The following is a 288,358-nucleotide window of genomic DNA, read 5'->3' as shown; positions in this document are numbered from 1 at the left end:
GGGTTAATGATGAGTGCATGAAGAGAAATAGAAGTAACTCGAAAAGTAATGGATTTTTAAGAGAATAATAATGTACACAGTCTTTTCCCCCAGGAGATTTGATTTATGTGGGTATAGTTTCTTCTAAATGACTTTCAGCATTATTCATTTTTTAGTCTTGTTAATTCATTTTTGTAATAAAAGAACTTAAAAATGTACCTCAACTTTATGGATAAATTACTTTACCTGTCCTTGAATATAATAGCTGAATCCATCTTGTGACCACAGGGCATTTTCTTTTATAATGACATTATTAGCAGTTCCAAAGTTGAAAATGTCATGGTTTCCCTAGAGTCAGGAAGATTTCTATTTTTGGAGCATGGAGGGAAGAAAGAGCATGGGGAAGAGATAAAAAAACATTAGGGGCAGGCTTTGTTTCCTTTTAAAATAATATTTTTATCTAGAGTTCCAACTCCTAAATTGCAGGAATAAGGCTACTTACATACACATTGTACTGAGGCTCAAAAAATATTTAACTGTCATTTAGCACTGTTAAGTATGCAAGGGCAAGAATTCCAGTTTTAAAATAATTAACTATTTAACTTGATTTCATACCATCCTCCAAAATGAAGCCTCTTCACATTTATGGAAAACTTAGTGTTTCCCTGGTCTTGCCAGATGTTCTCGTTTTTATCATCAGGATTTTTGTCATATTGTACTTACTGCTGGAATAGCATTCCATCACTACTCCAAAATATTCTTCTGAATTCTACTCATCTTTTAAGATCACTCAAGTCCTTCCTTCCTCCCCTAATGAGGCTTTCTCTGTATACTCTAATCAAAAGGGATCTGTTTTTCATAGTCTCCTATAGCACTTACATTCTGTTCCACCAGAATTGGATGAAAACCATAACATTTGAAGTTGGCCAGACTCAGATTCAAATTTCAGATCTTCCATTTGATAGCCATTTAAGTTTGGGTAAATAGGTAAATTGGTTAATTTTTCTGAACCTTCATCTTTTTTTTCTTGAGAAAGTAAATTGGTAATAAGATTGTGTTAATGATAAAATAAGATTATGGATTTGAAGTGCATGGCAAATAGCTGACGACCAGGAGTCTGCGCTCTCTCAGTTAGAAGGTAAAGAAATTTGTTCAAATTAATTTAAGTAAAAGGGAGGCTATCCTGAGGACACAAGGATGTCACCAAAGAATCCAGGAAAGACTGAACAACCAGGCTGCAGATTTGGTGCAAACAGATAATCTCAAATGCCAGCCACTTTCCATTTTTTTCTCTCCAATCCATGGCTTCCTCTTTTCTCTCTGCACAGCTACCCTTATCTCTCACAGCCATATTGGGTACAATATGAAACAAACAGGTAAATTTGCATATTGTGCCCAGAGTTGGTGTCAGGGTTCCCAGGAGCTGTGCATGCTGCCACTGGGATTCTGAAGAGCCTCTTGTTCCTGTTCAGAAGGACAGGATGCACAGTTCATAATAAGCCGCTCAAATCCTTAATGCTTGTAACCAAAGATGGTTACGAAACACCCAGAAAAAAAAAACTAGACTATAGTACAAGTATAAAATGAGCTATGAGGTATAAAAGGGATTGAAGATAGCAGAATTTGGTAGTATAAATAAAACATGTAACAATATTGAAATGGTAATTTTGTACATGAAAGCATTACACCAAAATAACTGTGACAATGACTGGCTGCATCTGAAATGATTTTCTGTTGATAGAACAGAAGACAGTACTGTAAATCACACAAATGCCTAGGCCAAGTCATTGAGCATGTTTGACTAGGGCATTTGCAAAACCAAATAATTACAAGCACAGTAGCTTCCAGTCTTGTTGTATTTATAGTCTTCCCTCTTTTCTCCCCTTAATTTTAAATCCTAATATTCTGCCAAAAATGGAGCTATATACAATAACTAAGTTTCTTCTGTGGAATTTGAACCCAGTTCTCTTTTGTCTGTGTGGAAATTCCATAGATATTTTCTAGGGGATGTGGCCAAAATGGTAGAATTTGGTTGAAAGAAGTTTAAAAAAATTTGTATTCTGCTCTATGCTTTAGGCTAAGAAGAGAAGATGAAATGGTAAGTTTTTCAAAGCAACCCCAATCTTTTGCTTCCTGTTTTTAATGTGGGTCAAAGAAGGCACATTCTCTTGGGCCTGGGTTGGGTGTAGAGAAAGCAGTCCCAGGTAGAGGTGTTTTGAATGGAAGGAAAATGATGTGCAGAGACTGTGGAAGTCCGCAATCCACCCAGAAAACTAAACTACATGTGTATCTTAGAAGAAAGAGAGAAAACTAAAGCTGTTTTGAGACCTGAGAGCCAGAGATAGAGTAGCCACACTGCAGCTCTCTCTCTCCATTTTCCTTTCTTTTTAAAATACACATGAAATTTTGTCAGAAAATAATATGAGGGACTTGTTTATGTTAGGAAATAATATTTCTCAATTCTCAGATTCTGTCAATAGAAAAATAGAAACACTGGTATTTGATTCAGATGGTATTAAATGACAAATTCCTTGTTTGTTTTATTTTGCGGGATAAGTGAAGAAGAAAGATTTTCAAGTACATCAGAAATGGACAGCCAGCAGATATACAATTATGTAATTAGATTTAAAATATACTTCATTCATCCATTCAGCAGATATCTGTTGAATACTTCCTATATGCCAAGCAATTATATGTTTCCTTAAAACCCAGGCTCTTCACAGGACTTTGGTATTTATATGTACTGAGTGAAGTTGATGGCTTACCCAGACATTTTTTTGAGAATATAATGTGTGAAATATTTAACCCATGATGAGCAATTACTTGAGCTATTAGCCACTTCTACAAATTGATATGACATGTTGGTCATATTTTGGAGAATTCTTTTTCATAACTTTTTTTTTTCAGGTTAAATTTTGCTAAGAGATTTTTGTAGTCAATAGTACATGCATCTTATTGATCACTGCAGGAGATTAAATTTAAAAAATAGAGTTTTCAGGACGTTATTGGATTTATTGGATGAATTATTATTGTTGTATCTTAAAACATTTCTTGATGTTTTATCTTTGTAGTTTTCTATACATGTCACTCTAATGGTGGAGATAATTCCTTTAGAATAAAGAATAAATGAAATCAGACTGATCTTAGAGTCTCAAGAGTGATTATGTAAAAAAGAAAGGAAAAAAAGTCTATGATTCAAAGACAGCTGGAACCAGATAGCCTGAGTTCTAATCCCAACTCTGGGATCTAACTAGTTAGACTGTTTTCATTAAGTTTTCTATCCTTTCTGTGCTTCTTCATCTATTAGTTGCTAACGTTTATTGAATCCTTGCTGTGTTCCAGGTACTGTCTTAAGTTTGATTTTTTCACATGCTGTCTCCTTTTATTAGTCCAACAATCTAAATTGACATGATGATTATTCCCACTTTACAGATGAGGAAACTGAGGCACAAAGAAACTAAGCAAGTTTCCCAAGCATGCATAGTAAGTAGCAGAGCTGGTATTCAGATGTAGGCAGTTTGCTCATCACTGTACCATGCTGCTTCCCTACAATGTCTTTTATTAAATCACTCTACTGAAAAACCAATAAGTTAAAATATTCCAAGATTTTAACTTTTCCTTTTTCAGTTTTAGGTTATTTAAAAATTGTAAACATAATATGTAGCCAACTACATAGAAGTCTATAAAGTTAAAAGTAAGGTAGAGTCATGCTCTGTATAACGCTTCGGGCAATGATAGACTGCATGTACAACGGTGGTCCTGTACATTATAATATCATATTTTTACTGTACCTTTTCTATGTTTAGATATGTTTACATATACAAATTCTTACTGTTGTGTGTTACAATTGCTTACAATATTTAGTACAATAACCTGCTGTGCAGGTTTGTAGCCTAGGAGCGATAGGCTGTATCATATAGCCTAGGTGTGTAGTAGGCTACACCATCTATTAATAGGTTTGTGTAAATACACACTATGATGTCTACATAATAATGAAATCACCTAATGATGCAATTCGCAGGACATATCCCTGTTGTTAAGTGACCCATGATTGTACTTTACTCTTTAATACTATTCCCCTAGAAGTAATGACTGTTAACAGATTGCTCTGTATCCCTTCAAAGATTTTTTCCGTGTTCATATAACATGTGTTTTTTAAAGCAAAAGTGGAATATAGGGTAAGTATGGTTGCACATCTTGCTTTTTAAATATAACAATTTATGATTTAGAACTACATTAGTAAGTATAAATTTGTCACATTTAAAAAGAACTACCTAATGTTCCATTTTATATATATGCAGTTGACTCTTGAAGAACATGGGTTTGAACTGTGTGGGTCCACCTATACACAGATTTTTTTTTCAATAAATATATTGGAAAACGTTTTGGAGATTTGTGACAATTTGACAAAACTCACATAGCCTAGAAATTCCAAAAAATGTATGTCATGAATACATAAAGTATATGTAGATATTAGTCTCTTTTATCATTTACCATGAAGCACACATGAATCTATTATAAAAAGTTAACATTTATCAAAATTTACCCACATACTTACAGATCCTACATGGTACCATTTGCATTTGAAGGAAATATAAAAAAATGTAAAGATGGATAATTAAATAATAACTGCATAAAATTAACTGTAGTACAATAGCGTACTACTGTAATAATTTCGTAGCCACCTCCTGTTGCTATTGTGGTAAGCTCCAGTGTTGCAAGTATCCACTTAAAGTGTCATGTGATGCTAATCATGTCTGTGTGACCAGTTCATCTCTCCAATAAATTGCCTATCACAGTAAAAAGTGATCCCTTCCTGCTCGAGTGTATTTTTCTTCAGGTTTAGTGTGATACCATAAACATAGAATAACATTATGGGATCCATACAGAATGCCACTAGTGATGTTGAAAGTGCTCCCAGAAAGCAGAGAAAAGTCATGACATTACAAGAGAAAGTTGAATTGCCTGATATGTACCAAAGATTGAGGTCTGCTTCTGTAGTTGCCTATCATTTCAAGATAAATGAATCCAGCATAAAGGCCACTGTTAAAAAAAAGAAAAGGAAATTTCTGAAGATGTCACTGTAGCTAAGTCAGCAGGCACAAAAACTCAACTAGTTTTGTGAAATAGCTTTTTATCTTGTATTAAAAATGAAGCCTTTATGTGGGTGCAAGATTGCTATAAGAAAGGCGTACCTATATACTCTAATGTGATTCAAGAAAAACCAAAGACATTATATGATAACTTAAAGCAAAAGGAAGGTAAAGGATCTAAAGCCGGAGGATTAAATGCCAGCAAAGGATGGTTTGATAATTTTAGAAAGAGAATTGGCTTAAAAAATACCAAGATAACAAGAGAAGCTGCTTCTGCCCACAAAGAAGCAGCGGACAAGTTCCTAGGTGCCATTAAGAAAATCATCGAGTGGAAAGGTTACTTGCCAGAACAGGTCTTTAATGCAGATGAAAGTGCCTTATTCTGATTTAAAAAATGGCATAAAGGACATTTATTAGTAAGGAAGATAAATAAGCACCAGGATTTAAGGTAGGAAGGATTGGCTCACTCTACTGTTTTGTGCAAATACAGTCAGATTTATGATCAGGACCAACTTTATCTGTAAAGCTGCTAACCCCCTCCACCCCAGCCTTGAAGGGAAAAGTTAAAAACCAGCTGCCAGTCTTTTGATTGCACAACAAGAAGGCCTAGACAATGAGAAGCCTTTTTCTGGATTGTTTTCTTCAATGCTTTGTCTCTGAAGTCAGGAAGTACCTTGTGAGTAAGGCACCACCTTTTACAGTTCTTTCGATATTGCACGATGTCCCTGGCTATTGTCATTTTCTTCTTAAGGATCTTTAAGTCTCATTAAACATGCTACTCTATGGAAAGGATTGTTATTTATATGGAAGAGAACTACAAAAGAGAGAATATCATAAAAGTCTGTAAGGATTACACAACTGAAGATTCTATTATTGTTATAGAAAAACCTGTGAAAGCCATCAAGACCAAAACAATAAACTCCTGTTGGAGAAAACTGTGCCCAGGTGTTCTATATGCCTTCACAGGATTTACAACAGAGCTAGACAAGGAAATTGTGAAAGAGGTTGTGGATGTGGCAAATCAGGTAGGAGGTGAAGAGTTTCATGATATAGGTTGTAGAGAAATTCAAAAGCTAATAGACATCACACCAGAGGAATTAACAAGACAACTTGATGGAGATGTGTGCTTCTGAACCACTGCCAGACGATGAGGAAGAAGTCATAGAAGAAGCAGTGTCAGAAAATAAATTGACATTAGACAATCTGGCAGAAGTGTTCTAATTATTCAGGACTGCTTTTGGCTTCTTTTACAATATGGACTCTTTTATGATATGGGCACTGAAACAAAAGCAAACAGTGGAAGAAGGACTGGTATTGTACAGCAGTGGTTCCTAAGCTTTTTGTCATCTGGGACCAGTTTCATGGAAGACATTTTTTGCATGGTCAGTGGGGGTGGGGGATGGTTTTGGGATGATCCAAGCCCATTGCATTTATTGTGCAGTCAAACCTCTCTGTTAATTATAATCTGTATTTGCAGTTGCTCCCCAGTGCTAGCATCACTGCCTCAGCTCCACCTCAGATCATCAAGCATTAGAGTCTCATAAGGAGCACACAACCTAGATCCCTCACATGTGCATTTTACAGTAGGGTTCCTCCTTCTATGAGAATCTAATGCTGTTGCTGATCTGACAGGAGGTGGAGCTTATGCAATCATGTAAGTGACAGGGAGCGGCTATAAATACAGATGAAGTTTTGCTCGCTAGCTCACAGCTCACCTCCTGCTGTGCAGCCTGGTTCCTAATAGGCCACAACCGATACAGTCCATAGCCAGGGGCTTGGGGACCTCAGCTGTAGGGAAACATTTTTAGATAAATGAAAAAGCAAAAACATCAGACACAAATTACAATATATTTCCAAATGTTACACATAAAGTGCCTGCCTCTCTTGCCTTTCTTTTCACCTCTTTCACCCTTTCTGTCTCTGCCCTCCTGAGACAGCAAGACCAACCCCTCCTTTTCCTTCTCCGCAGCCTACTCAATGGGAAGACAATGAGTATGAAGACCTTTATGATGATCCACTTCCACTTAATGAATAGTGCGTGTGTATATATATATCTTCCTTAAGATTTTCTTCACATTCTCTTTTTTCTAGCTTACTTTATTGTAAGAATACAGTATATTATACAATAGCAAACAAAATATGTGCTAATTGACTATTATCAGTAAGGCTTCTGGTCAACAGTAGGCTATTAACAGTTAAGTTTTTGAAGGGTCCAAAGTTATATGTGGATTTTTGAGTGCACAGGGGTCAGCCATTTTAACCCCTGTGTTGTTTAACAGTCAACTGTACAATACTTTATTTAACCATGCTTTTATTGACATTCATTTATTTTGTTCACAAAAAATTTTCATTATTTCAACAATGTAACAATGATGTGCTCTATACATATATCTTGGTGTGCATGTGCATGCATTTTTATAGAATAGATTGGTAGAAGTAACATATTTTCGAAAACTATAAAAGGTAATGTTAAAGAGTCATTCATGATTAACTTATTTTTTCATAGGATTGGCCTACTGGACTCTAAAAATAATGCTATGAAGAATGAATAAGTTAGTATTAATAGTTTATTATGTAATGCCCCCGCAAATAAAAAAACAGAGAAGAGGTAGCAGGATTCACAAGAACGTTAAACTTGACCATGCTTAAGGTAAGGACCCCTCATGGCAGTGCATCTCCTTGCTCACAGAAGGGTAAGGAAAGCCCTTTTGTGAGAACAACCAAAATGAGTTTAGTTATGAAGCTCCCTACAATTTGGAGCATTTTAAATCAATTTTGGAAGATAGCAATGCTGATTATAGATTATCTTTCCCTGTAGATATTTGAAGGTAAGATAAAATTTCATTATTTGTTCAACTGAGAAGCAAAAGTTGGGCTAGCTGACTCCAGTAGGTCATCTCTCTCTTTTATTGTAGTAAATGATCTTAAAGACAGTGACATTCTCTATAATTCTGCATCAGTAAGATTCAGCATCATCTTTATACAAGCTGAGATGTTGGCAAACTGTAGCACAATTAGTTCATCTTGCTTTTGAAATAGTTTTCAACACTTTTCACCACATTAAATTGTAAAGATTCTCTCTCTCTCTTTCTCTGTCTTTGTTTTTGAATGAGGTTGTTATACAAATTCAAAATAGCTTAAAGTGCCTACTAAGGAGAAATTCATGTCAGAAAGAAAAATGTCATGGAGATTCCTATTTTTCTGCCATAAAAAATATTTAAATGCCTGCATGTTTTAAAATGGAAATTATTGAATATAATTTTCTCTTGTTTGGTAGCTGCTTAACATATTATGATTAATTTCAAAAAATAAGCATGACATAGATTTGAGATCTTTTTATTAGTTCCATGGTCTTGGGCAAACCATTTAACTTCTCTGGCCTCAGTTTCCTCATTTGTAAGATAGGAATAATCAAGGTTTTTCCCCACTTTTCCAGATTGTTTTGAGAATGAAAACATGTATCTAAAAGAGTGTGAAACATTTTAAGTGCTTATAAAAGTGGCTAAAAATTTATGGCAGATATTGTCAGTCATCTATCCAACAATAAGTCTTCTCTCATTCCATTTATGTATTAAATTTAATTTTACCCACTGGGTCTATGGGCTTCAGGGGTGCCTGTGTCTCTCTTCAGCCCAGGTAATGAATCTTGATAATCCTAAGGCAATTTGTTCATTCTGCTTGCCTATGATGGGTTTAAAATAGGCAAGTTAATCACTTCTGGTCAGGAGACTTCAGGGAAAGTCTGTTGAGGACTTTTTGGAAAAGAGAAAAGGCGTAAGTCAGGAACATTCCCGTTTTCTGCCTGTGGAGGTTGTATTGTGAGGATGTGCTGCCCCAGAGGTTGTGAAGTTCTCTCGCAACCAAGAGGGCACAAGCCCTAGGACAAAAACCAATGTACAGAAGATGCCAGAGCTCTCATATGAGCTGCCGAATTAAACAACTCTGGGGCTTCCCTACATCTGAACTTCTTGTTAAGCGACTTTCGAATGTTCTTATTTTTTGAGAAGATTTTACTTGTGTTTTTGGTTAATAGTAACTGGGACCATTCTAGTTGATGAGTAATTACCAGGTTAAAGTAGTTCCACAGATTCAAAGGCCATATTTACTGGTCTCTCAAAGCCATTTTGCTGAGCCAAAGTGAAAGTTTGAATTATCCAGTAAATTCAGATAGTGTAGAGTGTATCTAAATAATTCAGGCTTCAAAGTCTTCTTTGAGCAACAGCAGTATATGTGGGGGAAAAAGTCAGGGCCCTAAACTTCCTGGATTTTTTTTTCCTTTGACTGTGCAGAAGTGAGAACAAGGTATAATTTTTTTCAAAGTTGTTACTATAAGGAACACACCTCACAGAGTGAGGGAAGAAAAACCTCCTAGCCATGAAATACACATAAATTGTTTTAAATAGTGATGAGCTGATGGAGACCAGTTAGCCTTTCTTCTAAAAGTTCAGAATTTCCAAATATAAACAGTTTAACTTTATTGCATTCTAGTCTTTTGAGAAGAGAGTTCTATATTTACGAGGTATAATTTGAAATATGTAATTTAAACTTTTAAGTTTATATTTTGGTTTCAAAGAGGTGTCTTTGTTTTGGCTGTCATTGTCATACCATTGGTATGTGAAATTATAATCTTTTTCATGAAAGAAATTAACTAGACACTCATAAATTAATAGGACTCTTATGAAAGTGTATTTGACCCAGTTAACCAAAGATGTTGTGGAATTTTACACAGACTTTTAATATTAAATATTAGTTTAATCAAGGGTAATATTTTCTAAAAGCCATGATATTTTATAATATAATAATTTAATTATTCATAATTAACATGAATATCAAAGAATATATCAAATACCATATTAAATAATATGATTTGCCACTTTCCCAATATTGTACATTAATATTTCAAAGATAATTTATGCTGATAATAATGATTCTGAAATCTGTAATATTAGAAAAGTCAGAGAGGCGATTATTGAGTGTAGTGCTTATGAGTGTGGCCTTTGAAGTCATGCAATTCTGGATTTAAATCCCTGCTCTGTCACTTACTATGACACCTTAGACAAACCATACACTACCCCATCCATCTGTAAAATTAGAGACAGGAGGGGTGTATAATAACATTAACAATAATAACATATAAGGTTTGACGATCAAATGAAATGGAATGATTTATGTAAGGTACTTAGCAGGGTAGATGGCCTATTAGAAGTGCCTAGCAAATTCAAGTTATTGTGGATAAAAACTCATTTTTTTTCTCTTTGGAGACAGGGTCTCTCTCTGTTGTCCAGGCTGGAGTGCAGTGGTGTGGTCATAGCTCACTGCAGGCTTGAACTCCTGGGCCCAAGTGACTCTCCTGCCTCAGCCTCCCGAGTAGCTAGGACTATAGGTTCTTGCCACCATGCCTGGCTAACTTTAAAAAGATTTAATAGAGCCGGGGTTTCACTATGTTGCCCAGGCTAGAGTGCTGTGGTGTTACCCTAGCTCACAGCAACCTCAGACTTCTGAGCTCAAGTGATCCTTCTCAGCCTCCCAAGTAGCTGGGACTAGAGGTGCGCACCACCACGCCCAGCTACATTTTTTTTTTTCCTATTTTTAGTTGGCCCACTAATTTTTTCTATTTTCATTAGAGACAGGGTCTCACTCTTGCTCAGGCTGTTCTCAAACTCCTGAACTCAAGCGATCCTCCCACCTTGACCTCCCAGAGTGCTAGGATTACAGGCATGAGCCACCATGCCTGGCCTCTAGGAAAACCTTGATGTAATATATATGATTATGTGGTATTAAGTTATCTTCATTGTTTCTACCAGAGAGTTGTGCTTGCTCTAAACAGATGTCTTGACATTCATACATTATTAAATGTGTCCCATCTAGTTATTGTCCATATTTTCTAGTTGTGCATCAGAGATCTACTATGCTTTTACTTACTATCTACTCTTTTTCCCCATGAAGAATAGAGTTTAATTCTGCATTGAATCAAATCCATATTGTGATTATAAAGCTGCATAAGAGCATTGTCCCACAATTTAGAGTCCTGGTCTTCTCTTTTCTTTCAGACAATCCTTCTCCACTTCCAATCTCTGGACTAATTTTCTAGCTTATGTCTTTCTCAGTCCTTTAGTGCTTTGATTTGTTAAATGCCAGGAATCAGGTACTTTTCTTTCTTTTTTGTTCTGAGTGCCTATCTCTCTCCAAAAGCCCTATATTTTAGTCATCATGATTGCTTAGTTTAATTTTGTACATAGGAGGAGAGAAAGTCAGGGGATATATGAATGTTCCGCATAGTAAAGGCAAAACAAGGTAATGGCAATATTTTCCTGTTCCTTGAGTTCTTTAATCTCCATTCCTATACCATTTTTCTTTTCTATTCTGTAAACATCCAGGCTCTGCCTTATGTCTTTCCCTTATATACTATCTATCATTTTCTTTATAATAAACAACTTCAAAATCTCAGTTGATACCAACAAATCTTTATTTTTCTCACTCATGGATCTGTTGGTGAACTCGGCTTAAATTCAGCCTGCACAGTGAGTCCAGGTCTGCTCCATGTGTCTCCCATTCTTCTTGGATGGGGCATGTTACTCTCACAGTAGATAGCAGAGATGGAAAAACTCAAGCCAAATCCTGCAAGCAAGCCTAAAATCTCTGCTTGCATCACATGTGCTACAATCCATTGACCAAAGCAATTCACATGGCCAAGACCAACATCAGTAAGGTGGGGAAATATATTCTACTTACCTGGTAGGAGACACTGCAATTCACATGGCAAAGGGAGTGGATGTACAATTCTGTAATAAGATGTGAGGGAAGAATGAGAGGCAATAATCTAGTCCACCATATCGCCCATCTTCTCTCCGCGCACTGGAGCACCTCTCTGATCTCATGAGGTCAGAATCCAAGGCAAGTTAAGGGAGAACAGAAGAAAGTTTCTGTTTTCCTGTGTGGTACAAGTCCATTTACACTGTCTTAGAGAAGAGAGGAAGCGGATTACAATGTGTCATGATGTGTGACAAAAACATTCAGGCCATATTTTATAGGCACTCTTTTTACTCTTATAGACAAAATGCTTTGTGTGCATCTTAAATATATAAACAAAACTTTTATTAAATACTTACTATATGGCAAGCACAGTGTAAGTTCTTTGTGAGCATTGTCTTTTAAAATTCCTGTGAGGTTTGTAGATAAAGAAACCAAAATTTAGAAAGGTTAAATTAGTTTCTACAAACGTAAGAAAAAACTAATTATTCTATAGCCCTAGCAACAAGTAGTCAACAGAACTCATTTTAAACCCAGTTACTTGATCAACAACTGCTGCAGTGAACATGCTTTTATAAACCAACTACTCAGGGCTAGCCCTTCGCTTCTGAAACTTAGCCAATCAGGGCTCACTCCAATAAACACATCTCTGAGTTTTAACCAATCAACAACAGTCTCTATCCCCAGTAATCAGGGTTCTACAGATAATATTAACTGCTCTGCTCCGCTAAAGTCCCCTGGAACTGCATGCTTTCCCCGAATCCTACCGAAAAGACCAGCAGACCCTGTGTCTGACCAAAAGCATCTGATCTTTCTTGCTGTAGTAAGCAACACATTCAGTTTTATGTTTTTATTTCAAATATTGAGTGATGGTTTCATTGTCCTTACCAAAGGTCACACAGCTGGCAAATGATAGAGTTAAATAAAAAAGCTAGTTCCATCTGGTTTCGGGCCTAAACTCCTACCTAGCATGATCTACTAATGTCTTTTTTCATTTTTTAACAATGAGTGTCAGTTGCCTAGAAAGTTTAGCCTCTGGTGGTACTTCAAGTCTTGGATGGTTATTTAACTTTGCATTTCTTATTTATCCAAGTAACTTGTAAGTGCAGTTGAATCTAACACAATTTCACCTTCTCAGTGGTGACTAATTTATCAATCATTCATTTATTACTTTTAAATATATTCAATGGAGTGTTTAATATTTTAAAATACTAAACACTCCGTTGAATAGTGATAGTGATGAAATTAGGACATTTTAGCCCTCAAGGGCTGGCAGCCTAACTGACAGAAAACAGAAGAGACAGAAAACAGTGTTTCAATGTGAAATGTGTGACCATGTATGTAAGATGCAGTGGGACCTGTGAGAGAAGAGTTCCTAGGCCTGACTTTGGCATGTGGGCACTCACGAAACTGCCAAATGGCAGATATTTGTGTATTAGGCCTTTGGAGCAAGCAATTTTTTTCAGAGTCAAGAAAAATGTCCTCAAATTTGCTAAGACTCTTCAAAAATCAAACACTGAATCAGGAATTGCACTAACCCAAACCTGAGTTGTTTAGGAGGAGGCCACATCATAAGTATGTAGTTATAAAGTGGTAAAAATTACGTGTGAGAGAACGCCATTTTCTGTATCTATTACCCTAAAATTTTAGTTTTTATTTTTCTTATCAAGCACAGTGACAGCTGTCTAATATGGAGTATTGCACATTTCAGATAGCTGATGCAAAAGATTGTGAAAATATGAAAAAAATCTTAATGATATTTAGTAAAAACAGGAGGTGACTTAATAAGGAGGCAGATATTCACAATGATCATCAATTCTGCTTACACTGATTCCTTTTTATTTTTGACACAAAGCTACTTTTCTAGATTACTTCCCACTTCTTTTCTTTGGTACTCTACCAGTTTTTGAAACATGATGTAATCACTAAAATGATAGTTTTGTACACAAGGAAAAAGATGTCTAGTTTATACAGACGATGTCAGTGCTTTAGGCACAGAAGCAATGTTTTTATTCAGTCTTGATTGATGACTGGGCACAGCCTTAGATTTCAGCAAGATTTTTCTTGCTTTTCCCAAACAACTTTGACCTCGGCTGACAAGTTTCCCAGCTGAGCCAACAACTCAGAGCCACTACATAATGGTCATTTCTGCTGCAGAAAGAACGAGATCCTCTTGTGTCTTTTAGAGATGCACTGGTTTAATGTGAGGCGACGCATAATATCTGCTCAGTTACAATGATTGTGGCCTCGGTTAACCAAAAAGACAGTGAGAGCATCTCAAAAGGTTTAAAACATAGAGAGGGGACAGTTGTGATTGGAATTACTGCAGACCAAGTTTACCTTTGGTCCTTTCTTTCTTAGGGAACCCCTGTGACTCTAGACTACTCAGTCCCCCCACTCCCTCACACAAGTTTGGACTCCCTAACTAGACATTTATTCTTGTGTTCTGAATCCATATTTCCTTCTCTAATCTAGAATGTGCCTATTAACAAGTCTAGCATTCGTTCCAGAAGCTAACTCATCACTGGTGTCAGATAAAACTATTCCTACACTATCAGAAAGAATGATGATAGCTATAATTAATTGACCACTTCCTAAGTTGCTTGAAAGGCCTTGTAGCATTTAATCCTCACAAAATCCCTGAAAAGGAAGTATAATAATCTCCCCCATTTTACAGATTACAAATCTAAGATTTAGAAAAATAAATCCATTGCTCCAAGTCCTCATCATTATGAAGTTGGAAAAGTCAGGCTTCCTATCCGGGTCTGCTAGATGCCGAAGTCCTGTTCTTTTTTTTTTTTTTTTTTTTTTGAGACAGAGTCTCACTTTGTTGCCCGGGCTAGAGTGAGTGCCGTGGCATCAGCCTAGCTCACAGCAACCTCAGACTCCTGGGCTTAAGCGATCCTACTGCCTCAGCCTCCCGAGTAGCTGGGACTACAGGCATGAGCCACCATGCCCGGCTAATTTTTTTTGTATATATATTTTTAGTTGGCCAGATAATTTCTTTCTATTTTTAGTAGAGACAGGGTCTCACTCTTGCTCAGGCTGGTCTCGAACTCCTGACCTCGAGCGATCCACCCGCCTCGGCCTCCCAGAGCTAGGATTACAGGCGTGAGCCACCGCGCCCGGCCCTGTTCTTTATGTAGCATCACCTCATAAGTATTGGTGACTGATAAGGAGTTTCAAGGGACATTTGTAATTTGACTGGAACAATAACAGAAACCTCTAGAGAAAGATATTCTTGTTCAAGTGGAAGCTTTTCTGAAGTTTCTCAAATAAGACCACACAGAAAAGTTTCCTGCGAAGGTCAGGCTCATTGTGCTCAGCACAGTAGTAGATGTTACCATAGGGGCAGGAAGAAGAGCCCCTTCCCTGTGTGACCAGCTGTTTACCTCCCTCTTTGTATCAGTAATCAAAGCAATTGTAGAATCACAATGCACAGAATGATAGAACATTACTGTTGGGAGTGATCTTACAAGTGATTCATTCTAAACCCTTCATAGAAGAGAGGAAGAAACTGACCTGGGAATAAAGTGACTTAAAGTCACCCAGCCAGGAAGTAGGTGGTGGAGTCAGAACTCAAGTCTTCCTCTCTCTCCCTTTCTCTCTCTTTCGCTTTCTTCCTCCCTTCCTCCCTTCTTTCCTTCCTTTCTACCTTCCTTCCTCTCTCCCCTCCTTCCTTCCTCTTCTCTCCCCCCACCCCCTGTTTTTTCAGTGTCTATTATTTGCCAGTCCCCGAATACTGGGAATACAGCAGAGTAAACACACTAGAAAAAACCCTGCCATGATGGCGTTTATACTTTAGTGGGGAGAGACATATACAAACAAATAAACCAGTAAAATTTATACTACACCAGATGGTGATAAGAGCTACGTAGGGGGGAAAGGGTGTGCCTCAATGGTTTGGGTGTGGCAAAGTCATAACATGTAACCAAAATGTTTGTATACCCACAATATCCTAGAATTAAAAAAAAAAGCTACGGAGAAAAATATAGCAAGGAAGGACGATAAAGAGAGCAAGAAGAGGGAGTGATGGTAGCTGAGTAAGCTCTTCGGAAGATAGCCAGCCATGCAGAGAATTCCGGACTGAGCAGCAGCAGCGGAGGAGCTTGCTCGGACTTGGGCTGTTTGAGGAACAGCAAGAAGGCCGGCGTGGGTGAGAATAGTGTACAAGGGGCAAAGCCACAGGATGCTGCCTCATCTACCAGTCAGCGCCTTTATATCAACCTCGTTGCCTCTTTTCAAGAGGCTCGTTTATGATGGATCTGACTAATATCTTCTTTATGGCCATGACTAATGTCAGAGACTTTCCAACTAGAGATAAGCGATGGGGTAGAAAATGCACCTGACCTGGAGTCAGACTACCCAGATGCAAGTCCTGCCGTAATTAGCTAGGTCGTTTGACTTGTTTAAGCATCCTTTTCCTTCTCTGCAAAATGAGGATGATGTGAGCTATTTCCCAGGGTTTTTATGAGGGTTGAAGAAGATAACAAAGATAACATATCTGAAAGCAATTTGTAAGTGGTTAGTCTGAGTAATTGAAGTCAGTCAGTCCACAAGTATTTTTTTGATCATGTTTAGTGTGAATGTGGGGCTCGTCCCTTCTAATGTCCAGGGAGCTGCTGCTGCCTCAGCTCTGTCTGGAAGGTGTGCAGGGGGACTCCATTACCATGCAGGAAAATAAGAAAAAGGAAAGATGCTCCTCTTTATCTTTATACGATGACCTTAGACTTCATTCCTTGCCTGCCAGCACCAGAATGTGGGAGATGGTTTTGATCAAGTGTGGTCCTCAGTTGATCCTCTGATAAGATACAGTCTATATTCTTCACTGTCAGGGCAAGAGCAATGTGACAGATGGTGTGACTGCTGGTGTTCTGAAGAAACAGTACTACCGGATGTGAAATTTGCAGTGTAGATGTTTTCTGAAGTTTTAAATGTATGGGTATTGACATGCTAGTGCCTCCCAGCCATCTATCATAGCAACTTTCTAAGCCTTCCATGGAATTCTTTCCATAGAATTTTAAAATAAAAATCAATTATTGGAGAAACTATCATGAACCTGAAACTTCATGTACAGACAAGAATTGTGCCTTTTTAAATCTAGTTGCCAAATACACTATTTATAGAACATCTATTACATGAAGAGTGTTGTGTTCTTAAGAAAACTATATGTACAGCCAGAAAAACTGGTTTATTGTGTGATCTTAGGGAGTTTCATCTCTAAAATGGGAATAATAAAACTGCTTCAGAGAGTTGTTATAAACATTAGTGATATATTTTAAAAGGGTCTGGCACATAGTGCTATATAATTATGATCAATATATATGTCTTAAGTATTCTTACCATCTTTTTAAGAGAAGACAAATGGTTCCCTATTTATATAAAGTTCCCTTTAAAAATATATGTGTGTACATTTTGGTAGATAGCATAACCTTTCTTATTTCTTGCCTATTGTTTGGTGAACATATACTCAGCTGTTAAAACATTGCCCATCTGTCTGGAAAAAACTAACCTAGACATTGTGCTTTCATAGCACTTGTTACATGTTCAATTAAGCATTCATCATGTTGTCATTTAATTATGTATTTATCTTCCCTATTAGGCCATGCCAATGTTAGAGACTGCATTTTTTTTTTTTACTATTATAGCCAATCTCCAAAATAAAAAAACATCTGGCACATAGCACTCAAATATTTTTTCTTTCAAATCTTAGTGTGGTGTCCAATTACTTCCGATGACTTGCCTCAAAATGCTTAGTCCTTGTGATTCATCACTTTCTACCCCAGGACCCTTGAACTAGGGATGCCACATGCACTTCTATAATATGCCCTGCACTTTTACCCTTTGTTCCAATCCCCATAAAGCAGACTTTGTGACTACTGTCCCTGTTGCCTAGTCCACATTCACTGTAACCCCCACTCCTACACAAGCACACATACGCTTGACTAACTCCTACCTGTCTGCAATGAAGAACTTGTACTGCATCTTCTCCAGCCTGCCTCTTGCTTAGGACTTTCTGTTAAGGGGACCTCTTACCTATTGTCATTTGTACCCTCTGCATATAACAATATTGAATATTTCAGGCATTGTCCTAACCACTTCCCTATACTAGCTCATTTAATTCTAACAATGACCTTGTGAATTAGCAACTTTTAGTAGCATCAGTTTGTGGATGAGACCCAGAGACTCAGAGAGGCTGAATAACTTCCCCAAGAGGCAAGTGGTAAGCCAGAAATCAAACCCAGACTGTCTGGAGTGGCCAGACCCCCCATGGAGAGCTGACACATTCTTTTATATTGACAGATAAAACACATGTTAATTCAGTGTTTCTAATACATCAATTTCCTTTACAAGTTGTTTTGTCTCATTCATGTACTTCCTGTAATATCATGTACTTAATGTTTTTATTGAAATCAATTTGGGTTTTGAAAGATGTACACACACATATTTTTAAAGAAAGATTTATATAAATAAGAAACCATTGGCCTTCTCTTAAAAAGATGATGAAAGTTCTTAAGTCATATAAACCACCAATCATCTCATACATCATGAGTAATACACATACTAAGATTTGGAAAACTTTGCATTATCTCATTAGATTATTATATCAGCATTTTAGTTATTTTATAGGTCAGGCAAGCAAAGCTAGGAGAAATTAAGTTGGTGTTTAAGGTCACATTGTTGCTCACAGACAGAGCTGGCCCCAGTACCCAGGTTCTCTGTTCTACTCTGGTATTTATTATGGGCCATGATGAGGCAACTGCTAAGAAGGGTCCTCCTAGTGTGACCAGGAAGCAATGCAGGTGGTGGTATTGGGGCCTGGCTAGACAGAGAGGCCCTGGGCTACTTAAATATCCTAGATGACTGCCAGTGTGAAAGACATCTGGGAAGGCAGGTTGATACTGGAGTCTCCATCCTCCCATCCACCCATCCCTGGCCACTTAGATTCAATCCTGACCTGAAACAAAAAGAAGGACTAGAAATAATTTTTAGTCTGGAAGGCTCTTGGAAGCTCTCAGTATAGCCTGGATCTATTTACCCAGAAACTTTTATCTCCTAACAGAAAGTGTTTCTGAGAGAGGAATCTTTGGGATTTGACCAGGGGCCAAGCCTTTGGATGAGCCTCTGTCAATTGCTGGTCCTGCAGATTTTTTTCCCCATAGATGGGGTTTGAGAATCCCATCTAGTGACATCACACCTATCAACTTGGTAGGGCACAAGAGTTGTGGATAGCTTTAGTCTGGGATAGGGTGAATGAGATTTCAGGAAGTTTCTGAGGGAGTCCAAGTCCTAGGAACAATGCTAAAAATCATGTATCAGGGGAGAATTAAGTGACATATTCCTTAGAATTAAGCATCTAATATTTAATTAAGTATGCAGTAGGTACTAAATAAATGCTTATTAGAAAATATAGCAGTATTTGACGTTCTTTCCACAATAGCAGATTGTATGCTGGATTGAACCTACCCTTTTAGAGGTAACAATGGATCAATATTGGTAATTTTATGTAATTGAACCTAATACTTGGGTGGAAAGTATGAGTTGGGCATCGTGGACTTCTGTCAAAGCTCTGGGACAAAGACATTGTACTGGATCAAGCCCTATAACTTTTCTAGGTCTCAGTTTCTTCATCTCTTTGATACTGAGATTGGAACAAACTGTTGGTTACAACTGATAAATTTGTTTGATTAATTAAAATTGGGAAAATAATGATCACTTACAAACTTAGCAAACGTATTTCAAAATATGGTACCCAGAGGAAACAATTTTTGTTGGTTAATTTTTTATTTTGAGGTAATTTAGACTCATATGCAGTTGTAATAAATTATGCTATAGAGCTGTGGTCTCCAACCCCTGGGCCACAGCCCAGTACCAGTCCATGGCCTGTTAGGAACAGGCCCTGCATCACTGCCTGAGCTCCGTGCGCCACCTCGCACCCCCCATGGAAAAATTGTCTTCCATAAAACTTAGGAACCAGGCTGCACAGTGGGAAGTGAGTGGCAGGAGAGTGAGCAAAGCTTCATCTGTATTTACAGCTGCTCCCCATAGCTCACATCATCTCTCCAGCCCTGCACCCTTCCCCCGCCATCCCTGGAAAGATTGACTTCCATGAAACTGGTCCCTGGTGCCAAAAAGGTTGGGGACCATTGAAAGAGAGATCCTATGTGCACCTTACCCAGTTTCCCACAATAGTAACATCTTACAATAGTATGATACAATATCAAAATCTGGCCATTGACATTGATGCCATCACAAGGATCCCTCTTGTTGCTCTTATATAACCACACCTACTTCCCTCACTCCTTAGCTCTCAGCAACCATTAATCTGTTCTGCATCTCAATAGTGTTTTTCATTTCAGGAATGTTACATAAGTGGAATCTTACAGTATGCAATCTTTTGGGATTGGCTTTTTTCACTCAGCACAATCTAAAGATTCATCCAAGTTATTGCATAGATAAATTTGTTACTTTTCATTTCTGATTAGTATTTCATAGTGTGGATGGACACAGTTTGTTCAACTATTCACCAATCCAAGCACAGCTGGGTTGTTGCAAGAGTTTGGCTATTACCAATAAAACTGCATAAGCATTTGTGTACAGGTTTTTGTGTGAACATAAGACTTCATTTCTTTTGGATAAATGCCCAGGAGTGCAATTCCTTTTCTAAGAAACTGCCAAACTCTTTTCCAAAGTGGCTATAACATTTACATTCCCACCAGCAATGTATGAATAATCCATTTTTTTCACTATACCCTTACCAACATGTAGTGTTGTCATCACAATTTTTATTTTAGTCATTCTGATAGGGATGAAATAATATCTCGTTTTGATTTTAATTTGTCTGGCTTTGGGATTGGGGAAATGGTAGCTTTATAAAATGAATTGGAAACTGTTCCTTTCTGTTTTATTTTCTGAAAGATTGTATAGATTTAGTATTAATCCTTCCTTGAACTTTTGGTATAATTCTCCATTGCAATCATCTGGGCCCAGAGACTTTTGGGGGACTTGTTAAATTATGAATTCAGTTTTCTTAATAGTTTGATGACTATTCTAATGATCCACAGTCATGTGCTTCATAAAGACATTTTGGTCAATGATGGACCACATATATGACAGTAGTTCCACAAGATTATAATGGAGCTGAAAAATTCCATCACTTAGCGATGTCATAGCCATCATAACATTGTAACATTTTTATGTTCAGGTATCCATATACTTAGCATTGTGTCATGATTGCATACAGTATCCAGTATAGTAACATTCTGTACATGTTTGTAGTCTAGGAGCAATGGGCTATACTATATAGCCTAGGTGTGTAGTAGGTTGTACTGTCCAGGTTTGTGTAAGTACATTCTGTTAGTTTGTTTGCACAATGACAAGATCACCTAACAATGCATTTCTTAGAACAAATCCACTTGTTAAGCAATGCATGACTGTATTTCATGTTGGGTGGGTAGTGGTAGTTTGTGTTTTTTGAGGATGTGATCCATTTAGTCAAAGTTCTCAAATTTATGAGTGCAGAGCAGTTTGTAGTACTCCATGCTATCCTTTTGATTCTATAAGGCCAAGAGGCATATCACATTTCATTCTTGACACTTATAATTTGTGTCTTCTCCCTTTTTTCCTTTGTCAGACTTGCTAGAAATTTGCCAGTTTAATTGATTTTTGCCAGAAACCATCTCTTCATTTCATTCGATGTTCTCTATTGTTTTCCTGTTTTTAATTTCATTGATTCCTGCTCTTGTTTTTGTTGTTTTCTTCTTTCTGCTTGCTTTGAGTTTATTTTATCTTTGTTTTTAGGTTCTTGAGTGAAGTTTACATTATTTATTTGAGGCTCTTTATCTTTTCCAATGTATGTATTTAGTAATATAAATTACCCTCTCAACATGGTTTAGCTGTGTCCCCAAAATTTTGATATGTTGTACCTTCATTTTCAAATTTTCTTTGAGATTTCCTATTTGACACATGGATTATTTAAGTATGTGCTGTTTAGGTCACAAATTTTTGATGAATATCCTATTATCTTTCTGTAACTAATTTTTAGTTTGATTCCATTGTTATCAGAGAACAACTCTAATTTCAGTTCTTTTAAATTTGTTATGATCATTTTATTGGCCAAGGATATGGTATACCTTGGTATATGTGCTATGAGCACTTGAAAAGAATGGATTTTAATTTGGTGCAAAAGTAATTACGGTTTTAGCATTGTTGAAATTTGACTTTTGATATTGGAATACTTTCTTAAATAAATGTGGTTATGTTATACATCATTTCAATGTTTTATGTTTTTTGCTAATGACTTATTATTTGCTGCTTATTTGATATTTATTTTAGACTATGGAAATGATGTTAGACAAAAAGCAAATTCGAGTGATTTTTCTTATTCCAGTTCAAAATGGGTGGTAAAGCAGCGGAGACAACTCACAACATCAACAAGGCATTTGGCCCAGGAACTGCTAATCAATGTACAGTGCAGTGGTGGTTCAAGAAGTTTTGCAAAGGAGACAAGAGCCTCAAAGATGAGGAGCACAGTGCCAGGCCATTAATCCTGAGGCATGGATTTTTATGCTTTGGCAATAAACAAACTTATTTCTTGTTGGCAAAAATGTGTTGATTGTAATGGTTCCTATTTTGATTAATAAAGATGTGTTTGGCCGGGCGCGGTGGCTCACACCTGTAATCCTAGCCCTCTGGGAGGCCGAGGCGGGTGGATCACTCGAGGTCAGGAGTTCCAGACCAGCCTGAGCGAGACCCCGTCTCTACTAAAAATAGAAATAAATTATCTGGACAATAAAAATATATATAGAAAAAATTAGCCGGGCATGGTGGTGCATGCTTGTAGTCCCAGCTCCTCGGGAGGCTGAGGCAGTAGGATTGCTTGAGCCCAGGAGTTTGAGGTTGCTGTGAGCTAGGCTGACGCCACAGCACTCACTCTAGCCCAGGCAACAAAGTGAGACTCTGTCTCAAAAAAAAAAAAAAAAAAAAAAAAAAAAAAAAAAAAGATGTGTTTGAGCTTAGTTATAATGATTGAAAATTCATGGTCTGAAACCAGAATTACTTTTGCACCAGCCTATATATTCTTCTTTGTTGAGTGTTCTATAAATGCTGATTAGATTCTTTGGTTTATGATGTTCTTGAATTGCTGAAGATCTTTGTTGTTTTTCTGTCTAGTTGTTCCATCACCATTATATCGTGGTCGTCTTTGTCCTTTCTTACTTTTGCTATTTTAAAGGTTATGTTATCTGAAATAAATATAGCTACTCCTGCTTTCTTTTAGCTTCCATTTGCCTGGAGGATTGTTTTCCATCTCTTGCTCCTGAGCCTGAAAGCATCTTTGAGGGTTAGATGCGTTTCCTATAGACAGCAGATACTAGGCTTGTGGATTTTTATCCACTCTGCCAGTCTATGTCTCTTCAGAGGATAATTCAAGCCATTCACATCACTACCATGTAGAAATTTCCCCCTTGACCTCCCAATTAAACCAAAAGAGGGGGCTCCTCATTACTGCTGGATGTGGGTGGGAGTTCCGGCTCCCCACATGGTCCTTACTGACACCGGAGGAGGAGGGAGGCAGAAACATGCTCATTACTGGGAGTAGTGGGACCTCTCATTACAGCCTAGTAAGGATGGAGGTCTAGGCTTCCCTCTCAGCCTTTGCTGGTGTGGGTAGGAATGGGCCCACAGGTTTTCTGTGTTGTTTGGCTAGAGTAGGGAAGTCATTTTCTGTCTTGCTTGGTTGCCCTTCTTCTGGTTCTTTGGCTAGAGAGAGTAGATTTTTTTTTTTTTTTCTGGATGGGGTGCTTTTTTTGGCCTCTACCCCTTGCCATTTCCTGGTTGCAGGCTTTTTCAACTTCAACTCCAGATCTTGGATATATGAAGCAAAACACACTCAAGGAACTCACCAAGATACCATTCCTTGGGTCCAGATGTCCTCAGCCTGTATGCTTCCTCTTTCTACTTTTCCAAGTCCTCTTATGTTCAGTTTATATGTAATGTTCAGTGGTACTTAGCGGGAGAAATAGGGAAAAGGTTATCTACTCTGTTTTTCCAGAAGTAGAAGTCTCAGGGAACATATTTAAAAGGAATTTCTGGTGAGACAAATAAATTTATGAAACAAATAAGATATAGGGTTATTTTAAGTTCTGGCTAGCCATTTTATGATGCTGAGGATGATAGACAGACTGCCCAGAGAGATTTACTGACCGACCAACTGACTGATAATAAGCCTTCTGCACATTTATCAATATATGAGTAGGTATTAGGGATAGAGTTGATACTCAGTGATTGATGCTGAGATGTGGAAAGGCTGTTTTTTTCTGTATTAAAATCTTATTGTTGTATTATCTAACAAAAAATATTGAAATTCTATTAATAAATGCTCTCTACCGTGAATTTACCTCCATTTACTTGTAAGTTCTCCTAGTCACTGTGGGTTCAGGAGATTCAAAAATAAAGTTTTGATAAAATTACCCTATTTATTATCAGTCCCAAGTTTTTTTCAAGGGTGAAAAGAAAATCTGGTGGTTATTCCCTCTTTTCACAGGTAAATTATTTGGATATTTAGCTCAACTTTTTGTTTAGATACACCCACAAAGTAGGAGAATAAAAATTAGGGCTCAGTATTCTGACTGCCATACACTTCCACATTAGTATAAACTTAATTAAAGTTTGATGAATTTCTGAGGTTATCCACGGACTCAGGAAGTCACTTCATTAAGGAACTGTCTCAACTTCTCTGGCATAGCTGAGTTTCACAGTTCTAGCTGGAGGTCATATTCTGTACCCAATATTTCAGAAACAGTAATTTGGCAATTGTGTAGCTAAATAACTGCTCTGTAATAATAATCAGTGTCTGTTAATGACTCAAAATGCAATTAACAGAGATAATTTTTGATAATTTGAATGAATGGAAGAAAGCTGTTTCCTTTGGCAGGAGATCACAGAAAATAAGCATCTGATTGTCAAACTGGAAGGCACAATCATTCTGCCATCCATGATGGTTATAAAAATTGTTTATGGAGCCCTAAGTGGGTTTTTCAAAATGATCCTGGAAATAACAACAGATAAAATGTTTTAACTGAATATTGAGGCATAGATCAAGGAATCACAAAGTTTCACAAAATTCATTAGTAAAAACAAATCATTCCTGGCAACTCCAACAAATGGCAAATCATTCTTGGCAGCAAGTGGTCAATAACATGTCATTGCCAGAAACAATTATCTGTAGTTCATACCTAAGCTAGCAAACCATTCTTAGCATCTTGCCAAGTGGGGACCAGAGCCAGGCTTCATTAACTGTGACAGTTTGACCATAAAAAAGAACAACAGAAATGGAATAATAGAAATGAGTATTGTTATTTTCTGTTTTCCTAAGAAACCAAAAGCCATAATATAGCTATTGTTTGGAAAATTTGCTTTTCTTCTCTGACCAAGTTCTCTGGACAGATTATGGAAGTATGAGGGTGACGTAAAGAATGCACAAAAAGCTTATTCTAATTGTGATCTTCCCAGACACATTAGTGGTGTAACATGACTCTCCTTGACACTTTATAGTCTAGGTTGAAAACAGGTAGGTTCATTATTTTTTTTTTCTCCATGACACATCACTTACACACTACATGCTCATCTGTTGAGCCCTTTATCTCTCTATCTCTCTATCCATATATCATCCAGTAATTTATGTGCCCATCCATTGACCACTGACATACCTACCCATCCATCTAGCCATCCATCCATCCACCCACCTACCCGTCTAATCACCCACTCATCCATCTATCCATCCATCCATCCATCCATCCATCCATCCATCCATCCATCCATCTATCCATTTTTTCTAGTACTTTTCTTTCTAATTAGAAAGAAACAAAATAGCAAAGGAAGAGAAGAAAAGTAAAGGGAAGAAAATGTATGAAAAATAAAATCATATAGAACAGGAAAAAAGAAAGAATGGTGGGAGAACAGCATAATGAAATGGAAGAAATACTACACCTGGATTCAGAATGTATTTTCTTTTTCACCTCTATCACTTCCTGGATGTATAACCAGTGACAGTTTTCTTGACATTTCTGAACCTTACTTTCTATATTTTCAAGTTGTGATACCTTGCCTTTATTTACCTCAAAGGATCAATGTGAAAGTGTCATCTGTCAACGAATATGAAAGCATTCTGTAATTGTAGAGTGCAAAATAAAGTTTAGATCATTTTATAATAAACTTGAGTATATAATCTAGTTTAATTTGACTCAATTATCTGGAGGTTTTCATTTTTTAAGTGTGCGTGCTCCTCTCAGAATTTCACCTAGTATTTGTGGGTTTTAATTTTTTTAAATTTAAATCTCTATTTTATTTGGAATTTAATAAAATTTAAATCTCCATTTTATTTGGAATCCTTGGGTAAGTATAACATTTTATTCTTATTTGCCACATAGATCTCTAATCTAACATCACTTATTAAAAAGTGCACATCTTTCCACCTATTTGAGATACTGCCTTAATATATACTAAATTTTAATATGTAATTGGGTCTATTTTAGATTTTTAAATTGTTCTACCTGTACATTCATATGTGAATACCATGCAGTTTAATTATACATTCTTTATAATATATTTTACTACATGGGTGTGTGCATTATTTTCTTTGATCTTAGCATAACATTTTGTGTTTCTTGACCAAAGTATTTTATTCTTGTTTAAGTGAGATGGGTTTTTCCAGACTCTTACAAGAGGAGCGTAGGCCTGTAGAGCTTTCTTACCTTCACAGTTGTAGTGCTCCCTCTAATTATTTTTGTGAAGTGTTCAAATACATGATCTACTTCCCATGACCTACTTCCTCTGTTCTTCTCCCCTACTTTTACCTGAGTCTTTTCATTCATTTGGTCCTTGTGTATCTATCCTGTTAAGTTTACATTCTACTCACTGCAGATTCTTCTGTGTGCTGGTCTTTCTCCTAAAAGGGAACTTTAGATGTTTTTCTCTTTTCTTTTTTTTTTAAGAGACAGTGTCTCACTCTGTCGCCCAGTCTGGAGTGCAGTGGGCTGATCTTAGCTCACTGTAGCCTCAACTCCTGGGCTCAAGCAATCCTCTCACCTTAGCCTCTCCTGAGTAGCTGGGACTATAGGCATGTGCTACCATGCCTGGCTAATTTAAAACAATTTTTTTGTACAGACAGGATCTTGCTATATTGCCCAGGTTGATCTCAAACTCCTGGGCTCAAGCAATCCTCTGCTTTGGTCTCTCAAAGTGCTGAGATTATAGGTGTAAGCCACCATACCAGGTCTAGATGTTTTATTTCAAGTTTTCATAAGGTAGAAACTGACTTGCACCAGCTAGCTTTTGCTGTATCTTTGCACTCACATATTAGAGCCCATGAAACCAGGGCCCAGTTTTGGTGTTGTTTTAAGAATGGCCCACTCAGCTGTCCAAAATGAATGCTTTGATTTCAGGTCCTTGAGCAATTCAATTTCTGGGCCCTGCAGCTCTCTCAGCTATCAGAAATGCTTTTGCCTATTCTCTGCTTCATCCCTCACAGTTGTCAGTACTATGTGAAACCTATTCTAGTTGGTTTGGCCTCAATTCCTCAAATTTTAGGTTTATGAAGGTACCTGTTCGGTTTTGTTTATAGAGTTTAGTAGCATATTCTGTTATTCTAGTTGCTTGCCTATTTTGCAGGGGAATTTGGAAAGTGAATAACTGTACTACACCCCTAAAATCTTCCTTTATACTTTCCCCTAAATTTCCTTATAATAATTATAAAGATTTGTCTTTTTATATATAGTTATTTATTCCATCTGAATTTTATTTTCAAGTAGGATATAAAGTAATTATTTGACTTAATTTTTCCCATTTATATCATTTTCCCTTATGTATATGCATCTTTTCCTCCTCTGTATTGTAATCCTATATGTTTCACAAGCATTCAGTGAATTTAGTTCTGTTCTAGGATTTCTATTCCAGAGTAGTATTTCGAGACTACGCTATTTTAATTACCATAGTAATTATATGTCTGAATATTTGATATGTCTTATCCTGCATTTTTGCTGATCTTTGTCTTCTTGTTCAAAATTTCCTGTCCACTTTTTGCCTTTCTCTCCTTGTATGCATTTTATTATCAGCTTGATAATTTTGCTGAAAATATTGCGATTTTAGAAAGATGACTTTTTAACAGATCAATTTTCTTACCTATGCACATAGTGCATCACCGTTTATTTATGCTGACATATATATTGCATAAAAGTTTTATAATTTTCTCCATTAATGTGTTACAAATATTTTCTTAGATTAAATTCAATGTTTAATAGTGGTAGTGTAAGTAGCACTCTTAAACTGTTGCTGTTACCAAAGAGAATTCTTTCAACCTTTCTTCCATAAAATATGATGCTGGTTCTATATTTTTGTAATAAGTTTTCTTAGCTAATAAAAGATAATTCTATTCTTCATTTTTTAAGAGTTTTATCATGAGTAAGTATTTAATTTTATTGAAGGCTTTTTTCCCCAACATCTAGCATCTTGCATTATATGTTTTATTCTATTTTAAACTATTAATGTAATGAGTATGTTAACAGTTTTCTCCCTAATATTAAACTTTTCTTGTATTACTGGGTTAAATCCACTTTGCTTGTGATATGTGTAGTATGATTTGTATGTTAAATAATATGAATTCGGAAATGAGGCTTTTGGCAGTTGGCTCCTGTCTTTCACAAATGTTCTCAAACAAGGGTGGAATAATAAAGTGTCTTCATGGAGGAATGGGTGGTATCGAAGGGAAGGCAAGGAAAAATGGAATGTTAGCAAGTATCTCTCTTTTGGGAAGCAGAGAGGTGGAAGGTGAATCCCCACATCTTAGTATTCTCCAAGCCTACTGTAACCAGATTACTGCTGTTGTGGAAGTCACAGCTGGCCACCAAACCATGGTACCTAACCATGGCCTGTGACAGATGTCCATTACATAGCTGGACTTTGGCACTCCCAGCTGACTAGCTCTACAGGCTCAAACCAACCATTTTATTAGCTTTACAATAAAGAAATTCACCAATTTATGAGACTCACTTACTTTTTATGCTCCATCTACTGCATATACAGCTTTGCTAATGGAGGTGCTCTGTGCCAGTGGGCCTGAAATTTAAACCTATCGAGTCTCATAATTTGTAGCCTTGCTGAAATGGAAACATTAATTTATCTTGGACCTAAAGCTGAAGCCAGAACAATTAAAGTACAGCCTTGAAGCAGAGAATATTGAGGCACTGGGTCTTTCTTAATTAAATGTTTTCTCCTAATCAATAGAAGCGATCCTCAGAAGAAAATAGGATTAAGATGTGGTATATTTCCTCCTGAGGCTATTGTTTCAAATTTTCTCAAAAAAAGCAACCATTAAGACAGAGGAAAGTGGGGGAAAGAGGGCCACAAGTAAAGGACTAGAACTTTCCTTCTAAATGAGCGCGTCTCAACCTATCTGTGGTGAAGGACCAGTTCCCTCACCCCTTCTTCATTGCACATCAGCACTTTGTAAAATACAATAAAAATGAATTACTAGGAAAATGACATTAAAAATAACAACAAAGACATAAAATAAACCCATTTTTTATTGTTGAATTTAACAGATAAAGTTACTATTTCAAATTGCTATAACAGTTTCTAAATTTTATTCTCAATTTCTGTTCTTGCATGGAGCAAAAAAAGCTGTTCACTGATGGGCACTGGTCCTTGGGCCTGGCTCTGGGTGGCACTTGTCTGAAGACTCTGCAGATCTCTAGACAAGTTCTCTGGTTGTAGTTTCTCACTTATTGGCATGAGCGGGAGCTAACCACATGGGAAGGCTAAAATGTTTTGAGAAAACTCGCTATATAAAGAAATGCTAAGCTATTTAGACAGAGCCTGTGACTGTTTGACTGCAAAAACAATCCTCTCCACCCAGCCTCAAACTCACATCAACAGAAAGTATACTGAAAATCTGTGAAATGCCTAGGTAGTATATCCCCTTTAATACTCATTGCAGCTGTGGTCAAATCGAAACAGAAGAACCTCTCAGAGTACAAAACCGGAGAAAAGTGGGGAAGACAGATTCTCGCAGAAAACGTCACCGTGGGCTTATACCAAATTGACTACAAAGGAAGTTTTTCCTATGATTACTGCACATTGCAATTTAATATGTAATGTGGACTATTGGTTTTCCTAATTCTTCCTTTTAAAATGGGAAGTGTTATTATAGTAATCCTATTTCTTCCCTTACACTGAATATTGTGTAGATTGGGGTACACATAATTTGTGTTTTAATTTGAAGTCATTAAATCATGAAATACCACATCAGGGCATATTAGATAAGTGTCTATCAATCATCTGAAAACTCTAGATATGTATGAAGATGCAGTAACTGGATGAGATTTGTATGTTTTCCCGTTGGGAAGAGCTTGAGTTATTTTCATATAAAATGTGATATATATGTTAGAAATTGAATGTTGGGCAGCCCAAAAGTTTGACTGTGGCAGACGCTGGTGGTTGGCTTTCTCAGTACACATTCCTGATTCTGCTTTGTAACATGGAGGCTCTGCAATTATATATACCCATTTTTATAATCTGCCACTCTGGTAAGGTTGCAATGTGACATAGTTCTGACCAATAAGAAGTCTTTGGAGGAAAATTTGTGGTAAAGCTTTTGTTTTAAAAGTAGACAGACCTCTTCTCACTTCTTCCTGCCTTGAGCATGGACTAGATGCCTGTAGCTGCAACAACCATTTTTCAAACATGAGATACAAAAACATAGACTAGATGTTGGAAACTGCAGCAGCTGCATTTCAAGTATGAGATGCAAACATGCAAATGAAAGATTAAAAAAAACTAAGATCCTGAGACATGGTGGCTTTGTTGAGGAATTAACCAATGCCAGCCATTACTTACCCCTGGATTTTTTAATAAGGAAAAAAAAATCCAAACTTGTTATGCTATATCTAGACATTTTATTTAATATAATATTTAACATCATCTTTTGTCCTCTTCTGTAGCTGTGGTGAAGTTGGTCATGAGTTTAACTGTTGTTCATTTGTAGATAATATGTTTTTTTCTTTAATGTTTTCCGGTTGCACTACATTGTGCCTCACTCTGGATTTCATTTTATTTATCCTGCCTGATCCAGTGTACTTTTTCAACCTGGGAATTTATGTCTACTATAAGGTTGGGAAAATTTCCATCATTTCTCTTAAATATTGATTCTCCTTCCTTCTATTCTCTCTTTCTAAAACTGTGCTAGATAAAAGTTGAAGCTTCTCAATTATTTATGTTTCTTTATTTTCCTATTTTCCATTTTATTTTGCTTGTGTACTGCATTCTCAGTAATTGCCCAAATTTAATTTTCAGTTCATCTATTTTCTCTTCTGCTCTGCCTGATCTGCTGTTTAGCTTGAACACATTTATTATTTTTTTTTGGAAACCAACCTGACCTGGGAAATCACACTTACTTTTTAAATTGCTTTTACGCTGCTCTCTAGCTAAGGTGTTTGACCTGCTGTTTGTGCTTTTGGAGTGATTCTGCTTATTCTCACTCATGGTGCATTGGTTTTTCATGTTGTTTGTCATTTTTTATTGTGGGCTTATTTTTAGTGAGTTTTTTTCTGTTGATTCTCTTTTGTCCCAGGTTGTAGAAATAGACAGAAGTTTTGAGCTCTTCAGAGGGATTACCAGTCCAAAATAAATTTCTATAGTAAATTCTTAGTTTCAGAATCCTAACAAATTATAGACTTTTTTCCTATCCATGATCTAACTCTGGGGTTCTGATTTCTCGCAGGATGTAGGTTTTGTTTTCACCCAAATTTCTGGGCAGAGTAGATTCTGGATTGCTTCCTGGTCTGGGAGTTGACTTTTTCTACACAGAAGTATAATCCTTCCAAGTTTCTAGTTTTATGGAGGTGGCTTCAGTATCAATTCTCATCTGGAGTTGGCCCAAGATCAAAACTTCTGTCCTTCCTTGTGCATCAAAACCTCAGTCCTGGCTACTAGCAGCTAGGTGTGTTTGGCATCACCTTTGGGTGCTATAACATATCTTTGAATTTCTTGTTTTTGGCTGGGGCATTCCCATTTTTTTCGTTTGTGCTTGACTATTAGTAAGATTTTTTCTTATCTATTTATCCAGCATTTCTGTATGTTTGTAATGGGAGGGGTTCCTCTGTTAAGTTCATTTTCCATTTTTCCACAATTGTCTAAAGGCTTTGTTAAACCAAAAAATTACATTAATCAAGATGTCAACACCCACAGAGTATTCACTAGTTATCTTATTCTGTGTACATTAGCACATATTTGGAAATATACTAGAATGGATAAAAATATGCAATTTAAAATAATAAATTCTTGGACTGTAATTCCTTCTATATCTCAGGCAAATTATGTTATGTTTCTAAGGCTGACATTACTCACAGTGAAGTAATAGTCTCTACCTCATAGGATGGTGCCTGGCACAAAGAAAGTGAAATAAGAAATATTAGCTATGTTTAACTACAGAGTATTGTTCAAATTTTTTAGGGCAGCATTTAATGATAATAACCTATCTTCCTGTATTATTTCCACATGCAACTTTTTCTCCATGCATTTTTTTGTTGCTCCAAAAACCATATGAAAATTATTTCTGTTCTCTGAACAAATTCTTCATACCTCTCACATTGGTTTTGCATACACGAAGCATTCTTGTATTCTTTTTTTTTTTTATTTCAGGTCATCATGGGGGTACATAAGTTCAGGTTATATACATTGACCATTTCCCGCCCATCCCCCTGAGTCAGAGCCTCAAGCATGTCCATTCTCCAGACGGTGCACCTGGTACTCACCATGTATTCTTAATTGCACTGGAATCTCTAGATTGAAGAAACTTTTTAAACTTGCTTATATACCTTGCTAAGACATGGTATAATGACTGTCACATCTTAATACCTGATTAGTATTAGAAATATTTTACCTTCCTTTGTCATGTTTCCAAACACCATACTGATTTTCTTTTCACTTCACTGAGCATTTCTTCCTCTAGAGCAGTTAAATAATCTAAAAAATTATAATTCTCCACATTAAATAAATATACATTTTTGTATAAAAATAATTTAACCCAAAGAGTTTATGAAACAAAGATAATGGCTTCTTCCATTTCAATTATGACCAGGAGTTATGGATGAGAGGAGTAAAAATTCTCAGTGAAAATGCAAATGAATCCCAATGACATTAATAGAATCCATTCTCCAGCAACATTACCTTAAGCAAGATTAATTTAAAATGTAATATACAGAGTCATTAAGTATATTCACATATGCACATTTTCCCAGTGAGATTGAATATTGTTTTAAATGAAACAAATAAAATTAACTGAATATATATTCTTGGTTAAATTATTTCAACTAAACATGAAATCTGACATTCTTGTGGGATTCTATCTTTCCAGGATTTTATTATGTTTCTAGCCCTACTCTGGTTAAGGATATGTGGTTGCAAGGACTGAAAAATAATTCAAACCAAATTAAACAAAAATGCAAGGCACCAAATGCAAATAGGATTTGTGTTGTATACTTCTGTTAGTCAGTCTGATCAGATGTATATTAATTTTATTCATCTTGTCTAGGAACCAGAGTTTGGTTACATTCCCTTTCTCTATTGTTTTTATTTTCAATTTTATTCATTTTTGCTCTTTATTGTTTATTTCTTTTTGTTTAACGTGTGTTTATTTTTACTCTTTTCCTGGTTTCTTAGGTGGAAGCATACACCATTGTTTGAAATTTTTCCTATTTTTAATAGAAGACTCTAATGCTATAAACTAACCCTCACAATGTTTTAGCTACCTCCCATAAATTGTCATTATTGAGTTTTTATTATCATCCATTTAAAAATATTCTTTAGTTTTCTTTGTGAATTCCTCCTTGGCATTCAGCTTATTTAAGAGGGTGGTTTAATTTGCAAGTATTTGGGAATTTTCCAGATATGTTTCTATTATTTACTTCTAGTTTAATTCCATTATGATCAGAGAACATACTTTGTATGATTTAAATTCTTCAAAATTTGTTGAGTTTTGACTTATTTTCCAAAACATGATCTATCATGGTGAATAGTATATACGTACTTGAAAAGAATGTGTATTCTTTTGCTTTGGGTGATATGATCTATTAATAGCAATTAAGTCAAGTTTGTTTTTGGGTATTCAGATGTTCCATATCCTTTCTGATTTTTCTATCTTTCTGTTTTATTATTAATTACTTGGAGAGAGTGCTAAAGTTCCCAATGAAAAATGTAAATTTGTCTATTTCTTTTTTTTAATTTCAAAATATTATGGGGGTACAAATGTTTTTGGCTACATGGATGACTTTTGTAATGTGCAAGTCATGGTTAAAAGTGTGCCTGTCACCCAGATAGTGTTCATTGTACATATTAGGTAGGTTTTTGCCCATTCCCTCCACCCCCTCCACCCTGCTTGATTTCCTTTGAGACTTACTTCCCTCTATGCACATGTGTACTCATCAGTTAGTTGCAATTTAATAGTGAGTACATGTGGTGTTTGTTTCTATTCTTTAGAAACTTCACTTAGGATAATGGTCTCCAGTTTCCTTCCAAATTGCTGCAAAAGGGATTAAGTCATTCTTTGTGTCTGAGTAGTATTCCATGGTATACATATACCACATTTTGTTAATCCACTCATGAATTGATGGGCATTTGGGTTGATTCACATCTTTGCAACTGTGAATTATGAATTATGCTGCAATTCACAATTTGAGTGCAGGTGTCTTTTTGATAAAATGACTTATTTTCCTTTGGGCAGATCCTCAGTAGTGGGATTGCTGGATCAAATGGTAGGTGTACTCTTAGTTCCTTGAGGAATCTCCATATTGTTTTCCATACAAGTTGTACTAGTTTGCTGTCCCACCAATAGTGCATAACGTCCCTTTTTCTCCGCATCCACACTAGCATCTATTGTTTTTGGACTTTTTAATAAAAGTCATTCTGACTGGGGTAAGGTGGTGTCTCATTGTGGTTTTAATTTGCATTTCCCTGATGATTAGACATTGAGCATTTTTCTCACATTTATTGGCCATTTGTCTATCTTCTTTTGAGAAGCTTCTGTTCATGTCTCTTGTCCACTGTTTAATGGGGTGGTTTGTCTTTGTCTTGCTGATTTCCTTGAGTTCTTTGTAGTTCTGTTTATTAGTCCTCTATTGGATGTATAGCTTACAAATATTTTCTCCCATTTTGTAGGCTATCTATTTGCTCTGTTGATTATTTCCTTGGCTGTGCAAAAGCTTCTTAATTTAATTAAGTACAAATTATTTATTTTTGTTGTTGCTGTGATTGTCATTGGGGTCTTCTTCATACATTCTTTGCCTAGGTTGATATCTAGAAGTTTTTCCAACATTCTCTTCTAGAATTCTTATGGTTTCATGCCTTACATTTAAGTCCTTTCTCCATCTTGAATTAATTGTTGTGAGTGGTGAGAGACAGGGGTCCTATTTCATTCTTCTGCATGTGGCTATCCAATTTTCCCTGCACCATTTATTGAATAGAGATTTTCCCCAGTGTATATTGTTGTTTGCTTTGTTAAAGATCAGTTGGCTGTATGTGGATGATTTTATATCTGAGTTTTCTGTTCTGTTCCATTGGTCTCTATTTTTGTGCCAATACCATGCTGTTTTGGTTATTATAGCCTTGTAGTATAGTTTGAAGTCTGATAATGTGATGTCTCCTGATTTGTTCCTCTTGCTTAAGATTGCTTTGGCTATTCAGGCTCTTTTCTTGTTCCACGTGAAGTGTAGAATTATTTCTTCTAGATCTATGAAATATGATGGTATTTTGATGGGGATTGCATTGAATCTATAGATCACTTTGGGTAGTGTGAGCACTTTAACAATGTTGATTCTACTGATCTATGAGCATGATATGATTTTCTGCTGGTTTGTATCATCTGAAATTTCTTTCCTCAGTGTTTGTAGTTCTTTTTGTAGAGATATTTCACCTCCTTTCACCTTCTGACCTAGAAATAAAATATTCCTAGATATTTTATTTATTTGTTGTTATTGTGAATGATATTGAGTCTTTGATTTGACTCTCAGCTTGACTGTTATTGATGTATAGGAATGCTATTGGTTTGTGTATATTGATTTTGTAACCTGTGACTTTGCTGAATTTATTTATCAATTCCAGGAGTCTGTTGGTGGAATCTTTGGGGTTTTCTAGATATAACATCATATCATCTGCAAAAATCAATAGTTTGACCTAGATTTTCCTTCTTTCTTTTTTCTTCTTTATTCTATTAATCTTTGCATCATGTATTTTGAAGCTCTACTATTAGGTGAATAAATGTTTTGTATTATTATGTCTTCTTGCTGAATTGAACCCTTTATCAATATGTAACACCCCTCTTTATCTCTAGTAATATTCTTTGTTCTGAATTGTACATTATCGGGTATTAACATAGTTACTCTAGCTTTCTTCTGATTAGTGTGTGCATGCTGTATCTTTTAATATATTTTTTTTACTTGCAGCCTATGTAAGTCTTTATATGTAAAAGTAGGTTTCTTATAGACAGCATGGTTATTCTTTCCTTTTTCTTTTCTTATTTTTTTTTTTTTTTGAAACAGGATCTCACTCTGTCACCCAGGCTGTAGTGCAGTGGCCTCATTATAGCTCACTGCAGCCTTGAACTCCTGGGCTCAAGTGATCCTCCTGCGTTGGCCTCCAAAATAGCTCAGACTACAGACTCATGTCACCAGGCTTGGCTAATTTTTCTGTTTTTTGTAGAGAAGGAGTCTTGCTCTTACTCCAGCTGGTCTTGAACTCCTGGAAGTCCTCTCACCTTGGCTTCCCAAAGTTCTAGGATTATAGGCATGAGCCCCAATGCCCAGGTGGTTATTCTTTTTAATACCATCTAACAATGTCTGGTTTTAAGTTTTGTGTTTAAATGATATACATAGACTAAAAGTATTTTCATAGTTTGATTAATATCCATCATCTTGTCAGTTTTTCGGATTTCTTTTATTTTCTTTTTCTTCTGCTTTGGATTACATTTTCATAGATTACTTTTTATGATTACATTTTATCTCTACTATTGGCTTATTATTTCTACCTCTCATTGTAATTTATTTTAATAGTTGCCTTTGGGCTAACAATATATTAATACATCTTTAGTTAATCAAAGTCTGTCTTCAAGTAGTATTATTCCACTTCACATGTAGTGTGAGACCTTAAGACAGTATACTCACAATGCTCTCATTTTATGTTTTGTTTTATGGTGTTGGACATTTTAAATTTACCTACGCTCTAAACCCATAATATATTGCTTTATTTTTACTTTAAATACTCAACAATATTTTAGAGAGATTAAAAATAAGAAAAATAAATGTCTTTTATGTTTATCTTTTTTTAACCATTCCTGGGGATCTTCATTTCTTGATGTAGATCCAAGTTTCTGTCTAGTGTCAGAATCCTTTTTCTTAAAGAATTTCTTTTAACATTTCTTATAGTTGAGATCTGCCATTAGTGAATCCTTATAGTTTTTGTTTGATTGAAAAAGTCTTTACTTCATCCTCATTTTTGAATGATATTTTAACTGTATATAGAGTTGGCAGCTTTTTTCTTCCAGCACCTTAGAAATGTGTTTCTTCTGGCATACAAAATTTCTGGTAAGAAGTCTGCTATACTTTTTATCTGTGTTTTTTCCTATGTAATATGACTTTTTCTCTGGATGGCTTTGAGATTTTTTTTTTTTTTTTTTTTGAGACAGAGTCTCACTTTGTTGCCCGGGCTAGAGTGAGTGCCGTGGCATCAGCATAGCTCACAGCAACCTCAGACTCCTGGGCTTAAGCGATCCTACTGCCTCAGCCTCCCGAGTAGCTGGGACTACAGGCATGAGCCACCATGCCCGGCTAATTTTTTTGTATATATATTTTTTTTAGTTGGCCAGATAATTTCTTTCTATTTTTAGTAGAGATGGGGTCTCACTCTTGCTCAGGCTGGTCTCGAACTCCTGACCTCAAGCGATCCACCCGCCTCGGCCTCCCAGAGCTAGGATTACAGGCGTGAGCCACCGCGCCCGGCCGGCTTTGAGATTTTATCTTTTGTGATCAGCATTTTGAATATTATGTTTCTATGTATGTTAATTTAATTTTATTATTATTATTTTGTCTTGTTTGTGATTCTCCAAGTTTCCAGGACCTGTAATTTTATGTCTCTAATAATTTTGGAGAATTTTCAGCCACTGTTTCTTCACATACTTCTTTTCTTTTTCCAAAGAATGTTGGGTACTAGGTATTTTTTAATAAATATTTCTTTAATGCTGTCCTCTCCTCTCTCACTCTCTTTCTCTCTCTCTCTATGCTTCTCTGAGTTTTAGTTTGGATGATTTCTATAGACCTTTCTTCAGGTCACTTATTCTTTTCTTGGCTGTGCAAGTCTACTGATAAACCAGTTAAAGGCATTTGTCATCACTATTACTATGATTTTTTTTTCCCTAGCATTTTTGTTTGACTACTTTTTAAAAATCTTTTACATCTTTCTTCTGAAACCCCCCATCTGTTCATGCATGTTGTCCATTCCTTTCACTAGATCACATGTTAATCATAGTTATTTTAAATTTCCTCTGTAATATATATATTATCTAGGTTATCTCTTAGTTTTGTTCTATTGATTGATTTTTCTTTTGAGAGTGAGCTGTTTTTCCTTGCCTTTCTGTAAAAGTGCTCAATCCTAGCCACTAGACCACGAGGCAGCTTCCTTGCCTTTTTGTGTGTCTAGTTAGGCCTTATTGATCACTGGACATAGCATGTAGAAGAGTGGAGACTGAGATAACTAGTATTTGTGACTGGCAATGAGTATACCCTTTCTTTTTCTGAGCCATTCATATGGGATATTGGGTCATAGAGTCAGGATTTGAACTGGCTTTGGGTTTATTGTTGCTGTGGCTAAATGTAGTGCACCACCAGCTTTAAATTTCTCTAGCATTAACTTGTTCTTTCCATGAAGTTGGTTTTTCAGAGCCTTTTTCTTAACTTTCCTATTTTCCCCTAAGTTTTAGGCCTTCCTTGGTCTTTCCCTGCTCCTGGCCTTCCTCCAATAGTGAGCTGCTGTTGATTGTGTTTTGCTACTTGCCAGCCTGGTGATGGAGTGCAGGGGAGGTCTGTGCAGTCCTGGTTAAGCCTCTGTCTTAGGCGGTTTCCAGTTTATCCTCGGAAGGTAAAGGTTTCGCTTCCAACATTCTGCAGCCAAGTGAGGATAAGAAGACAGGCAAGTTCAGCATCCATTTGCTCATTTCCTCTGTTCTTGTTAGGGTATCCTGCTATAATTCAAAGACTCTTTTAAACTCTTAAGAGAACAAAACAAAACTAAAATCCCTTCAGGATTCTGTGATAGTGAAAGGAGGTATAGTCACATGACTGATCAGAGTGGAGAAAACCTATGGGTCTAATTTCTCTAAGCAAATTTTTAAAAAATCTTCTCATTTTAGGCATTTCTTCTCCACTTTGCTGTGTCAACAATCCTGAGATTTGGGGGCATCTTGAATTGCAAATCAGATTATTTCTTATTTTTTTCACTGCTGCCTTAGAATTCTGTATTTTTTTCAGGTCTGTTTTCAGCTTCTATAATTTTGTTACATAGGTTTGTCACCCATTTTCCCTGATTTTGTGGGTTTGTATCTTTAAACCAAATTATGTTACGATTATTTTAGTGGGGTTTTGCGGGCAGGGTGGACCAGAGGAATGTATGTGTTCAATCTACCATATTTACACAGAAGTCCCTGACTGGTAATCTTAAAGAGATTCAGCATTTTCGGTTCTTATCAAGTTTCTCTATTTTGTGTGTAAATAAACTTTGGAAAGGCTCAGATTGTTCTTCTGACATGGCCAAAAATAGATGAGACTGTCTAGAATATGCAGTTTCTAGTTTATCTCTGGGATACATGTGTTTGTCATATATTTCCTTATTAGAATTTTTAAGTACCTTAAAGGCAAAGTTTATTTATTATCTATTTTTGTAATGCCTCTACCATCTTGCCTATTTTCTTGATTTCTATTATTTTAAACTCTTTCATATATTTAGCCAGGCTAAAAATTTCAATCTTAAAGTCTTATAACTTTTATGCAGAAATTGTGCTACATAGGAATTATTATTTGTTTTGTATTTCCCCAGAGTTTATTTTTTCCAGAAAAATGTCATCTATTTATGAAAATCCAAATATATCATTAGCAGGCTCATAAACTAGAAAACAATGTAAGAAACAAATTTCTTCTTTTTATCTTTTTTTTAGAATGAAGTTAAATGATGTTGCTAATACAAAACTGACTCTTCCATTCTGTTTCCTCAAAAGGGTATCAAAGTAATGTTAAGAAGTTACAGAGCTTTCTAGTTAGAAATTATCAAAGTTGGGGCCAGATCACTCTTATTATTTCACTATATTTGTTTGTCGAGCAGCTACTAAATTTAGAGATTTATATCATATACTCTGGAGAACGTTTAGGAGCACAAGTTCCTAACAGGACCCAACTGGTTGCTTGGTGCTATATGCCTCTTCTTCACGCAGTAAGAACACAAAATATATAGGCTTAATACCACATTAATCTCTAGGCACAACCTTGAAAATAAGACTGAAAGGCTTTAAGAAGCTTGATTTCATTATTCTGGGGCCCAACATTGAGTTACTCTTGCTGCTAATTGTACTGCTCCAATTCTATCACTGAGATTTTAGCCGTAAGTTCCAGTGATGGGTCGGTCTTGGTAATTTCCCCAGAAGCTATATGATCAGCATACTACCTCTTTTTTTCCAGTTACCCGTTTATGCCCTAACTACAAAAAAAATAATATCTATCACATAGAACTTTGACTCATACCTGATGTTTTACCCCTTGCTACTAGATTTTCTTGATACCAACTGCTCTCCTAAATTTTGAGATCTTTGAATTTTGCTTAACACAGTTGTTTCACTTTATGTGCCAGGACATTCCCTCCCTACTTCTGAGCTGCTCCCTCCAACCCCCAAGTGAACTACCACATGTGTTCTGCTATGTTATTCTTAAATTTTCTGTCCTTCTTAGGTCCCACTGCTTGATATGTCCTCTAGTTCAGTGGTTGTGACTCATTCCATGTCATGGATCCTGTAATTATGTTGAGACACTTCTTGAAACAAGGCAATTATTACTCTTTAGGGATTTGTAATTGGGTTTGGTAAACAATATATACATAAAAAAATGAATAACAAGATGAACTGGAATGTCATCAATGTTAAGCAGAGAGTGGCATGTTGGAGCACTGATGGAACACTGATAATAACTGTGTCAAAAGTATGTTGGCAATACTTGGCTCACACCTGTAATCCCAGCACTTTGGGAGGCCTAGGTGGGAGGATTGCTTGAGGTCAGGAGTTCAAGACCAGCCTGGGATTCATAGTGAGACCGCTATCTCTACAAAAAATAAAAAAAAAAAAAAAAAAAAAAAGGTGGGCATGGTGGTGTGCATATGTAGTCCCAGCTACTTGGGAGGCTGAGGCAGGAAGATCACTTGAGCCCAGGAGTTCAAGGTTGCAGTGACCTGTGATTGTGCCACTGGAGTGCCACTGCACTCCAGTCTGGGTAGCAGAGTGATACCTTGTCTCTTAAAAATAATAGTATGTTGACAGCCCTGATCCAAGGATCCAGTTTACTTCTTTATAGATTCATGTCTTTTGGTTAATTTGGGAAGTTTTGGCCAATTTGGGAAGTTTTGGCCATTACCCTTCAAATATTTTATCTGTTATTTTCTCTCTCTTCTCTTTTTGTGATTCCCATAATGGGTATGTTGGTCAGCTTGATCATATCCTACAGGTCCCTTAGGCTCTGTTCCCTTTTCTTTATTCGTTTTTCTTTTTGTTTCTCAAACTTGATAGTTTCAGTTGTGCTATCTTCAAGTTCTCTGATTCTTTCTTCTCCTTGCTCCAATATGCTGTTTAACCCCTATACTAAAGTTTTTGTTTCAGTTATTATACTTTTCAGATCCAGAAATTTTGTTTGGTTAAGTTTTATACTTTCTTTATGGATATTCTGTTTGTTCATACATTATTTTTCTTAATTTCCTTTAGTTTTTTGCTCATATTTTCCTTTAGCTCTTTAAGCATATTTAAAACAGTAGTTTTAAAGTCTTTGCCTAGTAAGTCTGATGTTTCAGATTTCAGATTCTCCTTATTCCTAAGCGTTTGCTTTTCTTTTGATTGTTGAAGACTCTCATGGTCTATTTGCTTAGTGGCTTTTCCACACTATTTTTGCAGACTGTATTCCTTTTCCTGTGTGGTCACTGAAGTCTCTGTTTCTTTAGTTTATGTTCTGCTAATGTTTTGGCAGAGAATTCCTTGAATGAAAGAAACATAAAAATAAAAGCAAAATAAAAAAAAAGGATAAAAGAACAAAGAAATTACTGCCTGCAACGTTTACAGATTGCCTCTATGCTATGCCACTCCAATACTTAGCCAGACTTTCAGTGATCCTCGGTATTAGCCCAACGTGAAAGTTTAGGGTCTTTTCTGAGCATGCAGCTCATCTGGGTCAGTGCACAGCTTTCTAAATCCCCCATATTTATGGGTTCTTTTGAATGTCCTAATTTTCCAAAGAATTTCTTCCAATTTTTTCTCCTGGATCTTAGGACATATATTCTATGTCTTCACTGTCATCTTTTCTCCCAGGCATTTGTGCCTTATTAGTTCACCTTGTATCATTTCCAAGCAATGCCTGCTACTTTTCCAACCTGAGTTCTAAGTTAGATGAAAGAGATAAGAGCCTCACATCCGTGCTTCAGGTGGCCTCAGATAAGTTAGAACAGACTGTCATGGCAATTTGTGGATAAGGTCTATTCTGCTCCCTCCAGAGCCAGGGACCAGAGGCTGCTACAACTTCAAGGCTGTCACCACTCTTGAAGGAGGTAGGGAGAAGACAAATAAAAACATCATAGAGCTTCTTGTTTTCAAATTGCCTTTTATTCTTTCTGATTTAGCATTTGCTTCTTTACGATAAACCTTTCATTGTTTTCTAGAGTTCTGACAAAGTTGGTTCTGACTAATTCTATTTGCCTTTTGATGATTCTGCTGGAGGATGAAAGCTCAGGGCTACCTATTCTGCTATTTTCCTGTTGTCACTCTTTAATTCTGGGGAGTATTAATCCCAAATAAGCATACCTGAGGAAAGACAACAAACTGAACATTTTTGCCAATCCTCAAAAACCCTCATTAGAAAAGAAGAGAATGAGGACAAAAAGTGTTGCAAATCTGAGGATCGGCAGTAGGCATGAATCATGATGCATGCTCATCATGAGTGATTAGATGGTAATAAGAAGACTAGTGAAGTTAAACTGAAGAGTTTGTGTAGTGGTGTATTGAGGGGAAAATGCTATAGATTGGAAGGCCTTTCTTAAAAAGTTTCACTATGGGGTAGAAGCTTCCCAAGCTTGTGTTTTAGGAATAAGAATCTTTAAATGTACAGGACAGATGGCTGGATGGAGAGAGTTCAGGCAAGTCATACATAATTATAATATTCTATGCAAAAACCATGACAGTAAGGAAAAAGGATGACAAAATTACAGAGACATTCCAAGCAGATGTAACAAATGCCAGCAGCATGGATTGTGGAATTTAGGTATGAAATTTTAAAGATAATAAAGGAAAGTGGATGACTCTCCCTTTGAAGTCAATTGTTTATTTAACCCAAACACACACAAATACCTAATTCCAGAAACACTTGCTGTCATCATTCTATTTATAGTTCATGACTTGAGAGAGTAGAATAAGGTATCTTAAACAAATAGGTTTTTTTTTTCCCCTGACAAATTCTACTGAATAAGAGGTTGTCAGATGTAAAGAGTTAAGCCATTACAGATGGAAATGTGAGCTCTATTGCTAAGACTCTGACTCATTCATCTCATTTATTGGCAGTTTCTCAAAAGGGAAGACAGAAACAGAGAAATATGAAGGTTTGCTTATGTTTCTTTCCTTTGTGCAATCTAGTTCACCCCCATTCAGTCTAATGCCAGGGAGGCAGCATTATGATAAGATTAGTCATATGTCTAGAGAGAAATTCTCCTTTGGGTTACTTAGCATTGAAAAAAATATTTTTGTATTAAGCTTTTGATCTCAGATCATTTAAAACCGTGATGGATGAGCTCAAAGGGCAGGAAACATATCCAGGAGTAATTCTGGTGTGATTACTAAACTTTCCATTTTGGCTATAGAGCATATAAAAATGATGCTTCTCTGATTTAATAAAAGAGTAAGGGAAGTGAGGCATCTGCTAATGAAAGATGCAAGTGTTTTCGCTTAAGTGGGTCCCTTTAGAATGTTTCGGTGGAAGCTGTGATACTCTTTAATTCTGGATCCTATCACATTTAAGAGGCTTAGCCACCTCCAAATTGAAGTGATTATTCTGTTCCTATGGAAGGATAATGCACTATTTAATAAAAGCTGGATGCAGAAGACATCGATAGTAGAATGACAGTGAAACTGTTCTATCCTTTGGTTACTGAAAGAGTATACAGTATTGTGCATATTCAGCACATAATAAATGCCAAGCACTTTGATAGGGACACTCAAACACATACTTTAATCTCATAACAGATGTGAAAGTATCATTGTTATTATTTTTACAGATGAAGAAATGTTCCCCGTATCACATGGTAAGGATCAGGCCTAGAATCTGAATCCAGGTCTGTACTTTTCTAAAATCTCTTCTGTTAATAAGAAGTGATAAAGCATAATATTTCAGAGTGTGGTATCTAAAAACCACTTGCTGTGGATCCCAGCGAAGAGTTCTTTTTGTTTGAGGTGAAAAGAATCATGGCTCTTGGCAAAACACACTGAAGCTCACTCAGAGTAAAGCCCAAAGTTATTACTGTGATCTTCCGAGATTCTGTGGCAAGTGAGGGGAATTGGGAACTTTTCCCAACTGATCTTACGTTTCCACACAGGTCCAAAAACAGTACCTGACAAAATAGGAGTTAGAAAGAAATACTCTTTGTAATAATAGAGGGGGAATTTCATTAACAAAACCAAATTGAGGCTACCCCAATACCTCTGAATTTTTACACTAAACCTTTGACTTTTTTCTGTTTTTCCTTTTTTGCTTTTGGCTGCTTGGGAGCCTCAGAGAAATTTCAGCTCAGAAAATACTTATTTGATATTAGTATTTATAATACTACACAGAGATGGTCTTAAGAGACTGCTGGGACCCTATTTAATTGGGAAACTCATTTAACCAAGAAGGCAGGGAAAGCATTGCCAGAGGTAGAATCAAAATCAAGATCATGTTCAAGGGGCAGCAAGCTTGAACCTGCAAAGATGATGTTGATGGTCAATTCTGAAAAATGAGGTAAGGATGAAAATAGGAGGGTTAGAAGCTATTGGGTATGGGTTATCAAGAATAATACAATGTTAGAGAAATAAGTCAGGACAAGCTGAAGTTCTGAGAATGAGAGAGTGTTGAAATTTTGATTTTTATGTGGCATTTGATGTATTATGCAGGTGATTATTCAAAGGAATCTTACAGGTTTTGGCATTTATTTTGTGTTGTGTCAAATAGCTTGTGTATCAAAAGGATTCTCAATGAGCAACTTCTACCTATAACATCTTGGATCTTTTGTTGTTGTTTTGACCTTGAAGAATATTAGAGCTACACATAAATAAAAGACAAAAATATCTTGACAGCTATGTCTCCCCTGGAGGGAGTACGTGTGCATGAACTAGAAAGCATGAGATCATAGCTTTGGGCCCAATCTTAGAAAAATCATGATGTCTCATTTCTTTTACCTCTGAAATTGAAGCTAAAGAGAGATACAGGGTTATTTTCGACTCTTGAGTGAGAGGTATTAGAGAAATGTAGAGCACCGACATTTCATTTCCACAGCCCTGAACTGTGCTGTCCTCAGAATGCAAGATGGATACCTTGCAGTTGGAGCTTATTGCAAACTGGCTTCTTCCGATTCATGAATAACTTCAGTTCAATGCACATAGCTGAAATAACCCTGAATAAGAAAGAGGCACATGATAGCTTCACATACCAATCTATGCAGGTGAACATAAAACTACTGACTTGCATGGACAGATGTAATTTTCTTATCTCTATCCCAGTGGAAAAGTAAAATCAAAATTATGGTTTCCGGTGCTCAAGAAGAGACTGGCTCGTGGGTAATGGCTGAGCTCATTCCTGAGCCATAGCTCTTCTTTCAAGGCTGAAACTTGACTCAGTCAGGGTCACCACTAATTTTTGCAGCGGCCACATTTACAATTGAAATGCAAGGATAGCGGGTGTGGGGAGGGAGGGGTAACTCCAACAAATATCAGATGATTTAAGTGGGAAATAATTCCTGTTATTTAGTTAAGAGGAAAGTGGTAAGTATCCACTAAAGAAAAAATAAAGCTTTTAAGGAATTAAAGAGAGTATTATTCAGAAGTCTTACTGAGGATTGCAACCTGGGAGAGTCTTTCAGAGAGTTGCTGTTAGACTGCTCCAACATGATGTTTCAGCCCACAGTTTATATACAGGTGGTGGCAGCTCTGCGTGTGCTCAGAAGTGACATTAAATGTGCCCAGAAGTTACATTAGAAAGAAATCTCATCAAGGTTTGGGTGCAAGGGTACATTTATAGATTACAGAGGCAAAATTATTAATCCTGTCAGGCAGACGTTATCTCATGTACAGGAAAAGGCAAAGTTTAGGATCATCAAACTTACCTAAAAATGCAGTGATTCAGGCAAGAGACATGAGAACCTGTGCTCTATTCTGTTTATTGTCTTCAAGGCATTCTTCCATAAATGGCAGTCCATAATGGAGAACGTTTATGGTTATACACATCCACATAATGTAAATAGCTGCAGATTTATTAACTGTATAATATCTAGTTCACTGCTGTAAACTACAATAATTTACACTTTTTTTAAAAAAAGCATCAAGTTGTTTTGTTGCTGCTGTTTTAAAAATTTTGTCTTGTATATAAATGGAGCAACATTGCTCCAAGTAGAATTGCTTCTTTCACGGTAAGATCTGAGAGCTGTTCATAACTACTCTGCATCTCCATTGCAATAGGAATGGTGTAGAAAATATCAGCTCTAGTGTCTAGGGATAACCCAGCGGCAAATGAAGAGTAAGCCTGTATTTTTTCAAGTCTTTTCATCTAGAATGTTTCAGTGAGAGCTTTTTATGGGGAAATTATTTTCCCCCTTTCTTAAGATCATTTATCATTTATGGCTTAGTACATAAACCAATATTTACATGTGTCTGTCACAAATACTCAACTCTAGTCCAGAGATATTAAAGGAAACTTGTGGAATATGTGTGCTGTGTAGATACAGAAAGAGGTTGTCTACAAGACCTCTATAAAAGGCAAGTTGTCAGTTCTCATACCTTGGGGAATTGTAGAAGTTCTCTTCCATTTTCCCCTATGCTGAGCCTGCTACTGTTTCCTTGCCTGCTTTGCAAGATACTCTACCTTGTGTGTATTTCATATAATGTTAGGTGTTTGTGGAAAAGAGAAAGAAAAATGTGCTCCTTTCTAATTTTTGCTTTTAAGAAAACACAACAATATGGTAGTTTATAGGTAGAACCCTCAAAAGCAAATTGCTGTTTTGCCACTTGTAACAGCATGGACTTGGAAAATAGACTTTTCTAAATGCCAGTTTCCCTGTCTGCAAAATGGAAACATATTAGCATCTGTGTCTTAAAGATGCTGTGAAGGTTACATGAAATAAGGTACACGAAGCACATTGCATATTGTCTCATTTAATTCTCAAACTACTCTATGAAGTGAAACTATTATTATTTCTCTTTCAACAGATTTGTTAATTAAAATTCCCAAGTTCACTGTTAGCAAGTACAGGACATGGCATTCAAACCCAGCTCTGCCCGACTTTAGGGTCTGAACTCTTTACCACTGCAAAATACTCCTCCCTAGTTTCTAGTGAGGAAGGATTTAAATCACTGTTAGAACAAATGCTGTGCTGTTATATACTCAATCTTTATATTTGTGATATATGTAATCCAGCCTGGCCTAATTGTATAGAAACCTAGCTCCATTTTTCATACCAGAATACAAATTTAGCCATTTCAAATCCAACATGTGGTTATTTTTTAAAATCTCAGATCTAAGCACCTTCTCAAGTGTTGCTCCAGTTTGAAAGCTAACAGGCAAGTCCCGAAGAACAGCTTCAGTGAAGGTTCTGGGCTCAAGGTAGGCAGAGCAAATCAGCAGCTGGTAGAAAATACTTCCCTGGGAGTTCTCCAGGTTGTGCTCATATTCGTAAATGTTAATCCAGCTGGTACCTATTTGAAATTGTCAATAGAATTATGATAGATTATCCTTTCTCAAGCCAATACCAGAAAATTCAAATGAGAGATAAAATTAGCCCTACAGGCACTGGCAGCTTATTAATAGACTAGCCCTGTGGGCCAAAATCTTCTTGGTTTCAGGGCCCCCTATGCTCTTAGAAAGTATTGGGGGCACTAAAGCATGTTAGTTTATGTGTGTTACTTATATCTTGCTGGGCTCCATATTAAAAATGAAAACTGATAAAATTTGCATTTGAAAATAATAAACAACCCATTATATGTTAATGTGAATCAATGTTAACATAAATGTTTTTAATAAAAAATAACTGTGTTTTCCAAAACAAAAGAATTTACTGAGGAGAGTGGCATTATTGAACAGTTTTGCAAATCTCTCTTATGGCTCAATAAAAGACAGCTGGATTCTCCTATCTGCTTCTGCATTCAGTCTGTTGCAATATTACACTTCATGTAGATTCTAGAAAACATCATTGTTCACTCATGAGAGAATGAGAGGGAAAGCAAAATAACATTTTAGAATTATTAGTAAGATAGTTTTGACCTTACAGACCCTCTATAAAGATCTTGGGGACATCCAGGGTCTCTAGACCACACTTTGAGAACCATTAGCTTAGCCCACAAATTTGATGCCATGAGGAACATCCTCCTGATGCTGTTGGTTTGACTGATAATACAATCATAATCATGGCTGAAATCATTCACCTTAGAAAAATAGACTATATTAGCTTAAAGTATTGAAAAACATAAGTAAAAATTTGGATTTGTAAGTTCTAAAGCTTTTACACAAATTGTGGGAAAGTCAGGGACTTTTTTCGCTATAGCTTTTACCGATGTGAGAAATAATATTCCTTTCCTATGATTTTTGTTCACTTAGAGTCTTATCTGATGGGTTTCATAAGCCATTTAACAGAGTAGTTGTGAGATTCAAATATGTATTCCTTTCAGTGAAGGAATATTTACTGGGTATCGAGGTATCCAGCCTCAGGGGATCCATCAGGCCTCCAGTGGGTAAATAAGTCTGTGGAAGCCCAGCTGGCCTTCTCTCCACAGGCTCCCAGAGTCCAGATCTCCCCCTCTTCCCCACTGCGTATTTTGGCTGATCACGTGAGAGCACATAGCCTGGCTGTCTACCACTGTGTAAGGTCCACAGATTCTCTAGGCACTTTTGCTTTCCTGCTTCCTAACATATTCCTGTGGTTCCCATGGTTACATTGGTGGGGCTTCAAGTAGGCCAGACTGCCCCAGAATATAGGTCTCTAATCACCTCTCTTCAGAGTACCTGCCTTTCTTCCACCCCATTTGGTTTTCTTTCAACCTTGGCACAAGAAGGTCCTTAATTGCCTGCAGTTTCTAGTGACCCTGCTAATTTGTGTAGCTCATTCCAAGCAGTCTCCTTTAGTAATATTCAGCTAACTCTGCAGCTAGTTAGGAATAAAATAAACCTTGAAAATAAACCTGACACTAATGTTATCAACATTTATAAAATTTTGTAAAATCTTAAAAATATTTTTATTGATGCTATGCCCAAATTCTTAAAATTTAATACACTCTTATAATGCATCTTGTAAGTTATATGAATTTCTTAGAATAACTATTAGAAGTCATAATTTGAAATTTCAGTTATGATGTATCAGCAAAAATGGATAAACTAACATATTTATAACTCTTTTCAGTTTACAAAGTGCTTTCATAGACATAAGTTCATTTCATCCCCAAGAAATGCTATTTCAGGTAGCTACCTATTATCCCTATTCTACAGATGAGGTGAAAAAAATGAGGCAATGGGTGATTAATTAACTTGTTTGAGTAATCAACAGGGCTGTTTCACAGTCACAGGTCTTCAAATTTAATACCCAGCTCCGTTTCTGTTACGCTGGTGTTTTACAGATTTAACGTATTTGCATATTATTTTTAAATATTTACTTGAATTTGCTGTGTCCATAAACTTAAAATTTTAACTCACTTTATTATTTAAAATAGCAGGTATTAAATTAAATATCACTATAAATGAAAAATCCTTATCTTTTGCTTTAAAATAAACCATAACAATAAAAATGATGAAGTTATTTAATTCTAGTTAGAACTGTTGCCTGCTAAAAAAATTTCAGGTCCTATATACCCTTTGTTAAAAAGGGGAAATAGAATGAGATTGAGAAGTTGTTAAAGTCTCACCAGCACCAAATTGCAGCTTTCTCTTTGAGGACTGAAAGCACATTGAATAAGGAAGAACTTTGATAACACACAATGTGAAATCATTTTAGCACCTATCCATGTTTGGGAGACATCAAATTGTAGCGTGGCATATTTGAAAAAGTCATGGAAGAAAACACATTTAGTTAGAGATGAGGATCAAGTTTATAATAAAAATAATTGCTGACAATGTCACCCAAACTCACCTAAAGATCCATTGCCTTTGTCTAGGAGGAAGGAAGGGGTGGTAACACAAACGTGAATAAAATTCAGGCCCCATTTCAAAGGGTTTCTCTACAGGAGAGTTTCCAGTTAGGATTCTAGCTGGGGATAAAAGATAGGCTAGACCCAAGTTGCCCAGTCTTTTTCATATAAGAACACTGTAATACTGGGTTAAAGAGGCTGCTGCAGCTTCCTGGACCCTGTGTGTCTGCCCAGAGGGCCTCTGGGATCAAGATCTCTGGACACTTGGAAACCATTTGTGGCTCACTGGGCTGCAGCAGCACATTGAGTTGGAAGCTCTGCTATAGGAGACTGATGAGAGGACAGTGGGATAATGAGAAAAAAACCATGGTTCCTGACAGTAAAGAATCCATAATTTTTTCCAGAAACATTTCTGGTACATCTTCTATGAGCATGGCATTGTAATAGGTATTATGGGCACATGACAGATTTGTATGAGGCAGTATATTCAATTTTACCAGGGAGAAAAAATATTGAGCATCCACAACTTGTGACACATAGCAACAAATATTTTAAATTTCTCAAGTATTCAAGAAATGACTACTGTATATTTCTCTGCCAAATTAGATTTCTTTTCCACACTCAAATTTTATATATTAAATACTTTACAGTCATTAATTTCATTGTATGCATTTTGGTTTTTCCAATAGCCCTATTCAATAATAAATAAAAACATTAATCTAATTTATTTATTTCTTTTCAGAAGAATAAAGTTTATTGGCTATTAAAAAGGTAAGAGGTATCTCACTGGTGCCTTATATAAATCATTTCAAGGTTAGATCAACCCCACAGAATGAGAATAAACACCTCATTTTCCAGATGAGGAAATTTTGACCAAAAAAAAAAGACAGCAAATACTAGACAAAGACCCAGCATTTAAATGAAAGCATTTCTGACTTCAAAGCTGATCCCTTTTCATTGCAATATACTGCAGTTTTGAAATCTATTTCTATTCATCTTTGTCTTGACTTAGTAAAACAAAAATAGCAAATTATCCACTGTTACACTCTTGTTCCTCCTCTACGTACTTCACAGATCGATTGGCTGATAGACACACACACAGACACACACACACACACACACACAGGTACACAACTGTTAAGAATATAACTTTTAATACTATTTTACTTTGAAAATGTAAAATCATCTTTCAGATAAAAATCAATGTTTTTGGCAATAGAAGTGGACCTACAAAATTGTTTAATTATTAATCAAAAATATTTATAGGCCCCTTATAAAATGAAAATCTCTTGCCAAATGTACTGAAAGTCATATATTGGTTCCCTGTGGAGGGTCTCCACTTTGAAACAGTTTTAACAGGTCTTGGTTGAGCACCTATTTTATGGAAGACTTGGAACTCAGTAATGCAAAGGATTCAGAGTGCTCCAGGACAGTGCTTCAGATTCGATGAGCAAGTTGCGATTCAGTAGACCTGAAGGAAAGCCAGAGATTCTGCATTTCTAGCAGACTCACAGGTGAGGTGAAAACTGCTAGTCCTGGAACCATATTCTGAAGAGCAGGGGTCTATGACGTGCCTTTCAAAACGTGGTTCACAGACCAGTGCTAGTCAGGAAACTATTGGTTCCTGGTCTGCAATGAGGTAGGCACAGAAATTGAAAGTAAGCATGTAGACACCTTAATAGCATTTAAATTCATTAAATTTAATAATAAAAAATTGAGCCTTGAATTTTGTACGACTATGTTTTTTAAATTTCATCTTTCTAGTAATTTATTTTTATTAGATTTTACAAAAACATTGATCTGTGACAGATTGGAGATTATTATGTATGTATGTATATATAAAAACTAGTTCTTTACCACAAATTATTCAAGAAGCACAAATCTAGAACAATGTATCTGGCTCATGAAACCTATAATGAAATTAGAAAAATAAGACAAGCAACAATAAACACAAGGCAGAATGTGATGGAGATTATTTAGGAAATGAAGACTTTTGAAGGTTCAGAGGAGTACGAGGAAATAGAAAGATCTGGTGTTCACAGAATATCTGTTTATGTGACACATGCAGTGCTAAGTCCTTAATATCAATATTTAGCCATATAAAATGTCATTTTTAAAATGAGGAAATTGAAGATGAGGGAGATTAAGTAACTAATCAAAATTAAGAAGGGGGAGGGCTGGAGTTAAACCCCAGCTTTAACATGTAGCTGTGAATTGTGGAGCCTCATATTTCTCACCCTGTCTATATTCTGCTGGGATCCCACACTGAGAGTCTCACCTTCCCAAGGTAAACTCCAGAAACTGCATTTCCAGCCTTCATGACAGAGCGAGTGCAGGCATGTGATCCAGGTTTTGTAGTATGAAGCCTGAATAGGCCAGAGACTGGAGACATGGGCACCAGACTACAGACAGGACAGAAGACACTGTTGGTTTCTGTTGTGGGTTGAATTGTGCCCTCATCCCGACACCTCAGATTCATATGTTGAAATCCTAACCCTCATTACCTCAGAATGTGATCTTACTTGGAAATAGGGTCATTGCAGATGTGATCAGGATTGAGTGGGCTGCTAATTCAATATGACTGGTGTCCTTATAAAAGAGAAGGAAAATTTGAATGTAGACACGTGTACAAGAACACCATGTGAAGATGAAGGTAGAGATCGGGGCAATGCAGGAGAAGCCAAGGAATGCCAAAGACTGCCAGCAAAGCACCAAGAGCCGAGAGAGAGGTGCAGGACGGCCTGTCCCCCATAGATGTCTGAAGGAACAGACCCTGCCAACACCTTGATCTCAGACTTCTAGCCTCCCGAACTGTGAGACAATAAATTTATGTTGTTTAAGAAAATGTTGTTTAACATTTTCTAGAAGAAATATTTGAGCCATCAAATTGAAAAATCTCTCTACAGGTGGAGCAGGATTATAAAACAATTCTTCCAGGAATATTACAGTAACATGGCAGAACATCAAAGATAATGTGAAAGGTCTTAAAAATTAAGATGGTAAATTTTATGTTATGTGTATTTTATCACAATAAAAAAATTGGAAAACAATGATCCAAAAGGAAAAACAGAAGACAGCTTGTGAGTTTAATCCTGAGGTGAGTCTACAGGGCCTGAGAAAGGGGTAGAAACAAGAGCAAAGGGCACCTACTCTCCAAGAGTGGGCAATACTTCCACCTCAATACCATCTTCATTAGATTCTAACTGCATAGTGACTTGGGGAGCTCTTGTCTAACCTTAGAAAGCAAGTGTAGCACAAGAAAATCAAGGGAGGGTCTGGTATGTATTTATGTGTGTGCATGTGTGTGTGTGTATGTGTGTATACACATGTAGTGGGGACTCTTCTTTTCATATTTAGTTGTTCCTGCTCTCCTGGGCATGTTAAGAAGAGCTCAGTTTATCAGGATATATACCATTCAGTCTAATGTATATTAAATTCCTTATCTAAGCCAGGGTTTATAAACCCTAGGTTTATAAATGCAAAGATAAATAACACAGAGTTTCTTCCTCCATTTGTGGAAGACATTCCACTCTGTTGTAATATTTATTACAATTACAGGAACAAAATACAATTTTTGAAGGTAATCTCTTCAGGTTAAGTACCCCATTCACATAGTTTCTCTAGGATCTAAGGATATTTGCTAGAGACTCTCTTAAACGTAGACATTTATTTTTGAACTTTGCTAAATGCCTTTACACTTCATCTTGACACATTGGTTAAGATAAAGGACATAAACAAGCACATTCACATGTTTCTCATTTAGGTATCAATATTATTGCTTCAAAAATTTTTTTGTGAATACTTTAAGGAGGCAGGGAAAGTGCAATCTATAAACTGAGTACAAATATTATATGTTCTCATTCATATGTGTGAGCAAAAGTATTAATCTCATGGAGGTAGTGAATAGAATGGTGGTTACCAAAGGCTGGGAAGAGTAGTGGAGAGGCAGGATAAAGAGGGTTTGGTTAATGGTACAAAAATACAGTTAGATCGAAGGAATAAGTAAGTTCTAGTGTTCACTAGTGGAATCTGGCAACTATACCTAATAATTTATTGTATATTTCCAAATAGTTAAAATGGAAGATTTGGAATATGACAAACACAAAGAAATGATAAATGTTTGAGGTTATGGATATGCCAGTTACCCAGATTTGGTCATTAGACACTGTATATTTATATTAAAATCTCACATGTACCCCATAAATATGTACAACTATTATGTATCCATAAAAAATTAAAAATAAAAAAACTAAATACACTTGAGCATCAGTATAAAACGTCAATATTGTGGCATTGCTAGTTTTACTTTCAGTGTCCAAACTAAATGTGCTTCCAAATTAAGCTGAGGCAAATGCAAAGGAAGTCAAATGTTTGCTCGGTTCAATAATATATTGATACTAAAAAGTCGGATGATAATGACAATCCCATAGAGTTTTCTTTAAAATTTCTACAAAAATTACTGCTCGTATTTTTATTTTTATCCTTACTACAATTAATTTTTATGGATTACTTTATCATATCTATTTCAGTGGAAAGTCTGGGTCAAGTTCCAGTAACTAACTGCGTAATCAATACCTTAGATATCAAAGAAATGTTTCCTGAAAAGGAAGAAATTTTTTCTTGAATGACCTTTTTTTTTTTTTTTGCAGGGGGCGGGTGGAGAAATACATTTAAAAGTGAGTTTTACTGAAACTTTTGTGCTCAGAGAGATGTGTGGGTATTTTCTCTCTCAATGCCAAACATTATCTCCTGTTTATGGTCTTAACAAATAAAACTAGTACATGATAATAATAAAAAGTCCTATTTACTGCCAATAGGAATAAAAGCAGTGTCTATATGTGGTGGGAAGTGCTATTAATGTTATCTTTATAAGAAATGATGATGAAGGAATGCCAAACGTTTCATTCCGGTAAAGAAGACAATGAAAATGAAAAGTAAGGTAAGATAATGTAAGTAGTTAAGAATGGCTTTTTCTTTTTCTTTCCTTTAGTCTTAAAAATGTCAAACAATAAGGAGAAGAGGGAGGGGAAGGAGGAGAGAGAGGAAAAGGGACTAACTATGATGGAATATTAATATTGGAATAGTGGAAATAACAGGGTTGGAATTAGAACACATGTGAGCACAGAGATGTTTGGGAAGGGTACTTACTGTCTTTGTATATCCATTTTCTTAGCTGTAATATGTAAATAACAATATAAGACAGTGTGAGGAAAGCCTTTGTAGTCTGTCACACTATACAAATGTTAGTTATTATTCATACTCCCAGAGTGAACAGGGTACAAAACCTCTGCCTTAAGGGAAGAGGGTTAGGACCTCCGCCACACACTGAGCCACATCAACCAGCCAGAGATGAAGAGCCATACCACATTGCAGGAAAAGTGCCACTAAATCTTCTAAAATAGAGAGATGTGTCACACAGAAAATGCCCCAGGGATGTCTCTTTGGGAGGCTTTCCTAGGTGATGATTGAGCAGATATTGATGGCATGCTTTCTTGCGTTGTTCACACTGAGAAAAAAAAAAACAAACAAAAAACTACAAGATGGATTGAGCAATAGCATCTGAAGGCAGTGAAATTAGGAAGAGTGCCTATGCCTTGTGTGCAGAGCTTAACAGGAGTATGTTGTAGATAAAAAATTGAGAAATATTACAAAATACCCACATGGTACAACTATTAACATTACATATCGATAAAAATTAAAAATAAAAAAAACTAAATACACTTGAGCATCAGTTTAAAATTTCAATACTGTGGCATCGCTAGGTTTACTTTCAGTGTCCAAATGAAATGTGTTTCCAAATTAACCTGAAGCAACTGCAGAGGAAGTCAAATGTTTGCTCTGTTCACTAATATATTGGTACTAAAAAGTGGCATGATTATGACAATCCCATAGGGTTTTCTTTAACCTTCTCACTCCTCATCTGAGCCATGATGCCCGCTACTGCCAAGTACTGAGTTGAAATAGGGTGTAGCGATGTGTCATACTGTTATATGTGCAGCTTTCCTAGTTTTGCCCACTTACCCCCCCCAGAATACTGATTTCAAAAGTCACCTGTCCTTCTAAATTAGATACCTATTTATTATATAATTATATCTAGAGAAGTTTTTTAATTTAGACATCTGAAATCATATTTTCCCCATGTTAATTGTCTATCTCTCTTCCCATAGAAATATAAGCACTAAGAAGCTATAAACTTTATCTATCTTGTATAGTGTATCTCCACTGCCTAGAACAGTATCTGACATATTGTAGGCATTGAAAAAATGTTTTGAGGAGTCAATAAATGAAGAAAGTGACAAAGACTTAGTTACCATGCAGCTATAGATGATTGCCGAAGAGGAAATATGATCTTATGATTTCCAACATACATGGATTCAGATAATATAAAATAATTTGTTTTTCCAAAAAGTCCATAGTGTGCCCTTCGATGGATAGTTAGTAGTCTCTTTGAAGTCTGGTCTCCATTCTTGTTTTTCCCTTCTCCTCCTTCCGTCTTTCCTTTGGTCTTTTCTTCTCTTTTGCCCTTCCCTGCCTCACCACCTAATCCATAGTCTTGGTTCTGTCCTAGAAATGAGCTCCATCTTGGAGGCGGTATGTCCGGTGAGACAGTAAGTCCCACTAGGAGTAGATTCAAATTTTTTAAAGTCTAAAGGGAAGAACATGTGTAAGAAAAGCAATGTTTCTCTTGCTATATCAATTGCACTTCTCTAGGAAAGTTTCCATAGGATATTATGCTAACAAAGTCTCCGTTGCTTTTGTTTCCCTGTCGCAGATGAGGAAGACAAGGGAAAAAAGGACAGAGCTGGATGCCGGAAGGTTGCAGGAAATCCTGTTGTGCAGCATGAGCTCATCTCGAGGGACGGCAACTCAAGAACTCTGCAGAGTCCTCTGAAACAGTGCAGTTCAAATTCTAATGTGCACAACAATCACCTGATATTGTCAGCAGATTTCGTTTTAGTTGTTCTGGAGTGGAGCAAGAGATTCTGCATTTCTAATAAGCACCCAGGTGATCCATCGGTCTACACTTTGAATAATCAGTCTCTAAGAGAAATCCTTTCATTTTGTACCCCTGACTTACAGTCTGCTGGAAACAGCACCTTGTAAGGGAAAGTGCAAGATGATTTGGGGTCATCTAGAACTGGATTTGAAATCTGGACCCACTATTCCTTAAGATACATTGGGTAAGGATTATTTTTAAAATATAACCTCTCTAAGCCTCTGTATATCTGGAATACGGGTCTAATACTATCTGTCTTATAGGATTGCTACAAGAATTAAATTTCTCTTTTTGCCAAGCACTTTAGGGTGAGGCCAAGCTTGATCCCTTCCCTCCTTTTTCCTCATTTCAAGTTTTTCAAAATGGCGTGTGCAGACCATCACGATTCAGCCTCAAAGTCTATTTCAGACTCGATCTGTTTCTACTCTTGACAACTGAAACCATATATACACAGACAGCTTACTGTCTACATTAACATGATTTTACTTTCCAACCTCCGCATTAACCTCGCTTTATTATTCCAGGAAATCCTTGCCCAGGAAGATGAAGTTGCAAATAACTATTGTTTATTTCAGACTCTCTGAATTTATTTATCTGAAAAATTGATTTGTTCTCATTAAGTAAATAGCCTCTTCTCAGAACAATAGATCATTCAAATGGGCTCATCAAATGATCGTCTACTCTTCAAAGTCCTCCCCTTACTGTGTCCATTAATCTTACGCTATTACATTACGAACATTTTTCAGTACCAATCAGACCACTTCATTAAAAGATAAGCCTTAAAGGAGACCCCAAAACCTTACAAATGCAACTTTTGACTCTTCCCTGGCAAAACGCTACTAAGACTCTATCAAGGTGATAAGTGGCCTCCCTACGGCAGTAAGCAATAAACTTGTCTTTACTTGATCAAACAGGCTATTTTGCTGGTCTCTTAAGAGACTTGGCAGTTAACAATATCTTCTAATAAAACTATTATCCAGACAAATGTAATTAATTATTTGTTATTTCCTGAAGGTGTCATGTCTTTGATATTAATATTTTAATATTCCATGCTTTTGCACAATCAGTTCCTTTTTTTCTGGAACATCATCTCCTTTTATTTAACTTTCAAGACTCAGACTAAATGTTGCTTCCTCTGTGAAATCTTTATTGAAACACTATAGCAGCACAGATCACCCATGCTCCTGTGCTCCTATAGCATTTTGTGGGCCTTTTCTGTAATATCCTATTGTTTTCTGATTGTTTGGTTACAGACTTTCTTTCCCAAAGGTAGCATGTTCCTTTAAAGTAGGGACTGTGCCTTATCCATCTCTATCATCAATGTCTTGAAGAATTAGAAAACCTTGTCAGTTGATCAATAAATATTTGTTGAATGTTGAATGAAAAATATTGTCTAACTATGTAGAGGAAGAAAAGGGCTAAATAAATATTCTTTAAGAGAAACTTTGGCTTCTTTTCATAAAACTTTTTTTTGTATTCTCTAATGTATTACCCTTTTTATTTTAGGTAACCCTGAGAAATGTTAACCTCTGAAGTGGTAGCTCTCTGAGCCAGAAAAACAGAACCCTGTTGATGTCTCAAACTTCTGTCTAAAAAGCAATTTCTCATTTCCTTTCCATCTAGTAATTATTGATGACAATTATGCACATGCAGCTGGCCCAGCCCTTGTATCAAGGTAGCAGATGGCTTTTTTCCTCCTTCAGGAAAATTTTACCTCCTCTGGCATCAATCTGGTTATAAATGTTGTCAGTTTCATGATCTGAAATTAAGAGTGAACATTTTCTTTAGCCCAATCAGGGCTGGTAGAAGGACCAAGTTTTATAGCATGAAATTCATGACACTGTGATGGCTGAGAAAAATGATGCCGGACATAGGTATGTTTCTATTTAAATATTATTTACCCCTTTGCACAGTGTGTACTCTTTTTGATAGTCACAATTAATTCAACACTTGGCCTATTAAAGACAGATTTATGCCATAGCAATGGAATATTTTTTATTTCCGTCAAAAATGAAATGTAGAAGTTCCATAAAAGTGTCAGAGCTCATGGCTAGCAGATTTTGACAAGAGCTAAGTTAATGTTTGCAGCAGTAAAACATTTCCTAGATGACTGTATGTTGAGACATCAGAGTAGTTGCTGAGGAGAAAAATTAAGTGAAATCTAAAGAGTACTTATAACAAACAGTAAGCCTGGATTGACATTTTACTCTAGCAAAGTAAGCTGTTTGGAAAACACTGGAGAAGTCTATCTCAGTTTCTGATTATTTTGTATCATTTGGAGGAATATTTATTTAATATATATTAATACGTTTAATGTTCATTAGGTAGTCTCAGCTACTTTCATACCTCTCTCTCTGGTTGTCATCTAAAAATGAAAGAAATAATCTTTATTATAATATAAGCTAGTTAGCCCTCTGATTAATCTTCATAACATTGGCTCATATCATAATAAAAACAAGCATCATAATATATTTGTGTGAAGTGCCAATGATCCTGATTTCTGTGTGGCTTGTGTTAATCATATTTTTCAGGAATGTAGGTAGCAACCATAATAGTCCACTATAAATTTATTGTAATTTTTTCCTTTAACATGCATGACCCGAGTGATTCTTACATAAGCCTGTGAGGTATTAATGTGCTCATTTTACAAAGGAAATGGAGGCTCAACCAGAGGACGTGACTTTCCATAAGTCGCAAGTACGTGGCAGAATCAGTGCCAGAACCCAGGACTCCTGTCTCCCAGAAACAGTTCCTTTTGTTCTACAATACACAGATCTCCGTTAATATATTTAAAAGTAATTATAGAAGAGATGTTACAGACCCTTCACATAGAATTTGATCAATGTTTATTTTGAGGAAAGTGAACTAATACAGTATTAATTTTAATTGCATTCTCCATTTGAGAAGAGTAATCATGAAAAGAAATTAAAAGATTGACCTCAAAATCGATTTTCTTGTCTTTGTAGCAACCACTGAAGAAGCTTCAAGATGCTTGTAGAAAGACTTTTTCCAGAAACTGTTTTGACCTCCTCATATTAGGGTATTAAAGTCACTACTCAGCAGTACTCTGGGATTTTAATCATATTGGGTTGGAACTCAGACCTTTCTCTGTGGATGCTTCTACACTTTGCAAACAGAGTGTCAGGGCAAACGCATGCCCATGGATGCCGTGACATAAACTGATAACGTGAACGGGTAGTTTCCAAGCACTAGCATGTGCCAGGCACTATGCTGGACACTTGCTTTATATATATTATAATTTTTCAATTAATGTTTATAACAAATTTGCATCCATTTTATGGCTGTGAAAACAGACTCAGTGCAGTTAAGGAACTTGTCCAAACTCACACAGGTGTTACATGACTGAATCAGTATTTGAAACCAGGTCTGCCTGAGTTTAAAGCTCCTTGTGCTCTATGAGCCTGCTTTTTTGTCATCACATTTTGTAGCCTCAGAAGTAGGGAGAGAGAAATGGGGGACTCCTCATGGCAGGGAGGGACATGTATGACCAGAGAGAACAGAACTTGATAGAAAAAGAGAGAGGTTATGGCACGTGGGAATTCCATGGGAACAAGAATTAAGAAGATATGGCTTCTGGTCCAGGTTCCGGTGTCAGTTAGCAAACCTTTGGAAACATCACATGACTATTCTATGATTTAATTTCCTTGTTGGTCAAATGTGAAAGTCGGACTTGATTGATAATTTTCTAGACAGGTTCCATGAGTTCAAGGGATTCAAAGAGTGACATGGTTTCTAGGAAGGCACCGTAACAAAAAGTAGAGCTCCCTTATATATAAAAAGCATACATATCTACACAAAATATGCACTTTTACCCCATTTAAAACACTTTTACTGGGCATTTTCTATGTGCCATGAACTTGCTGAGAACACAGTAAATCAGGTACACAGTTAAGGGGGAAAAACACAGTCTACATCCTTCACAGAGATCACTGTCTCAAGGGGAAAACAGACTTCAAAAGAATTATCACAGTAATAAATACATAGCTACAGATCGTGGTAAGTGCTAGTATTAAAAGTTCAGGATTATCTGAAAAACTGTGACTGGTGATCTAATTTAGATTAGTATGGACATGAGAGGGTTCTCTGAGGAAGTAACATTTACACCAAGACTTCGAGGGTGACCACGAAGGAGCCAGGGAGAATATTCCGGAAGCAAACACATGCAAACCCTGGCTGTGGAAAGGGGAGGAGCCTGGGCTGTCGGAGACACATTTTGTCCCAGATCCACTTGGTGCACCCACCAGATTCGCTGGGTCTCATCCCCCACCCCATTCAGGCTTGGTGGCTGTCCTGACAGAGACCTAGACCAACTCTTACCACCACCGGCTCTCTCCTATCCTCCCAGGATGAAGCCAAGCTTTGGCAGGGGCTCCATCTTAACTTAGCAAGTTTTATGACAAAGTGTTTAAAATGTTCAAAGGGGAGTTTACTTTCATTCTATAAAAATATTTTGAGAGCATGGAACCAGATGGGACCATATTCACATAATTTTAGAACATTAGAAAAACCCTGATATTTAAACCTAACTAAAAGAAAAAAAATGCATTGACCAATCTTACTTATGACAAGAAATACAAAGCTACAAAATAAAACATTAACAGGTAGATTCTTTTTTTTTTTTTTTTTTGAGACAGAGTCTCGCTCTGTTGCCCGGGCTAGAGTGAGTGCAGTGGCATCAGCCTAGCTCACAGCAACCTCAAACTCCTGGGCTTAAGCGATCCTCCTGCCTCAGCCTCCCGAGTAGCTGGGACTACAGGCATGCGCCACCATGCCCGGCTAATTTTTTCTATATATATTTTTAGTTGGCCAGATAATTTCTTTCTATTTTTAGTAGAGACGAGGTCTCGCTCTTGCTGGTCTCGAACTCCTGACCTCGAGCGATCCACCTGCCTTGGCCTCCCAGAGGGCTAGGATTACAGGCGTGAGCCACCGCGCCCGGCCTAACAAGTAGATTCTTAAAGTAAAAGAATAATTACATGAAGAACAAGTAGAACTTATTCCTCATATACAAAAACATGAGTAATACAAATTCTATCAATGTATTTAACAATAATAGGTCAAAGGGACAAAGCCACAAAAATCATTTCAGTAACCTCTGAAGTCCTCCAGCCTGCGATGAGAACGAGAGAGGAGAGGCGAGAGAGGAGAGGCTGTGCTGCAGCCGAGGGTGCTGACAGCAGGGTAAAGGGGGCTGTGTTGAGAGCAAGCACCTTCCCCAGGCAGCGTAAACTGGGAACAAAGCTGTACCTTTCTTGGAGACCAAAAAAGGACCCCAAGAAGAGAAGCTTTTGAGAGGACTGGCTGGAAATTCAGAGAAGCTCCATTATCCCATTGACCCCTGAAAACCCCAGGGCTGAGGAGGGCTTATAAGTGGCCTGCAGGAGGGACGCATTTTCTGTATCTAGAGCGGTAAAGAATAGACCCCCTCGGGCCAGTCTCCAGAGAACCACTGGAGTGCTGTGACGGAACAGGTCAGATTTAGGCATCAGTCACATCCAGGGGGAGGAGGAGGGAGTCTAATGCTGGATTGCAATTGTGTTGGGCTTTTACCACTGTGCTATTTTCCTCTAATTGCCTCTTTCCTTTGGTCAGTCTCTGGAGGGGGTAAGAAAGAGCAGCCAGCAAATGTGGGAAGGGATGTGGAAGAGGGAAGGGAGAAACAATGTCAGCTCCCCCGGCTTTCCAGATGAAGGCAATCAAGGTTAAATATAGGCCCCAACTGGCTAGCTAGAGATTTTTCCTTTGAATGAGTTTGAAAAAAATTAAACACCGTATTAAAATAGACTTATGTAATTCTCAGGCAGACCTGAACTTCCTAATGCTTGAAAGTTACAAGAAGACATTTTAATAGGTAGAAAGGATCTCAGAAGTGATGGGACCTGCTTGAGATTTCATTCAGGGATGGGGAAGAAGTCCATGAAGGAAGATTAACAGGGAGTGATGGGAAAGGATAAATCGTTTTCATGATTACATCCAAACAAGTCCAGCTTGTTAATAAATCTTTATAGACAATTTTAGGCGTCATTTTCACTACAATTTTTATTTCATACTCTAAATTGCAAAGCTAACCCTGCCTACCTGTAAGGTGTACTGTATTTAATCGTTTATTTTAAAACATAGGAAAACTTGTACACACAAATTAGTATTACCCCCAAAGCTGTTACTCTGAGAAAGTATACCCTTACTTTCATGAAGCTGCTCTGTTCAAAGCATTTTAAAATTTTTCTTAGATTTTTAAGTATTAAAAAGTACCTTTAGGCTGATGCTACTTCAAGGTTATCTTATAAATAGCATTTTAATTCAAACTCCACATGATTCATTGACATCAGGGTCTTACTCATAGCTACAGTTAATTTGAGACATTGAACGAAAGGATTTCCAGAACACGTTATTTCCATTAAAAAATTACTTGAGATATACCACTAGAGATTTTCATCTGAAACTTTGCCAAAAGAAAATTGAGAAAACAAAAGAAAATTAACTAAAAAAATTAATCAGATCTGCACATAAAACTTTATATTAAAAGAAGGTCAGTATAATAGCAGTATAGGGCCCAACCTAAATGTCCAACAGTAGAGAATTGCATCAATTTCAGCATATCCATACAATAGATTTCTGTATATGCATTAAAAATAATGTTTGTGAAATGCATTTTATTACACTAAAGAGGTTCACCATTCATCGTTAAATACAAATACAGGTTACAAAACTATGAAGCCTGATTTTGTGTGTATTTATAAAGCTCTTCTCCCACACGTTCTCACGGCTTGGTTCCTTCTTTTAGGTTTTTGTTCAAATATCATCTTAACCCTGTAATATATCCTACTTCCCACATGTCATCATCCTTATGCTTCATCTTCTTTACTCACCTTTATTTTTTCTTATTTCACTCCTCACCAACTGACATATTTGTTTATTATCTGTCTTCTTCCACTGGAATGTAGCCTTCCTAGATCAGGGAATTTTTTTGTTCACTGCTGTATCCCACTGCCTAACAAAGTATCCAGAACATAGTAGGTGCTCAGTAAATAATTGCTGAATGATTAATGAATGAAAACAGATGCACATATATATATATATTTATGTACACAAAATAATACCAGTGATTATCTCTGGGTGAAGGGCTTATGGATAATGTTTTTAACATTTGCTTTTATATATTCTTCAAGAGTTTTTACAATGAGTGTTACTCTAGAATCAGAAATACAAAAAATAATTTTTAAGACCTCACTTCAAAGCAAAATTTGTGTCTATATCTTCTATCTTCTGGAACTGTACCAGATCAAATACCACCCATTTCCATATAAAATTCATTATAATATATCAAACAGCTATTCTCTCTCTCCCTGACATCCCCTTCCCCACCATATTCCCAGCACAATTGCTTGGAAGTCTAAAATTCATGTTTCTTCACCATGATGATTGCTTTCATTAGTTGTTCTTCTTTCTATGATAAGGCTGAATGCACTAGACTACGATTCTCTAACTTTAATAGCAAGCTGAAAAACATGAAATGACTTAGCTTTTTCACTTCAAATAGGAGCACATTGCTTTGTAGTACTGTGAACTCATTTTTGCTTTATTCTCTACGTACACACACACCTAGATGCCTGCTTTCTGGTTCACCCTCAACTTTCTCATAATTTGAAGCCACCTATTTATGAAAGATACACTGTAGAGTATAAAATTTTAGTCTTCTTAGGAAAGTATTTGCTTATTTTATTTATTTTTAAATGTTCCTAATTTTCTGTGCTTAAAATCACCTTAAAAAATATCCAGGAATCAATCAATTAAGGACTGCAGTTCATTAGTTTCAACTTGTATTTGGTTTCACTGTTAAGAATAAATGGATTCATCTTCTGCTAAAATAGAATTCTAGGGGAGTTTTAAAAAAGATAAATAGCAGTGTCATTTAGTTTCTCTCTATGCATGTGTAAATTATAACACTATATCTTATATTTTCAAAATAATGTACCCATGTTTACAGTTTTCTTCCAAGTACTTAGCATCAATTAAATGGGATGATCATAAGTTAAATCATTCCTGGATTCAAAATATATTTTCTAATGAGGGAAATGCAGTTAGGGGTGGGAGACAGCATTTATATATTCTTTATGCATAAAATTTATATCTCTATAGATCTTTCCTTTGAGTTCTGTATCCGTATATCCACCTACTTACTTAACATATTTTCTTGGATGTGTCAGGCATCATATATTCACAAATCCAAAACTGAACTCATGGTTTCCAGTCCAACCCACTTGTTTCCTCCCCTTGAGTTCATAACAAATTGAGAAATAAAGTAAAGGACAAAAGGAAAACAAACATCACTGCTCTACACTCTCAGGAATCCAGGTTGCCAGAGTCTCCAGCAACTTGTAATGATGCTGCCTGTGTCCTGCTGAGTTGCCTAGCAGGAGACAGCGTGGAGAATCTTGTGTCATTGGTTCTTCTACTCAGAGGTGAAAAAGTCACTTCTGCTTATGTCTTACTGGCCAAAGTAAGTCACATGGCCATACCTAATTTTAGGGACCCATACACCCAGAAGAAAGGATGGATGGGAAATCTTGGTGATCACTAGAATGTCTTCCACAAGCAGCATCTTAGACAGTCTCATTCTCTTTACTTGATTTAGTCCAACGTGCTTCCATTCCCCCAACACCTATCATCTTGCCCCCTATTCCCACTCTGGGCTGAGGCCTAGGACATGATGCATGTTAGGGCTAGTGTGGGCCCAGGCAGCATCTTCCCCTGGTCTAACCCTCTTTCAGTCATCCTCGAATTCCTCTCACAGCACTGGGAAGGATTTTTGTTCTTCTTCATAGGGCTGGAACTTCCCTGATTTCATGGACTGTATCCTTGCCTGAATATAGTCCTCCCTGTTCTATGATTTATACCCTAGTGATCCTCCTCCAAGCTTTACTCCCTGATATTTAAAGAAAAATTTTTAGGATTCAGCAAACTTCTTTTTCTCTCAATTAAACCTAGCTTTCAAGACTACTGCTCTAATTGTACTTAGAAAGAAGTCTAATTCAAAACCCAAACTTGAGTAATGGTCCCTTTGTTTTAGGAAAGAACTGCATTTTTCCTGAAGAAAATAAATGTTATTGTTTTAATGTGTGAGAAGTTTCAGAGCAACAAGATTTAGAGGGAATTGAGAGGAACTCTGATAATATTTTTTAAAGTGTTATTTCTACTGCACCTCCCTCCCCTACTGAGCTACAAGATTCCTGAAGGCAGGAACCCAAGTTGTTTGGCTCATGCTGATGAGCCAAAATATTTGGATAAATGTTGTAATGAGCGAATGAATCAGTAGGTCACTAAGATCATTATTTACATGATTATTTTAGCAATTTTGGATGAAATGTGGAAGAAACATCTAAACTTACATGATGATCTAAGGTTCTAAAGTTAGTTTCAAAAAATAGAAGACTGACAAGCTGCCCTGGGTGAGTAGGGAACTCACTGTGGAGAAGAAAAGAATTGAGAAGCGCAGAAACCCAATTGGTACCCTGGGGGCAAACTCAGTGGAGAGATTTCCTTTTAGGGAGATGCAGTAGTAACTAATGAAATATCTTCTGAACCAGCATTGGGGATTTGTCGTGGGTCCCTTGAGAGGGAGGTTGTGAAAACACAAAGAGCTGCTTGCCCTGTGGTGTCTACCTAGAGAGATGCACTCTCTCTGAAACCAGCTGTGCAAGGCTAGGCTGGGAGATACTTTCCAGTTTAACATATTGACTGTCACACTAGAAAAACAATTTTTTTCCTTGGGGCCATGGCGTTTTATTATGAAAATTGAATAAAAACTTTGAAAACAAAACGATCCTTTCTAATTTAATGAAAAATGTTATTTCTTATTGTTTTCTGTGAGCGAGTTATATGCAATGCAACCCACGTTTTTAGAATTAAATTGTCTATATTCATTGTAACAATAAGAAGATCAACAAGTAGAATTTTCAAGAACCAACTGCAGGATTTTGCCCAGGGAGCCAGCCATCACGTAACATGTACGCTACAGCATGGCAGTGTGAGTTGCCTGTGCACCACTCTGTTCCCAAGATAAAAAGATGTGTGTGTTACATATGCCTCAAAAGGCCCCGGGATCAAAATTAGCATGAGTTAAATACAACTCACATGGCGGTTAATGGGTTAAAGGCTACAAGGCAGTGGGTGCAGAGCACCATATCTGTGGGTGGAAAATGATGATGACAGAGACAACAGCCATGTTGTCCCCACAGCGCTTTTGAGGTCAAGAATTGGGTCTTTCTGATTTCAAATCAAAATCACTAGGGATTGTACAGGAAATGCAGAGGGCCTTGGAATCCCCTTGTGGTGAATTCAGGGGCCAGAGATCATCAAGATTACTACCCACGCTCTGAATTGTCCCCAAGGCTTGAGGGACCTCAGCAAGCAAAGGTCACACATTGAGGCTAATTGTTAAGTCCTAGCAAATCTACTCACACACTGGATGATTCAGATGAGCAAGTAGGTCTCCTTGTGAGAGGGATGCTTTATAAAACTTTTATAGGGACTGTCTTGAGAAAGGGCATGATGCTCACTAGGGTTTGGAATAAATTTTCTGGAATTCATCTCTTATCAGCCACCAGAAGGTAGTCTATAGGTATTAAAACAGTCATGAGACCAAACAGATAACCTACAGAATGGGAAAAAATTTTCGCATGCTACACATTCGATAAAGGACTGATAACTAGAATCTATTAAGAACTCAGGAAAATCAGCAAGAAAAAATCAAACAACCCTATTAAAAAGTGGGCAAAGGACATGAACAGAAATTTTTCGAAAGAAGACAGAATAATGGCCAAAAAGCATATGAAAAAATGCTCAGCATCTCTAATCATCAGGGAAATGCAAATCAAAACCACAATGAGATATCACTTAACTCCAGTAAGAATGGCCTTTATCAAAAAGTCCCATAACAATAAATGTTGGCGTAGATGCGGAGAGACAGGAACACTCATACACTGCTGGTGGGACTGCAAACTAGTGTAACCTCTGTGGAAAGCAATATGGAGATACCTTAAACAGATTCAAGCAGACCTACCATTCGATCCAGCAATCCCATTATTGGGCATCTACCCAAAAGAACAGAAGTCATTCTATAAAAAAGACATCTGCACCTGAATGTTTATAGCAGCACAATTCACAATCGCAAAGATGTGGAAACAACCCAAGTGCCCATCAACACATGAGTGTATTAATAAAATGTGGTATATGTATACCATAAAGTATTACTCAGCTATAAGAAATAATGGTGATATAGAATCTCTTATGTTCTCCTGGGTAGAGTTGGAACCCATTCTACTAAGTGAAGTATACCAAGAATGGAAAAATAAGCACCACATGTACTTACCATCAGATTGGTTTCACTGATCATCACCTAAGAGCACATTTGGCAATAACACTAATTGGGTGTCAGGCAGATGTGAGAGGGGAGGAGATGGGGGCATATCTACATAATGAGTGCGATGCACACTGTCTGGGGAATGGACACACTTGAAGCTCTGACTCGGGTTGGGGGGGCAAGGGCAATATATGTAACCTAAACTTTTGTATCCCCATAATATGCTGAAATAATAATAATAGAAAAAAACTTTGATGGCATGAATTTGGCCCTATCTAAAACTGGCAAGGGTGAAATTTCAATTTTCAATCTCTGCCAACGTGATATAGATTTCATTTCAAGCTCAAAAGACCCAGTTCTCTGCTGTGACATCATCGGTGAAAATTGTCCAGGATTTGAAATTGGATGTTTCTCTTTGTCTAAAAGGTCATGGTCCTTAACAAAAAAATTCCCAGATGGTTCCAATCACAAGAGTAAAGTTTCTCTCTCTGGTTCCGAGAAGTCTATACTGGCATATTTATTTCATGCTTGTCTATGGAGAATTAAGCTTTGTTTTTAAGGCTGAATTAAAATTAAACATGTTAATTTTTTCCTTATAGAGTTATCATTAACATAAATGCCAATTATATAAATCTAGTTATAGGCTGGGTGCAATGGCTCCTGCGTGTAATCCTAACACTTTGGGAGGCCAAGGTGGGAGAATTGCTTGAGGCAAGGAGTTTAAGACCAGCCTGAGCAACATTGCAAGACTGTGTCTCCATAAAAAAAAAAAAAAAAAATAGAAAAATTAGCCGGATGTGGTGGTGCACAAGGCTGAGGCAGGAGGATCACTTGAGCTCAGATTTTGAAGTTGCAGGGAGCTATGATGGTGCCACTGCACTCCAGCCTGGGCTGCAGAGTGAGACCTTATCTCAAAAAAAAAAAAAAACAAAAACAAAAATCAAATTATAAAAAGGGATTCCATTCAATAACTTTCTAATCTATAAATTTTATCATCTCTTTAAGATAATAAATACTGGAAAGTGTCTGAAAGGGATCTTAGAATGTGATTTGTTGAAGGGTGATCAAGTATGACAAGTAACTCTAGAGGTGACTATAATTCAATTTGTTTGGAGTATAGTTGCCAGATTTAACAAAAATATAGGATGTCCAGTTAAATTTGTATGTTGCAAATGTATATCTGACATGGAGCCTGGTCATTGGAGGTGGCCCTGACAATTTTTCTAAGCCCACCCACAAGGGCCAGCACTGGCCCAGAACATGCTTCCACTTAAAATAAAAATGTTCATTGTTTATCTTAAAGTCAAATTTTACTGAGTATCTTGCATTTTATCTGGCAATTCTAATTTGGAGGAACTGGCTGCTTGTCAAGACACTAAAAGTGCTATGGTAATTTTTCATCCTGTGTTGTCCTATTGTCGTTAGGCTTATTCATAAGAAAGAAAAGCAAATTGGACAGGAAAATATCATTGAGTGAGATCACCCTGGGTTTTTACTCTATCGGCATTTTCCTTTGTATAATGCTGAAATATGTATTAGTTGGAGAAGAGGATTTGTTGTGAAGTATTTTGGGGTGGTGTAGCTCAGGGTTTTGTCAAGAGAACCACTTCAGAAGACATTCCCAGCACCTTGCAGGGCTCCACTCTCGCCAGCACCCAGCTCTTCACTCTAGTGCTTGAATGTGCCCAGTGAGAGAGAGGAGTCATAATTTAGGTTTACTGATTTACTTCCACTTACATCATGGAAATTCAGAGCTTTGCATCTTTACAGTAGCCTAGGCCTGTACTTGAGGACAAAAATAAATGTTCTCATTTCATCAATAGGCTCAGGAAGTTTAGATCAATTTAATGACCCCTCACGTATTTATGGAAAAGATAAGTATAAATTACAAAGCCTCTTGAATTTTTAAATAGTGGGGAGCACCATTTAGGGAAGGTGTTGTCTTTGCTTGGTTTTATTATTTGTAATAATAAAAGGCATAATTTATTCAGCTATTAATATGTTGTGGGCACAAGACATATATTTCTCTTATCTTCACAACATTCTCATCACGTAGGTATTATCATCTCACTTTTATAAATAAGGGTTAATCTTTCATCCCTAGATAATGCAATTGTCATTTCTGGATTTTAAACCAAGTTTAAATCAAGCTAAAGCTTATATCTTAACCTAACCAAGTTGCCATTGTTTGACATCTTCCACTTCAGGGCCAAATTCCTTAAGAGGAATGGAGACCTGATTGGCTCACTGCTTGCTAGGGGTGCTGTAGATGATTTGATCTCAATCACACTCTATGAAGAATATTACCATGTTATGTAAAAATCAAGAATCTAAGACCAAGAGTTGGGGAGAAGGGGAAGTAATGGCAGTATAGCTGAAAGAAGACATTGGGGAGTGATTGAATTATTTCCAGGTTTCAACAACAACTGAGATTAGCCTATGGATTAGTCCCTCTTCCTCCAAGAAATGAAGGCAGAAATGCAAATAATTTTTCTTCAGCATGATTAGAATAATCTAGGTTGGAAAATTGGCACACAAAGGAATTAATTTGTTCATACAGCCTAGTGATTGTCTGATGTAAAGTACTTGTTTTTTTGGGGAGGAATATTACTGTCCTTTAACAATCAGGAAAATAAAGATGAAGGAAGAAACAAAGTGAAAGCACAATCTGTGCTAGTTTAATTCTATGTTGCTGTTGACATTTTGCCTACTCCAGGCATTATCACACCAAGGAGGAGGCTATGACAACTTTTTGCAGGATACATTTCATGCCCAATTTTGGTTAATGTATTAAATGTTATCCCAGATTTAATATACCTCAGCTGTTTGTATCCTTTGGCTACAATTATGATAATTGCTATAATTTGTGAAATATGTGAAATACTTTATTGACATCATTATTTTATATTCCTTTGAAAGAAATTTATTAGGTAAATCAGTGTTATTTTTCATCATTTTGCAAATGCAAAGTTACTTCTATTAATAAACTCTCAAAATAGAGTCCAGTATCTGTTAAAGGTAATATACACCATGACAAAACATCATAGAACTAGAAATCAGACAATATTTTTAGAGTGCAAACTCTGCCTCTCTGACCTTGGAGCTTATTGACCTTATTGAGTTTCTTTTTTCTTCTCTGCGAAATGAGGGAGCTGAATGAGAAACCTTAGCCATCTCATTGATTCTTGTACAAGGGACAGCCACTTGTTTAATGCCATTCAACCAACAGTGCGCCAAGGCTGCAGCGGCAGCAGGTGCTACCAGACTGCTGACTCAGGAAATGACTGTGGCCTCTAGCCTGCTGTTTGCACTGCTGTTTTGGCAGCCTTCCTCTGTCATTTAAAAAGTGCCAGTTCCTACAAGAGAATTTATAAGAGTTCTGTATAAAAAGATTTTGAAAATTTTGCAGGAGCCTTTCAACTTAATTGAAAACACTGAGAGGTCTGAACGCTTGGGCTGTGCTTTGAATATGCACATAGTAGGAATTCAATCAATATTGAAGGAATGAATGAATGAAAAAATTAGTTATCACTGGAATAACAGTCCCACCTTTGATTAAATTTCCAAAGATGGAAGCATTGTCTTCATGTTTGGCAATATTGTCTATACTTTATAAGAATTTGAAAAATAATATTAATAATTTGTATAATATTTTATGGTTTGCACCTCTCTTTCATTTACATTGTCTTGTTTGATCCTCACAAAATTATGTGAAATATTATTACTATAGCCTTTGATTTTTTTCAGAAGAAAACCGAGGTTCCTAGAGTCTAAATTAGCAGCTGAAGACTCAGCAGCATTAAATGGCAAGAGAGAATAAAAGCAAAATTATTTATCCTTTACTATGACACAATTATGACTATCGAAATTTCAATGTGTCACTAAATAAGATAATGGATACAAAGCACAAGGGACAGCAGGAAGTGCACCATAAAATTTATTTCTCCCTTTTTCCTTCCTGCTTATCCTGCGGGAAGGCAGGAAAATTGCCTCATTGAGTGGCATGATTTGTTTTCCAGCATTCGTTGAACACCTACCAAAGGCCAAGTACGCTGCTGGGCCTTGGAGATACAAATATGAGTAAGACACAATCCTTGCCTTCAAGTTGCTTATTGTCTAGTGCAGAAGATAGACTAGTAAAGAGGAAATACTTCCAAAAATGTAATACCTCCCTAGAGAGACACCTCCTGAGAGCTAAATAGAGATACTGATCCAGTCTTAAGAGAGTCTCAAAGACTAATGAAGGAAGTAATCATCCAGGCAGAAACTTGGCTTTAGCAAGGCTATGGTCGTTTAAAATGTGTTCACAATTTTTTTTGACTTTCTCCTCAAGAGGTGGGGCTTAATTTCCGTCCCTTGAATGTGGGCTGGACTTAATAAATAGAATGTGGCCAAAGTGATGATATTTCACTTCCAAGACTCAGTGATAAAAGACATGTGGCTCTGCCATGCTCTTTCAGGTCACTTGCTTTGGAAGACGTCAGCTGCCATGTTGTCAGAGCACTCAGTCAGCCACATGGAGAGGCCTGAATTACAAAGAACTGAGGCTTTTGCCAAAAGGCATCAAGGAACTGAGATCTGGCTATAGCCATAGGAGTGCGCCATCTTGGAAGTGGATTTTCCAGGTGAGCCTTCAGATAACAGCAGCCCTGGCCAGTGGCTTGATTGTAACCTCATGAGAGATTCTGAGCCAGAATCTCCCAGATAAGCTGTTTCCAGATTCCTGACCCACAGAAAGTATGAGACAATACATATTTGTTGTTTTAAGCTGCTAAGTTTGGTTAACTTGTTATTCAGCAACAGATAACTTATGCACAGCAAATGAGAGAAGTGGTTGTGAAAATGTTCTAGGCAGAGGGCAGAGCATGTGCAGAGGTCAGCAAAGGAGAGCATGATGTGTTTAAGGAAATTGAAAACAGGTAAGTGTGCCTGGAGATGAGTTTGAGACCCAGAGGCTGACGAAGGGGTAGTGAGGTGAGCAAATTGTGAAAGGTCTTATAGAATATGAAAAGGATTTATTACCATGGCCTGTAATGTTTGCAAAAGAGGAAACTCTCAAGGGTATGCTATAATTGCTATAAAGCCTATGCCCTTTTTATTTTACTCTTCCCTTTCCTGTAATAACATAATTTCTCTTTGGCTAAAATTCTTAATGAAATGCATAATCTTTGTATAAGTACTCAGAAGATTAGAAGCCAAAAATAACATGAACCCTGGAAATAGGAGGCTAACGACCAGTATAATGAACTGTTCTTTCGTCAGAGCTAGCAAAGGTAGTGGCCAGTGCCTTCACTTGCAAAACTCGTTTTGAAATCTTGCATGTTCCATCTCCTAGTGAAACTCTGGGGCTAAAGGAGGTGGAGGTGAGTGAGGGCTTGCTCTGCTCTAGTATCTTGGAATTTCTCATGAACTAAAAATGAAATGATATTTCCTTATGATGAGCAACAGCTTGACATCCCTGGGGGAGAGTGGTCTTTAAAATGCTTTACCTTTGGGTGATTTTATCATCATAGCTAAAGTGTGCAGTGCTGTCATAAGATCAAAATCATGATTGAAGTGATCATATGAACGAGCACGACCCCTGCCCATGTCTAAAGCTTGTCTTCATACTTATCTGGTCCACACTTTTGTACCATTAAGTTGGGACATCTGATAAGAATTTAGTTGCTAGTTTAGGTATGCAGTTTCTATCTTCTGGCCATTTTTATCAAGTGTTGCTCATTTAAAGTGCACTTATACTAGAAGTTCCCCACTCAAGTGCCACGGGAGAAGACAGTTCATGTATGTTAGGGAAGCAGTTCAAGCTGTCAAGTTGGAGAGTACATCACACTCTGAAGGTGCTACTCTGTTTCTGAAATTATTTTCATCAGAAAAACAGGGCTAATGACCCCAGATCTTCTAGTTTTTCAGTAGAGACCAGTATTCAAGTTTTTAGGTGAAATCCCATTCTTTTAATTTCTTAAAATGTGCAAATTCAGTTTGTTAAGTACTATGCATGTTAACACAGAACGATCAAAATAAAAAATATATACTAGTGGGTTGGATGCAGCCCATGGGCTTCTGGTGCTATCTCAAATATAAATGATATAAAAGCTTTGCCTCCCCCAAATTCATCCCCAACAGCTAGTGTCCTAACTAAAACACAGATCTGTCTGAAACTTTTCATTCGTTTCTCTTTAGTTAATTATTATACATGGTGTATGAGGCCCTCTATAATCTGGCTTTGCTTCCTTCTTCAGCTTTTTATTTTACTGCTCTCTGGTCTTGATTATGTGCCCACTTTGCCTAGAGCAGTTCAGGTTTATGGATGTTGTCTGAGAGCCCCACTTGGTTTAGTACTTGTCTAGGATTTTTCATTTTACTATAAAGTGTTATTACTAACAGTTGCATCAAAATAAGTTGAGATGGGTTTCCTGCACTTGTACTTCCAACTTTTGCTATTTATTATCTAGTAATGATGAGTTGCATGTATATTAAAGAGCATTCTCTCTATAAAATGTGGCTAAATCTGAAAGATAACCAACCACTTTCCTTTGTCCAAGCCTTTTCAGGAATAATATAACTATTTCCTTCCTTTCAAAGACATGATGCATAGTATTTGTTAATAAAAATAAAACCAAAATGGCTGGGGATAGTTTGCATCTTTGGGTCTGAGGGGGTAACATTGCCAACCAGTTGTAGTGACTTGGAAACTGATTAAACTCAAACATTTATATTAAGAATAATTATTCTGCTTATGTATGTTTTTAACATACAGATAAATAAATGGCTTTGGTTTTTTGCTTTAATGTACATACACATGTTATTTTTAATTTTTGAAAGAATTTTATTTTTGAAAATAGTTATTGAATAAGTATATTGTAGGTCTGCCAATCTAATAATAATAATGATGATGATAATAATAATTTTTGTCAATATATAAACATTATAAATTATGTAATTTAAATTGTTTTAGCATTTTTTCTACTTCAAAAAAGTCCCACTTTGGACAAAATATTTTATGGTCACCTTATTCAATTTTCAGTACATTCTATTTATGTAAAACAGCTTTTAATCTGCTCAACACACTGAACTGTTTCTCTAAGCCTTTGCTCATGTAAGTTCATCTATATGACATGACATCATTCCCACTTCTACACCATTCTTCCTTTCTTCCTCAAAGTTTAACTTACATTCATTATTAAATAGCTAGCATGGATGAGTATATATGTGTATATGTGGTGAAGAACAAATTTTACAAGTATGAGGTGGGATTATGTGGCCAGTTAAATTTATGTTTAATATTAAACTAAAACTTTAAAATTAGAACTTTAAACTAAAACTTTAGTTAAACTAAAATTCAGTGATCATATCCTTCATAAATTTTTGCATTATAATGATCTGTATAGGTGACTATATCCCAACTAGTTTTCAGCTTATTGATGGCTATAGTCTGCCGTACTCATATTTGTGTTCCTAGAGGCTTGCACGGTGCTGGTACATATCTGCTTAACAGCCATCTATGGAGACAAAAGAAGGAATAAATAAACTAATGTATGAATGAATGAATATAGATTTAAAAAACCCATGATCCAACTTTCTCTTAGTTCCTCATCAACCTCTTGGCTATTTTTTGCCAAAATAGAAACAGAGGGCAATGGATGTTACCCTAGTTTCATATGACGAGAATTTTTCACCACCCACACATTCCTATTTCTGGTGTAATATGTACCCTCTGAGAGAATGGGTGCCAGTGACCCGTAATAGCACTGCTCAGAGCAAAACAGTGCCACGGTTATCCTTCCTGTCCCCTCAGGATATGGTTCAATTTCTTGGCTGTTATTCACCAAAGCTGTGTTTCCTGCTTTCGTTTGGTACTAGAAAGTAAAATGGAATTTGTGCTTTGCATTATTCATTACTAGCTTAGCAATGGGGAACAAAACCTTCTCTTTGACACCTCTTCTCAAGACAAGAAAATCCAGAAGTTGGGCTTCAGATAGGAGGTAGAAGAGAGAAGACTAAAATTATTTTGAATCCTGGCTACTATTGAAAAACTAGAAGATCTGGGATCATTAGACCTGTTTTTCTGGAGGAAAATAATTTCGGAAACAGAGTGTGATGCACTCTCCAACTTGGCAACCTGAACTGCTTCCCTAACATATATGAACTGTCTACTTCCGTGGCACTTGAGTGGGGAACTTCTAGTCTAAGCGCACTTTAAATGAGCAACACTTGATGATGAAATGGAAAGCAAATAATCTGAGGACAAAGGTCATATTTTTAAGTATTTTTTTCCACTGAGGCTTGGATCAAGATACTTAAAATGAAAGCGGTGTGTGGTAGGGTGGACATTCATTTGTGTAAACAAAGAGGGGTTCCTAATACTCTTGCCTGGGTGGATGGCCAACCCTCCTGTCCATAGAAATGGACTAGGTTGGGTTAACCATGCGGTGACACTTCAGGCACTTCATAGAACATGCACAATCCACAATGTGATAGCTAAGGGACAACGAGCAATCCCCAAGAAGCAAATGCTGCATAAAATCAACGTGGATGAGTGGCTATTTTCATCCACGCCACAGATGCAGTGGCTTGGCCTAGGATGACGCTTGTGTGAGTGCTGACAGAGGAAGATAAGTAATGTTTGAGGGCCCGGGAATTATCTCTCATTGGTTGAGGAGAAAAGTCAGAGTGACATAGTTTTCTCTTCCATGCATCTTCAGTTGGATCGTAGTGATGCTGGGGGAATGTGGGGAGGAGCGTTCCGAGGCTGAGTCTGTTCTCAGGAAAAGAATGTCTTGATTACTTAGTGATGCCAATCAAGAGTGCTGCACAGAGGAGTGGCAGTACTAGTCATATTTTCCATTTGTGACACTGGTTCATCTACTGTTTGAGGACATAACATCCAGCACAATGATCCTGGTCAGGGTGAAACTTAATTTAAAACTAATGACCTGTGCTGACTGGAAGGTAAGTTTCTCACTTCACTAGATAAAAAAAAAGAACATACATAGCCTAGTGCTTTCTATTTGGCGGCCTGTGCCTCGTGGTAAAAGTCTTCAGTTATGTGTGTGCTCCATTTGTGTATGTATAATAGTAACTCTTCCAGGGAACGCTGTTCTTCGGTCTGAGGCACAAGTGCTGCCCTTTGGGTGGCAGATGAGTCTTTTTCCTGCACAGGAAACAATATACTACAATTCTTTTCATAGTTTATGAACTTCTGACTTTCAGTCTTGCACTTCGTTCTATAAACAGTGTCTCCTTTTTCCTTAATCTATCTGGCTACTAAATGAGAAAAGTTTGAAAATGAAATTGTTTTAAAGAGCAGTCTTTACAGCTAGCTGCCCCTGGACATGAATCCATAATTTAACACAACAATAAAGAGGTTAAGTGATTGACCCAAGTCTTTCAGCAGTGGGTACACTCATCTCTGCTGTCTTTTTTCAAAGAGAACTTAGGTATCTTGTTCCGGGAAGGAAGCCAGGTATCATGTCTAAATGACTCTCGATGCTTTTGCTAAATCACAGGAATTACCTTGTTGCTGAGCACACATTTTATGGTTATTAACTTCAGCTATCACGAAGAGTTGATGCCCAGGGAGACATATGCTGGGGAGGAACGTATATACATCTTTTCCCCATCAGCACATTTCTTCCAAGATGTTTCCTGGTTGTAATTTAATGACCAGCTATGCTGATGTTCAAAAAGACATAATTTCTCCTCTTTCAGCATCTCTTTTTCATTCATTCATTCACTCAAAACTACTGTGATTCTATAAGCCAGACCCTGTGCTAGACTCCAGCAATATAGCATTGAACAAAGACACAGTTTTGCCTCAAGGGTCATATATTTTTATTTCAAACAAATATTTATTCACATTAAAGAGTGATACACACAATTATAGGGAAACAAAGGGAACAATTGGAGCACCTAGGAGGAAACTTTAGTCTGAATTTGGGGGGAGACAGAACTCCTGAAGGAGTAACACCTTGGTTAAGTTCTGAAGCTTAAAATGCAGCAATCGGAATGAATGGGAACCTGAGACTGTGGCCATATGGAGAAAGAGGAGGGACAAAGGTTCAGGGCCATGAAAGAGCAAGTCATTCAAGGAACTGAAGGTGTTTACTGTGTGTAGAATGTGGGGTGCAAGGGGAAGAATGTGTTTGGAGATTGCACCTGACCCCACATAAGGAAGAATTTTGAGAGCATTTTAAGGAGTATGAACCTTATCTTGAGGACAAGGAAGAGATGTTTAAGGGCTTTAAACTTGGTCTGACATGATCAGATTTGCATTTTAGGAAGATTTTGCTCTCTCTTCTTTTTTTCTTTCTTAACATATATATGATATGTGTTATGGAATATATCAAGATAGATTGATTTTTTATGATTGTACTGTGGAAAAGCTCAGTAAACTCTAATGAAAGGTATATAAATCCCAAATCATAAATTGGGTACATGGCACCCAAATCACAATGAATGTGAAAGTGGTCCTCTGATAACTTTGTTCGGAAAACATTGATGATTTATTCCCCTCTACGGTGATATCATGGACATCCATCACTTACCTATAAGAGATGTTGTTGTACAAGATGGAGCGAGGAAAGGCATCACTCTACATCACCCTGATGAATTATATCTTTGGGTCACAAGTGACAGAAATCAAATTCAGCTCAGGCAAGAAAAGGAATTTATCAATCCATCTGTTGGAGGGGCTTGGACTGATTAGAAGCAGAGATTTGATTCGTCGCTCAGCTTGTTGGCTTTTTCTCAAGCATGTTATCCATGAGAAAAGAGAGAGGACTGCTGGCTTCCCTGCTGTCTTAGATTAGATTCCCCAGAAACAGACCTTGCAAGTGATGTATTAGGAAGTATTCCTGAGGAAACCTGGTAAGGGAATGGAGATGAGGGCCAGAGAAGGGAGGGAAGCTAAGCAAAGGTGCAAAGCTGTGAAATCTACCGAAGGCTCACAGAGGGTAACTACTGGCTCAGTCTCCCAGGAGGACTCCAGAATGGAGTGGACTTCCGTTTCCCCTCAGCATTGCCCTAATAATAAGGTACTTGCTAGCCAGTTAAGGGCTGCTCCCAGGGTGTCACAGAATTTCGCAGGATCTTTTAGCTGTAGATGTGCACATGTGAAGTGGATCTAGCATCCTGAGGAGAATTTTCCAATAAAGAGGTGCAGGTGTGTGAAAAAGGTAAAAAGATCCATAGGGATGTGGGTTTGGCCTTAACAGCATCTAACACATCTTTCCTCCCTTCCCACAACCCATTCGTTTAGTTCATGTGTCTATATGAAAACCAGAGTAAGAGTGTGCATAAATAGAAACACAGGGCAAGGGATATTGGGCAAATAAATACCATGGGTGTTTACTAAGTTCCCCATCTGTAGTCTCTTGTAAGTCTCATATTTTATCCCAAAGCACTATGGAACCATCTCCCTGAGGGCAATGGCCAGAGGAGGTAAATCCTAAGTACTTCTGTGCTAGTCTGGGTGCTTGGTCATAAAAATCTATCACTTGATCTACTTAACTTATGCAGAAAAAGAATTCATAGCTCACAGAAACCTGGAAATCCTGGAGAAATAAGGATTGGCAGGAATTGAGAGAGACCGTCACAACAAATTCTGACTGTCCAGAATAGTCTGATGGTGCAGTCACCACCATATACCTCCATACCGACCACCACCAATGCCAGTACCTCCGTTGCAGGGCACTTGCTCACGTGGGGGTACCCCACAACACCTGGACACTCATCTTCATGTCACTGGATGCTCCCCTCTTCTGCAGCTCTAACTGACTTATACACACAATAAGTATATCTTGAATATATCTTATTTAATTTAGTTCTCCTATGAGTTGGACAGAGGGGCATGTGACTAGAAGATGGCACCCATCTGTCTGTAAGTTCATAATCTGGAGTTCTGAAATTCAGAAAAAAGTTTTAGGACACCTGACAAATGCATTTTGTTTACTGTAGCTACCTTTTTTCCTAGATTGTGAAATTATGACTCTAGGGTCAGTATAGTTTATGAAGAGTATTGTAGTTGGTGCTTAATGTACACAAACACCACGGAATATTCAAGGAATTATCAAGGGAAAACTTCCTGGGCATTTGTTTTATTGACCAATGGACATTTCTAGAGTTCTAAGCCAAAAAGAAGTAGTAGAAACATAGGGAAAGGGATATTGAGCAAATAAATATCATTGACGTTTACTAAGGTCCCCATCTGTAGTTTCCTACAAGTCTCATATTTTATCCCAAAGTGCTGTGGAACTATCTCCCTGAGGGCAAATGGCCAGAGGAGATAAATCCAAAGTACTGTTGCCTACCTATAGTACACATTGCAGAAATTTTCTAACAACCAAAATTCTGTGTCTCGATGAGAAAAGTGCAGCCTGCTCAACTGGTCTGGGTCTTTGGCTAAATTGTTATAGAAGTGAAATTGGATGCAGGAGCCATAGTTTCCCTTTTGTGTATTTACTTGCTTTTTCAGTGACACAGTCCCTTTCTTACTCTTCTCTGTCACCTTCACTGACTACTTTTTCTTTGACCATCTCTTAAATGAAGACCGATTGTGGCTCTGTTCCTGGGTCCCATCCGTTCTACGCTTGCTAAGTCTTCACATCCCCTCATGATGCTTAAGCTATGTATTGGTGGCGAGTGTCCCAAGAGCCCCAAGTGCCCGAACCTTCTGGTCTTATCTAAACATGCAAAGAGACGAGTAGCCCCCTGCAGAAATAAACATTAATTGTACCTGCTGTTAGCCCCCCCAAACCTGCAACCCTCACCAGAGAAACACCAGCCACCACACACACAAAGGTCAAGTGGTGTCTCATAATACAGAGTCATCTCTGGTACCTCCTAAAGCCAAAGAGATCAGGGAACTCAATGGAAAAGAGAGCAGAGCTTTTAGATGTGAGAGAAACCCATTTACAACTCTCAGGGCTACATGAAGAAATCAGGGGACCCCAGAAGGGGTCCATGATGCCTTAACTGTGTTTCTCAGGGGATCTCAGGGTCACTGGTCATCACATTTAGATCCCTTCATGTGGTATTGAGGATGATAAAAGGGAAGAAAGAGCAGAAGTGGAAAGAAATAGAAGAACAAGTCTTAGAGAAGTCAATTTGAGGACAGTTTAAGCTCCCTAAAGGCCAATGAAGTTTTACATTTTTCTCAGCAAAAATCATGCCAATATGAAAGCAAACCAAGAGAGGGACCAAACACACAATTAAAAGGGGTTTCGCATCCCAGAAAGAGAAAAATCAGAAAAACCTCTAAAAAAATTAGCCTGAATATCTGCTTTTAATTAAGCCAACTTTTGACCATACAGTTCTTTTAAAAAAATCTTTAAAATATACAAACAGCAAGCTTTCTGTCCTGTGAGCAGTCAGCCTGTTGCAGGAGACAAAAGAATGACAGCTGCGGAGCAGTGCCTGACCCTCCCTGCCCAGGAAGGTCACCTCCTCTCCCACTGGCCGCAGGAGGCTCGTCTCATCGCCCAGTAGAGGAAATAAGACAAATGGGGAAAGACATTGCTATCACACTCTAAATAAAAGCCAAAGTTTTAAATCAAAAGTATGCCTGAACAAATGACTCAAAATCAACACAAATAAACACACTTGAGACCAAAACCAAGAAGCCCTTCATGGCTTTAACCAAGGTCCCCAAAGAGGGAGCAAAAACAAACAATCAAAAAGCAGCCCTTCCAAGATCCAGACCTTTCCTAAGGACAGCTTAAAGAAAGGAAAGTGTAACTAGCCACAAAAGTCAAGCTCTCAAGGATATGAAACAAGAAGACGGGGGAACCTCACTTCGTTCTTATTTCGGGAACCCACAGCACGATTTATATACCAGTCTAATGAGAAGTGTAGAACTCACCTGTTGACGGTGGGGGCGGGGATCTTGAAAAATGAACTTATGGGGCTTTAGGCCTGTGTTCTGCCCTACGGTACTCCTCTTTATGACAAAATGATACGGAAAAACAAAGGCAAAGGAAGAGACAATTTCTGGGAGGAAAAGGATCAGACAGTGTGAATCGTCATACCAAAAAACACCCTAGAGTCCTTTCATCTAAGAGTAGTCGTACAAATACTTTCCTCCCATTACTCTTCAATTTGGAAAGCAAAAAGAGACTGATTTTTACTGCCCACCCAGCTGCATTCCACAGAGAGAAGTTGGGAGTCTGACTGCTTAGAATTTCTTGCCCATCTGCTGGTTTATCAGATCCTGGGTTCCCTTCACTGCGGCCTCCAGAACAGATCCGTTTTGGTTATTCTGGTCATGATGCCAAAACTGTGGAGGTGAAGGGAAAACTTCCCCTTCACTGTTTGAAGATTCACTGAAAATCAACTGACAAAAGGCAGATTAATAGGAGAAAAGGCATACAAATTTTTATTAATGTCCATAGTGGGAACATTACTCCTCCAACCCAATGGTGTGCAGACCTTCTTCTTAGGGAAAAGGGAGATGGGGAGTGTGAATGATTTTAGGGGGATAGTAAATGATTTTTAGTGGGATGCAGTGGATGTGGAGAACATACAATGACCTGGGATAATGTCTTTTGGGCCTGCAGAGCAGACAGTGAATGGTATGTAACAAAAGTCTGTCTGGGTGTGTTGACAGACTTCAACCACTTTTCCCACGATATGAGTTAAGTTAATGAAAACTCAGGGAAGGGAGCAGAAGTAAATGTTTTCTTCTTTGTTGGGTCCAGACTTTATGTAGATAAGGGAAGTTAAGAGAACAACTTCATGCTATGCTTTGGGAGAGACAGGGCATTGAGAGATAGGAGTCAGGGGGAGAAAGTCCAAGAGATCTTAGGCTGCTTCTTCAGTTCAGCATGTCAAAGTCCCATATTTTGGGGAATTGGTTTCTGAGCCCCAACACCTTTCATCCCTATTCATATCTTTCCCAGGCTTAGACGACCACCCAGAGTACCACACCCTCTTGCTGTGTAGAACTGGTCTACCTCCAAGTATATGCATGGCACCAAACAGTTCATCAGTCCACGGGTATTTTTAAGTACTTATTAATACATTGTATTAGGGCCTGGGAAGGAACTGTGAGGAAAACAGCCATGACTCTGTCATGACATTGCTCACAGTCCAGTTGGGAAGATGATGTTAAAAAATAATTAGACAGAGAATTAATTGGTATTTTTTATTTTTATTTTATTTTAATTGTATATGTTTGTGGGATACAAGTGCAATTTTGTTACATGTATAGATTGCATCATGGTGAAGTCAGGTCATTTAGGGCATTCATCACCCAAAGGATGTATATTTGCATCCATTAAATAATTTCTCATCAACCTCCCTCTCCCACTCCCTCACCCTTCTCAGTCTCCATTGTCTGTCCCTCCACACTGTTTCCATGTGTACACATTATTTAGCTCCCACTTATAAGTGAGAACAAGCGATATTTTTCTTTCTGTATCTGACATGTTTCACTTAAAATCTGTAATTGTTCATTGTCTTCTTACTTTCTCTCATGATTTATTCACATCCTCTGCCACAGATAATGTTTTCTCTGTTTTCTTTTCTTGATATTTTCTTACTTCAAACTTCTTTATTTCAACATTCAATATCGTGTTCTAATATATCTATGAATATCTCTGATTTACCCTCAAATCCCAAAGCATGGAAATCTCAACTTTAAACAGAAGTTTTTAAAAAGATAGTTGTAATATCATGAATCATATATCATATAACATATACCATAATTATGGTTCATAATGCACTTTTAAAATTTTTATTTCAATATTTTTAGGGGGTACAAGTGCAGTTTTGTTACATGGCTATATTGTATAGCAGTGGGGTCTGGGATTTTAGAGTATGTATCACCGGAATAGTGTACATTATAATTTTTCATCTCTCACCCCTCTCCCATCCTCCCACCATGGGAGTTTCCAATCTCTATTATTCTACTCTGTATAATCATGTGTACCCATAGCTTAGCTCCCACTTATAAGTGAGAACACGTGATATTTAATTTTCTGTTCCTGAGTTACTTCACTTAGGATAATGGCCTCCAGTTCCATCCAAGTTGCTGCAGAAGACATTATTTTATTCCTTTTTATGCCTAAGTAGTATTTCATGGTTGGGGTGTGTGTGTGTGTGTGTGTGTAAAACATTTTCTTTGTCCAATCATCAATTGATGGATACTTAGGTTGTTTCCATATCTTTGCTATTGTAGATCGTGGTGTGATAAACATATTAGCGTGGGTATGTTTTTCATATAAAGATTTTTTTTCCTTTGGGTAGATACTCAGTAGTGGGATTGCTGGATCAAATACATTTATTTCTTTGAGAAATATCCATACTGTTTTCCACAGAGGTTGTACGAATTTACATTCTTACCAAAAGTGTGCTAAGTGTTCACTTTTCAACCTATCTGTGCCAGCATCTATTGTTTTTTGACTTTTTAATAATGGCCATTCTGACTAGATTAAGATAGTATCTCATTGTGGTATTAATTTATATTTTTTTATGTAGTGATGTGGAGCATTTTTTCAAATGTTTCTTGGCCATTTGTATATCTTCTTTTCAAAAATGTCCATTCAAGTCATTTGCCCACTTTTTAATGGGGCCTTTTGTATTTTTATTTGAGTTCCTTGAGGTTCTAGATAGTAGTCCTTTGTCGGATCATAATTTGTGAATATTTTCTCTCATTCTGTAGGATGTCTGTTTACTCTTTTGATTTTTTTTGGATGTGCAGAAGGTTTCAGTTTGATTAAGTTCCACTTGTTTATTTTTATTTTTGTTGCTTTTGGGGTCTTAGTCATAAGTTCTTTGCCTAGGCCAATGTCCAGAAGAGTTTTCCATAGGTTTTCTTATAGAATTTTTGTGGCTTCAGGTCTTACATTTCAGTCCTTAATTCATCTTGAGTCATTTTTTTGTATATGGTGAGAGATAGGAATCCAGTATTTTTATTCTGCTTATGGCTATCCAATTTTCCCAGAACAATTTATGGAATAAATTGTTTCTCCAGTGTAGGTTTTTGTCTGTTTTGTTGAAGATCTGTTGGTTGTAGGTAAATGACTATTTCTGGGTTCTCTATTCTGTTCCATTAATCTATGTGTCTGTTTTCATACTGGTACCATGGTGTTTTGGTTACTGTAGCCTTGTGGTATAATTTAAAGTTGGGTAATGTAATACCTCCAGTTTTGTTCTTTTGCTTAGGATTGCTTTGGCTATTTGGGCTCTTTTTTTAGTTCCATATGAAATGCAGGATTGTTTTTTCTAATTCTGTGAAAAATGGCATTAGTATTTTGATAGAAATTGCATTGAATCTGTAGATTGCTTTGGGCAGTATGGTCATTTTAACAATAGACAAAAACAGAATTTAAGTGTTCTGTGAGAACATCCTAATCTTGGGTGCCAGAGAAAGCTTGCCTGAGGAAGTGACATTTATGGTAGGACCTAAATGGTAAATAGCAATTAGCCAGGTACAGAGGTGATGTTGGGGTTCGGATAGAGGAATAGAGTTTCAGGGGAATAGAAGGTGCAGAGATCTAAAGGAAGGGTGGGGCTGGTCTGGTGTGTTTGAGAAGCTCTGGGCCTAGCTCTCCCTTCTCTACCCCATCAAAGTGTGCCTGTCCAGTGTCTTACACTCCCTATACACTGCTGCTAGTTGACAGCAAGTTATTTGGTGAAAGGCTAACTGCCCAAGACATATATGAGCCTCCAATTTTTTCTTTCCTGGCTCCCCTGAAGCAAAACGATACTGATGAGATAATCCACACTGAAGTATTAAAGATTTCCAAGTCTTGATACACTCTGCTTTTAGGGTTATTTGTATTTGAACAAGAAACTTCTGAGTACATCAATGCTTGCTTCATAAGGAATAGTTTTATTAAGTGGGGATTTCAGCCCTTTAAATAGGAATTTCACTGTAGAGAGTTGGGAGGGGATAAGACAAGGTTATTCATGCCCAATAAACATCACATTGTCTGAAGGTAAAGTTGTAATTATCTCAAGCATGTTGACACCAATAATGACATGGAGAACTTTATGATTTAGTATTAGCTGGAACATATTCATTATTCATTAACACGATTAAACATTTATAATTTTCCTTTTTATGAGAATCAAAACTTTGAAATACTGCTTGGAAAATAAGAATGGGAATGGGTTTTAATTCTCAGGACTTGACTACATTGAATACAAAAGCAGAACTTTTACTCTTTCTTACTGTTGAGTTATACCTTAACCTGTAGTTGGATCCTTCAGCCTGTTTCTCTGTTCCAGAGCTCCCATGTGGCTGGTAAGTGCAGGGAGTGCTGATAACTCTTGTGACTTCTATTTCCTTCTGAGGGAGAAGGACAAGTTTCAAATCTTGTAATACCACATCTAATCATAAATAGGCAAAGGATGCAAAAGCCACATTTCTTAGCATACAAGGGTTAAAGGTAACCTTGAGTGCTGTAAATAGTCAATGTGACTTATTCAAGATAGATTCATTTAATTAACATGGAATGCAGAAGCATTTGTCAATATTACAGATATGATACCTTAGACTGGATTAAGGAAAGATTCATTGGTGCTCTACATTCATTGGTGCTTCACATTTGATAAATTCTGTTAAAAACTGATATTTGAGGAAAAAAATCAATTTAACTTGTTCACTATTACATCTACAAAAATTAATTCCAGAAGAATTGAAGAATATGATATAACAATGAAATTATTTAAAAAGCAGAAAATATGAGTGAATTTTAACTCTTCCTAATATGGGGAAAATATAATATTAGCTATTGATATCTTTGACTTGATAAAAAAATCTATACGTGCAAAAATTACATTATAAGGTTTTAAAATAAATAGTAAACTGTGAAAGTTTTAGTAAAAAAAGAATAGGCATGTTTACATTTCCCTGATATAAAATAATAACTTTCAGCCCAATAAGAAAATATAAAATTACAATTCAATGGGCACAGAGCATGAAAAGAAATTTCCCCCAAATGAAGCACTTGTGACTGTTAAATATATGGAAAAATTCAGAGTAGAACATCCAGAATGGCAGAATAAGGACCTCTGAAACAGTATTCTTACATAAAAGCAGCAAGAAAGCAATAAGAGCATTGTCAAAATTGTCAAAATTAACTTTCTTAAAACTCTGTAAATAAATTAAAGGCTTGCAACATTCTGGTAAGGGTTTATTCAAGAATAATAGCTGAATCTTGATAAGAATAGTGAGCTTTGTGGTGTTTTATTCCCCTCTCCTCAGCTTCCCGGTAGCCTTGAAAAATAGCAGTTTCAGAAAGATGGTAGCTGTAGAAATCAGCAGCCTAGCATCCACTGGAAGGGGTAGATAGGATTTGTAGGTTCCACAAAAGCCCCCTACCCAAAGAATTGTCATTATCTGATCTTCCCAGTAGCTCCCTAAAATACTCCATTCATGGAGTTTATCTTTGTTTGACCTAACTTAGGCTCTCTCAGCAAGGAGATCCCTATTTTCAGGGCAGTTGTCTAAAACAATCAGCAGCTGTTGTGACACTGCTCAGGCAGTAATACCAGTAGGGGCAAACAAGAGGCTGGCCAAAATACTCAAAAGGAAAATTTAAGACATAAGAAGATCATAGGGGGGTTTGAAAGGCTCTTACATATTTCTGGAGATCTAAAAGTCTGCACACATATGCAATGTTGTGTCCATGCCCACAAAAGACTTAAGAAGATCCTTGTTTTCACCTCTGACTGGTATAAAGGCTCTGAATAAGCAGGAAGTAAAGACTAAGGCAGAGTTGTAAACTACCAGAGTGTTTAAGGCAGACTCCAACACTCAAAAGAGCCCTTTGGGAGAGGATGGGGAAACTTACTTCTTCAAGATTTTTAAAGAAATCTCTGTCCAATTACTAGCTGACCAATAAGCTAATTGAGCAGAGGCTTCAATGGCTAAACAGTGGAAAGAATCCAGACTTTATAGACTTAGTAAAGAAAAGTCACTAAACAAACAGACAAACAAACAAAAAAAAAACCAGCAAAAACAGTAACAATTAGCTGCAACAATAAACTCTGGAAAGGGGGTTAATATGATTTCAAAAGCTGTTACATTATATTGCTTAAAATGTTAACAACAAAAAAGTGTGAAACATGCAAAGAAAAAAAATATGGCTCATACACAGGAAAAAGAGCCTCAATAAAAACTGTCCTTGAGTAAGTCCAAATTTTGGACTTATTAGAAAAAGACTTTAAATAACCTATTATAGGTAAGCTCAAAGCACTAAGAGAAGTCATGTCTAAAAAAACCTAAAGGAAAGTATGAGAATGACATCTCATTGAACAAAGAATATCAATAAAGGGACAAAAATTATAGAAAGAAAAATAATCTAGAGTTGAAAACTACAATGATAAAAAGGAAAGACTCACTAGAGAAGCTTAACAAGAGGTATAAGATGGCAAAATAAATTTTTAAAAAAAGTGAACTTAAAGATAGATCAATTGAGATGGCCCAGTCTGGGGAACAGGGGAAAAAAATGAAGAAAAATTAAGAGATCATCAGAGACCTGTGGATACCAGCAAGCTTACCAACATACACACAATGGGAGTCCCCAAAGAAGAAGAGAGAAAGGGGCAGAAAAAAATATTTGAAGAATTAATGGCTGAAAATTGCCCCCAAATTGTTTTAAACAAAACCTTTAATCTATACATTTAGAACCCTCAAAAAAAAATCTTCAAGTGGGATAAACTTAATTAGATCCACACCCAGAGACATCATAATCAAACTGTTGAAAGACAAAGAGAGAATCCTGGAAACAGCAGAGAGGTGTCTCAATGCATACAAGGGATCCTCAATAAGATTAATACCTGATTTCCATCAGAAATCATGGAGACAAGAAGGCAGTGGGATGACACATTCAAACTGCTGAAAGAAAAGACTATCAACCAAGAATACTATATCCAACTACCCTTCAAACTGAAGGAGTCATTAAGACTTTCTCAGAGAAACAAAAACTAAGGGAAGTTGTTGTTAATGGGCCTGACTTACAAGATATACTAAGGGGAGTCCTTTACCCCAAAATAAAATGACAGTGGACACTAACTTGAATCCATATGAAGAAATAAAGAATATTCACAAAACAAACTTAATATGGTAGCTAAAAAACAATTGCGTAAAGAGATAATTATAGAAATTTGTTTATTGACTTATAATACATAAAGATATAATTTACATGACAATATTAGCATAGAGGAGGAAGAGGGAATGGATGTATATTTGGACTTTGGACCAAAGCTTTTATACATTAATGCAATTAAGTTGGGACTAAACCAAACTATATTGTTTTAAGTGAAGATGTTAATTTCAGTCTCCAGGGAAACCACTGAGAAAATAATTAAAAAATACATAGTTACAGAAACTACAGTATAACTGAAATGGTACAGTAGAAAAGAACTATTTAATACAAAAGAAGGTAGCAATGGAGGATTAGAGGAACAAGAAAGATATTATATATAGAAATCAAATAGCAAAATGGCAGACATAAATGTTACCTTGTCAGTAATTATATATTTTTTTGATTTTCATCTTTTTAGAGATGGGGTCTCACTCTGTCACCCAGGCTAGAGTGCAGTGGCACTATTATGCTTACTGCAGCCTCAAACTCCTGGGCTCAAGTCAGCTTCTCGAGTAGCTAGGGCTACAGGTATGTACCATCACACCTAATTAATTTTTTTCTTTTCTTTTTTTCATGGAGATGGGATCTCAGTATGTTGCTCAAGCTGGTATCGAACTCCGGGCTTCAAGCAATCCTTTTGCCTCAGCGTCCCAAGTCACTGGGATTACGGGCCATAATTATATTAAATGTAAAGGAATTAAACACTCCATTCAAAAGGAGAAATTGGCAAAATGGATCAAAAAAACCATAATCTGATTATACATTGTCTAGAAGAGGTACATATTCAGACTCAGGAAAAGTATAAACCAATCTCACTTTTGAAAGAGATGCAAATATATTAAAATATCAATAACACAAATCCTATAATATGCAAATATGTAATAAATATGTAATACCTTATGACCAACAATGAATTCAAAGATAGTTGTATATAAAGGAGGTCATCAGTTGAAAACACTAGCAATTGTGGGACAAAAACTCATACAATTATATAAATATATAAAGAATAAATGACAAAATTCAACAGTAATTGATGAGTAGCTTTTTTTTTACACAACTGCAAAGGGAAGGAAACTTACTTAAAAAGATAAGGATTTCTAACAAAAAATATACATCATATCTTCATTTATTTAGATAACAAGTATTTATTTGGTGCCTACATGTATCAAACACTTGTCCTAGGCACTAGTGACATAGCAGTAAAGAGAATAAAGACCCTGTCCTCATGGAGCTTACAATCTACTGGTTAAACACTTCTTAAATTTTAGTTAATATTTAGAAGCATTCCCATTAAAGTCAGAAGCAAGGATGCCTACTCCTGTTCTTCAACCAATTAGAAAACATAATAGAAAAGAGGTCCTACTGAAAATAGTGTCCAAAATTATAAATTTTATTGGGATTGATCAATACAACAATTTTATGAATTTTATGTGGAAAATTTTTAAACATTATTAAAGGACATGTAAAAACATGAATAAATGGAGATATATTCCCTGTATATGGAATATTCAATATCAAAAATTGGTAATTATTTTTCATGAAACATAAGAAATGAATTCTAAAATTAATATGGAAGAGTAAAGGGATAAGGAAAGTCAAGGTACATTTGAAAAGGGGCTAGGCTACCAGATATCAAAGTTTATTGTAAAGTTATAAAAATTAAAACAGTTATGTATTAATGTAGGAATAGATATGTAATAAAGTAGAGAGTCCCAAAATATATATATGAATACATAAAGATTTTATGTAAATGATAGAGATGGTATGCAAAACAGTGAATGAAAAGATGGTTCATTCAAAAAATGGTTTTGGTGAAACAAAATAACTCAATTGTCTCAAATTTAATAAAAACAAAGAAATGGTGTTGGGTCAGTGGATTTACATGGAAAAAGTGAAATTAGGTGAAAAATCAATTTTTAAAAAGAGATAATTATGTTTACTAAAAAATATAACTTTTTTCCCTCACCCAGAGCTTCTCTAAACCTCTGAATTAGAAGAGATTATTTTAGACTCTTAAATTCAGTTCTTTAAACCTTTCTTAAACCTGAATTAATGTTATTATCCGATTTTTAGAAACATTGTCATTAACTATTTATCCTACAGTTTATATCCTACAGAATATAGAAACTGAGTATCTTTTTATTATATGCAAATGTGAGAAAAATGTTAATTTTAATTAAGGTACATCTAGATCCTTCCTGTCAGAAGATTTATGTGGTGCATAAATACATCTTACATATGCTGTGGTTAATTTAATTATCTGCATCTTGGTAATGTTCTCCTGTCACTGGGTTTAATTACATTGTATTATGACTGGTAATTAAACAGAACAAACATCATTACATCATTAATTGGTTTTAGATGACCACCATTTCATATCAGTTGCTTTTAAAGTTGTTCTCTACCAAATGTGTGTCCCTAAAGCCCTAAAATAACAACTGGAAAACTCATTTTGAGTGAGTTGTCTGTGATTATACAATTAACATTAAAAAGAAGTCACTATTTACAAACAGCTGAGTTGTGCCTTACAATGAATCTTGATACTTCCAGGGTAGTGCATCTTGCACCTCTTTTCCATGATGCCATGAGCAGTGGCATTAGGGTGAGAATAGGCTGATTGAAAGATACTCTGGAGCTATAGCTGTGACCATAATTCAGCATTTATACAGTGGTGAATGTGTACAACTGTACACATCTTTCAGCAAGGCCACTATGCAGTTGTATGACTATACTTCTTGCATTGACATTTGGTTCCTCCTTCTGTCTTGATGGTCATGCTTTTGAGGTATCCTACCATCAAACTCTGGTTTTTCAGAGAATGTAGAACCAATAGATCGAGATACCCTACTTTATTCCAGGGACTATTTTATATATGCTGTGTCATTTAAATGCCACAACAACCTAGGTTCTATTATCACAGTTTTACAGATAAGCAAACAGATTAAAATAGATAAAATATTTTGCTTAATAGAAGCTGGCTAGGAAGTGACACATCCGGTATTTAAAACTATTTTTTTTTTCTGATTTCAAAGCTATTAACCATTTTTTCCTACTGTTTTGACTTTCAAGAGGTTGTTTTTATTGAAATTAAATGATCATCCTATATCTATTATGAACACTGAGGTTATTTGCAATGTGGAGACATAGATGTTGTGTCCAGGAAGGGTAACTCTACATGTCTATAGAACTGCTCAAGGAATTGTGAGGATGAAACCTTAACATTCCTCCCCTCTTCATCTAGAAGTTGAGAAGGGTAGATAATCATTCTTGGACACTGGGTATTTAAGAAGAATTTCCCCAGATGAAAGGAAGCTGGGTGCAAAGTAGGAAAGAACATTATTTAGGATTCACAAAACTATGAGAAATCAGCTACATATGGTAGGTCAGCTTTTTGAAGTGTTTGTTTCTTTTGTTATTTACTAACCTTAATGCAGATTTACTTAAATAGGTCAGTCTTGTCTTAGTTTTGCTACAGAGTATTTATAAGAAGAGTATTATTATGCTTAAGTCAAAACATTAAAAGAGGAGTCCAAAAATATCTCCTCAGGCTTATCCTACCTAATTTGCTTTGCCTTTAAGCAGACTTTGCCATGAGTTAACTCATAAATTAAATTTCTAGTGATTATGCTCCCTATCTTGTAGAAAAAAAATATTTTTCCTTTATAATTTTTATTTTTAAATAATTTTAGATTTACAGAAGAGTTGCAAGGGTAGTACAGATAGTTCTTATACATCCTTCATCGAGTGTGCCCTAATATATAAACTCAGAAATTAACATCCATACATTACTATCAACTGAACTCCAAATTTTGTTCATATTTCACCAGTTTTTCTATTCATGTTCTTTTTCCATTCCAGGATCCAATTCAGAATACCACATTACACTTAGTCATCATATCTTTTTAGTCAGAAGAGACAGTTTTTAATGTTGAGTAGTAATAATCGCAAAGATGTGGAAGACTCAGACAAGGCTGTAGGTGGAAGAGAAAGCCTACTGATCAACATCTCAAAATTTCATAGACAAACAAGAATCTCTGAGTCTCTCCAGGAAGAAACAATATTGGAAGAGCACAATAGGTCTGTCTTCCCAGTTGGTCTATTATTTAACTTGTTTGAAAAGTGAGATTGCGGTAAGCATGATTGTTGTGCAAAACGATAGCTTCTTGTTCTCTCTCCAAGATGTCTTCAAGCAGTTCCTGCTTTTCTCTGCTTATTCCTCCAAGCAGTAAGCTCTCCGGAGGAGGGCCTTCTCAGCTCTGCAAGGGGAAGCCCACATTCCTCCAGCTGCTCTCCCTGCAAGTAGATGAATAAGTTAGTCCACATTAGATTGTATATGTATATATGTGCCCATATGAAAACATATACATTCATATTCTAACTAATGCACTTCTTATATGTATCCATGTGTATATATACATATACACACATGTACATAGATATACACGTATACATATACACATATAAATAAATATATAGATGCATATATACATATATACACACATACACACATATATATACATATATAAATTTTTTAAATTTCAAAATGTTAAGGAGGTACAAAAGTTTTGGTTACATGGATACACTGTATAATGCTGAAGTCAGGGCTTTCAGTGTGCCTACCACCAAGAGAGTGTTCATTGTACCCAATAGGTAAGTTGTTATCCCTCACCCTCCAGCAACGCTTTTCCCTTCTTAATTTCCAATGTACTTTAGGTCTTTTTGTGCCCATGTGCGACCATCACTTAGCTCCCACTGATTAGTGAGAACATGTGGTGTTTGTTTTTTCATTACTAAGATACCTTGCTTCAGATAATGGTCTCCATTTCCATCCAAGTTCCTACAAAAGACGTTACTTCATTCCTTTTTAGGGCTCAGTAGTACTCCATGGTGTGTATGTGTGTGTGTGTATACATGTATATATATATATGCACATACATATATACGCATACAGAGAGAGAGAGAGAAAATGTGTGTGTATATGTGTGTGTGTGTATACACACATTGTCTTTATACACTCATATACTGATAGGTACTTATGTTGATTGCTTATCTTTGCAATTGTGAATAGTGCTGCCATAAACATTTGAGTGCAGGTGTCTTTTTGATAAAATTATTTCTTTTCCTTTTGGTAGATACCCAGTAGTGGGATTGCTTTGTTAAATGGTAAGTCTACTTTTAGTTCTTTGAAGAATCTCCATACTGTTTTCCATAGAGCTTGTGCTAATTGCAGTCCCACCAAGAGTGTATAGCGTACCTTTTTCTTTGCATCCATGCCAGCATCTGTTGTTTTGGATTTTTTTAAGGATGGCCATTCTGACAGGGGTAGAGGGGTGTCTCAATGTGGTTTTAATTTTCATTTTCCTGATGATTAGTGATATTGAACAATTTTTCATATGTCTGTTGGCCATTTGCCTATCTTCTTTTGAAAAAATTCTGTTCATGTCGTTTGCCCACTTTTTGATGGGGTTGTTTGCTTTTTCTCTTGCTGTTTTGTTTGTGTTCTTTGCAGATCCTGGAAATTAGTCCTTTGTTGGACGCATGATATGTGAAGATTTTCTACCATTCTGTTGGCTGCCTGTTTACTCTGTTAATCATTCCCTTTGCTGTGCAGAAGCTTTTTAATTTAATTAAGTCCTATTTATTTTTGTTACTGCTGTATTTGCCTTTGTGGTCTTAATCATAAATTCTTTGTCTAGGCCTATGTCTACAAGAGTTTTTCCTATGTTTCCTTCTAGAATTTTTATGGTTTCATGACTTACATTTAAGTCTTTAATCCATCTTGAATTAATTTTTATATATGGTGAGAGAATAAGTCTTATTTCATTCTTCTGCATGTGGCTGTACAATTTTCCCAGCACCATTTATTGAATAGGGTATACTTTCACCATTGAGTTTTTGATTTGACTCTGAGCTTGACTATTATTAGTATATAGAAATGCTACTGATTTATGTACATTGATTTGTAACCTGAGACTTTGATGAATTTATTTATCAATTGTGGGAGTCTTTTGGTGGAGTCTTCGGGATTTTCTAGATACAAGATCATATTGTCAGTGAAAAGTGACAGTTTGACCTCCTCTTTCCCATGTGGATATCCTTTATTTCTTTTTCTTGCCTGATTGCTCTGGCTAGGATTTCCAGTATTATGTTGAATAGAAGTGGTAACAGTGGGCACCTTTGTATTGTTCCAGTTCTTAAAAAGAATGCTTTCAACATTTTCTCATTCAGTATGATGCTGGCTGTGGGTTTGTCATATATGGCTTTTATAATTTTGAGATACTTTCCTTCTATGCCTAGTTTGTTGAGGGTTTTTTATCACGAAAGGGTGCTATATTTTATCAAATTCTTTTTCTGCATCTATTGAGATGATCATATGGTCTTTGTTTTTGCTTCTGTTTATGTAGTGAATCACGTTTATTGATTTGTGTATGTTGAACAATTCTTGCATCACTGGGATAAAACCCACTTTATCATGGTGAATTATCTTTTTGATGTGCTGCTGAATTCAATTTGCTAATATCTTGTTGAGTATTTTTCTGTCAATATTCATAGGGGATATTGGTCTGTAATTTTCTTTTTGTGTGTGTCCTTCCCTGACTTAGGTATCAAGGTGATATCGGCTTCATAGAAAAAGTTAGGGAAGATTCCTTCCTTCTTGATGTTATGAAACAATTTCTGCAGCAGAGGGATCAGTTCTTTCCTTTGTGGATCTGGTAAAATTTGATTATGAATCCATCTGATCTGAGGCTTTTTTGAATTCAGAGATATTTTTATTACTGTCTCAGTGTCAGTGCTAGTTATTTATCTGTTCAAGATTTCTATTTCTTCCTGATTCAGACTTAGGAGGTTATGTGTTTCTAGGAATTTGTACATTTTCTATAGGTTTTATAGTTTGTGGGCATTGGGATTTTTCTAGTATTCATGGATGATATTTTGCATTTTTGTGGTATCAGTTGGAATGACTCCTTTTTTATTTCTCATTGAGGTTATTTGAATCCATTCTCTTCTATTTCTTATTAATTTGTTTAGTGGTCTATCAACTTTATTTATCTTTTCAAAGAACCAACTTTTTTTCATTAACAGTTTGTATTCTTTGTTTGTTTGTTTCCATTTCATTTAATCTCTGACCTTTGTTATTTTTTTTCTTGTGCTGGCTTTGGGTTTGGCTTGTTTTTCTTTTTCTAGTTCCCTAGCTCCTAGGGATGTGACATCAGGTTGATAACTGGTGATCTTTATGTCTTTTTAATGTATGAATTTAAGGCTATGATTTTTTACCCTTAGCCCTGCCTTTACTACATCTCACAGATTTTGAAATCTTCTGTCTTCTCTGGCATTCAGCTCTAAGAATCTTTTGATTTCTACTTCAATTTCATCATTGACACAAGGATAGTTCAGCATGGGGTTGTTTAATATCCATGACTTTGTGTGAATTTAAGAGTTTCTCTTGGAATTGATTTCTAGTTTTTTATTCCACTGTAGTCTAAGAAGATACATGGTATGATTTTGATTTTTCTGAATTTGCAAACATTTGCTTTATTGTCCAGGATATGATAAATATTGGAAAATATCTCATGTGTTGATGAGAAGACTGTGTATTCTATAGTTTTCAGGTAGAATGTTTTGTAAATGTCTATTAGGTCCATTTTTGTTCTAGAGTTCCATCTAAGTCTAGTATTTCTTTGTTGATTTTCTGTTCCAATGATCTGTCCAGTTTTAGTGGTGTGTTGGAGTCCCTGGCAATTATTATTCTACTTTCTATTTCTTTGCTTAGATCTAGTAGAATTTGCTTTATTAATCTGAGATCTCCTGTGTTAGGTGCATATATGTTTGTGATTGTCATGTCTTCTTACTGAATTACCCCTTTATCATTATATAATGACTATCTTTATCTCTTTTTTATCATTGTTGATTTAAAGTCAATTTTATCTGATATGAGAATGGCTATTCTAGCTCACTTTAGGTTTTCCTTTGCTTGCAATATTTTTTTTCATCCTTTACCTTGAGTCTGTATGTGTCCTTGTGAGGTAGATGGGTTTCTTGGAGAAAGAATATACTTGTGCAGTGATATTTCATTCATTCAACCAGTCTGTGTCTTTCAATTGGAGCATTAAGACAATTCACATTCAGTGTTAGCATTTATATGTGGGGTGCTGTTCTGTTCATCATGTTGAATGATACTTCTTGTTTTGTTTTTCCATCTGTGCTATTGTTTTACAAGAGCTATTCGATTTAATTTGGGGGTGTTTTTACACTTGTGGGTATCTATTGTGCCAGTCCGTGTATAATGCACTATTGAGAATTTCTTGCACTGCAGATATAGCAGTGACAATTTCCCTTAGTGTTTGCTTGTCTGGAAAAGTCTATTTTTCCATCATATATGAAACTTAGTTTTGCTGGGTAGAGAATTCTTGGCTGGCTTTTGTTCTGTTTAAGAAGATTAAAAATAGGATCCAATCCCTTTTAGCTTGTAAGATCTCTCCTGAGAAGTCTGATGTTAGCCTGATGGGTTTTCCTTTGTAGTTTAGTTGTTGCTCTTGTCTTTTAGCTTATAGAATTTTCTCCTTCATTAACTTTGGCCAGGTAGATGACTATGTGTCTTGAAGATGTCCTATTTGCTATGAATTTTCCCATTGTTCAGTGACCTTCTTGTATCTGGATATCTGAACCTCTGGCAATGCCAGGCAAGTTTTCCTCAATAATTCCCTGGAATACATTTTCCATGCTTTTTTGCTTTTTCTTCTTCTCCCTCAGGGATATCCATAATTCATATATTAGCTTACTTTACATAGTCCTATATTTCTCTGAGTGATTGTTCATTATTATTTATTCTTTTTTCTGTATCTTTGACTGGGTTAGTTTGAAAGCCTTGTCTTCAAGCTCTAATGTTCTTTCTTCTGTTTGCTTTAGCCTGTGTTGAAGCTTTCTATTGTATTTTGGAGTTTCCTGAATGACTCTTTCATTACATTGAGTTCTATTATATTCTTTCTTATGTTGTCTAGTTCTTTAATGACTGTTTGATTTTTTCACTCATGTCCTAAAATTTTTTTTAGCTTCTTTGTGTTGGCTTTCAACTGTCTCTTCAATCCCATTCATCTTATTTACCATCCATATTTTGAATATAATTTCTGACATTTTGACAATTTCCTTGTGGTTGGGGGCCATTGCTGTAGATCTATTGTGGTTCTTTTGGGGTATTGAACTAGCTTGTTTTTTTGATGTTGCCAGAGTTCTTTTGCTGGTTTGTTCTCATCTGAAACCTCTTCTCTCAGTTCAGGGCAGATAGGTTTGCAGTGGCCCTATTCTCCTTTGCTGAGGACTATCCTGTTTAGTGAGAAGAAGGAGAGGTCCCAATATGGTACTTTGTGATTAATCTGGTATTAGAGGGATGAATACATTGAGATCTTGTAATAGCTGTTTTATGTTGTTCCATTCCCCTGTGGTTGTTATAGTCCAAGCTGGCGCTGGGAGATCTTTGTGTGGCATCATGGGTTGGTCACTGGGCCATTATTGGAAGTGCAGGCAGGGGTCTTGGTGAGTTCCTTTTCATATAGATGGGCACTGCAGGAGATTTTTCTGCCCAGGTCTTCCTGCAGCAGAGGCAGTTTCTTGTTCTGTTGGTCAGTGCATGGGGCTACAAGGGCTGGGCTGCTGGATGGCTGGGGCTCTCTCCTCACACCTGTCCCACTAGGGCTGCTACCATGGGACCTCCTGAGTGCCTGCTCCATTTAAATTTCCTGGTGGGGGGTGCTTGGCTCCATGTCATGGGCTCGTGAGAGTGTCTGCTTTCCCTGCTCCCTCCCTGGCCCAGCAAAGGGTGATGTGGGGGAAGTTGTAGTGAAGCTCATTCCTGTGTAGACTGGGTGCTCTGGACCTGAAGGCTCAGAGTGGCATTAGCTGCCAGGAGGTCCCTGCTAAGCCTGTTCTCTGATGTAACTTCACTATATACCTCCAAGCAGTTCCCTGATCAGTATGGAGGCCAGTGGTGGTGGTGGTGTTCCCCTCACAGCTCAAGTTGCAGTGTCCATGTTGGGAGCATGGGGCCCTGGGGTTCTCTCTTTTGTCCATTCCCCTCATGTAGGGGTTTCCCTGGGTACCTTTCGATCTTGGTGAGTGGAACTCCCCATCCCCATCTCCTTCACTCTGAGCGTCTCCCATTACTTCTCTGATGATTTAAAATGCCCTCTCCAAGAGGGTTCATTTGTAGGTGGGCATCTACTTGTAACTTTTGATCTTGTGCTTGACAGCAGTATGTGCTGGCTGCTTCTAGTCCACCATCTTGGCTTTATATATATGTGTATTTAGCCAATTTGTCCTATATTAGTCTGAAGAGGACAGTTTGTGCTATGCTAAAAACAAACTCAAAATCTCAGCATCTTACCACAATAAAACCTTATTTCCTGTTGAAATTATATATCCATTTTTGGTTGACCTAAGACTCAACTCCACACGGTCACTCAGGACCCAAGGCCAACAGCAGATCTATTATGTGGTAGGTACACCATCTAGAACATAAAATACTCTTGATCACCACAACATGGGAAAAGAGAGCCTGGATAACTGAACAGGAAACATCCACAGTTTCAGCCACACATAATGTTCATTTGCAATATAGTGGCCAGAACTAATCCCAATGCTTACTTAATTTCAAGAAAGCCAATAAGCACATCTTCTAGGTATACAGAAAGAGAGGAGAATATAGTTGAAAAATATGCATGATATCTACTACATGGAAAAAACTACCTATTTGAAAAAAAAACCACTGTCTTTTGTACATAAGTAATAGTAGTAGCTATAACAAACAACTTTTAAATTCCATAATAAATGGTTAACATAATAAACATTATTATGTTTGTTCATTACATGGCATAATGCAATTGGCAGGAGGTCTTTGCTCTAAATAGTCAGATTGGGACTTTAAGGCCTGACATTTTGTGACATAATAAACACTGAAAAGTGACAAAAATAAAGAAGTGGTAGTATTTTTACCTTTTAGATCTGGCAAGTAAGATGGGTAACATGGTGGTTCAACTATTTTGTCCCACAAGATTTGATCCCTTAATAAATTATGTTATCAGCATTCTGGAGGGGCTTGCTCAGACATTAATTCCCTTAGTGTTCTGAAGTACTGAGAAGTTGCTTTTATGAGGGTAGAAAATAGCAGACTGAGATGTAAGTAGTTTTTTTTTTTTTTGGAAGAATAACTTAGTCATTCCAGCTTATCTAAGTTCTGGCAAGACCTGTCATAAAGAAATACTTCAGAGGAGTTTTGTAAGAAAAATTTATCTCTTCAGTTTTCTTTCTTCCTTATCCTCTATTCCCCTTGCCTTATACTCGGCTGTAAACCTTTCAGCCAGTCTAGTACATTTGCTACTGACTATATCAGAAGGCATTTGATATTTCCTGTGTCCTTTATTTATATGATTCAACAGCATGAACAGTTTTGGACTATTTGTTCTCCCTTTTCTTAAATAAACAAGCAAAAGAAGCTCAGCCTACTGTGGTAATTTTAAAATTTGTAAAAACTTGCAGTTTCAAAACAAACCAAACTCCACGAAGCCTCAATCAGGATATATTTGAAATAGTGTAGGACCATTTAAATATTCCTCAGAACTTTGAAAAATATGTATAAATCTATTTCAGAGCCACATTATCCTCAAGGTTAGAGAGAATCCTGGTTGGAGAGAGTCCTGGACTCAAGTGAGGAATTCTTGGTTCTTGGTCTGGTTCAGCCATCGATTATCTTTCTGACCTAGAGCAATTGTCTACTAGATCATTTTGAGCCCTTTCAGCTGTAATGATCTGCAAGTTGTTGACTAGACCGGCTGTTGCAACCTCTACAGTGTCCTTATGGCTTCTAGGTTTTCACTGTGTAACCAGAACCATGCATCTGAAATAGTTGACCCGTAATCTGGATCTGTATTTTTTATTGCCTCTCCAGTTCATTGAATTTAATTGCTGTGCTAATGTTCAATGTCTAAAATCACCTGATAGCCCTTGGCTTGCCCCCTACTCAGTGCTGTATATTCACTGCCCTGTAGTTAATTGCAGATAGAAAGCATAATAAATGAATGGGAACAAACCCCGGGAACTCATTTTATAGTCTGTTTATATACATAACCTGTGTCTAGGCAGAAGAAAAGATGCCCAGAAACAGTAATCCTCTAATTGAAGTAAAAAGGGCATTGTATTAATAACTACGATGATAACAAACAAAGGCAATGACAAAGTAGAATAAAAATCCATCCTTCAATTCTGAGAACAAAGTAAAACACCTGGCTAGTTCAACTATTTGGCATCACATGACCTGATACCTTAATATATTACGTGAACCTAATAAGACAGATACACTTTGATGGCAACCATGGCTTATTCTGTTCTTCCAGCTTATTCTCCAGAATCAAATAATTATAGATTGAGAGCACACTGTTCAACTTCTCTGAACCCATTTACAGCTTCTGTAAAATTACTAGAGTTATATTAGTTGTTCTTAAAGTTACTGTTAGCATGAATCGTCCAATACATTTCTCATTCTGTGATATTTATGTCATCAGAATCTTGGGAGCAGACAACTTTTCATCTCTTTTACTCATTATAGGATCTCTATGTAGAGCCTATGATCTTTGTTCATTCACGTTTTAACAGCATACTACTGGGCTGTTATGTTCAAGAAAGTGAATGATTGTGTTCATGATGAGGTAGAATATAAACAGGTCCCATGTTTCCTGGGGGCATCATTCTTAGGTGCATCTTGTGAAATCTTTAACGGTGTTAACTCTTGGAGAAAAGACAAAGGCACACTTAATTGATAAATGCATTGTTGCAAGGCAACACCAGAGTCTAGCATCACGTAAAGCCTTTGCATGATGCCTGTTTGTTCAGGCATATATGACACTTTGAATACAGATGACTGAGTACAGCAATTGTGTGAAATCATATTAATACATTGTAATGTATCCATGATAGAAAGATCTCAGGGGAAAGACCATCATTTTAACTATCTGGAAGTAGAGGAAAATAAAGGTCGGGTGAGAATAGAGCATAGCTGAATTCAAGCTCTCTTGACAGAAATTTACTGAGATTATTGTAAGATTTATTTCCTTGTTTTTGTAACATTCACTCTTCTTTATTTCATGTCTCATTGTTTGCACCCCCATAACTCAACTATAAAGTTATTATTCATTTTTATATTTGACTCTACAGAAATTCTCTGAACATTATGTCATCTCTTGAGTTTGGAGAGAGTGTTGTATTTTCTTAAGGTTATACCAGATGTTACCTTCTTGCTACTATGTAGGGCATAAAATTCTAAGAACAAAAAAATAGATTCTCAGAAGGGGCTTAATCAGTTGTGTCTCATTTGTTTGAGGTAGATAGGATCACTCCATGAGATGAGATGCCAATATCCTGCTCAGCCAAGCTCAAAATGACTTGGGCAGCAATGTAGGACTATCCACTGATAAAGTATAACTGAATTTCATTTTATTGTTCTTGTATTACAAAAATGATGAACATTATTTTTGTTTTAATTTAACTGTCAACATTCACACTTCAAAAGACCTAGTGAGCATAAATATTCACCATGATATATGTTCTTGACTCAAGGGCTATAGTTAATATTCTCCACATTATCTTGACCTTCTGGGTGCACAGTATCAGTCAAATATAGAAAAAGTCTTAAGCCAGTGGTTGTCAGGGTCAGAGAGAAGAGAATAATGGTAATAATGGGTTTTGCCTGAGGCTGAGTAATTCCATAGCCTCTCAGGAAGCCATGCGGTATCTGAATCCATATTTTCATCCATTCCACTATACATTTCATACTCCCTACACTCCAGCCTCTGGGGATGTGAAGGTGAACAAAGCATGTTACTTTAGGGCCCAGTCCATTCCTAAATTCTATAGTCTGATTTATTCTGAAATGCCTGAGTGCATTCATTCATTCAAAAATATTTATTCTGCCCTAACTATATACCAGCAAACAGGTGCTTGGGATACCCCAGTGAAGTAAATAAAATAAAGATTTTGACCCTTATGGAGTGTACAGTCTGGTGGGGAAAAGCAGAGAATAATAAACAGTAAAATTTTATTGAGTTCTAGAAGATGATAAGTGTTTTAAAAAATGTAAAGGAGCATGGTAAAGGGACTCAGTAGTACAGCAGTGAGGGAGCATGAGCAGAGATGTGCACAGGTTGCGATTTTAAGTGGAGTTGTCAGGGTAACTGCAATGAGAAGGAGACATCTGGGCAAAGAGTTGGAGGTGAGAGTCAGCCTGTGCACATAACTGGGAGAACATTCATGGGGAAGGAATAGCCAGATCAACTGTCCTCAGCAGGAGAATGCCTTCCAGGTTGGGGGAACAGCAAGGGTGGCCAGGGTGGATGAAGTAAAGTGATTCCTAACATGAATGTGTGAATGTCTCCTAACACCCAACTGGGGATAGCAGGATTGGGTTCAATTGCCTATAATACAAAAAAAAGGAACCGTAAGTATCAAGCACTTAGTATTTTCCTGAAACCTTCCATGTTTCCTTATTTCATCTTCACATTAATGATTTGAGGTAGTTATTATAATTACCATTTTACAAATTGGGATAATAACAACATAGATACGTGATGAGACCAAGGCCACAAACCTGTGAAGTAGTGGAGTTGAGATTTGATTCCTTCAGATCCTGTGCTCTTTTGGCTACAGGATCCAACCTCACTAGTATTCACTGCTTGGAAGTTCAACTTCTAAAGAAAACAGACAAGAAATATCTAAGGATTACTAAAACTCAGCTTCAGGGCAAACAAGCAGTGTCACATTGGCTGCTAGGGCCGGAAGTGACTGGGATTCCTGCTTGTTTTCTCTCACTTGTCCGTTTCCCAGCACACCTTTTCCTGTTTACAGAAAGCGGCTGAAGGTGACCTACACAGGTACAGATCACAGACATCAACAGTTGCAGGCAGACAGCTCTTTCAAACCAGCCACCAAAGACAGCCACATGACCAGTCTCTGTGCCCTAATTCATGTCCCCTTAGGGCACATTCCTGAGCAGTCACATGAGGGCACCTTTATCCTCTTCCCAACATGAAACTGCTAGGGGTACTCGGGGAGCAGTCTGCTTGGCACCCAAATAACAGCTGCTGCCAGCAGCACCGTCTGACAGCAGCAACCAAAGGTGGACTCTACCTGGAATAATATTGTATTTTAACCCCACATGCAGCTCTTAGCATGAACTGTACACATTTATGCTGTGAAATTTCATTTCTAACCAGTCTGAAATTTGTAATCCTTCCTTCCCTGAAGACATCTGTTTTCTGATAAGCTCTTTTGTTACCTATGCCTGGCCCTATCTCTCTTTTATACTAAATAATAATAAAAATTTAAGGTTACAGTTTGTTGCACACTCACTTGCACTTACTCACTCATCCTCTATCTTGCTTCATATAAAATATGCCTATGTAAAGGTAATGCAACAAGATTAAAGTGGAATCCACTGACTGGATTGTTGAGGTTGGAAGAGGAAAGCGACAGTAGGTTATATTGGTGGGAAAGAATAAAAAGAATTAAAATCAGGTTTTTGAAGGGCGAGGTATAGACAGCCTCGCGTGCTGGCACAGTTAACTTCCTAACATCAGTTTGTGCTGCTGTGGAAAGGAGGTGAAAAAAACTTGTAATGTGGAACAAAACAGGGGCCTCCTTGTGGTCAGTTTTAGCACAGTGTCACAAACAAAGGAAACACAAATTCAACTCTGATTAGACCTTCAAAAAGAATGGGCTCCACTTCCACTCGCTACTGTAGGATGGACTAGAAGCACTGAGCAGCCCTCCCAGTGCAGTGAAACCAGATTATGGCAAAAGTATTACAAATATACCTTTTAAATGTCTACTGGATTATGTGAAAATAAGAATCAAGGAGGAAAAAGGGAAAGAAAATAAAGGAATAAAAAGGAGAAGACTGAGCTGAAACTGGAATAATAAACAACGAAGAGTAAGCAAGTGGGTCACCTGGATTACCTGGCAGCTGATGCCAGTATGGTGCAGAGACTGGGCCTTGAGTCTGTGGCAAAGTGCAGAGGTAGAACCTGAGACTTTCATGTTAAATCAAGATCTTCAAAGAAGGCTTAAGTGCTTGTAGAACATTAGCAACCATGTCTCTGTGTGGAAGAAGATAGACATCATCTTGGGAGGAAAGCACTCCCAATTTGGCACTTCAAGTTCACCATAGATCAAGTTCCCATTCCAAACTCCTGGGCATCTGAAAAGCTCTGTTTAAAAACCTCTGGCTTCTACTGAACCATGATTAGTTTTAAAGAAGGATCTATCCTGCAGGGAGAATAATTAACCCATCTGATGGCGTTCCAGAAAATACCTGAGCTATTAGGACCTTGCACATAATTGTGATCAAGATTTGATATCTAAAATGATCAGAAAATCTAAATCAACAGAACTTTTGCTGAAATTCTGCCGCAACACGTTATACTGGTGTGCCACTCCTTACCTGGGTTATAACAACACTGTAATAATAATGGCAAATATTTCAGGAAGGCTTACTTTGTGCCAGGCACTATCATAAGCACTTTATAAGAACATGTGTAGTGAATCATCATAATGAACTCTGAGGAATATGCTATTACTGTCTTCATTTTATAGGTAAGAAAACTGAAGCACAAGGAGATTACACCCTAGTCCAAGTCACATAGATGGTAAGTGTGGATCCTGGCAGTATGGATCCATGCTAACACTAGAACATAGAAGGAATTAAATTAATATTATTGGTTTCAATTGTGTTTTGTATGTCTACCTATTGACCACTCTTGGTTGGCCTGGGAACAAATAGAGATCATCTTATTTTCTTCTCAATATCTTCTGGTTCCCAAGAACTTCAGAACCTGGGCCCTCCTCAGTCTGCAGTCTTCTGGCTCTTGGCAGGCAATAGTGTTTGTTCTTGGCACTTCTGTGTGTCCTAGTATCTACTGCAATGTCATAGATCATATTACTTCAGGGACCTTGGAGGAGGCATTATTCTTTTTTTATTGAGAGTCCATAGGATTTTTACAAGGATAAATCAATATGTCTAAACTTCATAGTTTTAAGTAGTGTGGTAATATGAGAGACAAAAATGGCATTTGTTATGAATTTCAATCATCTCTTTAATTCAGGCTTGTTTAAGAGATGAAGTATCAGACTATTTGAGGATTAAAACCAAAATTCTACATTTTATTAATTTAACAAGAAAACAATTCAAAACTTAAGTCACAAATAAATCATTCCCTGGTATATACAAAGATTTAATACAAAGATTTATTAAGTAGCTAGTTAAATAAGTGATATTAAGCTCGTGGCTGCTAAATGAAAAGCAAATAGAAATCGATCCAATTTACTTGGAAATAAAAGCTTTTGGAAAAAGTTATAAAAAAAGACACATCCTAGCACTCTGGGAGGCCGAGGCGGGTGGATTGCTCGAGGTCAGGAGTTCGAGACCAGCCTCAGCAAGAGCAAGACCCTGTATCTACTAAAAATAGAAAGAAATTATCTGGCCAACTAAAATATATATAGAGAAAAAATTAGCTGGGCATGATGGTGCATGCCTGTAGTCCCAGCTACTCGGGAGGCTGAGGCAGGAGGATTGCTTGAACCCAGGAGTTTGAGGTTGCTGTGAGCTAGGCTGACGCCACGGCACTCACTCTAGCCCGGGCAACACAGCAAGATTCTGTCTCAAAAAAAAAAGAAAAGACACTTACCTGCCCCCTCTTATATTAAACATTTTCAAGAATGGTTTCAGTTATTTGGTAAATCAAGAGAGTAAGAATTAGTAAAAGGTACAACCTGAAGTTAATACAAAGATTACATTTACCATTAAAACAAACAATGAACTTTGGGACAAGTTAGACAAAAACCACCAAAATAATTTATTTCTTTTGCTTATGATGTAAGCTGAACAGAATGAAAAGTAATAACAATTAATTTTTTTCATGTAAGATTACTAGCATTTGCATTTTGAGTTGCACAGCAGCTTAATCCAAGGGCACCTGTTTTTTGAGCCAAATAGGAGTCTGCCAACTTCCCGAGAGAACTCCCCAACGGTACAAGCATAAACTAATCAATGGCTGAGAGTTTATGAGCCTTCCTGCAAGATAATTTGTTTTATTGAAATAATTGAGAGGCTGAGAACTCTGAAGAATGCTTGTCATTTTTTGAATAAAATCGCTCATATTTTTGGAGAGTCTTATGCTACTATTTTGCTACTATTTTCCTCTCCATTTGCTACTATTTTTCTCTCCAAATCAAACTCATCATTCAGAATCTAACCTTTGTTTTTTGTTATAATTCTGCTTTAGAGAAAATAATTATATTATATACAAACTTAAACTGGGTATGTTTATTCCAAGCTTTTTTTCTCCTATATTTGTTATTGTAATTAAAAACCCTACCATTCTTGATATAATGCATTTTCCTAGAAAAATTTATTCTATACTTTGTAATACTTATACTTGGATGTTACCAACCTCCTTGTGTTATTATCAAATATTAAAATATTACTTTTATTTCAGGAACTTAAGAAGAGAATGAAATTTGGGCTTTACTCATGAAACCAGATGACTGTATTTAAAAATAATATTAAATACAATGGAAAATTTAAATTGGAATCCAAATAAATAAATCTAAGCATTTACAGGTGCCTTTATTTTTCTAGTCTATGCAAAGAGAAAAGCCAAAGAGAAAGCTAGAAAAGCAAAACAAAACAAACAAAAAACCTCTGATCTGTATATTCAATTTTTTGCAGATCTAGAAAAAGTAATCCTACACTTCGTCTGGAACCAGGGAAGACCCCATATAGCTAAAGCAACATTAAGCCAAAAGAACAAATTAGGGGGCATCAATTTACCAGGCTTCAAGCTATCCTACAAGGCTATAGTAACCAAAACAGCATGGTACTGGCTCAAGAACAGAGACATAGACCAGTGAAACAAGACTGAGAACCCTGATATAAAATCATCCTCATATAGCCATATGATCTTTGACAAAGCAGACAAAAACAGACACTGGGGAAAAGAATCCCTATTCAATAAATGGTTCTGGGAACATTGGATAGCCACATGTAGAAGACTGAAATGGGATCTGCACCTCTCACCTCTCACAAAAATCAATTCACAATGGATAACAGACTTACATGTAAGGCATGAACCCATAAGAATTCTAGAAGAAAATGTTGGAAAAACTCTTATAGACATCTGCCTAGGGAAAGAATTTATGAAGAAGACCCCAAAAGCAATCACATCAACAACAAAAATAAATAAATGGGACCTGATCAAATTAAAAAGCTTCTGCATCACCAAAGAAACTATCACTAGAGTGAATAGACAACCTACAGAATGGGAGAAAATATTTGCATGCTATACATCTGACAAAGGGCTAATAACTAGAATCTATGGAGAACTCAGGAAAATCAACAAGAAAAAATCAACCCCATTAATAAGCGGGCAAAGGACATGAACAGAAACTTTTCAAAAGAAGACAGACTAATTGCCAACAAAGAATACATTAAAATTAAAAAAAAATAAAGTTAAATGACACAACAAGGAAATAAATGAGAAATCAAGAATGCGATACATTCTATAGGACAAATAACTCAATTTCTACAAATCAATGGCTGGAGGAAAAGCGGGGAGAGGAGGAACTACTCCAAATTAAAAGTGACTTAAAGGACAAACAAATTAAAGTGTGGATCTTGTTTAGGTCCTGATTTAAACAGACCAACAAACATATTTTTGAAACAATTCATACATTTAATTATGGATTAGGTATAAGATGATTAAAAAGAAATATTGTTATAAGTGATAATAATATTGCGGTTTTGTAACATAATGTCCATAGTTTATAATCATATTGTATTATGAAGGGGCAAAATCATACAGTATGATATTTGCTGTAAAATACATCAGGAAAGAACAAAGGAAAAAATGAAAATGTTTAAAAAACAAGTTAAATGATAGCAAACAACAGCAATCAAAACAGTATGGTACTGAGATTAAGACAGACATATAATCCAATGGTATAGAACAGAGATCACAGAAATCAACCCTTGTGCATATGGTCAACTGATCTTTGACAAGGGTGCCAAAACCACACAGTGGGGTAGAGGATAGTTCCTTTAGCAACTGGTGTTGACGAAACTGGATATCCACATGCAAAAGAATGAGGTTGGACCCATATTTTACACACTATACAAAGATGGACTCAAAATAGAAAGATCTAAATATAAGACCTAAAAATATAAAACTTCTACAGGAAAACAGGAGAAAAACTTCATAACATTGGATTTGGCAATGTTTTCTTGAATATGAGACCAAAAATGCAGGCAACAAAAGCAAAAAATAGACAAATGGGACTACAACAAACTTGAAAACTTTTGTACATCAGAAGAAATAATCAACAGAATGAAAAGCTAACCTACAGAATGGAAGAAAATGTTTTCAAATCATATATCGGGATTTATACTCAAAATATGTAAAGAACTTCTATAATTCAACAAAAGACTTGAACAGACATTTCTTCAAAGATGTGCAAATGTCTAACAAGCATGTAAGAAGATTCTCAATATCACTACCATTAGAACAATACAAATCAGAACTATAATGAGATGTCACCTCATGCCCATTAAGATGACCACTTTCAAAAACAAAACAGAAAATAACAAGTGTCATTAGGATGTGGAGAGATTGGAATCCTTGTGCAATGTTGATGAGAATGTAAAATAGTACAGCCACTATTGAATGAAACACTTAAAAATGGTTAAGATGATAAATTTTATGTTAAACATTTTATAAATGTGTTTTTACTGCAATAAATAAATAGGTTAAGTGAATGTGATAAAATTTTGATAATTATTTCATCTTGGTGATGGGTATATCTGATACAACTTTCTTTAATTTTGTATCTATTTTCAAAATTTTTACAATTTTTTTGGAAAAAAGTAATTTGAAACAAATATGAAGAGTATTCACATCTGTTTATTCAGAGAAGGGAGTAATTGGGTGCTTTCTGTACATTCAGAATATTTCACAATTGATAAAAAGTAATGGCAGTAGCAAATTGTCAATATTAGGTAGACCTTTAATTTACTTAATTTGAATCTATGGGTCCTAATTCCAAATTCTCTGGAAAGACAATCATATATTAGTCCAATTGTAAGCACTGAAGAAGATCACATAATTCAAACAGAGCTGCACTGGAGAGGTGAGCTCAGTTCCAGAGGAGTGAGATGGGCTTTGTAGAGGCTCCAAAAATGTTAACTACAGACTGAAAGGACAAGAGGGATTTTCATTATAGATAAGAAAACCAGACACAGATTGATAATATGGCCTGTATGCATTTTGCTATCACAATTTGTTCCACTAATAGATCCTGAGACTCCTATGCTAATTTTTTTTTTTTTACTTTCATAAAAGAGGAAAAATGCTTTATAGACTTTTGAGATATCTGTCACCACAACTTGACAGCTGACGATCATAAATGATTTTTTCTTTAGGAATTGTTGCCAAAGTTCTCAGTTATAGTCATGATCTAGCCAAAGTAACTCATCAACTTTTATACACTGTTATTTTCAAGGCATAAAAAAGTAGAAATTGATAACATCAGCATAACACAGAATTGCATTCCCCAAATCAAATAGGTCATAAATGACTATCAAAAAAAAAAAAGCCTTAAAACTAAGCAACCAATTACTGAAGAAATCTGCTCTGTAATTTTTTTTAATTCTTTACTATGCATTTTTTTAATGTTTTCTGATGGTTAGAAGTTTCAGAGTATGACCTAGTAAATGTAGAAAACTTTTCTCCCTTTAAGTCTCTTTACCTCCCCATTTATAATATAATTGTCATAAATATTTCCTCTACATACATTTAGATCCATGTAAGAGAATATTGTACTTTTCTCTTTGACTATTAAACAAAATTTATAATATTCAAGAGAAAAGAAAGTCTTTTGCATTTACCCATATTTGTTTTTCTTTCCTGATGTTCTGAGATTCCTTCTTTAATCATTTCAGTTCTTTCAAGGGCTTCCTTTAGCCATTGTTTTAATGTAGGTCTGCTTGTGACAAATTCTCTTAGTTCTCATTCATCTGAAAATTTCTTTATTGCCTCTTCATTCCTGAAGGAAAATTTTGCTAGATACAGAATTTGGGTTTGACAGTTCCTTCCTTTCAGCATTTGAAAAATGTTGTGCCATTTCCTTCTTATCTTTATGATTTCTGAAGGGAAATCCAGTCATTCAAATTGTTTTTACCCCTGATGGATAAGTTGTCATTTCTCTCTTGCTGCTTTCAAGATTTTTTCTTTGTCTTTAGTCTTCTTAAGTTTTATTTTAATGGATATTAGCATAGATTTCCTTGAGTTTATCTTGTTTGGAGTTCATTTCTTTTCCTGAATCTGTTGGTTTCTGTCTTTGTCGGTTTTGGAATTTTTCTTTGAATATTATTTTAACCCCGCTCTCTTTTTGTTCTCCTTTTGGGACTCTCATGACACAATTTCAGGTATTTTGTTATAGTCTCTCAGATTCTATTTTTTTTTCCCCCTTCTATTTTCTCTCTGTTGTTCAGATCAGGTCATTTCTAATGTTAGATCCTCAAGTTTCCTGATTCTTTTTTCTCTGTCCTCTGCATCCTGTTTTTGAGCCCATCCACTGAGCTTTTTATTTCAATTATTTTATTTTTCAGATTTGAATTTAAAAATTTTGTTCTTCTTTATGTGTTCCATATCTTAGTTGAGATTTTTCATTTGTTTCAAGTGGGTTCATATTTGCTTATTGAGGCATTTTTATGATAGCTGCTTTAAAATCCTTGTCAGATAATTTTAAGATCGCATCCTCTCTGTGTTGGCCTATGTTTTTTCATTGAAGGTGAGGTTTTTTCTGGTTCTTGGTATAACACATGATTTATTACTCTACCCTCGACATTCTGGATATTATGCTATGATACTCAATCTTATTTAAATCTTCTGTTTTAGCTGGCCCCCTCTAACACTGTGTCAATGGAGGAGAGAGAAAACCTTCCACTACTGCCAGTTGGGGTTGTTTCCCTACTTGGCCTCTGTCAACACCCCAAGGACAGAGGAGTACCTCATATGTGTTACAGTGGGGGAACTGCCTCCCCTGAACTCTAAAAGCTAAAGTAATAAATTCAGCATATAATGGCTAAGATTATCTCTCTGCAGAAGGCACTGCTAAGGACCAAATGCATTTCCTTTGGAAAGCAACAATAGTGCTTGACTGCAGCATAGATGTGTAGTAAGATATCTCAAGGAGAAAACATGCGAACTGATTATTTATGTGAAACATTAAAAAAGGGGAATTTTTCATGCCCAAATTTACTATGTTTCATTTCAATACCATGAAGTGAGAGAATGCCCTAAACAGAGAAGTGGATTTTCTACTGAATTATAATTAAGATACTTTATCTTGGACATTCTATTCTTGACAGAAAAATGGATGTATTAGGTTAGTATAAGTTGACTAACTGATTCACTTTGTTCTGGTTCCACAAAAAGAGATAATTTTATACTTATCTTTTGGACTCTACGTCAACTTCTTATAGAGAGGGAATAGGCTGAGCAGAGGATTGAATTTTGTGATACTTGTGGCAACTCTATGTCTCACTATAATTCCTTAAATTGACCTTTCCATAAGTATCTCTAGAGTTTTGCTTAGTGTGAGCCAGTTCCTCATTTCCAGACCTTCAAAGATGAGAGAGTTGATAAAAAGAGGGTCCCAGGGCAAGTTATTGCCTCCTTCTAAAACCTAGATGATTTTCCTAAGCAACATTTCTAACCTCAAATTATTTTAATTAAATTATTTATATGTATTCAAAACAGGTATTTAGAAACCACACTAATATAGTATAATCACAAATATTAATACTTAATAGACATTTAACCACAGTGAGCTAAGAACTGTAAAGAAAAAAAATCCATAAAGATTCATACTAAAAAGAATAAATGTTTTCTGAAGGTAATCTGACAATCTGAAAAGTCATTTTTTCACTCAACAAGTGTTTATAGAGTGTATTGTACTGTGCTAGGTGCTTGGGATAGATCAGGAAAGGCAGCCAACAAAATTCCTGTCCTTGCGGGACTTGCATTCTAGAAAGTGGACACAAGAAAAAAATAAGGCATACAAGTAAGTAATACGAAAGTTAGAGAGTGACAGCTGCCATGAAGAAAAAAGAAAAAAAAAAAACAGGGGAAGGGGATCAGGAATAGAGTGTAATGGTAAATAGTTTGGTCTGGTTGGGAAGGTGAGATACTGCAGAGTTGGAGATTTAGGAAACACTTATCCTTAGGACTTTGGCTCTTACACTGAGTGACACAAGAGACTATTGAAGGTATTTTTTCATGTAACTTTTAGTTTTGTTTCAAATTTACGGAAAAGTGAAAAGTGCAAAGAACACCATTAACCAGTTGGTTACATTTTTTTCCCATTTGCCTTTATCATTCTGTGTATGTGTATCTTTCTCTCTCTTGTCTCTGTCCATCTGTCTTTCTCTGTATGTCCGTCTCTTCATGATTTTTTTAAATTTCAGAATATTAACGGGGTACAAATGTTTTAGGTTACATGAATCATTTTTGTAATATTTGAGTCCTGACTATAGGTGAGGCCATCACCCAAATAATGTTCATAGTACCCCATTAGGTTGGTTACTTCCCCTCCCCTCTTACCTTCTCCACCCTGGTTTCTTTTTTTTTTTTTTTTCATCTTTTTTTTTTTAATTTCAGCATATTATGGGGGTACAAATGTTTAGGTTATGTATATTGCCCTTGCCGCACCAGAGTCAGAGCTTCAAGCATGTCCATCCCCCAGATGGTGAGCATTGCACCCATTAGGTGTGTATATACCCATCCCCTCCTCCCCGCCATCTGCCCGACATCTGATGAATGTTATTATATTATATGCACACTTAGTGTTGATCAATTAAAACCAATTTGATGGTGAGTACATGTGGTGCTTGTTTTTCCATTCTTACGATACTTTGGAGAATTTTCTCCAGTCCCATCCAGATTGTTGCAAAAAATATTAATTCATCTTTTTTATAGCTGAGTAATATTCCATGGTATACATATCCCACATTTTATTAATCCACTCATGAATTGATGGGCACTTGGGTTGATTCCACATCTTTGCAATTGTGAATTGTGCTGCAATAAACATTTGAGTACAGTGTCTTTTTGGTAAAATGACTTCTTTTCATTTGGGTAGATATCCAGTAGTGGAATTGCTGGATCAAATGGAAGGTCTACTTTTAGTTCTTTGAGGAATCTCCATACTGTTTTCCATAGAAGTTATACTAATTTGCAGTCCCACCAACAATGTATGTGTCCCTTTCTCTCTGCATCCACACCAGCACCTATCATTTTTGAACTTTTTATTAAAATCCATTCTAAGTTTAATTTGATTAAAATAAAAAGCCTCTGCACAGCTAAGGAAACCATCACAAGAGCAAACAGACAACCCTCAGAATTGGAGAAAATATTTGCAACCTACACATCCAATAAACAGCTAATAACCAGAATTTATAAAGAACTCAAGCATATCAGCAGAAAAAACAAAAAACAAAAAACAAACAAACAAAAAACCCTATTTAAAAAGTAGGCAAAAGACATGAACAGATGTTTCCCAAAATAAGAAAAACAACTGGCTAAAAAACATATGAAAAAATGCTCAAAATCTCCAGGATTTTTTTTCTGAACCCTTTGACAATAAATTGAAGAGAAGCAACACTTTATAACTAAATATGTCAGTGAAAATTTTCTAAAAATAGGGCATTCCTTTTATATAACCACAATACAATTAACATCAGGAAAACTTACATCAGTAAATACTATTATTAAATCCATAGTTCATATTAAAATATTGTCAATTTCCCCAATAACATTCTTTATTGCTATTTTTCCCTCTGATCTAGCCTTAGAGCCACTTTTTTTTTGTTAAGAAGTTCAGGTTCTTTCTAATGGGAAATGGAAATAGAAATCAAGATCTAGATAATTGTGCTGATTGCTAATGCTGTCTCAACTTTTAGACAATCTTGGTGAACAGATCTAGGGTATGTGCATGTAAATATATATATAATTGTGTATGCATTTATCTACAATCATTTCTATATTTATCTAGCTAGATAAGTAGATATTAAAGATCATCAGTTTATAATGACATTTTCAATTGCAATCCAACAACAATGTTCCCTCTTTCCATATTTATAATTCCCTCTTCAAATACCAATCCCATAACCTTCAATACATTTACTCATTTGTTTAAGCAACTTTTAGAATTGCTAACCTATACCATTGTAAAAAACAAACATATTAACTAAAGCTCAATATTTGTTTAATGTTTTTAAAGGTAAATTTTACATGCAATGAAATGCATAACTCTTAAGTATACAGTTTGGTGATTTTTATACATCCCTGTATCCTGCAACCCTTATAGTCCTGCCAAGCATGGAATGAAACCAGCAAGGGAAAAGGAGTCAATTATATATGCAAGGTGGTGACCATGACAATTGCCCAGAGAATTTTAGTAAGGCAAAGAGGGGGATAAGGACATCAGGGGGTGAAGAATAATGAAAAGGGGATGGAATCAGTGGATTTGAGAATACTGTGAGGATGAAGGGTAACATGGGACACTTTCTCATTCACAGTTGCATCTCCGTGACAGCATAGTGACTGGTACAATAGATGTTTGCTGTCAGTATATAAAAATATGCTGAGAGTTTATTTGATTTGGACTGATCTTAAAGGATTCTTCTCCCTGAGAACAGCTTTCTTGAGGCCTCTTATAGAATGGCATAGGCATTTACAAATTACTTCTCACATCAGCTAACCTTCATATAAATGTGTGAAATTAAAGATAGAACACAAAACTAGTTACTGTTATTATTTAGTTTAGATAGCAATTCAGCAACTCTTCCAGAAAGATGCTTTTCTGCCTTACAATATTAATGAACACATGCATCACCTTCTACTGGGAGAATTTTAGTACTGAAATTTAACTGAAACATTTTGGGGTTCTTTTCAAACTTTGGATTCTGAAACAATTTTAGTAAATTACAAAAATCTCTCCAAGAAATAACACTAATCGGGTGTCGGGCAGATGTGGTGGGGAAGGGGATGGGTGTATACCTACATAATGAGTGTGATGCGCACTGTCTGGGGAACGCACACGCTTGAAGCTCTGACTTGGGGGGCGGGGCAAGGGCAATATACATAACCTAAACTTTTGTACCCCCATAATATGCTGAAAAAAAGACTCTCCAAGAATGTAGTGTAAGACACAGTTGTGTTTTCTGCTGCTCTGCTTATAAATTGACAATGTTAGTTTTTCTAATTCAAAAGAGAAATAAGAGATAAGTCAAAATCTTTGCACAAAGCCAATAGATTGAGTTCTAAGACTTTTGTATGGGTTATTTAAATTTATACTTTCTCTAATAGAAACTATTTGCTTCATTGCATCTTTAATATGACCTAAAATAGGTACATATTTTAGTCTCTATTGATTTATGGAACTTGTATCCTTCATATAAAAAAGGCTTGCACAAATAATCTATGACTAGAGCTGCTATAGAAGAAGCATACTTCATCACTCACAATACATAAATTGTGTGTGGTTTATTGGGAATAATTTGAGGTGATGCATTCTCTTTATTGCTTTATTAAGCAAAATCTTATATGCTACAATATGCTTAGGGAAAGACCGCCATAAAATACAGTGAATGTTCAAGTACAGTTGGTATATCCTCTTAGCTGACTTGTACTCCCGTGACTCTAGAAAGTTCACTTAATCTCTTTATAGTCCACATCTCCATTGGTAAAATGGGGATGACAGAAGCACTGACTGACTGAGCTCAAGGACTAATACAAAACACAGCTTCTTTTTCAATTATTATTATTATTATCATTTTTTTTGGTGTGACATGGTTCTTGCTCTTTGGTATCACAGGTCTATAGAAAAAGGGTACGAAGGTGAAATAAATGCATCACTTTTAAACTTAAACTTTAGTCTCTAAATTTACTAGTAATTATAATTGAGATATAAACTGATGTCATTTTTTTTTCTAAGAAAAACTTTCCAAAATTCTATTACAATCTGAAAGCCTCCTTTTGTGGGTAGAGTTTTTCTATTATTAATAAAGACATTTGACCCTGAATTTTAGCAAACAATCTGACAGAGTGAAAGGGGTGAGGGTTCTAGGAAAAGCAGAGAACTCAGGGTTAGAAAAACGAGATTTACTTTAACTTTGGGAAAATTTATTTCATCTCTTTGAACTTCATATTTCTTATCGTTCAGATAATTGGGGGCAACAAAAGCTATCCTAAAAGATTGTAATAAGAATTAGAACTAAATTACTGTCAGGTAGAAGGGATATAAAACATCTTTATCAATATGCCCTGGAGTCAGGGGCCTGTGCTCTATCTCTCAGTACCCTAGTAAGCTAATTTTTGGTTTTTTAACAGTAAAGTAGAGATAATATCTGGTTTAGCTACCTCACAGAGTGATTCACAGAACAAGAAAGTAATGAAATTATTGATATTTATTACAAAATGCTATGGAAATAAATGAAATTAATGCTTGCTAAAGTTTTACTGAAGTTTTTAAATTATTGGTTTATTTGTATTTCATGTTTGAATAGACTTGCTTAGGTTGAAACTTGAATAAGGTAACAGGTGTCAAACATTCGCAGGCAGATCATCAGTCTCTGTGGTTTTTCTCCACTCTTTTCTCACTTTGCTGATAAGGATGAGCGCCAGAGTGGGCCTGCAGCGGAACTGAGAGCCATCGATCGATCCATGGGGGCTGCCTGCTCCTTCTCACTGTCTCTGGCCTTTCCGTGATGCCCGCTGTGTGAGAGGCTCCTATTCTCATGCTGCATTTTATCCTTTTGCTCATTAGTTCCATTAATTACTTCTTAGAAATAGCAAAGAGAGAATTAAATAATTAATTTTGAACATTTAAAAAATGTATCACAATACAACACAGCATCCTTTTCAAACATTTGCAGCATGATCATTTTGGATGATAATTGTTGGAGGCATTTATCTATTTATTGTCATATTCCACTCAGTGTCTTGAGGTGTCTCATCTTCCAATATTCTTTTTAGTTTTTTCTTCTTCAACTTGTTAATGGCTTCACCTCGGTGTCTTACAATTATTTGTCTTTATTTTCACCACCTCCATGAAGCTTTGCATCTGTTGCAAGATTTGCAATTTTAGTTGGCGCTATATTAATTTAGCAACAGCATTTTTATTGTATTATCAGATATTTACAATATCTGGCAATCAGCAAGAAACAAAAAACACTTTGATGTAATGGGAGAAAATAGAGGCTAGTGATCAATTCATTGGTGCATATGTTTGTGTTATTAACACCTTTGCATCCCTATACAACTTGCAATTGTAGGAACTCAGATAAAAAATAGAGAAGAGACTACCCATGACTTTATTAAACAAGTACTATTATTATTCTTACCATTTTAAACATGAGGAAACTGAAGCTCAGCCATGTTGAGGAAGTTGCCAAGATTATAAAGTTTATTTTGTATGGCAGAGTCAAGATTTGAACCTCTATCTGTTTTACTTTCAGAGCTCTTAAGATATCATAGAACTTACAATTTGATTATGTGTTTTTGAGGAAAAGCAAAGCAAAGAGGAAATAAGTCAAAATAATAAAACTGTTGATGAAATATACAATTACGTGATGCAGACTATTAATTTTTCATGAATTCAGGAAAGGGTATAGTACTGTAGAATTAGAGCAGAGGGGGGATTTAGAGATCATTTAGTAATGCTTTCATTTTCTAGATAAAGAAACTGAAGTCAAGACAGGTAAATTAATTGCCCCAAGCCACATAACCCCTTAGTGACAGAGATAGGTCCTAAACCAGAGCTCTTTGCTTTGTTTAAGATAAATTTGTAACTAATTAAAAATTATTTATATTCTAATTGTAAAATTAGAACTTTTCATGAAGTTTTCCAAACTGAAGAGGGAAAGACTTTGAAAGAAAACACGGACTTAGCACTACAGTGACAGAAGAAGTGAAGAAAAAATAGAAAGATTCACCTGTTAAACATGTCTATAAGGAGGTTTTTTAACTTGTAAAACCTCAGGCACAGTTGGGACCTGTGGATGCAGAATCATTGAGTAGCTTACACAGTCTATTAGGGAACGAGACATGTTGACGGATAAGGATAATACAATGTAGTAAGGGCAATTTGAAAAGAATGTCACAAAGTGGTATGGTCACTTGGAGTGGGAAGGAATTAATTCAGCCTTAGGGATTTCCATTGATCTTGTTGAGGTGCTTCACAGAAGAGGTGACAATTGAGTTTAACAGGCACCTGAGGGACAGGAGACTATTCCAGTCAGACAGAACAGCAAAAGCATGAGATATCATAAAGCAAAGGATCTTAAGGGAACAACAAGAAATCCAATGAGTCCCTACATACTTATGCAAAAGCCCCAGAGATTTACTCCAAAGAGTTTTTGGCTTGTGAAAATCATAGAATCATTTTGTTCAGAAAGGTTTTGCTCATTTAAAATTTTGCTTAGGTCAAAAATCCTTCAGAATACATCTTTAATTTTCTGTTATTAGCGTTAGGAGCTTCACCATTAACATTCACATACTAATAATTGACATAAGCTATAGGTATTGACCAGTGTGACTAGCCATTGGCATCACTTTGGCTATATTTTGCTTTCATATTTTTCAAGAAATGTCTATATTTTGATGGCCTCTTTGCTTTTCAGTTATGATTAGAAATATCACATTGTACTCCATGAATATGTTCAATCATGGTATGTCAATCAAAAATAAATAAAACCTTTTAAAAAACAATTCAATAGAGGGGCAATTAACTCAAATAGCACTAACTGTATGTGAGCTGATACGATGAGCATCTTCATCGTTCCTCCAGCAAAAAACCTTCCCCGTATGGTATCTGTGGTTTGCTGTGTGTTTCTCCCTGAGAATATTTATTATTCATAAGACTTACTTTGGTTTTTTCATACAGAAAGTAAATGTATTCTCATCCTTTAACATTTTTTATGCTCTTGTAAAACTCTTTGGCTAAGTTCAAGTTTGCGTAAGGACATCTATATCATAACAGCTTACATTCTGTTTCCTTCCCTCTTCTGAGCCCAGAATAGAGTGGTTCTGGAGGGAAGGATGTTCCAGTGTCTGGCACTTAGTAGGTGTCTAATCAATGAGAAATGGCTGCATGAGAACAAGTGAATGAAACTGTAGTGAAAGCATCATTGATCCAAGGATCTAGATATTGGCCAGGGTAAGTCTCATAAGAAGTAAAATTTTGTTGTCTAAGAAGAAAGATCACTTGAAATGTTAGAATTTTGGGGAACCAAAAAAAAACCACTTTTTTATACACTCCTGAGTTTTATAAAATAAGGTACATAAAACAAATGGAGATTTAAAAATAGTAAGTCATGTTACTGATAAGCTGTTTGGAGATCATGATTTAAATCTGCTGTCACAATAGTTCACAAATACTTCATCCTGTTGTAGGGAGACTTATCTCCCAAGTCATCAGCATAGCTGGACACTGTGGCATCCTTCCATAAGGGAGCCCTCCTACCACTTGGCAGAGAGCAAATCAGATCATATTTGTTCACTATAAAAATATTAATTGTACACCTAGTATGTGCCAGGTAATAGAGATGTGATGCTGAGTAATTCTTGTGCGCAAGCTATTGGATCAAAGTGAATGCATGATTTCAATACACAGTAAGGGTAAACTATAGGGCATTTAGAGAGGATAGGGAAGGATCTCATAGCCTGGACTTAGATGGCTCAAGGAACATTTCCCATGAAATACCCAAGATATGGCTTGAAGGAAAGTAAGAGCTGTTTAATAAAGAGGAGAATATTCCAGTATTCCAGAAAAAAAATTATGTGTTTGAGCCACAAAACACATTTTTTTTAGTGTTTGGAGGGTAGGAATTGAATGGAGGGAGAGAGGGAGACAAGGAGGAAAAGAGGAAAGGAGAGTGTGAAAATGAGGCAGTAAAGTTTAGTGAGGATGGATCAGGAAAAGCTTTGCAAGCAATTTTAGGTACTCCTCATTCAATTCTCTCCTAAAGGGAGCAGCAGATAAATGAATGGTTCTGAGCAGGAGCATGACACAATAATCTGCCTCTGTGTGAAATACACTAAGAAAGAGGGCAAGAGAACTGTTTGGGAGGCTTGAACTCCATTGGAGGCAGAGAGGTTGGAGAGAAGTAGACAGATTGGAGAGACACGTCAGATATAAAGTCAAGAGGATTAGTAACAGGTTATTTGAAGAAGGAGGCAGCTGATGCCAGGGATTCTGGCTTAGATGGAGAGATGATGGGCCATTCTCTAACCAAAGATGTGTTGGGGAGTTAATGTAGGGTGATGATGATGAATCCACTTTCAGATTGCTGAGTTGGGGGTGTCTGAGGGTCATTGCCATAACTATGTCCAGTTGGCAGTAGAGGATACAGAAAAATAAAACACATGACTACAATCTAGGCTAGAGCTAAAGATTTGAAGAACATTAATATAAGATGGTAAATTAATCCAGATGTTGAAGTTGCAAAATTTTAAATGAAAGAAATGCTAGAATACTGAAATGCTCCACTTGAAGGTTAACCTAAGATATAAAAACAATTCTGAAAAACAAATTCTTTAGGGTGTGGTTATTACAAAAGTTTCAAATAGTCTTCCTGGACAATTATAAAGCAAATCTATCTGCAAAGGTACACTTATTATATAACATGAGCTATGGCTACATCTGGTTGCCACAGATTTATTTGCTAATGGTGGATTTTTTTTTTCTCAGTTATAGCTGGAACACTCTCCCATGTTCATCTTTGCCCAATAATGTGATCTGGAACAGCTCAATACAATTATCAGCTTCAGCTCAGAACTCAGAACATTGGCAGGATTGAAACAGCAAAGTGTGATAGCGCCTACAAATTAAGAAATATTGCTCAGTATCCTCAGGGTGCCTTGGATCTGTATGATTAGCTCCCCCATTGATCATATGTTCATGCAGAATTTTAGCATCCTGTCTTCAGAGAACACAGATGCCCAATAATAAAGATGTGGCTGAGTTAGAGGATTCTACTGCTAGAAGAATACTTAAGACTCTACTAAAGCCAACTCCCTTCAAGAACCATCGATCTTGGAAAACTCTTTTAGGCTATTTAGAACAATGTTTTCAACCATGGGTCAAGACCCATTAGTGAGTTGTGAAATGATGTTGGTGGTTTACAATTTCAATGTTTTAAAAACTGAAATAGAATAAAATAGACTAGAAGAGAAAATATCAAAGCACATCACATATAGAACAAGTGAATATTGTTTTGTGAAGCAAGCATGGGATGGGAACAGAGAGGAAAGGCATTTGAGTAATAATAACAACCTGACCAAAAGTGGAAAGGTAGGGAACAAATAAGGAATGTGTGGGGGATGTCAAGGAGTTCATGACAGCTATTGTTGAGTAAGAATGAAGATGATTTATAGAAGATAAAACTGGATTATTACTGGGGACCATATTGTATTGGGTCATAAGAAACAACTCACGGATTACTGTTAATATGTCATTCAATAGGCAATGAAGAATCATGGAAGGTTAGAGCAGGGAATCCACATGATAGAAAGTTTAATCTGAGAGCAGTGGGGAGGATCACCCCGTGTAGAAATCGGGCAGCAGTTGTAGCAATAATCCAGACACAAAGGAACTCAAAATCTACATGTGTCAAATTTCTTACTGCCTCAGAGCTTTGCACATGCTGTTTCCTTCTGCCTGGATGTATCTCCACCACAGCTCCCTCCTTCTTATTCTAGTTATTTACTTCTAGCTTTTTATATATTAGTCAAAGTTTTTCTCTAAGAGAAACTTCCTGACCTTCTAGACTCTTATTATATATGTCACAGTTATGGTCAAATAACTAATGTGCTACTATTTAATGTCTGTGTCATCCGCTAGGATGTAAGTCCCACGATAGAAGGAATTTGTCTTATTTAGAGCAGTATCTTCAGCAATTAGGGTGCCGCGTACACTGTTGATTCATAACTTAATGTTGCATAAATAAAGGAGCAGTGACAGTTACCAGAGAAAGAAAACTAAATGCAAGGGGCATTGGAAAGGAAAACCAGCAGGACTCAGGAATTTGCTGGGTGTTAGAGTAAGGAAAAGGGAAAAACCAGAGATTCAGTCATTCCTCGTTTAAACAAACACTTTTTCCACATACGCTCTGTGTCAGGCACTGTGCTAGGTCCTGGGATGATGGGGATGAATTAGACAAGTTTCCCAACATCAAGATGCTCACAGTTGGCAATCAGAGCAAATTCTTATGTAACACTTGCTGTAAGCGAGATACTCTTTGTTCAAAGTACTTTGTGTACATTAACCTGACAATAGCTTTATGAGGCAGATACTATTATCATCCCCAATTTATAGATAAGGAAACTAAGCCAAAGAGAGATAACTAACTTGTCTAAGTTCACACTGGTAAGTGTCAGAGCTGGGCTTGGTTCCCTCTTCCTGAGTACCACACTATGTGGCTTCTTTAACCTGGAGCTGGGGACACAGATGGGTAAGCAGATTGTCACAAAGTGGGATAATGGTAGATGGTCTAGAATACATGGTCCTGAAGCAGCCTAGAGAAGAAAGTGATGATCTACCCACAAGAAAAAGTCAAGGAAGTGTCACTGGGGGAAGTGACATGGAACTGGAGTTTGTGATGTGGAAAGAGTGATAGAACATTCCAGGTGGCAGCATTTCAAGGCAGGAAAGTATGAAACAGCATGATGTTTAGGGGGATCTACAATCGGTTTGGAATTTCTGGAGAGTTCCTGGAGGCAGAGAACAACAGATAAGGCTTCTGGAGAGGTCAGCAGGGAAGGTTTTTCTACCACCCTAAGGTGCTCAGACTTGATGCCGAAGGTTGTCGGGACCCAGAAGCATCACAAGCAGAAGGGGTGGGGTGGGCTGGCATGCAATACGACCCAAGATCAGACTTGCTTATTGGATATACCACCTAAGCCGCAGTGAGGCAGGATGGACTGGGGGGTGGTGAGCTAGAAGTGAGACAGGACAGGTGGCCACTGCAATCAGCCAGGCAAGAGATTAGGAGGGACTGATTTAGGCAATAATAGTGGACACAGAAAGAAAAAGGTTTAAGAAGGCTAAGAACTTGCAGAGGCACTGGATGGTGGGGAGAGAAAAGGAGTGAGTTAAGGATGTTTTCAAGGTTCTCAACTTATAAAATCAGGCCATAACGGAGTGAGTGGGACAACCAGCGAAGGAGAGGAGGACTTCAGAGATGAAGATGGTGGTTTCTGTTTGGAGCATGTTTCCTCAGGGATAGGCTGACTTCCTGGGTAAAAAGTCATGTCCTTGGTAATGTGAGATCTCCACGTTAGTAAAAAGTTTGAAACTCACAGCCACAGCAGGGGTGGGAGGAGGAAGAGGGGCCAGAGGAGGAAAGCAGCACATGGCCAGAAAGACATCACAGAAACACCCTGATGTAATGTGAGATCTCCACGTTAGTAAAAAGTTTGAAACTCACAGCCACAGCAGGGGTGGGAGGAGGAAGAGGGGCCAGAGGAGGAAAGCAGCACATGGCCAGAAAGACATCACAGAAACACCCTGATCCAGCAAATTCCTACTCATTTGTTCTTTAAAGTTCAACTCCAGCACCTCCTCTTCCAGAAAGCCTTCCTTGGCTGTCCCTTTCAATGTGAATGCCTCTTTCCCTTTGCGGCCAACTGCTGCTTGTTACAGCTTGCGCTTGACAGAAAGTATCCCTTCATACTCTTTATCAGGACATCTGTCTTAATGTTTCCTGATCACAAGCACCTTAGGGGTTCCCATACCACATTGCTGACCAAAGGGCCTGGCCTTCTTGGTAGAAGATGCTTAATAAATTTTTTGCTGAGTGAAACGCTTGGAAAACATGGGGTATCATAGAGAGTCACTACAAAATCTACCTAATTCTGTTGCAATTGTTGATACTCCTAGAATACAGTTACTTCCAGTTCTCCGAATAACCCAGTTTGCCCTCTACGAAAGCCCATCTCCTATTAATTGCTTTGTGAAGTTCTAATCTTCTTTCCGAGCCCAATCACACATTCCATGAGGCCTTTTCCATCAAACCACCTTCAAAGCTCTGAGTTCCAAGAGTTAATCATTGTTCTTCTCTATGAACTCTGTCTTACGCATGATTTCTCTTATTTCACAGACCACACACATTATTGCGACGTGTTCCTCTCTGTATCTTACATCAGGATGACTAGACTGTGAGCTTCTGGAGGGAACGACCAACATCTTGAAGGTCTATGGACTCCAGCAGCGATCACTTAAGCAAATACCCCGTGAGCGCTCAGGAGCGGAGGTGGATGGCTCCTGGATTTCTGGCCGTCAAGTGGGCCACCACTAGAGGGCACTAGCAGCTCTGTCAGACTAGAAGTGCTCGAGGTGTTCCCACAGCCCGAGACAAATGTCAGAGGATTGTTTGTGATGGAACCGGAACTCAAACCTGGACTTGCATATTTTTCCCAGGCAGTAGGATAAAATGCACGTGCTCTTATTTCTGGCTCTGCTTCTCTGCCCTAAATACCTTAATGGATTTCAAATGGCTGTCTCTGCTTCCATGCTTTCTAACGTACAGGTGTTCTCACCTCGTCAGAGGTGTATCTAAGAAACCGCTCTGTTCTAGGCATGTTATGCAAGGCCTTTTACAACTACCTCAGTCTGCCTTTGCGGTTGTGTATCTGCCCCCGGCCCGGTCCTCCACCACCCTGGCAGTATGGAACTGTCTGCTGTTTCCTGAACAGGCCATGCGCTCCCACACACCCGTGCTCTTAGCTCAGGCTGTTTCCTCTTCTGCGAATGCCCTTCTCCAGCTCTCAGACTTCTAACCGGTCATGCACGGATCTTTTATTATTAATGAAGAATTTTCCAATCGTCCAGGCAGATGTTGTCTCTCTGCTGTGTTTTGCAGGCTTTTAAGAATGTACCTTTATTATGGTGCTTATCACCCCATTTATGTTTATTTGTTTTCTTATTTGCCTCCCCCTCTCCCCCGCCCCCAGCTTAATATTTTCTCCTTGAGGTCAGGAATGACAACTCAGAATCTATGGGCTGTTTACTTGCAATTAAAAATAGCTGGAAAGATGAAGAGACTGTCACAGTCACTAGATATGCCCACGAAGCTAGGCTAGATCTTGATGAAGCTTTCCCATCTGGGGTGGCAAGATGGAAATTTCTAGGTACATTGTTCCCTAGATTAGCAAAACCCTTCAGTGGCTGTTATGCTTACATTCCAAACAAGACAGCATTTGAGTCACAGTCCTCCCTTCCTTATGCATAACAGACATTACTAAATACCATGAAAGCCAGGAGCCAGTAGCCCCTCCAGATTAATTCCATTTGCCATTTTGGGTCTATTAGATAAAAGTCAGACCCCTAAGCAAAACATACAGGGCTATCATACCTTAGATATACCATGCTGTTTTATATCCTAGGCTTTGCATATGCTGTTCCCTCTGCCTGGCATCTACATACCTCCACCCATCCTCACTTTGCTGATGGGCCATTTAGTTCATCTAGTGCACGCCTATCTCCTCTTTATAAGTGCACACCAACCTCACTCCTGTGGGATGCCCCCCTCTAACTTTCACAAGAAGACTTGGGCTCTCTCTCCCTGTATTACCATTGTGATTCTGAATGCTTTCATGACATCACTTCTAATTGTTTCTTTCCATATTCTTTTCCCTTTGAGACTGTGTACTCCTTCATGACCGGATCTGTGTCCTCTTATCTCCATAGCTCCAGCATTTGATACAGTGTCTAACATAAGCACACACTTAGTAAGTACTTAATGAATAAATGAATGTTTTATGCCCTCTTTCAACAAATACCGATTGCCAAAGTATCCACCCAATCCAGATGGGGTGGTTTAATTTTTTTGCAGCTGAGTTCCCCTGGAGGTGGGCACAAAATAATGGACAAGCGGAATTTAGAAATCCAAAAAGGTGTCATTGGGGAAGCTTGTTTGCGGGTGACAGATCATAGCCACTAAAGCTGTGCGCTGGATAGTAGTACTTACCCTCAGGGAGGCAGGGCTGTCAGAATTAGGGAAGACTCTTCCTAGGAAGGGTCTAGAAAACCCTTCTAGACTAAGAATTCAAATGGGAGCCAAAATGAAAGCGCTATCCTAAAAAGTGGAATCATTAGTGGAAACTCATGCGTGAGTTTTGATCATTGGAAGAAAGGATAAACGTCAAAGTTCAGAAATCTTGAGTCATTGATGCTCTGTAGCCATATAGGAGGGCAAAATAACACACCATAGTGAGGAGTAGTGGGAGCCACAGGAAGTGGCTCAGGAGCTTGGGTGGTGGGCAGGGCTGAGTGGACCCAGCTGTTAGGAGCTGGGCAAGGCTGTGGCAGGGTTTTGAGATGGGGCTGACAGCAGGTACTATGTCCATCTCTGTATCCCTGGCATTGAGTTCACAGCAAATACTCGGGAGGTGTTTTATGAATTGTTAAATAATGATTTTTCCACCATGGGCTATTTGATGACAGACCTGAGACTAGTGATGAGTTCCAAATGATTTGGGCAGAGCAGAGGAAAACAAGAATGAGGAGAGCCTGAGGTCGTTCCAATAATTTCAATATGAATGCAAACCTGATTACTTAATAAGTTAAAGACATAGATTAGATGCAGAAATATCAGCCTGCCTCTATCCTGAACTGGCCCTGCAAATTTTTTTTTTTTATCATGGAGATTATATGACCTGAAATGGGCACAACTGTTAAATGCCTACTAAGGTCATTCCATTTTTAAGGTGCTATTTTAGCTTATGAAAAATTAAAGTATGCTTTCCCCTCCCACATTCCATCTGAGAAGTATATCTGTCATTTTATTATGATACTTTTGTCAAGGTCACCAGCCTGCTTGTCAAAAGTTTGTAAGTCACTCAGAATTATAAATATCTTTGGCTTCAAACATGGCTGTGTTGAGGGAAGGGAGAGGAAAAAGGGAAGAGGAGAAAAGTGGCAGTTGACTTTTTAAAAGTCATTGCAATATTAGATGCTTTGAACGGTTTCTCTGTTATTCTTCACCACGCATTTGAGGTTTATTAGACATGATGATGTGAATGGCCACGGTCGTATGTTGAGAAAGTTGTGGGAGATGGTGGGTGATTTTCTTGGTCATGTTTTCGTATTCTTCATTCTGCAAAGGATAGTGGTATTTCTCCTGAAGAACTATTAATAGTTTATTTTTTATATTGTAAACAGTGTGCATAAAAAAACTGATTGTGTTTCCTTCTTCCATGGTTACCTAAAAGCTTTGTGTCAAAATTTTGCCTCATTCCTTACTAGAAGTGAGACTCATTTTTCAAACTGAATAAACATAATGGCCATTACTGAGCACATAGATACTGGACTAAGCACTTAGTATCTACTTCCTCCTCACTACTTAAAGTAACTAATGAATTAATTTCTATTGTTATCTCCATTTTAAAGATGAGAGAACTGAGACTTGTAGAAATTAAGTAAGGTGTCCAAAGATTACTCTCCCTTACTTCTATTTGATGTCAAAATTTGTGCGGCAGATATGACATCCAGCCCATAAACTCAAGCATACATAAAATAGCTTAACTACGAAATCAACTAAAATTGTTCTCCCAGCCTGTTTTGCCATGGTAGTAGAGAATTCAATTGCAGTCGCTACTGGGACTTGCCACACCGTGGAGTTGTGTTGAGGTCCTAGAGTTAGTTACAGGTAGTACCACATCATCTGAGATGCAGCCGTTGGTCCTGGGTCCACTAGGTACCACTGAGAGTCTCACTGTTCCAGTCCATGTGATCCTTCCTGCCTGGCTGCTCCGATGCTCCATCTCACACTTGAGGCACAGGATTGTTGGTAAAGTTTAGAACTTTGATGCTAGAGAGCCACTCTCCTGGAACGTCAAAGAGGACTTTTCACTGCCAAGTGCCACCTGCCTGGAGGGCCATTTTGCTACTGAGCAATGCACGGACCGCTGACTTTGATCTTCTTTTTGTTCTGGGAGACATAGCTCACTGTACCCAAGTTTCTCAAAGTTACGCTCTTTACCCTGGGTAGAGATATCCTCAGAATAATAGTGGCACAGTTCCTTCAACAAGTTCTCACATAAAGCCAGGCAATTCTAAAGTTCCAACTATGACATAGGAAAATATAGGAAGAATAAAGTAAACTGATATTCCTAAATTATTCTGCCACATGCCTATTTCTTGTAGGTTTACTAGATAGTTAGGTCCGAATGGGTATGGTCTCCTGATGGACTATGTTGAGCTTTCATGATTGTGTCTTTCCTTTGAAAATCTATTTTATAAAATCCACTGCCAGGGATAGTTGTATTTCTTCTAAACTCCTGTTTTATTTTTATCTACAGACACTGAAAGTCATATAACCATCTGCATTTTCTTTTCTGCAGGTGTTGTGGAGATATTTTGATATGTTCATGTATTTTAATATTTTTAAGACATATTTTTGAGACTGAGAGATTTGTTTTAAAAATATTGTACATTATCATATATGTCAGAGCCCTGAAAGGGGGGATGTCTAATGAAAGTCTCTGGTTCAGTATCTTTTTAAAATTTTAACATTTCTATTTTTACAGTAAGTTTCCAGATTTTATATTTTGTAAGAAAAGATGGTGTATCTCCTAATAATAACACTCATTTTACCTGATGTTACAAGTACTAAAAAAGGAAAAAAACATATAGTGTCTCTTTAAATGTTTGGTTTTTCTCCATGGATTTGGGAGACGAGGAGGGTTGAAGGCCAGCTCGAGGAGGCAGGGAAGGGGCCAAACCTCTGGAAGCAGAGATCAGTGTACTAATATCTCAGCTCCTAGGCAGCTGTGCAAATCTGAATTTCCCCACCCTTCAGCACAGGGGAGAATTGAATTTATTTCCACTTAAGTTCTAGTAGGTTGCCATGCTCCCTGTGGGCACTCAATAAATATTGATTCAATTGAATATTGCCCTGTGTTATCTTCCTTTCTCTCTTTTCCCTCCCCTGCCTTTCTGGCTAGTTCCTTGGGTCTTTGAAAATTATATATATATATTTTCAGAGTCTTTCCTTTGTGTCACTAGTTTTCAGTGCCGGGCCTCTCTATGTTCTAATATCACCTCCTAGTGTCTGTTTTCTCAGTCTAGGTCTTGTCTCACAACTACTTTCTGAATCTGTCCTTTGCTTTCTCTGAGATTGTTCCCATGTTCCTCATTTCCCTCTCTCTCTGTCTCTCCCTGGTGCGCTCTCTCTCTCTCTCTCTCTCTCTGTCTCTCTCTCACGCTCATTCTCCTCCAGAGTTATCATCAGAAATCATTGCATTTTTCCAAGGAGTCGAACACACTAAAAGATTTTTATAAGTGCTCAGAACAATTCATTTTACTTTTTTCCCCTTTGAAACAGCATTCATTTTCAGTCCCCAAACGTAGGAACTTGGGAAAAGTGGATTGGCATCAACATTAACCGTCGTACATTCTAAATCACGTAGAGCGGTCAAACCGGCTGTCCTCTGGGTTTTCTGTTTGCCCTTTGCCCAGACAGGATCGTGTTCCTCTGCCCATTCTGACGCAAATACAGCCACTTTTCACCAGGGGACTATTAGCCCGGAGGGAATACTCAGCTTCTCCCTTCCCCTAGTATTTTAATCCCCATTCTGGTAATTTGGCCCAACGCATTGGCACAGAAACGCTGGTTGTGTGAAATCCTTGGAGACTAACGCTGACTTTCTGCCATCTGGGCTTCAGTTTTAAGAACTGAAATGGGACATGGGTTTGCCACTGCCTTCTGCAGCCACCTTCTGTGAAGATCTGAAGGGTGTGATCACCGCCCCACCTCGGGGTTTGACAGGTTACCGTACTACCTTTGGAACTGAAATTAATTCTCTGCATAATATTTGTGCCTGGAAAGGTAACAAACTAATTGGCACCTAAGAAGGTGTACGGAGGATTGAACGTTAAAGCGTCTGTGGCACAGATGGACTGTAAACAACACCTCTGCCCTTCTATTTATTATAGAAGAACCACAATTTTTTCTTTAAGCTCTCATTTTTTGAGGTCCTTACATGTACCAAGTAGTTTATACGGAATATCTCACTTAATCCTTATGGCAACCCTAAAAGTTAATATCATAATACCATTTTGCAGATGAGGAAACTGAAGCGAAGAGATATTAAGAGACTTGGCAAAGGTCATAAAAAAATAGAAGGGTTGCAATTTGTTAAGTAAATTTGAGTATTTTTTTGTTTCTGAGGGCAATTTTTATGCCTATAAAAAACCTATTAAAGGTTCCTTTGGTGCAAAATTAGTATTCAATTCATTTAAATTCTTATTCTTCTTAAGCTTGTATGTTCGTTTATAAATCTTATTAATACATTCATAAATGTCACAAATTTTATATTAATAATTACTTTGAAGGAAAATTTTACAACATAAATAAATTCCTTAAATTTTAACCACATTAACTATAATATTTCCATTTCCTTTTTAAGTACATCAATCACGTGACTTAACAAACTTCCTAAGAACTTAAGTCCCCTTATGAGTCCAATAAATTAAATTTATACATATGATGAAGCTTAGATTCTCTTAAATATTCTAAGTAAGATTTTAATCTTAAATTATAAGTCTAAAGCAATTAATCATGCATTTTAATTTGGAATTATAAGGTTGACCTGTTGTTCTAATAGGTCAAATTTCCTTAAACAGTACAAATAATTATAATTATAAATAAGCACATTTTCCTAAATAAAAACATTTTAGAGATACGACTTTGACATTTTGATTCTATATAATACCAAATTTTGCCGTCATTAAAAGATAAGGACACAATTATATCATCCCCAATAATTTTACTTTTCTAAGTAATTTTGAGATCCTTATCTACAATGATGTTAGGAGACCCTGAGTTTTATTTATCTAACACAGTGCTCTCTGACCATTAGACAGAATTCCAATGGCCCCCAAGATACTGCCCCCTGGTGTAAACAACTTGTATAATCATCTCCACTTGAGTGTGGATGGAACTCATGAATATTACATGCTCTAACTTTCATGATTTTGTTATGTTATATTAAAAAAAGGAATTTTCCTGATGCAATCAAAGCACTTAATCAATTGATTTTGAGTTAATCAAAAGGGAAAAGTCCCTGGGTGTTCCTGACCTGAGCAGGTGAAGTGAGGCCTTAAAAGAGACAAACAGCAGTGGCAGTGGTCCTCTCCTGTCGGCCTTGGGAGATGACCCCAAGCTTCAAACAAGATCACAGCCATGGCTGACCCCTTGATTTCAGCCTAGCAAGACCTGAGAAGAGGCTCTATCCTTACCCATCCTTAGATTCCCCCCCAGAAACTGAGATAATAAAATTGCTTTGCTTTAAATTGCTAAATTCCTAGTGATTTGTTAGAATGCATTAAAAAACTAATTCACCATCCAACTGAGGTGATCTCATCACCATGTCCCTTAAATTCAACTTATACACACCTGATTCTTCTGTCCACTCACAGAGATTTGAAAAAAAAAAAAAAACCCACCCAGGCTACTATACCCCTTCATAGAACTTTGCAACACTTTCTGGCTGAGGTATTTAAATGTCTTCCTGCCTACAGGAACTCCATCAAGCTCTAGGTTCTTGTAAATAGGAACTTGAGGGAGCTCCTCTGTATTAGTTATATTCTTCCTATATTTGGGCCACAGCTCCTCTAGATATTAAAATGATATCCCATTGAATTCTGTTTATTTTCATCATTTTGTCTATTTTCCCAAAAACACTACAGCCAAAATTTGTCAATGGGGACAAACAAGCTGCCACATACGGGATGTGAGAATGAGTGTCCTGAAGATGAAACTCCGGAAATAGTTTGGGATAGATAATGAAGAATCTAGAAGTCTTATAAGACAAGTTTACAATTTTTCTTGTAGGCATGAAGAAAAGGCTAACCGGGTGGTGTTAAGATCCCCCCTAAACGCCAATGGTGAGGGCTTAAGGCCACTTGAGAGGGGAAAGCACATTTACATGGACTCTAATTAATGACACTTCAGGTTGTTTTTCATTTCCATTAAAATTCTATAAAATACTGCAATCTAAAGGGGACTAGGTGGAGAATTTACTAAATATATCCCTTCCTGGCACTTTTCACAAATGACTTGGTATAGTCTTTTAAAGGCTTTTGCCTTAGGTTATGGTCTGCTTTGATCTCCAAGCTCTTTTGCTTATTATTCTGCATGTAGCTATTCATAACTATTGGAGTTCTTTCTTTTATTTCAATGTAAATAAACGTATATTGTCCCTACTGATGGCCTTCTGTTGTGGTGGAGGGGGGAAGGAAGGCTGAGGTTTGTAATTTCATAGTTCCTAATATTTTTTATAGCCTAGGAAGTAACTAAAGTTTGCTTCCTTTCAGTTCAATTCTGGATTCTAATATGATGGATTTTGTTTGTCACTCTTATCTATACTTACTTTCCAATGAAGTCTCTAAATAATTTCTCTGTATATTTAAATTTCCAAATTCTTGATATCTTCTCTGTGGTGCATTAGAGAACATAAAACAGATTTTAAAAATCTGCTTTACATGTGAGCTGGCTGATTAATATTAGCTATCATTTTCTAGCTGGGCGGTTACAGTATTTCATAATATTCTAAAACTCGTATTCAAACACAAACTATAGACCAGTATGTAAACAAGAACAGAGAGTACAAAAATATTTTCTTTCTTCCATTATGCTTGGATATAAGAATCTATTTAGAACTCTCTGAGCAACTCAAAATAGTGGTGGGAAAAAGGCAGCAGCTTCATGTGGGTTTAATCCTGACTGGAAAGCAGTGAAGCCCCACTGTTTCAATCTTTCATGTTGGTATTAATCAAAGCATACAAAACTGTGGGAGTTGACTATTCGAAAATCAGCCGACCTGCACCATGCACACTGGCAAGCATCCTGGCCTTTATCCGAGCTGAATTTCTGGGAGTAGAAAACAGCTCCAACAAATCCCCCAGCAGAAGTAGCAGGCACGGTTGTGTTGTAGGAGGTGCCCTACAGTCATGAAGAGGCACCAAGGAGATGGCTTTTTATGATCTCAGGCAGATCCAAAGCCTCTAAAAAACCACCCTTTAAAGGATAAATAATAGACTCCTGGGAGGAATTACGTAGAGGATTCGGGAAGTTCAGAAACATCAAAATGTGTCTATGTTGATCTTATATTTTCTGTCTCCCAGGCTTTTTAAAAACTGCATATATTTAAGGTATGCAAGGTAATAATTTGATGTATATATACACAGTGAAATGATTACTACATTCAGGAAATTAACATATTCATCATCTCACATAGTCATGTGTGTGTGTGCACACGTGTAGTAAGAGCACCTAAAATCCACTCTTTTAGCAAATTTCTGCTATACAATACAACATTATTGACTGTAGTCCTCATGCTGTACATTAGATCTCCTACATAAAGGCACCTGTGTTCCCCCTTTGACCTACATCTCTTCATTCTCCAGCCTCATCCCAGGTTTTTGAATTCATCTGAGATGTGGAAAGGAGCCAGGTTCATGGTAAAGACTGAAGCCTGGTTTTGTGAATGTGGGGATTTTATTTTTTCCTGCTGGAAAGATGATGTGAGGTATAGGATAGAGTAGTGCTATTGTTTACCCATAGATTTGTGCAAATCAAAAAAAGATCCCTCTTCCTTAGGGGTCACCTTCCCTCTCCTTTGCCTGACATCCTTGTTCTGTGAACAACATGCATAGCAACTTGAAGCAGCCCTGAGATGGGAGGGCCATAGTGCACTGCAGGAGTTTGGTAGGTTTGCTGGAAAAGAAAGTACTTGAAAACTGCTAAAATTATCTGGTGTTGAAGAAGTTTTCCTTTTTTTCCATGTCACCTTGGCTTTGATTACATGCTGTTGACCTACTATATCTGGATATATGCTCAATTGCCCTTTAGCAACTTTAACCCCCCAAACTTTAAATTCAGTGCCAGTACCTCAAGAGAATTTCCATTTAAGGTTGAGCTCCATTTCTGTTGGTTTATACTTTATTTATGTTATGTTGCACAAGTTTAGTTTGAAAATGCAAAAGCAATCTTTAAAAAATATATATATAAACATTAACATGGCTCACATTCAAAGAAAATTAAATGAGCAAAAGAAAAATAAAATAGGAACCATAATATCAACTGGACAATATACCAGTGTTTGGATTAGGTTTCCATAGTAGGCTAGTATTTAATTCGTTTCATGTGGTTTATGCCCTTTGGTTTTATTCTTGTGGTGATAACATGTTAGACAATTTCTGATACGACATCTTGGTAAAACTTCAACCCGAGAAGGAGAGTCATCAGATCACTAACTTCCTCCTGAAATCCCCATGTGTCTGTGAGGACTCCTTAGGCTCCTTCCCCTGGGTCAGTTTATTTTCTTTACTGTTAGCAGCTACATCCAATTTTACTTAATATCCTTGCTCTTTTCCTGTCTTTCATCCCCAAATGTTACTGTTGACCTTTCCTGAGTGACTTATTCAACTGAAGTTGTACCTCAAACATCTCTTTCAGAAACTTCATTTGGTGTTTCCATGTTGTACTATTTCAATTCAGCTCAATTCAATAATTACTTTTTGACAGTCTATTATATACAGGTCACTAGAAAAGGCCCTGGGGGGACACAGAGCTGAAGGAAATATGCTCCCTCCGCTCACTGAGTGTTCAACAGACAACAGCAGCAAAAGTAATAACAACTACCATTTCTTCGACACTCATTTTGTGTCAGGACTCTGCATTTTCTCTTTTAACCCTTATTTATGACACTTGTGTGACATAAGTGTTCTTATCTTATCAATGAGAACATTGAGGCTTGCAGGGGTTAAGTGGTATTAAGATCAGAAAGCCAATAAGTGATCTGAGATTTAAAATGACCCCCCAAGTCAGTCTTCTAACCTCTAGAAACTAGTGGAGGATGATAAAAGAAGTAGACACAAAAACAAAAATATAACAGAAAATATTGGTGCAACAACTTATGTATGTCCCAACCTACCTTGGGTACCACCCCTTCCAAGTTTCCTCTTATGTGTGTTATCTTGGTAACTGGCACTATCACCCACTCAACTGCCAGGGTTCATCTAATCTTATGCTGGCCGGCTGTTCTGTTTTATCAGTTCTAGCACTTACATATTCATCCCACAGAGGCTATCTTGCCTTACTGTAACAGCCTGTTCTTCTCACAAACAGCTCCCCCTGACCTATCCTCCATGGTGTTACAAGAGAAATTGGTTTTTATCATGTTCCTACTAAAAACCTTTCAATCACTCTTCTTAGGACAAAGTCCAAACTCCTTAGTCTGACATAGAAAGCCCTTCAAGATCTAGTTCCAAGATTTTTCTCTGATTTTTTACCTCTAGAGTTACCTGCAGGAGTACTCAATTATACATCCACAGGAGTTTTTGTTTTGTTTTGTTCCTTCAGTACCTTAAACACAATAAGCCCCTCTTACTTTCTTCATACCTATTTGCATGCTATCCTCTCTGGAATCTGATTCCTGGCCACGGTTACTTCTACTCATTTTGCAAAACTCAACTTTACCTTCTCGAGGCTGTTGCCCTGACCCACTTCTTACCTGGTTGTATTAAGTGGCACTAGTTTGGATTTTAAGAATAACCTGCAATACTTCAACAGTCATAAAACTTACCACATTCCATGGTAAACAGCAGTGCCTTTGCCTGTCTCTGGCCCTAGACCGTGAGCTTCTAGCAGGCAGGCACTAGGAAATATCATTCATCACACAGGCACTTAATTAATGATTGTTTAATGAAAAAATGAAGGGACAATAATTCCCAAATTATTTTTATTTGATTTCGTAATGCATTTCCTGAATTCCCATTTGATATAAACACACTTACAAACTGGAGATGCCACCCTCAGATCTATAGTTAGATATTAATAAAGCAGCCAGGAACTTTTCAATGAATTTTAAAGGCTTAACGCTCCTAGCACTGCTCTCTTCCTCATGCCCTGCTATTCTTTGTAGAGATTCTTCCTCTGTTATGTTCATTCTAATTGATAAAAGTGAATCTTAAGAAAAACGAAAGTAAGTGAAAAGCACCCCCCCCCACACACACATAAATTTTAAAATATGGGAGCATCAAATGATGTCTACTACTGCCCAAGGACATGGAAACAAAGTCAGTGCCATAATACACCCACTTGTGATTTTAGATAAGATGCCCTCCAGGGCAAGAACTGTGTTCTTGATACTGTTTGCTTGTTTTAGAGCTCACAGACTTGCATAGCATTCTTTTTCTCTAAAAGCAACAATTATAAAAATAGCATGGACTTTCTTGCAACCTTACTCATAGCCTAAGGAAGGAAAGATTACAAAATTATGCCAATGTAAGCTCATCAACAGAGATCTCAAAAGGTCCTAACAAATGTTTAGCAAATACTTTATATCATATAGAGAACCATGTAAACAGACATGTGCCAGGAGTCTTAGGAACAGACATTTGCGGTTGCACTTAGAAGTGGGAATGCCATGAGGAAACATAATTTTGGGTATGAAATCGCATTCGGCTGAGAAAGACAAATCAACAACAGGTCTGAGTTAATGTTGAAAATGCTTCCTAGGCCAGCTATTTGTTTCTTTATAATCATCTAGGAATAAGTATTTTGGGGCAGCTACTGTGTGACCTCTAGTATAAAATACACATAAGTGAGGGGGTAAAACATGGATTATCAGGGGGAAAAAAAGACTTTGGAGAAAGACAGACCTGCATTTCAATCCTAACTCTATCACTCATTAGCTATCGCTTTGGGGGATATTCGTTAACCTCTCTGAGCCTGAGTTCCCTCATCTGTAGAATGTTGATAATAACCCTACTTCACAGGTGTGTTCTGAGGTTTAAACAAGATAAGGTATTCAGCATAGTGCCTGGCACAGAGTGCGTAGTAAATGGTGGCTGCCACCTGTTGACACTTACTTAACACAGCTAGCGCAGGATATGATCAGTGTCAAGTATACCCAGAAAAATTAAAAAGGACAATGTGTCTATACTATTCATATACATACGTAAATTATACTAGCCCTCCAAAGATAAACTTATCTCCATCTGGTCTTCTTCCTCCATAGAAATTGTAACGTCCTTAAGGGCAGAAGCATTCTTAGTTTTCCTTTGTATCTTTCTAGCAGATGACATAATCCTGCATCCACAGCACATCCTGAGATACATATTAAATAATATTTTACCTATGTACTTTCTGTGGTTAGGCAATTGGCTCCTGAAAACAGAAACAATGTCCGATTTTTAAAAAAGTGTTCCATTACTACTGAGTACAAACTAGAGCTAAACAAAGAACAAAACAGCTCAAATCAGATCTAGTTTATCGGCTCCATATCCAAAGTTTCCCAGATCATTGTTCTCTTCATGTTGTATGCCATAACTGTGTGGTTTGAAGGTAGGAACTGATGAGCCACCTGTTTTGTGCCAGGCACCTTGTGCTACCAAACTTAATTTTCTGAGAATGCATGAGGGGTAGATACTGGTATCCTCTTGTTGCAGACAAGGAAGCTGAGCCTCAAAGGGGCTAAGACATTTTTCTAAAGTCATGCCCCTAAGTAAGTGGCAGTGCTGGGATTTAATTCTAGAACACCCTGTTGCATCTTCCCATAGCCCTCTGCTTCCTGTTTTTAGCCACAGGACAGTGGCGTGGAGAAAGATACTAGGACAGGGCCAGCGTGCTGCAAATTGTAGTGTAGGCTCTTGCTTGCTCTGCCATGCACACAGTTTTCCTTATGATTCCTGATGAGGCTACAACAGCAGGACTTTTTCCAACATCTGCCTTATCTTGTTAGGTGAGAAGACCACAGAGAGAAATCATTATTTTAATTAGAATCCAGCTTCCTAAGTCTATAATGTCAGTGTTCATGGAGAAATGTGAAATGCCTTTTACATGACTAAGAACACTTCTCTGAATAATCAGGACTTTTCCGTGAATGGATAGGATTTTATTATGCAAAATGTTAAAATAAGTCAGGAAAAAATTCCTTTGAAAACTACTGCCAAGAGGAAACTCTCCAAATGTTGTTCCGGTCAAAGTATATTTGCTGCTGGGAATAAAAGCAATAGAGAAAGGTCATTTGTTGGTAGCTTCCCTGATATTTTCATTATGTCTTCTACATTCTTCAAATCCTAGTCAACATTTTCATAAATCCACCAATTTTTTATTCTTAAAATAAAAGTTTTAAATCTAAATGTAACAGCAGAATTGATGCATATTGTTTGTCTTATCCAAAAATGAAATTATAAATGCCAAGAATCACATTTCGCTGTTGGTCAGAATGAAAAACAAATTTTGTAAGGGTCTGATAAATTTGATTTCTTATGTAGTTTTGCGATAATCATCAGTTTAACTCTGTTAACTTCCAAATGGCATTTTGAGCCTGTAAGTCTGCCAGAAAACTACATTCAATTCCTAATTTCCTATATGACCTTGAATATCTTGATGCATTTAAGAACTCTCTGGTTGTCTGATATGAAGGATATTTGGTTATTTTCTACTATTCTTGAAGACAAACTCACTTTTTTTTTCAAAAAATGTGTTACCTAATTGCTCAACTCATGGAAGAAAATTATAACATTTTTAATGAATTTCTATTATGAATGACAATTCCTATGGCATTTGGATCATGCCTCACCCTTAGGCAAAAGTATATTTAGGTTACCATTTGCTTCTTGAAAGTTCTGCACCCATCCCACCCCTATTCCCAGCAGAGATATATTAATTCTTACAATAGCATTATGGAGTAGATGTTAATTCCATTTCATAGATGATCAAGGTAAGACTCAAGCAATGTAAGTATTGTACCTTATTTTACACAACCATAAAGTGGCAAAGGCAGTGGTCAAATCACTTATGTCTGACATCAAAATCTTATCTTTTCAACTACAGCACAACTTAGTATTCTCTTAGTTTTCTCTCAAAGGGTTTCTCTTGACACCTCAACAGTGAGTCCCCCCACTCAGTATCAAGAGGATAGGATTTTGCAAAAGAAATGACAAATAGGAGAAATGATAAATAGTATGTGTCACAATTTTTACTCATCCTTCTCTTATTTTCTCAAAATATTTGACAGTTGATAGACCATCCTCTATGTGTGGCAGGCTCTCTGGACAGTCATAAGGTGAAGTTAGCTGCTGTTATGAATAGCAACTCAAGCAATCCAAAGTTAATGTGGTTAGTATTCTGCAGGCTTAAGGAAACTTGTCTCTGGCCACAAATAAGAAAAGAGTGGTCCCTGAATTCAAGTAGTTGCTTATGATGACATATTGCTTTTGAACAGCAGTTACTTCTCATTCCATACAACTACAAAATCATTCACACAAAATCCAATATAAAGGCGGATTAAATCAGCATCACTTTATAAACCATGCAGGCAAACACAGAACTGAAATTTGGATTCCAGATGCTGCAAAGAGGTTTTAGAATGCTTGGCTCATTCCCTTCAGTGATTCCACAAAAAACAAGTTTGGGTTTCACAGAAATAGCCCATAGCATACTTATTGAAGAAATCAGAGAACAGGAAAGGAACCAGGTCTAACATAATTTCAGGTACAGAAGTGGGGTAACAAGGCTACCATGCAACCTCTTGTTTTGTTTGTATCTGTCATCACATACGATAGCTAAAGTTTCAAAGCCCAGGCCAACGTAGTTGCAGAGGAGGTACAACCAGCCGACAAGCGGTTGTACTAGTCCAAGGGAACTTAAGAAAATCTCTTCACAGATTCCTACCAGCCTTTGACAATCTGGAGTAAGATTAGGAAGTAAGAGTGATGCAGTGCATGTGTGTATGCTATTTGGTGCAAGGTTTCTGGGAAAGACTGCTCTTTGCAGTGAAATGATAACATTCCTAAAATCTTTGGAGTTAAAATATCTTCTTTTCAAAATGATTTAGATAGTAGCATGGAGGGTTTTCTTTAATGTTCTTACATAACCAAATTAGTATTTGGCCGTGGATGTTGAAGTCCTAATCCCTAGTACCTGTGAATGTGGCCTTATTAGGAAATAGAGTCTTTCCAGAGGATCAAGTTCATGTGAGGTCGTTAGGGTGGGCCCTAATCCAAGGCTGGTGTCCCTGTAAAAGGGGGGAAGTTTGGACACAGAGATAGACATACACAAAGAGGAAGATGATGTGAAGACACAGGGAGAATGCCATCCACAGGCCAAGCAATGCCCCAGAATGCCAGCCAGCGACCAGAAGCTGAAACAGAAGCATGGAGAAGATTCTCTCCCACAGTCCTCAGACTGCACCAGCCATGCTGATGCCTTGATCTCAAACTTCTAGCCTCCAGAACTGAGATACTAAATTTCTGTTGTTTAAGCCTCCCCATTTATGGTAATTTGTTATAGCACCCTAGGAAGCTAATCAAATCTGTGTTTTTATTTGTTTTGCTTTGTGAAATTCCACTAGTTCCTGAAATCACAAAGTCTGGAAACCCTTAAAGTGGATGACGTTAAGGTCCTGTCCAACCCTAGGATTTTATTATATTTTATACCATGGAACCTCTTCTTTAAGTTTTCTGATTAGTCACTAGGGTTCCTCCAGGATTGGAGCCTTCCAGATTCTCTTTAAAATGGCAAAGTATAAACAGGAGCAATATTTAGGTGTTTCAGAGCCAAACTTGAGAAAATATCTCGCTGTATGGCTTGAAACTCTAAGCATGGATGCTGGATTTCTTTCCCTGTAGTTTGATTAGGAGTAAAACTCCCAAAACTTTTGGTATAGAATATAAGGATCAGATGTTTCTCCACCCATGGATCTGGTGAGGAAGAGTGTTTCTCAGAAGTTTAGAGATAGGTGCCTGAGGTCTACGGAACCCTCTTCCTTTTTCTATTTGGTTCATCAAACAAACCTCACTGCTCATTGTTCTTGGGAAGCTATTCTCCTTTCCTTTCTCCTTCCAGACAAGCTGTATAAGACGAGGTTAGGGACAGTGAGGGATGTTGAATCAGATCATACTTGAATGCACTGGTGAGTGTCACATCTCCATTGCTCAGAGTTCTTTAGCTTGAAGAAAACCTAACTGGGAATTCACTGCTCATTTATTCATTTGTGAATTTATTCAATGAATGGAGAAACAAAATAGGGACACAGGGATATCTCTGCTGTGTGCTAGACTGTCACAAAATGACTCTATAATTATAATAACCACTAATTGCTTAGAACCTTACCCTCATTTTAGAGATGAGAACACTGGGCTCAAATAATCGAACTTGTCCATGGCCTGGCAGCTGATGAGTGCAGCACCTTGACCTCAGTTCTGTATGACTGTCACGTCTCTGCTCTGTCCGCTATGTCAAGCTGCCTGCCTGTACAACCCACCAACCTGGCACATACCATAGCATCATGAGACAGGCCTCCCATTCCAGAGCTCATTTCTCCCAGTCCCTCTGGCCTCCAGCCAATGTACGTCACCTCACAAGACCCTGGTTAAAAACTAACCTGCTCTAGGAAGACTTCCTGGTTTCCACCTTTACTCAGTCAATCCTTCAGCACTTAGACTTTAAATTGTGCAATATCTGTTTGTTTGTTTCTTTGTTTTGCGTTTGTTGAGATGCTGTACTGTTATTGATGTCAATGTTTTTCTGTGTTTGATTTTTATCTCCCTGAAAGACTATCAGCTTTTCAAAGGAAAAAGCTGCATCTCCTACTTTCTAGTCCTAACCCTGCTGCTAAGAAGCTGTGCAACCATATCACTTAACCTCTGTGAAAATCTATCCTTCTTGATTGGAAAAAAAGGGGGGAGAGTGGGGTCAGTGGGAAAAGGCTGTCTGTGGATATTTCTCACCCTGACAGGGTGTATTTAGTGTCTCCCAAGTGTCCCAGTCCTCTGCTGGCTCTGAGAATTGTCCATTTGGTGCTCATTGCCCGGCTTCCTCCTGTGAGGGATACTCTGGTCTTACAAAGAAGACTCCTCCCACATCCATGCTGGGCCATCCAGGCCAACATTATTGAGTATGGACTTGGGCAACTCACACTGCCATTTTGATCTTCCTGTTTCTCTCCTTTCCCCATTCACTTGACATTCAGCCATAAATACAACTCCAGGCCAAGACGGTAGATTCTTCTCCACATCCTCCTCATCTCTACAGGCATCCCTCCCTCTTCCTAAAACACTCTTATGCTTCCTGCCCCTTGGTTAATTTCTACTCCTCTAAGACCTGGTTATTCCTCAGCTCTCCGATGCCTTTCCTGACCACCAATCGTCTGTCAGCATATGTGTCACTGCTATAGCAAGTTGAAATATTTACCCCTCTACATTGTAACTGCATCATGCGAAAAGAACATGGTGTAGTGCTTAAGAGCATAGTCTCTTGGTTTCAGACTGCCTGTGTCTACAATCATCACTGTGTCCTTTACTTCCTATGTATCTTGGACAAATTATTTCTCTGTGCTTCAGTTTTCTCATTGTAAAATGAGGATAATAATAATACTTATATCCTGGAGTTTTCTGAGGATTGAGTTAATGCACAAAAGCACATGGAATAGTGAATGTGTTATTAATATATAGTTAACACTATACAATGATACCATCTCATGTTCCTTTTTCCCTCTAAGATTTCAAATAAGGAGATATTATTTTTGTTATAGCACCAGAGTTGTAAAGTCTTAAGATCCCTGCTTTATGTTCCTCTTTCTTAACTATCTCCTTTTCCATCATCCACTTCCCAACTCATCATCCTCTCTTTCCTTGATGAGGTATAATAATGCTCACCAGTACCTCAGCCTGATGCTTGAACAAAGCTCCAAGAAATGGACTGGCTATTCCTGTGTAAAAGGAAAGAGTAGGATTTATTGCTGGAGAAACTATAAGACAGAATATATGAGAAATGGGGATGGAAGAATATGTTCCAGGAATAGCCCATGAATTCACTCAAGGAGTGTTTAACACCTGCTCTGGACCTAGCATTGCGCTGCCAGGTGCTGGGGATGCAGTCCTTGCTTTCATATTGTTTACTATCTAGTGGGGGATACAGACAACTACACATACTATTGCAATGCAATGTAATGAGCTGTGTTGGAGGGAAGAAACCAGATGCTATGGTAACCTGTGGCACATATAATTCATTTGAGGAATAGGAGAAAGCTTCCCGAAGGAAGTGGCACCCAGGCTGAGTCTCAAAGGATGATTGGAAATTGATCAGGCTCAGAAGAGGAGAAGAATAATCCAGGCTAACAGGAAATTGCATGGGAGAAGACACAGAGCCACGAAGTACTACTGTGCTTTGGAGCAACTTCAAGGAGTTCAGAGGGCTTGAGGGGTGAGAAGAGATAAGCATGAGCCAGATTATGTGGGGCTTTTATGCTTTTGTTTGGATTTTGCCCTGCAGGATTTTGCTCTTCAAGAGTTTTAGGGAGAGAAATATCAGAACAAGATGTGGGTTTTATACTAGCAGTAGTGTGAAGGATAAGTTGCAGAGGGACTGAAGTAAAAGCAGAAAGCAGTTTGTGAGGTTATTGCAATAACACCCATGAAAAATGCTAAGGACTGGAGCTAAGGAACATAAGCAAATAAAAGGGCTGGCGAAGAGGAGACAAAGTTGAAAAAATAACTTAGGAGAGAAAATAGATAGAAGTTTATACCAATTGTCACGGGAGTATAATTGTACAACATGCTTCAATGATTTGGTATTAGACTCTTCAATATTTCACCAGACTTTCTAGATGCAGTGACTACAATGGTAGGAATTTTGAGTACGTTGGAAGTGATCTATGAGTAGTGAGGATTATAAAGATGCCTCACCCATACTTCAGTGACAATAGCCTTTCCCGTGGAGGTGCCGCCTTGGATTGTAAAAATAACCTAAAGCTACCAATTTTCTTCCTTATTTTCTTTAGCATGTTTCTCTAGATACAACGCCTGTTTCAGATTAACTTTAATTTTATTTCTTATCTTACAGATCTGCCTCTATTTTTTTTCTGGATGCTGCCAAGCCCCCAGCACCTATCATGGCCAGTATCTCCTTCTCTGTCAGCCAGCAGACTGCTGGGATTGGGGAGGAGTGTGCTCTCTGCTTTGTATACAACAGGGCTGGGCCTTGAAGGGCACCTGCATTGTATTCTCATTATAAATGTCAGCCTCTTTTACATACAGGAGCCAATGACTGAGTGTCCCCAGTTCTAACTGAGTGATGGGAAATGTAGATTAAACCCCTAGACACTACTTCAATATGGCTTTATATCCCTTTTGTTGGAAAATTTATACCATAACTGTGTATAAATGATAAATTGAGGGTGGAAAGATACCATGAACACAATGTATTAAACATTTCTGTTAAGATGCTATTTGTTTCTTGTCCAAGGTGAGACATGAAATGTAAGGTATGCAGATTGGCGCATACATCAACATAGGTATGACCTTTCAGCTCTGCATTTTGTTTTAAAAACAGTAGAGGACTGAGAGAGGGAAGCACAGCCTTCTGTAGGGCACCACCACTATACGGAACTTAGCGCGCTCCAAGAAGAATGCCAAGCTTGCATTTGGAGGTGACTGTAACACATGAACCAATTTATCTTAGGTAAACCTCTCCAAACTCATGTGACAAAGCAGTGAGGGTTTGGATTTGATTGTTTTGATATTTGACTATTTATTGCAAGTAATACATTGGACCAGCGGGAAGAAACAGGTAGGAGTAGCTTAGACATATTGTAAGGGTATAGCCCAGGAATTATTGTTTAGTGAGGCTTAAAAAGACTCTTCCTGGGACAAACAGTGTCATGTGTGATAAGACTGATGTCCAAGCCCCTAGAAAAAAATTTACAAATCCAACTGAGAGAAAAAGCCCTTTACTCTTCTGGGAAATCCCCAGAGATCTCATTATGCGTTCAGAAGCCTAAGTTTTAGGGCTGAACCTTGGGACACTGGTGGATACAGATTTTTGGAGGAATGGACTGCTTGTGGAGTATGGCAGGCTCTGTCTTATTACTCAAACACCCACAGACCTAAGCTGACCCTAAATTCCCAGAGTAGGACTCGGGGAACTGTACGAAAACATGTAGCCACCAGCACTCCTCAACTGCTGTGTGGAGGTTGATCATACAAAATAGGAATTGTGAAGTGTGTTGGTTTCAACCAAGAGGTTCTTTGGGCTTCTCTGGATGTGTTGTTGGAAAAAGGAAAGACTATTTCTATTAAAATACTATCACGAAATTGAGTTGCTATTGGAAAGAGAAATCAGAAGAATCCATTATCTACTGATACTGTGCCAACTCCCAAGACAAACGTTTGTACTAATTGATTTATCCATCTTTTAAAAAATACCTATTATGTACCAGACACTGCACTGGTACCATGATTGTTGAGAAGGGCAAAGTCAGTTCCTACTTTCAAAGAATTTACAGTCTAAGGAATATGCAAGTATAGCTATTCAACCTAGAAGATTCTGAAGACAGTGTTTGCTACAAAAGGAAAATTGTTTAACAAATCCTAAAGGTGACTGTGTACTTATACATACAGCATTGGCACTATTCAGGAAATGGGACAATATTCGATCCTTTGTTTATTTTATCCCAAACCTAATTTTGGACTTGAAATCTGAGACTGAAGAAGAATTTCATTACAATAGGCATGGGGGGAAAGAAAGAGAAAAATAAACACATTAAACTTCAAAAAGACAAACCTAACTCAAAGCACAGAGCAGAGATCTGAGGAGAGAACAGAGACTCAGACAGCCTCTATGTGCCTCCCTCACTTCAACCAAAGTGTTAACCAGAGTAAGATGATATAAGATATATGTAGAGCTATAGATTCTCCATCAGAAAAAGATATTTTCATTTATTTTTAATTTTTTAATTTTTTTAGAGACAGTCTAAATATCTAAGATATTTGGAAAGAAAAGAAAGAACAGTCTTGATGATTAGTAAATACTTCATAGAATAGGATGAAAAACAGTGTTGAGATCCAGAACGAGAAGAAAGGCATCAAAGGAATGGCATATGCAAAGGCACAGGGGTAGGAACATGCAGGGAATAGTCAGAAAATACCAGAAAGTTCTGTGTAGTTACTTTGGGGATAAAGCAGGGCTTACTTATGGCCTGGCTACCTTATTTACCATATCAAGCATTTGCAGTTTAAATCTATTAGCAGGTGGCAGTTAGTGAATCAGAGGGTGGCATATTGAGCCTAAGAAAAGAGAAACACTCATACCGGTAGTGGGTTGAATGCTGGCCCCCACAAAGATACGGCTCATGTCCTAATTCCCAAAAGCTGTGAATGTTACCTTATTTGGAAAGAGTCTTTGCAGATGTAGTTAATATCTTGGGATGAAAGGATCGTCTGGGATTATCCAGGTGGGTCCTAAATCCAATAACAAGTGTCCTTATAAAAGAAAGAGGGAAACTTGAGACAGACACAGAGAAGGTGTTAGGAAAACAAAAGCAGACATCGAAGTGATGTGGCTATAAGCCAAGGAATGTCAGGGAATGCCAACAGCCATCAGAAGCTGGAAAAGGCAAGAAATGGATTCTCTTCTAGAGCTTACAGAGGGGCTGTGGCCCTGCTGATACCTTCATTTCAGGCTTCTGATCTCCAGAACTATAAGAAAATAACTTTCTGTAGTTTTAGTTCACCAAAGTTGTGGTAATTTGTTACATCAGCCCTGGGAAACGAATACAACACCCCAAAACTAATCATTACAAGTGACATAGTAATGACTAGTGTGGGTATAATGCCTTTACATTTACAAATCTCTTTTGTACATATAATCTTATTCTATTCTCATGATAAAACAGTGAGGTAGATACTGTTATTTTTCCCATTTTATTGTTGAGGAACTAGAGCTTCAAAGGAATAAAATCATTTTTTTAAGGTGATTCAAACATCTGTCTCTGACTCTGTTTTTACTACTAACCCATGTTTCTTTAGTAATGAATCAGTCCTCATAGCTATCACTTCTCCACAGCCATACGTAGCTCATAGCTTGATTGAAATGGCATCCAAGAGGTCTTGGAGGTCTGAACTGCAGAATAGACCAGAGCAGGAGGGAAAAAGAGGGAGATGCCAAAAGGCATCACAATTAGGAGATTCTAAATAAGGATAATTTTCAAATTATGTTTCAACTATTGACTCTGAAATGCCTTGAGTCTCAGGTTTCCCTTCTATAAAATGAGCATAATAATTCCTAACTGGGTTGGTTTGAGTATTAAATGAACTATGTATTTTTAAAAAAACTTTGAAAACTGTGAGGACACTGCAAAATGTTAGTTATAATTATGAGAGTGAAGGAAGAATGGTATAGTGCAGTGGTTCAGGCTTGATTGCACATTAGTATCATGTGAGGAACTTTTAAACATTTCTGATGCCTACATGCTACCCCAGAATTATTAAATCAGAATCTCTAGGAGTAGGCCTCAAGCCTCATTAGTTTTAAAAATCATCTTAAATTATTCTCATACCTGAAGACAGCTTTGAGAACCCCTGCTGGAGTAGGAAAAGGTGAGCCTGGAGTCAAATTGATCTGAGCATAAATTTTATATGATAACGCTGTAAGTTGCATTTTGTAAATTGTATGCTCTTGGCCAAATTACTTAACTTCTCCAAATCTCTATTTACTCAACTTTAAAATAGGAATAATAACACTTAACTCATACTTTTGTTTTAAGAATTGGATTAAATGTTTGTATAAATGGGATAGTCACTTCATGTTAGTTTGATTTCCTCACCCGTTATATCTAGAAAGTCACTGGAAAGCCATAAAGGGAAGAAGGGAGGGAGGGAGCTGACATTTAGCACATTACATGCATTTCCAAAATTTAGTCCCAAATTGCATTTTCTCAATTTGAGGTGAAGTTATATAAAGATGTGGCTCTTGTGTTATGAATGCAGACACCAGTAAATGCAATCATCATACAGAACTAGTATTTTATAAAATTAATAGGTTCCTAGGGGTCATAATAATTCACATTAACTATGAAACCAAGTGCTTCCTCATGAATCAATGCCATAGGAAAGTGCCAAGTGTTTTCTATGCTTACCAAGTTGGATTAGATTAGAGTCACAAGACACCACTTGTATTGTCAAGGTCATTTATGGTCACTGAATGTGAGGTCCCAGTAATGACTAAATGTCACTGCTCAGCAATGGTAGAGAAGTGCAAACATTGGTAATAAGATGGTAACAGCTTTTGGTGTTGTTTCTATTTTAGTTATGAAAAAGCATCGCTATACTGCAAGGCATTTCCGGGTCCCAACTGGCATTTTTATCTTCATTTCCTAGTCTGAAAGAATTAAACAGCCGAATCTCAGAAAGGTTCTCCTTTTCTTTAAGAAATATTTACACAGTTTCTGAACACACTTACAAAGCTCTAAAAAGCTTTAGATCATGTGCATAATTGGACATATTGTAACAACCTAATTTGTAAGTGTAGCTAAGAAGGGAATACTTGAGTTTATGTAAAAATCATTAAAGGAATACTGATAGTCAGAGGTTATTTTTGTCATACTAAACTTATAATTTAGTGCATTGGTGTATTTAAATTACACTACAGACTAGTTTATTGAATAAAACATATTGTATTGATTTTGGCTGTATGTTTAAAAAGTAAGTCCAATGCCAGTAGCAATGGGCACATCTAGAGTCCAGATCTTGGTTTCTAATACTATTCTCCAGTAAAAGGAACCAAGGCTCCTTGGAGAAATCACTGAGTTTAGGATGGGGGCAGGAAATATACGCAATGAGCCTAGAGAATCTTATAGCTCCAGAAAGTAAGGAAGTTAGAAAACAAAACAAAACAAAACAATTCCCCACACACACAATCATGGGGGGATGTCAAAGGGACACAGGAGCCAACTGAAAGAGCTCCCGATGGCCAAAACAGGAATATTTTGAGCAAAAAAAATAAACAAAGTAGTATTGTATTATAACACAAAGTACAAAATAAATATCTGTGAGTCCATACTTACATAAATAAATGATTGAATAAATAAATAAATGGGGTCAATAGACTAATCTCCCAAGCAGAATTCCAAATAATTTATGTAGACACTCCACACTCAAGGAGGTGGAACGTAACTCCCTACTCCTTAAATTTGGGTTGTGTATAGTGACTTCCTTCCAAACAGTGCAGTATGGAGACGGAGTAAAAAGAGAAATTAGTGGAGAAAGCTGACAAACATTACCTCAGTCAGCTAGTCAAGGTCAACATCAACAGTGGTAAGTCATGCTGATAGCATGTGCTTTTGATATGGTATAATGAAAACGGCACTTTACCTTTGTGGTCTTCCTTCCATAAATCTATAATCCCAGTCTAATCATGAGAAAAACGTCAGAGAATTCCCTATAGAGGGATGTTTTACAAAATACATGACCAATACTCCTCAAAACTGTCAGGTCATCAAAAACAGGGAGTCTGGGAAACTGTCACCACCAAGAGGAGCCTAAGGAGACATTAGGACGAAATATAATCTGATATCCTGGAGCAGAAAAAGGGGCATTAGATAAAAACTAAGAACATTTGAACAAATTATGGACTTTAGTTAAGTATAACATGTTAATATTGGTGCATTTATTGTCACAAATGTACCATACTAAGGTAAGATATTAATAATGGAGGAAGCTGGTTAGTAATATTGTGTTATAACATAAAGTACAAAATAAATATCTGTGAGTCCACACTTACATAAATAAATTATTGAATATATAAATAAATGAGGTGAATAGACTAATTTCTCAAGCAGAATTCCAAATAATTTATGTAGACACTCCACCCTCAAAGAGGTGGAACATAACTCTACTCCTTAAATTCGGGTTATGGGAATTCTCTTTACTATGTAGAAATGTAAATCAAAAACATTTCTAAAAAATAAAATTTACTTAAAAATAAAGATGAATCCATGTCACTTGTTCATTCTTGGAATAAGCAAGAATTGATCATACATCTACTATATACCAGGAATCTTTCTAAGGTACTGAGGTTACAAAGATATATTAGAGAGGAAGGAAGTATCCGGATAGAGGGAGGAAGGGAGGAAACCATCATGAACTGAATGTTTTCTATGTCCTAGAAATTTGCTTTCCAGGGTGTTGAAGTCTGGCAAGGGAGAAAAGAACATAAATAAATAATAACAATACAATAATTAAAATAAGTACAGGAAAGCAGAGAATTATTTTTCTAAGTGTATTCATGGGGAGTTCTTGATAAGTGAGTCATCAAACACAAAAGCATTAAAGAAAAGATTAAAACTTATAGCTATATAACAAGAAAAATTTTCAGGAAAACAAAAAATGCCATAAACAATAACAAAAGAAGACAAATATAAAAATGGGAAAAAATTTACAAGTCATTTGACTAAAGGTTAATTTCCTTAATATAGAGAGAATTTTAATATATCATAAGAAAAAAAAAGATCAAAAACTAGACAGAAAAGTGGACAAACATGTGCTAATGGATTTCTCATATAAAAAGACATAGCAATGGTTTTCATATTTGTTAAAACATATGTAGTTTGATAATAAGGACATGCAAATAGAAGAACAATGAAGCACCATTTTTAAAAGCCTATCAGATTAGCAAAAATTATCAAACGTAGTAATACATTGAGACGGGAAGGATGCACAAAAACAGACATCTTATATATAATAGTGAGGGTGTGAAATGAAATGCCTTCTTTGGAGGATAATTTAGTGACACCATAGCAGATGCTGTTGGCAACCTGCCTATATGCCCATGCCCTTACATTTCAGCACATGCTGGCCTGATTTCCAAATGCCATCACCTACTGAAATGGGTTGGGATACAGGATGAAGGGCATGTACTGGCTTATGCAATATTTTCAGAATGCAAGAGATAAGGGGATAATGGGAATTATAAAGGCAGTGGAGTTGGCTGGTGGCTGTTAGTGTCACTGATATACTGAGGAAAAAAAAATGACAGGCTCAACTATCAATCAGTAAAAAGCCAGAAGCCTGCAAAGAACTCTTTGCCATTCAAAAAGCAGCTCTTGGGCTCTTGATATGCTGCTGGATCTAGTAGAAGTTGAGCCTGATAATGGGATATCAAGTGATTATGTGATCAGGCTACTATTGTGAGCTCTTCATTGTCATGTCCTCCAAGTCATTAGGTTGTGCAGGCACAGCAGTAATTCACCCTACAGTGGACAGTACATTTGTCATCAGGCATGAGCATGTCCAGAGGGCACAGATAAATTACACAAACTGGCAACCCAGTCCCACATATTGCCTAATTTGTTAAACCAATGTCTCTCCCTTAGGTAACACCTATGAGCTCTTAGAGAGTTCCCACAACCAGCTGTCAGAGCATGAAAAACCCAGGTCTGTTTCACCCTGGGTGAAATATTTCATGTGAGCTGAAGGTCGATGGCTGATGCCACGGAGTGCCACCCAAGAGTGGCCATGAAAGACAGTAATAAGGGGAAATTCTCACTACTGTGGGCAGAGCTTCAGGAAGTACATCTGGTCATCAAATTGTGTAGACCATCTGAGCAGGGCAGGTTCAACTGTTGTACTCTTGAGAGATACTATTGGTGCTCTAACCATATCCTCTCTCCTTTGCCCTTCAGTTTACACAGGTCAGGCTTCCAACTGCCAGCACCTGCATGTCTTTCATTTTCTGACCAATAAAACCCACTTTGCCTGTGCAATGGGCTGGAAATGCTGGGGAATTAATACCTCCTAAGCAGAGGACTACAGGGAGGCAAAGTGGGAGTGCCCCTGAGGCAGGAATATTTTATAACTAAGGTTGTAGAGAATTCCCAGCACTTGATGATAAAAAAAAAAAATGAATGGAATCAGTTCTTAAGGAGATACTATCATTACAAAATGCTACAAAATTATAGGCAATTTTCACATCTTCTCAACATCCATACAGCTTTTAACCCTGATTACAGAATCTAGGAGACCATTCCTTTCTTTCTCAGTCTAAAGTCTAGCTCTTCCCATCTTATATAAGAAAAACAAAACAGAGAATGTTCCTGGTGTATGACCTTTGAAAAGACTGTAATGTGATCAATAGCTTATTTATTGGATTGGTTGAAGTGACATTTCGTATAATACATTTATATTTGTTGTGGTTCAGTTCAATGGGATATTCGCAGAAGTGATGTGTTCAATGTCCAGTTTATGCTAAAACAAAGATTTGTTTTCTACTTCTTTTCTTTCTTTCCCACTATCATGTGGACATGATAAAAAGAGCTGGAACTACTATTTAAAATCACAAAAATAAAAGATGCATGCAAAAACTGTAGAGCAACAAGATAGGAGACTGCTTCCTCAACTTCATGGAACTAACATAAGCCCTGTACTACTTACACTCAGTTTGAAACATGTGAGAGAAAAACCTTTCTGTTTTATCTTATTTCATTTTTGTTTTTATTTTCTATTTTTCATAGTTTCATTGAAATATAATCAACATACAATAAACTGCACAAGTGTAAGTATACATATTGATAATAACTTTTGATATGTGTATATGCCCATGAAATATCACCATAGTCAGGAAAGAGAACATAAGCTTTCTCAGACTTAAATGTGAGACCTAAAACCATAAAAATTCTGGAAGAAAACATAGGAAAAACTTCTGTGCATTGGCCTAGGCAAAGGCTTTATGACTAAGACTCCAAAAGCAAATGTGATGACAACATAAATAAGTAAATGGGACTTAATTAAACTAAAAAGTTTCTGCATAGCAAAGGAAATAATCAACAGAGTAAATAGTCAACCTATAGAATGGGAGAAAATATTTGAAAACTATACATCTGACAAAGGATTAATAACCAGAATCTACAAAGAATGCAAATAATTCAGTAAGAAAAAACAAATAATCCCATCAAAATGTGGATAAAAGACATGAACAGATTTTTTAAAAATGAAGATGGACAAATAAATGCAAATATGCTCAAAATTACTAATCATCAGGGAAATGCAAATTAAAACCACAATGAGATACCACCTCACCCCTTTCAGAATGGCCATTATTAAAACATCAAAAAAACAATAGATATTGGCATGGGTGCAGTGAAAAGGGAACACTTATACACTGTTGGTGGGACTGCAAACTAGTACAACCTCTGTGGAAATCAGTGCGGAGATTCGTCAAACAACTAAAAGTAGACTTATCATTCTATTCAGCAATCCCAGTACTGGGTGTCTGCACAAAGGAAAATAAAAAAAAAAAAATTTACAAAAAAGACACCTGAACCCAAATGTTTATTACAGCATATTTCATGCTTGCAAAAATATGAACTCACTTAAGTGCCATAAACTGAGGCATAGATAAAAAAAAATGTGGTGTTTATATACCATGGAGTTCTACTCAGCCGTAAGAAGGAATGAAATAATGTCTTTTATAGCAACTTGGATGAAACTGGAGGCCATTATTCTAAACGAAGTATCTCAGGAATGGAAAAACAAATACCACATGTTCTCACTTATAAGAGGGAGCTAAACAATGGGTATAAGTGGTCATAAAATGGTGTAATGGACATTGAAAACTAAGAAGAGGGGAGGGTGGAAAGGGAGTAATGGATAAAAATCTACCAATAGGATACACTGTATACTGTTCTGGTGTTGGGTATACTAAAAGCCCTGACTTCAGCATTACACAATTCACTCATGTAACAAAAAATCACTTGTACCCCCTAAATCTATGAAAAAAACACATATGCTTTCTCCACAGAAGTTTATTTGTGCCACTTCGTAACACGTCTCTGCATGACCACCACCATCTCCAGTCAACCACTGGTCTGCATTTTGTCATTATATAGGGCATTTTCTAGAATTTTATGTAAATAGTATTATAAAGTAAGCATTTTTTTTTGTCCAGCTGTTTCACTTACAAGTGTTTTGAGATTCATTAATACTTTTGCCTGTATTAATAGCTTGTTACTTTTTCATTGTTTAATAGTACGTCATTAGACGGATATTCCACAACTTACATATCTAATAAGGACTTTTGAGTTGTTAGTTTGGGGCTATTACAAATAAAGATGCTTAGAAACACTTGTGTACAAGTCTTTGGGTATAAACATGCTTTTATTTCTCTAAATCACTGAAAGTAAAATGGATGGCAATATGGTAAGTGTATGTTTAACTTAAGAAACTGCCAAACTCTTTTTCAAAGTTGTGGTCTTACTCTACATTTTCATCAGTAGCGAAGGAGAATTCTAGTTGTTCCACAACCTCAGCAACATGTGGTATTAATAGTCTTTTTATTTTTAGCCATTCTAGTGAGTGTGTAGTTAATTTTCATTTTCCTACTGACTAATGGTGTTCTGTATATTTTCAGGTGCTTATTTTTCATTTTCATAACTTTTTAGGTGAAGTGTTTATTCAAGTCTTTTGCTCATTGTTTATCAGGTTGTTAGATACATGTTTGTACATTGTTTTTCTCCCATGCTGTGGCTTACCATTTTATTTAATAGTATGTTTGGAAAACTAAAAGTTTTTAATTTTGTTTAGGTCTAATTTATGGAATTTTAAACTTCAATAGCATGTACTTTTTGTGTCTGATTTTAAAAAAGTCTTTGTTAAACCCAGGAACACTAAGATTTTATTCTGTTTTCTTTTAGAGTTTTATAGTTTTAGTTCTTATATTTAAGTCTGTAAGTTAATTTTTGTCAATGATATGAGATTAGAGTGAAGTGTTTTTGTCTGTTTTTGTTTTGTTTATGCATATGGCTATCCAGTCATTACAGCATCTTTGTTGAAAAGATCAATCTTTCACTATTGCCTTACTTTGATATTTTTATTGAAAATCAATTGACTATATATGCGAGACTATTTCTGAATTTCTATTCTGTTTTATTGCTCTATATGTCTATATTTATGTCCATATTATACTGTCTTTGTTACTTTAGATTTATAATAAATTTTGGAATCAAATAGTGTAAGTTTTTCCATTTGCCTTCGTTTTCAAAAAGTCATTTTGGCTATTATAATTTCTTGGCATTTTCCTATAAATTTTATGACCAGCTTATGCATTTTATAGAAAATGCCTGTTGGGATTTTGATTGAAATTGCCTGGAATCTATAGATAAATTTAGAGAGATCTTCTTTAAATTTTTTTCAGCAATGTCTTACAGCTTCAATACATCAGCTTTGTGCATCTTTTATGAAATTTAGTCTTACTTCATGTTTTTGATGCTATTATAAATGGTATTATCTTCTAAATTTCAATATTTAATTGTTCTTTGCTATACAGAAATATAATTAACTTGTAAATTTTAACCTTGTACCCTATAGCCTTGCTAAACTTGCTGATTACTTATAGCAGCTTTTTAAAAATTCTTTAGGATTTTTTTTACATAGATGATGAAGTTGTCTATGAATAGAAACTTTTATTTGTTTCCTATCTGTGTTCCTTTTATTTCTTATTCTCACCTTATTACCCTAGCTGAGATCTCCAGTACCATGTAGAATACAGATGAGGCATCTTGGCCTCATTCTCAGTCTTGGGAGGAAATCATTCAGTTTTTCAACACTATGTATGATATTAAGTATTGATACCCTTTATCAAGTAAAAGAAGTTCCCTCATATCCCAAGTTTGATGAGAGATTTTATCAGGAATGAATGTGGAATTTTTTCAAATATTTTTTCTTTATGTATTGAGATAATCATGTGGTTTTTCTTTTGACTCTGTTAATATGATGAATTGCATTGATCAGTTTTTGAATATTAAACCACTTTATTTTAGGGGGGATAATGCCAGTTAGTCAAGATACATTATGTGTTTTATATATCATTGAATTCAATTGACGATTTTTTAAAACAAATTTAGTGCTTATGTTCATGAGAGATAATGTTCTCTAGTTTGTATTCTTATAATGTCTTTTTCTAGTTTTGGTATCAGAGTAATGCCAGCTTCATAGAATGAGTTGGGAAGTATTCCATGGTCTTCGATATCTTGTTTATTTGACTGCTAGTTCGACCTTTTTTGTTTAGTACACACACTTGTATTCTAATATTATGGGGGTGTGGGGTTGTGGGCAAATGAATGTGGCTATGAGGAAAAGAGAATAGTACATCTGTCTTGGGATAAGTCATCATTTTAAGAATGAATGGCATTTGTTCAATATTTGGAGTTAATAGAAGCCATTGTGCCTCCATTACTGGAGTTGATAATATCTAGGCATGGAATTGTTCAGATTTGCTTGAGATAACATGTGTGAATCATTTGGTACTTTGCTGAAACAGAGTTGGATCTCAATAAATGGCACTTACGTTTTCTCATTATTATCAACTTCATTACTGCCACCAATGACATCATCATAACTATTTTTGTAATGTCCATAATTTAATGATGAAAAATATAGTGTGTGATCACCTCTTCAGTATGATTTGATAGGCTTCCTGATCCAAATTATCTACTCAAGTGAGGTGCAACACCTAGAGAATAACTCATCCTGTGCTTCAACAGATACTGTTTTTAAGTTTGTTAATACATTGGATAGTAGTTTTATAAGTGTTAGTTAATGTGATGATTTATCTCAAGTAGATAGGACTTGAGGTAGATGAGAGAATGACCCTGAGGAATAAAGAAAGGTAATAGTCACAGCTGGCACTGAAAATGGAGGCAATAGAATAAATACTGGAATCAAAATTAGGAGAACTACATTTAAGGCCCAGTTTAGAAATTTACTAGCTATATTCAGTCTTTCAATCAAAAAATATTTATTGAGCTCCCAGTGTAAGCCAGGAACCTCTGTTAGGTGCAAATCACAAGTGGTAAACAGGACAGATAATGGTTCCTGAGACTTACTGACATTGTTTCAACTTCTTCGGTACCTCTGTTTATTCTGCCTGCCTCATAAGCGTGGCATGAGAAGCATTTACATAAAAGCACATTGTAATCCACCTTACTAGAGAAAACCACAGAACTGTATAGATGATTCTCATGGGTTTATAAGCTTCAAGCTCAAATTTTTGAATTGTCATTTTCTGTTACAATATATGTCTTGTTCACTAGGCTATTAACTCTGAGGAAATTATAAGTCTTTGTTTCCTGCTTTATGTTCAATTCTACATGTCTATTGAACAAATGAGGGAATGAAGAAATTAATGAATGGTTTGGAAAGAAGCATACTGGTTAAGAATAATAAAGACATTAAAAGATAATGATGATGATGATGAAGAAGAAATAAGTTAGAAGGAAGAACGGAGGATACAAATATAGCTTATGGCTAAGAACAATGAATTTGGAGTCACATTGCAATGTCTGAAGTCAGAATAAACTTGACAGTTGATAAGTTCTCAAATGTGTTGGCAGTTATTAAAAGCCTCAAATATAATTGTGCATTTGGACAATTTCAACCAAAATTCAAAGCCAACCTAATTTGTTTTTTAATATAATTTTAAGATTTATAATTGACATATGATTGTACATATTTATGGGGTACAGTGTGATGTTTCAACACATGTGTACATAGTGTAATGATCAAATCAAGGTGATTACCATGTCTATCACTATGAATATTTATCATTTCTCTGTGGTGACATTAAAAAAATCTTCTTTTCTAGTTATCTTGAAATATACACTACCTTGTTATTTGCTATGTAGTCACTCTGCTGTATAATAGAGCACCAAAACTTATTCCTCCTATCTAACTACAACTTTGTACCCATTGACCAATCTCTCCTGGTCTCCCCTGACTCCACTATTTTACTCTGTACGTCTATGAAATCAATTTTTTTAGATTTCACATATAAGTGAGATCATGCAATGCTTTTCTTTTTGTGTCTAGTTTATTTCACTTAACATAATGTCCTCTAGGTTCATTCATGTTCCTGTAAATGACACTATCACATCCTGTTTTGTAGATGAATATGACTCCATTGTGTGTGTGTATATGTGTGTGTATACATGTGTGTGTGTATGTGTGTGTGTCTCTCTATATATATACATGCCAAATTTTCATTATACATTCATCTGTAGATGGGTGTTTAGGTTTATTCCTTATCTTGGCTATTATGAATAGTACTACACTGAACATGGGTGTGCACCTGTCTCTTTAACATGATGATTTCCTTTCCTTTGGATATAAATCCAGTAGTGGGATTACTGGATCATATGGTAGTTCTATTTTTATTTTTTTGAGGAACCTTTATACTATTTTCCATAATGGCTATACTAATTTACATTCCCACCAATAGTGTATAAAAGTTCTCTTTTCTGTACATCCTTGTCAGCATTTTTTTTTTTGTCTTTTTGATAATAGCCATTCTGACTAGGGTGAGGTAATATCTCACTGTGGTCTTGATTTGCATTTCCCTGATGGTTCATGATGTTGAGCATTTTAAAATATGTATGTTGGTCATTTGTATGTCTTCTTTTGAGAAATGCCTATTCAGGTCTTTTGCCCATTTTTAAATTGAATCATCTGGTTTTATGCCACTGAGTTATTTGGGTTCCTTATATAATCTGGCTATTAACCCCTTGTCCAATGATGCATAGTTTGCTAATACTCTCTCCCATAGCAACAAAAACAGTATGGTACTAGCATAAAAACAGATGGATAAATGAATGGAACAGAGTAAAGAACTCAGAAATGAACCATGCATTTATAGCCAACTGATTTTTGACAAAGATACCAAGAACACATATCAGGGAAAGGACAGTCTTTTCAATAAATGGGGCTGGCAAAACTGGACATCCATATGAAGAAGAATGAAACTAGACCCCCTATCTCTTACCATACACAAAAATAAAATCTAAATGGATTAAAGATTTATATATAAGACCCCAAACTATGGAACTACTAGAAGAAAAAAAGGAAGAAATGTTTGATGACATTGAACAGGGCAAGGATTTTTTTTTAATAAGACCTCAAAAGCACAGGCAACAAAAGCTAAAATAGATAAATGAGATTACAACAAACTAAAAAGCTTCTGCACAGCCAAGGAAGCAATAAAGTGGAGAGACAAGCTACAAAGCCAACCTAATCTGAAAGCTGTTCACCTTGTTTCCAAACAAGAATTTACCTTTTCTTTAGAGTATCTTATGCACTGATCATTCTGGACTTCAGTCACAGAAAATAGGGGTCAGAATTCTCAAATCCAGGTGTGACTGTACTTCCAACTTGCTATGAATATATGGTCTTGGGCAAGTCATTTCACAACTCTGGGCCTTTCTCTCCTCATCAAGAACAAGAAAACATTAGAATAGACAATCCTTCAGCTTTTAACAACACTAGCATGTTGATTCTATGGTTGGGTTTTGAACACAAACAAATAGCTTTCCAGTTTGTGGTGTACTTCTGTTGAAGTTCCTGAAACAAATGATGATTGCTAATATACAGCTAGACCTCCCTCCATACCAGATAACATGGAATGCAAATGACCAAGAAAAATGAAGCAGAGAATTAGGACAATTTGCTATTACATTTAAGCCTGAAATATCCACATCAATGAAACAGGCATAGTTTCCTGGACACTTATTCAGAGGTACAAAGACAGGCTCTGGTTTTCAGAAAGGAATAGAACCCTGAATGACTCAGAGCCTGGTACTGCTCCTCAGGCTTATTTGGAATGATGCTACATTCTGTTCAAGTAGGCCCTCTATAAAAAATGGGTTCCACATCCCTCGTATCATGCTGCCATCCCTGTCAGGCCTCATAGCAATTTATTTCTCCAATAATTTAAACTGTACCTCAACTCTGCCCTGCAATTTAGTCTGCAGGAATCTAAATCAACCCAAATAGGTCCTGAGTTCTGAAACAATGAAAAAGTAATAATTTCATCAGTTCTTCCCTTCCTTAAAAGAAAATTTCTCTGCTTTGTATATTTATATGGAGGTCTTTGGGGTCATGCTATAAAGAGTCTGTTCCTTGATTTTCCTGATTCTCGGAACCCATCGTGAAATACCTTTTCTTTCCAGTGACCTGAGAAGAGGTGAGAAATCTGGGAACACAGCTGATCAGAAAACACAAAGTAAAAACCATAATCTACAAAGATAAATTTAGCTGGATAGAATCCCATTTAGATTGTAAGCACCTGTCTGATACATTGTGTGTATTTAAATAGCTAGATGTCATTTCAATTCAGGCAGCAAACATTATTGTGGTGACTAATCCACAGTGACTAAAACTCAGGCAGTTATGTGGGCATTTGTAATCTCTGCTTATATTGAATAAAAGTCTTTTTTTTCCATTTTTCATTTTGCTATAGCTGGGAGATAAAAGAAGTTGAATATAATATATGGCTATTGCTTGCCAAATGTGCGTTTAATGGAAATACTATTCTATACTCTGTGCAGTAGAGAGGAAAATCCTTAGAATCCAGAAAAGCTACAAAGTTCCATGTATATTGCCCCAGGTTTTCTTAAGAAAAAAACTTGCAAGGAATTGGGGTGAATACCCAGTTATCACAGCCACAAAGAAATAATTAAACACCTTACCAAAAGTTTTTGAGTTCTACCAGCTTAAGAAAAGATACGTCTTTGTGAATGATAAAAGAGCCCCTAGGCCTTATTGGAGAAACAATGGCTCACACTCATCTTGTCCTTTGCAGAGGCTCTGTTGATTCTGGCAATTGCTGGGGCTAAGAGTTTAGGGCCTGATTAATCCTGGCAATTGTCTCAATTTCTTTCTTATATGTGGAAACTGCCACAAGTTTTTCAAAAGTATATGAGTGACAAGGTGAAGAGAAGGTTCAAGAAACAGACTAAGTGTCTCTGCAGAAAGTTTAGAGGTTCAGGATTCATTTTCTACTTCAGACTAAGCTTTTGATTCCTGCCCTTCCTGACTTTTGTTAACTTCTTGTTTTCAATGACAGCCTCTCATTGGGCTGAAGACAATGGAAGACTGGGGAAATTTCTAGCCCTTGTGTAACTTGGCTCTTCAGGACTTCACTTCAAGGTTCCACTGGAATTGAGCAAGGCTTAAAAATAATTTTGACTGAGATTTCACTTTCTCTGGGTTCTGCTTGCTAAAAGAAATCTCAGAAATCAATTTGAACCAAGGTGTTAATGATTAATTATGGTTTACTTTGTTTTCCCTCTAGGTAATGTTTGTGTGTTGAAATATATTATCAGTGTCCATAGCCCAAAGTACAAGTAAAATGGAAAATTTAAATATAGATCCAAAGCCAGAGATTGAAATGTTTTTGTTAAGAAAGCATTTTTCAACAACTCTCATCAAGATGGAAAGACACATATATGAAGAACCAATTATATGGGAACAGAATAAAAGTGTTTCCTCTTTCTTAATAGAAGTATGAATTTAATTTCTTCATGGATATAAAATAAGAATAACACCACCTACTTCAGAGGGTTTTTGTAAGCATTAAATGAAATAACTTGTGAAAGAGCACATCCTAAGATCAAAGAAAATATTTGTTTCAGTTTTTCCTTTTGAAATAGGACTCTCAATTTGACATCTGTTGTTCATATTTTACTACTGATTGTTAAATGTGGTTAGATGAAGAAGGATAAGAAGCACTAAAGGAGAAATCAAGAATCCTGGAAACTTTTGTATGTTGTTGACTACATATTCTATACAAAGCTAACTCTTACAAATGAACTAGTGACTGGTAAGACTACACAGGAAGCTGATAAAGCTCAGTTATACACACTGCTATTATTGCTAAAGTTCTTCATTTTCTATTGTATTCATATAAAAATGATTGTTCATGTAATCATTTGAATTATAAATAAACATGAGAGGTGTTTAATTTTTTTGAAAAATGAGTAAAAGGAGAAGTTTTACTAAGAATTTATTATACTTCAAATGCTAGTCTAAGTATCAGTAGTAAAAAAAAATTAGAAAAGTCTTCACTGTCAAAGAGCATACATTCTATTAGCAGAGATACGCATGTACCTACAAAACCACGAGTGTGCATCTCTGAATGTACAAAGGAGGAAATGTCACATATATGTATTTATACAAACATTCCGTATATTGCCTACTGCCAGAGCAGCATTTCTTTGCTACCAAATCTGGGTAATTGTTTGCTTCATCTGGTTTACTGTTAACAAATACCTGTGCAGGCCTAAGCAATCAGATCTGCCTGGTCTTTAAGTCCAAGTTATTGTCCAAATTTCTGGTTTCTTCTCCAGCCAAGTAAATATTTGCACAGAGATAGAATCCCCTGGAAAAAGTTTCTGGGTCTCCAACAAATACCCCTGTGCTTGTCAAAAAACTATTCATTAAATATAATGCCCAGCACACTTTTTTTCTATGTGTGGAAAAAGAAAGGGAACTGCAAGTCTAGAAATTTCAACAGGACATACTCTCACCAAGCATCCCTGTAGTGCATATGTAATGTATGGTTTTGCATTGCTGCAGAATATTTGTCTACCTAGAACAAGCGTTGCTTTTGCCCATCAGGGTTAGTTTGCTTTGGAGTAGCAGTAAAATGTTTGCAGTTAAAACTACCTACTGACTTCCTGTGTAGATGACAAATGCATGAGTAACTGCATCTGAAGTCTGCTGTCACACAAAGCTGTGGTCAGCAGCGATTTCAGGACATGGAGGCATATATATATAAGTAAGCTTGTCCATGCATGAAAGTCTTCTGTGTGTTTGGGCCAATCATGTTCCTACCACCACCTCCATGCCTTTGGTGTTCTCCAGTAGTGTTACTGAGGTACTCTAGTAAGGATTCATTGTAAATCCACGCTCTCTTCCATATTGCTTCCCACTGGTGGCACCTGGGACAGCTGTCTACCAGTATCCTCTTCTCTAGCAGTCCCAAATAAATCGAGAAAACTTAATGTGTTTGCTATATAAATGAAAATTCATATAAGTACCATGCATTAACTGATTCTGCTACTGGAACTCCTAAATACAAATTCAGAAAACAAAACAAAACAAAAACGTAGCTGATCTAGCCTCTCACCCTGTACCAGAAGGATTCCCTCATCTAATCTCTTCTGTGTTGACATTCTGGAGTCATCACTATCGTACAGTGTGGGAATGTGGTGAAGGGCTCAGTGTTTGGAGTAAAAACAGTGCCTCCTTGATAGGGTAACTGTGAAGACCAAGTAAATCAGCCATGTATTAATGTAGTTATTGGTAAGTACTAAGGGTTCAGTAAATATTATTCATTATTATTGTTATCAAAACAATTCTCATTATTATTATTGTTGTCAACATCACAGTACTTGACTAGTTAAAACCTTTCTCTAATATTCTTTAGCCCAATTTAAAAGACCCAAATAGAACAGTGTAATGATTAAGAAATGTATTCTAGAAGAGGATGAAAGTAACTTGTGACTTGTGTACTTGAGCAAGTTCAATAATTTCTCTGATCCTCATTTACTACTTCAATAAAATGGAGACAATATTTACATTGATTATTAAATGATATAACCCATGTAAGTCACTTATCACTGTGCCTGAAAAAGCAGTAGCTAAGTAATAATAAAATGTCCATAAGGGAATCCTCCCCAACTCATTCTACAAAGTCAATATCACCTTGATACCAAAGCCAGGAAAGAACACAACAAAAAAAAAAAAAAAAAAAGGAAAGAAAGAAAGAAAGAAAACTACAGACCAATGTCCCTTATAAATATAGATGAAAAAAATCTTCAATAAAATACTAGCACACCAAATTCAACAGCACAACAACAACAACAAAAGAATACACCATGACCAAGTGGGCTTCATCCCAGGGATGCAAGAATGATTCAACATACATAAATCAATAAATATGATTCACTGTGTAAACAGAAGTAAAAAGAAAGATCATATGATCATCTCAATAGACGCAGAAAAAGCATTCAATAAAATTCAGCACCCTTTCATCATAACAACTCTCAACAAACTAAGCATAGAAGGAACATACTTCAAAATTGCAAAAGCCCTATATGACAAACCCACGGACAACATCATATTAAATGGGGAAAACTTGAAAGCCTTCCCACAAAAAACTGGAACAAGACAAGGATGCCCACTCTCACCACTTCTATTTAGCATAATGCTAGAAGTCATAGCCAGAGCAATCGGGCAAGAGAAAGAAATTAAGTGTATCCAAATTGAGAAAGAGGAGATCAAACTCTAGCTTTTTGAGAACAATATAATCTTATATCTAGAAAACTCCAAACATTCTAACAAGAGACTCCTGGAATTGAAAAATAATTCAGCAAAGTCTCAGGTTACAAAATCAATGTACGTAAATCAGTAGCATGCCTATACACCAAAAACAGTCAAGCTGAGAATCAAACCAAAGACTCAATATCATTTACAATTGCTACAAATAAAATAAAACATCTAGGAATATACTTAACCGAAGAGGTGAAAGATCTCTACAAAAAGAACTATGAAACACTGAGGAAAGAAATCACAGATGATACAAACAAGTGGAACAACATATCATGCTCATGGATTGGTAGAATCAACATTATTGAAATATCCATACTACCCAATGTGATTTACAGATTTAATGCAATCCCCATCAAAATACCAATGCCGTATTTCACAGATCTAGAAAAAATAATTCTACACTTTGTTTAGAACCAGAAAAGAGCCCAAATATCCAAACCAATTTTAAGCAAAAAAAAAAAAAAAAAAAAAAAAAAAACCCAAAACACATCAAGAGGCATCACATTACCAGACTTCAAACTATACTGCAAGGGTATAGTAACCAAAACAGCATGGTAACATGTGCGTAGAGGGAGGTAAATCGCAAAGGAAATCAAGCAAAGGGGGAGGAGGAAGAGGGGATGGATGAAAACCTATTTAACAGGTGCAATGAACACTATCTGGGTGACGGGCAGCCTTTTAACCCTTACTCAAGCATTACAAAAGCAATCTCTGTAACTGAAAACATTCGAATTCCTTTAATACTTTGAAATTTAAAAAAGCAATTGCTAAAAATGCTAAAAAGCAATCGCTCTTTTTAATTATTATACAGATTATCAAAGAATTGAGTGATTTATGCAATATCACATAACTAGCCAAGGACGAACTGTGATAAATCTTGTTCTGTCTGTCCAGTTATCTTTCCATTCTAACATAACCTTCTCCTCCTAGGAAGACTAATGAAGAGAACATAAGTCAAAGAATTTTCCATTTCTTTGCTTATGGTGCTAGTGCATCTAAGGTAAAGATAAGGAACAAGTGTAGTTTTGGCATTCTTGACTAATTCTAAGTGAAACTGTGCATCTTGATATTTAGGCTGTAGAATACTCCATTGATTAAATACTATTATAAAACATTAACACTTTTCATTTATATACAGATTTTCCTCCAGAAAGCCGAAAATTTTCTTGTGATACTTCATTTGTCTTCTCAGCTGTATTACTACATTTTTATGTTCATTTGCTCATTCAATAAATATTTAATTTTTGCATACTACATGCTACCATTGGGCTAGGTACAAGAGACACAAAAATGAAGAAGACTGCAACTCTGCTCTTGACTATTGAGTTAGGTGAGAAGACTGACATGAAATAAGCAGCCACAACTTAGCATGATAAGTATTATCACAGTGATATATGCAATGGAAACTCATAGCAACAGGAGCATAAGAGGCTTGCTTAGGAATAAATAATGGAGATGAAAGAGGGAATTCAGAGCTAGGTCTGGGAGTAATGTTTTATTCTATAAACTAATGGTCTCCAAAAATTTTTTTATCACATAATTGTATTCAGAAAAAAACAAGTTTTAAGCACTCTTATTGTATCTTCAATTCATTTAAAAATAATGTATATACATGTATCACTGCTAATATATTTTACTTTGAACATTTGTCTATTCTATAATATCACAGTTCTACTGCCAGATATATTCTTGAGAGTTGTGCATGCAACAAAAGAATATACAATACTATCAATAGTAGCATTGTCCATAATAGCTAAATTTGGAAAGAACCCAAATGTCCATCAACAAGAGAGTGGATAAATAACTTTTGATGTATTCACACAATACAATATTATTTTTCAGTAAAAATTAATAAATTTCAGCTTCATGCAACAATAAGAATGAATCTTTCATGTAGCAATAAGCATTGAAGTTTCCTCCATGTCTTTTCATGGCTCAATAGCTCTTTCTATTTTTCATGGATTCGTACTCCATTGTATGGATTATCACAGTTTGTTTATCCATTCATTCACCTATTGAAGGATATCTTGGTTGCTTTCAATTTTCCGCAATTGTGAATAAAGCTATTATAAATATCTATGTGTAGGTTTTTTTGTGTGTATATAGTGGTCATTTGGGTAAACACTTAGGAGCACAAATGCTGGATCATAAGGTAAGACTATGTTTAGCTTAGTAAGAAACTGCCAAACTGTCTCCCAAATTGGCTGTACCATTTTGCATTCCCACCAACAATGAATGAGAATTCCTGCTGCATGATACTGACTTAGCAAGTAAGTTAGAAAACCAAAATACAGTATGATACGATTTTTATAAAGTTTAAGAATAAACTAAACAATATATTATTTCTAAATAAACACATAAGTAGTATATGAAAAAGTAAGAGAATTATAACAAAATTCACCTTGAGTGGGGTTGGATTGGTGGAAGTAGGAGGAGGGGAGAGGTCAAGGTGAAGGCAGATGGGATGGTGCTAGGGATCTTCTAGGATGTAAACCAGCAGTGGGTTCACTGGCATTCCTTTAATTATTATATCTAATACTTTATAAGATAGATGTGTTGAATTCTTTAGTGAGTATCAACTGTCGCACTAAAAAAGGTGAATATAGATAAAAGTCCCAATATTTTCTTCCTGAACTTCAAGGTCCTCCTGGGGCCACACAGAAACGACTATATTAGGCAATGGGAGTCACTGATATTTTTCTGGTAGGGGAATAAAATGCTTATACTTCTGTTTAAAAAAAATACTTTTTATCAACACTGTAGAGGAGAGACAATTCATGTGAGAGATGTTGAGATTATGACCCAACACAGTGGCTGCAGGAACAACTTTTATGAGACATTTAATTTGGGAAAAAATAGAGAAGTGTTCTGTTGTAAAAAAGTTTACAAACCACCATATTATACAGAAATTTCAAATTATAAATCACATTGGCCAAGTTAAAAATATCTAATTTTGATTACTAATGTAGCAGGATATGTTTTAAAAGATGAGGAGGGATATACACAAGACATTTGCTGTTCTCAGGGAGAAAGAGATTGGAAGCAGGATAAAGTATATTTTTCTTCATATGCTTTTGTATTGCATGACTTGCTACAATTAGCATGCACTACTAATAATCACAATCCAAAATGCCAACTCAGTATAAAATTTTAGAAATTCACATTGCTTTATTAGCCTGATATTTCATCCTGGGAATATACAGATACTGTGTTTTTTTTAAACACACATATTTATAACTTAGGAACTAGAGAACCCAATTCTCAGATTTGCCTTAAGCAAAATTCCTGTTAGTTGCTTTGAACTGAGAAAGTCCCCCAGACTACAGAGTTTGCAGAACTCCATTTCTCAGGAGAGTTGCAAACTAGAGCTTTGTAAATTGACCTTGTATGTAATACTCTGTTCTATTATAGAAAACATATGACACCTTTGGCATTTTTAATGACTAATCTGAAGTTACGAAATAAAATGTCAATAAAGGCTAATAGACACAGCTGTTTTGATTCTTCACTTTTCATATGACATCCACTCTCAAGAGAATTTTATTTATCTTCAAACTATAAAAACTGTGTAGTTCTTGTCTATCATTTTACTCTTGTGTGGATTTATTTTAGAAAGCAATTTGAAAGAAACTTGGTGAAGTTTGAAAAATCTAATTAGGAGTCCTTTTTTGAAGGTCTTTTTGTTTTATTATTGTTTTTCTTTTTTGCAATCCACAGGTTTTAACAGAATGAAGCCAGGCACAGATTTCTGATAAAATATGATTTAATCTTTGGGCTGGCTTTTGCAGTTGACCTTACAATTTAAGTACATTTATGTAAAACATCAGATGTGTAGATGGGGGGAATAGGAAAATAAAGCAATTAAAAGTAAAATGAGTAATAACTGAAAAACCTAGTAAAATATTGACCAAATAATTAACTTTGTCTTTGGCCACCCTGGTTAATCAAATACTTAGTGACACACAGCTCTCTGTACAAAATGGCATTGCTTTCACCCTAAACCAGGTCTCTCTAAGCAGTGTTTATATCAGAGTAATGAACTGGGAAGCAGGTGGAAAGATAATCCCCTACCAAATTCCCAGAAGTTCCCAGGGAATGGCTCTTATCTCTGCTGTCCTTTAGGTCACTGGTAACTGATGGGGAGGTAAATAACACTTTTACCTTGCAATTTTATCTCCAGTGTTTTATTTGGTCTTCAAAATCTCCAATGGAGAAATACCATTTGCATGAAAACCTCCACCAGTGGGGGAGATAAGTGAATTACATGGGTAAAGGAAATACGGACAAATATTCTAATGTTTCATGAACAAAGAAAATTAACTATTCTGAGTAACTCAAGGTGGAAGAAACCATTCCCAAACTATTACCCAAAAAATATAAGATCTCTTATCAGTTTAAAAATGCTTCCGCCTATATTGCCCTGGTTTATACCTCGTGATTTTCAGACATATATTGCAACATTTATATCCAAATTTGAAGCTAACAGTTCCAAACTAAGTGGAGTGTTATTTTATATTCCCAAAGCATTTCAGACAATACCAATTGATTTTGGTTTCATGGCTAACAAAGAAGGCACATGTTTGCACACAGCTGGGTGGGAGTGGGGGCAAGGGGTGGCTGCAGCTGGGGCACAGATAAAGCAGATTACGTTGTGCTGACCCAGACTCGCCATGGCAAGGCTCAGCCACTGAGCTAACCACAGCCACCTGAATGATTCCCTGCTGCTTTGTACAGAGCCTCGTATGATCTGGTCCTTACCCGAGTTTTAGCTGCTTCTCCTTCACGTCTATACCATAATTGATGTTCTTGTTCCCACTCCCAGATATCACTCTCCATTTCCTTACACTATCCTCAGACACATTCCCTGCAGTTTCCTAAGAAAATCTGATTTCCTTCCTCCTTCACCTGGAATGCCCCTGTGCCCTCAATCCTCAGGGCAACTTTGTGAAGTCCTACTTTTCTTCAAGACTTAGATCAAATGGCTCCTCTGGAAAGACTTTCTAGATCTCCCTCCTATAGACACACACACACACACACACACACACACACACACACACACACATATATACATACACATGACTGTAGACCTAAGGCAGCGTCAGGAGCTCCCTCAGTAACTATATCATATCATATCATATCATATCATATCATATCATATCATATCATATCATATTAGCATTATAATATTTTAATATTATAAGTCTATAATGTTTTAATTAAAGACATCGTTGTCTCATAAGTGACTCATACATGTCACTGGGGCTGAAAAACATAATTTTATTCACTCTAGTTTGTCAGAAGAACAGATACAAATTGGAAAACTAAACTCTTAATTACCTGGAAAGGGGAATACATTAGACTGCACATTAAACTATCCACAAAGCAAAATGTTCTCAACCAGCAACTCCAACCAAGCCTTTGACCCAAGCTAACCGATAAAATTAGCCTACTGAATTCTATTTCTTGTTTTCTTTCACAGTCACGTGTCTGAGTGCACACATGAGTAATATGCATCATTGTGAAGATGTTGCAGCATAAATAAAACACATATCTCTAAGTGACTGGCTCCACTTCAGGAATTCAGCTACTTCTGCTGAGGAAACTTAGTTTGGCAAGGCTGAGCTTCTTTTAATCTTCTACATCCTCTGACTCTGTAATTTTGCATTAACTCTGTGCTTGGGAAATTCAGTTTCTTCCTGCATAGTTTCCATATCAGCAAAAGGAGCTTGTCTGTCACTAGCCCAGCTTTAAAAATATTAAACTATAAAAATGCTCATGGATGGACTGTAAGGAAAATTAGGTGCCTCCATAGATATGTGAAAAAGGCCACATGCAACCTCACTTTCCAGAAAATTTGCCTACATCAATGTGAAGATATAAATGTGATAGTTACATAAGATAATTTATCATTTGAATTATGAAAGGCATGCTTTCGAAAACACTCTCCAGATCTCCTTCCCTGACAGAAGCAGCCATAACAACAGAACAATAAAATGTCCACAAGAAACAGTTGGGCAAGTTTATTACAAGCCATAATGTCAGCTGTCGAAATGATTACTTCCTCAAATTGACCTTCTCTAACCTAGCAGCTCTAAACTTTCTCTTTTTGGATCTTTGAGATACATTTTAATCACCAGTTCTAAACAGAACCATGTTGTACAAAATATCATTGAGGTTACACATGTTTTATAGTTTAGAAATAAAAGGAGAGAACTAAGTCTACTGTGAGCCCACCAAGGTGCCTTGATCCTAAAGTCACGTGCAAGAATGCATCTATTGGACTTGAAGAAAAGAATCAAATCTTTGGGAAGAAGTACATTAAAGACAGAATTATTTCATAAGAAGTCATGGAAGCAATTTTCAGAAGTTTCTCACTGTAGATGATATCAGAGATGCTTTTTTCATATACATTTATAATATACGAGCAAATCTAAATATTTCTTCACCTCCTCCTTTAATTTTTATCTAGTCTGTCTTATGTCAACTAAGCAGAGATATTTCTCTCTTCTGCCTACTCTTTCTGCTCAGTTCTTATTTATAAACAGGACTAGCAATCAATATATCATTTTGCTTTTTAATGTGTTTTAGCCTAAATCATAAATAAAATCTGAAGTTGTGCATTAATAGGAGGGTCCAGTTAAATTGATTTCATTGATATTCAATATAGTGCATGACAATTCAGTATGTAAGTTCTATCTATAACACATTTCTTTTTGTAGTTGTTGTTTTGGTTTGATTATATTGCTTTTGCTTTTACTTACAATATTTTGCAAATAATTGGAACACTTGTAAAATATTTCTAGAGAAGCATTATGTTGGCACCATGAATACAAACACAAATATGTCCAGCTTTCTGCCTTTTAGGCATTTGGAATATACCTACACAGATACTGTCAATGGTATTGATAAGCACAGTGATCCATGGGTGCAAAGAAATGGGATGAGATAGTGACCTCCAAGAAATCTGAAGAAGACTCTTTGGAAGAGGGGACAGTAGAACTGGGTCTTAGATTTTACCAAGATGAAAAAGATGGAAAGTAAGTTGGGAAAAGGAAAGAGCATGAAATCACAAAAATGCATGGTCTTTTCAGTGAAAAGTAAAAAGTTGAGCATGTTTGGGACCAGGATGTAAGAGCACCAAGTTTTAGAGAACAGACCAATAAGTGACAAGTTTGTAGAAAGCATCCAAAAGGGGAAGAAGTTCCTGCCTAAGACTTTTTTTTCCCCATTTTGCACAGTTGAATAGGGTTTCTTTTGCCCAAAACAAGGTTGGTGCCACTTAAAGACATAAGGAAATTAGGTTAGAGATTGTAATTGGTCTCAGAGTAAGACAGAGAGGAATATTATAATTATAAACAGGATGAGTTTAGGATAAGGGAGGGATAACAGGCGAAAATCCCTTGTGGCCTTTGAAAATTTGGGACTGGAATTGCTGTAAGCTGATGTAGTTTTTATTTAGTGTCACCAAAGATGTCTATAACCCGGTGTTTTTGATACAGCATGCAGTGTTCTCAATAAACTACTTAATGAGCATCCGTTATTTGGTGTGCCACTAGGACATATATTTTAATGTCCCCAACTTTAACAACTTAAGTTAGCACTTATAATACCACATGTATTTTCTCTCAGCATAATAGATTTGTTAAGCGGTAGAGCACAATTGGTAAGGCTCTGTATGAAATGGCCATACTCTGGTTCCTTGATTGTTCATGAGTTTATGAAGTGTCATCTGTGCCATTATATCTCACTCTCAGATTGAGTTATCAGAGTATAGAAAGCACAGGCCATGCTTTACTCCAAGACATTCCCAAATGCACATTGAAAGCCTGAAGAAAAAACCAAAAACACCTCTCTCTTATGTGAGAGTTAGTGTCTATGAATCATTACACATTTTTCTATTCTTGGTACTTAGAAGAGCACTTCTGTTGTTTTCCCAGACACTGGCACAGAACATATCTGGAGGAAGCCTTTCTTTTTTCCTTTTTCTCTATTTTCCAAAGCTTTCTAGGTCAGATTCTCCATATGCTTGTTGTTTGGTACAGGGAAAGAAACTAAATTTATTGATCACCACCCTAGCATGTTCCAGTTATTGTTTCAGGCAATTTCCTCATGTTATATGATTTATTCTTGGCAGCAATAAAACAAGTGTTATTAACTCTATTCCTTCATATGAAAAAAAATTAGATTTAGCAACCTGCCCAGGATCACTTGCTAGTTAGTAGAAGAGGAATTTAGGAAAAATGTATTAAGCAGGATGCTTTCTTGGAGCTCGTTTAGAACCAGGAAAAACAAAGCAGCTTATGAATTTTGGGGGAAAATCAGTATTCAATCTATAGCACTGCTTGGTTTAGTAAACAAATGAAGCATGTAAAAGTCAGATGACTACATTCACTTTAACATTGTCCTAGGCCCATATATCTTCACTTTTTTTGATTGGTGGGACAAGTATTGATAGACCTCTTTGAGAATGTGATAAAATTTATGCTACCATTCAATCCAGCAATCCCATTACTGGGCATCTACCCAAAAGAACAAAAGACATTCTGTAAAAAAGACATCTGCACTTGAATGTTTATCGCAACACAATTCACAATTGCAAATATGTGGAAATAACCCAAGTGCCCATCAATACATTAGTGGATTAATAAAATGTGGTATATGTATACCATGGAGTACTATACTACTCAGCTATAAGAAACAATGGTGATATAGCACTTCTTGTATTTTTCTGGATGGAGCTGGAACCCATTCTACTAAGTGAAGTATCCCAAGAATGGAAAAATAAGCACCACATGTATTCACCATCAAATTGGTTTCACTGATCATCACCTAAGAGCACATTTAGGAATATCATTAATTGGGTGTCAGGCAGACGTGAGGGGGGAGGGGATGGGTGTATACATACATAATGAGTGTGATGCACCCTGTCTAGGGGATGGACACGCTGGAAGCTCTGATTCGGGGTGGGGGGGGAAGAGCAATATATGTAACCTAAATTTTTGTACCCCCATAATATGATGAAATAAAAAAAAGAAATTTATGGATTCTCTTCTTACAAAAATTAAAACACAAAGCTATACACCAAACAATTTCAATGGATTGTCAAACCTCCTAATGTTCATATATGGACCCTTTATAAGCAGCCCAAATAAAGAACCCCCTCTACATGAGTATGTTCTGATTTATAAAATAAAATGAATTTTTAAAACTTGTAAGATAAAAACATACATGTTTGCAACATAATATTCAGAAAGGAATATTCTTTGCAAATATCATTGCTATGCCTTCTCTATCTTGGTTGAGCAGCCCACTAACTCTCTTGCTAGGAAATACCTCTAGAATAGACTCAAGGGTTAGAAGGAATTACCAGGTATTCCCTTAAGGTAGTGAAAACATCTGAAATGGCCGGTTTCATATGTTGAAACCTAATCCCCAAGGTGATGGTATTTGGAAGTGGGGCCTTTGGGAAGTGATGGGGTCATGAGGGTACAGCCGTCATGAAAGGGATTAGTGCCCTTATGAAAGAAATCCCAGAGAGCTCCCTTTCGCTTCTGCCCCATGAGGACTCAGTGAAAAGATGGCTCTCTATGAACTAAGAAGCAGTCCTTCCCAGGCACCAAATCTGCCAGTGGCTTGATCTTGGTCTTCCCAACCTCCAGAACTGTGAGAAATAAATTTTGGTTATTTATAAGCTACCCAGTCTATGATATTCTGTTATAGCAGCCCTAGTAGATTAGGACAAGCAGTATGTCCTTCTCTGAACATAGTTTTTTTTCTCACTACTGTATCCCACTCATGGGCTTCCTCAAGTGTCTTACTTAACTACCTTTTGCTGACTCTACCTATTTTTTGTATGTAGCTGTCTGTTGGCTACAGTTAAGATATCAAATTCCTTATTTTGCCCATTTTTGCTACACACTCTAACATGCTATATTATATATATCTACAAACCACACTCATCTACTTCCACAAAGACTTTTAAATAGTTTATACAAAAACATGTATGCCATGTATACAGATATGTAAAATAAAGAATAAAAGATCAACAACTAGTTGAGAAAAAAAGGAGGAAAGATCTCCTAGGAAACAGAGAGGAGACGCATACATGTAAATTCTGATATTTTAGCAGCAAAGGCAAACAGAAACATGAATGATTACATAGCTTTCCATATTTGGTAATAAAAGGCAAACTTATATTTCAGAAAAGAACCCCTTTTCCCAGAGCTCCTGAGGACTGCTGACACTCCTCTCACCAAGAACTTTATCAGTCTCTCTGCACTTTCACCCTCTCCCACTCTTCCACACTTGTAAACATTCTATTGTGTTGAAAATTACATCACCAGTTTTCAAAACACTGTTTCCTTCACATAGATTCATGGACATCACTAAGATCTCTCATTGACCAACTCATGTTTCCTGATCAACACTTCTTGGCCATCCTTCTTTGGTAGATGAATGGACGTTTAATATCCATATGAAAATGTGGTTTCAGTTTTGGAAATGTTAGTCATAGCATAACATTTCACCTATTTCTTTTGTTTATTATTCATTGTAAACATCCTTTTTATAACTGAGAAGTGAAAGCCAGGTAAACATTGAGTTCTCTGAAGACTGCCTGAAATATATATTTTTAAGTATGTTGATTAAGCGCATAGTTATCAAAACATTTAGATGTTACACAGGCATTTGAGAGTTGGTATTCTGCTTTAAAACATAAGGAGAATGTTTGTATTCTCCACCCAAGAAAAGACTACTATGTCTTTGTCCAAAGGTGGGTGATGAAGAACTTTTTGACTGTTCTTTCACGTACCTCTTAAATTTACTTGACATGAATTTTATATCTCTTGGTCACCTACTTCAAGACATTGAATGTAGTAGGCACAGAATTTCTAAAATGCCCCCCTGCAAGATGTCCAGCTCAAATTCCCCATGAATATGATTAAATATCCTTATTATGTTATGTTATATGGCATGGTTGATCATAAAATAGAGAGATTACACAAGTGAACTTTATCTAATAACATTAGCCCTTAAGAGCAGAGAAAATTCTCCAGTTGGTTGCAGAAGTCAGAAGGATTTGAAGTGTGAGAAAGAGGTAATATGCTGTAGCTGTTTGAAGATAAAGGGAGTCATAGGAGAAAGAATGCAGGTGGCTTTAAGGAGTGAGGGAGACACCAGATAACAGCCAGCAAAGAAACAGTACCCAGTCCTATAGTCACAAGGAACTGAATTTTGCCAATAATGGAAATGAGCTTGGTAAAAGGCCTTGAACTCCAAATGAGAACGTAGCCTACTGATATCTTGATTTTTGTCCTTGGGAAACCATAAGTACAGAACCCAGACATGTCATCCTGAACTCCCAGCTACAGAAATGTGAGATAACAAATGGGTTTTGTTTTAGGCTGCAAAATTTGTGCTAATTTGTTACAGGGCAATACAAAACTGATATATTGAGGCTTCTGCCTCCTTTCTCTAACCTTTACTTTAATGTCTCTAAACTCTGTTTAAAGTCCATTAATTCCTAATTCATTTGAAAGTAATAACTTTTGAAGAAAGTGGAAGAAACCAGGTTTCTGAAGAAACCCAGCTATTTATTCTTTCATGTCAATTTTAAGCAAATGGCTTTAAGAATTAAAAGTTTCCTTACCTCCTTCTAGGGATGTGTGTATGGGTGTATGTGTATTTTCTTATTTTTACCAAAATGATTCTATAATGGCAAAACTTTAAGTATAGTTATGAGATGATACAGGAATCCTTTCTGGGATAAGATGATGTTTGTGTACAAAAATCTAAACTTAAACACCTGCCACCTCTACATAAGCAGAATCTAACTGGCATCCATTCATTCAGTCAACCAATATTAACTGAGGGCCTATTTTATTTCAGGACCCGTGCTATAGACAGGGGAGACAGGGGCAAAAAAAGGAATAGTCGCTACCTTCAAGGAGAACTTCAACTTGCAATCCATGAAGAAAGATAAATAAACTGGTTGTTGAAATATGATGTGATATGTGGAAGAGGTAATGAGGTGAGAGCAGGGTGCTGATGGAATACAAAAGAAGAATATAAAATCCAATGTTGATTTGAAAGGTAATGAAAGATTCACTAGGCAGTAACATCAAAACCAAGACCTGAAAGAGAGAATTAGATAAAGCAACGGGGACTGGGGCTGGGGTTTGAGATAGAACAACCCTGATCAAAGTCCAAGAAGCCACAAAGGGTCCTGCTACAGTTAAGGAACTAAACAAGAAATAAACTAGGGGTATGAAGGGTTCTGATTATTCGGGACCATATATGTGGTACTAATACATTTAGAATTTATTCTAGGAGAAATAAGGACCTCTTAAAACTTCTAATCAATAAAATGTCAAGTTATATTTATGTTTTAGAAATATTTCTCTGGCTATAGTGTGGAGAAGTGATGTGGAGGAGAGATCACTTTGGTGGCACAGTGAATAGGTTTTGGTGGGGGAATCTAAGTGGGAAGAAACAAGCTGGGGGCAATAAGAAAGTATTAGCATAAGCCGTAAGACAAGGGTGGCTTGAACTAATTGAGCTGCAGTGGGAAAAGAGACAAAGGGCAGATTTGAGAACATTGAAGAGGCAGAATCGGTACATGTGAGGATGTAGTGACAAGAAGGACAAGAGGTCATCCAGGATGATCCCTGGGTTGGGGCCAGGACTCAGGAATCCTGGGGAAGGAGCAGCTGAAGGAAGCAGGTTATGAATGGGGTTAAAAATGAATGTGGGTCGGGCAGGGTGGCTCACGCTTGTAATCCTAGCACTCTGGGAGGCCGAGGTGGGAGGATCGCTTGAGGTCAGGAGTTGGAGACCAGCCTGAGCAAGAGCAAGACCCCGTCTCTACTAAAAATAGAAAGAAATGACCTGGACAGCTAAAAATACATATAGAAAAAAATTAGCCAGGCTTGGTGGTGCATGCCTGTAGTCCCAGCTTCTCGGGAGGCTGAGGCAGAAGGATTGCTTGAGCCCAGGAGTTTGAAGTTGCTGTAAGCTAGGCTGATGCTATGGCACTCTAGACCAGGCAACAGAGTGAGACTCTGTCTAAAAAAAAAACAAAAAAAACAAAAAATGAATGTGTTGTCCAGCCAGCTGTTGGATATACAGGAATGTACAAGTGGGAGGTCTGAACAGGAGAGAGATTTGGCAATTGTCACCACATGGATGTAAATTTAAGCCACATAATACATAGAGTATGCTATACAAAGAAGACCAAGTTAAATCCCTGGGAAACATCAAGGGACATAGTTGGGTGAAGATACTCCTGAGAATTGGTGTGTACCTGAAACTGCCAGACCTGAAGAAACTTCTGAGTTAATGTAATTTGAATTTGGTCACCCCCTCCAGAAAAAAATATACTCAGATAATTCAGTGACTCTCTCTATCCATTTAAAAAATCCATGCTGTTTCTTTATTATTTTACATTATTAATTAAACACAAAACAGGAAAATTAAGTGCACTGTCAGAGAAATAAAAGTTAATCACTGTTTATTATATTCACAGGTCATTTAAAGCAATTGGATCATTTGCTTTTAAGCATATTTCACTTTTATTACAACGAATAGAAAGTTAGTTTTATAATTTCAGTCCTAGCAAATGTAAGAGTTAGCTTTTATTCAAGGTATTGGCCTTTAATTTTGAGATGCAAAATAACGTTTCAGAGTCAAACTCAAATTCTGTAACTGAAAGGCTCTGCAGTCCAGATTATAGATATCTATTTTGAAATACTGTTTACACCATTCCTCTTTTGAAAAAAAAGAGTAGGGAGGAATTATAGTGCATTTTAGCAGAAGTCTTATTTAAAACACTTCATGATATTGAAACAAAAATAGAAAATAAGAACTTAGAAGAACATGAAAATGCCAATACACCAAATTTAGTTCTGAAGGGTCAATACCCAAATATCACACTTGAGCCTGAGTACCAGATCAGATAGGGCAAAAGTCAAATTACTATAGAGTTTTTCAGAACAATTAACTCAGATATAATTCATAAGTGACCCTTACTAAAATTATGATGATGATTTATAAAACTTACTACAATGGTCCTCACTAAAAGGAAATATAGTTTGGAAAGTACTCTATAATAGTGCTATATTTTAAAAACATTTTACATTTTCATTTCTTGAATTTAGTAGCATCATCTAAAGAAATTTTAAACATTTTCTGGCCAGGTACAGTGGCTCACACCTGTAATCCTAGCACTTTGGGAACCCGAGGTGGGAGGATCACTTGAGGCCAGGAGTTTGAGACCAGTTTGGGCAACATAGTGAGACCCTGGCTCTATGGAAAATTCTAAAAATTAGCCAGGCATGGTGACATGCACCTATAGTCCTAGGTATGTGGGAGGCTGAGGCAGGAGGGTCTCTTGAGCCCAGGAGTTTGAGGTTGCTGTGAGCTATGATGATGCCACTGCACTGTAGCCAGGTCAACAAGGTGAGATCCTGTCTTAAAAAAAAAAAAGAAAGAAAGAAATTTTGAATATTTTCAAACATCTGGATGTTATTTAGTTATTTGGCATTTTTCTTAACAGTTATTTTATAGGATCTTTCACTGAGGTCTTTAATTTATGTTTCTAACTAACTCAGTGGTCACATGATCATCTTTAATCTAGTAGTGATTACTACTAGGCCTGTCCTCCAATGAGCAGGTTAATAAAAATGTAAATATAAGTTATTCAGGGTTTCCAGAAAGGAGCTGGCTATTTTCCAGGAAGATGGATGAAATAATAAAATTGGTCCTCTCTTGTTTTGTCAATATTGTTGGTGGATATTTACAAGAGCACAAGGTTATTAATTAAATATGTACATCAATGACTGTACATGTCTAATGACAATATTCATGCATAGAGACTTGTCAAGTTTGGAAAACCCCTCTTGCAATGATTTTCTGTTTTATGATATTTATATATTTATAATATTTATTTTTATAATATTTAAATCTCTGACCTTTGAAGGGAAATTTTTGTTTTCTTTTTGCCACGAAATACTTATAAAATAGCTAAACTACTGCTTTTATAATTTGGTATTATCTAAACTCTTCTTTTTTACTTAAGACCTTTTTTGGGCTTAGAATAGAAACTGGAAATCAACATGTTTATGTCATCACATAAAATCTATGATTACTAGAGATGACCTCCACATATGATTTCAATTACCTTTTATCACTATTGTAATAACCATAAAATGTACTTTTTTTCGTCCCACATTCTCTCCTGAAAATATGACTCATGCCTGCAATTCAGTGGATACTGCCATTTGGATATCCCACAGATGTCTCAAACTCAGTATGTTTTGAACTGAGACTTTCCCCCAGCCCACTCCTTTTCATTTAATGTTACCAAAATCTCATCATTCACCCAAACTAGAATTTTCCTCTTACTCTCTCATCATAAGAAATCAGGCAGGAGTCATGATGAGTTTATGTCTAAAATACCACGGGAATCTGTTCCATCTTCTTCACTTTTATCAGCACTCCCTTAATTCAGAACCACTTGCCAGAATTAGCAAAACAGCCCCCTCAATATTATATATTTGCTTCTAATATTGCCCCATAAATCCTTTCTTTATGATGCTACCAGAATTACATTTTAAAATTAAAATTTAATCACATCATTCCTGCTTAAAAATCCTCAAACGCATGCTCTCATCTTCAGTATAAAAACTCTAAATCCTTAGTATGACTTACAAGACTGTGATAAAGACAGATCCTATGTACAAAATGCCTGTGTATCTTTCTATAGCAATAGAATTATAGCCAGAAAGGGATTATCCAGCCAACTCGCTAATGATATTTTAATCCCCATAAACCAGAACCCAGGAGAGGTTGTGTGAATAGTTCTCACCACCGGCAGGCCGGCAGGAGTGAGGTATGCCACCTGCTGTTCAGACCTTAAAGTGAAAGCTCTGGACATGGTCGTCCAGCTGTGACTACACAGATGAGAGCCTTAAGGTGAAAGCAGTCTGATTCCTGAATCATTGTGTGGAAGAGAATTCCTAGTGGACCCGTAACACCAACCCTGAACTGTTCCTTGAGACAGAAAGAAACTTTTGTTGTGTTCGAGCTATTACATCTTGAGGCGAATTTGTTACCATAGTTTAGCCTGTCTCAATATAAAACCTCTTACAATTCAATCCTAATTGCCTTTCCAACTTCATGTTTTACAATTTCCAATACCCCTTGCGTATCCTAAGCTCCAGCCATACCAAACTATTTAAAATTCCATAAATAAGTCATGTTTACTCTTTTTACATTTATGCCTTTGTTTCTGCTGTTCTATCCACAAGGTTACACCCTCCCTGCCTTATCCTTAAGACTGGGTCAAGCATCACTCGTCTGGAAAATTTCTCTTACCCCTTGTTATGGGCTTGTGTCTTCCCGAAGTTTGTATGTTGATGCCCTAACCCCCAATACCTCAGAAAGGTGATTATATTTGGCGATAGGATCTTTAAAGAAGTTATTAAGGTTAAGTGGTCTTTAGAGTATGCATTAATACAATTTGACTGGTGTCCTTATAAGAAAAGGAAATCTGGACACACAGAGAGACACGAGGGATGCGTGGGCACAGGACACAGAGAGGAGGCATCCACCTGCAAGTGAACAAGAGAGGCCACAAAAGAAACTAAACCCGCTGACACCTTGATTTTAGACTTTTAGCCTCCAGAGCTATAAAAATATAAATTTCTATTAAGCCATCTGGCGTGTGGTATTTTGTTATGGCAGTGCTAGCAAACAAATACACCCCTTGAGGCAGGATGTTTTCTTCTCTGACATTCAGTGGCATCCTGAACATACCTCCCCCCTTATCAATTATCATAGATATTTTTCAATCAGTGATTTACTTGTCTGTCTCCCCAATGAGTCTGTGAATCTTTGAGGGAAAGTGACTCTGTTTATTCATTTGCTTCCTTAACCCCTGACAATATGTTTGGAGATTTGTAAGAAATTGATAAATGTTCTTTAGAATGGATTAATATCTTCTCCACAACTTGCAGCTTACCAGCAAGTAAATAAGTAAGTAGTTGTTTGACTTGCTTCTTTTTGCCTAGCTTCCTTGCATATCTGGCCAGGGTGCCAAACATGCAGCATTGATTTTGATACAGGATCTCATGATTGGAGACTCTGTCTTGCCATTTTTTATATTGCTGTGTGGACATCACTTAAGGATGTAGTTTCTATACCTTTGCATATTTTCAAAAGTCCAGAAGATGAAGATAGATTTTATACCAAGAATAAGATCTTCTTTCAGTAAAATTGGTTGGCTGGTTATAGTCAACTGCTTTTGGTATAATATTTTGTCCATATTACAATAGGCTCCTTTTTCTAAGAATTATCCCCATACCCAGCAGTGGATTTAACTCAGTCTCTGTCCACTTCGTTGGACAAACATGGTCACTAGATTCAACTTTGATTAATGAGATTTTATTTCACAAATTTTGAACTGAGAATGAGAGAAGCTAACTTCAATCATTCTGAGTGGTTAAAACTGAGGAGATATAAACTCCAGAATTGTGGGGCGATAATGTGCATTGAGAAGAAGAGACATTTGACTTAAAAGAGAGACATATCCAAAATACAGAAGATATGAAGAGAAAAACAATAACCAACATGCAACCTAAATGAGAGAGAGAGACACACACACAGGGGGAGAGAGAAAAAGAGAGAGAGAAGCAGCTGTAATACCAGTTAATTTTCATTTCCTCATTTCAATTCCTTACGAGGCCTATTGCACTTGGATTCCACGAGATTTTTATAACAAATTTCATTTTGGTTTAAGCTGGTTTGAAGTGGATTTTTGTTATTTGCAATAAAAATAAGTCCTTACTTGAATCAATTGGATAGTATAGTTGAGATCTGTAATCTTTGATCACTCAATCCATTCTTCCTTGCTTCTGGTAATAACAGTTTAGTCATCCTTTTTGGAGCTACTGTCCACTATTCTAGTCCATAAGGTTCATTAGGTCCATGCTCAGGGCTTAGCAGTTAGCTCAAGAAGGGATATATGACTCAAATTTGGCCAATAATTCCATCGGAAATATTTGATAGATCTGTTGAGAAATTGTGAGAAGTTGAAGCATTTTATTCTCACTGAAATTGCTTCAATAGAGATGATGGCTTGGAGCAGACAATGGACATACTATCACCACGAAAAGAGCAACTTTCTGGGAATGAAACCAGTACAGAAGGCAGAGCAAAAGATGAGAAACCCAGATTCTTTATACACCATTTAAGCACCAAGATCCATTGATTTCTAAAGCTCTAGACTCTTCAGTTATTTCATCAATACACATTTTTTAAAAACCAGTTTGTTGTTGTTATTTGCAACCAAAAAGTACAGATAAACATGGATAGCATTTCTTTGTATGTCTTTGATTTGGTGACACTTTAATATATACACCTAGCACCAAATTCAATGCCTAGCAATGTATCTCAAATACAGCAGATGCTGAAGGAATATCTGCTGATACCGAATGAAGAAGACAAATGCTACCCATCATGCCATATTTGGATGTGTCTTTTAGAGCCTTATCTCTTCATCAGAATAGTCCACCAAATCCATGCTCTATCATCAGTGGATTTTTGCTGGAGGGATTAAGTTAAAAGGGTTTTGAGTCCTTGTTATTCCTTGCCACTAGAGCCCATCAATGACAACATTTGCCTCCTAAATGCCAAATCCCAAGGCATTTTTTCTTCTCCATCTTACTACCTCCATTCTAATGAGAACTGCTCATTTGAACTAGTGCAATAGCCTCCTGATAGGTCTCCATGTCTCCAGACTCTCTCTTCTCCAATCCATTTAACACAACAATTGTGAGAGACATCTGTCTAATCACAGTTTCTGGCTGTGGTTGTACGAATTACAGACAATGTAGATAAGGCAACTAATACTGTGCATGGCATGTAGATTAATATTAAAATATTCACAACAATGAAGATGGCACAGAAATATTACTTACATTAATAATATTAATGTAAAACATGATTTGTTTTTTAGCATATACTATATTTTATAAATATAGATTATTACTAGTATAAAGTGCTTTACTTTATCTAATTTAACCTTCACATTTAACTCGTTGAGGTATTTTTACAAGTGAAAATCCCAAGGCTCAAAGAGCTTAAGTAACTTTATTAAAGTCCCATAAGTAGTTAGTGGCTGAGGAAATATTCAAACACACCGGGGCTTGACTTCAAAATCTTTGCTTGATTTCTCTGCTATTATACTTATTACATCACTCTGTGATATAATTCTTCTATTTTCTGAGCTGAAAAATGAGCTAACATGGCCCCTTCTAACTTGGAGAAACTACTAACAGTGAGACAAAAAAGCTGACCAAAAAGAATGCACCAAAACATGCCCATGCAGCTCCTTACACTTAATGTTGTTCTTACAGTTTTGCAGTTTTATGAGAAGCAATACAAGAGAGATTTTGCTTTCATTTAAAACTGTGGGTCATGGCCTTTACTATAAAATACTTACTCCCAAATTCAGAGCGTGTCTCTGCCTACCAAGTGTGTGTCTGTGCATACGAAATCCAAAGAAAGTGACTCTGATAGACTAAATTAAGATGCAGTCCAAAGACTCGAAGTCATGGGATAACAGACCTTATACAATTTAATAGGACTTGATTTGACCTAGGTGAAAATGTTTTTTCACAACAATTTACTTGCTCATATATTGATGGGACTGAGCAGATCTAGCTCTATGTTGCTAAAATTTGCTTTGTGTCAAATTAAGAAGGAAAAATTCAAAAAGCAGCAATTCTTTCTTAAGAGAAAAGGCTATTATCTTTTGAAATACCTAGTTCATGGAAGCACATCAAGACAATACGCAGTAGTTTTGGAAAATCTAACTTATGATGTAAATATAAAGCATGTCTCTTATTGTGGGGAAGTAGTTACTGACATAGACAAACTCAATAGGATTCTTTACATTCTGACCTAAAATTTCTGGCTAGGGTTCATCACTGTTGATTCCTCAGAAGTAGAGAATGCTAAATATTATTGAATTAAGATGGAGGCAGATTCAGTAAGGCCAAGTTAAAGATTTCAAGAGTACAGCTAACACTGGAAAGGAAATTCTGAAATAAATTTCAGCTATGTCATGATTTCCACTGAGATGGTAGCCAATATAGGATAAGAGAGAAATAAGAAGAAATCTTGGGATAGTGTCGATTTCTGCTTTCCCTAGTCCCCTCGCAGATGACGTTCCTGAGCTCCCTCATCTGCAGAGTCAGATACCTCTGGATTTAAGTCCCAGCTCCACCGTAATTACCTTTATGAATTTATGCAAGGTACTCAGTTTCCTTCTTTATTTCTCATATGTTTGCTTAGCAATTTCCCTGAGCCAGGCACAGTTTGAAGCTCTTTATACTCTTAATAACCTGAAAAAGTGAGCACTATTATTACTCCCAATTCACAAACGCAGAAGTGGGCCACAGAGAGAGCTAAGTAAATTTCCACAAATAGGCAATAACAGAGTCAGTGAGAACCAGAAGTCAGACCCAGGCAGTTTGGTCCCACAGTGCACGCTCTTTGCCTCTACTTAACCTGCCATGCTAAACTACAGCAAATAATCAAATAACCTTGCTTCTCCTGGTTGTGGTGAGGCTTAATTCAGATAATGCACATGAAACATCTGACATGATAACAGGCATATAGTAAGCCAGTTTGGAGTCTGGAATTAGTCTGTTGTTGTGAAGCTGTTATATCTGGAAGGACTTGGCATTTCCTGGGCCCACCATGCCAAAACTATCTCCAACAGTCCATCCAGTTGGCACCGTTTGCATACCTGGACTTATAGTTTTTCTGTTTGATGTTTCTGTTTGCAGTGGTACTATGGCCCACACCCAACCTCCAGCTCATGTGGCTGGGGTCCTGACTGGTTTTGCTCCAGGAATCAGGTGTGCCTGCTCATAGGTCTTACATTCCCCGTTCTGCTGTGCTTTATTTTCACTGGTTGATTTGCCCCTGCATGTCCTTGAGCAGGTTTATATCATTCTAGGTATGACTACGTAGGAAGATGTTCAGTGACCCGAAGTAGCATGGTACAATAGAAAAGGAATAAACTCAAGGGTCCCAGGCCTGAGTTTGAATCTCAGCCTTGGCATGGTGTTCTTGGGGAAGTCAGTTATTTGCTCTGTGCCTTAGTTTCCCTCATCAGTAAAAATGGGGATAACAATTCTTACTTTATGGAAGGATTTATAAGGCTTCATATTCGCAGACTCCTGAGGTTGATTTTTTGCTGGACAATAATAAATGCAGTACCCATTAATGTGAAAAAACAGAAATAAACACACTCTCATATGTGGATATATCCAGCACTATATTTAAACTAAGGTAGATGATTAATAAATTTCTTTTCTCTCTCTGTCTGAAAGTAAAGGGGAGCTCCATATGTCTAGAAAAATAATTCAAGTTAACCTTCAAATTGTACTATGCACAAACTCAGGCTCTCACATCACACTGCTGTAGATTTTGCTGAGCTTTAGGTTTTGTTGCTAAGAGTCATTAAAGCTGAAGGAATTGCTTACATCATTGTTGAGTACTTGCAACTTTTTTTTTCCTGTGAGCACAATATTTAGTATCTTTTTTTTAATACTGAGGAGGAACAAATGTTTTTGTTATATGGATACCTTGTATAATACTTAAGTCGGGGTTTTAGTGTGTCATTCACCATAAAGTGTTCATTGTACCTGATAGTTTTTACCCCTCATCTCTCTCCCACCCCTATTCTTTGTTTCCATTGTCCTTCACATCTTTGTGCACATCTGTGCGCATCATTTAGCTCCCAATTGTTAGTCAGGACATGTGGTGTTTGTTTTTCCATTCCTGAGTTACTTCACTTAGGATAATAGTCTCCAGTTCCATCCAAGTTGCTGCAAAAAACATTATTTCATTTCTTTTTATTGCTAAGTAGTATTACATGGTATATATACATATGCCACATTTTCTTTATACACTCCTCAGTTGATGGGCACGTAAGTTGAATCCATATCTTTGTAATTGTGAATTGTGCTACAATAAAATTTGAATCCAGGTATCTTTGATAAAATTACTCCTTTTCCTTTCGGTAGATACCCAGTAGTGGGACTGCTGGATCGAATGGTAAGTCTACATTTAGTTCTTTGAGAAATCTCAATACTGTTTTCCACAGAGGTTGTACTAATTTGTAATACCACCAACAGTGTATTAAGTGTTTCTTTCTCTCTGCAACCATGCCAGCATCTACTGTTTTTAGACTTTGTACATTTGATCCTGGCCAAAAGGCCAAGAAGTGATTTTTTTTTTTTCACTTTTTAGTAATGGCCATTCTGACAGGGGTGAGGTGGTATCTCATTGTGGTTTTAATTGGTATTTTCTTGATAAGTGATGTTGAACATTTTTTCATATGTTAGTTGACCATTTGTCTTCTTTTAAAAAACTTCTGTTCATGTCTTTGGCACACTTTTTAATGGGATTGTTTGTTTTCTTCTTGTTGATTTGTTTGAATTCTTTGTAGATTTTGGACAGTAGCCCTTTATTGATGTATAGTTTGAGAATATTTTCTCCCATTCTGCAGGTTGTCTGTTTACTCTGTTGGCTATTCCTTTGCTGTGCAGAAGCTTTTAAATTTAATTAAGTCCCATTTATTTAATTTTGTTATTGCTCTATTTGCCTTTTGGGTCTTAGTCATAAATTTTTCACCTAGGCTGACATCTAGAAGAGTTTTCCCTACTTTTTCTTCTAGGATTTTTATGGTTTCATGCCTTACATTTAAGTGTTTTATCCATCTTGAATTAATTTTTGTGTATGGTGAGAGATAGGGGTTCTGTTTCATTCTTCTGCATGTGACTAGCCAATTTTCTCAGCACCATTTATTGAATAGAGCTTCCTTTCTCCAGAGTACATTGTTGTCTCCATCATCGAAGATCAGTTGGTTGTAGATAAATAATTTTATTTCTGGGTTCTTTATTCTGTTCCATTGGTCTGTGTCTCTACATTTATACCAGCACCATGCTGTTTTGGTTACTATAGCTTTGTAGTATAATGTGAAGCCTTCAGATTTGTTCTTTTCATTTAAGATTTCATTGGCTACTCAGGCTCTTTTTTTTGGTTCCAAATGAAGCTTAGGATTAATTTTTCTAGATTTGTGAAATATGATGTTGGTATTTTGATGGGGATTGCATTGAATCTGTTAATTACTTTGGGCAGTATGGACATTTTAACAATGTCGATTCTACCAATCCATGAGAATGAAATGTTTTTCCATTTGTTTGTGTCATCTATAAGTTCTTTCCTCAGTGTTTTTTTAGTTTTCCTTATAGAGATTTTTCACCTCCTTGTTTTAATATATTCCTAGGGATTTTGTTTTCTTTATATCTGTTTTAAATGGTATTGAGTCCTTGGTTTGACTCTCAACTTGACTGTTATTAGTATATAGAAATGCTACTGATTTGTGTACACAGATTTTATAACCTGAGACTTTGCTCAATTTATTTCTCAATTCTAACAGTCTTCTGGTGGAGTCTTTAGGAGTTTTCTAGATACAAGATCACATTATTAGCAAACAGGGATAGTTTGACCTCCTGTTTCCTGATTTGGATACTCTTTATTTCTTTCGCTTGCCTCACTGCTCTGGCTAGGACTTATAGTACTATGTTGAATAGAAGTGGTGACAGTGGATACCCTTGTATTATTCCAGTTCTTAGGGACAATGCTTTCCATTTTTCCCCATTCAGTATGCTGTTGGCTGTAGGTCTGTCATGTATGATTTTGATAATTTTGAGGTATGTTGCTTCTATGCCTAGTTTGCTCAGGGTTTTTATCGTGATAGGATCCAGAATTTTATTGAATGCTTTTTCTGTATGTATTTATTGAGATGATCATATGGTCTTTGTTTTTGCTTTCATTTATGTGGTAAGTGATGTTTATTGATTTGCATATGTTGAATCATCCTTGCATCCCTGTAATTAAATCCACTTGATCATGGTGAATTATCTTTTTGATGTGCAGTTGAATTCAGTTTGCTAGTATTTTGTTGAGGATTTTTGCATCTATGTTCATAAGGGATATTGGTCTGTAGTTTTCTGTTTTTGTTGTGTCCTTTCATGGCTTAGTTATCAGTGTGATACTGGCTTCATGAGATGAGTTAGAAAAGATGGCCTCCTTGATGTTTTGGAATAATTTCTGTAGGATAGCGGCCAGTTCTTCCTTCTAGTTCTGGTAGAATTTGGCTGTGAATTTGTCTGGTCTGGGGCTTTTTTTTTACTGGGAGATTTTGTTATTACTGTTTGAATCTCACTGCTCATTATTGATGCGTTCAGGATTTCTATTTCTTCATTATTTGGGCTTGGGAGGTTGTGTGTTACCAGAAATTTATCCATTTTCTCTACATTTTCTCTATTTTCTAGTAAGTGTGCATAGAGGTTTTTGTAGTATTCATGGATGATACTTTGTATTTCTGTGGTATCAGTTGTAATGCTCCTTTTTCATTTCTAATTGATCTTATTTGAATTCTTTCTCTTGTATTTCTGGTTAATCTTGTTATTGTTCTATTGATGTTGTTTATCTTTTCAAAGAACAAACTTTTTGTTTCATTGATCTTTTGTATTGTTCTTTTGGTCTCTATTCAATTTAGCTCTGCTCTGAGCTTTGTTATTTTTTTTTTCTTCTGCTGCCTTTGGGTTTGGTTTATGTTTCTTTTTCTACTTCCTTGAGATGTGACCCTAGGCTGTTATTATAATTTGTGATCTTTCTGTTATTCTGATATAGGCATTTAAGGCTGTGAACTTTCCCCTTAGGACTGCTTTTTCTGCATCCCATAGATTTTGTATGCTTGGGTACCCATCATAATTTCATCACTGACCTGAGGATAGTTTAGCAGCATGTTTTATTTCCATGATCTTCCATGAAAATTTGGATGTTTTTCTTGGATTTGATTTCTAGTTTTACTCCATTGTGGTCTGAGAAGATACATAGTATGATTTTGATTATTTTAAATTTGCTAAGACTTATTTTGTGGTCTATCATATGATCAATATTGCAATAAGTCCCATGTACTGATGAGAAGAATGTGTATTCAGTAGTTTGAGAGTAGAATGTTCTGTAAATGTCTGTTAAGGCCATTGGTTCTAGAGTCCTGTTTAAATCCAGTGTTTCTTTATTGATTTTCTGCTTCAATGATCTGTTTAGTTCTGTCAGTTGGATGTTGAAGTTCCTGACAATCATGATGCTACTGTTTGTTTCTTTGCTCTGATCTGGTAGAATTTGCTTTATGAATCAGGGAGCTCCTGTGCAAGGTGCACATATATTTAGGATTGTTATGTCTTCTGGTTGAATTTCTCCCTTTACCATTATATAATGACCATCTTTGTCTTTTTATACCACTGTTGATTTAAAGTCTATTTTATCTGACATGAGAATGGCTACACTCGCTCACTTTTGGTTTCCATTTGCATGGAATACTTTTTTCCATCCCTTTACCTTTACTCTGTGCAAGTTCTTGGAGACAGCATATACTTGGCTTATGTTTTTTCATCTATTCAGCCAGTCTGTGTCTTTTAAGTGGGACATTAAGACTGTTCATGTTCAGTGTTAGTATTGATGTGTGGGATACTGGGCTTTTCCTCATGTTGGATGATACCTTGTTTTTATTTCCTTCTTATGCTACTGTGTCTATAAGAGCTGTGAGCTTTAACTTCCAGGTGTTTTTACACTGGTGGGTATCTATTGTGCTGTTCTATGTATAATTCAGTTTTGGATATTTCTTGTAGGGCAAGTCTAGTAGTGACACATTCCTTTAGTGTTTGCTTATCTGGAAAAGTCTTTATTTCTCCATCATTTATGAAACAGTTTTGTATGATACAAAATTCTTAGCTAGCAATTGTTCTGTAAAAGAAAATGGAGCCTCCAATCTCTTCTAGCTTGTAAGTTCTCTGCTGAGAAGTCTGCTGTTAGCCTGATGTTTTTCTTTGTAGGTTAGTTGTTGCTTTTGTCTTTTAGCTGATAGAATTTTCTCCTTCATTTTTACTTTGGTCGGGTCGATAACTATGTGTCTTAGATATGTCCTATTTGCTATGAATCTTTCCACTATTCAATGACCATCTTGTGTCTGGATATCTGTATCTCTGGAAATACTAGGGAGCTTTTCCTCAATAATTCCCTTGAATAGGTTTTCCATGCTTTTTGCTTTTTCTTCTTCTCCCTCAGGGATACCTATAATTCATATTTGGCTCATATCCCATAGTCCCATATTTCTCTGAGTGAGTGAGTCATTGTTCATTTTTTTTTCTGCATCTTTGACTCCCTGAATTAGTTTGAAAGCCTTGTCTTCAAGCTCTGAGATTCTTCTGCTTGGTTTAGCCAGTTGTTGAAGCTTTCTGCTGTATTTTGAAGTTCCCCAAACGACTTTGTTCCTTTGAGATCTATTATATCCTTTCTTATGTTGTCTAGCTCTTTGGTGACTTTTATTTTTTTCATTCATGTCCTGAAATATTTTTTAGCTTCTTTGTGTTGGTTTTCAACTTTCTCTTCAATTCCATTCATCTTATTTGCCATCAATATTCTGAATTCCATTTCTGACATTTTGACAATTTCCTTTTTGTTGGGATCTGTTATGGTAGGTCTGTTGTGATCCTTTGGGGGTGTTGAATTAGCTTGTTTTTTTATGCTGCTAGAGTTCTTTTGCTGGTTTGTTCTCATCTGAAACCTCTTCTCTTAGTTCAGTGCATATAGGTTTGCAACGCACCTGTTCTCCTTTGCTGGGAACTCTCCTATTTAGTGAGAAGAAGGAGAGGTAACTTGGTGGTTCTTTTGTATCCTATTTTGGAAGACTGATCTGGTAAGAGAGGGGAAGATGCCCTGAAATCTTGTAATGTAGCTCTTTTACATTGTCCCATTCCCCCATGGTTGTCACAGTCCAAGCTGGTTCAGGGGGATCTTAGTGTGGAGTGGTGGGTTGGTCTGTAAGCTGCTGTCAGAAGCTCAGGCAGGTGGCTGGGTGAGTCCCTCTCCACAGATATTAGCATTGTGTGAGATTACTCTGCCTGGGTCTCCCCATGGCAGTGGTAGTGGCAGCTAGGTAAGGCTGTGTAGGCAGTGGTCATGGGTCTCAGAACTGTGGGTTTTCACTCCACCAGGGTGCAGGTGCAATGATGGCTTGCAGCTAGAAGGTACCTGGTGGAAGACTGGACCCTGGGGGTGATTCCCACTGGGTGGTGGGTGCAAGCCTCAGAGGCAGAGGCTTGCTAAGCCCCTGGGTGTCCAGGTTCTCCTCTGACCAGGACCTGCTGAGGCAGTCACTGTGGGGCTTCTCCGGTGGCAGCTGTAGTGCTCATTCTGCTCAACTCCCCCATAAGGGAGAGGTTCTTAGGGCCCAGTCATGAACGTGTGAGAGTATCCACTCTCCCTGCTCCCTCCCTGGCCTGGCCAGGGTGATGCAGAGGTGGATGCAGCAAGGCTGAGCCCTGTGTAGACCTGGTGCTCTGTACCTGAGAGCTCAGAATGGCATCAGCTGCAGTAACCCAGGAACAGAGGTCACTGACATCCTGCTGTGCCCGCTCTCCAGTGCAATGTTGCTACACAGACTCCAAGCAGCTCCCTGATCAGTATAAAGATCTACAGTGGTGGTAGGGGCCCCCTCACAGCTTGGGCCACAGTGCCTGTAGGGGGAGCATGACGCGCTAGGGCTCTCTCCTCCTGTTCTTCCCCATGTGTGGATGCCTCTCCCAGGTACCTTCTGATTTTGTTGAATGAATGGTCTGTCACCTTTCCCTTCCCTCTGATTGATGGATCACTTCTCTGAGGTGTCACAGTGCTTTTTCCAAGAACACCCATCTGTAGGTGGGCACCCACTTGCAACTTTTGGTCCTCTTCTTGAAAGAGGCACATGTGGGCTATTTCTAATTTTTTATCTTGCCTCTCCTCCGAGTACTTACAACTAAAATAAGCAGAGTGATATAGTTTAGAAACCCTGTATATTCCATAGACTTATTTATTTAAGTATACATGTTCTAAAAGTTTATAGTTATACATACTATGATTTGTTTTGTTTTGATAGGATACATGATTATTTGTGCTTTGGAATCCTAAGAAATAAAATGTTTTAAAAAATTACCCATGGAAATCAAAGCATAACATAAGTGCCAGAGAACACAATCATAGATTTCATCATGGCTGTAGGCATAGTGAGTGCAATGGAAGAGCAGAAGGTTCTTGTAATGCCTTAGAAAGAGGCTGCATCACACATCACTGCATGGGGGATTCAGTAACTACTATCATACAAAATCAATTCTCTCCATAATATTGGACATGAACCTTTGAGCTTTACATATTGTATTAATTTGAATAAGGCTGGATACCAATTTGCAGTCATAAAGGAAGTAGAGAGACATAATCTAATCACTAGGACTTGAGACTTGTGAGCATAACTCCACATGCCTTTAGTTTAGCAAGTGTGTTTGATTTCATGTACTTCATTACTTATGCAAGATATTTTTTAATTATACAGAAATAGATAAGCATGTTTCACTAAAGCAGGCTTTGCGTGAACTGAGAAAGAAAAATGACCAGAAGCATGTTATCTGAATTGTGACTAATTTCTTAAGTGGATCTACACTCTTGGTTTGATAAAGATTACGAGTTCTTAGTTTAAATGCCTGAAAACTAAGGTAAATATTCTGATCTTGGCCACATGGAAATCTATTGAATGGAATTTGGGAAATCTTTGTTATAGTTACTATATTTTCAGGATGATATTACAACCACAGGTATATTACAAAATATCACAATTTCGTTTTTCATTTTCTTCACAGTATGAAGCATGTGCATCAGGTTCAATTCCGAAGTCTTGAGTAAAAATATTAGAAATGGCTCCTTGCACTTTCTTTTGTCACAAAGTAATTACAGTTCCTGCAGAAACCTCTACCCTTAGTCTCTGCACCCCAAACATGGGGACAGGGAGAATAGGGAAAGACAATGAAGAAGATAGATGGGTGAGATGCCAGCCCATTTTTAATATCCACTCAAATATATTACTTTAAAAATTATTTTAGTACTGGGAAATATTTTTTATAGGGCAACCCAACTCTTTGCATTCTTTGCTATAGCTCAGTCTGGTCTCCCCAAATGCTCCTCACCAAATAGGAGTCAGGTGCTGCCTTGCAGGAAGGACCACAGCCCAGCTGTGAGCTGCACTGCTCCTGACAATTCTACTCTTGCTATGGACGAGTCTCCTCCACAAATGTTTCCTCTAGGTAGACATCATAAAGAAAAACAAAGGATGAATTGGAGCACACTTTTCAAAGGCTCTGGTTGGCATTAAAATACTTTCTTAGAATTAAATATTGGAATAGATTCAAATACAGTTTGCACTTTATCCACAGAGCTCCCACCCATTGTCTTTTCATGTGTGGGGTAAAGGGGTGTAGAGAAAAGGTCTTAGTGGGAGGGGGGCATACACATACGCACACATTTACAGATAAAAATACAAAAGATTTTTTTCTTACAAAACACTTGGAACAGTCTAAATCCCTGGGGTGAAGGTCTCCTCCCTTAAGAAGCTTGGTATTTCATAATTTTCTGTGTACAAAATTCAGTTTCCCATTCTCCCTCTGCCCTAAATTGCTTTCTGATGTTGAATGATATAAACAGTCAAGCAAAATTAAATTAATTCCACATCTTTAAGTTATCCAAAAGGACTAAGCACCTCCTCCTAAAGTGTCCCACAACACCATTGGGACAAGAATACTTGAGACATTGAGCGAGAAAGGAAGAATATTCCAGACAAAAGGAATAGCAAGTTTAAACTTGGAGGCAAGAAATACAAAGTAGTTCAGAAGAGTACAGTTCATGGGAAAGAGGAATAATGAAGTTAGACAAATGGTAAAGGTCATGATGTATTTTGTAAGCCTTGTGAAAGAGTTTGGAAACCAATGACATTCATCATTAACTAAAAAGAGAAAATACCAAGGACATTTGTACTGAGACTTAGCTTGGCAAAGAGTTCTGTGGGCATCTGATGCACTCCAGTCTGGGCTGCTCAGATTTTGGACAGGTTGTCATCTATAGTGGTGGTGGCATAGATAGGTGAAGGTCTGGATACCCCAAAGAAGCATTGTTCAATGCAACTTTCTATTCTGTCCAATATGGTAACCACTGGTCACATGTGGGTATCAAGAACTTGAAATGTGGCTCATGCAGTGAGGATGGTAATTGCATTCAGGGACATGGATAGTGGAGGAAAACAGAGATAGGCTTGTTGGGGATTAGATGCTGGGAATATGGGCGGAACTCCAAAACCCCTTCCACAAACCCAGAGCAACATTAAGAACATGGTCAAGTCCAGCAGCTGTAGGACATAATGACCACATCTAAAGAGTAAATGTGTCAAAGTCCAGAAACAAATTCCAGCTCAAATCAGGGGAGTTAAGGAGTGAGGGAAAACATATAGGAAAGTCAGAAAAATCCTTCTGGATCTGATTCGTTAGAGTTGTTTTAGAAGGTACAGGGTGTGGTCCCATGGGTTGATCTTCACTTGTCTAAAAGGAGAAATAGACTGAAGTAAACACCCTATTGCATATGAAGAGATTAACTAACCAAGAAGAAAACAAAGTAGAGGACATCTTGAGGGTCTTTCTTCTTGTGCATCTAGAATTGTTGGCTATCTGCCAGTTAATATTTCCCACCTCAAACTGGACACCATTTATAAATGAATTTTTGTCCAGAGCTATGAGAGATTACTCTAAAATTAACACTTGTTCCTGTGTCTGCTGACCTGGACTCTAAAATGATTCAGGCAACTATCAACAAGAGTTGAGGCAGGCCTGTAGGACTAATTCCTTCACCTCTCTGGGTCTCGTCTGGTTTCTGGAGTGTAGTGGTTATCACATTTGCCTCACACTTCGCTGGGTCAAAATTTCCTCATAAGTAAACTGACAGGGTGGGTTTGCCCATCTTTCAAGGGGGAAAATAAGCACAGATATATTAAAGGTTGTGTTACAAGACAAATGTACTAAAGTCTACTACTTTCAAACAAAATCAGATTAAAAACATAAGAAAGTCAAACACACAAGAAATATTTTATAGTGGGATTCTGTTCCACAGAGAGCTAAAACTGATTTAAACTTCATAATTATGCCTCACTCTTTAGATATAATAATACCTGATAATAAGTTCCAGCATTTCATGCTATTCTTTAAATTTATACTTTTCCTTTATAAATGAACATACTATTAATCAGTTTAGTTTTGAGATATCCAATGGAAATTAAATGTTAACTATCTATTGCATGTTTAATTATTTTTGCCTTAGTCTTAATTGTATTATTTATTACTCTGACTTTTTATCACTAGTTTCTGCATTTTTATATTTTCATTTTCCACTCATTTTTTTAAATAATAAGGTAAAATAGCAATAAAATATTAAAATGTTTTTGTAACATCTCAAGACAAACTTAGAGGTACTATATAACCTACAGAAAGAGACAGTAAGAAACTAATGTTTGTCAGCTTGTCAGCTAATTCCAAACCTCAAAATTTGGAGTGGGAAAGGTCGTGTTAAGTATGTCAGTGCATGAATCATGAAAACACAGATGTATTAAAAGGGAAACGTACCAAAGTCAAGAGCAATCTCTTTTGCTCCCTGTACTTCATGATCTTTTTCCTTTTAGTTCCTGGATATTTGCATGTGATGGGAAAATATGCTAGCATAACTTCAGCAGAGAAAGGTATGGATTAAAAGAGGTAGAGACTGAGCAGCACTGGTAAAGAGAAAAAGGAAAGAATACCAATATTTATTGAGTGCCACCTAGGTACTTAAGATGCACTTAATTAACTCATTTATTCTTCACAGCAACTCTTTCACTCATTACATAAATATTTCTTTAGCAACTCCAATATGCCAGGCACTGTACTCAGTAGATACAAGGATAGGCAAGACAAAGCCAGCCTCTGACCTTGTGAAACTCATATTCCAGTACAGAAAACAAAAAGGTAAACAGACAAACAAAAACAAATAATTAGTATAGGTACCATGAAGGGAATAAAGGAGCTGAGATAGCAAGTAATAGGAGGAAACTACTACAGAGAGAAGAAGACCAAGAAAGACTGTTTTAAGTATTTAAGCTGTTAAGCAAAGAAAGAAATAGAGCTGTATTATGTAGGACACAGGGAAAAGAGTGAGATAGCATGTGCAAAGATCCTGGGGTAAGAACAATCCTCATATCTACTGAGTAAGTAATGGGTTGGGGGGCAATAGTAGAAGTATTAGGAGTATTAGAGGAATATTAGGAGTATTGGTGATGGCCTAGTGGAAAGATGAGTTTTGCCTGAATTAGAAATATTAGAAATGAAGAGAAGTGAATAGTACAAGATATATTTTGGAGGGAGATTGAACAGTACTTGCCACATTTACGTATTAATATCCTCACATAACAGATGAGAAGTAGCCTGAAAGATTAGGAAATTAACTAAAGCTTTTAAGTAACTTTAGGATGGGATTATAAACCTTACCTTCTTTAAAGCCCTTTATACTGCATCACAATCCCTCGCTTTATTATAATAATTCAAGGTCAATGTAAGCTTTATAGAGTCCTTAAAGTGGAAGTTTCTGCCAGTCTAATGATTTTAAATTAGAATATGCTTTAATAACCTGAACAACTCATAGATTTTCAGTTCACAAATCCATAACCTTATTTCACCGGAGAAGGCATGAAATGTGAAAATATTCTTGCATTTCTACAAGCATGAAATGTGAAAATACTCTTGCATTTCTCCTAGAGATGTGCTGCATTACCACCATGCCTGTGAAAATGTTTCCGTTGACTAAAGCACCAGTCTTAGCAATTCTGAACCATATGCTGTTCTAACCATAAAGTCTAAATTGGGTAATTTGAGGGAACAACCTGTTTTGTCAGCTTTGCTAAAAATATCTCTGTATCTGCCCATATTAAAAATGGCCTGTTTGCTGATAATCTCCCACGTTGCCAAGTCAGTCAACACATGGAAAAAGCTTAAAATTAGCAGGGCTTGGAATCACAAGCTCAGCCAGAAGGAACTCACTATTTTTTTTTTTTTTTTTTGAAACAGAGTCTTACTCTGTCACCCCCGCTCCGGTGTAGCTGGGACTACAGGGGCATGTGCCACCACGCTGGGCTAATTTTTTCTGTTTTTAGTAGAGATGGGGTCTTGCTCTTGCTCACAGTGGTCTTTAACTCTTGACCTCAAACAATCCTCCCACTTTGGCCTCCCAGAGTGCTAGGATTATAGGCGTGAGCCACCGCACTTGCTGAACCTTGCTCTTTCTAAACTCAGCATTTCTGTAGTTATTTTCTTCATTTTTATTCTACCCTTACTGTTGAGATTCTGGTGTGTATAATGGTGCTGCTCACCAGTACTTCCATTTCTCCTACGTTTCAGTACATGGTGGGTTCCTACTTCCTCACAATGTTCAGTTGGCCCTCTGTATCTAAGGCTTCCGCGTCTGCAGATTCTACCAACTGAGGATGGAAAATACTGGGGGGGATAGTAAAAAACAACAATACAACAATAAAAAATAATACAAATAAAAAGACAATGCGACATAACTATTATTTACATAGCATTTACATTGTATTAGGCATGATATGTAATCTGCAGATGATTTAACGTGTACAGGAGGATGTGCAGAGGTTGTATGCAATACTATGCCATTTTATATCAGAGACTTAAACATCCGGGATTTTGGCATTTGCAGGAGAACCACGCTTCTGCAGATGTGGAGGTAGACTGTACGTCCTTCAGTTGGCATGGCATAGTATTTTCCCTGGAAGGATTTAAGAACTGCTATACAGTTTTCCCCTTCTCTGTGCCGCAGAAGCTAGTTATGTTTGAAATCTCGTTAGCCTGTGTCCCTGGTGAGGATGATGTGCTGCCAGGTTCTCCCAGCTGACTCCCAGGACACATGGTACATGAGGGCAAAAGAACTTGTCTTGTAAAATATGAAGATTTGGGGGTTTGTTGCTACTGCTGCTGCTGCTGCTGCTATGTAACCTAATCTGATTGACTGGTACAGTTTCCTTCACGTTCTTGATAGGAAGGAAAATACAAATTTTCAAGTTAAGGAAATATGATAAGCAAGATAGTTGGCAGAAGGTGAGGAGGTTTGGGTTCAAATGGAACTGGTTTTAATACTTCCTTGCACCTTATTTGCTCTCTGAACCTTTGTGTTCTCATGTGTGAAAAAGAGAAAATAGCATAAGTTTGCTACAATTTAGTAGGTAAAGTGCCTATCAGGATGCCAAACCACAGATGATGTCCAAGGAAAACAGCTATTTTTGTGAGGTGTCGTGGTAAATAGACTAAAAGTCTTGATACATCCACGGAGGCAGGACTGAGTCTGAAGAGACTGCAGAAATGGGAAACTTTGTCCTTCATCCCCTCAGACCCCCTCTTCTCTCCCTGCCAGCCTCGTCCTGGTCATGAGCAAGCCTTTCTGTCCCCTCTGAGTACCCTGATGCTTTCTCTGCCCTGCCCCCACTCCTCCCTCACAAACTGGTCTCAGGAAAGAATATAGAAATCACTCATTTAAATAGCTGCATTTTAACAGGAACTAAGTTAAAGGCCCAAGGCTCAAATCAGTACTTTAGGCCTTAGGTAGCAAAAGTCAATGGGATGCATTTCACCTGAGCCCAGGGTGGCCAAGATTTATCTAGATTGTTAGGTCCACTAAGCTGGGTAGGTCTCCTGGCGCAGTCTCTAGAAAAGACTTTTATGAGGCTCCTTTTACGAGGTTGTCCAGCCCTGCTGGAAAGAATACCATGATAATTTGGCAGGATCTTCCACGGGCTCAGGAGGAGGGACTGGCAGTACTAGTGCTGTGTGTCTGCGTTACTCTTAAAAATGTATGGAGTCTTAACATAGCATCCTCATATTCATCCTCACAGCAATCCTGCAAAAGGGCATTAAGATCTTTGTCACAGATGGTGGAATTAAAGCTTAAAGCTCTTAAATCATTCGCCCAAATTCACATAGACGATAAGCGGAAGAGTGTGTATCCAAAACCAGTACCTCGGACTTCAAGTCTAATATCCTTTTTCCCTTTCATTATTAGAGTTTTCTCTATCTGGAAAAGCAAATTCAATATTGTTTTGTGGCAGAATTTTGCTATCATAGACTACAGATGTCTTTTTGTAGTCATATAATTGAGAATATGAAATTCCATTTTCTACATATATCAAATAACTGAAAAAAGGGAAAAAAAGACATCTAAGGGTTTAAGAAAGAAGGTACAAATATGCTCTTGAAGATGAAATTAAGGTGAGGTATCCTTTATAGTTATGTTTTCTGGCTAAGAATAATACCCACAGTTTCAGAGAATTTTCGTCTCTACCTATATGAAGAACAAGAGAAAGAAATAGAGAAGGATGCTAAGTTTTTAAATTTCATTTCTTTAAAAAACTGAAATTGCTTCCTTATAGCTAATACAATTTCTAGCATCCTATCTCAGTTGGTTTTAAACACTGGAAATATCTTGAAAGTCACAGTGAAAACCCAGGATGTGTAGCAAGACAAATCTGGGTTTGAATTCTAACTCCACTGTATAAAACTACGGACCCTGGGAAAGCAAGTTAACTAAGCCCTAACTAGAGATGGGCTGAAACTTCTTATCTCCAAAATGGAAGTTTATAGTAACAATCTCATAGAAAGGCAGTGACTGTTATATGAGATAGTGGATATAAAGAAACTATAGATTGTACATTTTTAAAAATGTTACTTCCCTTTTCCCTTTGCATTATATAGATTCTCATCATTCTAGAGATAACCTGATACCTATTCCCAAGTAATGTACCATCAAGTGGATTTCATTCATTTATTAAGTATTTGAAATAATTGAGAAGAGAGGAAGGAGGGAGAAGAGGAAGGAGGAAAGGAGAGAAGGAAAAAATGCCTACTCAGAAAAACCATGCTGAAATCACGTGGAGACATGTTTCCTTCTCCAAATGATCTGATATTGTTCTGTTAGAGAGATTGGAAGCACTTGGAGTTACTTTGCCTTTGTCCTCTTTCCTCAACAGAGATACAGGAAATATAAAACATTTTTCATAACACATCTGATAGTATCACTAGAAATTGGCCATTAGTTCCTAAAGCAGAGCTTCTTGCTTGAAAGACTTTCAGTTCTATTTCATTTTATCATTTATTCAAGGTTGGAATTGTTACATAAATACATTTTAGGGGCACTAATCTCATCATTATGTACAATAACACAGTTTTTTTTTAGACCACCACAAGATGTCCAATGTAAACCTGGAAGACAAAGAAATTTCCCAACATCCAGTCTAGGACTGATGTTAATTGGACTTTGGCTGTGTCTATGGCATCTCAAGTAGCTATTTCCATCTTCACCAGAGAGGAGAGCCTCCACAGGCTGGGCGGCTGTCTCCACTGTGAGCAAGGGTTGGTTTCTTATATAGTCTTGGAGTCTGAGTGAAATGTGAAATCATGGCAGGACACGGTAAGTGTTGTTAAGTGGCTGTCTATTTCTACAATCATTAGTATATAGAAAGATACTCTAGGCCAGGCACGGTGGCTCACACCTGTAATCCTAGCACTCTGGGAGGTCGAGGTGGGAGGATTGCTAGAGCTCAGGAGTTCGAGACCAGCCTGGGCAAGAGCAAGATCCCATCTCTACTAAAAATAGAAAGAAATTATCTGGACAACTAAAAATATATATAGAAAAAAAGATTAGCGGGGCATGGTGGCTCATGCCTGTAGTCCCAGCTACTCGGGAGGCTGAGGCAGAAGGATTGCTTGAGCCCAGGAGTTTGAGGTTGCTGTGAGCTAGGCTGACACCATGGCACTCTAGCCTGGGCAACAGAGCGAGACTCTGTCTCAAAAAAAAAAAAAAAATGAAAGAAAGAAAGATAGATACTCTAAGTAATTATAAACATTTATAGGGGAACTGTTTTAAGAAAATTATTTGTTCGGCTATGGACCAGATTAGTATCAGCCAAGTGTTTGGTAAATACCACTGACTAGGAAAACACAGTAAGAAGTGTTGATACAAAAAGAACTGCAGAAATATACTTAAAGTTTCATTATTTTTCCAAAAAACAGTTGCATCACTTCCTAGAATACAAGTACATGTCTTTTCAACCACTATTTTTTCTTTAAAAAATGGGGTGGGAGTACATAAATACAGTGATGAAATCAAAAAGTGCAGTCAATGGAATTTTATTGGCACAACCAAAAGGTCAGGATCAGACTAATAATATGCACTTTAGAAACAAAACACTGTTCTGGGTGATCATGTACAGCCTTTAGAGGCCTCTAGGGCACCAAGATGAATTGGCGCCAACAACTCTACTCTGAAATCAAGGAGACTAGCAGAGGCAGTTGACTGCACTCTCGAGATGAGGCTTTTATTAATGAATAAAGTAGAAGTACAACTGTTTGTTGTGTTCTTCTGAAGGTTTGTCTGTGTACAGGTCCGTAATTGTAAATTAAAATCCCCAAATAAGCAAGTCTGATTCAAGAAGGCAACAGTGGAAACATCATTCCCCTCTGTGCTCATTGATAGTGTCATGCACCTGTTTGAATGCCCCTTTGTCCAAAGGACGTTGCAAATCCTTACTCATCCTCTTTTAAATGGATAGCATCCGATTTCCCTTCAAACTGCAACCCCTAGATGAGTATGTGGCTCTCATTTGGAAACTACCAGGAAGAAATCTGAGTATTTAAAGCAGTGAAATCAACCTGACTTGGTAACATAACTACAGGGATTCCTACAACCTCTCATCCTCTCCAACACAAACAGAGCAATTTGACTTTAATCTAATTTGATCATTTAAAATCTGATACAAACAACACAAATATCTTATCCACTATGTGCTTTACGAACTTTGTGCTATTTTTTTTTTTTTTACTGGAAAAACTTCCAAATAATTCAGGGTCAGAAATATCACCACTTTTGAATTGTCTTTTTTTTAAATTTAATTTTTAAATTTATAACTGACACAATAATTTTATATATTTATGAGGTTCAATGTGATGTTTCAATGTGTATATATATGTAGTTTAATGATAAAATTGGAGTAATTACCATATCCGTCATGTTAAACATTTAACATTTCTTTGTGGTGACAACATTCAAAATCTTCTGTTCTAGCTATCATGCAGTATATACAATATTGTTATTTGCTATAATCACTCTACTGTGTAACAGAACAGCAAAACTTATTCTTTGAACTGTAACGTTGCACTCATTGACCAACTTTTCCTAGTATCCCCTCCCCCTGCCCCAGTCTCTAATAACCATTACTCTACTCTCTACTTCCATGAAATCAACTTTTTTAGATTCCACATGTGAGTGAGATCATGCAGTGGTTTTCTTTCTGTGCCTGGCTTATTTTGCATAATATAATGTCCTTCAGGTTTATCCACATTGCCTCAAATGACAGGATTTTGCTCTGTTTTATGGCTAAATAGTATTCCAGTGTGTGTGTGTGTATGTGTGCATCATATTTTTTTATCCATTCACCTGTAGATGATCATTTAGGTTGATTCCATATCTTTGCTATTGTGAATAGTGCTGCAATAAACATGGGTATTCAGATGTGTCTTCAACATACTGATTTCATTTCCTTTGAATATATACCCAGTAGTGGGATTGCTGGGTCATTTAGTAGTTCTATTTTTAGTTTTTTAAGGATCCTTCATACTATTTTCCATAATGGACATATTACTTTATATTCCTACAAACCATGTATAAGAATTCCCTTTTCTCTGCTAGCATTTGTTATTTTTTGTCTTTTTGATAATAGCCATTTTAACTGGGGTAAGGTGATATCTTATTGTGGTTTTGATTTGCATTTCTTGGATTAGTGATGTTGGACATCTGTTTATATATCTGTCAGCCATTTGTATATCTTCTTTTGAAAAATGTCTATTTAGGTTTTTTGCCCATTTTTTTAGTTGAACTATTTAGTTTTTTGATTTTGAGTTATTGGAGTTCCTTATATAGTCTGTATATTAACCCCTTGTCAGATGCATAATTTACAAATACGTTCTCTCATTCTGGAGGTTGTCTTTTTACTTCATTGATTGTTTCCTTTACTGTGCAGAAGCCTTTTATTTGATATAATCCTATTTGTCTATTTTGATGTTGTTGCCTGTGCTTTTGAGGTCTTATTTTAAAAAATCCTTGCCCAATCCAATTTCATGAATTGTTTTCCCTACCTTTTATTCTAATAGTTCCACACTTTAGGGTTCTACATTTAAGTCTTTAATCCATTTAGAGTTGATTTTTGTATATGGTGAGAAATAAGTCTAGTTTCATGCTTCTACATGTGGGTATTCAGTTTTCCTAGCATTTATTGAAAAGAATGTCCTTTATCCCATGTGTGTTCTTGGCATTTTTGCCAAAAATCACTTGGCTATAAATGCATGGGTTTATTTCTGGGTTCTCTATTCTGTTCCATTGGTCTATGTGTCTGTTTTTATGCCAGATTCATGCTGTGTTGGTTACTATAGCTTTGTGGTATACTTTGAAGTCAGGTAGTATAATGCCTCAAGCTTTATTCTTTTTGCTCAGAATTGCTTTGGCTATTTGGCATCTAATGTGCTTACATATGAATTTTAGGATCATTTATTCTATTTCTGTGAAGAATTCACTGGTATTTTGATAGGGATTGAATCTATAGATTGCTATGAATGTTATGGACATTTTAACAATATTAATTATTCTAATTCATGCACATGGGATATCTTTCAATTTATTTGTGTCACCTTCAATTTATTTAATCAATGCTTTATAGAATTCTTAATTTTAGCCAAGGCTGACATGTCATTAAGATTTTTATTTAGTTCCTAAACCCATTAAATCCCACAATAACATCAGGTCAGGTCTTTATGATTTTTGAGTTTAGATTTGGTTTTCTCCCTAAGCCAACCAATTCTTCTAAGTTGAATTTTTTCATGCCCTCCAAAATTAATGTGTTGAATTCCTAACTCCAAGTACCTCAGAATGTGACCTTATTTTAAAATAAGATCATTGCAGATACAATTAGTTAAGATGAGGTAGGGCAGGCCTCGTCTTAACCTAATTACAATATGACTGGCATGTTTATAAAAAGGGGAAATTTGGACCCATACAGGTACTTAGGGAGAACGCTATGTGACCATGAAGGCAGAGATGGGGCAACACATCTACAAGCCAAGGAATTCCAAATCTTGCCAACAAACTGCCAAAAGCTAGAAGAGAGGCATGGGACAGAGACTCTCTCCCAGCCCATGGAAGAAATCAACCCTGCCAACACCTTGAACTTGGACTTCCAGCTTCCAGAAATGTCAGACAATACATTTATGTTGTTTAAAATTACCCAGCATGTGGTACTTTGTTATGGCAGCCCTAAGAAACTAATACTAATATACCTTATTCACTGCTATGTCAGCAAATTGTCTCATTGGCTGATTACTGATTGCTTTCTTATCTCTGCCCCTGTACACTAAATGGGAATATTTGCATATCAGTGATCCCAGAACTTAGCCTTCAAATGATGGCCATTTTAAAAATGGATAATATCTTCAAGCATTCCTTGGACTTCCAAGACAAAAAAAAAAGGTAAAAAGGTCAGGCTTGGTAAGGGGGCAAGACAGTTTGTTATCTTCTAAAACTTTCCTTTAAAAAATATTATAGCAGATCTCTGGATATACTCCAGTATTGAAAGGCATTTTGACAGAAGTGTAAGCTTCAACGATAAATATTCAAAGCCAGTTGGGCATTCAACCAATATCATTAAGGCAGGAGCAAAGAAGCAGCAGAAATTGAAGTAGGAAAATAAATAACAGAGAATCTTTGCTATCAGAAAGGAGAGAGGGAAGTGAGCTTGACCAGTTGGGAACTTAAAAGGGAGCCACAAAAGTAAACTTCTCCTTAGGAAATAGAAAAGGAGACAGTGCTGTCAAGGGAAGAGCAGCAGTCAGCTCCTGGGTTTAAGTCCAGCCCTATCTAGCCCTGGGAGAATTTGGACTAGGAGAATTTCATAATCTGCAGCTACACTCCCAAATTCCAGCTCCCTGGGCCACATTTGACAAATGCAGATCTCAAATTTTAGTGTAGATGAGGATCACCAGAGGGCTTCTAAAACATAGATTGCTGCCCCTTCGCTCCCCTACCCCAGTTTTTGATTCAGTAGGTCTGGAATAAGCCCAGGGATTTGCATTTTAACAAGTTCCCAGGTAACACTGATGCTGCTGGTCTGGGGACAATACTTTAGGTACCACTGGACTACATCAATCTTGGCAAACCTGTCTGATGAGAAGAATCACCTGGGAAGAGTTTATTTAAAGTAACATAAAATCCTCAGCCTTAGGCCCGACTTTCTGACTCAACCTCCAGGGAAGGGAACAGGATTTTCTATTTTAACAATCCCTGGGTAATTGGTATGATTAGGCAAGTTTTGAAAATGCTACACAAAATGTTCATGAGTTCCCTTTTAGCATCTGCCATTTTTCCATGTAGCACCAATGGATTTTGCAATATGACAATAGCTGCACGGTAAGTTAAGAGTAGCACAATTACTAGGTGTGTAACTTGAATGTTCTGGCCATATAGGCTGACTGCAGCACTCTGCTCCTTTTCATGAATAGGTGCCCTGGGAGACCGTCTTCCTTAGTACCAACTGGCCCTGAAATCATGATGTAGTCCAGAGGCTAACCTGAAGCAGACCCTGATACAGGCTTCATTGGTAACTCTCTGCTTCTCTTTGCTCTTTCTTATCACATAACACACATCTTTATTTGAATATTAATGGTAGCTCTAGCCTCAGGCTGTTTCCTATTAACTTTGAAAGTACTTACTTGTGAGTTATGATCTGGGAGTTTTATTTCAAAACCACTTTCTCATTTTTGGTAGGAATATTCTTGCTGCCACCTGTAGAGGAAATCCCATTGGTTCAGGAGCTGGCTAAAGACAATTCAAGTTAACTCTTTAAAGAATGGTTGGAAATTTGCAAAGGGCTTTTAGTAAAATTGCTTGGGGCCCTATTTTGCCCATATACTGCTTTGGGGCACACATAATTCCTATCTCTCAGATCCAAATTCTTCCCACAAATTCAAAGTTGAGGCATCCTGCAAATGGCTTTCTTTGGCCCATCTTTGCCTTTTGGGGAATTTATAGCAGTCTTAAAAATAAAGGCCGTACATACCTTAGCTCTAATTTTTGCAGCAAGAATACAAGTTAGGTGTTACTCTATTTTACAAGTAAGGAAACTAAGGCTAAGCAAGATTAGATATAGATTAGATATAGAATATAGATTCGATCACACAACTGCCTAGTGTCAGTCAGGTTTCAAAGCCATGCTGTCCAACATCAAAGCCTGAGCTCCTTCTACAAGACTACACTGCTCTTCCTTTGAAGAAATGCTGGATCAAGTTGGAAAACAACATATTTAATTTGTTATATTTCCTTGGAATTTCCAAGATTGAGTTTAAACCTCTACAAACTGAGATAAGTTTGTGGCACTCATTCTTGGTTTTGTTTGCTATCTCCACAGAATCTCTGCCTGCTGCAAGTATAGTATAAAATCAGTTCTGTCTGTGGCTGGAAAACCATCAATTGGACGGTTATTTAGAAAGTATGGCTAATTATTGGTTTTGAATAACAAAGGATAGTTTGGGTTTTGAATTATCTAGAATTATTGCTTTCATAGTTGATTGTGGTGTATCTTCTTTCTGTTTTTCCTTTCACCAGCAAAGATTTGTTCAGTAACACCTCTGCCATACACCATGGCAGACACACCAGATATGGAAATGAAAAACATAGTCCCCACCTTAGATAGCAAAGAAGATGGGCAAATAAACCAACAAACTAAACACTGAGAGATGTTTTCTCAAGAAAGAAGGTTTCCTGGAAGACATGGTACTTCACTGGAAACATGAAAGATGAGTTAGGGTTAGCCATGTACATAAGAGGAGAAGGGAGTACTCAGTACAGAAGGAACAGCATGTGCAAAGCACAGGGACATGAGATAGCAGTTTGGCATTGCTGAAAAACAAGATGGATATGGAAGAGAAGATCAAAGCCTCAGCAGAGACCAGGTTGTAGAAAGCTCTGTGGACTAAATTTAGTTGTTTTAACTTTATCTTGAAGGTTATGGAAAAATACTAACGATGTTAAGAAAAGAAAAAACAAACAGGTTTGTATTTTATTAACCAAATATCACTCTGTAAGCAGGTACGGAAGATAATTGGAGGGCCCAAGATCAGAAGCAGGACACCTGTTACTGAGGTAACTTAGATGGGAAATGATGGAGGCCTAGATTTAGACCATGGCAGTGAAAATGGAGTGGCAGAATTGAGAAATACTTGTGGATTTAATAGAACTTAAAGGATGAGCTGGGTACAGTGGCTCACTCCTATAATCCCAGCTACTCAGAAAGCTGAGGCAGGAGGCTAGCTTGAGATTATAAATTCAAGACCAGCCTGGGCAACATAGCAAGACCCCATCTCTTTAAAAAATACATAAAGGATGGTTATATATATAGAAAGGAGATTAATTCAATCTTTTTATTTAGTTTTTACTTTTTTCCAAGTCTTTATACCAGAAACAGGAACTTGAAATGTTCCCAACACATAGAAATGATAAATACTCAAGGTGATGAATGCCCCAAATACTCTGACTTGATCATTACACCTTCTATGCATGCAACAAAATATCACATGTACCCTATAAATATGTAAAATATTTTGTAACAATACAAATAGAACTAAATAAATAAATAAAAGAATATATTACTACCTTTTCCCCATTCTTCCCATATTTTCCTAGTATGACATTTACCTAATTTTGCTTGAAAATCTATTTCTCATTGTTTACCAGCAGCAGCAGCAGCAGCAGCAGCAACCCCCTGCAGTAAGTATTCATGGAGCATCTACTACTAAGTTATACTTTGTCCAGTCTTGTAACAAATTTACATTTCACTATTTTATTTTGCATTTTTATTAGTACTCTTTGCTTTTATCCTGTATTTTTAATAGTATTGTGGCTTTTTTAGTGTGTATTTTCTTCCACCCTTCTTGGGCCATCATATTTCTGCTTATTACTTAAGTTCTCAGTTTTTTTATGTGTACCTGCAATTTTACAGTTTATTATTTTCTCAAAGGAATGCGCCATAAGTATTTCTTATGTAATTCCAAGGCATTTAAAAAGATTTAGCATTTGAGTTATAAGTTAAATCAATAAACTGTTTGATTAAAACCATAATCAGCAATCACCAACTTTCATTAAGACTTCAGCTAAAGACTGTTATCATTTACTAGGGCTCTGATGTCCTTATTTCTGAAAAGAGAATACTACACTTTTCTCAAAGTAGTAGTAAAATGCATATTTTTTAATGTCCTCATATATGCAAATTATATTCATTTTATTTTACAGCCTATATATCCTCTGCAACGTCTTCATTTGCCTGTAGGCGTAGAGTTAAAATTTAGCTCCTATGCCAAGGTAAGAAATAGCCAGCCAGATAGCTCGCTAAAAAACAAGTTATTTTATACACAAGCTTCTATTTCTCTCATTTTTTTCTAATAGCAACCATCCCATATTCAAAAAAATATTTACAACTGTTTTCTTTAAGAAGTCTGAAAGAGACTTCCTTATACTACTCAGATCTAAAGACTGACCAAAATAGCACATATCAAAAAGGAAAAGTAAATAGAGAATCAACTGCCAACTAAATGCCACCCTTACTCACAGTGTGACACCACCCAGTTGTCTTAAGCATCACTCATATATATTGCAGTCTGGTCACTTAGGCTATCCATCAAGTTTTTATTGAGCAATTTCTATGCGCTTAGCACTGACTGTGCTAGGCTCTGTAGATACAAGAGATATATAAAGAAAGCACAGGTTCTGCCCACAAGGAGCTTACAATGTGGTTGAATATTTTTTTAAAAACTACCAAAGCCCTCAAAAATATATATTGTGAAAATTATTTTTGTATACAAAAAGCATTTCAGCTAATGAAAATAAAAAGAAATGAAGAAACACTTTTATCCATAGGATGAGCCTAAAGATATTTCGAATTAACAAAATATTCGGTAAAATCTTGGATTACCAAAAAATATGAGTACAAATATTTTTAAGACAGAAATTAAATATTTATGTAGTCATAGTAACTAAAAGTATAACAGAATATATTTTATACATATCTTTAAGATACCTATATAATGACAATTATCTGAACGAGTTTCTTTTAAATGTGCTCCTAACTACTGAGGATGTTGAAAAAATGAGGATGTTGAAAAAAATTTTTATCCCTTAGATAGTTTATATCAGTTCCTCATAATCTTTGTTTCATTATTTAGTTAATTTTTAAAAGTTTTTCTTGTAGATAGTAAAAAGGTATGCCATTTCAACTGTCTGAATTTTCATATATTTTGTGGACCACTGTAAATAACTGTAGGACACACACACACACACACACACACACACACACACACACACATGTACATGTAAAAGATAATGGCTCTACTTTTCTCTTCCCTCCTTGTAAGAATTTGGATGGAATTCTGATGAAAACCCAATCTTCTAAACCTAATATTTCCTGTTCTCTTTGGCTCTAACATCTTGGCAGGGCTTGACATGACTCTTCACATTACCCTGGCCCAACCTCTCTTGGGAACAGCACAGCTGGGTTTTTTGTTTGTTTATTTGTTTGTTTTCTTTCATACTGGGTTGCACTAGCGCTGGATAAAAGCATTGGTGCTGCAACTGGATAGGTGTTAGAGTAGGCAGGAGTTCATTTCTTCCAATGCAGAAGTCATAGGTCTAAAATTACATGTAATATATTATATATGTATGAAATAATAAAAAATATATATATAGAGAGAGTCAGGAACCATGTCTATACAGCCCACTTATAAAACATATTAATGTTACATATTTCTTTGCATGTGTATCTCATAGAGCTTTACAGTAGTTACTATAATTACAATTAAACCGTGGATCAAGCACCATTTGTCCTCCTGTAACATTTTTCCGCAGAATTCCTAAGGAACTTCCTTTATTTTGAGGTTTAGTTTTGTCCTCATTATAATCTCTTTACATAATGATGAGAATCTGTGTTTATTGACGATAATAACAAAAAAGAAAATAAAAATCACTAAGTGTGTTGGTGAATCATGATCCACAATATTTCAGCACATACATATATAACAGAATTTATTATTTTAAGTGAAGTTAGTATGCAATAGATACATTTCTATGGATTCTAAACAGAAGTATCCTCTGTATCTTCCACTCAGTTTTGCTGTGAATCTAAAACTCCTTTAAAAACTAAAGGTTGCTTTTAAAAACAGTATCATAGGTACTTTATACTGACATATACTTTCCCTCCATCAGAATTCGAACTAATTGGACAAAGATCATTCCTTATTTTATGAGAAATATTTTTGCCAAATAGTGATTATTTTTAAAATTCTTTCAATTATCTCATTAATTATTACTCTTACAAGAAGAGCTTTAATAAACATTATTATATAAAACTGCATGTGATTATTCTGCCTGGATATAGACATTTTTAAATCAGGAAAGCTTAGCATGAAATTTCCCATCTTGAACAACAACACGGAAATAATTTCTGTCACATTCATTTAAATTTTCAGCTGATAATCTTGTATATAAATGTTACCTTTGCTGATAATGTACTAAATAAATAGCATCTTTCTAGGTGTCAAACGCTATGGTAGTGCTAAGCAACCTATGAAGAAAATATAAGAAATGGGTTCTATCCACCACAAATTAGAGTTTTGTCAAGGGAAAAAGACTTACAAAATGAAAATATTTTTTAAATAATATTATTTTAAATAATAATAATCAAAATAATAATACAATAATCATCAAATCAATATCAAATCATCAAATCAATATAATAATCATCAAAATAAATACTGTGTAACTTCAAAGTTGAGGATAAAGATAAAGAGAGAACAAAGATACTCAACTGGTCGAGGCCTTAGGGACAGAGTGAGATTTGAACAAGTGGGAGGTGGGTATGTTTTGCATGGGCAAAAATAATCATGAAGTATTATAAGCAAGAATAGCATCCAAGCATTTGGATTTGATTCTGTCCATGACATTTAAACCTACACAGTTGGGAAGCCACTTGATAGTTGAAATTGAGACACATATAGTTGGGGATAAGTCTGAATAAAGAATTAATCAGTTAATACTTTCTGAATATCTATTGTTACATTTACTTTACACTTTACAATAACAAGTATTATTATCTTCAGTTGATAGATTAATTTACTGAGATTCAATGAGATTAATTAACTTTCTCAAGGTCACAGAGCTTGTGAGTGGGACAGCCAGATTTAAATTCAAGTTTGTTCCTAAAACCCATGTTTCTATTATTATATCACATTGTCTTATAAATTGGAATATCATTATAGCAAATCTTACATCCCACTGCACTGTAGGAAGAACGGTACACCTGGGATAAACACACACACACACACACACACACACACACACACACACACACACACACACATGAAATTGAATCTGAGTTCTTACTTGTATTAGCCATGCTACACAGGGCAAACCCTCTGTAAACTGTGCCATATTTTTTGTAAAAATAAAATAATAGATGACAGCTAGATAATCACATAGATGAATGATGGACAGATAGAAGTAACAGGAGCATGGACATTCCTATGATGCTGGCAAATGCTATGTGCTCAATAAAATGCACTACATGTAAACCAGGAGAAAGGTACTGTGTATAACATCAGCTTTGTGCTAGTTAAGGTCATTTCAAATATAGGTTTGAAAGCAAATAATTGTATTTTACAGCTAACTCGCAACTGGTTCTACTCTTTAATCAACTATTGGTTTAATCTAGTTGACAGAAATGACAATGTAGTCACAGCGCAGGATCCTATGGCAAAACTGCTGATACGGTATTTGCATCTCTGCCTAAAGTGTCCATATAGGTGATAGCAGGGCCCTTAGCACAGTGCCTAAAGAGGACACACTCAGTAAATATGTGTTGAATTAAGTGAATCAGGGGAAGGCATGGAGGGAGGAAGAGAATGAGAAAAAAAGACAAGAGGAAGGAAGGATGGTTACATTAAAGGCAGGTAAGGACAATTCCAGCTGAAAAATATTAGATGATAAAGTATTTTTTAAAAGTCCACAGAATTTATTTCAATACAGACAAAATAGATCCCCTTATTTCATAAAAAAGTCAAAATTTGATATTCAGTAATTATTTATTAATTTTGCTTTTTTGTATGCTGTCGATTAAATTTTTAAAAATCTTAAATTGACAGTGGTGAATCAGGGCACCATTCTGGATTTTCAATTGCTCTAACTGAACAGTTAATCATCTAGCTTCAAAATTGTTTTTTATGATGCTACAGGGGTGCCCGTAGCTGGGTTACTACTTTGTCTTCAAAGGCTTAGAAATAACAATTAAGCAGATTCCTGAGTTACTAAATGACACATAACCAGAATTGAGACAGGAACTTTTAATTCTCAGATTAGCCCACAGGGACACAAGGTCTCTAAAACGTTAATCACATGTTTGGCATAAATATTCTTTGTTATTGTACCCTCCTGCCTTCATTTCACATGCTTTTCTATATCATTAAATTTATGCCCTATTAATTGAATTCTTGCTTTCTTAATATGTCGACTTTTTTCACTGTCAAAAGCATATACCGATTTTTCAATCTGATATTATAAAATTGAAACTATCATAAAAATATAAAGATGTCCACATCAGTTAATATTCATGTAAAGGTTTGAAATGGGAGAAAACTCTTGGAACATGGGTCTTCCTTTTTCTCAATCTTTCCACCAATCATTATCTGTGAAATTCTGCCCAATTTCTTAAATATGTATTCAAAATCCTATCCAAGAAGCCAATTTAATATTCAGAGGCATAGATTATAATAATAAACCTAGTCTCCGTGGGTATTACTGACAAGAAAAATCATTAAAATGAAAACAGAAACAAGATAAAAATTAAGAGACAATCCAAATCAAAATATAAAATTCTCCTTCTCAGGTGGGAAGAAATACACAAACTCAGGGAAGCAGGAATTGCAATAAAAAGTCCAACTTCGTTCTTTTCATTATCTGTTAGAATAGAGAGAGAAAGATGCAATAAGCATGAATAGGGATAATTTTTTTTTAGTTTTGTGTATGATGTGAGGAGTAAGATATCAGTGAGAAATTTGTTTGCCTTAGACAGTCAAAACATTCTTGTTTGAAATAATTACATGTGCTTTATAAGTAAAAGCAACTGTAGGCACATCAAATGGTCAAATAATCTTGCTATAAAAACAAGCCCCAATTAGTATATAACTATAGCCTAAAAAGAAATAAGTTAAAGTACAAGTTGAAATAGCCGGGAAATACAATTTTTCTCCTATCAAACCAGCAAAGCATTCTGTTTATTTTTTTTTAAGATAATATACAGGGCTGATTAGGGTGAAGCAAATTTCATCACCCATAGCTAATGAAATTTTAAGTCTCTATTTGGGAAAACAGTCTGACTACATGCATATTTAAAGAACATTAAAAATTATATATTATTTATTCATTAAAGTCTTCTTATGGTAAAAAAATTACAAATATTAAAGAAAACTTCTGCATTTCAGTCCTCGGGTAATGATACAGTACTATTCATTGTGGTGCCACATTCGACCACAGATTATGATAAAGTAAACTACAGTGTTACTTTTGATAGACTATTCCATAAATATTAAAACAACTTTAAAAAGAATTTGAAAATGGTCTTGAAATGCTTATTTATGTTAAAAGGAATGAAAACAAATTTCAAAAATACATATTATAATATTACCATAAGTACATAAAACAAAATTTTTAAAAGTACAAAGAAAAAAAGGACAAAAATAAAATATACCAAAACAATGATGAGTTTTTCCTGAGTAGTGAAACTTAAGATAGCTAAGTTGATTTTCCTTCTGATTTTCTCCATTTCCCAAAGTTTCTAGAGAGAACATGGCTTATTTTTTTTATAATGGGTTAAAAGTATAATAAGATTTACTTTAAAAATTTTCAATGTAATTAGAGTGCACCTACCAAAAAAGAGATGGGAACCAAGTATCTCCTTTTCTCCCCTTCATTTGTTTACCTGGGGAATCTGTATTTATAGCAAAATAGTGCACAGTATGTATTAGATATTATGGGAAGGATGTAGGATTCTAAAGTAGAGCTGAGTAAAAATTTATTGGCTTCATGATTTTTGAGCTGTTTTCCAAAATCAACCAGGTTATTTTATTCTATAGGCATAGTTGTACCCTCTATCTCTATTGAAAAACATATCCATGTCTTCCCCCCAAAATAGATTATCTCTCAGCTACTTCAACCAGGGGAGGACAAATAGCCAAAGAAATTCAGCTGCTTGAATGTCAATGTCCACATCCATGATAACAACTTGTATCCGACATTACCCAGAGAATAAAATAAAATGAGCAGGTTGACTTTCCATTAAAATGAAGAGTTCAATTTATTTGATAAGTCAATTGTGCTATCTTTGAAAAAATAATTAAACCTTTTTACATTCTTTCTTAAAAAAAAAAAATTCACAATGCAGTAATACTCAGCAGATGTTTCACTCAATTAACCCTACAGTCACTAACTGAAATATCAAAAAGAAGTGTTTGAAGGAGGTTGAAATTTGATACGGCCAATCACACACAATTATGTTCTGCCTTCTAGAATGTTCATTCATGGAAGGACATGTTTTATACAAAACAAATCTAATCAAAAGCAGAGCCTAGAGTGTGCTCCACGTGGTGAACACACTGGAGTCTGATGTCTAATTAAAACTGGAGTAGCTTAGCTTTAAAATACTCCTGGAGACTGTCCTTACTATGAAAAATCAGTGACATGCAGACTCTTTGATGGCAAGTGAGTTGATCAGTCACAAGACTAGACTGGAGCCAGTCTCAAAAAGCTCCTAGTTGGAGGAGATTTAAGAAGTAGTTTTAAAAACAACAGCTCCTCTAAGGCTTCCAATACTCCTTAATCAGATGTGTATCCTTAATTTGCATTTTAGTTCTTAGAGATATTCTGCCTTTGTAGCATGAGCTCAGTTGAGAATAGAGAGGTCAGGGAGGCTATGCTGTGAATCCAGGCAGCTACTGAATCTCACCTTTCCAAATGGTCGCTCCACATCAAGGTTGAGGAACACTGGTGGGGTAAGGAGGTGGAGCTGGATGCATAGTTGTTTGTGTGGTACCTGATCTGTGAACAGACAGAGGGTTTCAGTGGGCAGAATTATTGATTATGATTCCCTTTTGTCAGATGACACTTCCTTTAACATTTTAAAAGAAAAGCAAAACCAAAACCCACACGTTAACTCATCATGGCTGTGATCAAGCAAATAAAGATGTTTAGGTATTATCTTCCCAAGACGATCTCATTCCTACCTTCATGCTTTGACTCACACTTGTTTTCTCCTACACTGCTACAACAAATATTACATGAGAGCAGAGACCATGTCCGATATGACTTGTAAATTCCCAGAGAAGTTATCACAGCACTTGTTCAATGTTGAATAAAAACTCATTCACCTCAAATGATTGGTGAAGGCAAATCTAATTCAATCACTTTCCAGCCCATTGCTCTAGGATAAAGACCAGAATTCTTAACATGACATCAAAGGCCCTGTTTAATATGGCCTCAGGCTGCAATTCCAGTTTCATTTCAAACCTTTTGCTCTTTTGCTCTTATGTGCTTAGACTGCATTAGCCACCTTTGAACATTATGAACAGTATCATCCTCCTTTCTACCTCAGGGCCTTTGCACCTGCAGTTTCTGCTGCCTGGAGCACTCTTCCATTCCTTCATCACCTGGCTAATTTCTATTCATCTTACAGATCTCAATTTGGAAAATCACTTCCTCAGGGAACATGCCATTGACTAGAACTGGCTCTCCACTGTGTGACATTCACTATTTTTCTTTTCAGGAACTCATGTAGTTTGAAATTAACAGTTATTTGTATGATCAGTTATTGAATATTTGTCACTGTATCTAAGCTATAAGCTTTGTGAGAGCAGGAACCATGTCTGGCACATAAGTCATGGTCAGTAAGTATTTGTGGTTTCAGTGGATGATGCTGTGTAACTGGTCCTGAGGCCCATCCCTCAGCAGCATTCTCTAAATTATAGCCTAAATTCATTGACTATCATAGCCAAAAAAATATTTCCTTTTTATATATTTCTCAGTAATTCTCCTATAAGAAAAAGCAGAATGAAATAAAATTTTATAATAAATTGTTATAAGAAAAGCAGAAAGAAATAAAATTCAATGTTTATTCAGTCTTTTTTATTGGCTTCCTAGTGTCCTTTTTTTCCCTCAAAAATTTAAGATCATCTTAAACAGCATGGCCCTCCTAAGTGGCATGGCATTACATAAATTGTCCAGACAGACGTGTAGTTTTCCATTTCTTTACAGTGTTAAGCAAATGAATGTCTGTTTTAGAAAGCAGTGCTGCTTGAAGGATCATAAAATAATATGTTTTCTTTGTGGTAAAAATTACATTTTGGCCAAAATCTATTTAAGAGCAAACAGAAAAAGTTTAGTGACACTTTTCCACATAACTATTATAGCTCTAGAAGAGTGGCCAGACTTAGGGAGAAAGAAAAACAAGTTTTCTTATTTATTCTGCAAGACTTTGAGAGCCTCTCTGTATTCCTGTATAAGAAGATTCCCTGTACTCTAAAGACAATCTGGTCAGGATAAGTTCCTGCCTTAGCTGACTAGATTTCTCTTCCTGACACTAGGCTTCTTGGTTCTTGTTTAGACTGATTTAACCAAGTAAATGCCCTTGTGCTTGGATTATCTGTAAGTTAAACTTTAGTACCAGATGCATTTTGAATATTATACGCCTGCCCAATGTCCAATAGTCAGGGGTGGGGCCGGGAAGAACTAAAGAAATGATGCAAGATAATTTGTGAAAAGCCAGGAGTTCTGAAGGATGGTATGCTTCCTTACTGCACTGTCTGTGGAGCACAGAGGATTCTGAGGGCTGTAAAACTATTCTGTACGATTCTATAATGGTAGACATGTCATTATTCATTTTTCCTAGCCAATAGAATGTACAACTCCAAGAGTGAACCCTAATGTAGACTATGGACTTTGGATGATAATGATGTGTCAATATGGTTCCTCAATAGTAACAAACATCTGCTGGAGGATGTTGATAAAGGGGGAGGCTACACACGTGTGGGGGAAATCTCCCTACCTTCTGCTCAATTCCGCTGTGGATTACTCTAAAAAATAAATTCTGTTTGTTAAAAACAGTTGTCTGTTGGAAATTATATATGATTTAACCTCATAATGGCCTTCATACTACTGTTTCTGACCCGAGTTCCCTTCTCTCTAATACATCCTTCATACTGTTTCCAAGGAAAACCTCAGCAAATCATACATATCTCTTAAAGTTTCCCACTGCTAAAGAATAAAGCCTACCGTGTGTCAGGTGATGCCAAACCCCTTTGCATTTAATTCCATTTAATTCTTAACCCCTTTAATACATTGACTTTCATTCACACCAAGTATGGCCCTTCCTGAGAGTGTGGGATGGGCAGGTACTCACAGGCCTCTCTTAGACACCTCAGCTCTTGCCACCATGAAGATTTTCCTTCCCAAGGCCTTCCTGCTTCAAATACATCCTTTTCCTCTCGTTTCAACTAAGCTCACAGCCCTGCTGTGTTCTCCCCAAATTGCCAAATATATGACATCCAATCTACTAGCAAAGCTTGTCTTCTCTCTAGATATGAGAGATCAAGAGTTCTAGAAAAAGCAATTTTATCTACTAAGCCATATTTCAAGATTTTTAAAAAAATTCAGTTTCAGATAGTGCCGACTACGTGTGTATGTGTGTGGAGGGGGGAGTGGTCTTGCAATTTGAATTTGACTCTTGGACCAAATTATTTCCTGTGGCAATTTGATAAATACTGATGTTTAAGTGGTCACTCCACAGACCCCTGAATGCAGCCCCTTTGTGTGGCATCTGCCGTGGCTCCTGTGTGGAGCCTGTGGCTGTGTTTGCCTTGGCTGGGGATGCCTGATGCCCGTGTCTGCAGAGCCACACTGTGTGCTGCACACGGTGCTAGCCTGTCTGCGAGGTTCCTTCCAGAATGATGCAGCTACACTCCAGGGCTGTAGCTACTTTTCATCATGTCATTGAGCGTTCCCTCTGCTCACCCACATCAGCCCACTAACTCACCCCATCCACCGCCTGATCCTAAACAACTGAGGACTGTCATGGTCTGTGCCTTCAGAATTTCAATGTCAGATTTGTGACATATTCTAAAGGCCAGCTGGATTTTGAAGGAACAATGAGAAAACCATCCTGGAATCCCCTCCCATCACCTCTAGTTACCCACATCCTTGTTACAGATCGTCCTGCTCCCACAACTTCCCCCGCCCTCTTCTATCTTCCTGTCCACTGGCTCCTTTCCATCCACTTGCAAATGTGCGTAGGCCTCCCGTATCTTAGGAAACAAAATACACAGAAACACCTGTGCTTGACCACTGGACTCTACCCTTTCCTGTAAGTGCAGTCCCATCTTTCGCCTCCCTTTACCACTAGCTTCTCTAAGCGATACATAGTCCCTGCTCCTCCTATTTCCTCTTCCTTCTACACAAGTGAACAGAACTATACAGTACTTCATTATAAAGTATTAATTCATTTAATTCTTTATATTTGGTACTATTATCATCTGCCCTTGACATATGAGGAAACTGAGGCAAAGATAGGTTAAGTAACTTGCCCAGACTCACCCACAGGTACGTGGCAGAGTTTGGAGTCAGTTGCAAGCAGTCTGGTTGCAGAACACATGTGCTAACCACACTCTACTGCCTCACTTGCTCCAACCCCCTATAATTGGTTTTCACACGTATGCTAATAAAACTAGTCTCTTGGAAATTTTAGGTTTGTGCCCTCAACTGTGGTATTGTAGTACTCATGCTAGCTATACTGTACTGCACATTAAGCTCTGATATTTATAAACTTGTCTCTCTTTTTTTAAAACAAGCATAATAAAACCTCATTAATGTGGAATGAACAATCATTTCGATTATGGCTGAACTAAATTTTATATTTTCATGGTATCTAAAAAGGGGTTAATTGGTTGAATTAATAAATAAAACATATAAGGTAGTAGGGGCAGAATTTGACTTACAGGGGAAATATATAGATAACTTTAGAAGGTTAAAGTGCAAATCCAGGCTTCTGAAAACAAAGGAGTCTTTTCTGATACAGACCATAATATATATTATGCACTTCCTGCTGTCTGTTTTGAAGGAATATGCACTATAGTAGGAAAACAATTGAAATAACAACAAATGATAGAAAATGGCACATAATCACACGCCAGAGTATAGCATGTTTGCCATCATCTAATTTGCTGGAATTTGCAGGGCATATCCTGAGTGCTGGCAAGTTCTTCTCAGGCACCATGCCAGCTGCCATCATGAGGGTGGTGATCCCTGTGGGAGTAAACAAAACTGCACATTTTAAATCTAAAAGGAGCATTGGAAATCATGTAATCCAACTCTCTCGTTTACAGAGGAGGATATGAGGCCAAGTTTTCTTTTCTATAGTCACAAAGCTAGTGTGCTGCAAAGTCTTATCTGAAATCCAGCTTCCTATTTCTCCTCCATCACCAGGTGCAATAATAGATTTGAAGATTTAATCCACCGTAAGCACCCCAGAGCATATGTTATTTAGCAAATGCTTGTTTCATTAAAAAAAAAAACAACAAAGAAACAAAGAAAAGAAAGGTGTGAATAACTGAGCAGAGTGAAAAACTGTAACATGTGACCTGGTCATTTCTGCTACTCGATGAGCCCCACACGGGGAGAGATTTTTGTTTGCTGATGGACTCTCAGAGACTAGGTCAGAGTCTGCCGCAGTACAGCTTCATTACTATGCGATGTCTGAATGAACGATTTCTAAGTATTTTATGTGCAGTGTCTGTGAGTAGATACTATGAAATATCCATTTCATAGGTGAAAAAAAAAATTAAAGCTCAATGAAGTTAAGTAACTTGCTCAAATCTAGACCTAGAACCAGAACTAGAAACTAGACCTTTGGTGCCTGCCTAATTCATTATTTAACTTTGAAAAGATTACTTTCTAGGGGAAAAAATGAATTACTTAATTATTCTGTATAGAGGATGAAGCTAGATATGCAACCTCAGCAACATTCTGAGGAAATGGGTCCAGCTGGCACATTATCTATTGTCATTATTTACTTGCTACTCTTTTGAGAGTGAGCCGTCATTTCTACTCCGGGGCCTGCTCTATCACACTAACAACAAGAAGAAACGGTTTCCCCTTCTTACTCTCCAAGGTTTCCTTCCCTTCTTATCTCTCTTCTCAGAGTTCAAACCGCCTAGAGAAATGAAGTGGGTAGGCCGGGACCTCTCCTTCTAAAGATCACTCTCACGGCTCTCCCTGAGACTCTGAGCAACTTGAACTATATTAAAGGCTCTAATGTTTTACAACCTTCTCCTTATATAATTTCATCTTTTGGGATTTTTACAGCCTCACAGTCCAAAAAGATTATACTATTACTAGCCTTTGTGACCTTCAGTACTTCTGTTTGAGTCTTGGTCTTTTAAGAGGGTTCTATGTTTTTCCCCTTCTAAAGCATTAAAATACATTCTAAGGAGAATAGAACTGAAATACAGTTTCAGGAACTGGTTTCCTTACAATAGTACATAGGTTGTAGAAGCCTTAAGAATTCAGAGAAAGGGGAAATATAAAAGCAATTTAGTGGGGCTGAGTTTTCATAAGGCGGTAAAGGATAGGAAAAGAAGGACTGGCAGGGAAGAGGGCGAAGGCTTGAATGACTGAGAGTCCAAGACAGTGAGCACATCCAGGTGGCTACAATGGATGTTTTGCTTTGGGACTAAGATCGGATAGGGCTGGACAGCAATTGGAGAAACAGAACTGCTACTCCACTCAAACAAGTCTAAGACTTTGACACAACTTTGGGGAATGACAAACTGATGATTGATAGCCAAAAACCTAAGATGAGAAGAAAGATCAAATATTAAAAAATGCCCCTGTATAAAGTACCTCCCCAGCTTCCTGAGGAGAAATAGTTGCTCCTCAGTCTCCCACGGAAAATTGTCCACACCACTACCACACCTATGACATTGCCTGGCACATATGCTGTCCTGTCTGGGTCCCCGAAAGACTCTGAAAAGCTTGGATGTCAATACTGAAGATGTGCCATCCAGAAATGTTCTTTACTTCATGCTACAAAATAATAAATAAGAAGTTCTTCCTCCAAAATTCTGACCCACATTATATAAATGAAAAGTGAGAGTTTCTAAATACATTAAAAGTCTAACCAGCCTTTTGTGGGGGGTATTAAGAGGCAGGAAAATTTTAATGCTTTAATGCTTCTCTGTAAGGAAGAATATACAATAGCTTCTTCCATAGCATTTGATAAAATCTTTAGATATTTTTTTTCTGAACAGTCAGTAATTATTCTACTACTAGGAAAGTTTTCATTTCTTCTCCAACTAGCTGTTTTTCTTTAGGAGGGCACATACAATATGTCCCTATTCCAACTTATTACTAAATATAAGTGAGTGGTTCTTGGGTTTTTTAATATGTGCCTGAGAATGTTTTCTTTCCTAACCACTTAGTTCCTCCTTTACTATCCACCCATTGTGTTGATAAAGCCTCCTCCTTTAGAAAGTGATTTTTTCTGCCTCTAGTCTTTGCTATAACCCATCCTTCATAAAATCCTACATTTGGCCACATGGCATAGAAGACAGTAAACTTGAGATCATACTGCCCAGCTAGAATCCTGGTTCCACCAGTTATTAGCTATGTGACTTGGAGCAAGTTACTTGAACTTGCTGGGCCTCAGTTTCCTCCTGGGTCAAATGGGGATAATGATAGTAACTACCCTCTAAGATTGTTAGTAGGATTAAAAGGGTTATTGCATGTGGCAGAGCTCAGAACAGAACCTAACACAGCGACACAAAGCTCAGAAGAATTAGCTATTACTATTTCAGCTACATTTACTATGCAGGCCTCACTGATGGGGCCTTAAAAGGGAAATTCCCTGGCCCAAAACCCCAGCTGAAGGGACAACCATAGGTCACCACATTTCATGCAAAGATTCTGTACATCCCAGACACACCTGATTGGAAAAGGTTTGCAAACTCAAGCTACAGGTTAGCCATTGACCTATGACTCTGCCAGTCAAGGAACAATGAGCTGACAAGGAAGAGAGTTCCTCTCATGAGAATCTGAATTTGGAAATGTCAAGAAAATGAAGATAGCATCAGGATCAGAGCCATGAGAAAGCAGATTATGAAGTTAACAATTATGCTGACAGTGGAGAGAAAGAATAAACGGTTATTAAAAGAAACACAGTTATGACAAGTGGAAAATATCTACGTCCAATCATGGTGGAGGACAGGCATGAAATTTCATTTATTCCAGTTGTAGATTCTTGGGATCCTGATTGACCCTCCAACTCCAGCCTGCACACTGCAGGCCATAACGCTGTATTCCGGTATAATAGGCCTCCTCTTGTTGAGCTAAGTGGTGGTCTATTTCTTACACCCCAAAGAACCTGAATAACTAAGCAATGCAGGCACCTTAGATGATGATGAGTTGGGGAATTTTATCCATACTTTAGTGATTCCAGTGCTAATCAATCAAATCATAGCCCTCTAACGCACCCTACGCACAGTCATCCTCATTCAAAACGGACTTCCATTCTTTTTGACATATGCACAGACTAATTTTCTTTCAAGGGCTAGTTCAAATCCCACTTTCTCCATGAATACCTGGGTACCATACCAGGCAGACGTGGATCAAGGTTTTGTGGGACCTGAACCATATACAACTTTCTTTAATAAAATGAACACAAAACCAGGTCCAGGGCCTAGGAAAAGGCCTGGACGAGTGACAGACTTTAAAACTTGAGTTTCCTCAGCTTCACTGTACATCTGCATCTGAGACAAGCTCAGTAGGAACTTTTCCTTCATGAAATTCTTTTACCAGGTATACTTATAACAGTGAGCATAATCACACATAAATTAGCTGCTGCTTCATAAATTAGCTCAGTCTTATCTCTGCTGCTTCCCACTTTGGGAACGTCATTTGTGATTGCACTGCAGTATTCCTCCCTCCTGGGACCCTGGGAAGGAATTCCTGATGTCCAACAGACCTACATTTGGGAGGGAAAACATCGGTACACACCACCGCTCCTGCTCATTTAGCATCTAGCATATACCACCTGATACTGTTAGCTAAGTCATTCTTCACACAGTTGTTTTTAAAGAAAACCTGGTCATCACACACATACATACACAAACATCCCCACACATGTGCTTTGTAAAATTGCTTGTTATTTCCTATTATCCGTAGAATAAAGCCAAAATCTATTTTATAGCTCACGAGACTCCTGTCCACCTGTCCACCTTCATTCCTCTCTCTCCGTCCCTCCCCATATCAGCAGAGCTAAGAAAGATAATGTCCATTTGTGGACGTCTATGAAAGGGAACAGTCAATAAACATTAGCAGTTATCTCTGGTTTTAAATTCCACTCTGTTTTTTCACTTCCTCCTTCCCATTGACCCCTGCCTCAGGTGAAGCTCTGGGTAAAGACTCTTACAAAAAGGTGATGGGTTTGTCATTTAGCTTGATTTAATCATTTCACAGTCTAAACATATATTGGCACATCACATTGTACCCCGTAAACATGGAATATATACAATAATTATTTGTCAATTAAAAATAAAATAAATAGTAAAATTTTTAAAAAGAGACTACATAAATCAAAGAAGAGCTTTATGTGGGTGGAGCCTCAGAGAATAGAAAGAAAGGCTCACAGACAGCTGGGTACGAAGCACTGTGGAGAGAGGACAGCCACCTAGAAACATAGGCCAGAGAAAGGCTGAAGGGACTCATGGAAATGCAAAGCAGCTGTCCAGAGTGAGACCTGCCAAGTGACAGCCAGAATCAAGCACTCCCTGGAGTCATCAGAGGATTCAGGAGGGACTGCACCTCATGAAGTCATCCAGAATGTGCTTGAGTTTTTTTGTTTGATCTTAAAGGAAAAGAACTCCCTATGGCTAGAATTAGGGATATCTGGATACATCCAGAGTCACTTATTGAATATCAGTGCCACTTGATTATAAGTCCCATGGAGGCAGGGTTCCTATCAATCTTGTTTCTATTCTATGCCACATATCACAGTGCCTGGCACTAAGCATGAGCTCAATAAATATCTGATGAATGAATGAATGATCTTTTCAACAAGACTCTAGCTCTTTGAAATCAGGGCCTATATTATAAATATTCTGTGACTCCAAAGAGCCCAGCATGATGCCAGACACAGAGTGACACCAGTTACTATTTGCTGGGTGATTTAGAATGCACTTTATATGTAGGAGATTTTTTTTTCTTTAAGCTTGGTGATAAACATGTACACCTGGTCAAATTCACATCCTGCATTATCTTTTATATGCTCCCCAGCTCTATAAAGGTAAACCATACAAAAGGAAAAACAACTATTGGTGTCAACAATGCAGTAATCCAGAGACTTCCGTGAACCATCTCTGCCACTTTCCGATTCATTGAATTTGGTTGGTTTATTCCACAACTGCAGTTTCCTGGCTCTCAGAACTAGGAAGATACAGCCATATCCCTGGGAGTAGACTTTAACCTGAGACTGGTTCCTGAAAGATCCTAGGCCCCAGGGACTTACTGCCATGGAGAGCCTGAACTGGCCTATTAATGCACATAACCACTGGGCTGAGTCTTGGAAATTGCTGCTATTAGACAAACAGTACTGTTTGGCTTAGCTGTTGTAGCTATTTGCTATGTGGGTAAGTCATTTAAATAATAACATTGTTAAACTAATTAAAATAACAAAATTATTTTAACTCTTCAAAATTGCTCTACTAATAAAACAATAAGGGCATCCCAGGAAGTCACATTCTAGTTATCAACTTAAAGAAAAAAAATAAGAAAAAAGAAATATTTTTTAAAGACAGTTAAGAATTAAGTTGTACAGTTCAGAAAAATCAGAAAGGTATTTGGGTGAGACAACAAAACTATTCTCTAAATCTTTAAAAATCTCCTAATATATTTTCTTGAATTGGTGACAATGTTGTCTCCAGTTCCCGCCCTACTCTCATGGAAACATTTCCATCGTGTTATAGCCCCAAGGAACTGGAAAAACAAATGCCAGCTTGAGCAAAAGGAATAAACTTTTGCATGGAGGGGTCTTTGCAGACAAAAGTCTTTTCAGTGCTAGGAGGAGGGGACAATATAGGAAGAGAAACAGGAGATGATGTCCCTCCTTCTCCATCACAACTGCCTCAGTATCAAAACCCAGAAGTGGGGGAACAAGAATAGAAACCCCAAATAGAAAGAAGGAATGGCCACAACCCATTGAGTACACAGGCTCACAAGGTGTCACGGCACATGTGTGTGAGCATGAAAGAGGGGGCCGGTGACGATTCCCTGAGTCCCCTCTACCCTCCCTGCACTCTCCCTGGGGTCTATGGAAGACAGTGGAAAGCTGAACCCTAGAGGGGCTGCCATGGAGCTGCTATGATTCCGGCCAAGGTGATGCCCTGGCAGAGATGGCAGATCCCATGAAAGGAAGTGCCCAAGGCAATGTCTGGAGGAAGGAGGTGGGCTGTGCCTCCAGGCTCTTCTGTGCCAGTGAGACTGCAGTGGGCTGAGTCAGCAAAGCAGGACCACGGGGCTACAACATGCTGAGGGAACAGTTCACAGGTTTCCAGCTCTGAAATCAACAGTGGCCGCCAACGGCTGTCTAGCAACTGGGCAAGAAAGGGCAGGATCAAGACCTACATGTGAATAAGCTGCCTCCCCTCCCCTGCCCCCACTATCCTGAGAGGATGTCAGCTTTTTCTTTCACATAGATGCCATCTTGGCTAAGGGAAGAGGTACTGGGAGAAAACCCGAAAGGTAGAATATCTGCCTCAAAGAGATTGAGTTAACTCAAGTTGAGAAAAAACAGATGGACAATACACCTTCAACTGCAAGTTTAGGAGCCTGTCTTTCCTTATCTCTCCTACTCTCCCACTTCCTAGCTCCTGCCCCAGCCACCAGAGAACAAGAATTTACAAGGAAGTTTTGTTTTATAATATATAGAAAATTTTAAAGCAGACATTTTTAAATACCTAAAATTGTATTAATTTTACATTTACTATTTACTGTAATTGTATTACCACCTCAGTTGTAGATTGTACAATTTTTTGCAAAGATAGAAAATCTAAGAGTCAAACAGTTACAATGGCACTAAATAAAGGGTAATGTCCTTTAGAAATCTGTGAATCTCAGTGTTTTCTTTTCCAGTGTGATGTATTATAAAGGTGACCAGAAAGGAAATTGAAATAGTGCCCAAGATGGCTAATAAAACAAACCCATCTTAATTCCAAACAAGTCAGGAATATATGTCTAAAGACAAATTAAGTCTAATAAAAGGTGTAAGTTGTGTTCTGTTGTATAATGGGTAATAGGACAGAGTCAATCACAGGTCTCATTGCAATTTTGTCTACAGTTTTTACAAGGTAAATTACAGGAAATATAGCTCAGATAAAAAGAAAATAATTAAATGCACTCATAGTATATGACCACAATAGTTGAGAGGGATTAAATAAGATTAAAGACTATCAGAAATATGGTAATTGCACTAGATAATGAATTTTATGTTAAAGCAAGCCTTATTCTTCAGGGCACAGCTGATTTGATTCATCTCTATGCATGGCAGGGTTCTGGAGGATTTCCTGGTCCCTGAAGCTGCAGGTGTGGTCACGGTCTGGGGCAACACACTTACATAGCTGAGAAGTAATTGGTTCCCTGTGGTCCCTGCTATGCATAGGATAATCCACAACTATCCAATACAATTAAATTAAATCAGAGCTAGTTTAACACTGTCATGAAATAATGATAGGATACTAGCAGAAGCTATAAAGGGTCTTTTACGTATCCAATAAATAAATTCAGCTGAGTAGTGAAGGTCAATTCAATTTAGCACTCATTGATTACATGTCTTTTGTGCATATGCACTGCGCTATGCATTAAAAAAATCTTGACTCATCACCAATAAAAATTTTATAAACTATATGATGAAACAATACCATGTAGTGTAAATTGTATGTATTTAGTGATTATGAGGAGTCAACATGCACAACGCAGTCACATATCTCTAAGTGATGAGAGCATAGAAATAAAAATGACTAAATCCCCACTAGTCACAATATGGCCATTTGGAATCTAGATCTCATATAAAAGTGGTTAAAAAGCCAATTGCTTAACTTTACATACAGCAAATTATGTATTATTCAGCTTCTCATGCTCTTAGTAATATAATAACTATGATCCTCAGGCAAAACCTCTCTGACATAAAATGATGCACACAGAAAAAAGACATTTAAAAAGTCATGAAATACAGGTATATAAAATAAGGAACCATCCTCTGATTGTGCAGAGATTGCCAGTTACTTCCTAGTATCCACTCTCCCCCTGTTTTTTTAACAAAGCCCTGATTATGAGCTGGGCACCAAAGAAAACACTGCATTTCCAGACTCCCTCTCAGTTAGGTATGGTCGTGTGACTAAATTCTGGTGATTATTTGAAGCAGAAGAGATAAGACTTCTGGGAAGTCTCCTTAATGGGAAGAGGCACACCCTACTGACCAGAAGGCAGACTAATGGCTGGAGCTCAAGCAACCATATTGGCCTGCGAGGCACTAACAGTGACAGCTAGAAATGGCTTCAATCTCTGATAATTAGGAAGTGGCTCAGTCCCGGACTGATTACATCCAGAATTTATATAACCTTCTAAGAGAAAGACAACCTTTTATATGACCTAAGAATTTATATAGCCTTCTAAGAGAGAGATAACCTTCTAAGTTCTTTTTTTTTCTTTCTTTCTTCCTTTCTTTCTTCCTTTCTTTCCTTCCTTCCTTCCTTCCTTCCTTCCTTCCTTCCTTCCTTCCTTCCTTCCTTCCTTCCTTCCTTCCTTCCTTCCTTTCTTTCTTTCTCTCTCTCTTTCTTTCTTTCTTTCTTTCCTTCTTCCTTTCTTTTAAACAGGTCTCACTCTTTCTCCCAGGCTGGAGTGCAGTGGCGTAACTCACCGCAGCCTTGAACTCCTGGGTTCAAGGGATCCTTTTGCTTCAGCCTTCTGAGTAGCTAAGACTACAGGCATGCACCACCTTGCTCAGTTAACATTTACATTTTTTTATAGAGACATGGTCTTGCTATATTGCCCAAGCTGGTCTCAAACTTCTGGCTTCAAGCAATCCTGCCTCTGCCTCAGCCTCCCAAAGTGCTGGAATTACAGGCATAAACCACTGCACTTGGCCCCTTCTATGTTAATCTAGCCATTGTTATTTTGTTTTTTCTGAAGCTGACCAAAACCTAACACACAGATAAAGCCATCTTATCAGCCAGAATAAATTCTAAGCAGTTGTCAAGAAAAAACCTAAAGTAATGCAAAGAGAAGCCAAATTAATAAAAGGAAACTAAAAGCTTTTGTCATAGCTAGCCTAAATGAAGTTATTTACCTAAAATTTTCTGTCCCCAAGACTTCAGGAGTTGACATAAGGAGACTGGTTTTATTGGGCTCTAATATATATCATGCCCAGAAGTTCAAAGATGATTTCAAATTGTTTGTATGTAATTTTCCCAAGACTTGTACAATATTTTGGTATTTTCAAAAAGAAGAAATGGCATAGCATCATAGTACTGAGTAATGCAAATCTACCCTCTCCCCATACTGTGTTTACACAGTATAGTAGCCTTGGAAAGAGCTCTGAATTGAAATCAGAAAAACGAGGCTTGAATCCTAACTCACTATAAGCCCGTAAAGGTTGTTTAAATTTTATAAAGCTTGGTTTCCTTATCTATGATGTGAGGATAATAATAATGTTAAATATCAGCTCCATTTCCCTCATAAGGAAGTTGGGATAATCAAATAAAATAAATGCATGTCAAAGTGTTATCATTGTTATTAAAATCATTTTGCTGTTCTCTTATGTTTGACTGGGAGAGGCACTCTGTTTTCAGTTTTCTGGGATAATTAGCTTAAGAAGTGACTCTTTTTTGCCCATATTAACTTCTTTTCTCTACCTCTCACTTTCATGGTTCTGTAGAATTTTGTTTATATGATATCTTGAGTTTTTATGAGCTACATGTATGCAAGTATTTAGGCTAAATGAATATCATTAGGAATAAGTATTTGGCTAACTCACAACTGCTTCTTTTGAACCCAGCACAGAAGATGCACTTGGGACAGACACTGAAAATAAAAACAAATTTATTAGCTAATTATAGAAGACTGAGCAGTTAGGATTGTCACTTACTGGTTGAAATCTAAATGCTATGTGCAGCAAATTCCCTTTAACCTAGAATCAAGCACCCAGACATTTCGCATAGCAGAATTTATTTTCACAGCATTGAACAATTATCAATGATCATACATATGACCCTGGACCTACAAAATATTGAAGTGCCTTCTGAATTATTAAAGAACTATTACCAGTCAATGGAACTTAAGTATTTAACTGATGTGTACCACTCCATAATCATATTTATAATGCAGAGATTAACAGCAGTATTAACACTAGATTATCTATGAATCATTAACATTTGCCTGGAACAGAATGAAAAATGTTATATTTCCATTTCACAGATAGTGAAGGAGAAATTGAATTTCTTGCTCAAAAGAAAGCAAGTTATCTGAATTTCATTGTCAAGAACTGCCTTCTGAACTGTGATTCACTTCATAGGCTCCCTTCCAATGTGCATCTAGGTGACCCTGGGCTGCCATTGATTAATAGTCACCTAACCCTAAACCCTACTCAATGCCCCCACTAACACACACACTCTATAAAAACATGAACTCAGATCTTGGCCCTGCCCTCACACTTCTGACAGTCTAAGGAAACGTGGGAAAGAGGAGTGGATACTGCAATTCCATCTCGCTACTCCCCTCTTGAAAACTCCACCTACCCTCCACTCACCATCCCTGGTGAGATTTCTCCTCTCTTATCATCTGTCTTTCCTTCTAAACTTGCTTTATTTATTTTCTTTTCCACTGCTTCTTTCGTTATACCATCTGGGCCAGAGGTTAGGGAGTAGAGAACACACGAGGGCTATCCGGAAAATATCCAGCCATTGTTAATGTAACGAGAATGGTTATGTGGCTGGATATTTTCCGGACAGCCCTTGTATTAATATGTGGAGTGAGAAGGGAGAGGAGAACGTATACAGGAAGTGAGAACACAGAGATACTAACACCAGTCCTTTCCGGGGACCACATGGAGGTTCATTCTGTGCCTGTCTCCAAGGCAGGTGCAGAAGAGAATTTTCAAAGGGTCACAATTGTTTTAGGCATCAGTCTTTTCCCCTAACATGCCCCCTCCCAACCTTCATACCTTTCCCAGGTTTCTCTAAAGAAATCTTAACCCCAACTCATCATTAAAGCTTAACTGTTCTACATCCCATTCCTCTAAGACCATACTAAGTGACTAGAGCTAATGGAAAATAATTATTTATGAGACATTAGAAAGTGTCAGTGGCTTACTGTGTTATTATTACCCAGGTAATACATTTACTTTCTAAAAAGAATCTTCCATCTCCTTGCTCAAACGAATAAAAATGTTATGATTTTAGGTTCTATGGTGAATCCTATAAAATTAGAGGAGCTATTAAAAGCATTTTCCATAGCAATAGCCCATACTTACTTAGTTTTTGCTTTCTAAGTGCTCTTCACATTTTAGCTCATTTGATGCTCATCACAATCCCAGAGGAGGGTACCATGAGTGTCTTCCCAGATGAAGATGCTGAGCCACAGGGAGGCTAAGTGCTGCCCACAGTCACACAGCTAGTAAGTAAATGAACCGGGATTGGAACCCAAGTAGTCTGGCTTTAGAATCTTTGCTCTTTAATCATCTAGATGGCTGTTAGCCTGGGAGTTAGATGGTCTGAGTTCTAATCCTGCCTTTGCCACTAAGAAGTTGTATAACCTTGAACAAATCACTTAAACTTTCTGGGTCTCAGTTGAACTAAATTTGTGCTTTCTGTCTTTGGTGTTTTTGTTTTTGTTTTTTTTTTTTTGGAGGCAGAACCATTTATTTAAATGAAATCCTAATTAAAATCCCGGTAAACATGGCAGATAAAAGAGAGGTCTTGAGCCTAGATTGCTGATATCTGGCCACATACTGTGCAAAATCCAGCCCATTACCACTTCTCCCCAATTCTACCTTACACACACACACACACACACAATACTATACTATAGCAAAACTGTGTCCAAGACCCACAACATAAATAACAAAACCACTCTGGGCACAACTCTTTGAGATTAATTCCATTAGATTCTTGAAAATAAATTCCATTAACCTTGTTTTACCTCTTACTTCAATAAAAGTACCTATGAGGTCCCTCAGTGTTAAATTCCTCCCTCTTCTAACACTGAATGTGGATGTTGCACCTGGATATGCTTACTTTTCTTCCAACCCCCAGATACTCTCTTAAGAACCTCACTTTCCATTTTCTACACAGTGGAACACATTCATCTTTAGTTCATTTGTTTTTTTAGTATCATTGCCCTACCTTTGTTATTCATTCCCCAAGAAGGCAGAATGCATCACAGATGATGTTCCTGTTAAAGGGGAATCTCTCAGAGAGACCGAGCAAGACTCGTAACTCCTAGCTCTTTGGTTTGCTTCGTAAAGTGCCTGTGTACACAGGGGACACTGGTGAATACATCTCTACGATAGGGTTTATGACACCTAGAGCTAGAGGACTCCTATACTTGTTTTCTGAGAAATTCACCAAGTACTGAAAAGTGAACTGGTCTTGGGCAGAAATCTAGAGTTTGTACAATTAGGCTAAAACATCTAACTGTGTTAGACTCTCCTTTTGCTGCAGCTCATTAATAAACCTGAGCCGTAGATAAGGAGAATTAGTGGAAGAAAACTCTGTAGTCTGAATGGCTCAGAGGAGACACTTTCGGGAATGTCTTCGGGAAGCTGCTCAAGGGTGATTCAGAGTTTTTCAGTCATTAAGATGAATTAATATTACTTGCATGCTTTGCTTCTCCAGGGCAATTTGTACCCTGCTATGGTCAAGCATAGTAATAGGCAGACAGTAGGAGCTGAATACAAACTGGCTAAGTGAGGGAATGAGAGATAGAGTGAGTACTAACTACAACTGATGGGTAAACTGTAGTCTAGTGATATAAGCATAGGGCAAGAAGCAGAAAAGAGTTTCCAAGTGTTAACCAATCAGAGCCCTGGAGCAAGCTGGTGCTCCTGCATTCAACTTCCTTGCATGCCAAAAGGAGGACATCAGAATTTCTCTTGAAAGCCTTGGTTCTTGGAAGGGAAGTGTTTTTTCACTCTTTATCAGCCTCACACTTCACAGCTGTGTTGCAGTATGGGCTGGGAGCAGGGATGTGGGATCCAAGCTCAGTCTGTTCAGATGCTGCAGCCAAAGGCTGCTTTACTCCAGCTAACCACAGCCACCCTTCCCTCTTTTAACCTGGACAATCATCCCTCAGCCTGTCCATTCCCCAGCTAGGGCCATTGCACCAACATCTGAATCCATGCAAACACAGTTTTCCCTTCACAGTACCTCAAAAACTTGCATAACTATGTAAGAAGTGTTGCACTCACTGAGACTAATAGCCCATTCAATTTAACATTCTGTGACACCAAGGGACCTTTACTGGGAAGGGAAAAGAGTGACATGCATGCAAAAGTTTGGGGGCCATCATCTCTAATTTCAGTTCCTAACTATAGTTAACAACTATTTGTTAAAACATGTGCTAGATACTGTATCTAGCAATGTGGTAAGTCTGTAAACCTTAATTTTTTTTCAACTAAAACCTCTTCTTGGACTCTTCTGCATTTTGTGATTTGTACTATTTTGTGTGGTCATATTAAAATCAATAAATATTTCTATGTATATTATGTGTCTGTACTTCAAAGCCTTCACTGACTTGGAACTGGAGATCTGGGGAGAAGGGGAAATGGGAGGGGCCAGTACACTAAGATTAAAAAGATGTGGTCTTCCATTCAAAGAGCTCACAGTCCACTGTGGGAGCTGGCAGCCCACACAGCTGTAACACAAGTCAGGCAGTGAGAGGGGTTCACAGAGGCACAAATGAGATACTATGGATGTACGAGGGAGAAAAATCATTAATTCTGAATCAGGCATAAGGAAAAATTCTTACAGAAGGTGCCGTTTGAGCTGGGTCTTAATGAATGAGTAGAATTTTCTCAAGAAGAACATACAATAAATAAAAAACGATAGGAACAGAATTGTGAACTTGCAAAATGTGTTTGGGGAAAGGATTCCCAAAAGGCTGATAAAACTGGAATGGTATGGTGGGTTCAGTATACTGAGAGCTCTGAATAAGTAAAAGCATTTGGGCTTTGTATAGTGGGCACTAGGGAAATATCAAAGATTTCTGAGGACAGACTACTGTCTCCACTCTCCAAATGAGAAAACCGAAGCTTAGAAGGGGTAAGAAACTCATTCTACAGCCAGTGTAGAGGTAGTATTAATATTTGAACTGAAGTCTAACTCTAGAGACTACACACTATAGCTAGTCTTAGTCTTTTTTTCATTTTTAAAAAAATAATTTTAATTGACAAGCAAACATTGTATATATTTATGGTATACAACATGGTGTTTTGATATATGTCTTAGTCTTAATTTAGTCATCTATGAAAATGGGAATAATAGCAATACTCCTTATCTACTTAAAAGGTTTGATTAAGTAAATTTACAGATAACTAAAATGCCTCAGAAACTATTAAAGAGTTCTATAAGCGTTGTTAGTATTATTTTATTGTCATCACAATTCAACTAATACTACTCCTGAAGGTACGATAAATGTATTTCTGTAAAGGTAATTCGTGTTAATATTGCCTATAAATGATTGAGTTCCTACTGTGCTTCATACATGTATTATGTCATTTGCTTTTGCCATCTTGTGAGATATGTATTGTTATCTCCAATTTAAAGGTGCGTAAGCAGAAGCTGAAAGAGATTTAAAACTGCCCAGTCACATGGCTGGTAAGTAAAAAACCAGACCTCAAATTTATTGAAATTCCCAAACACCTTCCATAAAGCTACCCATTGCATTTCTATTGACGATATTATAAACATTTTAGGTTGCAGTGGCACATTGAAATGATGTCTTCCGGGAGCAATTAATGATGCTAGAAATATCATCACTTCCAAAAAGAATGTCAGTGTCTGATTCTGTGCCTTAAAAGACAGGTAACTATTTCTAACCCTGTTAATGATCATGTTGAATAGATAAGTAGTACCTTTCCTTTAGGCTTGACTTATATGAAAAACATTATTCATTCTGTCCCATCCTCTGAGGTGAAACAACATCTTTAAGAATAATTCCATTATTGATTTTTTTTAAAAAGACAAAAACCTCCCTGTTTATGTGATCATATTTGTTCTTTATAGTTATTTTAAACTTTAAAAACTTCCCTAAACATCTACAGAATCATTTGTTTCTATATTTTAAAGTACATTTATCTTCTCTCTTGGTCATGAAACTTAAAAAAAACAATAATAGGTTTGGTAATGTTTTACAAAAATTTGGTGATTGTTATTCATGATGAACTTATTCTTCTTAAATACACATATATTTTACACATAGTGAAAAATGATCAGAGCAGATAATAAGCTGAGTTTGACCAAATTCATATTCTTGGCAGCTTTTCATATTTAAGGAAGACAATCAGATAATCCAATTGTAATTGTTTATTAATGGTCACCAGATATTCTGATTTTACTACTGGAAAATAGTTGCTGAAGCTCTTTTTTTAATAACATTTGTGCTGTTTTTTTTTTTTTTTTTTTTTTTTTTTTTTTTGAGACAGAGTCTCGCTTTGTTGTCCAGGCTACAATGAGTGCCGTGGCGTCAGCCTAGCTCACAGCAACCTCAAACTCCTGGGCTTAAGTGATCCTACTGCCTCAGCCTTCAGAGTAGCTGGGACTACAGGCATGCACCACTATGCCCGGCTAATTTTTTCTATATAGATTTTTAGTTGGCCAGATAATTTCTTTCTATTTTTAGTAGAGACGGGGTCTCGCTCTCGCTCAGGCCGGTCTCGAACTCCTGACCTCGAGCAATCCACCCGCCTCGGCCTCCCAGAGTGCTAGGATTACAGGAGTGAGCCACCGCGCCCGGCCATTTGTGCTGTTTTTATGATTAATTTTTTTAAAGTTGTAAACTGATAAGATGAGTATAGAAACTTGAAAGGCTAACTTTGAGATTAGGTCCATCAACAACACGTTTAGTAACACATAAATCAGGATATAAGACACATAGGAAGAGGCTTAAAGCAGAGCACTACATTCAACAGGTAAATTCAGGCAAATCTTTCTCTCACTCCAATTCAAATATTGCAACAATTTTATGACTTGTTGGATGCATAGATTCATAGAATTCTGAGTTAGAAGAAGCCTTAAAGAAGATATTTGTATTCCGTCCTTCTACAGCAAACTGTCTAGTGGTTTTCCTAGCATCTGCTTGAACATTTGTGGTGACAGGAAACTCATTACTTTCCATGGCAGCCCTGCCACTTTAGGCTACGTTGATCTGGCTCCTCTTTAGACTAAGACAAACTCTTTCTCTCTGTAGCTTCATTCCATAAGTCTTAGTCAAGCTTTCAGGGCATATGGAATAAATCCCTATTTCACAGGACACTCCTTCAAACATTTGAGAGATGCTCACCATGGTTTCTAGATGCAGTCAGGTTTGAGGAGAAACTTGCAAAGACAAATATTTTAAAGGATATTAATCAAAACAATAACAATGGTTAACTTTGAAGTGGAGTATGGGGAAATTTTCTTTGGTCTTGGTACTTTTCGCATTGCTTGAATTGTATACATGAAGGCATATACTCTAATTACAATGAAAAGCAAATGTAGAGCTATTTACCCTTTGGGAAAAAATATTTAAGTCTTAATTGCAATAAATGAGAACTGAGACTTCACTTTGAAGAATCACAGAATCTTAAATTTGGAATCTGTGAGTGACAAACCTCAGTGTCCCCAGGACCTAGACTCACATGATAGGGGCTAATTAACAATGCTTGAATGACTAAATAAATCAACCAATCACACGTTTAATCAGTGATCAAAATCTACTAAAATCCAACACAAATGTTGGATTTTATACTCTCATTTATTTTATACTTTCATTTATAGCTAAACACACTGAGGTCTAGAAAAAATTGACTTGATTAAGGTCAGCCAACTAATAAATTAACAGAACTAGGATGGGTCACCAAATTTCATCTGATCTTAGGTTTCATGCTCTCAAACAAGATGCTATATGTTTGAGTATCCAAAAATAATATTAAGGAACTAATATAGGGCCCTGGATATCTTTTTCCACATTACGAATATGGTTTTTGGATTCTTCAAATATTTACTATTGCTCTTGCAGCTACAGCAATTACCACTACTAATATGACAACAACAACCATACCCCCTCCATATTTATTGTACCCATCACTCTTCTGGAAGATTTACATATATTACCTCATCTAATTCTCATAGCTACCCTATAAGATAAGTGCAAAAGTTCCAATTTTTCCTATAAGGATACAAAAATCTTAGCGAGTTTAAGGAATTTTGCTTAAGTTCTACTGCTCTTAACCTAAAATTTGATCCCAGATATGACTCCAAACACATATTCTCACACCACTGAAGGTGATCTGACCATGACACTTTTCATCCACAAGGAGATCCTACTAACCTAGTTGGCATCCTAGTTGCCTCCTCCCTGTCTCCAAGAATATCCCCCTTTCCCCCTTCCATTTATGTTTGGCAAATGGGAATGATCCTCTAAGGTTGAGTGGACCATTCTTCATTCAGTGAAATGAAGAACAGTGCTTCCGATTAAGAAACCAAGCAATGTAATCATTCTTGGCTACTTTTTTTTCTGAAGCCATTCTCTTAGTAAAACCTGCTCTCATAAAATTAGGTTCATAAATTATTACATTATTTTAAAAATTCTATTAGTATTAACAAACCATTATGAAGATCTCCAGGCTCCATTTCTAATGCAAATTGTACGGAAGTGGGCAGGTTGAGTGGGAATTTATCATTCAACTGTTTGCCCTTAGCAATGACTCATTTGATTTGGTTTAGTTAACTTTGGACCAGTAATAAATAAATAAAGATTTATTAATTAACATGTAATAAACATATATGTTTACATATAATTACATATGTTAATTACAATAAACATATAATTGGGTTGAATCTATTCTGATAAATGTCAATTGACCCCTGAGAAGGCTGAGAACTGTTGACTATTATTGCATTTATATTGAAATAGTCAAAAGAATGGGTGAAATGAGATCAAAGATAAACTCCAAGATGCACCAATTTTTCAAGTTTATATAGCTATGGATGGGTTGCCTTTTGAATTCACTTAACGATAACAATAATATTTGAATTTGGAGATGCTGAGATTTTATTTCCTTGAACAAAATGTTCCGCCCTGTTCTATTCAGTCTGACCGGTTCTGTGGAAATCAGAGAGCAGCCAGTTGATGAGAAGACTGGTGAATGAATAAAGCATCAAATGCACCACATAGAATTGCCTGTTAACAAGAAGAGGAGGAAGACTCAAAAACAGGGCAAGGCTTTTTTCTCTTTCTCAAAGACAAAATATGTTCCACGCTGAAACCACATTGTATTTTGCAGGACGAAGCCAGAACAAATTTCAAAATTAAGCAGGGGAGACAGTAATCAGAATGGTTGCCCTGAAAAAGGGCCTGCTCTTTTCTCTTTGAACCTGAATTTTACAGATTCTCCCCAGAGTCAGTCACTCTGTAATTAGGAAGCACAAGTACCTTTCGCTTTTCAGCTTCTGAGTAAGCCTCCTCCCAAGTTACAGGCTGGAGAGGAAATGTAAAAGGAAAAATAAAAAAGAAACAAAAAACAAAAGGGCCAAAAAAGATGTAATCTAGTAACTCCAATCATGATAAGCTTTAACAAAAACCTCAGGCCTGGGCAAGAAGTAGAGATGCAGCATTTCTGTCCAGCCATCTGAAGCCAGGTGACCAATAGTCGTCTCTCCATTGCAGAAGTGGTCCTGGATCTAACAAGGACGGGTCTGAATGTCTGCTGTAGTACTTTGTGTATGCACAGATTGGATGCAGGGACTTTCAGTTTTTGGGTGAGAATATTGTTTGCTGAATCTAATCAGTACTATTGGAAAGGCTGACTTCTTACTGCTCCCCACGATTCTTTCTGGCTGTTTGAAAATGCCCAGACATCAATAATAGAGCCAAAGGCTTTCTTCCACGGGGCTTAAGAAGAGCACTCAAAGAAAAACGTGAAGCTTCAGAAAATAATCACAGTATTAATTCTTTACTTGGGGATTATACAATGATCATATTCTAACCCCAAAGTACACTTAAAATCCAGCTTCATTTCTCACTAACTCTGTGGATTTGGTCAAGTCATTTAGCCTCCATGAACCTCAGTTTCCTTATCCAGAGAGTGCTGATAGTAGCACCTTGTGGCATTGGCATGAAAATTTGATAACATATGTAAAGTATAGATGCTCATGGAATGATACCTGTCACTATTGTCATTATCACTAATATTGTTATTGTTCGTGTTTCTTTAAAAACATTCTCTTTTCATTTCTAGGAGTTTGGTTCCTTACATTTTTTTTCCTATTAAGAAGCCCATTTTAAAGCAAGTGTAGTAAAAAAGAGTGAATAATTCAAGCAAGAGGAGGACATGGGATCCAGGGAGCAGGTTATCAATAAAAGAGAGGAAAGGATGAATAGCAGAGAAACCCAGAAAAATGTTGGATTCCAAAAGGGATAAAGATTGTCAGATAGGTTTGGGCACTTGGAAAACTGTTAAGATTTATCCATTGACACAAAGAAAAGTTAAGCAAATTTAAAACTTGATGAGTTCTTAACTCTACAACAAAGAAAGGAAACATAATCACAGTACTGGTACTACTGATCTAGCAGTACAGGACATTTACATTGTTGTAAAAATGCAAACAACGGATATTGATTTAATAAAAATTGTGCTATAATTATAATGGGAGAATGGATGAAGAGAGATCTAAATCCAGCAAAATAGAAAATCAACATGTAATGTCTAAAGTTGACGAAGCAAGAGATAGCAACATAAGGAAATCATTTAGAAATATGGTGGTATATAGAAAAACATGTCCTAAAAATAAGCTGAAGGAGTAGCCAATAGAGAGCAGGGAGGGTGGTGGAGGTGGAGTTAGAATGAGAACTATGGGTTTCATGCTTAATAAACCTTGTAGTGCTATTTGACTTTTTATAGAGACACACATAATATTTTAATAAAAATTTATTTAGTAAAAGAACTTAAATACATATTTGAGAAATAATAAATATCACACACACACACATACATACACACATACACACACACTAATAAGCCCAAGTGTATGAAAATCTGTATGACCTAATCTTTGTTACAGTAATTCCTGAGCAATAAATAAATAAATACCCATCATCTAACAACCGAAGGCATAGGATTTAGTAGTGTGGATGTGGAGTAAAGGGAAGGGAGGCAGAAAAGCTTTACAAATGGAAGGCACAGCTCTTGTATTCAAGGCTCTTGCCAATTTGGTTGAGAAAAGAGATCAGTATGGGAGGGATGGTAGCAACCTAAAATTTCTTTTTGGAGAAACAAAAACCAGAATCTTTTTGAGTCTTGCTATTTTTGTCTCCTAGAGGTTTCCTATGAGTTATTTTCCAAGACTTGCGGGGGAGGGAAAGCTTGTCTGTTTTTAGATGACAAGACAAGCTTCATAACATTTCCAGAAAGAAAGAATCATGGTGCTTCAGTTAGAAGACAACACGTAGACACACCAATGCCTTATTTCACGGATGAGGCACTAAGTCTAAATGAAGTTACGGGCCCTTTCCAAGTTCATACATCCCATCTGGGACCAGAACCAGTCTTCTAATATCACTTGTGTACTCTGGTGAACGAGTTTTGCCCAATACTAAATTGGGAAGACTATATTAAACTTGTTTGAGATGAGAGCAATCACAGTTAAATTTTTTTTTTTTTTGAGACAGAGTCTCACTCTATTGCCCGGGCTAGAGTGCCATGGCGTCAGCCTAGTTCACAGCAACCTCAGACTCCTGGGCTCAAGCAATACTTTTGCCTCAGCCTCCCAAGTAGCTGGGACCACAGACATGCGCCACCAGGCCCGGCTAATTTTTTCTATATAGATTTTTTAGCTGTCCAAATCATTTCTTTCTATTTTTAGTAGAGATGGGGTCTCGCTCTTGCTTAGGCTGGTCTCAAACTCCTGACCTCAAGTGATCCTCCTGTCTCGGCCTCCCAGAGTGCTAGGATTACAGGTGTGAGCCACTGTGCCTGGCCTATAGTTAAATTTTTAATGTTTCATTAATGAAATGAGGAAAATAAAATAATATAACCACTTGTATAGCACTTTCAAAAGTGTCTTTATCTTCATAATCTCATTTAGTCCTAATAATCTTGTGCTGATGAGAAAATTCAAGTTCAGAAAGATTTACTGAGTTGTCAAGGGCAAACAACCAGTGAATAGCAAATTAGATAATTGGACCTAGGTGCTCTCACTCACTAAAGATGTTTTTCTCTTTCATTACGACACATAAAACTTTAGGGAGCATTTTGTAAAGTGAATTTATTTGAAAAATATTTCAAATTAAATTTATAACTTCCTAGTAGTGGTCAATATAAATGAATTATTTCAGCTTTGAATTATTAATCTTCAGGATGGATAGTAGCAGAAATATTCAAAATGGTCATGGTGGTAGAAAATCTGGGATAAACATGAGGATCATGCATATCTAATTAGAACTGCACAGCATTTAAGGCAGTGGTTTCCATTGGTGATACACTAGTATTATTTCTCCAAAAATTGTCGAGTAAAAATTAATTTTGTTAACTTAATCATTAAAATAAAGATGCTAAGCAAAAAAAATTTAAATGGCTAAGGAATATTGAAAATAACAAAGAGCAATGGCTTTTCCTCTAAAACCAGTTTTTCATGGATCTTCTTAGAAGACCTCAAACCACTGAGCACTAATTCATGGAAGTCAACTTGCAATTTCATGCCCATCCGTGTGCAGCTGTTAATTCATGCACACACATCCAGAATGTGGAAAGCTTTGGTATCAAAGAGCTGTTTCCAACTGACAAATACTTCAATTCTTTAAGATCTCATTTCCATCTTCCTCAATAGGGCAAGAGAAATGCAAACATAAATGTCATTAATTGCTCCACACTTTTCCCTCTAGAGAAACACAAGCTATAAACACCAGTATGGCACTCTACCAATAGCTTTAAGGATGGCTTAAAGCATCATTAATTTTACATTTGTAGGAAAATCTGTAAGTGTGTGCTTTGCATTCTTACTCAAAGGTTCAATCAATAAGGTCATCCCTGCTGTTTGCATTCTAAATACCAATGCACAGATTTAGTGCTTTCAGAAGTATAAACAGGTATGTATCTACATATATATCCTAGTAACATGAAGTTATATTCTAACCATGTAGCTTATTTGTGTATAGGAGATTGCATTTTGGGGGGTGGGGGATGATTTTTTATTGATTTTTGAATAACTGCATTTTAAATTTCTCTTGCTGGGCCAGCACAAGGCAAAATAAAATCTCTTTATTGTAAAGCAAATGTGTCATTGGATAATTTGTAATGAAGGAAAAAAATTGGTCCTTTCACTTTTCAACCTGTTTTGGGGTGAGTAACCTATATTGTTTTTCTCCTGGATTGGATTGTGTTGTTTCTTACTGGCATATGATGGTAATTTTTTAAAAAGCAATTGTAGATCCTGTAATAATTCTACCCCAATTACTTTGATTTACTATTATGGGCATATAGTTAGATGTCAAGGAATTTTGGCATTCACAGGGAGGTAACCATGTTGACTTAGTTCCAGTTTTAGGGTTTAGCTTTCTAACCAAACATGGAAACCCCTGCAGTTCCTCGAATCATAAAGACTCTCTCACAGCAAGATTTCTTAACCTGAGTCCATAAATTCCCAAGAAGTCTATAGACAGACTTCAGGAAGTCTGTACAATTTCTGGCACTGTGCAAAGGTCATCTGCACTTTTTGTGGGGAGGGAATCCGTACCTTTTATCCGATTCTCAGAGGGGTCTCTAACCCCAAAGTTATTAGGAACCAGTGTTCCTCAAGGTACTTTCTCATTAAATCTAACCTATAAAAACTTCAACTGGGGATAATTTCAGAATTATTTTCTTCCAATGTTCTTTTCAAAATCAGATTCAAACAATCTTGTATGTTATATTCAAAGCCTTCTTTTTAAAAATTGCATAAGAATATTAGGCATAAACTGATTATTCATAGTCCTTTCTTACTTGGTCTCAGAAACTTATAGTTAATAAAGAAGAAGTACCTTTGCTCTAATTTTATTTTTTTGGTCAGTTTGTGTTTCAAGTTTTTTAGGGAAATCCATCTTTGCATTTCATACAAACAAAAGGTTTAAGCAGTGTCCACTATAGCAATCATGATTTGAGCTCTGTTTTCAAAATGTTTAATAACTCTATACCTGAGGAACTGTAGACTGGCATGAACTCAGACAGGCACAGGGTCAAGAGATGTTTGACCAATATTTGACTGCCTTTTGATAAAAATCATCTTTCAAATGAAATGAAGCTTCTACAGCTCAATTACAGAGAGCAAATATGCAAAAATTCCTATTAAAAAAAGAGTTTGGTAAATTAGTTCTCTCCTAATAAGGCACCTGTCTGGAAATGTGTATTTAATTATATAAAATTATAATATTTCTTTAAGGGTTCTGGGAGAAAAGGACTCACTTTAGATATCCCTTTGAGAGACATATAACCCTAGGGCCTCTTATCAAAAACAGAATAGGGACTGGAAACATCAATAGAAAGATGATACTTTCTAAGAAATTGTACCTCCTCATCTGTGAATAGGTTTATGTGATTATGGAAGCTGATCAGGACCTGCGGTGATCCAGGCATTGTTGGAGTGGTAGTGCCACATTTTTGTGCAGTCAGACACAAACTGACATTCTAATGCCTGCTACCTTGGGACATGCCGAACAGTGCCTGTCAGGAGTAAGCCCCACACAACAAAGAATTAGCTGGCTCAGGTGTCAGTAGAGCCAAGGTTGAGAAACTCTGCCTTAAGGTCATGCCATGTTTGACCACCCTAGGAGGTTATAGAGATACATACTATTTAGACCCACACTTCTCACAGGGCCACTAACATTAGTCCATTTGACAGCTTTGGTGTTTGTAATGCTTTGGGCAGGGCAAGGCAAAAAAATATCTTATAACATCCTTCCCTTCCAGGTTAACACATATTCCTTTCTCCAAAATGACTATTAAATGTCACCTTCTACAGGAAATTATTTCCCATTTTAGCATCATATCTCCATGTGCCCTACTACTACCATATGCTTATGCTAACTGTAGCTCTGATCAAGTTATTTCCTATTCCCCTGCTAGATTATAAATTAATCGAAAGCTTGCTGGTTTTATCAATCCTCGTGTATTAGCACCTACCAGAGCTTGGCACATAAGAGGCACACAACAAATAGATGTTGAAAGGAAGAACAAATCAGGGGAACAGACTTGGATTCTCCATGCCTGATGTTCACACTGGATTTTCTCAAGACTGTTAGGAGCAAGCACATTGGCCACAAGGATATCTGACCCCATGTCCTCTCAGGACACGAAACTGCAGAATGTCTCACCCCATGGCCTATAGGTTCAACAGTGCGGTGGTGGGAATTTCTGGACAGCCATAGCCATAGTAGCCACAGTGACTTTTACCCGAAATGCTAAAAAATGAAGACTGTAGAGACAATAATATCTGATCTGAGGCCTAGAATCACCATGTAGGAGGAAGCAGAAACAAAGTTCTCCCTAGATGCCTTTTCGTAGGAGGAAGGAGGATAAGATCCATGTGCTACTTTTAATGCACTTGACTTTGTAGTCTACATTCCACAGAACTCCCTTCACTGAAGAAGGAAGAAGAACAGTGGCCTGAGTAAGTTCCTGGAACAGGGTAGTGTTGCAGCCCAGCATTCGTCTCCACCAGGACTCAGCTCACACCAGTACCCAGGTACGAGTCTGTTAAAGGTTTGACCATAAACAAGGACAGTTCTTATTTTGGATGCCTGTAGGTTACACCAGAATCCACAAGAAAGAAGAAGAACTGAGTTTAGAATAGTTTATAAATGCACTTTTATGTTAAAAACAGTAATCTGGAGATTATAATCCTAAATATCATATTGAAAATGATAAAAGAGCATCTCTCAGATTTATAGCAAAGCAACAATAATTTGTTCTGTATATGATTATGGAATATAAAACAAAATGATCTAGTTATTCCAGAGAGCATGGGGACTGTTGCATTACATTGTGCTGTTATTTGACAAAGAATGTCAAAATAGGATTCCAGAAAAATATTTAATATAGTTAATAAGTAAAATATTCCTGACAGGAGTTGACATCAGGACAAAAAGACAGGGACATTTCAGAACATTCAACTTTATTTTCCATTGGCAAACACAACATAAATAACATACGTTTATTAAATACACGGACTAGCTATAACTTGAATGCCAAAAAAAAATTCTAATGTACTTTTCATAGTCTGTTTTATTCTTCGTGTCCACAATATTGAAGATTAGCCTTTAAGACACACTGAAAGATATGCTGAAATATACTGAAGATAACTACCCAAAAAGCTTTACATAGAGGTGACAAAATGTATCTTACCACTTAACCAAGTGTGTAGGCATGGGATTTTGAGGAGGAAGATGGAGAACTGTATGCTTTCTACACTGAGCTTTGCCACGTGTATTAAAGGGCCAATGAGTTCAGTGCTTCCTTAGGCAGACTATGAACATAGTACTTACATTCATTTCTTGTGAACAGATCAAGATAATCAGTGCCTGTTTGTAATTTGTTTGCTTAAACAACCTTACGCTAATATGTACAAAACATTTGGTAAAAGGAGAAAGAAAGTCAAATATTTCTTTTCTCTCTCCCTCTCTCCCTCCCTCTCTCTCTCTCTCTCTCTCTCTCTCTCTCTCTCTCTCTCTCTCTCTCTCGGAAGAGTTTGGAAGGAAGTGAGATTTATAAAAGCACAAAGCAAGCAATAAACAAGCAGTTGTGAAAATGTATCATGGTTGACGGCCTTAACTTTTTATATAGATAAAACACAGAAAATTTAATCAAGCTTTCAGTGTGTTTGTAGTAATAAATACTCTGAAGTCTCACTATGTCACTCAGTTCTAATATCCTGTGTATTTCAAGAGATGCTTTTGGAACTTGATAATTTTATGAAAATAAGTAGGCACTATGCATGTCTATAATTTCAAAGGAAAAAAATTTTCTGTTTTTTTCTCTGATTTGATTCCTATCCAAAAGAACTATTAAGTGATTGTTGACATGGAGAAGGTTGAAAGCTGATCACTAATTTGGACTCAAAAGCCAACAATAATATAAAAGCATTGAATAAATAAAAGTCCTAATCCACTTGAAAATCTAATACTAGAATACTGCCACAGAGTGACCATCTTATTAAAATACTGTTTGTCAGAGTTTTTAGTTTGCCTATTACTCAGTGGAACCGTGGTCACAGAATCTATCATAGTTAACTTACATGAGATTCCACAATTTTTCTTGTAACATAGTTAAGAGATCTTTTATAAAATAAAGAAGTATTAAGTGGGAATATATGTGCACCTTTTGTTTCAGAGTAGTTTAAATCTGGCACAATTAAACACTTAAAATATCTTGGTATATAACACGAGGTATATTTGGTGAATCTTGAAATAACACATTTTGTTTCTTCAACTTAAAATATTTTTAAGACACTCACCATACTTACTCTATTTGAAAAGTAAACTGTTGTCATTGGATAGCAGGGCATCATTCTCTTCTATGACACAGCATAGCACATAAACTCATCCTTTGGAAAATCAGGACTGCTTTGTAAAATTGACACCAGCTGATTTTACATATACTTGTACATTCCATTCACTCACTTCTTCCTATGTGCTTTTCTAGGCCTCTTAATTGTATTTTAGCCAATATTTGAAAGTTTAGGAATTGTCATAATTTATGCATGCATTTTTCCCTGCTCAGATATATGTATGGGCAAACTAAGTATCTGACAATGAACTTAAAGGGCAATAAACTTAAACACAGAAACAGACATGCCCTTCTGCTGTGACTGTAGATGTCCACTTTCTAACCACAGTTTCAGCCTCCTCTGCACACCTCTGAAATCTAACTTCAACTGCCATCGAAAAGTAGAAATCATTTGAGATTTTCATTTCTTACCAGGATTTCCCTGGACTAACAAATGGCTGCCTAGATAATGAAATTCACATTCCATTTACATAATTTCTTTCTTTTCCTCCTTCTTTTCAAGCGTATTCAAAAACTGTCATTCATCCCTCCTAATATGTATCCCCAGGACAGGAATTTATTTCATAATAAAGGATACGTTTCAGGCTCTTTTGCTTTTCTGTATTTTTGCGGTTTGATGAAAAGTGATATTCTTTTGATAGCAATCTCCATTACCATTTATATGTATCAGAAGACTCCTAAATTATTAATACAAATAAAGCACTTGTACAGCAATATGACACTACACCTTTGAAGATAAATGCGTATTTCTGTAATTAAATAAGCAGAAATCACTCTATCAGTTTGCCAGACTGTAATGGCATGATGCACTTCAACTGTATGGCATGTGCCTCACCAACATGCGCTAAGTTTGGGCAGGTTTTTATTCATTCATTTACTGAACAAATATTTGTTGGACAATTTCTATATTCCAAGTGCTATGCTAGGTAATAGAACAAATAACATAATCATGGTGGCATCACTCAAATCCATACTATCCATACTACATATTTGTCTATCTGTTTCTAACCTAGGGTTGGAGGACCACCCAAGAGGTAAAGCCTCTTTATGATAAGGTCATTTAAGTAAACGTTTTTCCCTGAAAAAAGTACGTAGTTTTGTTTTATACCCCATAACATGATCTATGGGATAACCCAATTCTATGGCATAAAGGGATTTTATAATGGGGTTTTAGTATAGGTTACTTATCATCTTTTCTAAAATCTAAATTAGTGGAACCATCATGAATTACATAAGCACTTTCATAGATGTTGTCATCTGTCTCAATTTGATGTGGTCATTTAAATTGATTATTCGTGATTGACATAGGCTGGTGTACAAATTAATCTATTAGAGATATTATACTTGTTAAAGTTAACTATTCTCCAAATGCTTACTAAACACAAATAAAAATACAGTTACTGTAAGAAGTATAAATAAATATCAAGATTTTTAAAAACTAGAAAATCAATGACTTTTAATTTAATTATTACTGCAAACTAAAATCTTTACAAGAAAAAGTTAATGGGTTTATAAAATGAATGCACCAAAGAATATGCAAGCATTTTGTGTAGACTTAAAGGGTTGTTTTGTCTGTTGGGGAGACTTTTTTAAAAAGTGCAAATTACCAAAACTTAATATAGTGATTGATCTACTTTTGTCACAAAGTATAATTAATTTTCTTATCTTTATAGACCAAAAACTATGGAAAGTCTTCATTGAACCTTCAAAGTATTTATTTGTTTTAGAATCAGAATTGGTATTTAAAGATCCAGAAGACTGGATCTTTTGGTGGAATACTTTTGGGGGAAAAATCAAGGGAAATAATCAGAGTACCTATATTTAGTGCTCAAATCAGTCCTTAACTAGCATTCTGAAAATCACCTCACTGTCTCTCATAGATCAGTTTCTTGAATTTTCGTTGGGCTTGTAGGAATACAAAATGTGCACAGTGTATTCAAAAGAAAGAACAATTAGCAATTTGGGTAGTTAACAAACTCCACCATTTTTCAAACAAACAGAACTGGCTCTTAGAACAAACCTAATTACCAACTGAACCAAAACTTAAACTTTGTAAGATTAAGAACTAATTTGATATATTGAGCAACATTTAAATAACATCAGTAGCAATTAATATTATAGATACATTATACATTTTTTCACCCTAATTAAACTCTTCTTTTAAATGTAAGGGGGAAAAAAGTGACAGAGGAAAAGTGAGAGAAACGATGAAAGAGAACACAGAAGATAAGTCTTTGAACAAAAACAAACCGTTATCCCTTGTGTCTGATGATATATGTGGCTCAATTCTCCATGTATTCAGTGTACTGGAATATTTACTATTCCTTCCCCCCTAATAGACCAAGATCATTTATAAAATATGTTTTCATCACATAATTAATCACATATTCAGCTATAAATGGCAGAGACCCAAAAAACACTAGACTGTTATTAATATATTTTCATTTGTGTTTCAATACTTTTGGCACATAAGGGATTTTTTATGGTCTGAGACCATTTAGCCTTATATCAAGAATTCCACTTCAATGCACAAACAGGGGCATGCCATAAATGCCTAAATTCACAGTAAGGTTTAGGGATATTTGTTGCCAAAAGCTGTAAACATGCAAGTTGATTAAATATTCTCTTTCATGCTCCTGTCTGTATTATTTCATTAGATAATGAGATAGGCTGCCCTTTCTGTCCATCATTGGAGCAGCTGGAGACAGCATTTGCTACCTGGCAAAACTTTCGAAGAAGGATCTTTCTTAACAGGAGATAAACCCAGGGATCCAAGATCTGGTTCAGTGAAGCCAGACGAACAGCTATTAAGAAGAGGTTGCATTCTTTGTGTTTCTCCGTGTGTGTCTTGCAGTGCTCAACTGACGTCTGATTGAAGATCATTTTCAACATCATTATCTAAGAAAGAGGGACAAAAAATTGTATCAAAGATTAATAAGGTCATATGTGTCTCTTCTACACAGTACTTTGCACATAGTAGGTTTTCAATAAATTGGTCGTTGGATTGAAAGGATTCATTCAAGCAACATTTATACTCACAGGACACAGCCCTGAATTCCACAAGACATTCCTAGGGATTTTCCCAAATTTGTGGCTATTCAACATGATGTAGCTTTTTATAGCGCGTATGTTCTCAGGCTCTTAGTCTTTGGAATGTAAGAAGCTTGAAAATAACACATCTCAAAATTAGCCAAAGTCATCTGTCTTGTAACAGAAAACACCAGTAGGTTGGCACCCAAATGAGAGCAGACACTCTAACAACAACCAAAACATATTTAATTTTAAACTTTCTAACTAAAAAAAATTACTGAAGAAAAAATTGAAGCAAGAAAGGGGGAAATAATAATAATATTGTTATTATTACCATTAGCATTTTCTGAATTCTTACTGTCTACCAGGCACTGTGTCAAGTGCTTCATATGCATTTAATAAACAATGTAAGATAGGTACTATTACCACCTCCTTTTTACAATTGCAGAAACCAAGGTTTCATGATATGAAATGACTGAGCCAGGATTAAACCCAAGTTCACTAACACCATATGACATATGCTATTTTACATTTTTTTTGTCTCCCCTTGCAATACACATTAGAATGTAAACTCAACAATGGCAGGAATTTGGGACTATTTTCCCCCCATTTGTATATTCTCAGTGCAGCAGATAGTAGGTGCTCAATAAATATTTGTGAGTGAACAAACACTTATATTTGAAGACATTTATTATATGACACATATATGAGTATATGACATAAGTATATTTATATTTGAATGAATATTTGTAATTTTCATAGAAGAGAAAAAAATGAAGGTTCTTATGCATATGAAAAAATGTTCAAATTTATTAATCATTAGGAAGCATGCCAATTACAACAAAATAAGATGCCATTTTACATCCACTAGATTGACCAAAATGAAGAAATGTGCCTATGCCAAATGTTAGTGAGGATGTGGAACAACAAGAGGTCTTTTGCATACCACTAGCGGGAGTATAAACTGGAGCAGCCACCTTAGAAAACAATTTGGCACTCTCTCATCTGCTGCCTCCCAGCAGTACTCCCCCCAGGGATATACTGTCCAGAATTCCCGCACCAGGAGTTGTGTATATGACTGTTCATAACAGTGTTGTTCATAACAGCAGGAACAATCTAATCATGGGTTCACATTCACAGGCAAAGAAAAGAGCTGACTTTGTAACTGGCTGCTAAATTTACCTTGCTAGACCTACACAGCTACTGAGCACTTGAAATGTAGCTGGAGCACATTGAGATGTTAGAATATGTAATGTTGATTATATAAGGGAATGATAATATTCTGATATATTGTGTTAAATAAAATATACTATTCAAATTAATATCACTTCTTTTCTTTTTACTTTTTTAATGTGGCTACTAGAAAACTGAAAATTATATATGTGGCTTTTTCTTTTTTTTTTTTGCTCACAGTATATTTCTATTGAACCTCCCTTTCTTGAGGCTCACATTTATTTATATCTTTTGTCCTCAGGTCACATAACTCAAACTGAATTCAACATCCCTGAGCATCCCTACTCACACACAATTCCAACAATGGCACTTTCTTTTTTATAGCCACCCTGACTCAACACTTCAGATTCTTTGAATTCTTCTTTCCTTCATCCTCTGCAATGCCTTTTGCTTTTGTTCCATTTTCATCCTAATTCAGATCTTCCTCTCATTTGAATTATGGTAAAAACAGACATCCAAATGTTGCATGTTGCATGGTATGTACTGAATGTTTGTGTCCCCCTTTGATTTTCTTTTTTCTTTCTTTCTTTTTTTTTTTTTTTTGAGACAAGATCTCACTCTGTTGCCCAGGGTAGGATACAGTGGTGACATCATAATATTATAGCTTACTACAATCTCTGGGTCTCAAGCAATCCTCCAGCTTCAGCCTTCTAAGTAGCTAGGACTACAGGTCCATGCCACCATACCCAGCTAATTTTCCTATTTTTTGTAGAGACAGGGGTCTCATTATGTTGCCCAGGCTGGTCTTGAACTCCTGGCCTCAAGTGATCCTCCCTCCTCTGCTAGAATTACAGGCCTGAGCCACTGTGCCCAGCCTCCCTTCAATTTATATATTGAAGCTCTAATCCCTAATGTGATGGTATTAGGAGGTGGGGCATTTGAGAGGCAATTAGGTTTAGATGAAGTTGTGAGGGTATAGCTCCCATGATGGAACTACCGTCCTTATAAGCAGAGGTAGAAAGACCAGCACTCTCTCCCTCTACCACGTAGAACACAGGAAGAGAAGATGCCAGTCTGCAAGCCAGGAAAAGGGCCTTTACCAGAAACCAAATCTGCCAGCACCTTGATCTTAGAATCCCCAGCCTCCAGAGCTGTGAGAAATAAATGTCTGTTGTTTAAACTACCCAGTCTATGGTATTCTGTTATTGCAGCCCAAGCAGACTAAATTTAGATAGATGTCAACCCATCACAGATTAAGCTTCCTAAATTCCAGCTCTGATCAAACCCTCTCCAACTATAGCAACATCAATGTCTCCCCATTGTCTACCAAACAAACAAAAATTTGACTCTGGCTGTTCAAAGCTCTCTACAATACTGCTCCAACTTACCTTTCCAGCCCTGTCTCCCACTACTAGCCTACACAGACACTAAACTCCAGCTGTAACTCATTGGTCTAGAACATCCGTTTACTCTTTCCTACCTCTTGGCCTTTACTCCTCCTGTTTTCTTCCCCTGGAATATTTTCAGTCCTAGAACCCATTTCTACTTCTGGGCATTCCATGTCTTTCAAGTCCATGTCAGCTTTTTCTGATCACTCCAAACCATTATCCTCTGAAGGCCTACAATGTGTGTATGTGCATGTAATATGTATACACATATTTGTAGATAGACAGACAATACTAGCAAGCAGCAACATAATGTCCTTCCAAAACTTGGACGTTGGGGTAATAAAGGTGGGGCCTAACAGTTAAAGTATATATAACATTAACATGTAGGAACCTAGTTCTGAGGTTAGTGAACTTGACAGCAAGCAAATGAACAAATTACTGACATATCTGAATCTATTTGCTCTGGGGGAAAGGATACTTAGCTACTGAGTTTGAGTATTTTCTACTCTTGTTGGCATAATGGGCTCCTATTGCAAGATAAAAGATGTAACTGTCTACATTAGTTTGATGTTTGTAAATATTTCATTATTTTAATTCCCCATGTTCTGTGTCTTTTCCACTACTGAAGCCAAATAAAGTATAGAGATGAATCTCTGAAATTAAAACATTTAATTTGGGAGGAAATAATTGCAATTCAGGACACACATGCAGACCAGCTGGTCTTCGGCATGTCTGAAGAAAAAAGAGAAAGTTAAAGATTTTATAAAAAGTACAAATATTACGTAGCGCTCTTCAAGAAAGTTTATTGGCCCTAGTAAGGTTCTACGGAGCTGGCAAGTTTTGATTGTGAGTGACAGCACTGGGAAAAACTAGTCTTAGAGTTGTAGTAGGTCACTTCAGTAGCCATTAGATAAAACTGAGTTAAGGTTCCAACAGGCAGATTCAGTAGCCAGGCTTACAGAGAATTACATTTTTGCAGAAATGTTATGTGCTCTGAATGCTTTATTCTCCTGGCCTCTCAACTCTGTTTTGGTTGGGTATAGCAAGGCTGACCCAATTCATATAATCATCTTTCATAACATGAAGCTGATCATGACTGGTCCCACAGTTGATAAGTCAACAGGAAAACAGAGCTGGATCACAGGATTGCTGTTATTGCCAATTCTGCAAAAGCAATCCCAATTTTATTTAAAAAAAATATAGGTTTATAATTCAAAAAGCAGGCAGGCAAGTAAGCAGACAGACAAGAAAGAGAGGGAAAAAAATCACACAAAAACTCTTGCAAGACTATGTGTAGACACTGGCCTGCAGCCATCTCCCTTTTGTTTTATTGAGTCGCAGGTTATTCTTAAACTGATCACTGGCAATGGGGATGGGAACTTACAGTTTTGGCTTATAAGGAAAATTCATGTTCTTGAGCTTAACCCATGGTCCCTGGCCAAATTGCCCCCTAAAACATGACCAAAATTATTGTTCTGTAAACAAATAAGAAGAGAGGAATGGGCAGGAAACCACTAGATAGCTATATACTCTGACTCTGTAGTTTTTTTATAGGAATTTTTCCAAGGGATTTATTCAATAAAAGTAAAAAATTGTTACACAATAAGTACACGTTCAGAGAAGCATCATCTATACTAGTAAGAAATTGTAAACACATATACACTTCTAATATCAGGTATAAAGCTTAATAAAATACAACCAATTCACATAATAGCATATAAGAATTAAGTGAAAAGATAGTATTATGTATATGAAGTTTTATTGTTATTACAATTGCATTATATAAAATACGTAGACTTGTGGAAGGCAATGGAATTACTATATTTAATAATAATTTACTATTAAACAATACTCATTAAATTAATTAAAAATTTTTATGTACATAAAAACATTTTGAATGATCTAAGAAAGCCTTTCATTTAAAAAAGTGGATGATTATTTCCTTATTAATAAATGGGCATTGTTATAAACCAAATTTACTTAAATATTTACATTAATATCTTCTGCTGCTGGCTCATAGTCCTGTGAACTGAATACTACCTGCCATTGTAGTAATGGCCCTCCTACAAAGAAATCCATTTCTCAGTGCCTGGAACCTGTGAATACATTACTACACATGGCAAACAAAGACTGTGCAGATTTGGTTAACGTTAAAGATCACAAAATGGGAAGATTATCCTGGATTATCCAGGTAGGCTCAATATAATCACAAGGATCCTTAAAATCAGAGAACCTTTCCCAGCTGTGGTCAGAGGGAGACGTGACTACAAAAGAATGGTCGGAGAGAGGCAATGTTGCTAGTTTTGAAGACAGGAAGGGAACCACAAGTTAGGGAATATAGATGGCTTCCCCTAGAAACTAAAAAAGGCAAGGAAATGCTTCTCTCAGAACTTCGAGAAGGTAATGCAGTCCTATGGCTCTTTGATTTTAGCCCAGGGAGACCCAGGTCAGACTTCTAACCTACAGAACTGTAAGAGAAATTTGTGTTGCTTTAAGCCACCAAGTTTGCAGTAATTTGTTATAGCAGCTGTAGAAAACTAATACATATACACAATGAGCACTCAACAAATGTTAAGAGGGATGGGAAAGAATGAGCTTGAAAATGATTTTTGTTTATAGATAAAACAGCCTAGCAAGGCTGTTTACATTGTTCACTTTCTTAGGAAACTTTTTTCTTTAAATATAAGTAAAGTAATAGTAAACCTCAACCTAACTTCTCTCCAAATTATCTCAATTTCTAAATTTGCAACATGCAAAAACGAATGCCTGTTATTCCAGTGGCATCAGTTAGATTGCAATGTTTGACTAAAAGGTAGAATAAGATTAGTATTTTCAACTCAGTTGCCTTTATAGAAAAAAATATGCTTATTAAACCTCTGTTCCTTTTTTTTAAATAAACTACGGGGAAAGTTTTATCTAGCTCTTTTAGCTCCTTACCAATTCCAATAGTTAAATAGCTTTGACTACTTACCATCCTCTATGAAGTGTTCGGGCCTGTCTAGAATTATCTAAAAACCCATTTACATTACATTCTTTTTTCTTAGAAAATAAAGTATTGGATTTCTCTAACTTTTTATGATCAGGAAAATTTACCAAATTACTTATTAAAATAAGATTTCAGTCATTTTATACAGCTCTCCTTAATTATTTTAAAATTAATTTTTATGTGGCTAATAATTTAAAATTATTTTTTATGAGGCTAATATAGTCTTCATATGCCTTACATTGTTTAGTACACTGTAATTTCCTGTAATTTACTGTTGAGAATCCAATGATTATGAAATCATGAAACCAAGGTCTGTAAGCAATAGCTGGCATATGAGGAGAGACACTAGCTTTTCCCAGAAGTCACGAGATATGCAATATGGAGATAATTGGAATTAGAAACAGTGAGCATGAGACTGCCATTTCCAAATGGCAGCAGGGATGGAAGTGGGGCTCCAAATTCTGGGTCTAATTTTGAACATAAATGTAAATTAGCATCCATCTGTTGACTTTTCAGGAGCTAAACAGCAATTATATGTGTATTTGTTTGCAAATATTTTTTAGACTGTTCAGACTTTAAGAGAGAACCTTTGGTCTGAATATGTGGATTTCTGGTAGAATTAATTGTTCCTATGAGTCCAATTCTACTTCTTATACAAGGAAGAAGGGGCAAAAAAAATCAAGATGGTTGGCCAGTGCAGGGGCTATTTTTTTAGCAAACAGATGTATACCCTGCACTATTGCTCCTTCTGGACAGCCTCATACAACGAACGATCTGGTCAAGTGAGTGGTGAGACCAACTCTGGCTGAACACAGCTGCAGCTCTTCTGCCAGCCTCTTCCCCAGGCTCCATGTGACTCTCCCAGATCCTCTGGCAGTGCCCTCCTTTGGTTATCAGCAGGAAAAGAGAGTTCTTTATGTGCTTGAGATAACCAGGAACACAACTATGTCAGTGACCCCTAAATTCTCCATCCCTGCCTACTGTCAAGCACAATTACCTTGATCTATCCTAAAGGAAAAAAATGATTTGTCCTCTTCCCAGTGATAATGTTAAGTGTGCAAAGCAACAACCAGGCAGACTGTTTTAATACTCTGCATTTGGATTTTATTTTATTGCAGCAGGGTTTCCAATGACACATTTACAATTTTTTAGTACTTTACTTCTTGGTTCAAAAATGCCTTGGGTTATAGGCCACACATATTTATTGATGGTGCTAAATGAGTAAACCCAGAAAAATTAATTTGTGGGGGAGGGAATAAAATTGGTTGGCTGCCCTTAGGCTCCATTATGGGGTGTTTATGCATTTCCAGTTTATTCCTAAGGTAAGTGTTTAAGAGAAATTTCCTCACAAGCCAGTTATTATCTATGATGTTTTGTTTTCCACAATTCTCTGTTGTCAGGCTATGGGAGAATAACCTGCTCTACTGGAAATTCCCCCTTATAGTTTGATAAGTATATTTTATTATAACGCAGTGAAACCAGTCTGGTCCCTTTAAACCACCTAATTATATAATTTGAAGGATTTTCACGGGAAGAAGTTTCACTGTGTGTTAAGAAATAATTGTAGTCTTTCAAATCTAGTTACGACTTTGTTTTGGTGTTGTCAAATCATCTCTACTATTTCAAAAGCTTCCCCTGTCTTATCCAATCTGAAAACTTTGCAAATAAACAGCTCATAAACATTTTAAAAATTACTAGGAGTTGTGACATTTCATCTTTACTACCATGTAATTTTATAAAATTTTTTAAAAGAACAAGGGATTAAGAATCAGAAGAACTAAATTCTATTGCTGGCTCTGCTACCATTTATAATTTTAGGAAAGTCATTTATCTCTGGGCTTTAGTAAATTCACTAGTAAACAATAGGGCTGGACTGGATAGCCTCTACACATATTTCTATGGTTATGTTTTTTCTGATGAATTCTGGGGCAAAGCTGGAAAAAGAATAAGGATTTAATTTGGAAAAGAAAAGAAACCTAAGGGGAAAAGATATGGAACAAAAGACAAAAGTCCTGTTTAGGAAAACCCTAAATGGGGCTTTTGGTTGAAGATAAATGCAGGAGAGAAAAAATGTACAAAGTTAGACAGTAGACAGTGGATGAGAACAAAGACTAGATTCATAAAGCTTTAGGGAGAGGTTGTCTTTTTCTTTAGGACAAATAGTAGATTTAGGCAAATATGCTGACAAAGTGTTAAAGGCCTTCACTAAATCTGATTCAGTTCTGCTTCTAGTTGGGAGACTAGTTACCTAACTTTGGATCTTAACTTTTTCCTTCTTTAAAACATGATTCATACATACTTACTACATATCTTCTCCACCTAGTAGAGCAGTTGCAAAAAATTGAAATGAGATAAAAATAATTAATACCTTCAATTCACATAGCATACCTCTTCCCATCCCCCAGGCACTATTGCACTATTGCACTATTGCATATCCTTCCAGAATAAAATGCTTTGACATTCAGAGATAGGAGGACAGTGGATGCTTTGGGAAATACTGCAAAGAAATGAACGTATTACATGTGTTTTCCTTAAATTTTGAGCTAATAGAATTTTTTTTTTAAAAGTCCACTTCAAATTTGCACTTTAAAAATGTTTGGTAATGCAGAATCATTATTCAGTCACCTAATAGGGGAGCTCAAAATTATAAAGAACCAGCATTCTGCTACCACAATATTTGTACATAAGAATTTCCTTCTCAATTAATATGAATTGTAAATTGTGTGTGATTGGGCCCAATATAGCTTGATACATATATTATGGCTAGATAAATATTTACCTTTCTATTTGAACAGTCACAGAATGTCAATAACCAAGTAAGTATTCAAATTCTGGCTAAAAAGAGAAAGGCAAAATCTACTCTATAAAAGTATTCCTTCCTTGGATTATAGGTGATGGATTAGTTTGGTGATATACATGTCACAAGAGCTGTCTTTATTCTATCTTGAACTCCTATCTCACGTGTCAAAAGAAAGCCTAGACAATATGTCATTGTCAAGGTTCAAAGAATATTAATCCTCAAAAATGTTTAGATTTAAGAGTTTTTTCCTTCCAAAATACAGTTTCATTTAAACCCAGAATGTTCAATTTTACTATCATCCACTTAGAAAACCACAGTATTAGTGAAAATTACAAGTAGCTAAAAGCTTAAAGGAAAAAATAAGAGATGTGGATTAGTTTTATGTGCAGGGATATTCACCTCAATTTAAAAATAGAAAATTAGAAAAGTCTAAATGGCTGACAATAGGGCACTGTTTAAATTATGGAATATCCATTGTATGCATAATGTATTCCAATGTATTATCCATAATGCATTCCAATGCCAACATTTAAAATCATGTTTTTGAAGAATATTTAGTAACATGAAGAAATGTTCAGGATGTGAAAAGTGAAAACTGTTTATTGCATAGTAAGTATAATCCAATTTTTAAAAAGTAACTGTGTATATATATATGTGTGTATGTGTGTGTGTGTGTATATATATATATATATAAATACTAGAAGTAGTTATCTCTGGGTAAATATTAGGACAATTTCTATTTTCTTCTCTAATTTTTCTTTGTTTTCCAAATTCTTCACAATAAACATGTTATTTTTATACTTAGAAAAGTATTAAATTTACAGTAGTTGAAGACTTATCTATCAACAATCATCTGTTCATTTGTCAGTAAAATTTCAGTGTCACAATCTATCCTAGAACTATAATATGGTCATATTAGCTTGAATTCTTAAGTGGTCAATGTGTGCATAATTTAACAATGAATAAGTAAACACTCTGACACTCTGTAGTTGATCAAAACATTTAAATTCATTATGGCTTACTAAAGGGAACATGATATTTAGTGTTAATCACTGGCCTCTGTGATTGAATTCATGGACAAGACAGCCATGACATGCAAAAGAATTCCTTCCTGCTCCACAGTCACTACACAATGCAAGCTAGTGATTGCGGTTCTAACCTGATACAATAAATTCTTGTTTAATGTTGCATGATGTTGAAATGACACTCTTTTAAATCTATGCCTTGGGAAGACTTCATCTCATAGGAGCATCCAAAATAAATGCATCTTCTACTTGGGATGGACATTGGGTGATACGAGCAGATTAGGCTCTCCTTAAATTCATGGTCCCCAACCCTATCTCATTCTCTAGTCATTTCTCTCTCTCTCCCTCCCTCCCTCCCTCCCTCCCTCTCTCTCTCTCTCTCTCTCTCAAAGAAATAGAATCTGTTTAGGGGGCCTCTCACCTTTTTACCATCAACTTCAGCATCTGAAGCTAGCCATTCCTCTTTTCCCCGTATTTAACTGGAAGAGGTATCCTTTCTTCTATCTACGGCTAACCTATCTGTGCCCTGGATCCTATCCATCCTGAATTTCAGAGACATTATTTTCTCAATTATCCCTTTCTTATTTTGTAGTTAATGCCTACTTTTGGCTTTTTCCCATTACCATTTTAACATGTCCAAATTTTTGCCACCTTGAGAAAATAAAACCTGTGGAGTTCTCATCTACCTACATACACTGCTTCAGACATTACAGCACAACTTCTCAAAAGAGTTGCCTACATTCCTTACGTTTAAATTTATTCCTAAACCTGCCATAGTCTGACCTCAGTACTCACAAGTCCCCAGAAAGGGGCTCCTCCCAAGGCCACCAACAAGGGTGAGGAATCCACTGGACAGTCTCGTTTACCTTGACTTCTCTGTGACATTAGATCTAGTTGAACACAGCTGTCTGTTGAAACATTCTCTTCCCTAATATTCAGGTCACCATTTGTTCTGATTTTCTTGTTAATTTTCCTGCTACCTCTCTGGGTGTCCCTCTGCAGTCTTCTCGGTGGGCTCCTGTTTCTCTACCCACTGTGACTATGTTAGCATTTCCAAGTTGTATCTTAGGGAGCCTCCTGTTCTTGCTGTGCATAAACTGACTGGCTGAGCTCTTCCATCCCAACGACTTCAAAGCCCATCTGTGTGCTACTGACTGTACCTCTTGTTTGAGCTCCAGACTGACCAATTTAGCTGCGACAGCATGGCTCTGCTTAGATGTCTTACACTGAATTCAACACATTCGAAATTGAAATCACTATCTTCTTCAAACGTGCTTCTCCAGTAATCTTGCCTATCTCAGTGAACCCAGTTTTCTGAAACAGAAACCTGGGAGTTATCCTTGATTCCTTTCTGTGTGTCTCTCTATGTCTCTGTCTCTCCTCATTCCACCTCATTTGCCATATTTCTGACATCAAGTCAATCATCAAGTCTCCAATTAACCTCCTATTTTTTTTTTAAATCTATCACTTCTCTCATTTCCACTCATAATTGACTATAAACCCAGGCCCTCATCACTTCTTGTCTGAATAGTCTATTACATGATTATTTGCCTCCACTTTGGGCCCCTCCATGATGGTGCTCACAAAGAATGCTTGTAAAATGAAAATTTGATTGTGTTATTCCACTTTGAAAAGTTCTTCATTTGTACTCATTGTCCTGAATATAAAGTCCAAACCCTTAAATTCAAGGCTCATCATCACTTAGTACCTGTTGCATTCTCTAGCCTAAAATCTGTCCCCATTCTTTATCCTTGCATCTATATTCCAATCATCTTGGACTTCTTTCAATTCTTAAAAATGCCAGTCCTTTCTTGCTTTTGGAACTTTACAAAATGTAGACCCCTAGGTCTTAAAACTTTCATTCACTTCTTCTTTATTTGACTAATTCTGACTTATTTTTTGTGTGGACTTGAAACATCAATTTATCTGGTATTTCCTTGCCAAAAGCAAGTCTTAATATAGTCTTTACTTGGACTCCCATAATATTCTACTTCCCTTATCATCCCTAAACATTTTATATTGTTGCTTGTTTATAATTGTCAGTCTTTCCTGATGGATGAAAATTGTTACAAGAGCAGTGATCACTTCTATCCTTTTAGGTATGTCACCACAAGGGCCAAGCCCAGTAGATTAATAAGTGTGTTTTGAATTATTAATAACAAATGAATAGATGAAAGCAAAGGGACAGTGTATCCTCCCCATTTGGGGGTAACAGATTCTAGAGTTTTCATCTAATGGACAAATCTACCAATATTCAACCCTTTTCAAGATTCTGGGCCCTTTCTCTCTCCCTTCCTCCCTTCTTTCTTTCCTTCCTTCCTTCCTCTCCTTCCTTTCCTTCCTTTTATTATAATTATCCAGGATGACAATTTCAATCTATCTGCTAATGAACTATAAGCACATCTTATCACTCATGATTCTAAGTAGAATATTGTGGTGTTCACATCATAGCTGCAGTAGTAATCCTGAGGCTGGTAAGTTGGGGCTATAGAATCAAAAGCAGCAGCAAATATTTAAAATAAAATATATTGAATCTATAAGAAAGGAAATATTTCTATTGACTACTTATATTTTTTCAAAAATATAGCCCAAGGGAAAAAAAAACAAAAGAAAACATTATGCATATCAACAGAGTCTTTAATAAGGATACTTACTATCAAATTTTTAATACATAGTATCAAAAGTCCTTTTATTGCTATAAAAGTGTTACATACGATTCTAGCAGTCCTTGCTTACGGAATTCTTGTCCATAAATGAGACCATATCTTATATTGTACTTAATATCTGAACAATAATAACAACAAAACAGCTACTAATACATAGTACTTACTATAAGTCAGGGACTATGCACACCTATGATGTAAATGGGTTGTAAAAATCAATGTCTTCAGTGTTGGTACTTAGTATCCCCAAAAGGAAAGAAAGTCATAAGAAATATTTGGTTGCAGATTTCCCCCTTCACAAAAGCCAAGGAATAAAAGTGTGGTTTAAAGCCAGCTAACACAGCTCTCTTTAGAAAATTTAAGGCATTGAAGGCCGAGCTTCCTGTCATGGTTAGGAAATCACAGAACGTTCTTAATGTCAACAAAGCAATGCTCTTGTGTGACACTTTAAGCCCCTCCAGTTGTGGATCTGGCATTGCATGATTACTCTGCCCTTGCTTATGTTATATATATATTTAAAATACCCCTCAGAGCCTAAGAGGTAACACATCAATAACAGTTTAATTTAGTACTTAGAAAATTTCCTGCCGAATGTTAGGCTTCTAGTCAATATTAGCACCAGGAACTTCCTAACATTATATTCATTTTCTTTTTCCAAACACAAAATACACTTCTAACAAATTTACCAGCTTTCTTTACAGCTAACTCTTGCCCTGTTGACTGTAAATAGGGGCTAAGTAATATTTATAATCCCTGACTTATAATAAGTACTATGTGAGTATTGCTGTTTTGTTATTTTTATTATTGAGACTTAAGTATAATCAAAGGAAACATAAAAATATATCTTCACTGTCACCTCCTAGGTATATGAATTCAAAATAGGAAGAGTGTGGCTATGACATACCACAGAATGGTAACTTGCTACGTCTAAGGGGAACATGGGTCCTTTTTAACCTTATCCCCCATTAAGGTTTATGTAGCAGCATTGTAATGCATCTTCACAATCACTCTTTCCTTTCCTTTACTACACAGGTGGCAGGTGAAAACCGCCAAGTGCCATGTGATATTTACATTATTAATAGTAAACTTTATTTTCTAAAACACTCTTCTGACAAGATCCTGCTTGATCCTGATTTCCTTTTTCATGAAATCAGATTTTAAAACTTCACTTAAATTATGGTTAGCACTCACAATTTCATACCAGGTTTGAGAGAAGTTTGAACTTTTCATAATTCACATGATATGCAAGCCAGGAAATGGAAAATGATAATCTATTCATCTTCCATGTTTACTCCCTTAGGTTGCTTTTGTCTCATCTATTAATTTATTTGGATTAATACTATTTGGTCCAAGAGTGAAGTAAATAATAGGAACAAGAAGGAAGCAAACATGAAGAAAAACATCTATTTTTACCATGACTCAAATGCCTAATTCCTATGAAGATCACAAACTCCTGTAAAATAAATAAATAAATAAATAAACAAACAAACAAACATATCTCAACACCTGAATCCATTAGCTCCCTCTCTCCTTAATGTGTTGAGCTCAATGAAAGCAATTTTTACGGCACTTCTTAGCTTCTTATGAAAGATCTTAAGTAATTATAGAATTATTCCTACTACTATCTTAGGGAAAATACTTTTGAGGAATTCATTTTAAATCCTACATTTGATGTAGGTATCTTCAAGAATGGATTTGCAGAGATTGGTGAATAGATGCTATTGGGACTTGGAAATACTCAGTTTCCCATCTCATTTAACCGAACTGCTCTATTTTTATCTGTTTCTCTAAATTGATTTATTGACATAGTTTCCCCACTAAAAGCAAGTGGAAAATCATTGGTCTAATGCTGCACTATCCAAAAGAAATGTAATTCAGGCCACAAGTGTGAGCCCCCTGTATACTTTTGAGTTGTCTAGTAGCCACATTTAAAAAAAGTAAAAAGAAACATGTCAAATTTTAATTTACCCAATATATTTAAAATCCTATTTCAACATGTAATCAGTTTTATTATCATGTAATAATAACAATTATTAATGATATAATTTACATTCTACCTTTTTGTACTTAATCTTTAAACTCTGGTGTGCATTTTACACTTACAGCATCTCATTTTGAAGTAATCACATTTCAACTGCCTAATAACCACATGTTATTAGTGGCTGCAATATTGGACAGTGCAGGTTTAATGCTTAATGCTTTTTGAGGCCCTCTCACATATATTCTCTTAATTAAACTGCACAGGTATCATCACTGTAGTGGCTACTATTAGTTGCCTACCCAGCATCCATTCTCCCGTCTCCCCTTCTCATCAATGTATTTATTTTCATTGGAGCTTATGTGCTCCAGAGCTGACCCCATCCCTAGCTACAGGAATATGCCTGGGTCAGGGATGATCATGCAACCCTTTACTAGCCAGTGAGATCCAAAAGGAAGTCCCCTAAAGACATCTGGGGGAAAGTTTCCTCGTTTTCAGGAGAGAACCATAGGAAAACACAGCTTTTCTCTCCTGCTAGAGCTTAACTAGGAAGCATGTACTAGTAGTACTTATCCTACCACCTGCAAGGTACAAGCCAGAGGATGAGGCCAAGATAGTACTGCAAAAGAGAGATGGGGCAAACCTTGTTCCCTGGTGACTATGCTGAACTTTTGGATTAATCAACTCTGAAGGCTGCGCTAACTGTGAACTTGCAGTCATGTTTTTTATTCCCAAACCTCTATATGATAAAATGTCATCTCTAATAATGATTGAGGGTAACATAAATAAAGTGAAACTCTTGAGCGTCTTTTGAAGCATTATATTTTCCCTTTTTCTTGTTACTTTTTACTATATTTCTATGTTGTTGCTAAAATTCCTCATTGTTTAACTGTTATCCCTAAGGTAGCTTCCCAAACATCTTTTTCCGTTTTTTCTTCTTTGGACACCAGACATAAGAGCAATTGTTTTCTAGTGCTCCCACCTGCTGCTTCTAATTAACTTCTCTCTTCCATTGCAAAAACAAGGTTGTCTATCCCATCATTGTCTATCCTAAAGATATTTTTTAATCTTCCTAAGAATGTTTATTACTAACAAGGTATAAACAGTAAAAGTAATGGATAAAGAAAAAGGTATGATATTCATTTAAATGCTCACAAATTTTACTGCATTAATAGTACCCAGTTTTTACAAGTTGGATTAGTGGCTTTAGAATACAAAGGATTTGGGTTTGATTCACTCAGTACCATTTGCCATCTGTGGAACTAAAGTAAGTTGTTTACCTAGTAAATAATAAAATAAAATAAAATAGAATAAAATAAAATAAAATAACAGGGATTAATATCACCTGTGTTGCAAGACTGAGGTGAAGATTAGAAACCATCTAGTATATGTAAAATTCTTAAAGCCAGGACTTATACCTCGATTTTCTGATTCCAAATCTAGTGTCCTTTTCACCTTATTACAACTTCCCTTCTCTCATTCCACAATCATTAATTGAGTGGCTGCTATGGGCCAGGAAGATTTATTGACAAATAAGGCAAGATCTCTGTTCTTAAACAGTTTATAATTTCCAGTGAATTGGACAAATAAATAGATTTTAACAAGTGGGAGACCATGAAACTTAATGGTTAATTACTTTGGCAATAAAAATCCAACAAATCTGAATTGAAGGCCAGTTCTGCTTTTTTTACTAGCTTTGTGACTCTGGGAAAGATACTTAATATCTCAAAACCAGTTTCTTCTTCTGAAAATGGAGATAGGTAGCATCTTGAAATCCCAGCTGGGATGGGTAAGCCATAAGATATAAAGGGTTTTAATCTAAGTGTTGTTGACAGAACAAAATGAGATTATATCTGTGAAATGCAATGTGCATGAGTTATACAGTAAGCATTTGTCTACTGTGGCCAATCATCCTCATTGTCATAATTATAAATACAACTGTGCATAATTGATAAAGGTATGCATGGGCACTATGGAGTAAACAAGAGGGCATTTGAATCAGTCTCCAGTTTCAGAGAAGCACTGCCTTTCAAAACAGCAGATGCCGCCCAGAACAGTGGCTCATGCCGGTAATCCCAGCACTTTGGGAGGCCCAGGTGGGAGGATTGCTTGAGACCAGGAGTTCAAGACCAGCCTGGGCAATCTAGTGAGACCCCTATCTCTATAAAAAATTAATCCAGGCACGGTGGCACACACCTGTAGTCCCAGCTACTCCGGAGGCTGAAGTGAGAGGATTGCTTGAACCCAGAAGTGTGAGGCTGCAGTGAGCTATGACGACGCCACTGCACTGTAGACTGGGTGACAGAGCAAGACCCTGTCTCAAAAATAAATAAATAAATAAAACTTTAAATATCCAGCAGGTCTTTAGAAAGATTTAAAAGACAGAGAATTCATACTTCCAAGTGTGAAACTATGAATCATTACAGGAACTGCAAGTTGGTTTTATGACTGAAGGTAAGAATGACGGCAGAAAGACGGAAAGTGATGGCAAAGCGGCAAGGGTGGCCAAATCCATCTACGGAATCTGAAGCCTTTTGACCTGGGGGAGAGGGTGCCAGATAGTAACCTGCCTGAATTCCATGTTAGAGAGTCACTGTGGCCACACTGAGGTCCTCTAAGGCTCTTTCTCTTCCTTGCAATTATAAGAAAAAAAGATGAAAGCAGGTTTGCTAGAATCCTAATTGCACTGTATCATGCTGGAAGTTTTAGAACTGTCAAAACAAATTTTCTAATTTTGACTGTAGTCAAACACTTTCCCACTGAGCAAAGAGAACTCAATAAACAGTTTTATTTGTTTTATAAATAGTTTAGTGAAAAGAATAATATTTGTAAGATGTACTAGCTGAAAAATGTTTTGCCCAGTAAAACTTCACCACTGTGTGTGAGTATTCTAAGCCTGAAAGACACAGAGAACTTAAAGAAAATTGATGCCACACCTTTACAGAAAACACCTCCTAAATTGCAGGTATCATGGTGAATGGAATCCCTTAAAAAATTCCTGTTGGACAAGAGACAATTTTTGTCACCATCTACAGGGATCTTCAGAATATGTTCCTTAGAAATCCAAGCTCTTAAGAAGGCCAGTCAGTTAATGAATCAATAGATATTCTATAGGAAATCTTTAATCACTATGATGATCTGACCCAGACCATTTCTGTGATTTTTTTTTTTTACTATTCTCAATCTGTTCTTCTCCTTACAATATTTTTCTTTCTTTCTTTTATTTTTTTTTAAGATTATGGGCTGGCTGCTGAGACACCAAGGCTGTACAATGTTTTCGATTAAGTAATCTGAAAATGTTTTTGTAAGGTAATAACAAAGAGAGAACCAATATGAAACAAGCATTATAGTGTAAAAAAGCCTAGGATCTACCAATTACCAGGAGTATGATTGAGGAAATTTGGATAATCCTTTGTCTTAGTATGGGCAACTGAAAAATGGGTATAAAAAATTCCAATCTTATAAATTAGAGGACTAAGTTAATATATGTAAAAGGTAATTCTGGAGTAGGGACCTGCACATAGCAGGCATTCAGTAAATCAAAGTCTTTTGATTCTTTGTGGCTCTCTTCAGTTTTTTCTCCATCAGTTTCACCACCATGCCATCTCCCCAGTAGATACACGGCAGGAACACACACACACACACACACACATACACACACAAACATGCCCACACAGCTACAGAGATACATCACTGTTATAATGTTTCTAAGAATGCATTAGAGGGTAAAAATGAAGCCTCACCTTTTATTATTAATATTCTAGTTTTAGAGAACTCCTTTTTCTCTATATTCTTGGTAGGAGAGAAATTCCAGCACATACTTCCCACTATGACCCCCCACTTCCAAAACCAAATCCTTCAGTTAACCCTTTGAGACAGCCAGGGGTAAATAAATAAGCCAAGCTAGAGCAGTTAAGCTTGCACCAAAATTTTGAATTTTAAGAGCATAACACATCCTAGCACTCTTGGAGGCCGAGATGGGAGGATTGCTTGAGACCAGGAGTTCAAGATCAGCCTGAGCAAGAGCAAGAGCAAGACCCTGTCTCCACTAAAAATAGAAAAAATTAGCCTGATGTGGTGGCCACCCCTTTAGTCCCAGCTACTTGGGAGGCTGAGGCAGTAGGATAGCTTGAGCCCAGGAGTTCGGGGCTGTACTTTTGCAGCAGGATTTGGCTGTGTGGCCTGACTTTCAGCATGCAGAAACTCCTGGGTCCAGTCTGTCTTCCAAACCCAGCCTGCCAGCATTCTTTGGTCTCTGTGAGCCCCACAGTATCCCCCAGTATACCCTTTGTGCTTGAAGTCAGAGTTTGTTGTTTGCAACCCAGAACCAAGTCTAGTGAGAAGGCTAGAGCTCTGAAGTCAGAAGATATTTCCAGGCTTCCTGATATTGATCTATAACATAATTTAATTAGAAATAGATGCTAGAGAGAAGAATTTCAAAATGTTCCCTAAGGTCTTTTATAGAACAAAAGCCAATATTAAGAAATTTACTTTTGGAGCCAGACAAATCCTTAGTCTATTCTTGAAGGAAATTACTACCATTAAATAAATTCAAAAGTCTGCCACCCAGCATGCTGGCCATTAGCACAGCTATTGATTTATAAAAAGAAATACAGTTGCCAGATTAACATCAAACTCAGACTACAACTCACTCTTTATGGAAAAATCAAGAAAGAACTTTTTTTTTTTCTTCTCTGGTCACCTCACTAGGGTGCTTATGGAGTATTTGTGAGATTTTACAGCCTTATACAGACACCTCTCATTATACTCTTTAACAATTCTCTGAGCCTGAATCTTTTAACAGTAAACTTAGCAACACTCAAACTAGTCTTTTAAAATGAAGCAGGGTACTAAGACTTTTTGTCATCTATAGCTATTTCTTGTATTCACAAGACAAACAATAATGGAAAAGATAAAAGAAACATCTATGATGCCCAAATGGTGCTTCAAGATGACGCATTCAGTGAAATATTGTATGGCTATAAAAGCAAAATTAAAACCTCACGTGCAGACTGCAAATATAAACCTATCAACTTGAAGCTTTGAGAAGAGAACACAGGGCCTAGCCAAGTTGCTGCAAAGCTACAGCTTACATTGGTTCATTAGAAGCAGAGTCTGATTAGGGGATTCTGACACATGGCGAAGGGCCACAGTTAGAGACACAGAGACAGACAGTTCTGGCTTCAGTCTTCTCTAAGGCCACCTCCACTCTTGACACCCCTGAAATTTATGCAAATCAGGTAACTCCCTCCACCTTTTTTTCCCCCCTTAAGATTAGGTTTTAGTCATTTGCAGCCAAAGAATCCTGATTTTAAATGTAGGGAATATTAATTCAAGAATGGGTCCCTGTTTAGGAGAAGAGGAGGCAAACAATAAAAGGAGTCCGTTTAGTAAGAACAAGCACAACAAAAAATTTCTTCTAGGACCTTGCCTGGAAATCTGCTTGGTCTGGATCTTCTTTGGGGGATCATGATTCTTATGACATTCTATTATTTTATAAGCAAACTTTGCTAACTTCTGTGTGTCTGTGTGACTGTTCCAATTCATGTCTCAGGAAAAAGAAATAGCACCTATTAGACAGAACTTACATCCTGACTCCACCCATTTCTAGCTGCATAAGCTTGTGCTAGTCACTTGCTTCTTGGGGAGCCAAGTGGAAAGCCATTTGTGGACAGCTGGCCACCGCACAGCCAAAGGTCCAGAGAGGAAGAGAGGGTCCTGTTTCTTGTCAGAGTCACAGGACAGGGATTAGAGACATTTCAGAATGTCTGGTAAACTCTTGTCACCAAAACACTTTGTGACTATTTCCACCTCCCGCCTCCAATCCCAGCTGTCATCATCTCTCACCTGGATGACTTCAACAGCCGTCTAACTGGTGTCCCTGCTCCCACTCTTGCCTTTCTGCAATCCAGTCTCCACACAGGTGCCAGAGGGTCTTTTAAAAACATAAACCCAATAATGCCATCCCCTGCTTCAGATCTTCCCACGGTTCTCACAACATAATAGTCAAACTCCTTAGCATAGCCTTACACCCTCTGGTCCCCCACCCCCTCTCTGACCTCAGTTTACAGCCCCACCCTTCCACCCTTTCATTTCACTTTAGCAGCACTAGCCTCTTCCTACCCTTTGAAAATACCAGATGGGGGCCCTTTGCTGTTCCCTCTCCTAGAATGCCCTTCCAGAGATGGTTCATTCCTGTTTCTTTCCTTTCATTCAGGTCTCAGCTGGAATGCTACCCCCCGGAGACATTTTTCCCTGACAATCCATTCTGCAAAAGTTCCCCGAGCTCCCTCTATCACATCACACTGCTTTATGTTCTTAACGGCATTTATCACAATCCGACTTCTAGTTTGTTTATTCCCTCTCTCCTTCCACTGGAATGCAAGTTCCCTGAGAGCATGAAACTAGTCTAATTGCCTGCAATATTTCCAGCACCTAAAACTGTGCCTGACACATAGTATGTACTCAATAAACAAACGCTGAATGCATAAATGGACAAATGAATTCTAAACACTCCTCATCTTTGTTCCTTTATAGAAAATTGACAATGGAAAATAACACAGCTTTTTAAAATCAAACTCAAGTCTCTCCAGGGAATCGTTTGGTAGACAACACATTCCCTGAAAACAAGAGCTACTTCAGGCCGTAGCAATACCTCACACGCAAACGATATTCAATAAATGTCTATTAAATAAATTAATAAATCATGGCTCCTGCCTCTGCCATTGTCAAGGTACTCTCATGTTATTTTCCCGGTCACAAATGTAGAAGAATTCCTCAGTATCTGATGCAGATTGTTACCACACAACTTTAAAAATAAAAGATGTCTTTAAGTAAATTTAGAATTGTTCTGATGTGCCCACACCTGGATTCCTTATCTGCTCAACATTTTGATAGAATTTCTTTGTAATTTGATGGAGATCGTATATTTTATTTGGACTGGGAAGAATCTTATTTTAAAACCCATATATATGAATTACCATCTTGTTTCTTTCAAATTATGAAATAATGTTTTATACCAGGGAAGACATTGTCGTAACCCCAAATTATTGTTTTGGAATGGAGTAGTGACTGTGAAACAGAATATGGAGGTCTCTTCTCAAAAATTCCCAATATGTGCGCACTTTCTAGTTCTTAAATCCAGTTGCTAAAATTTTTAAACCTAATATTTTAATCTAAAATTTTTATCACCACATTTTCTTTTAAAGTATTCCTTTTGTCATCTAGTTATTTATTTTTCTGGGTTTGACATATTAAGAATTTTATGAGATGACATATATGCGTTTTAGAAAGCTGATTCCCATCAATTAAAGTAGCTGATTTCCTTTGTTTGTCATATTTACTAAAGTACCTGGCACAAAATGCACCAAAACCCACAGCAATAGTTTTATGTAAATGCTCATGATTTTGCATTGTTAATATAATTGTCGATCTACTTATAAGTTGTGCAATACAGTATGTACGCAGAGATTGAGTTGTCAATAAAATAAATGTGGCCTCTTCATGATCAAAAAATAATAATAAAATAAAAATAAATTTAGTATTGTTCAATATAGACAATTTGGCCTCTCAACCAAATCCAAACTTCACAGAACAAAGGGATTTGTTCCGTAAAATTTGGATTCAGTCAAAAGGCTGCACTCAAGGATCCAGAAGGCCACATGTGGCCCTGAGGCTGCAGCTTCCCCACTCCCTGGCCTTTGTCTTCTTTTTTGGTTTGTTTGTTTTAATTTCATTTTTTAGAGAGTGTTGCCCAAGCTGGAGTGCAGTGGTGCGACCATATCTTTGCTGCAGCCTGGAACAAACTCCTGGGCTCAAGGGATCCTCCCACCTCAGCCTCCTGAGTAGCTGGGACCACATACAAGCTTCCATTTACCACCCCCAGCATGAGCCTGGCCTTTGAATCCCGGCTTGTTCACTTAATAGCTCTGCTACCTTTGACTAATCACTCAACTTCTTTCAGCTTTCATTCTTTCATTATCTGTAAATTGAAGATAATAACGCCCACCTTGTAGGGTCGTTGTAAGAAATTTAAAAATGTATGTGTGAGAAAGAGCCTGGCACAAAGCTTGGCTCTAAGAAAATTCTTCATGACCCTTGAGAAGCAACAAATTTCCTATAAGTAAAAGGTGTTCAAACAAAGCTTGAGCTATTTTGCCAAGAATATTCTAGAAAGGTATCATACATTAGATGAGTTGTTTTACTAAACGACCTCTGTGAATTCAGAGACTTTGTGATGTGTACTCCCTTATTTTACAAATATGGAGAAGTACTGAAAAGCAATACCACTTGCCCAAGATGAAATATAATTTCTTATTCTTAATATGAAGGTGATCCACCAGTGTGCTTCTCCCTCCCTCATCCTTCAATCCCGATTTGCCTCATAATATTTCTCGACCTTCTCAACAGAAACAGATTTGCTTACCCTTCCCAGCACACCTGGTTCAATGCTTTCCTGGGTGCCCCTGCTCAGACCCACTGCTATCTCCCCTCCCCCACTAATTCTATGCCAAGCTACTTCCCTCCCCTCTTTTAAAGCAACATTAAAGACAAAAACATTTCTCTTTCTGTTAATGTCTCTACATCTCCATCTGTCCTCGACACTGAAGGGCTCTGATGCCCCACCCATCTGATCCATAAGGCAACCTTGAGTCATCTTCTTAAAACACAAAGCAGATTAAATCACTCTCTCACCCAGAGCTGCTAGTTGCTTTCCATTGTACTTACGGTAAAAATCTAAACTCTCAAACAAATGACAAGAGTCTGCATTATCTGGCCCTGCCTACTTCCCCAGGCTGGCCTTGAAGGTGGTCTCCCTTTTACTGACTCTAATCCATCTCTGTGTTCTTCTTCCAGTTCCTCCAATGCTCCCAGCTTGTTCGGACATTGATGCCTTCACCTATTGCTCTTTCTTTTTCAAAGTCTCATCTCTAAAGATTCATCATAAACGACACTTTTTCAGACATGCGCTCCCTAACTCCCCTAACCCCTGATGATGCATTGAGAGGGGATCCTCTCTGACACTCTCCCAAAGCACCCTTCTCTGGCCTTAATGGTGTGCCCACTGTTTTGATGTATAAAAGGAGACATCAGCAGCCACTTCCACTTCTCTGGCCAAGTGGGCAGAGCAAATCACATGGGAGCAGATATTGCAAAATAATTACTTATTTTGGTACATATAGAATGATTAAGTTTACACAGTGGTATAACAAAGGAAAACCTACACAGTACTCCTGGGTATAGACTGCTGGTCACTTGAGAGGTAGATGGTGCTTAGGGGGCCCAAGGCCTTCTGGGAAAAAAGAAACCAAGAAACCTAGCCTCTTATCCCAAGATTTAAAGCCAAGAAACTTGAAGCAGGGTGGCTTTGGCCACATTCATTAGAGGGAAAAGCCATGAAAGGCTTAAATATTTTTTATTGAAAGGGAAAGGCAAATTTGTCAGGGGGTGATCTGAGTACAATCCAGAGCCTAAGAACCCAAGAAGAAAGGCCAGCTCTGTAACAGCGTGTGGCCCAAGGCTGGCAGCAACCTGAGTCCACACACTTACTCTAGCATGGTGGTGCTGCTATGGGTAATTACAGACAGGCATTAAGGCAGGAGTCATGGGTGTGAATTAATGCGCTCGGTGATGATGGAGTCCAAGCACAGACCCACTACAGCTTGGGCAGGGGCGTGTTCCATCAGGGGCAGCATGGCAGCAGTGGGCCAGCACTGCCCTTCTGCCCACACGAGGCCAACCTGCAGCAGTGGCACTGTGTGGCAGTCAGAGCCACCACAGTAGACCCACCAGGCTGGTTATGTCTTTGTATCAGAAGGACTAGTTATCTGCTAGGGATCGTTTTATCTATTTAGAGCCACAGGAAGTCAGAACTGAAAGAAAGGTTAGGGTTGGTAACCATTTTATCTTACTGACGAGAAAAAGGAAAACCAGCAAGATAAAGTGACTTCCATCACGAGGCAAAGCCAAGACCACACTCAGGTCTCTTGCCACCCAGTAACTTATTCTCTCTGTGGCCCTCACCTGCTTATTCAATAACTTTCTTTTGTGCTTCTCCTGAAACAGAGAGACGTGCTCACGGGGCAGGGTCACCTAACCACTGACCGGCACTCCCGGGCTGAGGAGCTGGCGGTTGAGCTGCTCTTCTGTTTGGGTAAATGCAACGTGTGTGATCTGCCAGAAGCTCTGACCCAAACACAGTGGTTGGCAGGAAGAAGTTACCAGGGAAATTCATACATCAAGACAGCAATTACAGCTCCACTTTACTGTCTTGTGAAGTCCCCAGAATCTTATCTTTTACAATCTCTCTGTCATCATTTTCAACATTAACAACATACTCCTTTTTCCAAATTTTTATGAGTCACAACAGCAGCATGTTCTCAACCATAGAAAATGACATTTATTATGTATTTAGAAAGAGAGACAAAAAGACAAATCAAATCTACTTTCAGGACATATCAAAGAATTAGTAAAAAGTATATTTTTTAATTACACTTGATGTTTTTGATCAATTATTGCTTGAAATGAATAGGCTTCCAGCTCCAATGTGACCTTTTGTTTTTGTATTGCCAAGATTTTTTAAATAGTAATGCTATTTGGTATAGGTTTTATTTACATGACTTTTACCTAAATTAGCAATTTTCTTTTTTCCTAACAGAATTAAGATGTGAATAATCAAGCCTCTTCTTTCATTTATTTTTAGGTTTATGACCCTCCAAATGCCTATCATAGAATCAGTGCTGCTAAAATAATATATAGATTTTGAATAAGCACCCAGATCAGTCCCTGAAACGTCCTCTTTGTGAACATTGTCCCAGAGAACATCTAGGAGAGCCACTGGATGGGAAGCTAACAGTTTGTGCTATTTGTGGGCTGCAAATAAGATGAATGTGTTGTCAGGACCTTGTCAAACTGTGTGAGGCAGTTTACAACTATGATTCTCACACCCTGGTTAACTTAAAGTTTGTGTAAATTCTATTCTGGACTGTTGCAAAATGACTTGGCTTAGGACAACAACTAGATGCACAATTAATTCAATGCAACATTTTAGTTGAGGACAGGCTTGTGCACATAGAGAACAGCAGGAAGAGAACTGTGACTGGAAAGAGCTCCCACGAGAGTATGTGGGGGCAGGCTAGGTCCATGTTCAACTCCCACATAGAGGAAGGACTGTTAGGTGGGGAGGGGCACAGCTCACTGCAGACGGGGAGTCCTCCCCTACTGAGAGCCATGGAGTGGAAGAGCATTCCAGATCTGTGACAGAGGTCTTCAGGACACCAAGTAGTGGCTGCTCCTCCAGGTTTAAGGGAAAGGGGAGATGGGATCCAGTGTGTTTTGGATTTAGAGAGCTAACTGGCAGCTGCAAAGGGGAATGGATTCCATGGCTGAGAGAATGCAGAGGAGAGATGGCAGCAGAGGGCGGGGAGGAGGGATGAATTACAATACCTTGTAAAAATTTATACACAGGTGGTTTACCATTTTTCTTTCTTCTTCTTCTTTTTTTTGTTTTAGAAGTTACATTCTCCACCACATTTTTCCCCCAATGAACTATAACTAATCAAGCTGTGAAGCACTACTTGCCTCTTTTCTCCAGTTTCCTGGGGGAAAGATCTATCTGGACACAAGAAGTCAACATTATTGTCCAGTAAAACATCATAGTGGTAGCCCTACTATGGAAGAAATATTCCCAGCTTGCTAAAAGGACTCAGTAATAAAGCATTTTCATAGCACTGTACACCTTCCAATTATTTTCACATGTATTAATCTTATTGGGTTTTGTTACAATCCTGTGAAATGGGCAGGGTGTTTTTGTTTCTATCTTACACACACACACACAAAGAAAATAGTTCACAAAGATATCAAGTGCATTGTCTAAGGTCACACAATAATTGCTTGTGTAAGTGGAACCAGACCCTCCCTGTCTTCTGATTTTGGTGCTTAGGTATTTAGCCAATAGCATACATTGGGCAGACCTTGGCAGCCAATCATGACTGTTCCCAGGAAAAGAATGTGCAAGGCAGACACTGTCCTACTGGATTCAGGAGAGCTAATAGAACAATTAACCAGTATGTCCAATGAAGTGTGACTTAGACTGTAACAGGGAAATGCAGTGTACCATGGGACCAAAGGGCCAGGGCCCCCAAGCCCAGAGGAGTCAAGAAAGACTTCTCTAAGAAGTGACTTCTCACTTGAGATCTTAGCCAATCCAAGAGGGGTGACTGCTCGGCAGATATTGTTGAATGGCTGTGAGTGAAGTGGAAAGTTGAAAACGGTAGAGAAGTGTTCTGAGTAAAAATGGCAATCTGAGTGAAGTCACAGAGAATTTCCACTCTGTAGTGTTATTTCTGGCACATGTGTATATATCCCTCTCAATAAAGAAATCACACACTGTTCAACCATCTTTTCTGTCTAAGAATGACATACAGAGACTCCTCGACTTATGACAGGATTACATCCCAACAAACTCCATGTTGAAAATATTGAATCCCCCTAACCTACTGAACATCAGAGTGTAGGCTAGCCTAGCTTAAAAGTGCTCGGAACACTTACATTAGCCTATAGTTTGGCAAAATCACCTGGTGGTGACACCGTTCACTGTAGCGTACAGGTTGTTGACCCTCGAGATCGCGTGGCTGACTGGGAGCTGCAGGTGGCTGCCACTGCCCAGCATTGCACAGAGTATCGTATTGCATATTGCCAGCCCAGGAAAGGGCAAAAATTCAAAATTCGGTGCGGTTTCTACTGAATGTCTATCACTTCCACACAATCATATAGTTGAAAGATTGTTAAGTCAGGGATTGTCTAAACTATGTTTATTGTAAAATGTTACCATACACCTAGGGGACAAGATATAAGGGGAACCCCATGAAAAATTAGGATCCTTTTGGGTTACCATTTTTCTTCTATGAAAGCTGGCATTTTCTAGGGAAAAGGTGGACTTGAGAGATTGTCTAATAATCCTCAAGAAGCACAGCTGGCAGGGGTTGAAATACAAACTTGCTTCTTATCTCTATGATAAGGAATTGAGGAAAGTGGGGGCGTCAGAATTTGACATGTTACATTTGTAGATCTTAGAGCTGTGAGGCATGAATGAGACAAATGTGGAACACTGGTGGGTTATTAAAATGTTACACAAATGTAAGGAGTTTTAGGGAGGACTTTCCAGCACTGCTGCCCTGCAATGCAAGGCTAGAACTGAAAACTGAAACGTAGCACCCAGTATCCCTCACCTACCACCATGCAGCACCCCCAGATGAGTCAGTCTGTCACAAATGCCTGTAGTGCATATTCCTGAGTGTTATTCCCAGAAAACTGAACCTATGGAAACTTTTATAATTGAGTTGTTGACCTTCACAACTTTTTCAAAGGAGAAAGGCCAATGAGTCACAATTATGCTACAACTCCAGACCATCTGAATTTCTTCAAAGATGATGGCTTAAGAAGTGTTTAATTCTTGGCTCTCTCTGATAAACCAAAAAAAAAAAAAATCTACATTTTTTAGCCCTGATTTATCTCATTAATCTTCAAGTTATATTGGCTTCTGGATATATCATTTAGATAATCCACCGTCACTCCATTTGTTCCATGTCCAAAAGCCCCAGTCACTCAAGGGGAACCATCCTTACATAACATTTGCCAAACAGTCTCCCTTCCAAATCACTCATTTTGGTTCATTGAACCATGATTCTTCCAAATAAGAAAACTTGAGAATACCATAAATGGAAAAAGACCTTAAATATTTATTAGTCTTATCTCTGTGCTTTACAGATGAGAGGATATATAACTTGCCCAGTGCTGCTGTTAGGACTAGAATTCCTGGCTTCTATCTAAGCTAAACAAAAAACAACAAAAGGAAAACTCAAGATATCCTGTATCAGAAATCCAGTTCTAATATTCTTTACACTCAAGTTCTTTATCTGAATAACGTACATAGTAGATCTACAGGATGCAATTAAGTGAGATAATGTATATGAAAACACCACAGTGCAAGGGACATAGTAGACACTCAATAAATGAGGACATAGTAGACACTCAAAAAATAAATGTTTGTTGAATCAATCACTACTGAAATTGATCACTTCTAATAGCATCAGTTCTCTCTTACTTTTCCTTCTGACTCATCTCTTTCCACTCTCTCTATCCTAAGGCCCCAACTGACCTGCAAATGCAAGTTATAACTGATCTCACAGCCTCATTTTCCAGCCCAAATCTATCCACACACTACAACCCTGCCAATAAACTCTCATCCCTGTTCAAAAACCCACAACAGAGGTTCTATTGCCTATTGGCAAAGGAGTGAGTACTCATCCTGTCATTCAGGGACTAACTACCCAAATCTGTTTCCTTGAAACTGTTTGAATATTTTCAAACCATGACTCCCATTGTTCCAGCAGGCACTCCCTGTTCTCATCTGGCAGGTTTTGGGCATGCTAGCCCTCAGCCATGAGGTCAAGTTATGCCAACTCTCCTCTTCCTGGAAGTCTACTCTGGTAAATTCAAGTCCACTTTCTTCTGAGAGCCAAGATTAATTACATCCTCTCTTGTATCATTGTTCTTTAATTGTTTCACTCACAAATGTGGAAATTCTGCTTCTCTTAACTGATTATAATTCATTGATTAGTTTTAATACATATACTTACTATCCCTTTCACAGTATCTAAAATATATTGTGGTAAAGTAAAAAATGTAAAGAAATCTGAATAATCTCAACTCTTATAAAAACCAATTATAGAAGATTTTTCCTACAATGTGGATTCACATGCATAATCACTTCCTCTGAAGCAACATCTTGAATATGCCAGAAATGTATAGGCAGAGAAGATTAACAATAGAATAATATTTGTATATAGGGTAAAACAACATTATTTCTGTAAAATAATCTATCACACACAGCTACCACATGGGACATATCAAGGGCAAATTTCACTTATCAAAATATATCAGTGATTCCTTAATTTTAAAAAATCACAACTACATTGAGAAATATCTTCTTGAATTGAAGCATCTCTGATTATATTTGTGGATACTGAGTGGGGAATTTGCTGATTCAAGATTAAAGGCGAAAATTTCTAAGGTTGCTTTCATCTAGTTCCAAGCCTAATGATGAGAAACTATTTGTTCCTCATACCTCACTTTTCATGATGTTGATAGTTAGCTTTATATTTACTATTTTTAGATAGCTACAGTATAAGCCACATTCTACCTGTTTTGTAGTGCCAGGTTATAAAACTACAAAATGTTATCACGGCTTCCTTTGAATAAAACCCTAAGGTTATGTCTGCTTCTGGCAATTTAGCTATCACGTCAAATCACTGGACTGTGGTGAGCATGGCTCATAAAAAGTAAAACAATAAGTCGAACATTATTGTTGAGTCAACTGGCTGATTCCAACAGAATGGCAAAAACAGTGACTATGAACTGTAGTTGTCTATCATGGTGACATTGTTTCCCACCGTAGTCTCATTTAATTTCACATCTTATATGGTATTTTGCAAAGTTTCTGGGAAAAAGAAAAAGGAAAAAGCTTCTGTTTACACCATACCTCAGCCTCTGTTTAAGTATTTATGCGTGGTGGTAACTTGTAGCAGTTGGGATGTTTTCTTATTAAGGTATCTCTGTTCTAACTCTTCCAGCAGTTAACAATTGAATATTTTTATGGTCATGATAGTCAAGGTAAGATATACTCTGGGTCCTTTCAAGTAAGGGTTTGGAAAATTGTATTATTATCCTATACTCAACTCAACAAAAGCTAATAGGAAACCTATATTTTACCCATAGTTAGAATAAAACTTTAAACCTCATTTTAACACTAATAGGCTGAAATTTCAATTCACTAAGTTCTACTGTTTTCATTTTTATAATTCCCTAACCTATTAAGAAAGCAGTTTTGCTACTTTCTTTTCCTTGAAATAACTCCAACTTTGTACTGTACAGATCTTTCTGAAGATATTTGGAGATTCAATTTCAATGGTGCACAAAACAGAAGATGGAACCATTTCTTTAAAAAGTACCTATTTTGAAACCATGAATTTCTCCTCTTTGATGTGATCACATGTTGAATTTAAGTTTAATGTTTTTATGATAACTGAATTAATGGTGTGTGATAAAATGCAAAAAATCAATAAATATTATCTGAATGAAGATATTAATTGAAATTAAGTAAGACTAGTTTCAAATTTAGTCTTTCTTAAGACAGTGAGTTTGGCCATATTAAGATGAAATTTTCAAGATTGATCCATATTCTTTCTGAGGCCACCATACTAATGGCTTAGAATTAAAGTTTCTAAATAAAAACACACTACGTAGTTCCTCTTTGACTTAAAAACAAAACAAAAAAAATTTTAAGTATGATTAGCTGTGTGGGCAAGCATTTTATTCATATGATTTAACTGCATTTTTTTCTAGTATATAAATCATGTGATTCAGCAAACTCAAAGTTCTGGGACACAAGCTGTGAAAAATTCAGATACTCTGCCTTTAAAGCTATGTTAATTACCACACATTAGAAGAGTGTTTATTATTTAGAAGTCTTTTTTTCTCTCCTGTTTGACCACTTACACACCCCATTCCTCAACCAGAGAAGCAAACACTGTATGTCTAAAATTGGTGCTGGTTTTGATAAGCCAGAGTGATGACATCAGCCTGAGTTCCAGCCCCTGGAATGCATAACTATGACCATATGGTTACTTGGGGGCAGTTAGGGACCAACAAAACTCTTCTTGTCCCCACATGTCACTGATTTGGAGCCAACGTTTGTACTCCAAATGTACCACACCAGTTAAACACAGGTATCCTCAAATATCTGCTTGTCAAATGCTGGGGAGAATGAGAGGGAGAAGGCAACTACATTTCTATTTTAAAATACAAGGGTTTCAAACTATATATGGTGCACAACAATGTCAGTGTACTTAATGCCACTGAACTGTTAACATACTAATGGTTAAAATAGTAAATTTTATGTTATATATTTTACCACAATTAAAAAAAGAAAAATCCACATGGGTGGGTTCTGAAAACTGTGCCCCATGTGTTTCAGAGGTTTTCCACAACCGTATAATAGATTTCCAGGTCCAATATACAACCAACCGGTTATAACTTTGTGACAGTGAACATGTCTCTCTTTCTGCAACATCTGTTAAGCTAGGCTCCCAGGGGCCTAAATAAGCATTCATCCTTCAGGAATTAGTAAACAACACTTACCCATACAAATTTCTAGCTAAAATTAACACAGACAAAAACCTCAAAAATACCATGTAAGACAGGAGGTGTTAGACAAAGAGCATGTGGAAATATCACTTGCTCCCCTACAGGGCACTGGTGTGAGGGGCTAGGAAGTGGAGAAACCCCTACGTCCTATTCCAGGGTTGGCCGTGACCCACCCCTGATTGATTGCTACAAGGACAAGAAAATGCTGGTCAGAGGGAGGCACTGGGCTGCCAGGTCCCACCATTCCCAGGGGCGAGGCTGGCTGCTGCGGCAAGATGCATCTTTCACTCTCCTGTCTCCAGTCCACAGGGAACCTAGAAGTCGCAGGCAGGGTGCTCAGCGTCTGCGAAGCTGCAAGAGGGCCGTGCCTGCTGCAGCTAGGGTACTTCTGCAGACTGAAAATCCCCTTAACGTTGAGAGAGATGTTAGAAATAAAGAAAAACCCCACCATATCAGGCTACAGTTGTCGTCACCATTCTGCTAAGACACCCAGGACAAACCTCCAACTCTGCACATGCACTGAAATGATACCGGGGTATCCTCTCCCCTCCCCAGTCAGAATGTGAGCAGCCCTGTGATCTCCATGTGTGCATAACCGGAGCCTAACGCGGAGCCTCGCACTTTGAAGGTACCCAGCGAGTAAGTTGAAGAGCTCAACTCCGAAACCACAACCAAGACGGCAGGGGAGGAGAGGACTCCCCAACACTTTGCGGTTGCAAACACAAACCTGCAGGTGCTGCCACCTCGAGAAGCCTCCATTTCCCGCTCGCTCGCGTGCTCACCCTGACCTCCCCACGTCCTACCTACCAGTAGTGGCGACCAGCAGACCGACAGCACGCACATGATCCCCATGAGCTGAATCGCTGTCTCCGTCGTGATCCTGCCCCACTGGGCACTGGACTGAGACGCCGTGGCCTTGGCCCGGCAGCGGGACATCAGGGCCTTAATGGTAGCCAGGTTGCAGGCAAAGGTGACGGCCAGCGCCAAGAGCCCCAGGAAGGAAAAGGCGGAGGCGAAGAAAAGGTTGCCCCAGTTGTGCGGCGCGCCAGTCCCATTGCCCCCTCGCCCGGTGCTGATGAAGCACCACGTCCCGGGCCACTGGATGGTGTACTGGCCCACGCCCAGTACCGGCAGCAGGGCGAAGGCGAGCACCGCCAGCCACACGCCGAGAAGCACGAGGCGGGTGGCGCGCGTCTTCATGTGGCTCGCGTACCAGTGCGGCGCGCGGATGGCCAGCGCCCGCTCGACGGCCATGGCGCTGGCGATGAAGAGCGAGGAAAGCCCAAACACTGTCATGGTCAGACCGAAGAAGGTGCAGAGCCGCCCCGACGGGTCGAGCTGCTCCCAGCGCTGCTTGGACAGGTACACGACGATGACCACGGGGCTGGTGAGCAGCTGCCCCACCAGGTCGGTGAGCGCCAGCCAGCCGATGCACAGCAGGAAAGACTTCTTGCGCTTGCTCTCCCGGCGCCGGTAGCTCCGCGACACGAGCAGCATGGCCAGCGCGTTGCCCACGAAGCCGGTGATCAGCATGGTGATGGGAAAAGCCACGGACACCGACCCGCAAGCCTCGCCCAGCCTCGGAGGGCGCGTGAGGTTGCCCCCCGCCTCGGCGGACCGCCCGGGCGCCCACATGCCGGGGTAGGAGTAGTTGAGCTGGATGCAGAAGGGGGCGCCGCCGCCGTCGCCCCGGGTGTCCTTCATGTTGGCTTAGAGGTGAGGAGGGGACGGCGCCGAGAGAGCCGCAATGGGAGCCGGCAGACGCGGCGCGGGCAGCGGCGGAGGTTGGTGACGACCCTGGCGGGGGCCGGGCTGCCTTCCATGGTGCGGGGCGCAGCCGCCGCCTCTCTCCGCTACTCGCGCGGCTCCCGCGGCGGCGCCAGCGCTCACAGGCGACGGGGGCGGCCGCGCGGGCCGCTGCGGGAAGCGTCTGGCTCCGGTGCGCGCCGAGGGGCCCGGCCCCCACCCTACGGCCGAGGGGCGGGGCGCCCGGGGGTGTGGGCAGAGGCGAGGGGGGAGGAGAATGGAAACGCGACTGATCGCCTCTCTCGGTTGCTGCCTGCCGGCTCCCAAGACCTTCTGGGCTGGGAAAACTCCCAGGCGGACTCCTCTCGAAACGCCCCCGGTCCTAGCCAGACGGGGCGCCCGCTCACCCCCATGCCCAGCTCTGCGCCTCTTCCAGTTTTCCGCCAGGGGAGTGTCCGTGGGCAGCGAGCAGCTGAAACGTCTCACTGGGCTTCCCGACGGGGACCTGAGCACTCGCCCTCCTCTTCCATCCACAGACGCTCATGCAGGGACAGGATCCTTTTCCTGAAGCCCTTTTTAAATTCTGGCCAAGTGTAAATCCCCTGCCCTTAAGCAATCTACGGAAGCCACACTCCTTCGCATAGCTGAATGTAAACTTTTTGCCTTCCTACTTTGGGACTCTAGACCGATCATGAAAAGGCCAAGCTGTCCTATCCCCGGTCCGTCGCTGAAATTACAAAATGAATAGACAGTGTCTGGAGATGTTAAGGGAATAGACACAGGGAAACAAAAAATCCGTATGGTAAAATTCAAAGACAGAGAAGTCCTAACTATCACCCCTTAGCTAATCCTGCCTCCTTCACCCAAAATCCAGCTAGGGCAAAAGTGACTAGAGGCAGGTGGCAGCCATTGCGTATCTGAGGTAGTGAAATCACCTGCTGCCAGCCTAGAGGAGTGAGTGGAGACAGGGGAGAGACGCATTCCCTTACTAAGCCTCCAACCATTTTCATACAATTACAACTAGGAACTGTATTTAGATGTTACAAAAGGCCTTCATCCATATGGAAACTTTGACTTTGAAATATACCCATCCAGCAAAAATAGGCATAATTGCCTCGCAACATCTTTTAGTAAAACTATTTTATGTATTTTCGCCATATATGATGTATTTTCACAAGCATTTTCTCGTTTTATCACAGAGATCCTCCAAGGTACTGTTGCTATTATTACTCTCCTTTTAAGGTGAGGTAACTGAGGCTCTATGAAGCTAAAGGATGTGCCCAACCAAGTCTCTTAGCAATTCCCCAGTCCTGTCTTCTTATTTGAAGCGGTATTCTTTACATGGATACCTAACTGCTCTCAGCAGATGAAAATTAACTGCAAGACCATTTTTCCCCGAATCTTGGGAGAGCCTGTTTACCTCTTCACAGTGTCTGGAAAATTAAAAAAAAATAAAAAGTATTTACAAACTTCATTTTCCCTCATATTTATGAAATTAAACCTAATCAGATAGCACTGTGAAGGCCATAATTCAGACTGACTTAGATTGATTTCCAGAACAAGTCTACTCAGTTTTTTACCTTTCCTAGTTTAGCTGATATTCTGTTTGGGTGTAAATGAGTGTTAAAAGACAATAATGGGATTATGTCCCTCTGCATACTTTCTTTCTGTGCTGTTTTGATTTTGTATGAGAGCTTGAAAAAAATAATCATTATTGGGTTATATAGTGTTTAAAGAAGGAAAAGCAATGATGCAATTTAAACTGCATTTTAATGGCATGCATTAATCACAACACTAATTTCATTTTAATTTGTCCTCTCTTGTCATTTTAAATTTTTTTGCACTTTTTTAATTTACTAAAATGTCATTTTTACAATGAGAACAACTAGGAAGGAATAGTGACATGATATACTTTTAAAAACCTTGCCCAAATGTTTGTCTTATTACTTTGAATTAATCTCAACCTCCCATTTGGGAAAGTGTTTTTCCAGAATAATGTCATTTGAAAAGTAAAATAATACTTGATGTTACTCTTAGATACAAGCTTTGTCCAAAGCATTTGGGTGAAAATACATATCAAATGTAACTTTTCTGCAATTAATAAAATTATAATGTGATGATATATTTAAAATTTTAAGACCACTTCATGATTCACACAGCAAAGGAAGCAAAGCTAATCTCTCTCCAGTTACCTCAAAAATTATTCTCATTTTTTTCTATTTTTTTTTTCTTTAGGGTTGCATCTGCTGGATATTCTCATTTATATTTACAAATATTTTGCTTCTTTGAAATTTTTACTTCTCACATTGCAGTGCTTGCTGTAGCCAAATGGACTTCATGAGCATGACAAGCATCAGGACACATATTAGCAATGAATTAACGTTAGCCTCTTTTACTTAGTCTATGGCAATGAACTAAATGTGTTGCATTTCAGATCATTTCTTTAACACTTCTTTCAGCATTTTTGCTTCATCTTATTCTAAGTTGTCTGCTTATTCACCTTGTAAATAGTGAGTTAGAGGATCTGAGGAGTAACACAGTATGAAGCTGGCAGTTGGTTTCTGGTTGGAACTTTTTAATCAGGTACGGCAGAAAGGGTCTAAATTGTGTTGGTCTGAAACAATACCACCCTCTAGTGACCTAAAGCGTAATAACATGCTGTATGCTACAATATATTAAAGAGAATTTCTAAAGGACCAATGTGGGCTTTGTTTGGAGAACCTTTAATTTTCTGCCTAGAGATCTACTCATCAATACATAATTGTGGTCACTTTGTGAGTTTACAAACTGGAATCTCTGTTTAATCAATAAACCATTAGAGAATTAAATTGAAACAACCACATATTCAAATGTTTGAAAAAAATTTAAGTATATATTCATATATTTTAATTGAAATTATGCCCTAGAAATGTTTTTCATACAAAAACTACCCCTCCTGTACCTTATAGGTTTAAATTTTCATCACCTATCAATATTTTCCTAGTGTTAATGAATTTATTTTGCTATTTACTTCTATTGAATTTTTTTAAATCTTTAAAAAAAACACGAATACAAAACAAGATTAATAACTAGTTTCACATAATCGGGCCCTTGATTGCCTCATTATGGATGGAAGATATCTGCAATTCTTCCTCCATGAAGCCAATCACTAATTGTAGTATATATTTTAGTCATTCATTCATTCAGTAAATATTTATTGAGAACCTAATCTATGTCTGACACTGTTATAGCCTTCAGGGATACAAAGGCAACACATAACATTCTCTATATTTATGTAGTTTATATTTTAGTTCAAAACTCTTGATTTTAAATGCCTAACAGAAGAACAATGATCCCAGTGGCTTTTGTCTTCTCAGAATGATTTGCCATGGAGGTAGAATGCAAGGTAAATTTAGCATTCAAACATCAATCAATATAATTACCATAGCAACAAAATAAAAAAGATGCTTTGAAGTCCTTGCTAAATCAAACATTTGAATATACTTAAGAGTTTCTTACTATAACTACCTTTTCTTCTTGTTTCTTTGTATGCCTAATAACTTTTTATTGAAAACTGGACACCGGTGTTAATATATTGTAGTGAGTCTGGATTCCATTTTTTTCCCTGAGGATTACTGATTTTTTTTGTTTGCTCTGTTTGACAGTTAACTTGTCTGGACTCAAACTGCCAATATTGCCTCTCCTGTGGCATGCAGCTATTGATCTCTCTGCTCCGTTCTCATGGTTTTCCATGCCAGCTCATTTAGCCTGGTTTCCTGTGAATTGATTTCCTTTCTGTGATTTCCTTGATTCTAGTGATTCTCTGGTGGTCCAGCTGCTCCACCACCTTAGGGGTATGCCCATACATTTCAAGCTGGTAAAGCTTCAGCTTTATGCCACTCAAGGTGCACACGATGGGGAATGCACTCCCTTAAGAAAAGCATCAAAGTCATGGATGTATTCTTGAATAATTTTATCTTTTACAACTATTTGGTCTTTGCCTACTTTCCCCAGGCTCCATGGGGTCTCCCTCACCCAGCATAGTTTAGCTGTGAGACACGAATTTGGGCAGTTCTCTTTCATTCTCCTATGGTTCTCACTCCCAGGATCTCCTACTTAAATTTGTAGTAGCCTTTCTAGCCTTGAACTCCAATCTCTGGCACCTTTTGCCAGTAAGGTTGTGATTTTTTTCAACCACTATTTCTCCCATTAAGGTTGGGCAGCACCCTCCATCCAAAAAAACAGTCTTAATTCTTACTCCTTTC

The 288,358-nt window shown here is 37.1% G+C and overlaps 1 protein-coding gene across 2 annotated transcripts; it reads right to left on the bottom strand.

The window, feature by feature from the left end:
* Positions 1–93,715: 93,715 nt before the first annotated feature.
* PTGER3 (prostaglandin E receptor 3) lies at positions 93,716–284,302 on the bottom strand. Of its 2 annotated transcripts, XM_045547750.1 has the most exons (4): positions 283,176–284,302; positions 250,839–251,018; positions 217,242–217,333; positions 215,101–215,197 (listed from the first exon to the last, which is right to left on the bottom strand). In XM_045547750.1, exons 1-4 carry the CDS (start codon positions 284,070–284,072, stop codon positions 215,194–215,196), a joined length of 1,173 nt encoding a protein of 390 aa, XP_045403706.1. In that variant the 5' UTR covers positions 284,073–284,302; the 3' UTR covers positions 215,101–215,193. The 2 variants fall into 2 exon arrangements, with proteins under 2 accessions (XP_045403705.1, XP_045403706.1); XM_045547749.1 differs by lacking the exons at positions 215,101–215,197; positions 217,242–217,333 and adding an exon at positions 93,716–94,270.
* Between the last annotated feature and the right edge of the window lie 4,056 nt (positions 284,303–288,358).

The sequence above is a fragment of the Lemur catta genome, chromosome 3 (assembly GCF_020740605.2).
Source record: "Lemur catta isolate mLemCat1 chromosome 3, mLemCat1.pri, whole genome shotgun sequence".
In the NCBI taxonomy this organism is placed as follows: Eukaryota; Metazoa; Chordata; class Mammalia; order Primates; family Lemuridae; genus Lemur; species Lemur catta.
This window is presented reverse-complemented; position numbering and strand designations above follow the sequence as displayed.

Coding starts and splice junctions, on each gene's coding strand:
- PTGER3 (XM_045547749.1), bottom strand. CDS start 284,072: ATGAAGGACACCCGGGGCGACGGCGGCGGCGCCCCCTTCTGCATCCAG. Junction 251,019..283,175: donor TCTGCTGGTCGCCACTACTG/GTAGGTAGGACG, acceptor CCTCTTTCTTAG/ATAATGATGTTGAAAATGAT. Junction 94,271..250,838: donor TTCTTCGAAAGTTTTGCCAG/GTAGCAAATGCT, acceptor ATCTACTTGCAG/GGAGAGCAGCTGGAGGAATG.